General features: G+C 43.8%; 1 protein-coding gene and 1 pseudogene across 2 annotated transcripts; one reads left to right on the top strand and one right to left on the bottom strand.

The window, feature by feature from the left end:
• Positions 1-59042: 59042 nt before the first annotated feature.
• On the top strand, positions 59043-257158 carry LOC147430182 (diacylglycerol O-acyltransferase 1-like). Of its 2 annotated transcripts, XM_086494683.1 has the most exons (18): positions 59043-59282; positions 59370-59484; positions 59593-59828; positions 68171-68251; positions 68335-68408; positions 68560-68635; positions 116687-116754; positions 135711-135834; positions 190249-190344; positions 190420-190521; positions 190641-190777; positions 252627-252708; positions 252836-252856; positions 252943-253005; positions 253261-253308; positions 256137-256199; positions 256275-256328; positions 256694-257158. In XM_086494683.1, the coding sequence occupies exons 3-18, from the start codon at positions 59619-59621 to the stop codon at positions 256793-256795; spliced, it is 1401 nt and encodes a 466-aa protein (XP_086350809.1). In that variant the 5' UTR covers positions 59043-59282; positions 59370-59484; positions 59593-59618; the 3' UTR covers positions 256796-257158. The 2 variants fall into 2 exon arrangements, with proteins under 2 accessions (XP_086350809.1, XP_086350808.1); XM_086494682.1 differs by lacking the exons at positions 59043-59282; positions 59370-59484; positions 59593-59828 and adding an exon at positions 61763-63164.
• LOC147430183 (uncharacterized) lies at positions 184721-188560 on the bottom strand (annotated as a pseudogene).
• Positions 257159-288358: the final 31200 nt, after the last annotated feature.

The following is a 288358-nucleotide window of genomic DNA, read 5'->3' as shown; positions in this document are numbered from 1 at the left end:
GTCGTCCAGCGGTGCAAGGGGGGGTCAGCGCACAGCAGGGCTAGGGTGGGGAAGGGGTTGTCGATGGCGAGACTGCCATAAAGGAGAGAGGCGCAGCTCTCTCTCTCTCTCTCTCTCTCTCTCTCTCTCTCTCTCCCTTCTAAGTAAAGGACTAAAGACTTTTACTTAGAAAAGTGAAATGTTTTAAGCTATCGTTTCTTTGAGTATAACACATGGAGGAGAGAGAAAGAGATACCCCTCTAATTTGTGAAAATCTTTATTTCCATTTTTGAGCGCTTATGTCTAAAATTTATGAAGCAATTCATTTCCAAAGCTTGCATAGCTCAAATTCTAGTTTTATCATCTTCTATCGATAGACGAAAGATTGCGAATACTTAACATGAAATTTGTCACAAATTACCTCGCAAATTTATGATAAAATAGTGGATGGTATTTTGGGAATTTTTGAAAATTAATGAAGCAATTCATTTCCAAAGCCTGCATAGCCAATTCAGATTCTAGTTTTATCATCTTGTATCAATAGACAAAGATTGCGAGTACTTAACATGAAATTTGTCACAAATTACCTCGCAAATGTATGGCAAAATAGTGGGTGGTGTTTTGGGAATTTTTGAAATTTGAAGAGTATTTTGGTAATTTGGGAACATCCACAAATTGCAGGGGTATCTCTCTCTCTCTCTCTCTCTCTCTCTCTCTCTCTCTCTCTTACGAGTGAGCACGGGGATTGCCCGTGGAGGAAAGAGAGGGGAGGAGAGAGAGAAAGGGATGACGACCAGGGACAGTCTCTCTATGTCTCTCACGATGCAGGTCCAGGAAATGGTTGGCTTCCCGTGCAAAGAGTCAGCTAGGTGAGGGCATGGGGTGGACAACTCTCTCTCTCTCTCTCTCTCTCTCTCTCTCTCTCTCTCTCTCTCTCTCTCTACGTTGCAATCTTGGAGCCGTAAATCGAATGGAGATTGCCGCAACGCGAGACAAGGCGAGGCAGTAGATGCTCTGTCTCTCTCGCTCGTTTTCTCTCTACGTGCACCCTGCAGATATATACCCATAGGTGCTATTGCGAAATCAGTCAACCAATAGCACTAGCTGGTGCACGAGCAACGAGGGGGATAATGAGCAGTGCAATGGGAGACGATGATAAGGCAACGTGCCAACTTGAGTTTTCCTTTCGAAAAGAATGCATGCAAGAAGAGAATTTAATTAGATTCCATCTAATTAAACTGAGTTGATGCTAACAAGATCATCCATGTATCTATAAGTATGTGAAAAGAGAGAAAAAAATGTAAAAAGACACAGTGCTAGTCATGGTTTTTTAAAACCATTTACATTCAAAATAATCAAGATAAAGATTACACATTATAGGTGATGATAAAAATCCCATTAGAATGCCTTGACATTATCTAAAACAATGCCCACCAAATTGTACAAAAGACTTCTTGAGTACCCAAGAAATGATATTGTAGAGCTCTTACTCATCAAAGTGTGAAGGTGGTTTCAAATTAGATTTTTTAATCCATTTGGCTTTATGGGATAATGATATTTTAAAGAGCCCTTGCGACTTAGCACTATCAAATGCCAATTTAATTATCTTGCGTAAGATGTTTATAAGACCAACATCTCTGTCGAGAGGAATATTTTCATAACATTGAGTGATATCAAACGAAAGAGGGGAATTTGGTCTGGGATATTGAGAGTGACTTCTCTGAAGTTCTTGATAAGTGAGAACAAAGTGTAGTAGACGTTTATGAAGTCTTTGCAAACCTTTTGTTTATTTTTCACAGACTAGTTTAAATTCGGTGAGGATAACATCAAGACAAGAAATAATTTCCTTTGTAATGTTTGTGTAAATACCATTAGAGGCTTCAAAGATCCATCTAAACTTATGCTTGTAAATTATATAGGTTGGAAACAACAATGACAGTTTACTCAAATCCTTAAAATAGCCTATATTGTAGTAAGGGTCCAAGACTACATTGGAGATGGCACTAGTAAATAAAGTGAAGGGAGTGAATTCAACCCCAATAAGTTGAATGTGGACAGTAGTCCAAGCCAATTTTTACATAAAATTAGAGGACTATTAGAATTTTAATCAAGTCCCACAATAAACCATTTTTGTGAGAGCATTTGTAAATAGCTACCTATTTCTGTGGAAATCTAGGAATTGATCAGGTTAGATAACCATTTATTAGGTGGAAGTGAAGCAATATTTTACTAGATTAGCTAAGTCCATTTGGACTAACATCTCCAATCATAGAGTTTTAACTAAATCAGTCAAATAGCCAAGTAAGGCTGACAAAGCAAGATGTGGATGTTTTGGAAAAACCAGGATGTGATTTAACCCTTTGCCAATAGTTTTTTGAACTTTGAGGTTTTCTAAGCTCTTAAAATCATAGATACAAACATGTTCACCAAGAACATCAAATTTACTACATAACTTATCATATTTGTGAGCAAAAGCATTCACAAACAAGATTATTTCGTAAAAATCCAGTGTTGTAAATAAGATTTTTGATGGGATGGTGATAGGTCCATCCAATCTCATTACATTGTTTAGCATATTATGGTGACCAAGAAGAGAATCAAAAATTTCACAAAAAGATAGATGTAGGAAAAAACCATTCCTGAAGTCCATTGTGGTAGAGACCATGTACGTAGACCAAATCTTTCTCAAGTGCCTTCTTGCAAATTGTCTTCCTCCCACATAGGCCAAAAAGAATATGTAAACTAGTTTAAATTCCATGTCATAGAGGTGTTGATAGGGGCATTCCTCCCTCTCCCTCTAGTAAAACTTCTTGCTTTTCCTCGTTATGGCTAGTCGAGGAGCCAGGGGTTAGGAAAGAAGTAAAAGAGCTATTGGGTGTGACAAGAGAGTTTGGCCTTTTTAGAGAGGGTGTGATATCTTAGTCAATGCATAACTTGAGCAAACTAGGTGCAATTTTTTCCCTGAGGTGCCAGGTTCATCTAGCCTTGATGAGTTCTCTTTTATCCAAAAATTGTCCACCCTTCAAAATTTTAACATGGCAATCCTCAATAGTAGATGAGAGAAGGTTAGCGAGGTAAACCCAAGTTTTACTAAGTATGGGGGCATAAAAAACTTTATTAGATAAAATACAAAGTTGGTGGTCAGTCCCAAATGATTCGACTTCGATTTCTCTAGCAGAAAGAAAGGGGAACACTTTAGAAACCTTAGGACCATTTCCAAAAGAGTAGATTCATTGACAGTGCAAAATTTGTCTTGAAATTTTTTGACAGCTTCCAAAGTAGCTCTGTCTCGACAAAAGTCACCACCATGGGGGTGGCTAAAACACTGACAAAGGCCAGATTTAAGCCACATAGCTTTTTCAAACAATTGGCAAGCTCCACACCAGACGAGAAAAAATAGACCAATTCTTGATTATATTGTTGAGCTAAAATAGGGAGTTGGAAGATAAATTCAAATGAAGAGGGGTCCACTATATAGAGATCTTGTATAGCACATGCATTCAAGAGGTATTTATAAAACCCCCTATTCTACATTTTTTGAGGTATATAGAGACTCTTTATGTACCACTTTTTTCAATAAAAAGACCTCTTATGTAATAAAAATTTTCAACTTTTCAATTTAAAACACCCTTTTGTGTGTATATTTTTTGTAATTTCATAAGAGAAAGTAACCCCTTCTATTGAACTCACATGCTATTCTACATATTTTTGAGTGAACCCCCCAAGGATGCAAAGAATCATTGTACAACCTTCATCAGGTTCTTTGTCAAGAGCAGCAAAAGTATTTTTGACCCAATCATTGAATGAAAGCATGTGCAAAATGGAGAATTTATTTCCTACTAATAAGGAACAGTCATAAATAAGGTATGATGCTGCCAAGGACAAGAGAGCTAGCAACAGAAACGGGCTCAAAAACAAGCTCAAACTCTCGGAAGGGGGCCAAGGCCTGTATCAAAAGGTGAAAGATTAGTTGCAGAGAGGTAGCTAGTAATAATATATGATCTTTTTGCTTTTGGCTTTTCCATCAAGAACAGACCTGGTTCTTATGGGAGGGCTTTTATGTGAGGGGTAATTTTTTAAAAATTGTAGGATGTTTCCCATGATTTTTGCATGTTTCTCAAGGCCGTGGACAACCCTCATAGAAGCACTTCGTTTAAAGGGAGAATGTTCTTGAAAACATGAGAATAACTTTAGCATATTAATCAAACATGGGTAAGTAAAATTGGATTAAACAACAATCTAAAACTGGCTAAGCAAAGACTACAACATCCGTGAGCAAAAACCTGGTCTATAGCCAAAGAAAGACCACTTAACACCTATCAACCTAACAAGGAATTATAAAAAGTGGTCGATCAAAACCTATAGACCAAGAATAATCTAAATCCAACATCCCAATCCCCCCAATTACCTAGGAAGGCCTCGTGTTAAGGATGTGTGTTGTTATATTAAACTTAATACTTAAACACAAAGTTCAAAAGATGACAAGCTTTAGATAGCTGGACAATGGTTTGTATAAAAATGACTCAGTATTAGATTCAATTTTGTACAATATAGTTAGAATGAGGCATCACTCTAATAATCATATACACAACTAAAACCATCTTAAAGCAATTTTAATTTTTACTCATATTTCGATCCAAGCCAAACACTCTTGAACCCCAAGCAATGTATTAATCAGTGAAAGCACACAGTAAATCAGTCAAAATTTTAGTGAACCTAATAAAGGCCCAACCCTGTAAAATATTAAAATTAAGGATGCCGAACAAGGAGTTTAAAACTAGTCCAAAATATTCATATTTGCATTTATCCTTAGTTTAGGATTCGAGTTTCGGACAGAGCACCAATCTTTTAAATCGCAAGTTTTAGCCAAGTAGAGGAGTAGTCTTTTTTTTCATAAAACAGACAATCAACTAAGATTGAAGAGTATCTAGGTCCATAATACTAAAAACGAGGTTAAAAACTTCAATTTGTTGCAATTATGACAACAATTTTTAGCACGATATCACCCTATTCAAAAAGTTGATATCCTTTTTCAAAGTCAGCAAAGACTTTCATGGTAGATAGTGCATGATACACGATGAGCAAAACATTAGGCGAACAATATTAGAGCTACAATCTAGATTTCAAATTTTTTCAGCCTTAGGAAGACAAAATCTCAGCATAGTAGAAACTACTTTCAAGATCAATGGAGCAGATCCAAGTTAGCATATTAGAAAGGCTGGATCATACCACACAAGCCAGGTGGAACAAGTCAATAATATCGTAAACCAGAGAGTCCGAGCATCAACCACATTAGGTCATCATTTATAGCAAAAAAAATCAAAAAAACCAACTTTGAAGAGGCTGCCTTCCCTATTTAATCACTCATGCAAGTGATACAATCAATCAACAATTTGAAGCTTAAAAACCCATTATGACAATAAATAACAATAAGCGTTGAGCAAACACCACCAACATGCAAAGAGAGTCAGACATATTAGTAACACGAGAGGCACGACGGTGGCTACCATTAATTTTATAAAATTTTAGGCTATATGGTATATCAAAATCACTATCATTCACAAAAAAAACTGTTACAAAAAAGTTCCAAACCCCAATCATTATTAGCCAACAAACTTTAAAGAATAGAACTTGTGAGAAAAAAGAACCTATGAAGCTACGACAGTTTCAACCAGCTCCATGGTAAAGCCAATAGTGTTACACCACAACAAAGATATGCAACAACCCTCACACTTGAACACTCACAAAAAGTATTGCAAGGCTAAGTGAGGGAAACAGGGATCCCTCACCACTTATATAGATGAAGACAGCACATTGTGAGTGGACTCCAAGTGGGTACCTTCCTCCAAGCATCATTGCTATCAACACAAGATCCTGCCAAGTAGCTATGGAATCCACGAACAAGGGCATATACTCCCAGTATGCAACATCATAAGTACATAGACATTGGTAAGATTTGATGAATGTTAAGAAGTGAAAATAGAGGATTAAATATGGATCGCCATCATTTTGACGCAAAGGGGAGAAGTAGCGGCTATAGAAAAAACATTTTTAAGAGGGGCAACATTTACAGGTAGGTGGTACATGGTTATTAAACATAGTAGGTAGTCCAAGGGATGTTCCCACTAGGTAACCACTTTCAAAGTAGGGTTTAAGTTTATCAACTTGCCATGCAAGGGGACAAAGAGAGAAAGTGGGAATAGGAGAGAGCTAAAATAAAGTATAGAAAACATCGAGGGATAGTAATTAGGAAACATTATTAAGCTTCATAGGTCAAAGTTAGAGTGTGTTTGTGTGTGTGTGTGTGTGTGTGTGTGTGTGTGTGTGTGTGTGTGTGTGTGTGTGAGAGAGAGAGAGAGAGAGAGAGAGAGAGAGAATAGTTTGGTTTGTCCAAGGTAGGTGAAGACTAAGTAAATGCACTATATGGTAACCCAATAGCAATTCATGGAATGTAAGTAGTGTGTGTGTGAGTGACCCAATAGAAAGTCATGGAATGCCAGTAGTGAGTGTGTGTGTGTGTGTGTGAGAGAGAGAGAGACTAACTTGATGATAATAGTCATGGATGCTATGTCTATCATTATGATTGTGATAATAATTCATAAAGTAGTTTTTCGTGTGTGTGTGTGTGTGTGTGTGTGTGTGTGTGTGTGAGAGAGAGAGAGAGAGAGAGAGAGAGAGAGAGGAGGGGGGGTAAGGATTGTATCTTTGAGAGAATATTTAAGAAATAGAGAGAGATTCTAAAAGTCTTTTATCAATTTGTGGCAGAGAGAATGTATGTGAGTTGAGGATTGTAATATTTGAGAGAGAGACAGAGAGAGAGAGAGACTATGGAAGACAAGAATTTCAATCTTTATGATGTGCAATCTTTAAAAGAAAGGGAGATTGAAAGGGAATCTTTTAGGAATAAAAAAGCACTTGCTAGTTTTTTAATCTTTTACATATTTTTGAGTCTATGTTCTAATTTATTAATTAATTAAGTCATAAGATTCCTTTGACATCCCATTTGCAAAAGAAAAGTCCTTGATCTGCTCGTTCCCACAATGCATCCGTCCTCACCCCTCCCGCTACAGTGCATAGCTCCATCCCCCTCCTCTGTCGTGCACTCTCCAGCCTCCTTACCTGTTATCGTTTGGGTGGTCTCTTCTCCACACCACACTCTTGATTGTGCACTCTATAGGCCTTCCCTCCACGTCTGTCCCCCTACTCTATTCCTTGCACTTTCACCATCCGTGTGCTTGATGCCCATGCAGATCCCATCCCTAGAGAGAGAGAGAGAGAGAGAGAGAGAGAGAGAGAAGCACAACCCTGCAATGCTTCGATCTTGCACTGCCTGTTACATGCGAAAATCGTTTGGAGTGTGAGGCAGAAGACGATTCGCAGGTATCTATCGACTGCAGGCATATGGAGAGAGGGAAGTCCTTGACGGGTTTGGAGACGATGTGGTATGCGTCGTGTGCTCCTCTACATGGAGAGGCTCTCTGTCTCACATATTTACAGAGCCGACAGAATTTGGTGCATCTCTCTCTCTCTCTCTCTCTCTCTCCACCCACAATGGCCACAAAGTACCATCGCCAAGCCGCATTGTGATGATGACACATGTCCATAAAAATGTGTTTCTCTCGTGTTCTCTTGGCAAATAATCCCATTCCCCTTGGACTTTTTCTTTAGAACTCAAAGGGAATCTTCCAATATTCTTGCTAAAATAAATGAAAAAAAGATTCCAGGAAGATACATATTCGTCCAAAAAGAGTGCAAAAGCTTTTTGTTCTCTTTAAAGGCCTGGGGTACTTTAAAGGCTTTGGTACCCAAGAGTAAAGATCCTTCAAATTTTCTTTGTGAGACAAGTGTCCCTAACGGCTTTTAAAATCTTAGGCTTTCAAACGATATTCTTAAAGCCTACATTCACTTTTTCGGCATGCTTGAAAGAAAACTTTATAGAATAAAGGATAGGAGTAGGTGTCCCCAATTTTAGTTTGGGTGAATTAAAGAGAATGTGGGTAGATGCTCTTGAGGCTTTGAGAGAAAAGAGGGGTGGGGGGGGCACGTGGTAGAGAGAGAGAGAGAGAGAGAGAGAGAGAGAGAGGAAGAAGAAGAAGAAGATAATTTTAACATCTTGGAAAACATCCGACTAGGAGAGTTACTCAACACCTGTCGTGAGAGAGAGAGAGAGAGACAGGGAGGTTGGCACGTGTTAGAGAGAGAGAGAGAGAGAGCAAGTGATTTAGAGGGAGTCGGGAAAGATCCCGTAGGCGTTGGGATGCTTCAGGTGAGAGTGGCGATGGAGATGAGGAGCGCAAGGAGCGGAGCATGATGGGGAGGATTGAGAGCCAGTAGAGCAGAGCAATGTGCACGCGCATGTGTTTGAGTGTGCGTGTGTGTGTGTGTGGGCATTCCCAAAGGTGGTGCATCTGCATTGCCGGCAAGTCGTGGGTCGAGCACACAAACAGAGGGACGAGGCTATGGCTAGGGAGCTAAAGCGGCAAGCACAGGGCGGCACAGAATCAGATGTGGATATTAGGAGCATCTTGGCAGATTCGGGTTAATGTGGGCGTAGAGCGAGTAGAATAGGAGTAGGTGTGGGAAATTTTGTTTAAGGTGTTTACTTAAAGGGTATCTCAATAGATACCCTTTGGAAAGCTGAAGTGAAAGGCCAATGATGGAAACATAGAGGAGAGGGAGAGGGAGAGGGAGAGAGAGAGAGATCTTCAAGGTCATGTGCTGCGTGCCAGGACCAAAGAGAGAGAGAGAGAGAGAGAGAGAGAGAGCAAGAGAGAGAGAGAGAGAGAGAGAGAGAGAGCAAGCGAGAGAGAGAGAGAGAGATCCATCACGATGCCATGTGTCAATGCAAAGGCGAGCAAAGAGACAATTTTTTATTTGTTGAGGTCGATGTTGTCGGCATTGCAGGGGGGGAGTGGCAAAAAGGGGGAATATAAATGTGGTTATCGTAAGGCAAGCAGGGTTTGTTTGTGTTTGTCTACGGACCAGGGCTGGGCTGCCAAGGTGGGTGGCAACCATGCTGGTGTGAATCCTGCTTCTTAAAGAAAATGTCTTGCAACCTCGCCATAGACTCCACTTTGGCTCACGTGGAAGAGGACCTGATTTGAAAACAAAAGCCCTTTCCCTGCTTGCAAACCTTTGAAGTAGTTGTTGTCAAAAGCAAAGGGCAATGACGGGTTGAAAGCCGTGAGATGGTCACCGCCGCTGGCAAAGCATTTCTTCTGGAGCTACTGTGGACAAAGCATGCATCCATGGAGGGGTGCACTTTGGTGGAGCTTTTGAAGCTGTAGAGGCAAACTCTTGAATTAGTCACAATGCAAAAATCCAATGGTGTGGACATCTGCAGGGACAAAAGATCCAGTGCTTTGTATTGTAGAGGGTAGTGTAGGGTGGGTGTTATACCAGTGTAGGGCAGGGAGAGTGATGGTGGTGAGATGGATTGGAGAAAGGAACCCAAGAGACGGAGAGGGTTGGATACTACCGACACGAAGCGTATTTGCAGGCAAGTCTCATGAGCAGCACATGAGAGAGAGAGAGAGTGGTAAGGCATCATGAGCCTGCGTCATCCTACAGACCAACGAGGGAAGGGGGGGGGGGGGGGGGGCAAAGCAATGAGGCCATGGGGAAGGGAGGGAGGAGGGGACAGACCTTGAAAACTTTCCCTTTGGGTACTCAGATTCTCTAAGATTCCCTGGAATCTAACAAACTAATCAATGGGTTTAGTGAGTTTTGATTGAGTAGGAGAAGGAGATTGCCTTTTTTTACATGTTTGTGCTCGCATTGTGTGCAGCAAATAGCTTGTAGGTGGAGTGGCTCAGCCCGAAGATTTCTCTCTCGCTTGGTGAGATTGAGGTGGCTCACTGTGTCGAGCTTGAATTGCTAAGTTCAAGTGGATCTACGAAAATTCAATCTAATGAGAGTAGAAAGAGAGAATTTGAACCCATGATGTTAGAAATTGAGAAAGGGTCCTTTCATTTGAGGACTTCAAAAAAATTTCATCTCACTAAATTATTTATTATTTTCTATGTCTATTAAATCTATCTTTTCTTATAAAAGAATTATTGAAATATTCTCTTGTTTAAAATTTGTAAGTATCTTTTATTTTATTGATTTTATTATATATAAATTTTCACAAAATTGTGAGAATTATCAATTTTTCAAATTTTATTATATCATTGCCTATGAGCCCTATCTTTTTCTATGAAAACTTTAAAATTTTCTTTTGTTTTAATTTGACAAAGGGTCCCTTATTTTTATTACTTATAAATTTTTCACAAAATGTAAAATTTATCAATTTTTTTAATTTTATTATATCATATGCCATTGTTTTAATTTGAAAATGGGTCTCTCACTTTCTTTTCATTTTATTTTGTTTTAGAATGTCAATATGAGCCTTTCAATTTGTTTTAATTTTAACCATTTGTATAATAGATATTAAGATTTTATAGTAAAATACAAAAAATAACATGTAATTGTAAGCACTCATTTATACCTGTTCCCCATAAGTCTCGTCCTCTTTGATGATGGATCTTATCTTTAGTAAGCCTTAGTGACTCTCACCTTGTGTCATATCAATTTCATAACTCATAACTTGTTGTTCTAACAATGTCCTCATCCTCATAATTCTTAATTCCCATGCCCTCCTGGTTAGAATCCAATGCCCCTTTTGCTAGAATTTAATGCCCTCCTTGTTTTTTAATTCCGTTCTTGTTGTAGATATAGTTTAGCTCATTAACATCATAACGACCAATCTCAAAGGTAAGAGCATGATTTTTAATGCCAACACTTGTGGCTCTTACACTAATAAAATCCATCTCAAACCTTTAATTCCCTAATCATATGCACCTCTATAAATTGAGTCAAAAGAAAAAAGTCATGAAATCATGATTCCTATCCTTGATTCCTTGATGAGATACGGGTAAGCAAAGTAAGTGAAAAAAATCATCAAGGCCAACGTAGTTTACAAAAGGAAAGATCTTTCTTTAAGAAACAATATCTCAAAAAAGACTATTGAAAAGTCGTGTATACTAAAATTATCAAAAAGTAATTGTAATTGTACTTCTTTTGAGTTGTTAATATAATTCACTCACGATTGTGAGTTTTGTATGAGTTCTTTTTTACCTTATTACGTGAAATCTTTAGATATTCTATCCAACCCTGTCTTGGTCGGAAGCTCCAACCACCAAATCAAGCAACACAGAATCAAACAAGTGCAAGCATCAACCTCGCGACCTCATAATTGGAGAAGAGATCATTGACCTGATCCAACCTAATGCAACACGAGACATGTCCCATATGCAAAGCCACAGATATATAAAAAATCCTCCCTAGAGATCTACCTTCTCTTTTGCGATAACGTCAACTCTCCTCTCAGTCATGTCACATGTGTCATTTAAGCTTGTTGTCAATCGCGTACCTTGTCTTCACGCCCTCGCTGTCTGTCTGGCATGCACAACCCCCCTCCCTCTCCCTCTCCCTCCCTCCCTTCCTTCCTTATGCATGTCACTTCATTGGCCATGTGCATCCCTTTCCCTTCTTTTACTTTTGATTTGTTTTGCTTTGCAAACCTCAACACCCTCCAATATTCACATGAAAAAAACAAAGCCAACTCGTAACTACATCTATATCTATATCTATATCTATATCTATATCATATATAAAATGGAGCTTAAATTTTTTGAGGAAGGAGAGAGTCTCCACTTGTAGCACTTTTATTCATTGAAAGAAATCCTTAAGAAACATTACATTTGAAATGCAAAAGTGAAGCATCTATCTATATCTATACTATATATAATATATAATGGAGCTTTAAATTTTCAAGGAGAGAGCTTTCACTTGTCACACTTTGGTTCGTTTGAAAGAAATCCTTGAGAGCTTTCACTTGTCACACTTTGGTTCGTTTGAAAGAAATCCTTAAGAAACATTACATTTGAAATACAAAAGTGAAGCATCTTTACTTCTATACTATATATAATGGATATAATGGAGCTTAAAATCTCAAGGAACCAGAGAGCCTCCACTTGTCATACTTTGGTTCATTTGAAAGAAATCCTTAAGAAACATTACATTAAAAAGAATTCTTGTGTTCGAGTAGGCGCTTTTAGTAAAGCATAACACCTTTCTCCAATAGACCCTTTGTAGCAATATCCTTGAGGATTCTCTCACCTATGTCACCGCCCTTGCACAAGGCCATAGACATTCATATCTATTAAAAATAGTGCTATGTGAGTAGGCCTACCCTTCACAATAGCATTGGAGAGAGAGAGAGAGAGAGAGAGAGCAAGCTGCCTGCCTATGTTCACATGCTCTGTGGACACATGAGAGAATCAGTGACATAGTGTTGCACGAGAGAAATATAATTTACCTATTGGCACTTCATCCGCTTTCTAATATTCCACTTCCATGATAGCAAAGCCAGTACAGTAGAGAGACTACAGATAGAGAGTAGAGTCTGAACCGTGCCTAAATAGATTCTTCTTAAGTTTTTATTTTAATTTTAAAAAAGGTGTCTCCTATTTTCTCAACTTTTAAAAAAAATCATTTCTTCAAAGATTTTAACATTCCTTTCTCCGTTCCCCTCCTACTCTCCCCCTTTTCGAGTTGCCACCTCCTCTTCCTGACTTGGCCTCTTCCACCTTTGCCTCTCGCATTGTTATCTATTGCAAGCAAGTCAGAGGTTCACTCTGCTGAGGATGCAAGCAATCTCACCTTGAATTCCCCTACCCAAGGCAAAGTCTTGTGCCATGTGGAAACCTTTCATGAGGCACAAGCATCTGTTAAAATGCCTTGCCCTTCAAGGTGTCATGCACCGGCCTTCGAGGTGGAGGCATATGCTGAAAATTCGGTGGTTCGATACTTCGTGCATGCGCTCTAGATCCCCCCCCCCCCCGGCGGCCCCAACTTCTAACGTTGATCGCACTTCATTTATTTGATGGTTTTTTTAAGAGCGAGCGAGGAGTTCTCACTATATTCTCGTTCACTTTTTATTTTTGAAATGTGTAGAACATACTGGCACCCATCTACCCCTTGAAGGAGAGCATGCACAACGTCCCCATTACCCCACAATCATTGATATTTTCTAACGAGGGAGCCTTGCACCTTAGAGCTTCTATTGCATGAAGTTTGAAATGCACAACACCCACTTGCAGCCTCATACCTCTTCTTGTGATTGCATGTGCATACCACAAGCATCGGAGAAGATGTGAATGGAACTTGGAAGAGGAATCCATGTCAAGCTCACACACCTCTGCCGCCGCAGAGGGTCCACATTGAAGGAAAAGATCAATTGAAAATTCTCACACTAATGCCAACTCTGAAGCAAAGGATTCTCAAGCTTCAAAAATGGAGTATGCATCTCGGTCTTCTCCACCAGCACACAAAAAACTAAGAGAGAGTCCCTTGAGCTCAGATGCAATTTTTCACCAGGTAAGGCCTACTTTGTACGACTATTGTCTAGTCAATTAGGACTCCCAGATCTCAAAAAAATAAAAAGCATTTCAAAACATCTTTTTTTTGGCAAAACTCACAATATGTGAGTCTTGTGTATTCATAGCACCATGCTCAAACATGGCCACAAAGAATTCAGCTAAGAGGGAAGCCACCCCAACACCCACGGGTGAAGGTGAGTTTAGGAAATGAAAAGACTTATGAAAGCAGAAAGTCAAAAGACTTTTTGTGTCCATATAAAGAGGTGGTTGACTTCACATTGGCGCATTCATGTTTTTCTTCTCCTTTATTTTTCCTTCAACATTTTCTTCTCTTTAATGTGTGCGTCAGCCTTGCACTATGTAGATTATATGTGGGCGAAAATGATCCATGATTGTTCTTTTATGTAGCTACATATAAGACAGTGTTTAACTTGGAAATTCTCCTAACCATAGATTATAATTCTAATCACTTTTGACTTCCGTTCTCATTTTGTGACACACACACAAGACTCCTCCAGCTATATTATTTGTCTAGGTACATAAATCACCATTAGGGTTCTCCATCTTGCTGACATTCATGATTAGGACTATTTATTCATTTTCTTGGTTGCCTTAGTGTTATGGTTGGGCATGTTGTTTGTAATGGTCATTGGTAAGTTCCCAGGGAACCATAAACAATTTTGAAATCAACCCAATAAATTCCAATTTCCAATGGCCTAGGCCCCCTTGTGCAAAGGTTGAACCCATGGCAATGCTTATGTGTTCGCCACTCTGATGTGTGAAGGCTTCATGTTCATGATAGGAATGTGGGTTCACTTATAACTAAGATGGATGAATATTGTTCAAAAAAAGGACCTTAAACCAACGAGTTATGTGTTCGCCATTCCGATGTGTGAAGGCTTCATGTTCATGATAGGAATGTGGGTTCACTTATAACTAAGATGGATGAATGTTGTTTAAAAAAATGACCTTAAACCAACGAGTTGTGGTATACCTACCACATCACCACATGAGGCCTATTGATTTGTATCAGTAGCATATGGCCGCTCATAATTGTGTGTGGATCAACGTTTCTTGTTAATCCTCAGTCTACCACTAATTAGTTTTGTGATGGAGCCTAAGCATTCCTTTGTGCTCTATAAAAACAGCGGTAGAAAAGTGCATCTCCTTCGTATTAACCTGCACCTACTCTGCATTTTCCTCTTTTTGTGGATTCATCTATGTATAAACCAAATAAAATAGTAAGGATGTCCAATCTATGCACGATGAGGGTGATAATCTTTCACTTTGTATTTGGATAAAGATAAGGTCATAGTTGTGCTTAGTTTGGTAATGTACAATTCAGTCAAGGTGTTCACGTTTAGGTCACTACAATCTTTTGCCAATTCTATTTTAGGAGACAAATTTCATTCTGTTTTGAGCTTTTAATTTGTGTGTAACATTTATGAACCGTAGCAAAAGGCGGTCGATCACAAGGAGGCTCAAGCCATAAACGCTTACCGGGGTTTCTAGTTCACTTTACACCGCTTTGAAGGTCTTTCGATAGTTTTGCATCCTTGAGCACTGAGGCCACACTGGCTTATTGGAAAATACGTAGAGTCGTGGTGGTGCTTAGTGTCGTCCGTTGTTGATCATTGTGAGCCATGGACAATGGGCATCTATGGTGCTCATTGCTCTTGGCTTTTGTAACATTATCCCTCACTATTCTATTGAAATCAAAGACCCCACAAATTGATATGGTGATTATGAAAACATTGTTTGGTGGGGAAGCCGATAGCCTCACAAATGGACATGGCATAGAGAGAGAGAGAGAGAGAGAGAGAGAGAGAGAGAGAGAGAAAATAAGGTTGCACGACTGAAGCACAAAAGAAAAAGAGAGTTTCATTTAGGTTTTTTTAGGCCTTATAGGCATTACATGTCTTCACATTTTTCATCTTGGTTGCCCAAGTTGGGTAACTCTACCAATTGCCCCCTTCAAACTTGGCATAATCATCATCATAAGTGTACTACTAGGCTCTATTGATACATCTAGGTGTAGTACTTAATACATCATGGTGGTTCTCATAACGGATTCATCACCCATGGTTTAGAAGAGTACTCATCCTATGCTCACAAGGTAATCCCAAGGTAACACAAATCATATCCTTCATAAGGGAAGGTCTCACCTCTAGAAATTTTTTCTTCTTTTAGCTAGGGCAATGTCTAGTCCCTTACATGGAGCACAATGAGATAGTATGCCATCTCCATTGATGAGAGTAGTAGCATACATTCCTTGGGAAAATAAGTAGATGAGACTACACATATGGCCTTGATTGAATTAGGAGAGACAATTAGAGAGAACAGAGAGCATTAAGCTTGACTTTAGTTTACAACTCAATGATGAAAGAGCTCCACAATGATTTGCATGTTGCTTTTTCTCAATGTTTCTCAATTGAATTCTCTCTATGTATAAGAAGAGTGACAAGCTCTTTCTCAATGTTTCTCAATTGAATTCTCTCCATGTATAAGAAGAGTGACAAGCTCTGATTGTGGAATGTGGGAACTAAGGCCAAAGGATTTAACAAATAATTTGCAAATTATGCTTCAACATTGAACATGATAAACCACAAGGGTTGCACCATCTTGGACTCTTGATGATAGACAATGCCACACTGACTAACGAGAACAAATAGACATGCTAGAGAAGGGGACAAAGCTTGAGGCAAACTTGGGAACACCAAAGATATTTGTTGCTTCACCATATGCTATCTCCATGGGGTGAATGGGCACAACAGCCGCAATGGTGGCGGCTATGGAGATCACAACACATTAGAGATACGCATCATAGGGGCCTCCCGATTTGAAGCTTTCTATCACAAAGTGATGATGTGGCATGGCCTAAAGGACAAGGATGAAGCAAAAAAAGTTGTACAAGTTCCTACCGAGGGGCTCAAAGGAGTTAGGAATCAAAAACCTAACCTTCACAACTTATGGAACCCAGTTGAGGGACCTAAAACCTCTAGAAATAGAGCAAAGGACCCAAATTTGTGTAGAGATTATGTGGTGCTATTGTACGAACACTCTACTTTCTATGTTGACTATTGATGTGACACTATACAGATTTCTCGTTTTATACTCAAGTCGAGGAGTGTTGGATTTTGGGCACTATTCCTTTTGGAACTCAAAATGGATCTTCGTACTTTAGAGAATTTGAAGAAGCGTCTACTTGAGAAAACAATGTTGAACTATTGTATGAAAGCAAGAGCATCCTCCCCATTGGAGCTAGAGGAAGAGGACCTCTCAGAGCTATCTAAAGATAAAGATGATCTAGGCGTTTCATTCAATACATCAAGAAATTTTGGAGGTCATTTGGATGGCCTTCTCTGAAGATATAATTTTGGCCCTCTCTTTCTCTCTCTCTAGAAAATAGGTGTGGTAAAAGAAAAGGTGTCCTTAGTACAATCGTTTAAAAAGTGTACTTACAAGTAGATTCTTTCCACAGCGTCATAACGGCCATGATGAATGACAGACGGAATGTCTCTTTTTACTTATGTTGAATGCACCTCGTCATCTCGGAGGGAGGTTCAACGACTCATCTTTGTTTTCTTTACAATGTTTCTTGCATTGATCACTGATTGCTTTCTTGTCTTCCTTGCACTAATCTCATCACCCACAAACCTCCTCGCCAAACGTCCTAAACATCATCTACACATTGACATGGATCCTCAATATGAGCCATTATGTAAGCAAAGAAAAACCAATACACAAGTGAAACTAGCATAGAAAGAGAGGCTCAAAGAAGAGGAAGCAAAACATGTAGACACTTGGATACATGGTTCACTCTATCCTTTTAATCCTAAGACTAATGCCTCTCATGCATTTGCAAATCCTACTAGTTTATTGACCTTTATATTCAAATTACTTACAAAGGTCAAGGCATAGCTATAACTTATAATGAGTACAACAATATCTTCATGGACCTTACTTTGTTACAAACTAGAATGGTAGAGTTCTACAATGTCACATTTGAAGAGGTTGGCGGTGTGCTACATTCTGTCTTGAAGCTAGATGTGAGACTTTTAAAGAGAATAAGTTAGAGCGAGTGACAATCACATTAATGAATAGGACACTTTTGAAAAGGCCAATCGACGTTCCTTTATACTTTAGTGTTCAATCAAAAATAAACATATGATGACTTGGTGCATTTCAAGTAATTCATTTTCTTCCAACTTTTATACTAAAATAATACATTTCATTTCACATCAGAGATGGATGAATCTTGCAGGTAAAGAAAGAGGACCACGACATTTTGTTTTAGGTCTTCCAACAAACCCCTATTCTTGACATAATTGATCAATAAATGAATCGAGGAGAGGTGTTGGTTGTGGATTCTCGGAAGGCGAGAATTTCAGGTCCAATGGCATCTTGTAAGTGGTCTCAAAACACTAAAGTGTATGTATAATTGTGGAATGGGTGCGCGCCATGGCGAAATCTCTATGCTTGTTCTGCATGCAGTTTGCAAAGGTGATGGACCCAAAGTGGTGACGAAAGTCTCCTACTCATCACAATGAAGACCCTAATTTCCGCCCAGTTCTGGCTATTCCACTTGTTCATGTCCACATATGTACAACGCATGCTCTTCACAAAATTGTGGAGAAATTAGTATATCTCTACATTGGGTTTGCTTGGAAAATCAAGAAGTCAGCACGTGAGCGTCAGATGGCTCTAGAGGCCCTTGAACTAGTATTGTAAAATATGGGTCTCCATGGGGGCAATGTCAAAATATAGCATGAAAAAAGAAGATCAAGCAATGAGAAGGACATGCCTTCCAAACCATCCATTGGTGGGGTCAAGACACATAGGTTTTTATCAAAACCACTAGGCATAAAAGATGTGAAACGGACAAAGTGTGGGAGGATATATCACTCCACCTATGTCAAAAAAATTGAGTATCTGCAATGGAAAAAACTACATATAGTTGTGAAGGACCAGGGTCCAACTACTTGCAATGCCAAGGTCAATGTCTAGTGTTCCATAGATGCACTCTTCATGATGTGTGACAAAAATGATTGGTCACAAGAGAATCTTAGCAAGTTTAAGGAGAACCTTCAGCTACTGAAGAAATCATTCAAGACAGCATGGGATGACACTCAGAGTACTCATTACATGGTATTCTTCAATCATTCTTGTGATTCAAAAAATCAACATGCACTACAAGAGGCTATTCATATTAGCGACGCTCAAAAAAAAAAATTCTCGGCGTCGCTATGAGCGTCGCAAATTTACAAGTAAATTTGCGAAGCTCATAGCGACGTCGGCTGGGCTAAAAAAAATAACAAAGAGCGCCCAAAAACTCAGATCTCAGATCTGAGTTTTTCGGCGCCCTCAAGCAAGGAGCAGGTAACGCTCTCCCTCTCTCTCTCTCTCTCTCTCTCTCTCTCTCTCTCTCTCTCTCTCTTCTCCACACACACACACACACACACACAAGGAGAGGAAAGAGAGCCAGGTATGCTCCTTCCCTCTCCTCACTCTCATGTTCCCTTCCCCTCTTTCTCTCTCCCTCTCTCTCTCTCTCTCTCTCTCACACACACACACACACACACACACATAGTGTTTTTGAGAGAGAGAGAGAGAGAGAGAGAGAGAAAGAGTACAAACATAAACAAAAACGCACACACACATACATAAACAAAGAATGCACACACACATTGAGAGAGGAAAAGAGAGAGAGAGCATGCATAAACAAAAAACGCACACATTGAGAGAGAAAAAGAGAGAGAGAACATGCATAAACAAAAAACGCACACATTGAGAAAGGAAAAGAGAGAAAAAATGCATAAACAAAAAAACGCACACACATTGAGAGAGAAAGAGAGAGAAACTAATTTAACGTCATAGGAAACTAATTAAAATTAAAAGACCTAAAGATCTAGCCGACGAGGAGTTGAACTCAAGACCTATTATTCAAGAGGGAAATGGCATAACCAATCTATCATACTTGGCATGGGTGATAGAAAGGTTATACCATTTATCTCTTTTTATTGGCACACACATCCACACACGCGCACACACACAAGAAGAAGAGAGTTATAACATCGTAGGAAACTATCCTAAAAGACGTTAAAGATTAGGTTAGATGTAGACTTACGTTAAATTAGATTTAGGTTTATTTAAGTTAAATTAGATTAGATTTAGGTTTATTTTTAGTTAGATTTACGTTTATTTACGCTAGATTTAGATTTACGTTATATTAGATTAGATTTAGGTCTCCATAGACTGCGATGCCTGCATGAAGCGGGTGAAGAAAGCCCTCAATGGAATATAGGGTATTGCTGCCTTCACTCATAGTGGGCTCCGTCGATCCAAAAGTACTGGTGAAATGTCTTCAGAAGATAGGGAAGAAGGTGGATCTTCAGGGCGGCAAGAGTCACTACATCCCCGACAATGACCATCTAGACAACCTCTAGTCATTCAACAGCAACTTCAAAGTTAGTAACAAGAGCAAGAACGGTCCAAAGGGCCAATTGCTGTCGTCAAATGTGGATGGAGATGAGGCAGCGTCACCGCCGGAAGTTAACTCTCACATCTTTAGTGATGAGAATGCCAACTCTTGCCGAGTTATGTGAAAAATTATGTGTTAAATCAGTTTTAAGGTTCTTATAATCCCTGTTAGTTTAGTTCTTTGTTTTTAATATAACATAATTTACGTTAGATTTAGATTTAGGCTATATTAGATTAGACTTAGGTTTATTTAGGTTTACCCACACACACACACACACACAAGAAGAAGAGAGTTTTAACGTCGTAGGAAACTATCCCAAAAGACGTTAAAGATTAGGTTAGATGTAGACTTACGTTAAATTAGATTTAGGTTTATTTTTAGTTAGATTTACGTTTATTTAGATTTACGCTTATTTACGTTAGATCGAGTCCACGCAAGAATTACTTACGGTTTAGGGTTTAGAGTTAGACGAACAGTGAAAAGATCTACTGTGAAAAGATATTAAGATACTGTGAAGTGCTACAGCTAGAGAAGAGGCAAAGGGGTTTTGTCCACTACATGCAGTATCATGTAGACGTGGGTCTGTAGATTTCTTGTACCCACAAATATAGGTATTGACCAATAAAGACGAGATTATAACCCGGTGGTTCTGATCTCCGTGCACCTCTAGACCGAGGTGTGCGGGGATTGGACATGACTAGAGAGAGAGAGAGAGAGAGAGAGAGAGAGAGAGAGATAAGACGAAGAATGCCAATAGAATATTAAATTTGTTGTCCATGTTATAAGATTTTTATCCTCATTATGAGTAGTGACGAGGATGTGGGACCGTCCAACCCAAACACCTATCTCTCAACGAGGGTCTTATGTCCTTGTAATCAATGCAAGCATGTTGTGCGACAGACAAGACATGTTTCTTTGCAGCACGTTCGCGAATTTGGCGAGTTCGATCCATCTATTATAGATCGAGTTGTTGCCAATTATAACTCGTCGGACTCTGACGCTGGCCAACAAGCAGCAATCTTCCAACCCAATAGACGTGTTCGCAGGTGCTTTGGTCAAGCAGCATATGTGAGGCCACAAGATGTAGCCTCTGACAGCTCGGGGGATGATCATGCAGAGCACATTCCCAACGAGGCAATGTTTGAGCCCGAGATTGATGAAATGATCGAGACGATCATGGATTCAGAAAGGCTTATCTATGATGATATGAAAAGTGAAGCCGATACGCCATTGTATAATGGAGCACGTATGTCTAGATTGAAAGCACTCCTTGTTCTTCTCAACATGCAGGCAAAGTTTGGATGGAGTGACACTAGCGTCACAGCGCTTTTCAGGTGATCTATTACAATTAGTTTACTTTAATAAAACTCTAAATGTACAATGATCTGATAGATTTTACACGACTGTATCGTATTTTTATGTTGTGTAGATTGCTTAAAGAGCACATACTACCAGCTGACAATGTGATGCCAGATTCCCGAGTGTTGGGGTAAGCCCAACTTGTGGTGACAAAGTGGTGTCTATCTATGAGGCTTGCATAAATTGGTTAGACCGGAGGTCCCTATCACCTTAAGGTTTTGGGGTCTGGATGGCTAGACCAATTTGTGGAACGTCACAGTTAAGCGCATATGCGCGGGAACAGTACTGGGATGGGTGACCTCCCGAGAAGTTGTTGCCCTCATGACCTACAACTGGTATCAGAGCCATGGTTCAAAGTCCAACCTCTGAGTCCGTGGAACAGGACATGTTGATGTTGACTTCAACCTCTGAGCTAGCTCCCGGCCACGTTGAAGCTCTCAACCTCTGAGCCTAGAAAAAGACGGAACACGTTGGTACTCAAGGGGACGGGAAAGTCCCAAGTTTGACTTAAGGGGGCGATTGTTGGGGTAAGCCCAACTTGTGGTGACAAAGTGGTGTCTATCTATGAGGCTTGCATAAATTGGTTAGACCGGAGGTCCCTATCACCTTAAGGTTTTGGGGTCTGGATGGCTAGACCAATTTGTGGAACGTCACAGTTAAGCGTGTATGCGCGGGAACAGTACTGGGATGGGTGACCTCCCGGGAAGTTGTTGCCCTCATGACCTACACCGAGATGAAGCAAGAAAGATTTTGCGAAACTTGGGGATGGATTACAATTCTATCCACACTTGTCCTAATGACTGCATTCTTTTCAGAGGGGAATACATAGACATGGAGAAGTGTCCGAAATGTGATTCCGAAAGATATCGAGTAGATCTCCACGGGACAAAAATTCCACAAAAGGTTTTGCGATATTTTCCTCTGCTTCCTCGCATCAAGCATTTCTTCGAATGTAAGTCCATGGCCGCCCTAGCATCATGGCATAAGGAGAATAAATCTTCGGATGGTGTGCTACGAATTCCTGCAGATTCGTAGCCTGGAAACATATAGATGGAACATGGTCGGATTTTGCCAGGGAAGCTCGAAATTTGCGCTTAGGCCTGGCTATGGATGGCGTAAATCCATTTGGTCAAAGATCAACATCTTATAGTGTATGGCCCGTTGTCATCGTCAACTACAACATTCCCCCGTGGTTGACTACGAAGAAGGGGCACCTATGGCTAAGCTTGATTGTGCCAGGGCGATATAAAGTGGAGAATATGGATGTGTATCTTCGTCCACTATTGGAAGAGCTACAACAATTGTGGATCGGCATAGAGGTGGTGGATATGAGCCGACACACCGGACGACGGAATGCTTTGATCAGAGGCATTCTAATGTGGACCATGCATGACTATCCCGGGCTAACAGAATGCTCAGGTGATCTATTGACACCACTCACTCAGACACTGTAAATCTTGTTTTTTCCCATAGTTGATCTATTATCATGTGTATACATGCAGGGCTTCAAACAAGCGAATACAGAGCATGTGTCACATGTGGACCTAGACTGAATGCACGTAGGGCGCCCTCACTGAAGAAGCAAATCTACGAAGGTCATCAAGCGTATCTTCCAGAGAATCATGTGTTACGCGATGGCTTTTTGGGAAGAGATCCACCAAGGATGTCTGCACAAGCATGGTTAGAGCAGAAGGAGATGTGCGATGACGGATTGCCTCCAGGGATGAAGAGACTATCTCTATGGTACGAGTTACCATACTGGCCCCGACTCATGATCAATCACTTGCTCGATCCAATGCACATATTCAAGAATGTGGGTAATCTACTATGGGACCATCTGACCGGCAAGAAAGATACTTTGGGAGCCAGAGTTGACCTTAGAAATGTGGATCGTATGGAGCAATATTGGCCGCAAACAGCTAGCGGGGTTGCGCGACCAAGGTAAGTTTGCAATGTACGACTAGCTAGTGACTTTATTTCTAAACGTTTGAACGGCCACTCATAATCTTTGTTCGTTGTAGTATAAGTCATACACAGCAGCATGGTGTAAAGGTCGACATTTTAGGGTGGAACGGATCGACAAAAAGCGTTTTACTCAAGATTGTGGAATCATGGCAAAATTTGAACAGTCTAGTCGACGACGTTCCTCTGATGCAGATCCTGTGGTGGCGGAACTCACTTACTTCGGCACGCTACAAGAGATTTTGAGGATCGATTACAGAGGATTTTTTCTCGACTTGTTCGACGTGCAATGGTTCAAGATAATCATGGAGGGTCGCAACGCTACTGTGCGTAGAGGAGAGTGTGGTTTTCTTGAGGTGGATTCTACTAAGAAATGGACTGACCTAAGAGACACTTTCATACTACCCGAGCATTGTGAACAAGTAAGTATGTAAATAGTTAACATCCCCCTTTTACAAGTTATGTGCTTGAAAGCTCTCATGTAAGTTATGTGGCTCTGGCAGGTAATATTTCATCCTACAAAGTCTACGTCAAACTGGTGGTACGTCATAGAGGTAGCCCCTCGTAGTGCAAGGACGTATGAAGGCTACCATGTGCCAATCACAACGGCATCAATGGAGGAGATCAGAGAAGATGCTCAATCAGAAGCCGCTGCGGTGGTGCCAGACGAGCATCAAGATGCTACTACTCTATATGGGGTGCATGCAGAGGAGCTACAAAATAAAACAGAGGATATGTGTTTAAACGGAGAGCTCTATATAGATATAGGAAGTTATGCTGAGTTATGCGAGGATGAGAGAGAGATCTCTTAAAGCCACAAATATTGTATTTGAACAATTTTGCTCCGTGTTGTAAAAGCTCTGGCTCTCTAAGTACCTTCCATTGTGTATAACGCTCTTTTCTACTCGCGCTCACATCTTTTGATTGAAAATTCTGAGTTTTCGACTTGCCTCTTCTATCACTCAATTCATTGCATCATTGTATTTATATGCGTCATTACGTCATTGTATTTAATGGTCTTTGCGTCATTGTCTACTCTATTCATTCAATATTAAGTTTAAATATTCGTGTGTTTAATGCAGGTATGGATGATGAGGAGTTTCTTTCTTCTTTGTCACCGCAGCAGAGACAGTGGTACGTGGAGCGTCATCGCTCTGGCGCATCATCGCGCGTTCCTACTCCATCCGCATCTCCCTCTCTTTCGGAGCATTCGGCGCGCTCCGAAGCTTTGGTGTCAACGAGACGATCTTCACACTCGTCTAGACACCGGCACTCTAGTGGTGGCGGTGGCGGTTGTTGTGGGGATTTCACCGCCGATGCCTCCACACCGCCTCGTGTTCGACGAGGCTCTTTACCCTCCCCTTCTTTGCCCGCCCCCACACCAGCCACAGCATCGCCATCTACGCCAGGTTTCGCGCGGCTGACTGTTCCTAGCAGCTACACACCTCTACCTACTCCGCCAGGAGCCACCCCACTCGACACTCCTCGCTTCGGGGCCCAGACGCCAGTGGAGACACCTGACCTCCGTACCCCCATCGACACGCCGCTAGAGACCCCTGCCGGGACATTCAGGTTCACGCGTCACTCACCAGAGGGCTTGCCTTACTCCGTCGACTTCAGCGGCGGCATCATCATGGATGATGACGACAAGAAGGTGATCTCGGGCATGCGTGGTCTTTGCTCTCAGCTATTTAGACACTACATACTAAACAAATGGAGTGAAGTACCAAGTGATTTAAAAGCCAGAGTCATCAGCATACTTCATGATGAGTTTCCCGTTCCAACACGGGATCAGCGCTTCAATGAAGACTTGATGAAGATTCGAATGCGCGAATACTGCAAACACAAGTGTTCCGAAGTGCAAAAAGCAATCAAGCATGGGTGGAACAGGCCAGATTGGCTGGCCAAAGAAGATTGGAAGAACGCGAAGAAAGCAGCGCGCGAGAATCCCGACAAGTGGAAGCAACAAAAGGATGCAGCCAGAGCGCGATTAGAGGCAGGGAGCTCGCACCACTTGGGGAGCGGTGGATGGGCATCATTTGAGGCCGATTTTGTAAGTGTTTTCGCATTGCTCTTTATGTTCGATAGTTTAGGGTTTATGAGTTTTTTAATTCTAACATAATGAAATCTTTGTATGTTTTGACAGTGGTCGATGACAGGACGTGATCCCACACCGTACGAGCGCGAGTACGCAGGCAGGAAGGGCTTAAACGCCTTGATGGACATTCTCAGTTCTCGCGGCGGCATGGTTAGTATTAGGGTTTACTCTTTTCTATTTTTTGTATTGTTTTATAAATGTCGTTATATGTTTATACTTACTGAAAGCTGTCTTATTGTCTTTTTTTGCAGAATCCGACAGATACGCCGCTTGGACACGATGAGACGCCTGACTAGACGACGTCAGTTTAGCCGTAGCTAGATAGCATTAGTTTAGGGTTTCTCATAGCTTATGTATCATGAGACGGATTTTATACGTCTTTTTGAACCATGTATATTATTACATTTGTCACCGCAGTTCATTTTGCCAATCAATTCTTTATGCCTATGATGTTGTACAATTGTCATTATTACATTTGCCAATCAATTCATTTTGCCTATGATGTGTACAATTGTCAATTTTACGCTTGTCAATTTTGCAAAAAATGCGTCTTGTGGGTGACTATTTTGGGTCTATTATCTACCCTTGCACTTTTTTTTAAAAGTGAATCAAGTACAATATGGTTGATGGGTGGCAGGGCATTCAATGCCTTGTCACCAAAAAAAAATTCTCTCAGGCGTCGCTATAACCGTCGCTATTTATGGCTCTATAGCGTCGCTATAGACTTCTCTGTAAACGTCGCTATGACCGTCGCTATGAGCGTCGCTATATAGCGACGCTATTAGTGACGGTTTTAGCGACGCCGGGGGTTATAAAAACCCAGTGTATTTCTGTCGCTAACAGCGTCACAAGAGCACACAAGCTCTTGTAGTGATGGTGGCATAGGTTACATTGATTCCTCATGAAAGACACCTTTGCATTCACTACATCTTGGCATATGTCTGATGAGGATGTGCTTGATTCTCATGAAACTTTGCAGGGGGTGGTGAATTATTTGTTTCAATGGCAATCACGTATATTAAAGGTCTGGTGAAAGCATTGTCAAATCGTTTCAAGGTTGATTTTGATCTCTTTGAGGAGGGAAAGTACTTTAGCCTAAAGGATTATGATCTGGACTTACCAAATTTAGATTTTTTTACAATAAGGTGATTACATGTATTATGCAATTTTTTTTGAATAAGGCATTAAAAAAAAAACATTTACTACCTATTTGGTACCAAATTGGAGTAGCTTGGAATGTTGAAGTATGTCTAGAATGTTGACGATCATCCCAAATCAATTGAGCTCATGTGAGTAGTTGCATAGTTTCATGATAAATCTTGTCAATAGAAGATCCAATCAATGTAAGTACAAGCCATGATAATTGATTTTATAGCTTATAACACAATGTAGAAGAGTAAAAGAGCTATGTCTTCTAAAAGTGTTGGACAGTATTCTTGCTTGCTCGTGAAAATATTTGCAAAGAGAAACACTTAAAATAAATTAACTAAAATGATAATTAATTTATCAAAGTGAGTATATTAAACTAAGGGATTGTCATATAAGAAGGTGTTGTAAAAGGTTGTGCAAAATTTGGAGATCTTAAGATAAGGAAGGGAGTAGAATAAGCATTAGGGTGGTGTATCATATATGACATTTGGGCATAAAGATACATAGAGAGAGATTTTACTCATCAAAGATTATTCAAATGATCTTTCTAGATGTATGTTATTAAAATGCATGCTTGGAGGTTCTCTCAAGAAAGAGGTAGTAACCAAAGTGATAATAAGGCCATGTCGATTAAGTCTGTGTGCTTGTGTTTTTTGACTGCTTTATATAAACTGTTAGTCTCCAAAACAAGAAAATCTCCACATATTTGTAAGTGCCACAAACCATATTCCATACAAATGCATATAACATCTAATAACATCAGTTTAGAGATTCTAAGGCCTAAATGATAATACCTAGCTATCAATTGTTATTGACTGTAGGCCTTAAACAACTATGTGAAACCCACAAAAGGAAGAGTGATAAAAAAGAGAGCACAACAACTGATATACACATCCATACAAGTCTTGTAAGTAGGATAGCATGCTGGTTATCAAGCTCATTGTCTTATCCATGTAAGAGCTCAGATGCAATAGAATCGTGAGAGAGAGAGAGAGAGAGAAAGAGAGAGATTGAATTATCGTCCACGGAGGTCATATGACCCATGGGACAAAAAACAAAACATTACAACCACTTCCTCTAAGTGAGAGCAATCGATACATATCCGTTAGGGACTGAGGGTCCATCAAAAGAAAAAGCAAAGCCTAAGGGGGGGTCTTATGGGCCAGGGGCAAGTTTAGGAGTTTGAAACTCCTGGATGATGGCCTTCCCTCCACGGTATACTGCCCACTTGCCTTTGGCTTGTGCTTCACGCACTTGTTTCAGCTCTTCACGTTTGTGCTTGACTTGTATCAGGGTGAGTTCTTCGACGATCCAAAACCCGGTGTCTCTAAGGAGACACGATTGCTGGAGTAATCAGAGCTGTTCCTCCTTGTCTTTGAACTCAAGAATGGAATTTCCACTAGGTGTACGCTTGGGGTTGAACTTGTTGATGATACATTCTACCGCATCATAGTCGACATGGACCGGTTTAAGAGTCTCGTTGAGGAGGTCGATTCATTTTCAGAAGTCTTGTTTGCACTAGTCCCATGCTTGGGGCTGCCCTCCAATGCGAAGCTTGAGGGCATTCTCTTTTTGAAGCTGAAGGTCCCGTAGTTCTATCTTCACACAAGTTTCCACTTTGGCAAGTGCGATCGTGTGAGCTTGAGTGACTTTTTCTTCGACTTCCTTCACCTTGTCTGTTGTGAGGCCGACCATGGAGTCAAATCATGCCTTGAGCGTGCTAAGGCGCGCTTTGAGGTCACGGTTTTCTTCCATGACCATGTCGAGGCTAGCTTGCAATTGTCCGATGCGATCTGTCTTGCTCGGGGCTGCTTGGACAGCGGCAAAGCTAGTCCGTGCTCTCCCCGGTGTTTTTGGGCTATTGGTTGTCATCTTCTCACTTTCTGGAGGCTTTGGTGAGAACATGCTCTCGAAATGCCCAAAGACTCAAATGAAATCCTCACGCAAACTGTCGTAGGGAACTTGGAGTTGAACCGGCGGCGGTGAAAACAGTAGGGCCTAACTGGGTAGCAGCACTTGTAAACAAGGTTAGGCTTGGGGTGGGCAATTCATTGCAAGCAATGACAAAAACGATGACAGTAAACAAGGTTAGGCTTGGGGTGGGCAGCTCGTCACAAGCAGCGACAAAAATGCCAACTGTACAGAACATCGATTGTGTAGAACGATAGGGCTGAGGTGACGTGAGCTAGAGAGGGGAGGAGGGCGACGCTTGTCCTGACGCCCCCCCACAGGGCTGCCCCTCACCCAGGGGGGGCATTGTGGGGGACTGTGGGAGAGGGCGAGCTAGGGTACGAGCACAGAGAGAGAGAGAGAGAGAGAGAGAGAGAGAGAGAGAGAGAGATTTTACAAGCAATTGATACATGCTTAGACAAATCAAGATCGTCCTTCAATAAAGGAAATGTTTTATGAGACCCAATCTGAATTATGGCAATAGGGGTAAGGGTGGGGCATCCAAGCAAAATGGAAAAAGCTTCATAGCCAAGTACCAAAGCTTTTTTTTATCTATTTATTAGCCAATTACCATACAACAACAAAGGTCATGAGTGTAATAAGAGAGCATAGAGTCCTTGCAAAAAATAGAATTATGTGTAGTAATGACAGGATTGGTGTATATCATGTTATTTCGGAATATCAACGTCACTCTACAAAGCTAGGGAGCAAATTTTAGTTTCTTAAAGCAATTAATTAAACAAAATTCTTGTCGATACCATAAAACAAAATTTTTATAAAGGTAAAGTGAGACATGCTTGTAATCTGCATTGTTTTGATTATCCAATAAGTAGTGGCAAATAATTGGTAGCAATAAGCTTTAGAATAATGCTTATACAAACAGTTCGATAACTACTCAATGAACATGTTCTCAATTAAGTCAAGCAATTATAACTCTTATCTACTTACATAGAGTAAAACTAAGATTACTTTTTGAACACTTTATACTTAGCCATTCAACCCACAACATTGAACTATTCAGCCTAATTTCAATCGGCAAAGCGAGTTGTGGATAGGTCTTGAGAGACCCAAAAGCATTCTAGCCTAAAATTTGATGTTATTTGACTCCAACACAGCAACGTTTTTTTATTTCAAATTTTGTAGGTTTGGTTGAGTTAAATACACAAGTGTCAACACTTGCTACACGTAGCTAAGGATGTTTAGATGACTGGGGGAAAAAATAGCATTTATATAAGGGATGTTGTTAACCCTCACCGCTCACGGACACCCTATCACCTACGATAGACGTCGTATTATTTATTTAATAGAGTTAGGGACCGGGCTTGTCGGTCCAATAGAAAAAGGGTAGAGTGATCGCCAATGAGAGGTGCACTCTAGCAGGAACATTCAAGGGTTAGTTGGCTAAGTATGGCACCCAAGTGTGAATGGGGCGAGTTCATATAAAAGTCATCTAAACCTAAAAATCTCTCATTCTCTCATTTGTGCAATTGAAGAGTGCTCTTGCTCCATCTCCATCTTCTTCTTCATCATCTCCTTGTGGGTGTGTGTGTGTGTGTGTGTGTGTGTGTGTGTGTGTGTGTGTGTGTGTGAGAGAGAGAGAGAGAGAGAGAGAGAGTGTGTGTGTGTGTGTGTGTGTGTGTGCGCGATCGAGCATTGTGATGACGAAGCGGTTGAGCGCGACGCAGCGGCGGCTCCTTCTTCTTTGCGACGAGGAATCCTCCACGAAGGCGAGCGTAGGGCAGTGAGTGACACACCCTTGCTCTCTTGAGCTTGTTAGATTAGTCTAGTTGTGTGCTTGGAGCCATTTGTGGCTCGCACACAGTGTATCAGCAAGTCCCTTGCATTGACACATGCGACGCCGTTGCCGGGGAATGTCTTGCATTAAGCTTGAGTAGCACTCCATGCTACTTTGTGGTGCATTTTGAATTGTAGAAAAGGTAGAGAAGGAAGGTGTGTGTGTTGAGAAGGAGTTTGTTTGTTGCACTGTGTATTGTTTTGTTAATAAGGTATTGAAAGGTACTATGTTTTTTCTGTTCATAAGGTGTTTTCTCTGTGATGATAAGGTGTTAGGATTAAGGTAGTAGATCCATAATGTTAATTTTGTGTAAATTATAGTAAGTAGTTATGTTAACTAATGAGTTGTTGTAGTAGTATGTTAGTGTGTACCAGTAGCTATATTAGTTGTAAGTAGGTAGGTTAGGTGTGTGTGTGCTCGCACACACAGCGTGGCCACAGTGACCTTATCCAAAAAAAAAAATGGAATATCCCCCATACCCAAGCCCAAACCCAAGCCCAAACCCAAGCCCAAGCTCACGCTCAAGCTCAAGCCTCAATCCCCCTTTCTAGGCTCACGCGTAGGTAAAATTCGACCTTTTTGAGGACCAACGGAGCTTCGGGTAACCGAACACGATGTTGTAAAGCACACCACGACTCCCTGAGCGATACACTCGTTTCAAGCTATCACATGCTCTAATCCAAAAACCGATCATTTAAAAACATAAAAAAACGGACGCCTAAAAAAGTAAGCGGTTCACAGTCGAGGTTATTCGCCGACTCTTGTAGGGTGCCAAAGGCACATGCATGTGTGCTCTGGTCATGTGCTAGAGATCGAGCAATTAGAGAGCATTTTGACTTACGCGAGTTCTCAATATCCACCTACCTTAGGTTTCGGGCCCTCTGCAGGGATCCAAGGTAGTACAAACCAAGACCCAAACATAGCGGCTAGTGACTCTTCCTCTGACTATGAGGTCATGGAGGGTTTCCCAATGCCTAATCCCGATAGATCAAGCCAAGACATGCATGCCATGGGTCCACGGTCCGGGCCGAGCGTACTTAGCCGCTTGAAGGAAACCTTTAGTAGAGCCACTCACTCCGAACATGGAGCTAACGATGTAAATGAGCGGGGTGGGGAAGTAAATTTTCCATTTATGACCAACGTAGACCCTATGCTCTTAGAGAGTGTGCACGTGAATAGTGCATTCACTGCACCCCCTGACTCTTCAGATCTACTCTCCTCCGAGGTCATATTACATGATGGTAGAAGCCTTGCCGAAGTGCAAGAGGTTGAGAGATATATTATTGCAGCTAGGGAAAAGGAAAGCAAGAGCTTATGCAAGGTAGAGTAACGAAGAGAGTTATAAGCTAAAGATCCTATGTCAATATCCTTGCTAGAAGAGCAATCGAGTGCTCCTGACTTAGCAATCACTAAGGGTCAACCCATAGAGAGCCACATTGCATCTAGCTCAAAGGACACCCCTAGCACCTCAAGCCTAGATGGAGCGTTCCTAAATGAGAAATGGGAGTACGAACTACAAATGAAAACTCTAACCAACCTATACACAAGTCACACCCTATCACATGGGTTGGTTAGATGTCCTACAATCCAGAACGGGTGCTACTAGTGTTGAGGATCAACAACAAAGAGTTTGTGAGGTCATCCATAGGGTTATTGAGCTAGAGAGATAGAACAAGGGGATCCACATGTCTTCAATGGGTCTCATGAGATTCTTGGATACAGGGAAGGCTAAACAACCAACCTTATCGCAAATGGAGACTCCCTCGGTAAGTCCGATGGATCCTCCATATGTTGTTTCGCCAGGGGTCTCAATGCAATCTGAGCCCACAAGTGATAGCTTTACTTTTCCAAGTCTATCTCATCTTTCCTTGATGACACCACGGCTACCATGCCTACCCCAATGATGGGGATGCCAAGAAACACGCCATGGACCTCATTTGTTAGTAAAGCACCGCTACATGGTAGCTCAATGCCAACAACAGTACCTACAAGTGTGTACCAATCATATATACCTATAGGTCCTCGGACTCATGTAGTCCCTACCCCTCCCATTGTCTCAACTACCTATGCTCCACAACCACAACACCCAAGCTCTTATTTCCATGGGACCATACCGGCTAGCATTAGCATGTCACATCCGACGTCTGTTATGCCTAGGGGCGCACATATGAACTTTGGGCCGCCACATGGCACAACACCGTACCAAACGTGGATCCCAAGGGCTTCCTATGCGCCAAGCCCAATGCCAATACCTACTCCACATGTAGTCTCTGGAGAACCTCCACCCACGATTCCTGCTCACTTAGGTGACTTGGCAACATTTGCTCAAGCTATCGGTTGATCTATTGTTGAGAATATGCATAACACGCCTGATAGAGAACCTAGAAGTAAGGCAATACAAATAGCCAAGCTCACACAAAAATTTAGTGGAGATGGGGATGTGAGAAAGCATATCAAAGTGTTTGAACAAATATGTGATTCTCTAGGAGAACACAATGACCTGCATAAGATTAATGCTTTAAGCCTAACCTTAAGTGTGAAGGCTGGGGATTGGTATAGAACCCTAAGGGTGGGAGAAAAAACAAATTACCCTACTCTTAGGAGACTGTTCTTAAAATAATACATACGAGAGGGAGTGCTTTGAGGTGTAGCCTCTCAGCTCCAGAAACCCCAACAAGAGGAAGAAGAGTCGGTGAGAGACTTTACTAGGCGCTTGAAGCATCTGAATTCTCGTTGTAATCCAAATGTGCGCTTCAATAATTGCTTGATAGATTCATTAGGGGATTACAACATGAGGATATCTACAATGGCCTACAGTCACCACCAATGCGATCCAATTGGAGGATAATTTAATTATTCAAGGAGAAAGAGTGTTTGTTGAGTCTAAATCTATTAGCTCGCAAGCATCAGGGCATCAGCCAATGACCCTAAAGCCTATTGCTAAGGAGCCAAAGATATCTGAGATGACTTTAGCAGATCTCACCAAGGCCATTCAAGAGAGTCTTAGAGAAAATCGTGCTCCGCAAAAGAATCATATGTATCCAAGAACGGAGCAACAATGGTGCTAAGTATGCTGCTATGGACCACATGGTACTAGTGAATGCCCTACTTTTAGAGTAAAATTCAATGGGAAAACTGCAATGCCTGTGGAAGGTATGGTCATCAAGCTAAGGATTGCATAGTATTTAAGTGCGTGATGGCCAATAGACCAACCTTAGCATGGACAAACACACCTCGAGTGCCTGCATTGATGCCGGCCCCACCTCTTGAACAAGCGTCACAACACATGGTCCCTAGGGCCCAAAATGTTGTTCAAAATAACACCCTTACCACCTCTAGTGCTAGGACCACAACCACCACATCCAAGAATCACTTCTTTGAATCAAGTGGGTTGTGAATCATCCATTGCTTGTTTGGAAGGGTGTGAGGAAGATATAGACCCTAATATTGCCTATGGGATGGATGCACTTGAAGAAAGTCCACAATACTACATGGAGGACTATTGGGGACAAGTCAAACCTGTCTATCAAGTAGCTGCTCTTGTTGTAAGAGGCCAAAATATCAATTACACTGCTAAGAGACCACCTCTTCAATGTTATGAGTGTGGAGGTCCACATCGTGTGGCCGAGTGTCCTATTAGGCTACAAAAGAACGCCACACTAATGCAAACCAACCAAGAGAGCACGTCTACAATGCCGACTCATGTGTAATCGATGTGGCATAGATCATTTGATTGCCCAGTGTTCAAATAATCCAAATGCAACGAAGATCATGCCATTAAACTTGATTGAGGTTATCGAGGAGTCATCACAAAGTACGCCTATGGTACCGGTAAACGTACTCACACGATCGATGCTCCAAAAATAAAATTATATTCTTGAGGAAAGAGACATGGCATCAATTGCCCAATCTCAAAAAAAGAAGAAAACACGAAGGAAGAGATCACAAAAAGCAACGAATTCAAACCCCAGTTCACAAACCCCAGTTCAAAGACCAACATAGGGAGTGGTGACGACCCCGTATATATGAACGATGCTGAAGAGGATTCTGATTCAGGAGAAACCATGGAGACCAAAACGACCACTAAGATAGAAAACCAACAAGGAAGATCTTCATGAGCCACAATGGCCAGGATCTAAGAAGAAGATAGGAACTTATCCAAACCCTATAGAGGAGATCGAGCGAGTCAAGCAATTAAGGAGTTTGGTAGAAGATACCCAAAAAGATCTAAAATAAGCACCTAGACAGATCCATATTATAGACACCGTGTTCCCTATGCAACAACAACCTCACCAAGTCCATAGACCCTTATCCATACCTAGTGTCATCCAAGAAGAAAGTGACTTAAAGTCATGGGAAAGTGGGTGTACTCACTTCTTGATGGAAAGAATGTTTACAGAGGGACTACCTGATCCTATCGAAGAAATGGAGATCCCACCTTCCCCACGTCAAGGGACTGAAGCCCAAAAGGTGGCGTTAAACATTGCCAAATTGATGGATTGCATGTCTTCAAAAGTTAGAACCACCATCAAGTCCAAACTATATAAAGACCCTGAGCTATTCTCAGCTCTTCGAGCCTTCCTCAATGGAGAACTAAATTTTGGGCTACCACAATTTGCACAGATAGATGGAGCTAGGGAGATGCCAATAGAGGAAGAACACTTAGATCCACAACCCAACCTAGATGAGAACCTTGTTATAGAAATACCTGTCAACAAGTTGGAACAATACTTTGAGGGTGATGAATCCAATGCGACCATACCAATCACTACTAAGGGATTAAATTTGAAGGGAATCCTTGATGGTGGCGTTGGGGTTAGCATTGTGACTAAAAATTGCTAGGAAACTATGGGAAGACCTCACCTTGCGACCACAACCATAGTAGTGAATATGGCCAATGGGTCTATTGTTAAACCTATTGGGATGCTAGAAGATCTCAAGATCAAGGTCTTTGGACATAAGATAAGAGTTACCTTTATTGTTATGGATTTCTCCAAGCACACTATGGCATCTGAGATGATCTTAGGACGTCCTTTCATGAGGGAAGCAAAAATGGTGCATGACTGGTCTAAAAACCATGTCTACTTGCAGTTCCAAGATTCTATCATTCGAGTGGATCTTGTAACTGGTCAAGAACATCCTCTAGGAGACGTGTTTATAATTGATCATAGATCTGACACCACAATTTACTCGGCCCCATTGCAGTATTGTTACACGTGTAAAACGGACATTGATGTTGGGGAAGGTTCTCCTTATATGGATGTACTACTTGGGATGACTGAGTCGGACAATGTGGATTGGATCCACCTAGCAGCAACCATAGACACTTGGGCAAACAGGGGGATGACCTGGGTAACACCTGAGGGGGATGAAATGCTACCACTCGTACCCTTAAATATACTAGAAGCAATCCATATAGCTTCTGACAAGACTCATCCTAATATAACGAAGAAAACATACAAGTGTGTCCCTAAAGCTTCTTTAGCGACAATAGATGATGCTAAAAAATAGAAGCCTTGTAAGAAACGTCCCACTCGCTCCAAGAAATGTAAGGAAACGTGGCGTTGGATTCCTAAACGACTATTGGAAGCCCAAGGCTACTATCAAGGAAATGATCACATCTGGGTGCCAAAACGTAGATTGTGTTCTTACCTGTCACCTGACCCATGTGAGCCCAATCCTGTGGCTCCAAAATGAATCAACGATCGCGGAAAGAAAAAAATCACAGAATGCTGCACACCCGCTCTAGAGCTAGTTTGGGTATCGAAGAAAGAACAATTTGTTCCACCTAGCTCAGGAAGGGGGGAGTCCATGAAGCTTCTAGCTCCTCATGTAATGCATCCATAGAGGAAAAAGCTTCTCCACAACCTCCACCTACAATAGTGGACCTCCATAAAGCTACAAAAGAATCCACACCTCATAGTGTTCAAGAATCACCTGATGAACCACTTCAAGTTCGATCCTGGGAGAGTACCTTACCACCCTTGCAACTCGACGAGGCACCTAAAGTAATAGAAAACTAATGGCAAACATACTCACCTATTACCAACTGGAACAATTGGTTTCAAAGGGTGACGAGCACATTTCAAACAGTATAACCTACCCAAGGAAGGGGGGAAGTCTTCATTCACGTCAACCTATTGATTTATTTCCCTCTTATCCTTCTTTCCCCGACCCTTGAGATTTTCGATCTTAGGGAATGTATATATAAAGCCTTATACTCACAAAAAACAAAAAATAGTAAAGAGCAAGAGCAATTAGCAAACGAGTGTACACAATAAAAGTCAAAACATTGACCCAGACCTAAACATTCACATCCGGTACACTGAAGCAGAAACCTTGTCATCAAACACCTTTGATCCTCATCACTTGAGTGATGGAGGGTAGGTAGGATTAGTACAATAGGAGTGTTTTTGTTTTAGAGTTTAGTGATTAGCAAAGTTCTTTTTTCCCACTGATCTGCCTCCTAGAGGTATTGTTTGTGTTGTATAGTGTGTACAGGAACAATTGTTGTTGTTAGGATTTGGACCTTCATGGAATCTTTCTCTCATTCACTCTTCAAATCAAGCACGATTATCAACACAAACAGGTGTTTCTTGTCCATTAACATTGTCCCTTATCTTTTTTGCATACATGTTTTTCTACTTTAATTGTAATTGGTAGCATAATTTCAGCGCATTTGCTTAATATCAAACATTAAATTCAATGTAGTTTTTTGTCATAATCACTTGTATAGGTTTAAAAATCAAGCAGTCTGACTAAGCTAGTTTGACCAAGCTAGGCGTTAGAGATCTTCTCTTAATACCATGGGGAATGCCTTCCGAATAATCAATGGCTACTTAGGTTCTTAATCCGATTTAGGCAACATCGTGTGAAATGTACTAGGGTTAGTCCCTATTGACCTTTAGCTTAAGTATTATAAAGGGAGTTTACTAATGTGATGAGCCTGGGGAGGATAACAATGTTATATGACCCCCCAAAGTTACAAAGTTAAAATGCAGGAAACGAACGAACAAAAACAAAAAAAAAACAAAGTGCCACAATGTAAAATCTTAAGTTGGAAGTTAAATCTCAGCTTGATTTGGTACTTCACTCACATGTATCGCCTATGGTACTAGAGCCCTAGAGGTTCCCAGTGTGGGTGCTTTTCCTTTAAAAGCAAAAAAACCAAGGCATACAAAATAAGCTCACACATCAAAAGTAAATCAATGAGAAAAGACTTTTGGGGGGTCAAAGAAAAGTAAATAAGTCAGGCGATGATTTCATGAGAATTCTTTTTATCGTAGCTTAACTACCAGGTCTTCTAGGTATAGCCTCTAGTCATTTTTCGAACATGAAATACTTGGCTCTAGCGATTAAGCAACTTAATTGACCAGAGAAAATTGAGAAGCTTACCCATGGTATTAATAGTGGATCTTTAGTGCCTTTCGACCCTTAAATTAGCCACCCCGAACTTGTTTAGTTTTTTACCTTTACAATTGTTTATGCGTTTGATTATATTACAATTTAATGTTTATTGTTGACAAATGATTTAAAATTTGTTACCAATCAATTTGTCTGACTACAACTTCATATGCTTTTTAATTGTATATGAGAATGCAATTACTATGCCAATGTTGTTTGATTTTGCAGTGACTAAACAAGGCTAAGGACATTCATCTCAAATGCTCTTCCACCTCGACGAACGAGCTTCAATTCAATAGCTTCCAAGGACGGAATCTACATCAGGAAGGGGGGGCATGTTAACCCTCACGGCTCACGGACACCCTATCACCTACGACAGACACTGTATTATTTATTTAGTAGAGTCAGGGACTGGGCTTGTCGGTCCAGTAGAAAAAGGGTAGAGTGATCGCTGATGAGAGGCGCACTCTAATAGGAACATTCAAGGGTTAGTCGACTAAGTATGGGCACCCAAGTGTGAATGGGGCAAGTTCATATAAAGTCACCTAAACCTAAAAATCTCTCATTCTCTCATTTGTGCAATTGAAGAGTGCTCTTGCTCCATCTCCATCTTCTTCTTCATCATCTCCTTGTGTGTGTGCGTGTGTGTATGCGTGAGAGAGAGAGAGAGAGAGTGCAATCGAGCATTGCGACGACGGCACGGCAGTGGCGAGCGGTTGAGCACGACGCAGTGATGGCTCCTTCTTCTTTGCGGCGAGGAATCCTCTATGAAGGCGAGCATAGGGCGGTGAGTGACACACCCTTGCTCTCTTGAGCTTGCTAGATTAGTTTAGTTGTGTGCTTGGAGCCATTTGTGGCTCGCACACAGTGTATCGACAAGTCCCTTGCATTGACACATGTGACAGACGCGCACAGATGTCGATCAAAAGACATGGCAAAGTCTATTAACACGTGCTTGAGTCGATCATGAGTACTCAAATCTCATCATCATCTTCTGTGGGATTTTGACCATCGTGACGATCGTTGCGTGTACTTCGGCTAAATCATGAATACTATCACCATTGTGTGTGTGTTGTTCCTTTGCTTTCAACGTATCCGCATGTGTGTGTGTATATATATATATATATATATATATATATATATATAGAGAGAGAGAGAGAGAGAGAGAGAGAGAGATAAAAGTTGTTTTGCATTGAAGAAGGAGATAGAAAGGGAGAGAAATAGCTCGAGAGTGGAGCAATGTAATGTGTGGGGTGGAAGTAGGAGTGAAAAAATAGCAAGCCCTGGATGCACGATAGAAAAAATAGGGAGCCCTGGCTGCACAGTATTAAAAGAATCTGGACCAAATTGTAGGCGCTTCACAGAGGCCACATGTAAGGAGAAAATGTGTGGCCAAAGAGTGTCGAGTTAGTTAAATATATGGCAGTTGTTGGTGGCTTATTGCAAGTGGGTAGGGCTGCTAAAACGGGTGAGGGCTTACGAGAGGTGAGTGGCATCCACCATGCAAACATGCGTTGTTGTGCAGGTGTTGATCGATAAGTGAGGGGTACTACTACGTAGGAGTGAGGCTCATGCGTGTATTAACACTAGGTTGGTAATGGGACACTTTTATGTCTTGTTAGATGACCATTTTTCTTGAATTATTTGAAGAGTTTGAAAATGATTTCTAGGTGCTATATATCCACAAAGTTTCCTTATAAATTGAAAAAAAGGTCATTTTTTTGGAATATTTATCTCACCATTAACTTTACTCTTGCAAAACATTTTTGAACGTAAACTGTGTGAAAAAATGAATCCTGTTTTTTACCTTTTTTTCCAAAATTTTGCAACTATACCTCTCTAAAATTCATGTTTGTGAGGTTTAGATTGCTCTAAAATTAGCCTTAGTAGTTCTCAATGTGTTCTGATGCTTCTGGGGAGAATTAAGGATTAAAGTTGAAAGTTATGACCAAATTGCAAGAATTTTCCAATCCTTCTTTTTGCCAAGTTTAGCACTTTTATGATTTTTTTGATGGCTTTCTTGATAGGCAAATGCAGTTTTATTGTGTTAGTAGCATGTGTAACATAAAACTAATCTTCCTTGAGTTTTGGGGCACCTAATACCCTGTATAGCATAGTATGCGACAATGGTTGAGTTTTTCAATCGCAAAAGAATACGGGACATTCTAATGTAGCAAGTATAGCTTTCTCAACATTGCTAGTTTCTTAGGTCAATTGTGTGAATTTTGTCAGTAGTAACCATATCTAATCATAAACTTCAAATTTGGATAGATATTGAGTAGTTTCCATGTGGTTCTAGAGGTCATAATGTTAAACCCAATTTCTTCATGTTTGTTGTATTTAGCACTTCATCATTGTCCCCAAGGTTCCACTTGGTAAGAGATCTATTATTCTTTTGATATGCTCCATGGATACTTTTGAATCCAAAGTCCCAAAGGGAACAAAACATGTGTATATTATATGTATTGAGCGTGACTATAGCAATTTTGATGATAGGTCCATAGAATGGCCAAAATATAGTTTTTTTGTACCTTCTTTTTTTCCCAAAAGAAAATAGTGAGTAAAAAGCAACCATATGTTTTGATCACCATCCCATTGAAGTTAAGGGGGAATATTATCTCATGTCCTACAAAAATCCCCACTCTCATTTATATGCAATCAACCATAAAAAATGGATGTTTTATGCAAAATGAATTAATCCATCGATTTTGAAGGTTTGTTGTGACCAAGAGATCAAAACTTTTACAAGTTTTTCATTTTTGCCATGGGTAGTAGTCCTTGAACTACAAGCTCATGAAAGGATTTTCCAAAATGAGTGGATCTACTATGGTTTTGGAAGTTTTTTTCAAAACCCTAAAAGCACTTTTATGTCTTGTTAGGCTACCAACCTAGTGTTAAGAACGGCGCCACAATACGATGTTTGCATAATGACCCCAAAAAAAAATAAAAAATTTGTGGCCGGTTGTTGCAGCTCGAACCAATTCTACCCCAATCCCTGAGAAGCCAGTGTTGTTTGACGGTGGCTATTGCATGCAAAGGGCAATGAGTAGGTGCACTGCACTATAATCGAGCTATACACGAAGAGAGATAGCGAGAGAGTGCGTGTGCATATGCACCTCCTAGAGAGGAGTGCTACATCAACACCGAGAGAGAAGAGAGGGAGAGGGGAGAAGGATAACACAGACACTAGGTGCAATCTCCCCCCGTGCAAGAGTGAGCATTTTCCTCTTGCACGTATTTATTTATGATTTCTTGAATGCTCAAAGTGGATACATATTGCCCGGTCGGACATAATTATGATCATAGCTCATAAAGAGCACTTGAATAATAAAATGTATACAAATGTGATATCATTTTGCATAACCCATAGCTTAGTCATGATTTTTCCACCTGTGAACTGTGTAGTAAATAACTATATATCAATTTCCATTACAAGCTTCTTAAAAGATTCCAAAAGAAACAGGCCCCACCATGCCACCTCAAGAACACACATGGAGGAAAACTTGCAAGGGATGTGCATACTATATAAAGGTAGTGAGTAGGGATCTCAACAATTGCAGTGTTGATGAGGGACTCATAGGACCAATACTCTTTTAACACACCACACCCCACCTTATGAAGTTGGCTACACAAAAAACCTTGCGAAGTAAACTTGCAAGATTTTCTAGAGAATTGTCATAAGTTTGGCATCGATAATAAGTGGAGTGCATCCTTGACACGTGCCTTCCATACATAGACTCAATTTTTTATTGCTTTTCTATGTGATAGTGGCAAGTAATATCTATTTCCCTTGCTTTATGGATAATTATTAGAATAAAAGGATAATCTACTCTACTCAACCTCCGTTCGTTTAAAGTGTAAAGTACATGCATTTCAATTTTCTTATGGAATATAATGCAAAAAGGGCCTTGAGGTTTATCTGGTTGGTGTACAATATGGGAATGTTTGTTCCATTCTTTTCTTTTTGGCTATTTTATGTGAAATGTTTTACCCTATGAGTCACCTACTCTCTCTCTCTCTCTCTCTCTCTCTCTCTCTCTCTCTCTCTCTCCCCCCCCCCCCCCAACCCAACCCATGCTAATTGCGGACCACCTCCATCATTTATCTTTAAAAGCTTTTATTTCGAACATTTCTTTGAATTGTAGACTAGAAATGTTGGGACTTAGCTTTAATAGCTATGGGCTATGGTGTACCTCTTCACCTAGCCCATATGGTAGTACAAGGCCTACTACTTTGCAGCAAGGAACAAGCTTTTCACAACATCCTACTAGAATTGGATAAAGATGTCATCAATCAAGATAAGTAGACTATCCACCACCTACTCTCCTTAATGGATGTTTCTGCCTAGTTTCAAATCTACGTTATGGCTATCCATACTAAAATCAAGAGACTCCAAGAATTGGTTGCCATCCTCATAAGTATTGTGCAAGATGATGACAAGGATAGCAAGGATTGGTTGAAACACTCACCCCCAACCATGACAAGATTTATGGAAGGCCATGGAGGAAAGCTTAAGAATGACTCCTTGATTATGAAACACAAAGAACACATGTTCCAAGACCCTCCTAACCTCATCCTATCCCATCCAAACCCAACTATACCCCTGCTCATATCAAATGAGCTGGATGATGAAGAGGCTACCATTGCTAACCATCACTTCTCAGCAGCCACAACCCCTCTCTTGAGATAGCTAAGAAACCCCTTGAGACATACACAAACCCATACATCCCAGATAGGCCATTGGAGCATTACTTAGGGGAGGCTTCTCACAAACCATGGAGTCTAAATTTTTCCTTTTCTTGCCCCCCTCAATGAAAGGATCTTGCTCATCCTCTACCTAAACGCTTTCCACTTCATTATGGATTTCTTTGAAACTCAAAGATGCAATGCTAAGGTTGGTTTAAGGTCAAGGTGTGATCTCTACTTCTGATAGGGACCCTACCTACACCACACAACTATGGAACATGCATAGGCCTTTTATAAAATGTGGTTGTGAGCATATTGGAGAAGGGGATTTTTTCAAGGATGGGATTCTTATGTGGTTTGACATGCCTTATGGATGATCATCCATAACATGCCTCTGTTTTTTTCCAATAGCATCACTCAAGAACTCAATGCTGAGTTTCCTTAGATGGATATCCATTGAAGCTCAAGAAGCCATCAAGGCACTACTTATCCATGTATATTAGAGGGAGAGGCTCAAGGAAGTTGAGAAGCACATGGTGCTTTTTGGACAAGCCCCACCTACAACCAACAACCCATTTGAGCTAGACATGTTCATAGAAGCTCATTAACCTGCAAAAGAAAATTAGCATGAAGTAAGGACCCCAAAGAGAGAAAGAGGGTATTTCCTTAAACCCAAGAGAGAAAGATGCACGTATGGTACATGTCAAAGCCATGGTAGAGCTACCCCTGATCCTCAATTGGTCACCTATAGATTCCTTTACACAATGCCATACACCCAAAACCCCTATATTTCCAACCCACTTAACACAGCCAACGCAAAGCAAGATCCAACATAGCATGTTTGCCTAGTGTTAAGTCTCTTCTATAAAATCAACCTTACCCTTGGCTTACACACCTACATGGACCCATGTGGAAGATTATGCTTGTTGTTAAGAGATAGAGATGGAGAGATCTTGAGCTCTTGCAAGCGCTCACTCACTCAATCACACACACACACACACACACATGGAGGTAAAACCTTCTTGTTCTTCTTCATCACCGACTCAAATAAGAGGTGAACAATGCATAAAAGAGAGAATAAGAAATAAGGGAAATCTAGTACAATGGTCTAGTGTGAACCACTAGTAAGTGAGTTGGATGGATAAGTGTGCCATCACTTTGGTAGGTGTGCCATCACTTCCAAATGGCTACACTTCCAACTTTATCTCGCCCTCCTTTCACAAAAACAACACCTTAAAGACTCGTTATCCCTCATCAACGATCTCCACTCCAAACCCTTCCCTCCCCATTGTCTCCTACTCACCTTCGATGTGACCTCCCTCTACCTTAGCATCCCTATGATTGAGGGACTCATAGCCCTCAAGAACACCATCACGAACTTCTTTAACACCCCAAAAACAGAGTTTATCATCTCACTTGCCACCCTTATTCTATCACACCATTATCTTTGCTTCAAGGATAAAGTGTGGAAGCACATTAAAGGCACCGCGATGGAATCTAATTTCGTAGTTGTTTATGCTTGCCTATATCTCTGCCACCTAGAAAACCACTCTCTCCTTATCCATAGCCCGAACCTAGCTTGTTACAAAAGATTCATAGATGATGCTTTCGAGGTCTGGACGGGCACTCAAAACTCACTCACCAATGCTCTCCTTAAGGTATTTGGATTGATCACTTATAAGGAAAGAACCACTCTCTTAACCAAAACCCCGTCTTCCAAAAATCCTCCCCCTAACATTCTTAAACTCCCTTTTACACCAAAAACTCGGAGACTAAATCCTACCCTAATAATTGGCAAACCTCTCTATCTTGCTTGCAACCTCTTCCCCACCCTTTCTCATCTTGACAAACCCATCTTATATTGGACCAATGGCTGCAACTTAGGCACTCTTCTAACTAAATTCGAAAAAAAAATTGAACTTAGTTTTACAAGGCTACTCTTTATACCCTACCCTAACTCCTACCGTTTTTTTTGCGGGTTGAATCTCGAATCCCCTCCTCCTCCCCCCAAAGTTCATTGGTGGAGAAATCCATCCTATCCACAACCCCCCCCCCCCCCCCCCCCCCCCCCCCCCCCCCTCTTTCTTTTTGGATCGTGCATTCCAAATTTTGTCCCTTTAAATTGTACCCCGCCCCCGAATGAATGTACACCATGATCTCCTTATAGTATCTCTATCTAGTCTTGGATCAAAAACTCTTCTGGAATCAAACACCTCTCTTTTTGAATTAACACCACAGTTCATGTTATTCTTGACCCCCTCCCTACCCTCTCTCCCCTCCTTTTTTGCTATTCAAACTCCCCTAAATATGACTCCTCCAATACACTTTTTTGCTAATCAAATGTGCCTCATTATCACTCCTTCGATACATCATTGTTGGACATGACTCTCCCATTTTACCATACACTGTTTTAGGCCCCAACATTTTACCAAGCATTATTTAAGGCCCCAACATATTTTAGGCCCCAATTTTTTTAACAAATTTTTTTTATACATGAAGATTCCCTCTCTCACTTCAACACCCCTCGGTAAGAAATTGATGAAGACCTTTTGTTGGAATTAGGGTTGCAAAGAAACGCACACAGCTTGGAGAAGACGAAGGAAGCTCAAGGCACACAATAGAGAGTGTGTTACTTAGTATGCAATGGAAAGATAGATAGCCCTAGAGTGATGGGCATATATACAATGCTCGGGGGAAAAAACCTCCTAAAGAGGGAAAAAATGCCCCGATGGTCCTAGTGTGTTCACACACATCACTACCACATGTATATGGTAACAAATCCCCCCTGGAGCGATGCGGTGAACGAGAGCTAGCACATAAGTAAAGGAAGTGCCATGCCCTGAGGACATGATCAGTCCACAAAGGGGAGTAAGCCCAAAGCTTTGCGGAAAGCTTCAAGCTTCTCACGAGACAATGCCTTTGTGAAAAGATCTGCAAGGTTGTCCTGTCTTGGCACATAAGCCAAGCTGATCTCTCATGCTGAGAGCGTCTCCCTAACATAGTGGTAATGCACCTCAATGTGCTTTGTGCGAGCATGAAAAAATGGGTTCCTCACAACTGCCAATGCGCTCTATCTGTCAGGGTAGATAGTGTTGGCAGTGTCCTGTCCAACACCCAAATCAGCCATAAGGCGTCTAAGCCATACACACTCAACCGTAGCTGTGAAGACTGCCCTGTACTCAGCCTCACAACTCGAAGTGGCCACAGTAGGTTGCTTCTTGCTCAACCATGATATACATGAACTGCCAAGCATGAAACAAAAACCACTTGTGGACACTCGCGTGTCAAAACAACCGAGCCCAATCTGAGTCCGAAAAAGCATGTAAGTCTGGCGGCAATGATCCCCCCTTGGGATAAAACAAGCCAAGATGTAAAGTGCCACTAAGGTAGCAAAAAATCCTCTTGACAGCCTGCCGATGCTTAGACCCTGGGCTATGCATAAATCTGCTGACCTGTGAGACTGTAAATTGAATATCTGGCCTCGTGTTGCATACATAAATGAGGCAGCCAACAACACTTTGGTAAAGAGTGACATCAGCAGGATCGACAGCATCATGTAGACTCAACTTCAAACCTGTTTCCATGGGAGTGGCAATAGGTTTGCAATCCTCAAGTTCAAACTTACATAGCAATGTCTCTATGTAACTTTTCTGACACAAGGCAATACCACCATCACACTGCTTAAACTGTATACCCAAGTAATGATGCAACAGCCCCAAATCTTTCATCTTGAAAGTAGCATTCAAATCAGCCTTAAATTTAGCAATATGTCTCTCATTTGGTCCAGTGATCAACAAATCATCGACATGAAGAACCACAATGAGAAGTACATCACCCTCACGCTTTACATACAATGTGCTTTCTGTTGGACTATTACGAAAGCCTCGTTTCACCAAATGAGTGTCAGCTTTCTCATACCAAGCACGAGGAGATTGCTTCAATCCATACAAAGCCTTCTTACATCTGCACACTTTGTCATCTTGTCCTTTTAGGACAAAACCGGGAGGCTGCGTTATATAAACTTCCTCGAATATGTGATTATTCAAGAAAGCAGTAACAATGTCTGATTGATGTACATCCCAACCAAAATGAGCTGCCAATGCACATAGAAAAAGCACAGTAGTCATACGACAAGTGGGAGCAAAAGTCTCTTCATAATCTATGTCTTTTTGTTGTGCATAACCCTTTGCAACAAGTCGAGCCTTATGGCGATCGATCTCACCATCCGGCTTGTGTTTTAACTTGTAAACCCACTTCGTACCAATGGCCTTTTTGCCTGGAGGCAAATCACATAAAGTCCATGTGTCATTTTCTATAAGTGCATCATATTCTGATTTCATGGCAGCCATCCAATTTTCTGAATTTTGTGCTTCATCAAAAGACAGAGGCTCCTCAACATCATGTAAGCTAGACACAGCCAAAGCATAACAATTTGATGCATAAGATGCATGGCGAGAGCCTGAACGAGTACGACTAGACAAAGGTGCATCCTTCATTGTCACGCAAAGTGTGCACCAGCCATTTTGGCATACCTCTAGCCTGCTCATTTTTAGCCCTTTCCTCATCAAGTACATCATATACATCTGCATCAATAATAGGCTGATGTGTAACATTTTCAGCAACCCCCATAGGCTGTACATTTGCCTCGTTGGAAATTACATTCGTATTTCCACCACTGAAAAGAGGCAACAAAGTGTCATAAATGTCCTGTGAGCTTACATTACTGTCTCTAGTACATGACAGCAAGGGCTGAACGGAATCTTCCATAAACACTGCATCCCGTGAAACCAGAATATGCTTTGTTTGCGGATGATATAACCTGTAACCTTTGCTTTCAGTACTATAACAAAAAAAAAATACATTTGACAGCCTTATCATCCAATTTTCTGCGTTGTGTCTGTGGCACCAAAGCATATGCCAAACAGCTAAAAACACGCATGTGCTCAATAGAAGGCTTTCTATCATGCCATGCTTCATATGGAGTGATAGACTGCAAAGCTTTCGTACGACACCTGTTAAGTACATAAGTGGCACACATGATGGACTCATGCCAAAAAGAATGCGGCAAAGCTTGACTTTTGACCATACATCATGCCATTTCCATCAATGATTTGTTTTTCCTCTCAGCAACACCATTTTGATGAGGTGTATAAGGCACTATACATTGGTGTTTTATCCCATGACTAGCCAGAAATGCATTAAATTCATGAGACATATACTCCCCCCCTCGATCGGAACGGAGGGTGCCCATAGTACATTTCGAGAAATTTTCAGCCATAGCCAGAAATTGTTTGAAGCACATAAAAAACTTTGGACTTTGCTTTAAGCGGAAATCCATGCATGCCTGGAGTAATCATCAATGAAAGTCACGAAGTACAGGTAATTGCCCAAGGACGGAGTTTGCATGGGCCCACAAACATCACTATGCAGAAGCTGCAACCTGCATATGGCCCGAACTGAACCATCCTTTGGAAACTTAGAACGCTGCATCTTACCCAAAATACAGCCTTCACAAACATGTTTGACAGGTGCTTCAAGAGGTGGCAAAGAAGCAACCATATCAAATTTCTGCAAACGCAGCAAACTGGCAAAATTCAGATGACCAAAACGTGCATGCCAAACTTTTTCATCTGAAATAGCCCTTGAATCTGCAACAACATTTGTAAAATTCTGTCCACACTTGTCATACAAAGTGAGCTTATACATCCCAGGACACAAAAGGCCAGATGCAACAATTTCATCACCAAAACTGAGATCATGAACCGTATATCTGTCATCCACAAATTTGACTACAAGTCCAAGTCTAGCAAGTGTGGATACAGACAAGAGATTCTTCTTGATCCCAGGTACATAAAGTGCATCAACAAGTGTGAAGGAACTGCCATTTGCAGCATTAAGCACAATCTTTCCAACTCCCTCAACCGGATAAGAGGCATTGTTGGCACAAGAGACTGAATTCCCATGAGGGACAGACTCAAGAGAGGTAAACAATTCACGATGTGAGGTAATGTACTTTGTAGCACCACTGTCAAAATACCACACATGTGAATCTGCAACAACTGACAAGCATGCATCATGGACAACAAGATTGTAAGTGCACTCTGCGTTAAAAGCCCATTCTGCATCAACATCAACATCACAGTCTCCTTTCACAGAAGACTCAACAATGGCTGCATTTGTAGTGGAACCAGTATTTGCAGTGGAACCACCCTCTTTCTTCTTAACCTCTTTGGCCTTCAACTTAGGACACGACTTGATCAAGTGATCATTAGCTTTACAATAATGGCAACGCATCTTCTCTTTGCCCTTATCACCAGAATTTCCAGACGAATTGCTGCTAGCAGAATCATTAGGAACAGAATGTTTGCCACTCGCAGCAGAACCATAAGAAGTGGCTGCATTGTTGTTACCACCCTTTCTTTGAGAAGCAATAAAAGCCTGTTCAACTGCACGCTGCCTAGTCCTGTTTTTTTTGGAAAGTAACTCTTGCAACAGCAATGTGCATAATGCATCAAACTTGACAACTTCAGGATTTCCTTGGGTCATAAGTCTCCAAGTACTAGCAAAAGTCTGGTAAGGCATCAAGAATAGTCTGCACAAGGGAACTGTTTGAAATGACTTCACCTGCAGAATAAGTTGCTCATTGATATCCTTGACACCGGCAAGAAAAGTTTCCATATCATCTTCCTCATGCATAATATTTGACTCTAGCTCTTTATGCAGCAAAGCAATTTTAGCCTCATTGCAGCTTGCATAAAGACCTGCTAGAATATCCCAGGCCTGTTTTGCAAATTTTGTTGAACGAATGTGAGGAACAATGGTGCGCTTCACACACAACGCAATCAATGCATGAGTATGCGCATCCTTTACATCCCAACGAGCTTGTTCTGCCGTAGGCAAAACAACTCTAATAGCAAAAATCCTTGCAGCAAGACCTGCAACATCCTCAACATCGCCTATATCCTCAGAACCAAGACGTACATCAATGCCCTGCACAATGTTCCAAATGCCCTTTGACACAAGAACATGTTGCATCATATAAAGCCCACATAGGGTAGTTGTCCCCATCCAACCTGTCCTCAGCAGCAAACATCTTGAACACATCTGTGTTGTTGTCAGCCATGGTAAATGCTGCACCTGATGTGAAAACTGCTCGAAAATAGGAGAAATGGAGCGGGAAAAACACGTGCTATATAGCACAAACCATAGAAGACTATGAGGCACCTGTTATGCAGAAAACGGCACTGACAGAAATTCTGCACAAAATGACGAAATAGCCTGTGCAGTACTGCCTATAGTGGAAACGGAGGCCGAAATGAGCCCGAATAAAAAATCTGAGCAAGCTTAGCTCTATGAGCTGTCCCGAAATTTTTGTTGACCTGCGAACGCTTGCCAAAGATCACTGAAATCGGAGAAAGTGAGTAGGCGTGTGCTGGAGCAGCTGGCGACTAAGCCCGGGAGGATGCAACCTGCTCTGATACCAATTGTTGGAATTAGGGTTGCAGAGAAACGCACACAGCTTGGAGAAGACGAAGGAAGATCAAGGCACACAATAGAGAGTGTGTTACTTAGTATGCAATGGAAAGATATATAGCCCTAGAGTGATGGGCGTATATACAATGCTCGAGGGAAAGAACCTCCTAAAGAGGGAAAAAATGCCCCGGCGGTCCTAGTGTGTTCACACACATCACTACCACATGTATATGGTAACACCTTTTTACTCTCATCTTACCTATGTTGCTACCGCTTACTCTTTACCATTGGTAGACTCTACACCACCCTCTTCCTTTAGTTAGGAAGGCAACTGCCTAACTAAACCCCTTCAAGTACACCCCCTTTAATTAAAACCCTCTCCTCCACCACCCTCCTATATAAAGAACATCCTCTCCCCTCTAACCCATTCTTAATCTCCCTACTACTACCACTGATGAGCTCCTCAAGGAGCGAAACTTGTTTGGTACATCCCATAGCCCACCCCCACCTCCCTCCTTATGCTCTAGAACAAAGTGCTTCACACGCTTAAATATTGTTATGAACTATAGTATTATTGGCAAAGATATACGTATCCACCAAGGCATGCTAGTGATGATGACTGCTGATGATAGTCTTGGGGGGTTCATCCTTTAGTACCCCCTATATGACGTGCGTTTGCAGGATATTAAAAAAACCCCTCTTTGTAAATGTCTAAATGAATAAAATGAGCCCTTATTTTATGATTTTTTTTTCAAAATGGGATGTAAAAACGCCTTGTTTTAATATATCTTTGTTAAATTGCCTAATTTTTTTGCATTTCAAAACCCCTCCTTTCGAACTCACGTTATACATTAACATGATTACATAGTGTACCCCCCGAGATGATAGTCATCTAGGAGTAGTACATGATGAGCTTGACATATCAATACTCCCCCTCAAGCTCAATGCCATGTCTTGTATGCCAAACATTGATCAAAGCTACCGTAGCTTCTCCGTTCCAAGAGTCATTGTGACTATATCTGCAACCTACTCATCTATTGTCACGTACTGAAGGTCGATGTCACTTGCCAAAACCCTCTCTCTAATGAAGTGGTAATGCACCTCAATGTGCTTCTTCCTTGCATGAAACACTAGGTTTTGAGCCAATTGTATGCTGCTAAGGTTATCACAATAGATGACAACCGGCCTTTGTACCTGTACTCCAAAGTCATGAAGTAGCAATTGCAACCATGCATCCTCACATGCCACCACTGTAGCGCCATGTACTCTACCTCTATACTCATTATAGCAATTTTAGGTTTCTTCTTGTTGCTCCATGTGATAACAACACATGAATCTGTTGGTAGACTTGCAATCATATGTGCTACCATCCCAATCTACATCTTTGTAACCATAGAGCTACAACTCCACATCAACCCTATAGAAGAGTGCATGATCCAAAGTAGCACTCACATAGCACAATGTGCACCTCGCTACATCTAAGTGTGGCTTTTTGGAAGATTTTCATAAATTGACTCACTAATCCAGCTGTGTAACTCAAGTCTGAACGTGAGATAGTCACGTTACCCACAATCTTCCCATACATGGTAGCATTCTCAACCACTTGACCTACATCATTCTCCAACCATAGCCTTGAAATTCTAAAAGTGCATCAATACCTCACATTTTTGCTTCATGAAATAGACCCATACCTTCCTCATATGGTCATCAATGAAGCTCACATAGTACTTGCATGCACCCACATACGTAGTCTTTGGGAGACCCCATACATCTGTATGTACCAATTCCTTTACATGCTTGCTCACATGCCTCTCATGAGGAAATGATGCTTTTTCCTACTTTCCAAACTAACAATATTCACATTTTTTTTGCATTTCAACAACGTTTAATGCTTGAAAACTTGTAACCATGTCATTAGTTTCATTGCATTCACCCATGGTAGATTCACGTGAAGAAATCGCTTGTGTCAGATTTATATATCTACAACAACTCTTGCACCTTGTGCAAACATGATCGCATTCACTTTAGGCATATATACATCGGAGTAAACATTTTTCCCACTTTATTTCCCCTATGCAACCAAATTTCTGTTCTTCTTATATTCTTTGACATAGAGACCATCAAAGTTAAACATGATCTGCAAACCTTGCTCAACAATCTCCCAAATAGAAATCAAATTCTTTGTAATTTAGGTACATGTAGTACATCAGCTAGGTACTTTATTTTACCATCTATCATAGAAAATGGTACATTTTCTTTATGCATACTGGGATGTGCAGTATCATCCCCAATCTCTACATAACCAAGACACTGCAAAGTTTGCATTTCCTTGAGCCACTCACCATGATTGATCATGTGATTTGATGCACTTGAATCCACATACCAAATATTATTAACAAACTTTTCCACATTTGTAGACATAGTATTTAACATGTGCTACATTACAAAATAGACTCTCAGGCTCATCTACGTTCTTGCTCGTGGTTGCATAATTTCTTTTGTATTTCGTGTGTGGATAATCATGTTCAAAGTGACCACATCTCCCACTATTCTAGCATACAACATTCCCATGTTGACCTGTATTGTTATGTTGCACGTTTCCACGACCTCTTGGGCTCCCTTTGCCTTGAAAATTTTCTCAACTACCTGTGTTTTGTCTCTAAAAATTGTTCGATTTTTGTGCTTGGTGGTTACCTCTTCCTAGACTAGCTCTACGACCTGACCACGTCCTCTTCCTCTGAGGACCCGTTCAAGATTATTTTTGCCTTGTGTAAAGGACTGTTTCCCTTGTCTCTTCTCTTCCACAATGAGCATGGGCACTAAATCTATATACATGGGAATGTTCTCTCAAAGATGGATATCAATCTTAAATTGTTTGTATTCTAGACCTAAATCTCAAAGGCATACTTCCACTTTATCATCGTCATAAATTGTAACACCAATAAATGCAAGGGACTCATATACTATTCTTCATCTTTAATAAATAGTCATTAATAGACAGGTTTTTGCTCTGTATTGTATTCAATTTAGTCTTCAGCTACAACTTCCTTGCTTTTGTGTTGGTCACATCCAACAACAATAAGGTACACAAGCCTCCTTAAGGGTATCAACATCTTATATGTGTCCAATCATAATGTCCTACACACTCACAGAAAGTCAATACATGACCTTTTAAGCTCCTTGGTTCTAATCCTTAAAGTCTTTAATTTGCATAGCACCTGCACCTTCCTCTAGTAACACTAGTGGTTTCTCATGTCTCCTCAATGTACTCCCAGTAACCTTTACCTTTTTGAAAATTGGTTATTATAAACTTCCAATCATGGAAGATGCTCTTGTCCATCTTCTCACCGACAATCTGGTTAAGTCCATCATTGCTCAATGACATATTTACAGAACTTCACCACTGTGTACGATCTCTAAGTAGTCTACTAGACATAGTAAGTTATCACTTGTAACCACAATATGCACATATACACCTAAATAGTAACTATGAACATTGTAGCCAAAATAGTTTTTTTTGCATCACCAAAATGTAGACATGGAGAATCTTGAATCTTAGCATTTCATTATGTGAGCACACTCTAACTCCAAAATGTGTGTTGAGATACGTCCAAAATAGAAATATGGTTGCACAGCCATAGTCCAAAGGACTTTACACATACCCGAGATGCACAATCTCCACAAAAGAAGCACCTCTATTAGAATCATTTGGTGATGACTTCCGAGAATTCCAAGATCGCTTCTTCCACTACTCCAAGCTTCTTAGACACAACCAGGCTTTGATGCCATGTTAAGAGATAGAGGAGAGAGCTTGAGCTCTTGCAAGTGCGCGCGTGCACACACACACACACATAGATGGAGGCAAAATCTTCTTCTTCTTGTTCTTCACTAACTCAAGATAAGAAGTGTACAATGCATAAAAGAGAAAATACAACATAAGGGGGAACTAGTACAACAGTCTAGACCGCAGGTGAGTGAGTTAGATGGATAAGTGTGCCATTACTCCAGTGGCTAGACCAAGTCGGTGTAGTCCAACTGTGGTATCCGTGGAAAATATAACTGTGTCATCACTCTAGTAGGTAGACCAAGTCGGTGTAGTCTATCAACAGTATCCCTAACAAAGATATGTGTATCCACCAAGGCGTTTCAAACTTCCAGTGATGATGATTGTCAATAATAGTCATCCAGAAGATATACATATTAAGTTTGAGATCTAACCCCTATATGGGCATCCCCAATATCAAACAATTTTTTGGTATGTTGTGCTCGATATGAATATTAAGACCATCACTAAATGGGAACAATGTATGTTTACTTGGTCCTTTGATGCCTCTTTAAAGGTTGTGCTATGTTATCAAAAGGACACTTTTTCCTAAAATACAATGCATAATTGCCAATGCTCTATTCATGCCCATGGTTTTGAAACCGATTTTGGACATGTCATTAGTTTCTCTCCCTTGGGGAAAGAATTGAATTACTTGCTAAAATCCTTAATCACATCCATTCAAAGGAACCCATTCTCACTGATGCATTATTAAAAAAAAGGCTATGTACATGCATCTTGATATAAGAAGAAGCTATTGTCCTACCCCCACACACCACACTTGACATGACACTCATACTATTTAAGACTTATTGCACACAACACATACAGAAAAAACCACGATACAAGCTTAACATAAACATTGAAACAATCTCTAAATAGTTACAAAAGAAATACTTGGTGAGCTACCTTGATAAAGCACCAATTAATTGTGTTTTTATATGTAAAAAATTGATACTTGCAGGCTAACACAAGATTACAAGAAGCAGATTTTGCCCTATGCAAGGATATGGACGCAATATACTACATAGCCAAACAACTTACACAATATATTTTTTGCATCCACCTGCCTTTACCATATATTTGATATTTAGCTACAAAGCATACAAGAAATACTTTAGGTGGATCACTTGGTGGGGCCTCATTTTGTTTTTAAGAACTATCCCTAATCATGGCTCGCATATTGAAAACATGCATACCTCGAGTAAAAGAAAGAGATAGAAGGTTCAATAAAAAAGCTTTACTCTGCCATAACATACACATCCAAAGTTGGTGGACCATAAAGTCAATATATGACTGCATCATTAACCTACCTAACAAAGCATGTAGACTATACACAAATGACATCAATAGGCCACTTACCCTTCATATCTTTCATACATCTCCCTACCTCTTGCCACCTTGGAACATTGTCAACACACAAAGACAAGCCCAACTTATCCTTTGATGTGAAGGAAGTAATTGAACTGCTCACAAAACACATGTAAATCCAATGCTATGGAAAGGTATACATGTAGGTAAATGGAACTCCTATGAGGCTCTCTTGCTCTCCAATGTATGGTGCAACCTATACTTGTGAGTTTGAGTACCTCAAAAAGATAATTCAGATAGAACATAGATATAGTTACTTTGATGTCATCCTATGGTTGAATAACCAAAACCCTTATTTTCTTCACAAAACCCCCTACCCCCCCCCCCCCCCCCCCCCCCCCCCCCCCCCCCCCTCTCTTCATGGAACAAATTGAAGGAAATATATCACATTCCTACAATTGGAACTTTCCATTAAAAATGGCATATTCTTTTAAAAACTTGCCAACAAAGGACATATCATGCCTTGTTCTTCAATGAGATATAAAGAGGAGCGGAAATAGGCCAAAGACTAGGCACACAAGGTCATAATATCACAAATTAAACCCATCCTTTTTCGCGACACATGACCTGAATATGCCTTAAGAGACAAAAAGGAAATCATCAATTGTTTTTGCACAACTGGCTTTGAAAGAGAAAAACTTTCAAGACTTATCAAAAGTTACCTAAGAAAATGTAGACATATTCCACGCACCTGTGACCCTACAAAAATACTACAAGCATGCATAAGCGGTGGGCATTAGGGCCCTTATGAGAGGAGAGGGCCTAATGCCCTATCTTAGGACCAAAATCCCTAGTGCGGTCTAGATGGAGGGCCACACAATCTATTGCACATCTACTGGGAACAAGCCCTTCAGCTGGAAAACATAAATCTCCATGGGTACAAGGCCTTATTTTCCCTAAGAGGATAAGGCATATTTTTCAAATGATACACCTTTTGAAAAAAATTCTACACACGGATAAGGAAAATTGGGGGTACTGCCACCACAATAATTATTACTCCCCCCCAAAGTAACAAAGATGCATGTAAAAACTATATTACATGCGTTTGGCAAGTTTCTTAATAACAAATTCCAAAAGAAGAAGGCACCACATGCCGCTCAAGAACACACATGGAGGGAGGATGCACATACTATATTAAGGTAGTGAGTAGGGATCCCAACATTTGCAGAGGATGCACATACTACAATAAGGTAGTGAGTAGGGATCCCAACATTGCAGGGTTGACGGACTCATAGGGCTAATACCCTTTAACACACCTCACCCCTTCCTCGTGGAGTTGTCTACACAAGTAACCTTACCTTATGAAGTAAAATTACAAGTTTTTTTTTGTTTTGGAAAAAATCACAAATTGTGAGTGAGAATTAATAAACCAAAAATTTTATAGAATAACCATGCTCACACCGAGCCATGGTCACCTTGAATACCCTTACAAGCCGAATCCATAGACAACCATAAGAATACTACCATAAATTATTAGGGACAAAAAGAAAATGCCCGAACAAGGGAAGCAGGCCCCAACCAAATGAGAGAACCATAAGAAGACCAAAAGCATATCACGATAGGACAATAACTACCGCAACTACAATCACTTCAAGGGTAGGTGGCCCTATGGTAGCAGGAAAATTGCAAGCTTTTCTAGAGAATTGGCATAAGATTGACATCCATAACAAGTGGGCTACATCTCTGACACCTATCTTCCATACATAGATAGATTGACATCAATAACAAGTGGGCTACATCTCTGACACCTGTCTTCTATACATAGACTAACGTACTTATTGTTTTCTTGTATGATGGTGGCATGTATCAAATGTTTACCTTGCTTTATGGAAATCTCTTAGAAGTAAAGGAAAATTTGCTCTCCTCAAGTTCCATTTGCTTAAAGTGAAAAGTACATGTATGTCAACTTTCTTATGGCATATAATGGATACCCTATACGCATGCGTGCGCGCATGCACACACACACATTTGTGTGTGTGTATACGCATACGATATTTTGTTCATTAAAGGTTTACATCTGTGAGTTTCAAGCTTGCAATCATAGAATGTAACCAAATGCACCACAAACTAACTCACAATCAAGTCAACATGTTTTGCAATTTGGCTATTAATAACCTTGTTCAAGTAAACAAAGGAAGGGGGGGGGGGGGGGGGGGGGGGGTTTCTTCTCAGGCGGTTTTCATTCATAGAAAAGTTGTTAAGAGTGTTTGTATTAAGCTTAATCATTACTTTTTGCTAAAAAAATTTATAAAATCTTAAAAGATAACCTTCTCAAAATAGTTGTAAAGTCTTAGAAGATATCCTATGTTATCATGCCTCTTTTAGAGAAATTACTTAGCTCATCAACCCAATCCTTGTCATTATCTTGACTCGAGAGAACACTTCCTACCAAAAACTTGGCGGGAAATTTTTCTTCCCACCCCCCCCAAAAAAAGGAAAAAAAAAGAAACCCTCATCCACCCAAAAATAAATAAATTGGTGTACATCTCAACCGAAAATGCCCAAGTACGACTGCAGGTTTCTCCAACAACTTGTGCCAAGCAATCTCCTCGTGAAAGGATCAAGGCTTTTGTAAGGAGAAAGGCCTTCCGTAGGTTGGGTTTGTCAATGGATTTGCCATTGCTTACAAGACACTCATCAATCACAAAAATTTAGAGAGAGAGAGAGAGAGAGAGAGAGAGAGAGAGAGGATCTAAGAACATTCCTCTCCGATTTTTGTTTTCAAACTCGAGAGAGAGAATCTAGAAACATTCCTCACATTTTTTTTTCAAACTCATGAACAAAACCATTACTTTTTAGATTCCGGCCCTCCCTCAGGACTAAGTGGCACTGGCATGGGAGGGTGGGATCTACGGTGGGGGCATTGTGGGCCGTAGATCCCAAATGCGGGTACCCTAGATTAATCTAGGGTAAAAAGTAATCTAGGGTACTCGCATTTCGGAAGTAATCTAGGGTAGCCCCATTTTGGTTTGAACCCGGGAGCTCACGTATGAGAAGCGCCTACCCTAACCATTACGCCATGCGTGCGTTGTGAAACGTGGGGGCCCTAATTTACTTAAAACATGTAAATTAGGGGCGGGCGCGAAAGTAAATTAGGGTACCCTAGATTACTTTTTATTATAAAAAATAATATAGGGTACCCTAATTTACTTTCGACGCCGCCACTGGGATCTACGGCCCACAATGCCCCCGCTGTAGATCCCACCCTCCCATGCCTGTGCCACTTAGTCCTGAGACCACCTCTCCCCCAAAACCATCGACCTCTCTACGCTACGGCCTTCTCCTAGCATGATGCCTTTCTCCAACAACCCCTCCATAGCCATCACACACACACACACCCCCCCCCCCCCCCCCCCAAAAAAAAAAAAAAAAAAAAAAGAAAAGAAAAAGCACGACACCTTTCTCCAATAGCCCCTATGTAGCAATCTCCTCGTGGATTCTCTCACCTATGTCAACGCCTTGCGCAAAGCCACATGCATTCAAATCTACTGAAAACATCACTATGTGGATAGGCTTACCCTTCGCAACAACATTGGAGAGAGAGAGAGAGAGAGAGAGAGAGAGAGAGAGAGAGAGAGAGAGCCTTGCCTACGTTCGCACACTCTATGGACACATGAGAGTATCGATGACACAATATTGCATGAGAGAACTTGGGGAAAGGGGCTATTACCTATTGGCACTTTACCCGCTTTCTATTATTGCACTTCCATGATAGCAAATGCAATACACGAGAGAGACTAGAGATAGAGAGAAGAGCCAACGTCTAAGGTACGTTCAGAGTGCCGCAACGCATGCACATGTTCCTTGTCTTTTATAGTACAATGCGATTCACACAATACAGTCTCTCAACAAAACAGAAATGTGTAGTTGAGGAAGCAAGAAAGCACCAAGGCCTCTATGGCTAACCCCATTGGCTGCTCCACGGTGAGGACAAAGGAGCCCTTCCCGCATCGGCACTGTGGACATCCATTTCGTTCGAATGGGAAAGGCCAATTATTTAATGCCAACGCACAGCAGCTATGCTTATTCTGGGTACCACAAATTTTGCCAAAATTGGCAGAGTAGGCAGTCTGAACCGTGCTTGAACCGTGCTTAAACAGATTCTCCTATTTTTCAAAAGGTGTACCACCCATGCAGTAGTAGAGCTACCCCTTGACTGAGCGCATGCGCAACCGCCTCCTCACCGATCTTTTCTTTTCTAAAAAGGGAATAAGGTAGGCTATTGCACTGTAGAAACTGAGACCTTTCTCTGCCATCAGCGTTGAAGTGACCAAATCCAGTGCAGTTAGCCGTGCATGCTTCCTTGTAGACCCAAAGCCGCAGCGCAGGTATGATTGCTGAGTAAGTGGGTTTGGTCAAGGCTTGTACACGAGCATCAAAATTAGCTATACCAATCTCTTTGTCAACACGTACAGGAGGTAGGAAGTTGGAAAGCCACCTTAGCGAGCTGCACCTATTTATCCATCCCCAGACGCTTGCGCTGCTTCCACCGACTTGGCTTCCCAGAAAGCGCCTTTATCGGGAAGCTATGTACACACATCTTGCTGCACCTTAAAGCTGTTATTTACATGGAAATGCGCAAGACCCACCGGCAGCCTCATTCAATCGTACCGTCTCTTCTTGTGATTGCATGTGCAGACTACGAGCATTCGAGAGAGTTGTGAATGGAAGAGGAATCCGAGTCAAGCTCAAACGCCTCTGGCGAAGAGGCTCTATGTCGGAGGAAAAGCTCAATTGTGACTTCTCACACTAGTGCCAGCTCTGAAGCAAAGGAATCTCAAGCTTCAAAACCGAAGTACGCATCTCGATCTTCTGCACCAGCACATAGAAACCGAAGAGAGAGTCCCTTGAGCTCAGATGCAATTTTCCACCAGGTAAGGCAACTTCTGTTCTCATTATGTGACACACACACACACACACACACACACACACACACACACACGCTCCTTGTAGGATGCTTCCATGCTCTAAGTCAAAGAAATCATCTCAAAGACCCACAAATGATGTTGGAGCCATCAAATCATAGACTCCTATAGCTAGATTATTTGCCTTGGTATATAAATCACCATTAGGGTCTTTATATTGCTGGACTAGAACCTGGCACAAGATCTATGGTATGATCCTCAGGTCTCTCAGGAGGCAACTCTCTGGCAAAGAGTCCGAAACAATCACTGAAACCACTCAGAAAAGTTGACTTGTCTTTATCTAAGGTAGGCAAATTAGATTCAACTTCAGGTACTTCTTTTGCAAAGATCAAGTACGCAAAAAGATGATTCTTTACTACAGATGAAATAGCAGAAGCAGAAACAACACAGACTTACCTTTAAGCTTTACATCAAGGACATGAGTCTTTCCTCTATGTACAAGGGTATTCTCTTTTTTGTAAGTATCCACCATAGCATGCAACTTGTAATGTCACGTGACACATCCCAACCCTATGTGTCCGTGGACAAGCTACACCACAGCAGGGTTCAATCAGTCCAGTCAAGTCTAGATTAGCAGTGATCTGGCACTTTTGTGAGTCTATTCGTAGACCGTGCATGCCCAGTTACTGAGTGTAGATGCATATCCTCTGGTTGCACACAGCATGGTCATCAATATTCCCTTTAGAATCCATCAGATTCAGTCAGGGGAATTTTCCAGTGCATTTAGCCTATTTTCCTATTTTTGGTATTTTCACTTATTATTTTTAAGTGACTTTCCAACAAAAGTAGGTAGGGCAATTTTGCTAAGTTAATATATAAGCAAACCCAAGTTAGCACTTTCTGGCAGAAGAGGCAGCAGGAGCTTCCCGCTCTATAGGCAACTTCTCAACAGTATCCCCCCCTCAGCACTTAGCCTCGCCACCTCTCACCTTCCCTTGGCGTTTTCACAGCATCAGCCATCGCCATCAAAGTCCCCCCTTTCTGGCGTTTGTTCCCCCTACAGATCAGCCCCATCCTTGGCGATTTTGCTCACCAACCACCTGCCCTACTCAGCGTTTTTACTAACGCTAGGCATCTACTGCAGATCAGCCATTTTCGGCATCATCAACCAACGTTTTTCAGCCATGTAAAAACGCAACTTCAGCAGTATCAAAACGCAGGAATTCAGCCGTTAAAAACGCAGGTTTCAGCCTTTAGCAAGGTAGCAGATAGATCCCAGATTGGTTGCAGAAGTCCCCCCATCTTTAACCCAAGAAAACGCAGCCAAAACAGTCATTTTCAGCCCCTGAAACAGTCCCAAAAATCAGCGATTAGAAGATCCCATATTTCAGCCATCAAGTTGTCGTCGTCATGGTCATCACCGTCGTCGTCATCGGCATAGTCCAAGTTGCATCAGTCCATTGCATACGCATTGTACCACTTTGTGCAATCAAAAGTAGACCACTCTCATCGGCGAGAGTGGGGCCTTCGGAGGAGGGTTTTACAAACTCTCGGGTGTCGTATCTCTTTTCTCTCCTTCTCTCAGTCTCATTCACTTGCACACACAATATCCACTCACTTTGTTCGTGATCATAGCACTCTCCATAGATCGGAAGCTCTCTCCTTCCCTAAGAACTAAAAGGAACCTTGAGCAAATATAGATCACTAATCTTGAGAAAATACAACATTCATTCCGCTGCACCTAACATTGGTATCAGAGCTTTGAAAGTATTCTGTACTACTCAAGGGAAGAACCACAAGAACCACAAGATTTTTTTTGCTTGTTGCGGTCGCACGAACCCAAGTTCGCTTGGGTGTGTCGATTCCTAATCGTGTTTTGTTGAAGAGTGATAGGAATCCCAAGAAAGAAGGGCTTGTCCAGCCTTCCCTGGTGTCTCTTTTCACTCATTGAGAGAGGACCGTGCACTTAGCGGCCGGCAAATCGACGTGAGGTGGGAAAAAGCAACCTTGTTGTGAGCGCAACACCGCCGAGGGATGCGTCCGCAGAAAGGAGTAGAACTCGGGTGAAGAGAAGATCCTTCTCCAACGCGATTTGCAAGCGAAAGAACACCTCAAGAACCTCAATATCCCAAGACCCTCAAGAACCTCAAGACCCTCAAGAACCTAAGTTTCTCGCTAACTTAAGAACCCAAGATCCTAGTGTATGGTCGTCACCCGAAGCGGAATGGATACTTTGCATACAGGTGATGAGCATGAGGGAGGCGACGAAGACTCGTCCCCACCCGGAGATGATTTCTTCAACCCTCTCCCTTCGCCATCTACGCCACCAAGTGCACCAAACCCTATGGAGGCAATGGTCAAGCAGATGATGGCCATGATGGATAGACAAGAAGCAAATCGTCTTGCTTAGGAACGTGAGCGCCTTGCTCAGGAACGTGAGCGCGATGAAAGAAACGCACAACTTGCCGCAAAACAAGAAGACAATCGCCTTGCTTTAGAACGCGAGCGCAATGAACGCAAAGAACGGAAGCAACAAAGAAAGGCGGACGAGACGGCAAGAAATGTAGCCTTGGAGGCCGATCGTACCGCTCATAGATTGGCTTTGGAGACCGAGCGTGAAGCTCAACGAGAGCTACGCACTCAAGAATTGCTTCGAGAAGCACTAGCCTCAAAGACCGAACCACCCAAAGATCGTGGGAGTTCGTCAAGTGGTGCAAGCCACGACGCGGATTCCAACCATCCAGTCACAGAAAAGTTGACTTTCAGTAAGTATGACGGTAAGATGGATGCTACAGTTATTCATTCTTGGTTGCATCAATTTAATGCTTATTTTGCGACAACTAAGAAGACAGGAAATAGCAAAGTTTTGACGGCAACTATGTACCTTGCCGGTGATGCGATCAATTGGTACCACTCATGGCAAGAGGCACAGCTAGCCGCGCACCTAGAGGCAGCCCCGATGATTTCACGCCCCCCTCTTTTAGTTGGGCTGATTTCCAAGACAAGCTCAAGGCACGGTTTATGCCACCTCAGTACCTCGCACGATTGAAGGACGAATGGCGCTCTCTCAAGCAAAATGGTATGCCAGTCATGTCTTTTTCTAATCGTGTTTTGCAGCTAGGCACTCAATTACGGAAATCGGATGATGAGCGCAAAGAGGCTTTTCTCTTTGGATTGGACGAGTATATCAAGCACGATGTCAAGGTACTCGATCCAATCGATCTCAACAAGGCGGTAGCGATTGCTCTCGCACAGGAGATGAAGCACAACAAGGGAAAGCCTAAGGACAACAAGACTTCCACAAGTACCTCGCAGACTCCTAGAACCCTCCGAACGGTAAGAACGGTAAGAATGATAACTCTTCTAACCAATCTTCCAACAATCTCTCATCAAAGAATTCTTCCAATGAATCTAAGGGTAAGGCTAACACAATTGCTAAACCTAAGCTTACTCCATATGAAAAGGTAGCACAAGGAATTGTAGGAGGATACATCACATTGGAAGAACAAAGCGCTTATTCTAAGGAAGGTCGTTGTTTTCATTGTCACATTAAGGGTCACATAAAACGAACATGTCCTAAGCTTGAATCGAATGAATCTAAAGAACTTACAGCACCCACTACATCTGTCAATGCAATGAATGATAACACGATTGTGCCCACAGTTTCTCAGGACCCTCCCATTGATGATTCTCTCATTAAATGTTATGGTCGTATGTCGGGGCACCGTTTTGTCATATTGTTTGATCCAGGTAGTATGCATGATGCCTTTTCTATCCTTGTCCTCACCAAAAAGTAGATCTAGACTGCTTCTTGGACATGTCAGCTTCATCAGTGGAGGGTTTCTTTGTGGGAGATATAGAAGGTTTTGCTGTAGCATTGCCCTTGGCTGAAAATTGTTTACCTTGGGACCCTTTCCTGTGGCTATTAAATCCATCGGATTCTCCCTTCGACAGATTGCTGGCCACTCTCGCATTCTCAATCAACTGCGCCATATTTATGACAGTAGTCTTTGTGCAATAGCCCAGATTTTCTTGGGCAATCCGCAACAGTACTTCTCAATTGTTCTGACAATGACACAAACCTATAGGAGGTCACTGGCAACGATGCAACCAAGATCTATTTATTGTACTCTTCAAGATTCGAACACTGTTTAGCATTCAGCTCGTGCCATTCTGTCATCACATCCACTTCAAAAGTGTTTGTAAGCAATGCAAGTGGACACACGTTGCAGGAGCTTTACCTTGATTCAACAATGCGGTCCAATATTGAAGCGCATTTACTTTCAAGTAAGTGGTAGCCTTGCGTATCTTTAAAGACTGTGTGAAGTTTCCTCCAGCATAAGCTGCATCAAACTGTTGTCTGAAGGTCAAAGATTTTAACTGATTTTCAGTTCCCCTGAAAGTTTCGAACTTTAGTGTCCTCCCACCTTCCTTGTAATCCTTAGGTTGACCCAAAGGAGTTACATTGTCATAAACAGGTGCCCGCCAAAGTGGTGCTCCACGATTGTCCATTCAAGTAGTCACATCACCTGTTTCACCTGTCATATCTACATTTTGGGCATACGGCTGCGAAAAACCAGCCATACCAAACTGTGTTCTAGGCATTCGAAATTGACCATAGGCACCCTGAAAACCTGGTTGGACACCTATGTTCCCATATGTAGAGTTACCCATGCTTGTTGGCATTGTCCCAAACACGTTCCCTAGCATATAACCTGTGGAAGGTCCAGCCATAGCTTGAAACACTGAACCACCTCCAAAATAACCAGGGTATGAAGTAGGTGAGGGAAAGGTCTGACGCATAGCCTGTTCATTACTCCCTTAACCATTCACAAACGGTTCTTGTCTAGCTAAAGCAAATTGCTTGGGATTAATGGCCACTGCTGGTTGCTCAACCACGTGGGCTTTCCCTCGAGCATCAGGAGTGCTGTGCGCATTGGAAATCTCCTTTTCCTGCAACGGCTCAGTCATGCCCTGTGTTGGATCTTGAAAACCCTTTGTTGGAGCCTGTAAATCCTGTCTAGGAGCCTGCAAGAACTCATGCATCCTTGGGTTGTTAGCCAACTGCTGAAACATTTCCATACAACTACGTAGTTGAGCTATGAACAACCTGTCCTCTTCTTGAAGAGTTGAAGGAACTTTTTGTGTGCCGTGCGAGGAAGATCCCTCTTTAGGAACTTGGTCTCTTTTCTCTGCCATAACGACAAGCTGTGTGTTGCTTTCACCCACAACAATCCACGCTGCACTTTTTTGAAGAAAAAGTGACTATCCTGTCGATGTAACCGGCCTCTACACAGTAGAGGGTGGTACTAATTCAATCACTTATTAACTTTAAAGATGCGTCCAGCGACTAGAATTTCACTCGCACACGAGATGACACCATTTAGGCCCCAAAGACTGGCGCCCCTTTCAGTATTTCTTTATTCAGTTGAAAGGAGACGATCCAAGCACTTAGATCAAACTCTCACAAAGCTGTCCAAACCGAGCGAGGGCTGAAAACGCAGGTTTCTGACCTGATTTCAGCAGCATAACCGCGCTAGAACCCTTGTAGGTCAAAAGTATCTGGCTAGGAAGGATTCCCTCGCAGTTTGGAAGCTTTCTCGTGAGCTGTAACAGAAATTTAGTGTGCTGTAATTCCCTGTTTTGCCACTTCCAGGTTCCCAAAGCCCTGTTTAAGCATGCCAAGGCCTTCCCTAGGCTCCCCTGGTGTTCCCTTACAGTTTAGGTGCGAAACCCCAAACCTGTAGAAAAACACAGCAGGTTTAATTCTCTGTTTTGGATCGTTTTTAACGGAGGGAACATGTTTACGCGTGTCCCAAGGGCCTTGGCATGTACTGGGACAGTTCCCCTGTGAATTGTACGAGTTTTCACACGAGAAAACTCTCCAAAATTTGCTATCTTTTGTGATGGAACTGTGCGTATCTGTGGAAAATTAGCAATTAGCTAATCCGGTTTTTGTTCGGAAGGCTCTTGCCGTGGCAAACGTGCATAAAATCCTCAAAATTGTACATGATCATCTAAGTAGCCCAACTAGTGGGGCATTACCATATGTGCAAAGGGGGGAGAGAGAGATGCGTGGGAGAACATCATCGCGCTACATGACACAAAGGAGAAGGCAAGCTTTTCATTAAAGCTGTGAACCTGCACCCACTACTCACACACACTTTGTAAAATGCACTGAAGACTAAAATCAACCTTCACTCTCATTTGGGCGCCGCCTCTTGTTGAGGTGTCCTGCAGGTAGCTCTTCAACTGCCAAGTGTCCAGTTTGCCCCTTAGGCTTAATTCCCCTAGTTCCCACCAACTTATAAAGTTGTGACTTGCCGAGTGGCCCAAATTCCTTCTGGTGCACACAGGCTTCCATGCTCATCATAATTCAGAGTTAATTGGCCTAACTAGTCTCAGACTGACCGACCTAGACTCCTGATGTGAGAAACTTGTTTGGCCGCAGCTTGGCCGCAACCGTTTCACACTGGCCATGCAATGTCCACTTGCACCTTTTCAAGGGTTCCGGGAAAAACAAGTAAAAATAAAATAAACAAAAATATGTAGTACATATTTAAAGAAGGCAACAAGAAAAATACAGCTCCTACTGACACTAGCTGAATTGTCAAAAGAAGATGAGGACGAATTGGACAATCCTTCAAAGCGTACATGCTTCTTTTGTTTTCTTACTCTTACAAAAGAAGATTGACGGCCCAAATAATGGGGGTCAGTCCCCTTGTTGCGTTTCTTCGACGGTTTCTTTGCCCCCAAAAGTTGGTTGACTCGTCTTTTGACAACATCATCATCTTCTTCAGTAAACATCCTTAAGGTAGGAGGTTTCTTGAGGGCTGGTTTTATTGGTGTATCAGTGGCTTTCTGCCAATGTACCTTTGTAAACTAGAGCATCTGCTTTGCGCAATCATCGACCTGTTGCTGACGTTGCATCTCCATTAGTTGATACTCTGTAGGCCAAGGTGGCCCGTTTTCTTGATGTGCTGATACATTCAAATTTCCCGTATTGATCCATTCGAATTTCCCGTGCTACCTCTTGTTTCTGAAGTGGTGGCAGGAGTCGTGTGATTCTTGCCGGAATCCATGTGTCACCAAAAAAGGGATTGAATTTTTCAGTAGAAGAGAAATCGATTAAGCTCTGATACCACTGTAACAAACTTGGGCACCCCAAGTCGAGAATCTTGTGCGACACACGAGAGAGAATTACTTTAAAATACTTCGGCGTAGTTTCGTGCCCGGAGAGATTGGCCCCAAAGAGTGGCGCCCCTTTCGGTATTTCTTTTTGTATTAATGCTTGAGCAAAGTACAACACCCGAAGGGTCCTCTGCTCTCAGACTCCGCCTCGAGATGCTCTGAAGAGTGAGGCCCTTTGGGTCTATTTATTCTTACAAGGGATGCCCCAAAAGTAGAGCTCCAAAAGCAGTGAACTCAAAAGCAAACTGTCTCAAAAGCATCTGGTTCCAAAATCTGCTGGAAAAGCAATCAGCACAAATTACGGAATTCTGTACAGTTGGCCATGTCAGCTGTTGTCAGCGCAGATCGTGGAAATCCGTACTGTTTGCCACGTTAGCTTATTAGCATAGATTCCGGGTTTGTCCGTACAGCCTGCTGCCACGTCATCACCCCTCTGTCCGGGTAGTACTACCACGTCATCATTTTGTGAGAGCAGCTTCGAGATTGACATAAGGAGATGCAGCCTTACACAGTTGGCACATATGTGCTCATTGGTATAGTTTAAGGAGCCCCGCAATAAGTTATGATTGTTTGATACATTGGGGACGTCCACAATGTTCTATGGGGTATAGATTTGGGGACCCAGTCTAGACCATTGTAGCCGGTCTGGTCAGATGTATGATGAATGGGGGAGATATGAAGAGCGGAATTCAGAGCTACACTGAGTATGGTTGAGGCACTTACAAGATCAGTAGGTAGAATGGAATGCAAATAGATGTTTTGAATTTATCCTATAGGCAAACTTTGGCCTCCAAAAGACGTAATATAACTGTGTGTGTCTGTGTGTTTTTTTTTTTTGGGGGGGGGGGGGGGGGAACAGAGATGCTATGAGGCCGAGGTAGGGTTTTCATTGAGGAGTTTTCAAAAATGAAAAGCACCCCAAGTTTGCATTGAGCGAAGCAAACAGAAATGCTGAAAGTTCTTCTCGGAAACATTAGCAGTAAACTGCATAACTTCTTGTGTAAGTTGACAAAACTATCAAATGCTAAGATAAGATTGCGTATAGACTAGTCTTTCTATCAGCTAAACTCTTTGATCTGAACTGTCTTTATTTGGCTTGACAAGGCCCTGGTTTTCAGTATGCACATTCAGTTATGATTTTCTGATGGAATTTGATTCAGAGTCACGCGGGGCTTTTCAACTTATGCATTGTGATACTTGTGGCTGTGAATAGTAGGCTGATAATAGAGAATTTAATGAAGGTATGATCTCTTTGCTCTATGTATTTATGAGCTTGTGTTCAGCTTTCAAATCAATAATGTTGCTTGAAATAATATGTGCACAGTATGGGCTACTTATACGAACAGGATTCTGGTTCAGCTCCAAATCTCTCAGAGAATGGCCCCTTTTCATGTGTGGGTAAGATTTTAACACCGTGTCTTGATGTTTTTCCACATGATTGATCAAATTCACCTGTTTTCATGTGTGGGGAAAGCTTTAGGCGCCATATCTTAATGTTTTTACATTTAATTGGTGACGGCCCATGGAATTTACTAATTCAAGTGTGCAGGCTTTCCCTCCCGATTTTAGCTGCTTGTTCTTACATGGTAGAGAAAATGAAGACCTTATTTGGCATTCCGGAATGGGTAAGTTCTCTCTCTTTTATTTTTGCACAAGAAACGATTCTAAAGTGAACAAATACCATTATGGGCACTAGTTTTGGTGCCAACAGTCTTTGGAGGGGAACTTCATCTCTCCCGTGTCTACAATTGGTGTCATGTGAAGTGTCCTTTCAAGTTCTCAGCTTGGATGATCAATATGTTCAATTCATCTGTTATTTGAGTCTTGTACAGTTTCCCATCGCCTATTGAGTGTCGGTGGCTTGCACGACCGGCACAATTGAGAATATTTTGCTGGCCTTCTTGAAAAGGATACTCTAAAGAAATCTTATTATGGAATAAGAGAACAAGTGCAAAGATTGAATATAGGAGGATACTATAAGGGAGACATTGACTAGCTTTAACAAGGGGAGAGTTTTGTGTGCTCAGTAGAATCACCATGAATAACAGGCTTTACATCTGGAGCCTAGGACTAAGAGAAAGTAGATTGGAAAGAAGTAATTTGGGACAACTTAAAGGGTATTAGCAATTGGCGTTCGAGTCTATAAGAGGGTGGACAGGTCTAAGGTCAGCCAGTTGTCAGGTATCATTGTGCAATAGTTGACAGAGCAGAGAGGGATGATTGAGCAGAGCCTAGATCTGGCTTGAGACTTCCATGCATGCATACTACCCATATAGCGAAGACTAGTAGTATTCATGTGCATTGGGTTACCGATAAAGCATGGATTAGTTGAATGTGTGTTGAAGCTCACCGTGTTGCTCTCGGGTCGAAAATTCTGATCTTGCTATGAATGCAATCATCTTATACCTGTGAGGTGAGTTAATGCGTGCACCCTCATGTACCTAAAGAGGGACTGTGTGCGCGTGTGCTCATGCGCACGTGCAAAGAGCACTTATTTCTATGGAGATGCTATTTTGGTGTTTTCCATCTTGGCTGTTTCTTGCAACAGAGACAAATTTCTGATGCCATATGACTTGGTAAAGATGCTTCACCTTTTCAGGTGTTATTCATAATCCAAAGGTTTGAAATGGTAGCTATCCCATGCTTTGTGGCATCAATTTGTGAAGATGCCATTTTGGGAAACGCTTTTGGCTATTGCAATACTCCCTCATCGTCTGTTCAGTATCCTACCTTCTTTTGTTGGCTCCGATATCCATTTCTTCATATCGTATTGTAGTCAGACACTTCCTATAATTTTTTGATTCAAAGGCTATTTCAGATGCAAAACTTTGGCATGCTCATTTTGGTCATTTGAATTTTACGAGTTTGTTGCATTATTAGAAATTTGATATGGTTGCTTCGTTGCCCGCCATTGAAACATATATGTTAAGGTTATATTTTGAGCAAAATGCAGTGTTCCAAGTTTCTAAAGGATGGCTTTGTGCGGGCTACTTGCAAATTGCGGCTTATGCATAGTGATGTTTGTGGTCCAATGCACACCCCTTCTCTTGAGAATCATTTGTACTTTGTGACTGACATTGATGATTCCTTTAGGCATGGATGGGTGCATGTGCTTAAAGCAAAGTCTGAAGTATTTACTGAAAATGCATTTTGTTGTAGTGTGGGATTCCTCTGTTCTAATCGAGGGGATAAGTTATATGTTGAAAGAGTTCAATGCATTTTTGGCTAGTCGTGGGATAAAATACCAATGTATAGTGTCGTATATCCCTTAGCAAAATGGTATTGCAGAGAGGAAAAATTGGTTACTTATCGACATGGCATGATTTATGGTCAAAAGCCAAGCTTTGCCACATGCTTTTGGCTCGAGGCTGCTGCGTATGTTCTAAACTCGGGTCCCACTAAAGCATTGCCATCTATTAGGTTTTATGAGGCTTGCATGGCAAGAATCCCATTAGTCACTTGCGTGTATTTGGTTGCATATCTTATGGTTTGGTGCCTGTAAAACAACGAAAAAATTGGATGATAAGGCTGAAATGTATTTTTGTTCGTTATTGTTACGTCCCCAAACATCAGGATAGGATGGGCGTCCGCAGTATGTTCGGCTAGTGTGAACCTGGCCCTTTGGTTATGAATTCCTATAAATAGGACTTGGGTCTCATTTGAGAGACATCTTGTGTGATCACCACACTTGGGACTCTAGGCCCTTGGCAGCTCTACCCACACCTCGTATTGGTGTGGGCGTAGTGCCTAGCCCGTTTGATTGTAGGCTCTATGGCTGGGGGGTGAGCCTGATGTCCGCTCACTATTTGTGCTTTGTGTGGGTTTGGCTTGCATCATGTCATGTGTCTAGGATGTATCCGGCAAGAGACTAACATTGCTATCAGAGCCTCCTACTCTTTAGTACACAACATGGCCATGTGCACAAAACCACTAGAGCTCATGGGGCCGTGATGGCTCAACTTGGCAGGCTCTCCCAACTCTTGTATAGGGTGGTATGGGATGCTACTAGCGAGAGAGGAGGGCAAGGGGGGCACATGCCAACCGGTGGTGAGAATCTGGTAATATTTTTGTTATGTTTCACGGTTTCTCGTATGTGGAATGTTGTTTGCGAGTGGCAGTTACGTGGATGCTTCGTGTGTCTTTTTGGCCTCTCCGCGGTGTCCTCGGGAGCACCCACTCCGAGGACATGGTAGCACCCTCCGTAGGCACATTACGGTGAGAGCATCTTTGTCATTTTGAAGTACGTTTTGCAAGTAATGGAGAAGGAGAGAAAATTATGTGGTCTTGATTTTTGGCTACAGGTGGTCTAGGGACTTGCTCGCCATCACGGAGTGTGTAGGGAATTCATGTTCTCTAACGCAACACAACCATTGTGAGCTCGCTATTACTGTTTGCTCTAATGAATTGTTGCAGGCTAGGAGGGTAGTCAATCCCGGAAAGGGGAGGTCTGGGCAATGCCCTTCTGAGAATCAGTGTACGGGCTGCTCTTCGTATCAGCTGAGGGATGTGGCTTCGAGCCACTGCCCTAGGTGTCTGTCCTCTGCAGCAACTCGTGAACAACAAGCTGATGTTTGGCCTGAGCAAAGGTGCACGTGTGAGAGGGATGCAGCCAGCACCTGCGCACGTCAGTCAGAGGCTTCGTACAGCTGATGTGCTGAACCGATGTCAGCGTGACAGGCAAGCGCCTGAGGTGACAAGCATGTCCAGAGCGGCAGCCTTGTTGGGCGGCTTGTTTAGGTGGCTAATTCTCGCACACATGTTCAGGCAGCAAGTTGAGGAGGCTGCAGGTCGGTGTGCAAGTTGAGGTGGTTGCAGGTCAGCGTGTGCACTCCTTGTCGGTCAATCCCTTTTTTCTCACTCATGGGTCCATCGCTTTAGCTTTAGGGTTATTTTACCCTGTTCCCATCTCGCTGGCCATTCTCCTAGAGGATGCCCACGTTTTTAACAAGTTTAAGGTTCACTTTTGATAAGTCACCGGCCGGGCAATGGGTGTGAACTCTGCAAAAAACCCTAGGACGGCTAGCATACCCCTTCTTCCTATATAATCACGCTAGTGAGCGTGGGCGTGCCTTTCATGTCACCGAAAGCTCTCTCTCTCTCTCTCTCTATACTTAGTATGGCTTGCTTATTCTACCAAGTTCTTGGGCATATTCCCCAAGCTAATCCCTGCTACATACTCCCGTATATTACTATTACCTAAGCGCCATGGCATCACATGATGCTTCTCCGCACGAGAATGACGCCGCTAGCACGCATCAACCTATTGAGGAGACGCCTCTTTCTATCACAAATTGCTGATGTGTCAAGCCACTGAAGAATGGAGCCGACTTGCAGATTCCGGCCGAGGGGCCTAACCCTAGAAGCAGCAGCAGAAGTTGAAGTTCTCATCAACTTACAGATCCTCGCCGAGTGGGTCTATTTTTAAAGAAGACTTCCCACCAACTTATGGGACCCCGTCCGATGGGGCCTAGGAACCTAAAAAGATCAGAATAAAGTAGCACCCCGCTCCTGCTCACACACACAGATAGAGGTGCTTAAAAGATAAACACGCGGCAGTTGTATGGATGCTTGCGATTTGCGCTGACAGTGCCACATGGCAGCCTATACAAAATTCCCTGATTTTACACTGGCCTGCTGATGTGGCAACCTGTACGGATTTCCGTGATTTATGTTGAGCAGTTTTCAATGCTAGCTTTTGAGCCAGTTGCTTTTGGGTTTCAAGCTTTTCATGTAAATTGCTTTTCAAGGCCAAGTGCCTTTAAATAAGTGCAGAGGGCTCAGTCTCTGGCACTCTTCTGGGTGAAGGTGCAGAGCGCGAGTACCGGCATCGTACTGAGTTCAAGTAATATAAAGAAATACCAAAAGGGGTGCCAAGGTTTGGGGCCAATACTCTCTGGGGTGGAATTCCGCCACTCCGTGTCGCATGTGCTCTCTCTCTTTCAGTTTCAGTTGTTGAAGTGCTAAAAGTTTGTTCAGTCTGCTCTTTTCTATTGGCACGTGGTGCCCGTCTTGTGACAGTGGTATCAGAGCATCATGCGCGTGCTTTTTCTGAAAGCATACCGGTCCTACAAAAGAGTAGACAGAGGAAACCGGTGCTTGCAAAGTCTATTGGAATCTTATTTGAAGTATCTTTGAGTCCCAACCTCGGACTTATTAGCCACTCCCACCCTTACTTCATCGCGCATTGGGCGCGCTCCCGTCTTCATCGCTCTGTCTTATAGGGCATAAGCCATAAAGAACCCAAGACATGACGTTCATGGATTCAACAGAATATTTGCAATTTCTTCTCGACGAGCTTCGCGACATTCTTTCGCGGCATCCTCAACAGGATCTTTCGATGTTGCAAAGTTTTCAACAATTTTTGAATTACATGTTACCCCCTCTAATGCCCCAGGTGGTACCTCCTCCTCTGGCACCAGAAAGTACGAGAGCTTCCAATTGACAACCTTCCCAGTCATCTGTTCCTATTGGGGGAGTTTTCAAGAATATGGTGCAGCCATCTGACCTTGATCCAGTGCAACCACCGTTGCCACCGCCTCCCCCACCACCACCGCCACTAGGGTGCAATGGTTGGAGCCCATATGGACACCCTTATTATCCGTACTCGGGATACACGCCTAACCAACTTAAAGATTTCAAGGATGGCAGCACGACAGTCAATATTTTCACTTTTTTCGGATGAAAGATCGGAAGAAAGCAATGCAGTTCCTACAGCAATTCGACAACATCTATGCTTTGGGGAACTATACCGAAGAATCCAAGATTCCTCGAGCAGCGGGATTTCTTAAAGATAATGCTATGCAGTGGTGGAGTTCAATTGCGACACAATCGCATGTTCCAAGGACCTGGCAAGCTTTCAAGACAGTCTTTGTATGTAGTTATATGACTTCTCTCTTCGAAGTCCAGATTAGGTCAGAATGAAGAAATTTGAAAATGCTTGCCACAGAGACCATGGAGGACTATAACCAAAGGTTTCTTGACGTCTACCTTCCGGTGTCCTTCTTTAAGTTCATTCCATTGAAGGACCAATGCGAGCGCTACACCATTGAACTACCATCACCATTGCAAGAATATTGTTTGTCCAAGCAAAGTTTCAACCATGCAAGAACTTATGGACCATGCAGCGGTCGGCTATAAAATGATGAAAGGAAAGTTGGAGTTTACCACGGAAGCAACTCCGGTCACTAACCATAACTCTCAGCAACAACAAACAAATTCTCGAGAATCTCGTGAAAATCAGCCTCAACTGCCTCGTCTGACACACCGTGAACGAGACACCTTGTCACAAGAAGGCCGGTGCTTCGAATGTTCTTGAGCGAGCCTCAACGTCCTCAGAACAACCTTCTGCTCCCACGTCAGACAAATTCCTAGGGCCACCGTTGGCTAAGAGGACTAGACCTACTATTGGACTAGTACCCGATATTTATGGTATACACCTCGAGAGTTCAAATGCATTGTGCAGAGCTTATGGAAAAGTCAACGGCTTGAAATCCTTGATCTTCTTTGACCCAGGAGCTATGGAGAACAATTATCCAAAATTCTTGAAGCAGATGCACTTTGATTATGATGCAGAATGTGGAGAAATTGAAGCCGAACTAGCCACGTGGCAAACTCAGAAAGTGGTACCTCTCATTGTTGCTCTTCTAGTGACTATCCAAGATTATCATGGAAAAGCCGATTTCCACATTATGAAGTTGTGCAACTGGGACGTTCTCTTGGGCATGCCCTGACATGACAGGAATGATGCGACTCTACAGGTTCGGAACCGAACCATCACCGTGCTACAGAAGGGCAAGCCAGTCATCCTCAGAGTTCGGTTGTCCGAACAAAAATTTGAATGAACTGTCTAGTTGTTTTATAGTTAGATACTTTTGAACAGTGTTTGAGAAAGTATTGTTTGAAATTTGTTTGAAATGGATGCTATCTGTTTTAAACCTGTCTTGGTGCCGATTTGAACTGTTTGACTCTGGTTTTAATATTGGTTTCATTGATTGGTGACTTTACTCCCGGGTGGAGAAGTGAGAAATAATGTTTTGATATTGTTTGAACCTCGGAATGATGCAGGTGTTTGGAGAGCGTTTTGTTGTATGTTTAAAAACGTTGGAACGATGCAGGCCCCGATGTCTGGGGAGCGTTCCGTTGTATGCTAGAAAACCTCCGAACGACGTAGATTGATGTCTGGGGAACGTTTGGTTGTATGCTTGAATCTCCAAGCGACGTAGATCGATGTCTGGGGAACATTTGGTTGTACAATCCTCTGAGCTCATGGCCTAGACGTTTTTAGGTTGTTTGCGGGGGGAGTGACGAGGTTGTCGTGGAGTAGCTTCATACCGTAGACCGTTCGTCTCGGGGGAGTGCTCAACAGCGCTGTTCGTTGTGTCTTGTGACATGCATATGTGAGCATTTGTGTTGCATTGTGATGTGCCAACCATTGAATATTCCTAATTGGATGAGATTGCCTAGGTATGTAATTTTAGTGCATCAAGACACTCGTGGAAGATCAGTGCGGTCTGGGTGTGATGGCTAATTTTACTACTCCGGAATATCAAGAGTTCGGATTTGGACGAAAGAAGACACCAACTCCTTGATCAAAAGAGCCCAAAGGAGAAGCCAACTCTTTAACAAAAAAGAGCAAACTGATTGTCCCTCTGATTTTTTTTTTTCATAGCTAACTTGAGTTGTTTTGCAGATATACGATAATTGCGGACGATTACGTTCTTTCAAAAAGGGGGGATGTCACAAATTGCTGACGTGTCAAGTCACTGAAGAACTGAGCCGACTTGCAAATTTCAGCTGAGAGGCCTAAAATCTAGAAGCAGCAAAAGAAGTTGAAGTTCTCACCAACTTATAGATCCCGTCGAGTGGGTCTATTTTCAAAGAAGAGTTCCCACCAACTTATGGGACCTCGTTCGATGGGGCCTAGGAACCTAAAGAGATTAAAATAAAGTAGGACCCGCTTACACACACAGATAGAGGTGCGTAAAAGATGATGACGTGGTAGTTGTACGGACGTCCACGATTTGTGCTGACAGTGCCACGTGGCAGTCTGTACGAATTTCCCTGATTTTACGTTGGCCTGCTGACGTGGCAGCCTGTATGGATTTCCGTGATTTATGTTGGGATGTTTTCAGGCTAGCTTTTGAGCCAGTTGCTTTTGAGTTTCAAGCTTTTTATGTACATTGCTTTTCAAGGCTAAGGGCCTTTAAATAAGTGCAGAGAGCTCAGTCTCTAGCACTCTTCTGGGTGAAGGCGCAGAGCGCGAGCATTAATCTGAGTTCAAGTAATATAAAGAAATACCGAAAGGGGCGCCAAGGTTTGGGGCCAATACTCTCTGGGGTGGAATTCCGCCCCTCCGCGTTTGCTCTCTCTCTTTCAGTTTCAGTAGTTATTGAAGTGCTAAAAGTCTGTTAAGTCTGTTCTTTTCTATTGGCACGTGGTGCCCGTCTTGTGACACTTTCTCCTCCCGATTCCACACACGCACGGGCTAGGTCCGGAGAGTTCTTCTTTCCCATCCCCTGCTTGCGACTCATCTCTCGTCGCTATCTTGCAACAACAGTAAGCAGAGATGCTAAGGCAGCTTTTGGAACTGCGCTCTACTTAGGTCCGGTTCTCGCCCGTGGCCATACCTCTTCAACTCTATCCATATCCCTTCAAAGGGGAGATGAAAGAGCGTGAACAGACTTCCATAGGATCATGGTTGGCGAAATGGACAGCCTTCTTCGATATGAACCATATTATTGATGACCAACGCCTTGGGCCGCTTTAGTTTATGCTAAAGGGGAAGGCTTACTCTTGGGGGGTGGGATTACGATTGAAACCCACCACTTTGGGCAGAGTTTCAACAGATCTTTCGTGTCCGCTTTGTGCAGGTCGACAGGTTGGAGTGCTTTAAGAAACTTTTTCGATGTGGGATGGGGAAGAGAACTGTGGATGTCTCCTCCACTAAATGAAGGCCCTGGAAGACCCAAATGTCATTTACGGATTGCCGCTAGCAGGCTAGCATTTCAAAATGAGTGTTAGGCAATCCAATTACATATATTGAGGACATGTATAAGTTTGCCAAGAATTTTGATAGTACCTTGGCAGCTTTCGGAGGTGGCCCGACGGATGGAGAGATTCCTCACATTGGTTCCTCCACGTTGAAGTTCAAGTGCTCGACCACTTCAGCAGCCACATGTTAGTTGTCGGAGCCTCCATGGAAGAAATCCAGAAACGACGACAAATCAAAGGTAGCATTTATGGAGGATAAAAAAAAAATCGATGCTTCGACTGCCATCATACTTCCGCGGTGATAAGGGGTGTCCAAAGCGAAAGAGGAAGCCATCTACCTCCGCATTGGCAAGCACTTCGGTAAATGCCATCGAAAATCTAGGTACTTTTGTCTTGTTTGATTCAGACATTTTTCATGTTAATGCACGTAGATGCCCGGGTTGTTTCGTTGATAAGGCCGTGTTTGCCCGCATGATCTTCTCCCCATTAAGGAAGAGATCAATGGCCAGGTTGTGAAGGTCCTACTTGACAATGGCTCGACTCATAATTTTATCTCTTCTCGTGTGGTATAAGCGCTCTAAGCTCGACACGTCATTCGTTGACCACCCGTATGTGGTCCGTTATGTGGAATGCGGAGAGAACGATCGATGGAGTGAGGTTGTGCCGGAACTTGACCTCTGAATCTAGCACTACCACGAAGTCTTAGACTTTTGCATTATTGTTACAAACTGGTGACGTGGCAGGCCCATGGACAAACACACACACAGACACACGCTGATTGCTGACGTGGTAGTACGAACAGCAGTACGGATCTCCGAATATCGCACTGACATGCTTTTGTACAGATTTTCGTAAATTGCGTTGATGCTTCTTTTGGGCAGATTTTTGGGATCAGTTGCTTTTGAAACAAATTGCTTTAAGGGATTATTTGCTTTTGAGTTTAATTGCTTTTGGGGGCTTTGCTTTTGGCATCCCTTGTAAGAATAAAAGAGCCCTAAGGGCCTCTCTCTTGAGAGCATCTGGACGGAGAGTCTGAGAGGAGAGGACCCTGCGGGAGTTGTACTTTGCTTAAAGATTAAGATAAAAGAAATACCGAAAGGGGCGCCAGTCTTTGGGGCCAATCTCTCTAGGCACGGAACTACGCCGGGCCGTGTTGATCGAATTGAGCTGTGATTTTAAAGTTGTGAAGTATTTTAAGTGATTCTTTCTCGTGTGGCGACAAAATCTAGACTTGGGGTGCCCAAGTTTGTTACAGTGGTATAAGAGCACGGCCTTTCTCCTCTACCGGGAAATCCGATCCTTTTTTCGCGACACTTACTGATTCTAACAGAAATCAATCGACTTCTTCTACATCTGGTAATGCGGGAGGAGATCGCGAAGAAGATTCCCATGAGGAGTCAGAAGAGTACGGCCCACCTCGACCTACTCATGATGAGATTGAAGAGATGGAACGTCGACAACTCGTTGACGAGGCAACGAAGCAGATGATTAAATTTGCTAAGGATCCCCAATTTGCAAAATTTATGACCGAGCATGCGATTACTGAAGTGCATACTTAGTGGTAGAAAACCACCCAGCCACCAATCAAACTAGCGATGAAGAAGCCTCCTACTCTAAGAATGTTTACTGAAGAAGAACTCCATAATGCGGTTCAGGCCCAAATCAATCAGCTTCTGGATACAAAGAAGCCGACAGAAAAGCAACTGAGGCAACATAACAAGGGAACTAATTTCCCCGGTTACTTGGGTCAAAAATCCACTTTTGAAAACGCCAGAAAGTAGAAGAATCGTGTACGCTTCGAAGGATTGCCCAGTTCGTCCTCATCTTCTTCTGACTCAGCTGATGAGGCACATATTTTATGCAAAAAGAAATCATTTTTTTAGAGCCAATCAATATGATTTCCTCGACGACAAGGGCAAAAAGCCCAAAGAATTTAAAGAGGGAGGACAGGCAGTAAAGTTTGAGCACTTTTCAGGGTTTTGAGATGCTCCCAAGGCTTTAGCCTTTGTCCAACAGTTTGACATAGCATTTTCTAGAGGCCGCTATACAGAGCACTCCAAGATCAGACGGGCGGCATTCTTTTTGAAAGGCAATGCACAGACATGGTGGTCCACTCTGCTATTAAGGAAACAAGCGCCGACAAAGTGTTTGAAATTTAAGAAACTCTTTATTTCTTCATGGCTCACATAAGAATACGAACGAGATGTGATTATTGAATGGACCATGTTCGGATGGTCAAGACAGAATCTTTGGATTCTTACTGTGAAAGATTTTGGGAAATTTTTCTACTTGTTTCATCCTTTAAGAAGATCAAATTTAAGGAGCAGATTGAACGGTTTTGTTGTGGGCTTCCCAAAGAAGTTCGAGACTATTGTCTCGAAAGGAAGTCCGAGTCTATACAACAGTTGATGGGACACGTGAAGCGGGGATTTGCTATACATTCGGGTAAATTGACTTACCCATCAGATGAACCTTCAACAAGTCATAGCAGAAACAATCGACAAAGAGATAAACGACCTTCACTGACATAAGACCAAAGAGATGAATATTTCAAAGCAGGGAAGTGTTTTGAATGTGGAGAACAAGAACATATCGCTACAAGGTGTCCCAAAAGGGCGCAAGAATCGAATGATTGGCAGGTTGAAGAACAGCAGGACGAGGCAATACTCGTTCCACAGCTTTTTGAATTAGCATTATTTTGCTTTATGAATTTATGAAACAAGACTTTTTGGAAGATGAGTTTAAATTTTGAAGAAAACTAATGTTTTATGAAAGAATCTGTTAATTCTGGAAAAAGAGCAGGATTAAGAATGAGATGGAGCAGTGACAGCTCTTGAATGAACCTGATAACGAATCATGAATCACGACTGATTCAATGGAATGAATGATTGGACCACTCTGTTCAAAATGAACTTAGTGATAATTTGGGATCCCGGGAAATGATTCTCGCACATGACAGTGCTTGAGGCGAATGACTACTTGCACAGACAGTGCTTGAGTTGGGGAAAAAAAAAAATCTCTATAGACATGATCACAATATGGGATTAGTTAACCCGACATCAATGAAGTCTGGAATGGATCTGATGTGGTTACTAAATACGTTGTTGGTAGTCATGGTCCGAGATTTGGAATGAATGTTTCTGTGATTGATTGTCATGTGATGTCTTGTGATGTCACGTGCAGTGATGTGAGTGTCGTCTTTGTATATGTGCTAGATGTGTCGTGTCTAGTGCGTCGGTACTAACAATCAGTGTTTACTAAGACAGTTTATGGCCTCTGTCTCTTTTGTAGGCGTAATCGAGGGCGATTACAATTCTTTCAAGAGGGGGGTATGTCACAAACTGGTGACATGGCAGGCCCCAGACAAACACACACACACACACACACGCTGATTGCTGACGTGGCAGTACGGATAACGGTACGGATCTCCGCATATCACACTGACATGCTGACGTGGTCGTTGTATGGATTTTCGCAAATCGTGCTGATCCTTTTTCTGGGCAGATTTTTGGGATCAGTTGCTTTTGGAACAAATTGCTTTAAGGGATTATTTGCTTTTGAGTTTAATTGCTTTTGGGGGCTTTGCTTTTGGCATCCCTTGTAAGAATAAAAGAGCCCTAAGAGCCTCACTCTTGAGAGCATCTGGACACAGAGTCTGAGAGTAGAGAACCCTATGGGAGTTGTACTTCGCTCAAAGATTAATATAAAAGAAATACCGAAAGGGGCCCCAGTCTTTGGGGCCAATCTCTCTAGGCATGGAACTACGCCGGGCCGTGTCGACCAAATCGAACTGTGATTTTAAAGTTGTGAAGTATTATAAGTGATTCTTTCTCGTGTCGCGACAGAATCTAGACTAAGTTTGTTACATTATGGACCTTGAGCATGTAGATGTTATTCTAGGCATGCCATGGTTTTATGATAAGATAGCTTCTGTGTTTATTGCTTACGCATCACATATAGTTTTCTTTGAGCTTGATGGTGTATACCATGTGGTCGAGGGGTCTCCTTCCTCTGTGACCATCAATTATGATGTAAATCAGCTTTCAGCTAATGAATTCAATGCGTTGTCTCATGATCCTGGTGTTGAGCTTGCAATTTGTTGGGTAAAAACTTCTATTGTGGATTTCCGTATCATTGTCACTCTTCTTGCAAAAAGTGATGTTACTGTATCAGAAACTTGTGAGTAATTTGAAGATCTGGGCCACAAACAGTCTCGCTAAGTGATCCGGCTTGACTGTTTTCTTCACTGGAATGAAATGAGCTTGTTTGCTAAATCTGTCAATAACAGTCCAGATACCATCGTGCCCACTCCCTGTTCTCGGGAGATCAAAAACGAAATCCATTGCAATACTTTCCCAGGGGCGGGTAGGTATGGGTAAAGGTTGTAACAATCCCTGTGCTTTATGCCTGGAAAACTTGACCTTCTGGCATACCATGCAACTGCGTACAAAATCGTCCACGTCCTTCTTGAGTCTCGGCCAAAAGAAGTATCTCTCCACACCTTTCAAGGTGGTAGCAATGCCGCGGTGACCCGTAAAAGGTGGACAATGGCATTCGGTTAAAACCTTTTCCCTCAATTGCTGTGTAACACACAACATCGTTTTCTTCATCAAGTAGCCATCCCGAATGGAATATCCCGCTACTACCTCCCCATTCTGTATTCAACCGAATACATTTGCAAAATTTGGATCTGTGACCATATCCTCGAAGATTCTATGGTGTATCGTGGAAATAGCCAGAACCAACGGCTTCCGGGACAAAGCATCCGCCACCAAGTTCTTTTGTCCCTGCACATGGACAATCTGGAAGTGAAATTGTGACAAGATGTTTGCCCACCGCATCTGCTTTGTTGATAGTTGCTTCTCTGATAAGAAGTAGCGCAAACTTTTGGTGATTTATGAAGACTGTAAAATCGGCTCCGAGTAGGTAATGTCGCCACTAAGTAAGAGCATGGATAACCGCCAAAAGCCCTTTCTCATATATCTGTGCTGTCAAATTCCGGCCTTGAAAACAATCGGCTCTCATACGCAATGACATGGCCTTCTTGCATTAAGACCGCACCTAGACTACGACCACAAGCATCACAATATACTTCAATTGACTTCTGCAAGTCCGGCAAAGTCAAAACTGGTCTTGTGGTCAATTTCTCTTTCAATGTTTGAAAGCAGTCACCTCTGTGGGTCCCCACGAGAAAGGGACTCCTTTCTGTGTCAAAATATGCAAAGTGGAAGTAACCTCTGCAAACTTTTTAATGAACCGCCGGTAGTAAGAACATAAGCCCAAGAAGCTTCTAACTTCATGGACATTCTTCAAATCGGGCCAATCACGGATAGTCTCTATCTTGGCCGGGTCCATGTGCACTCCTGCTGTTGAGACGATGTGTCCCAAAAAGTGTATCTCTGGTAGAAAAAAATCACTCTTCTTTGCATTCATCACCAACTTGTGATCTCGTAATGCCTGAAAGACTCGTAGGAGATGTTCTCTATGTTTTGCCTCATCCTTGGAGAAGACAATAATGTCATCAAAGAAAGTGCCAACAAAAGATCTGTACTCTCTGAAAATCTTGTCCATCATTCGGTTAAAGGTCGCTGGAGCAGCGGTAAGCCCAAAAGGCATTACCAAAACCTCGAATAAACGGTAGGTCGTCCGAAAAGCTGTCTTGTAGACATCTCCCGGCAAGATTCGGATCTGATGAAATCCGCTCTTCAAATCGATCCTGCTGAAACAAGAGGATCCTTGTAGTCGGTCTAGAATATCATCGATTCTAGGAATCGGAAATCTGTTCTTGATGGTGATTTTGTTGAGAGCTCTATAGTCAATGCACATTCTTTAAGATCCGTCTTTCTTCAAAACCAACAACACCGGAGAGCAGTAAGGTGAAATACTTGGCTGGATAAGACCCTTTTCCAAGAGGTCTTTCACTCGGTTCATAATCTCTTCATTGAGGGCTCGTCTCACTCGGTAAGGTGGCCGGTTCAATGGTGTGCTTCCAGGTATCAGATCAATGGTATGATCCTCAGGATGAGCTGGTGGCAACTCGCCTGGCAGGCCCTCAGAAAACCAATCGGCATGAGTGTGGAGAAAATCTTGGCGTTCTTTTTTGGGATCAGACATATTTGTCCTATGATCATCATTCAACTCTTTCAAAAAGATCGAGTAAAGAAACAGATTGGATTTCATTAATTTTGAAACGGCCGAAGCCGATACAATAGGGACAGACTCGTCCTTAAGTTTCACAGCAAGTACAATGGTTCGGCCCTTTTCAGTAGTCAATGTCTCTTTTTTTGCCCGATAATCGACCACGGCGTTATTCTTATGTTAGCAAGGGACTCCCGGGAGAACATCACAACCTTCCAAGGGCATTATGTAGAAGTCCTCGTGCCCCAAATACCCCTGACAATGCAATCGAAGTTTCCCGATGACAGGTGTAATAGCCAAGTCCGTGCTGGGTGCCGCTAGAACTACCTCTGCTTGTGGTCCCATCCGATCGGGTGTAATCTCGAGCCGCGCCGCCAATTTAGGTGAAAGGAAGTTGGCCTTGGCTCCTCCATCAAAGAAAATCAGGGTTTCTTGATCTTTCACTTTGCCCCAAGCTCGACAAAGTTCTGTATTTTCATCAATTGTGCTTGGGTCAATACCCATGCAATCTGGAACCAATCCTGCTTTCATCTTGCCTTTTCGTCCACGTTCCTCAGCTGCTTTCAAACTCTCTGGCCTTTCTTCATCATTTTCTTTCTGTGCCTTTTTAGGGCACTTCGCGGAGATGTGCCCAGGTTCCCCGCATCCAAAACACTTCCCCTCTTTGATGTAGTTGGCTCTCTCCCGAAGAGTGAGCCGGGGTCGTGCATCCTTATCTTTCTGATCTTGAAGGCTCTTCTTCTTTCTACTTTCATTTTTAGAAGTCTGTTCAATTTTCTGCGTCATGATCTCATCTGTGGGGTAAGTCAAACTGCTTGAATGTATGGCAAAGTCTTGTTTCGCATGACTCATCAGTTTTTGAATAGAAGCTGACTTTTGTTCTCAGCAGTGATCTCGGATCTTCGTAGGAAGTCCGCAGCTAAACCGCTCAATCTGTTCTTTAAACGAGATCTTCTTAAATGAAGAAGCGGGTAGAGAAGAGCTCCAAAATCTCGCGCAATATGCGTCCAAAGTATCTTTCTTGGTCATCCGCAGATGATTCCAAGTAGTTCATATGTTGCGTTCGTACTCCCGAGTCAACCAAGAAGAAATAAAAAGCCTTCCAAAATCGCTATTTAACTCGTACTTTCTTGTTCAATAGAAGAGTGGACCACCATGTTCGAGCATTTCCCTTGAAGTAAGAGGTAGCCCTCCGAATCTTGGAGTGCTCTAAGTAATGCCCTCCAGAGAAAGCTATTTCAAACTGCAGTATGAAGGCCAAAGCCCTCGAAGCATCTCGGAATCCAGAAAAAGTTTCAAATTTAATTGATTGTCCACCTTTAAATTCTCGAACTTTCTTGCTTTTATCCTCCGTAAAGTCATACTGGTTGGCTTTATAGAAATTCTTCTTCTTTGCATAAAATCTTCGATCATTGGAGTCCGAACTATCTGAAGACGAGTCCTCTGTAGAATTGTCAGAAACTGGGTGAAACTTAGGGTTCTTTGCCTTTTTCTTGCCCTTTCTGAAGCTTTGCTTTTTGCTGCGCTTTTTCCCTTTCCTTTCTAATTCGCTCGAGTCAGAAGAGCTAGAAGAACTGTCAGAAGAAGAAGAAGAAGAAGAGCTGGATACTCCTTTAAATCGCACATGCTTCGGCAAAAGTAGATTGACGACCCAAATAACCCAGGAAGTCAGTTCCTTTCTTTTGCTTTTTGTCGTGCTTTTTGGCTTTGTTGTTCGCGTCAAAAAGGTGGGTGATCCGTGTATCAACCACCTCTTCCAATTCTTGCTCTGTAAACATCCTCGGAGTAGGAGGTCTCTTGAGTGCCGGTTTGAGGGGTGGTTCTGTGGCCTTCTGCCGCTGGGAGTGCACTTTGTCGAAGGATGTCTGAGTAAATTTTTTTGCAAATTTTGGATCCTTCGCAAGGTTGATCATCATCTTTGTCGCATTGTCAACCAATTGTCAACGTCCCATCTCTTCAATCTCCGCATGAGTAGGCCGAGGCGGGCTATACTCTTCAAGAGAATCTTCTTCATGATCTCTTCATGCATCCCCAGATGCAGAGGAAGTCGACTGTTCGTTGTTGGAATCCATAAGTGCCACGAGAAAAGGATCGGATTTCCCGGTAGAAGAGAAATCGGCCGCGCTCTGATACCACTGTAACAAACTTGGACACTCCAAGTTAAGATTCTACCGTGATACAACGGAGATTCACTTCAAAATAGTTCACAATTGATTCGACACGGAGCGACGGAGTTCCGTGCCAAGAGGTATTGGCCCCAAATATTGGCGTCCCTTTTGGTATATCTTTTTGTATTAATTCGTAACTCAAAGTACAAGGGAGTGGGAGGGTTCTCACTCTCAGACTGTGCGTCCAGATGCTCTGAGTTGTGAGAGCCCAACCAACTTATTTAAAGGTTACAAGGGATGCCCAAAAGCAGAGCCCCAAAAGCTTCCAATTTTGAAGCAGCTTAATATAAAGCAAAGCTCCCAAAAGCTTCTCCAAGAAATTGCGTAGGCAAAAGCTGGAATTTCCGTACAGCTGTAGTGTGAAAAGGGGGGTCCGTACGGCCAGCCACATCAGCACTTTCAATGGAATTTTCGCCGCGATTCTTGGAATCTGCCACGTCAGCCTATACCCTCATTTCACTGGCCTGTTAGCCGGGGTGTGTGGGTATCTGCTGCACCACATGGCCATGCCACGTCACCGGTTTGTGACAGACGTATTTCTATCAAATTTATCAGATGGGCTTCTATCGTCTCGTGGACCCGATGTCTATCACAAGATAGAGCTTTTACCTGGTAGCTATCCCGTCTCTCGGCAACCTTACATGTTTAGCCCAAAAGAGGAGGACGATAGCTAGGCAGCTACTAGCCGAGGCTCAAAAAGGATGTGGACGAGTTTGTTCGCAGTTGCTTAGTGTGCCAAAAGGTCAAGTTTGACAGGCATAAGGCACAAGGACTTCTTCAGCCTTTACCCATATCCTCCCGTCCCTAGGAAAGCATTGCCATGGATTCCCAAGACTCAGAGTGGGCATGATGGCATTTGGACAGTCATCGACAGATTCAGTAAGCAGTCTGACTTCATTCCGTTAAAGAAGATAGTTAAGCCTGAGTTTGTTCGCAGTTGCTTAGTGGGCCAAAAGGTCAAGTTTGACAGGCATAAGGCACAGAGACTGCTACAGCCTTTACCCATATCCTATTGTCCCTAGGAAAGCATTGCCATGAATTCCCAAGACTCAGAGTGGGCATGATGGCATTTGGACAGTCATCGACAGATTCAGTAAGCAAGCATACTTCATTCCGGTAAAGAAGATAGTTAAGCTTGATCATTTGGCGAGACTGTTTGTTTCACAGATTTTTCGATTACATAGCATGCCCGAGTCCATAGTCTCGGACAGAGATCCCCGATTCACTAGTTTGTTGTGGAGGGCAATCTGGGAGAATATTGGCACGTGGTTGCAGTTCTTGTCCTCGTTCTACCCATAGACTGATGAGCAATCTGAGATAGCCAATTCAGTGGTTTTGGATCTATTGAAGTCTTATATTTTGGATCAGAAAACTCAATGGGAAAAGTATTTGCCCTTGGTGGAGTTTGCCTACAACAACACAATTCATTCATCGACGAGGAAGGCGCCATTTGATGTCATTGAGGGTGGTAAGAAGGTACCACCATTTCTAAGCACTAAAGATAAGATTTTTGAATCTGATCAGTACACGCGAGATCTGGACACCGCTTTTGCCGAGGTTTGCGAGGCTCTTCAGAAGTCTCAAGTGCGGCATAAGAAGGCAGTCGACAAACATCGACGCGACTTGTAGCTGAAGGAAGACGATTGGTTGCTCTCACTGTTTGAGAAGGCACGCCTGAGGAAACGGAAGGAAAAGGAGTGGCTTTTTCCAAAGCTAAGTATGCGATACTATGGTCCTTTCCAGATTCAAGAAAAGATCAATGATGTATCCTTCAGACTCAAGTTGCCAGATACTTGGAAGATTCACAATGCGTTTCATGTGTCTCAAAATCTTTCAAGGGTGAGGTGCTAGTCGGTAGGGAGTGTGAGGAGCAATGTGAAGTGGAAGAGAGCGACGAGGTTCTCGTTCCAGAACAGGTACTGGCGCACAAGGAAAGGAAAGTGAAAGATAAAATGATTCAACGGTTCTTATTAAATTAAAGCACTATCCGGCATTGGATGTGAAGTGGATGGAGGAGGACCTGGCAGATACTTCTCGGATACTGGAACTCTACCTTGAGGCTTTCGGTCTAGTTTCAACTACTCCAAGAGATCTCGGAGATCAACAAGGTTGAATTTGGTGCAAACGGGACTGCACAAGAGGGGAGTCACTCCACTCCTTTGCCACAGGTTATCTAGATGGAATAAAGTCACTGATTTTACTGATGGGCTGATAGTATTCTGTTGTATGACTTGATGAAAGAAGTACTTCAAATTGGGAATTTCGAAATGAATCTACTATGCTTCTGCTCTCTCATGTGAGTAGTGTTTGAGTGCATGTTTGAAAGACGAAACGACTGCAACATTTTGGTCTTGTGATTCCAGAGAGATCAGTTGGACATGATAGCACATCTGTGGAGATCTAGATGTGATTGCTAAAAACGTTGCTGATAGATCTTGATCCAATATCTCGATGGACGCAGTGATGTGAATGTGATTTGAATGTCCAGTGAGTGTCATCTTTGTGCAAGTGCTGGATATGTGTTGTCTAGTGCGTCAGTGCTTAGAGTCAGTGTCTACTGAACTGTTTTCTGACTTCTGCTTGATTTTGCAGGCGTAATCGAGGGTGATTACAATGAGGGGGGTATGTCACAAAATGATGACTTGGCATGTCTACCCGGAAATTGACAAGATTTAAAGTTATAAGTTGGAAATGTTGCAACTTATAGGGTCCCGTCAGATGCGGTCCTGGGGGACACAAGGAAATAAATAAAAAGAAATTTTGTGGTCTGGCTGATGTGGCAGGCTGTACAGCATTCCGCATTTCACGCTGACTGTTGACGTGGCAGGCTGTTAACCGCTTGCGAGGGTCTTTCCCTCTCTTAGATTGTGTCACAAGCTGATGACGTGGCAGGACCTCTTAATAAGTTACTTCCAACTTATGGACATTTGCCAAGGGGCCTAAGGACACCTAGGCATTAAAATTAAGCGAAGAACCTGCTGAAGTGGCTGCTGTACGGACGGCCGCGATTTGCTCTCACTGTTGTACGGATGGCTGCAAAATGCGTTGACTGCTGACATGGCAGATCCATACGGAATTTTCGCTTTTTGTGTTGCTGTTTTTAATGGCTGTTTTTGTGATAAAGTTAAGCCATTGAAGAAGCCATCGAAGAAGCAATTGAAGAAGCGCAAGAAGGGGATTAACTACCCCGGTTACCTGGGCCGTCAATCCTTTTTTGCATCTGTACGAAAACAGAAGAAGCGTGTGCGTTTTGAAGGACTACCCAGTTCTTCTTTTTCTTCTTCTGACAATTCTTCTAGCTCTTCCTCTTCTGACTGGAGTGAGGAGGACAGAAAGGGTAAGAAGCGAAGCAAGAAGCAAAGCTTTGGAAAGAACAAGAAAAAGGCAAAGAAGATCAGATTCCGACCAGTTTCTGATAGTTATACAGAGGAGTCATTCTCCGACAGTTCGGACTCCAACGATTACATGTTTTATGCGAAGAAGAAGCACTTTTACAGAGTCAACCAATATGATTTCCTCGAAGATAACAACAAGAAGAGAGAAATTTAAAGAGGGTGGACAATCAATAAAATTTGAATCCTTTTCTCGATTCCGAGATCTCCGAGGGCTTTGGCTTCATTCAGCAGTTTGACATAGCCTTCTTCGGAGGACATTACTCAGAGCACTCCAAGATCAAGAGGGCCGCATCGTTTTTAAAGGGAAATGCTCGAACATGGTGGTCCACTCTTCTTTTGAGGAAAGAAGCCCCGGTCAAGTGGCTGAAGTTCAAATGGCTCTTTATTTCTACTTGGTTGACCTAGGAGTACGAACGAGATGTGAGAACTGCTTGGAACCATCTTCGGATGACCAAGGGTGATACTTTGGATCAATATTGCGAGAGGTTTTGGGATTCTTTTCTGCCAACCTCTTCGTTTAAGAAGAGGTAACTTTTAAAGAACAAATTGAGCGGTTTGCTGCGGACTCCCTACAGAGATCCGAGATTACTGCCTTGAACAAAAGTCTGAGTCTATTCAACAACTAATGGGACATGAGAAACGGGGATTCTCGATATACTCGGGGAATTTGACCTACCTCACTGATGAAATTTTGACTTAGAGGACCAGACATACCTCGACCAATGAAAATAGAAAGAATCCCTAGAAAAAGAAAGATCCACGACCCCGGTTGACTACTAAAGAGAGAGATAACAATCTCAAAGAGGGGAAGTCTTTTGGTTGCGGGGAACAAGGGCACATCTCCGCAAGGTGCCCCAAAAAGGCACAATGAGGACAGACTGAAGATAGCCCAGAGAGTTCTAGAGCAACGGAGGAACATGGCAGAAAAGGCAAGATGAAATCAGGACTGGTATCGGATTCCATGGAAATCGACCCAAGCCAGATGGATGAAAGTACAGAACTTTGCTGTGCATGGGGCAAAGTGAAAGATTAGGAAGCCCTTATCTTTTTTGATGGAGGAGCCAAAGCCAACTTCATTTCACTTGAATTGGCGGCGCGGCTCGAGATTGCGCCCGACAAGATGGGGCCACCAACGGAGGCAGTTCTAGCGGCACCCGGACAGGATGTAGCCATTACACGTGTCATTGGCAAACTTCGTTTGCATTGTCAGGGGTATTTAGGGCACGAGGACTTTTACATCATGCCTTTGGAAGGGTGTGACGTCCTCCCAGGAATCCCTTGGTACCATAAGAACATCGCCGTGGTCAACTATTGGGCTAAGAAAGCGACCTTGACAAATGAGAAGGGCAAGAAAATTGTACTTGTGTAAAATTGAAGGGCGAGTCCGTCCGTATAGGCTTCAGCCATTTCAAAATTAATGAAATCTAGTCTCTTTGTTTACGCGATCTATTTGAAAGAATTAAATGATGAACAACAAATGAAGAACGTGTCGGAATTAGACAAGAACGACAAGAATTTCTGCACACACATGCTGATTGTTTCTCAGAAGGCCTACCAAGCGAGCTACCCCTATCTCGTCCTGAGGACTATTGTCACGAGGACGTGGCAGTTATTAACCATGTCACAAGGATGTGGCTACTGCTAACCTTGGTTGTTGGTTTCTTTCCAATGGGGTTTATTTTATTTGTTTTGAGACCCTCTTTTTGAAGTAGCAAATGGTCGGACATTGTATGGCCAATGTGAACGGTAGTTTCACCCGTAGACGGGAAGTGGTCGGCACTGGAATTCGTATGGTAAGACGATAATTAGGCTTAGAGCAAGATCATATAGGTCCCCCCGTCGCACTTAGCAAGTTGGTGGATACTAGGAAGTGAACTCAATTAAGGCGTAAAGTCAAGGTGGGACTACCGACAAAAAGTATCCGACAGTTGGGCCACATTGCACTTTTGGATGCGATCCCAATGAGGATAGATGGTTAGAAGACCAGTTGGAGCCCAATGGAAGCATCTCCTAAAATTTAGGGAACTGCTATTTTGGGCCGTGAAATGTGTTCGCGTCATTACCTCCGGTATGACTAGGGGAACACTTTATAACTTTGCCGCGAAGTCAACTGACGCGTCGGTTGGGATATTTTTAAGCGGCGAACCCGAAACGGGAAAATGGTTGTAAATGCGCCAAGTGTCACATTTTCGTGAACTTACCTCTTCTAGAAAAAGGGGCGCTGAATTTTTAAGCTGGGAAGGCCTCATTATGCAATCTGTCAGGTTAAGAGCTATGGAGTGCTTCCTTTCCCTCTCATGTACAGTGTGGTGCTAGGAGTGATGCCTTGCACACTACACACTGCTCTCTCTCTCCCCTACGTGCAGTTATGTGATGCCTCACAAGAGGGCTACTCATTTGACTGATGTACAGTTGTGTGGGTTCATGCTTTTGTGCTGAGGCAAGAGCCTCCTTGAGCAGGAACAGGGGTAGCTAGCTGCTGCTCCAAAGCAGGCACTGGTGAGGGTCATAACCTCACCGTACAGGTGCAAAATCAGCGCTGTGTATGCGCTGTAATTTTACTGTTTTTCAGCCATACGGACGCTAGGACCACTGGGAATCGTGCCCCACTGGTAGAGGACAGGTAGGGGACTGTTTGGGGCTGAAAACAGGGCAAAAACCAGTAAATACAGCGTGCTAAATTTACTGTTTTTGGACAGGAATCAGAGGGTATACGCCAGTAGAAGCGAGTTCCAGCAGGGGAATTGGTTTCGCGCAAGTTTTGGGGCTGTTATGCTGCCGAAATTTGGCCAAAACAGGCGGTTTCTAGTGGTATACAGTCAAAGGATTCCCAGGACTCTTCTTTGTACTTTACCCTCCTAAAGAATAAAGAAATACCGAAAGGGGCGCCAATTTTGGGGCCTACAGGTTGTCGGCGTCTGCTCGGAGCATTCTAGCTTCCGAGCCGTGTGTGTGATTAAGTGTTAATTCCCGTTACAGGTCTCCTTTGCAAAGTGCTCTGTGTGTGTGCTTAAAGTAAAGAATTTCGGGTGAAAGCCAACGCCTACCGCCCTACGGGCCGGTTTCATGGTTCCGTCGCCGGGATATCAATCACTTTTTCCTTAAAGAGTGAGCCTCGATTGTTTTGGGATAAAGACACAGAGTGCAGGAACGCGGGGATTACACTATGGCCGACAAGGGGAAGGGAATTATGGAAGAGGGTTCCTCTTCAAAGGACAGGTAGGAGATTCCTATGGTTTTTGAGATTGGCGAGAGCTCACGGCCACGTCAGTCTATACCTCCTATCAACGTGAATGTTTCTCCAGTAGTACAGGGCTTTATGACAGGGCAACTTGAGGATGATGCGTTCAAGACTCAGTTTGTTGCCGCGGTGAATGTCTTATCGCAACTGGTGCAGAATCCGAGGTTTATGGAATTCTTGCAAGCGCCACCAGTGCAACAGCAAAATAGGCAACCTACGCTGCGTACGGAGCTTGTCGATGCTCAAGCCCAGGTACTTCATGTGACGCAGGAAGAAAGGGAACACTCGCATGTTGCGGAGTCGGGGGCTCCAAAGCAGGTTCCTCCCGTGCTTGAACAGGTGGCTAGAACGCCTATTCCATAGGTTATGCCAATTCAGCCCGCCACCTTTCAGAGCCAGCATGCTGTTTTGAATTGACAGGGAGCTGGATACGAGGCTATGCACTCAGTTTTTCCACCACCCACGGTACATCCTGGGTATTTAGGGGGTGGATCAGTGTTCCAAAGTATGGCTGGTTATGCGCCTTGAAGTCAGCCGTACATGCCAGGAACAGTGTTCGGGGGTATGCAAGGCATCATGCCAAACCCCATGTATGGTAGTATTGGCATGCAGCAGGCTTTTCAGAGCAACCACGGCCAGTTTGGGGTGCCACAGGGTCATTTTGGCATGGCTGGTTTTTCTGGACAGCAGCCAGATATCGCACCTCTGACGCAAAATGTGAATGGCCAAGGCGTGCCGATGATGCCTAGTACAGTGCCCATGTTGTAGAGCATTCCGTATGACAACTTGGGGGCACTAGAGAAGCCGAAGGCTTACAAAGAAGGTGGTGCAGCGGTAAAGTTCAGTACCTTCAGTGGTTTCGAGGATAAGACAAAGGCACTCACTTTCCTCCAGCAGTTTGATACAGCTTATGCGGGAGGGAATTTTATAGAGGCCTCGAAGGTCAGGAAAGTTGCCACTTTCTTAAAGGACAATGCGCTTACATGGTGGACGACATTGTTAATGCAAGGACAGGCACCCGCCACTTGGGTTTACTTCAAGCAAATGTTTGCATCTGCTTGGTTGTCAAATGAATTTGAAGCTGATGTCCTGACAGATTGGCACTAGCTTACTTCAGCTTCGTGCAAGAGCTTGCTGGAGTAGAATAGGAGGTTTTGTAAAGCATTACTCTCAGTGACCTCCTACAGATTTGTGCCATTGACAGAGCAGATAGAGAAGTACTGTTGTGGGCTGCCTAAAGGGCTTCGCGATTACTGTACAAAGAACAGAGTGGCTACCCTTACTCAGCTTATAGAAGTTGCGAACACTGGTCTTGCCTTATTGAAAGGAGAGGACAGTGGATTTCCGAGCAGTGACAAAGGAGGGCAGCAAAAGAAAAATTCAGCGAAGAAGCCCTGTGTGAAGACGGCTCTTGATGCGTCGCAGGGGTCAGAATAGGCCACCAAAGACAAGGATTCAGCCGGGACTTGTGGAGCGCAGGCAAAGAAACAGAAAAGGAAGCCTTTTGTGCGCAAGTCGCTAGAGGAAAAGAAGGTCCTAATGGCTGAGAACAAATGCTTTATATGCGAGCAGCCTGGTCACTTTTCTATCAATTGTCCACAAAGGAAAAGGCCAGTTGACTCAGAGGATAAAGAAGGCCAGAAAGGCAATAAGCCAAAACCCACGGCAGGTTGAGTGCCAGACATGGTGGGTGACAGGCCCAGCACAGGTGCCAGTGAGTTATGCAGGGCATGGGGTAAAGTTAGGGATCAAACGGCACTCATCTTCTTTGATCCAGGTGCCAAAGCCAACTTTATCTCACCAGAGTTAGCTATGAAGCTTGGCATCAGAGCTGAAGAGATGGGGTACACAGCAGAGGCAGGGTTGGCATATCTTGGCCACTCAGAGTGTGTTACTCCCATCATTGGAAAGCTGCGTCTGCATATTCAGTCGTATGTGGACACAGAAGTGTTTTACATCATGCCGTTGGCAGGTTGTGACGCCTTGTTGGGGATCCCGTGGATGTTCCGAGTGCATGGAGTCTTGGATGCCTACAACAAAAAGATCACTGTACAACATAGGGGCAAAACTCACATCTTGGATGTAAAGCTTAAAGGAGAGTCAGTCCCTATTGTATCTGCTTCTGCTATCACTTCTTTAATAAAGAATCATCTTTCTGTGTACTTGATTTTTGCACGTGATGTCTCAGATAGTGATCAATCAAATTTATCTGTGTTAGATAAAGAAAGGTCAGCATTTTTGCAAAAGTTTAGTGACTGTTTTTCTGATTCATTACCGTCGCAATTGCCGCCAGAGAGACTTGAGGACCATCGGATAGATTTGGTGCCAGGGTGTAGCCCACCAAATAGACCTCCCTACAGGGTTATAGTGCGGCGCAGCAGAAAGAGATTATGGGCCAGGTTGAGGAGTTATTAGAGATTTCAGCTTTTAGTCTCTTAAAGGAAAAGTTGACTTCAGATCCAATTATTGTTTTGCCAGATCTTAGGAAGTCATTTGTGGTCCAGTGTGACGCGTGTGGCAGTAGCATTGGAGCAGTGCTAATGCAAGATGGACGGGTAGTAGCTTATGAAAGCCGAATTTTGCAAGGGCCAGAGAGGACTATGCAAGTCTATGAGAAAGAGCTCTTGGCTGTGATTCATGCGCTTTCTAGTTGGAAGCACTACCTCTTAGGTGCTGATTTTGTTGTCCAAACAGATCACCAGACCTTGCGATACTTCTTGACGCAGTCAAAGTTATCCGAAAAGCATATGCGATGGGCAAACATTCTTTCCATGTTCCACTTCCAGATTATGCATGTGGAAGGCAAGAAGAATGTTGTGGCTGATGCGTTATCAAGAAAGCCACAAATTTCAGCTGTGCCAATTCCTTATCATCATGAGTTAGATGACATGAAGGAACAGTATACTGCTGATGAAGATTTTACAAAGATCTTTGAACAGTTACAAGAGGGGCAACATCACGAGCACTACCTCCTCAGAGATGGTTTTATGATGATGCATGGCAGACTTTGTGTCACTAGGCCACTGCGACATAAGGTCATGGAAGAGAGTCATGTCCCACCATATGCAGGGCATCGTGGCATTGATGCAACAGTTAAAGCGGTAGAGACGTTCTTCTATTGGCCTACCTTGAGGAGAGATGTGGATGCCTTTGTGCGATCATGCATAGTTTGCCAAAAGGTCAAGTTTGACAGGCAAAAGGCACCAGGGTTGTTACAACCACTGCCGATTCCGGATAAGCCATGGGAAAGCATTGCTATGGACTTTATCTTTGATCTTCCAAGGACGCCAACAGGGAGTGATGGTATATGGACCATTATCTGCAGGTTCAGCAAGCAGGCCCATTTTATCCCTGTCAGGAAGAAGATAAAATCTGATCAGATGGCACGCTTGTTCATGTACAATGTGTTTAAGTACCATGGTATGCCACAATCGATTATCAGTGATCGTGATCCTCGCATGACCAGCTTGTTCTGGAGAGGATTGTTTGAAAACATGGGCACTATGCTCAAGTTTTCGTCTTCGTTTCATCCACAAACTGATGGACAGTCAGAAGAGGCTAATTCTACTGTCTTAGATCTGCTGAAATGCTACGTGTCAGATAATAAGGGCAAGTGGGAACAATATTTGCCTATGCTTTAGTATGCGTACAATAATACGGTGCATTCTTCTACTGGCAAAGCTCCTTTTGAGATTGTTGAAGGCGTCAAAAAGGTTCCTCCCATTTTGCATACAAAGGACAAGATCTTTGAGGCAGATCGATATGTTGAGAACATGGATGAGATGTATAAGAAAATTAAAATTGCCTTGGAGAAGACTCAGGCAAAGCAGAAAAAGGCTGCTGATCGTCACCGTCGTGAATTGCTGTTATCACCTGGTGATTGGGTTCTGTTAAGGTTCGAAAAGGCAAGGTTAAAGAAGATGAAGGGCAAGGAGCGGCTGTTTCCTAAGCTCAACATGCGTTACTATGGGCCTTTTCAAGTGCTTGACAAGATCAGCGATGTGGCTTACAGGCTGAAATTGCCTGATGCATGGAAGATTCATAATGCGTTTCACGTGAGTCTTCTAAGACCCTTCGTGGGTGATGTGCCAGAAGATATGCCAGTTGAGGATCAGCCAGAAGTTGAGGAACTTGATGAGATCCTGGTACCTGAGAAAGTTTTGGCACATAAGGACAGAAAAGTTAAAGGACAAGTTGCAAGACGCTATTTGGTGAAGTTCAAGAACTATCCGCCTATGGATGCAAAGTGGATGGAGGAGCATGAGCTGTCAGAGTCACCTAATGTATTGCAGCTTTACCTTGAAGCCTTTGGGTTACAACCTACTTATGCCCCAACCCAACGTGTGCAAAGGAGGGGTAATGATAGAGCTAGTACATCAAATGTACATATGAATTCAGTGCCATAGATGGAAATGGCAAAAGTATGCAGGCCTCATTAAGTCATTTGTATCTATGTATGTTACGACCTTTCTTGCGGATACATGCGATGATAAAAGAGCGTTAATAGCACAATATCATCAGTGGCGTGTATTTATGGTATGCAATCGAGGACGTTTGCACACACATACTGATTGTTTCTCAGAAGGCCTACCAAGCGAGCTACCCCTATCTCGTCCTGAGGACTATTGTCACGAGGACGTGGCAGTTATTAACCATGTCACAAGGATGTGGCTACTGCTAACCTTGGTTGTTGGTTTCTTTCCAATGGGGTTTATTTTATTTGTTTTGAGACCCTCTTTTTGAAGTAGCAAACGGTCAGACATTGTATGGCCAATTTGAACGGTAGTTTCACCCGCAAACGGGAAGTGGTCGGCACTGGAATTCGTATGGTAAGAGGATGTCTAGGCTCAGAGCAAGATCATATAGGTCCCCCCGTCGCACTTAGCAAGTTGGTGGATACTAGAAAGTGAACTCAATTAAGGCGTAAAGTCAAGGTGGGACTACCAACAAAGAGTATCCGACAGTTGGGCCACATTGCACTTTTGGATGCGGTCCCAATGAGGATAGATGGTCAGAAGACCAGTGGGAGCCCAATGGAAGCATCTCCTAAAATTTAGGGAACTGCTATTTTGGGCCGTGAAATGTGTTCGCGTCATTACCTCCGGTATGACTAGGGGAACACTTTATAACTTTGCCGCGAAGTCAACTGACGCGTCGGTTGGGATATTTTTAAGCGGCGAACCCGAAACGGGAAAATGCTTGTAAATGCGTCAAGTGTCACATTTTCGTGAACTTGCCTCTTCTAGAAAAATGGGCGCTGAATTTTTAAGCTAGGAAGGCCTCATTATGCAATTTGTCACATGTTAAGAGCTATGGAGTGCTTCCTTTCCCTCTCATGTACAGTGTGGTGCTAGGAGTGATGCCCTGCACACTACACACTGCTCTCTCTCTCCCCTACGTTCAGTTATGTGATGCCCCACAAGAGGGCTACTCATTTGACTGATGTACAGTTGTGTGGGTTCATGCTTTTGTGCTGAGGTAAGAGCCTCCTTGAGCAGGAACAGGGGTAGCTAGCTGCTGCTCCAAAGTAGGCACTGGTGAGGGTCATAACCTCACCGTACAGGTGCAAAATCAGCGCTATGTATGCGCTGTAATTTTACTGTTTTTCAGCCATACGGACGCCAGGACCATTGGGAATCGTGCCCCACTGGCAGAGGACAGTTAGGGGACTGTTTGGGGCTGAAAACAGGGCAAAAACCAGTAAATACAGCGTGCTGAATTTACTGTTTTTGGATAGGAATCAGAGGGTATACGCCAGTAGAAGCGAGTTCCAGCAGGGGAATTGGTTTTGCGCAAGTTTTGGGGCTGTTATGTTGCCGAAATTTGGCCAAAACAGGCGGTATCTAGTGGGATACAGTCAAAGGATTCCCAGGACTCTTCTTTGTACTTTACCCTCCTAAAGAATAAAGAAATACCGAAAGGGGCGCCAATTTTGGGGCCTACAGGTTGTCGGCGTCTGCTCGGAGCATTCTAGCTTCGGAGCCGTGTGTGATTAATTGTTAATTCCCGTTACAGGTCTCCTTTGCAAAGTGCTTTGTGTGTGTGCTTAAAGTAAAGAATTTCGGGTGAAAGCCAACGCCTACCGCCCAATGGGCCGGTTTCAACTATACTATTGATCTGATTCCTTGAACCACACCACCGAACCGGCCACCTTACTGTGTTAGCCGGAGCCCAGAATGAAGAAATCATAAACCAAGTGAAAGAGCTTGAAAAGGGTCTCATCCAGTCTAGTACTTCACCCTACTGTTCTCCGGTTTTATTGGTACTAAAGAAAGACGGATCTGAGAGGATGTGCATTGACTATAAAGCTCTAAATAAAATCACTATCAAGAACAGATTCCCGATTCCTAGGATCGATGATATTCTTGATTGACTTGAGGGATCCTCTTGTTTCAGCAGGATTGATTTGAAAAGCGGATATCATCAAATCAAAATCGCTTCAGGATGTCTACAAGACAGCCTTTTGGACAAAATTTGGTTTATACAAATTTTTGGTGATGCCTTTTGGACTTACCAATGCTCCAACGATTTTCAACCAAATGATGGATAGCATTTTCTGAGAGCATCGATCTTTTGTGGGCACTTTCTTTGATGATATTATAGTTTTCTCCAAGGATGAAGCAGAGCAACAACACCATCTGCTACAAGTCTTTTAGGCATTGCGTGATCACAGATTGGTTATCAATGCCAAAAAGAGCGAGTTTTTCTTGCCGGAGATACACTTTCTGGGACACATCGTCTCAGCAACAGGAGTACAGATGGACCTGGCCAAAATTGAGACTATCCGCGATTGGTCAGACTTGGAGAATGTTCATGAAGTTAGAAGCTTTTTGGGCTTGTGTTTATACTATTGGCGGCTCATTCGGAAGTTTGCAAAGGTAGCTTCGCCTTTGCATTTATTGACTTAAAAAGGAGTCCTGTTCTCGTGGGGACCGACAGAGGTGACTGCCTTTCAGACACTTAAAGGAAAAATTGACTATGGGACCAGTGTTGGCTTCGCCAGACTTGCAAAAGCCATTCGAAGTTTATTGTGATGCTTGTGGTCGTAGTCTGAGCGTTCTTGATGCAAGAAGGCCATGTGATTGCTTATGAAATCAAAATGTTTTCAAGGCCAGAATTGGTAGCACAGATTTATGAGAGCTATTGGCAGTGATCCATGTTCTTACTCAGTGGTTACATTATCTACTCGGAGCCGATTTCACGGTCTTTATCGATCATTAGAGTTTACGCTACTTCTCGTCATAGAGGCAATAGATGCGGTGGGCTAACATCTTGTCACAGTTTCACTTCAAGATTGTCCATATTCAGGGACACAAAAACTTAGTGGTAGATGCATTGTCTTGGAAGCCCCTTGTTTTGGATATTTCCGCGATCCATCATAGAAGCTTCGAGGATATGGTTGACCAGTATGCCACTGTCACAAAGTGATGACGTGGCGGACAACAGAAACCCTAATTTCTGCCAGAAACCCTAATTTCCGGAAATCGCGGAGGCTTAAAAAAAAATAAAATAATAATAAAAAATATATATATTTTAAATTTTTGGAAAAATGATGATCGACGCGAATTTTGCTTTTTCTCTACAATATGAGAAAGAGAGAGAGAATGCTTTTGCTTTCAAGTTTTGACTCTCTGTGAGAGAGAGAGAGCAATTGCTTTTGATTTGAAGCTTTTGGGGCTCTGCTTTTGGGCATCCCTTGTAACCTTTAAATTAGAGGTGAGGGCCTCACTTCTCTGAGCATCTGGACGCAGAGTCTGAAAGTGAAACCCTAGCCACTCTCTTGTACTTTGATTTGATTAATATAAAAAGAAATACCGAAAGGGGCTCCAGTCTTTGGGGCCAATATCTCTAGGCACGGAACTCCGCCGGGCCATGTACATCTATTGTGATCTGTGACTTGTTTTGAAGTGTTTATTTGGTGCTGTCGCGGTTGATTCTTGACTTGGAGTGTCCAAGTCTGTTACAGTGGTATCAGAGCACGGCCGATTTCTCTTCTACGGGAAATCCGATTTCCGAATTTTTTTTTCCGCAGCATCTATGGCTTCAGGCAATGATCAGTCGACTCCCTCTGCATCCGGAGATGCGGGCAGGGATCACAATGAAGATTCCGGCAGAGAGTATGGCCCGCCTTGGCCTACTTAGGCGGAGCGGTGAGAGATGGAGCGTCGCTAGTTGATCGGCGATGCAACAAAGATGATGCTCAATTTTGCCAAGGACCCGAAGATGGCAAAATATATGAACCAGACCTCTTTGGAAGAGGTACAGATGGAGTGGCAGAGAACCACAACACCACTCCCGAAACCTGCTCTCAAGAAACCTTCTGCCTCCAAGAAAATATACGGAGAAGGAACTGGAGAACATGGTTGATGCACGGATTGCTAAGCTTTTTGACGCGCAAAAGAAAGCCAAAAAGCATGGCAAAAAGCAGAAGAAAAGCACTGACTTTCCTGGTTATTTGGGTCGTCAGTCAACTTTGGAGAAGGCAAAGAAACAGAAGAAGCGTGTCAAGTTTGAAGGCTTACTCAGTTCTTCATCTTCTTCTGACAGTTCTTCTAGCTCTTCAGACTCGAGCGAAGAAGACAGAAAAAAAAAAAAAGTGAAGCAAGACACAAAGCTTCGGAAAGGGCAAGAAAAAGGCAAAGAAGGCTACATCTCGCCCAGAGACTGACAGTTCTACTGAGGACTCGTCTACAGACAGCTCAGATTCCGATGACGGAAAGTTTTATGCGAACAAGAAGAATTTTTACAAAGCTAACCAGTATGACTTTCTCGAAGATAAAAGCAAGAAAGTCCGAGAGTTTAAGGAAGGTGGCCACTCGATCAAGTTTGATACTTTTTGAGGATACTCAGATGCTTCGAAGGCTTTGTCTTTTATACAGCAGTTTGACATCGCTTTCGCGGGAGGACGCTATTCAGAGCACTCCAAGATTCGGAGAGCTGCCTCTTACTTTAAGAGGAATGCTCGTACTTGGTGGTCCACGCTTCTATTAAGCAAGACTGTGCCAGTTACATGGCTGAAATTCAAGAGGATTTTTATTTCTTCTTGGTTGACTCAAGAGTTTGAGCGAGATATACGAGCTGCTTGGAACGATCTCTGGATGACCAAGAGCGATACAGTGAACTTTTATTGTGAAAGATTCTGGAGATCTTTTCTACCCGCCTCTTTATTCAAGAAGATCTCGTTCAGAGAACAGATTGAGCGGTTTACCTTGGGTCTACTTACAGAGATCCGAGATCACTACTTGGAACAGAAGTCAGCTTCTATTCAGGAGTTGATGAGTCATGCGAAGCGGGGCTTTGCCATTCACTCTGGCAATCTGACCTACCCCACAGATGAGGCCATGACACAACGAGCCGAACAAACTTCTGGGAATGAAAGTAGAAAGAAAAAGAGCAACCCAGAGAAAAAGGATGCACGACCCAAGCTTACTCCTGAGGAGAGAGCTCGCTTCATCAGAGAGGGGAAGTGCTTTGGATGCGGGGAACATGGATATATCTCCGCGAAGTGTCCTAAAAAGGCACAGAAAGAATAGAATGATAAAGACGACGACAGGTCTGAGAGTTAGAGAGCAGCTGAGTAATGTGGTAGAAAAGGCAAATAGAAAAGCAGAACTGGTACCACATGGCGTGGGACTTGCACCGAATCAAATGAATGAAAGTACAAACTTTGCCGCTTTTTGGGGCAAAGTGAAGGATCAGGAAGCTCTTTTGAAGGAGCCAAGGCCAACTTCTTTTCACTTGGAATTGGCAGCTCGATTTGCAATTACGCCCGACAGGCTGACGCCACAAGCGGAGGTAGTTCGACTGGCACCCGGATGGGATGTTGCCATTACACCGAGCATTGGCAAACTTCGTTTGCAATGACAGGGGTGTTCAGGGCACGCGAGTGACGTTCTACTCAGGATCCCTTGGTACCACAAGAACTACGCCGTGGTTGACTACCGGGCCGAGAAAGCGACTTTGATAAATGAAGGGCTTAGAGATTGTACTTGATGAACTTCAGTTTCTTACTCATTCTTTTGGGAGAGAACTGAACGCTGGATAAAGGTTGAATATGTTTTGACCTGATCAAAAGAACGCCAAGATTTTTCTCCACACTCATGCTGATTGCTTTTCAGAGGGCCTGAAGATCAAACCATTGATTTGATACCTGGAAGCACGCCACCGAATCGGCCACCTTATCGTGTGAGCCGAGTACAGAATGAAAAGATTATGAACCCAGTGAAAGACCTCTTGGAAAAGGGTCTTGTCCAGCCTAGTACTTCACCGTATTGCTCTCCAGTGTTGTTGGTTTTGAAGAAAGACAGATCTTGGAGAATGTGCATCAATTATAGAGCTCTCAACAAATCACCATCAAGAGCAGATTTCCGATTCCTAGGATCGATGATATACTCGACAGGTTACAGGGATCCTCGTGCTTTAGCAGGATTGACTTGAAGAGTGGATATCATCAGATCAGGATAGCACGAGGAGATGTCTACAAGACAGCTTTGGGACGACTTTTGGGTTATTTGAGTTTTTGGTGATGCCTTTTGGCTTAACCAATGCTCCTGCGACATTTAACCGGATGATGGACAGGATTTTTCGAGAGTACAGGCTATTTGTTGGCACTTTCTTTGACGACATCATTGTTTTCTCCAAGAATGAGGCAGAACACAGAGATCATCTGCTTCAAGTCTTTCAGGCATTACGAGATCACACGTTAGTGATTAATGCAAAGAAAAGTTAATTTTTCCTACCAGAGATACACTTTTTGGGATACATTGTGTCAGCGCAGCAGGAGTGCAAATGGACCCGGCCAAGATAGAGACTATCCGTGATTGGCCCGATTTGAGGAATGTCCATGAAGTTAGAAGCTTCTTGGGATTGTGTTCGTACTACAGGCGGTTCGTACGAAAGTTTGCAGAGGTTGCTTCCCCTTTGCATACCTTGACATAGAAAGGAATACCTTTCTCGTGGGACCCACAAAGGTGACTGCCTTTCAGACATTGAAAGAGAAATTGACTACGGGACCTATTTTGACTTTGCCGGACTTGCAGAAGTCATTTGAAGTATATTGTGATGCTTGTGGTCGTAGTCTGGGTGCGGTCTTGATGCAAGAAGGCCATGTCATAGCTTACGAGAGCCGTTTGTTCTCTAGGCCGGAGATGACAGCACAGATCTATGAGAAAGAGCTTTTGGCGGTTATCCATGCTCTTACTCAGTGGCGGCATTACCTACTCAGAGCGGATTTTACTGTCTTTACAGACCATCAGAGTTTGCGCTACTTCTTGTCACAGAAGCAGCTTTCGGAAAAGCAGATGCGGTGGGCGAACATCTTGTCACAGTTCCACTTCCAGATTGTCCATGTGCAGGGACAAAAGAATGTGGTGGAAGATGCTTTGTCTCGGAAACCGTTGGTTCTGGCTATTTCCGCGATACATCATAGGAGCTTCGAGGATATGGTCGATCGGTATGCCACAGATACAGATGTTGCAGATATTTTTCACACGGATACGGGATGGGGAGACAGTAGCTGGATACTCCCTTCGGGAAGGCTACTTGATGAAAAAGACTATGTTGTGCGTTACACAGCCGTTGAGGGAAAAGGTTATGACTGAATGCCATTGTCCACCTTTTACGGGTCACCGCGGCATTGCTACCACCATGAAAGGGGTAGAGAGATACTTCTTTTGGCCGTGACTCAAAAAGGATGTGGAAGAGTTGTGCGCAGTATCCCAGAAGGTCAATTTTGACAGGCATAAGCCACAGGGATTGTTAAAGCCTTTACCCATACCACCCGCCCCTGGAAAAGTATTGAAATGGATTTCATTTTTGATCTCCCGAGAACACAGAATGATCACGATGATTTTCCGATACATGGCACGTCCGAGATGATTGTCTCCGACAGAGACCCCAGATTTATGAGTTTGTTTTGGAAGGCAATTTGGGAGAACATTGGCACGCAGTTGCAGTTCTGGTCATCGTTCCACTTGCAGACTGACGGGCAATTTGAGATTGCCAATTTAGTGATTTTAGATTTATTGAAGTCTTGTATCTCGGATCAGAAGACTCAATGGGAAAAGAACTTACCTTTGGTGGAATTTGCCTACAATAACACGATACACTCTTCGACGGGGAAGACGCCATATGCGATTGTTGAAAGTGCTGCGAAGGTTCCATCCTTCCTGAGCACGAAAGATTAGATATTTGAAGCGGATGAATATTCGCGAGATTTGGATACGGCTTTTGCCAAGGTTCGTGAGACTTTGCAGGAGTCTCAAGAACGACAGAAAAAGGCAACGGATCGCCATCGCGCGACTTGAAACTGAAGGAGGATGATTGGGTGCTCTTACTTTTGAGAAGGCACGCCTACGAAAGAAAAAGGGAAAGGAGAGGCTTTTTCCAAAGCTTAGTATGCGATACTACGGACCTTTCCACATCACTGACAAGATAAATGATGTCTCCTTCCGATTGAAACTGCCAGATACTTGGAGGATTCATAATGCATTGCATGTGAGTCTCTTGAACCCTGTTAAGGGTGATGTGCCTGATGATGGGGAGCCTGATGAGCAACCTGAAGTGGAAGAAAACGAGGAGATCCTTGTTCCTGAACAGATTTTGGCACATAACGATACGAAGAAAGGTACAGTTCGAAGGCGGTTCTTGGTTTAGTTCAAGAACTTTCCTGCATTTGATGCGAAGTGGATGGAGGAGGAGGACCTAGCAGATACTCCTCGGATTGTGAAACTTTACCTCGATGTTTTGGTTTAGCATAGTCTACTCCAAACGGAACCCAGAATTCAGCTTGGCCGAAGATCTGGTGCAGTGGGATGCACAAGAGGGGAGTCACTCCACTCCTTTGTCAACAGATGCCTCGATTTTGATACTAAAGTCACTGATGTCTCTTTGAGCTTCAGGGATACTGAGAGCTGACAGTATTCTGCTGGATGACTTTATGAAATGGAATTCCTGATAATGATACTGATTTGTTCTTGACTTCTTTTGAGTGCAGGAACTGATAGCCGAAATGACTGCAGCATTTTGGTCTGATTGATCTTGAATAGACATGGTTGCAATAGGGGTTAGTCAATCGAACATCGATGAGGTCCCGATTGGACCTAGATGTGATTGCTAGCTACATTGCCGATAAATCATGGTCTAAGATCCGAATGAATGTTGAATGCCATGTGATGTCGTGTGATGTGACTGTCGATTTTGTACATGTGCTAGATGTGTGTTCCTAGTACGTAGGTACTAACAGTCAGTGTCTGCTAAGACGGTTTATGGCTTTTGTCGGTTTTGCAGGTGTAATTACGGTCGATTACAATGCTTTCAAGAGGGGGGTATGTCACAAAGTGATGATGTGGCGGATAGCAGAAACCCTAATATCTGCCAGAAACCCTAAAATTCCTGCAAACCCTAATATTTGTCAAAAACCCTAATTTCCGGAAATCGCGGAGGCTTGATTTTTTTTTTTTTTTTTTGGGAAAATGATGATCGACGCGAATTTTGCTTTTTCTCTACAATATGGGAAAGAGAGAGAGAATGCTTTTGCTTTCAAGTTTTAACTCTCTGTGAGAGAGAGAGAGAGCAATTGCTTTTGATTTGAAGCTTTTGGGCATCCCTTGTAACCTTTAAATTAGTGGTGAGGGCCTCACTTCTTAGAGCATCTGGACGCAGAGTTTGAAAGTGACACCCTAGCCACTCTCTTGTACTTTGATTTGATTAATATAAAAAGAAATACCGAAAGGGGCGCCAGTCTTTGGGGCCAATATCTCTAGGCACGGAACTCCGCCGGGCCAGTGTACATCTATTGTGATCTGTGACTTGTTTTGAAGTGGTTATTTGGTGCTGTCGCGGTTGATTCTTGACTTGGAGTGTCCAAGTTTGTTACAGCCACCGATCCGGATGTTTCCGATGTTTTTACTTGGATACTGAATAGGGAGATAGTGCCAGGATATTCCATACGGGATGGCTACTTGAATAAAGAAAACAATGTTGTGTGCTACACAGCCGTTGAGGGAAAAGGTTTTGACTGAGTGGCATTGTCCACCTTTTATGGGTCACCGCGGCATTGACACCACCTTGAAAGGTGTGGAGCGTTGTTTCTTTTGGCTGAGACTTAAGAAAGATGTGGACGACTTTGTTCGCAATTATTTAGTATGCCAGAAGGGCAAGTTTGATAGGCATAAGGCACAAGGATAACCACAGCCTTTACCCATTTCCACCCGCCCCTGGGAGAGTATTGCAATGGATTTCATCTTTGATCTCCCGACGACAGAGAGTGGGCACGATGACATTTAGACTGTTATTGACAGATTTAGCAAGCAAGGTCACTTCATTTTAGTGAAGAAAACAATCAAGCGAGACCATTTAGCGAGACTGTTCATTGCACAGATATTTCGATTTTCCCCGATTCACGAGTTTGTTTTGGAGGGCTATTTGGGAGAACATTGGCACGTGGTTGCATTTCTTGTCATCATTTCACTTGCAGACATATGGGCAATCTGAGATCGCAAATTCAATTGTGCAGGATTTATTGAAGTCTTACATCTTTGATCAAAAGACTTAATGGGAATTTTTTTGCCTTTGGTGGAATTTGCCTACAAAAACACGGTTCACTCTTTGATGGGGAAGACGCGATTTGAGATAATTGAGGTGCTCAGAAGGTTCCACCCTTTCTCAGCACTTAAAACAAGATTTTTGAAGCCGATTAGTACACAATGGACTTGGCCACTGCTTTTACCAAGGTTCGCGAGGTTTTTGAGAAGTCTTAGGAATGACATAAGAAGGCAGCAGATCGACATCGACGAGATTTGAAACTAAAGAAAGATGATTGGGAGCTCTTATGTCTTGAGAAAGCATGCCTAAGGAAATGAAAGGGAAAGGAGTTTTCCAAAGCTTAGCATGAGGTATTATGGCCCTTTCCAGATTAAAGAAAAGATAAATGAAGTGGAAGAAAGCAAGGAGATACTTGTTTCTGAACAGATTTTGCCACACAAGGAAAGAAAGATGAAGGTAAAGTGATTCGGCGGTTCTTGGTTAACTTCCAGAACTATCCGGCATTAGGTGCGAAGTGGATGGAGGAGGAGGACCTAGCATATACTCCTCAGATTTTGGAACTTTATCTTGAAGCATTCGGTTTAGCTTTGTCTACTCCTAGAGATCCCACAGATCAGCAAGGTTGAATCTGGTACAGAGGGATTGCACAAGAGGGGAGTCACTCCGTGTACGATTTGAAGGACTATCTACTTCTTCTTCTTCTTCTTCTTCTTCTGACAGTTCTTCTAGCTCTTTTTACTTGAGCGAAGAAGACAGCAAAGGCAAAAAGCGAAGCAAAAAGCAAAGCTTCGGAAAGGGCAAGAAAAAGACAAGGAAGCCCAGATTTCGCCGAGTTTCTGACAGTTCTACATAGGATTCATCCTCAGATAGTTCGGACTCCGAAGATCATATCTTTTATGCAAAGAGGTAGCATTTTTACAGAGCCAACCAATATGACTTTCTCGAAGATAAAAGCAAGAAAGTAAAAGAATTCAAAGAAGGTGGACAATCGATTAAGTTTGACTCCTTTTGTGGGTTTAGAGATGCTCCGAGGGCTTTGGCCTTCATTCATCATTTTGACATAGCTTTCTCTGGAGGGCATTACTCAGAGCACTCCAAGATTAGGAGGGCTACATCTTTCTTCAAGGGAAAAGCTCAAACATGGTGGTCCACTCTTCTTCTGAGGAAGGAAGCTCCAATTAAATGGTTGAAATTCAAAAGGCTCTTTATTTCTTCTTGGCCGACTCGGGAGTACGAACGAGATATATGAACTACTTGGAATCATCTTCGGATGACCAAGGGAGATTCTTTGGACGCTTATTGCAAGAAATTATGGAACTCTTTTCTACCAACCTCTTCATTTAAGAAGGTCTCGTTTAAGGAACAGATTACGTTGTTTTGTTGCAGACTCCCTACAGAGATCCGAGATTATTGCCTAAAACAAAAGTCTATTTCTATTCAAGAATTGATGGGTCATGTGAAACGGGGTTTTGCGATGCATTCGGGAAATTTGACCTACCCCACATATGAGATCTTGACTCAGAGAACCCAACAGACCTCTCACAATGAAAGTAAAAAGAGAAAGAGTTTCCAAGAAAAGAAAGACAAGGATACACGACCCCGGCTCACTCTTCAGAAGAAGGCCAGTTACATCAAAGAAGAGAAGTGTTTTGGATGCGGGGAACATGGGCACGTCTCCGTGAAGTGCCTCAAAAAGGCACAGGAAGAACAACATGAAGACAGGCCAAAGAGCTCGAGAGCAGCTGAGGAACGTGGCAGAAAAGGCAAGATGAAAGCAGGACTGGTTCCAGATTGCATGGGTACTAACCCAAGCTCGCGATTGATGAAAGTATAAAACTTTGCCGAGCTTGGGGCAAAGTCAAAGATCAAGAAGCCCTGATTTGCTTTGATGGAGGAACCAAGGCCAACTTCATTTCACCTAAATTGGAGGCGCGCTCGAGATTACACCCGATTGGATGGGACCACCAGTAGAGGCAGTTCTAGCGGCACCTAGACGGGACATAGCCATTACACCTATCATTGGAAAACTTCGGTTGCATTGTTAGGGGTATTTGGGGCACGAGGACTTTTACATAATGCTCTTCAAAGGTTGTGACGTCCTCCTTGGAGTCCCTTGGTACCATAAGAACAACTCCGTGGTTGATTATCGGGCGAAGAAAGCGGCTTTGACAAATCAAAAGGGCCGAAAAATTGTACTTGATGTGAAACTAAAGGGCGAGTCTGTCCCTATTGTATCGGCTTTGGCCGTTTCCAAATTAATGAAATTTAGTCTTTTTGTTTACTTGATCTACTTGAAAGAGTTTAATGATGAACATAGGACGAATATGTTTGAACTTGATAAAGAATGCAAAGATTTTCTCCACACTCATGCCGATTGCTTTTTCGAGGGCTTGCGAGGCCAGTTGCCACCATCTTGTCTTGAGGATCATACTATTGATCTGATACCTGGAAACACACCACCACACCGGCCACCTTACAGTGTGAGCCAAGCCCAGAATGAAGAGATTATGAACCAAGTGAAAGACCTCGGTCTTATCCAGCCGAGTACTTCACTCTACTACTCTCCGGTGTTGTTGGTTTTAAAGAAAGACGGATCTTGGAGAATGTGCATTGATTATAGAGCTCTCAATAAAATCACCATCAAGAACAGATTTCCAATTCCGAGGATCGATGATATTCTTAACCGACTACAGGGATCCTATTGTTTCAGCAGGATCAATTTGAAAAGCGGATATCATCATATTAGAATCGCGCCAGGAGATGTCTACAAGATAGCCTTTCAGACGAGCTTTGGTTTATACGAATTTTTGGTGATGCCTTTTGGCCTTACCAATGCTCCAGCGACTCTCAACCTAATGATGGATATGATTTTCAGAGAGTACAGATCTTTTGTTGGCACTTTCTTTGATGACATTATAGTCTTCTCCAAGGATGAGCGCAACCATAGACACCATCTACTTCAGGTCTTTCAGGCATTGCGAGATCACAAGTTAGTTATCAATGCCAAGAAGAGTGAATTTTTCTTGCCAAAGATACACTTTTTGGGACACATCGTCTCAGTAGCTGGAGTACAAATGGACCCAGCCAAGATTGACACTATATGTGATTGGCCTGATTTGAGGAGTGTTCATGAAGTTAGAAGCTTCTTGGGCTTATGTTCTTACAACTGGCGGTTCATTCGAAAGTTTGTAGAGGTCGCTTCCCCTTTGCATATTTTGACACAGAAAGGAGTCTCTTTCTCTTGGTGACCCATAGAGGTGTACAGTTTGACTTCCAGGTTGTCTATGTTCAGGGACAAGAGAACTTAGTGGCAGATGCTTTGTCCCGGAAGCCGTTAGTCTTGGCTATTTCCACGATTCACCATAGAAGCTTCGAGGATATGGTCGATCAGTACGCCATAGATCCAGATTTTTCTTATGTATTCACTTGAATACAGAATGGGGAGGTAGTAGCGGGATATTCCATACGGGATGGCTACTTGACGAAGAAAACGATGTTGTGGATTACACAGCCATTGAGGGAAAAGATTCTGATTGAATGCCATTGTCTACCTTTTACGGGTCACCGGGGCATTGACACCACCTTGAAAGGTTTTGAGTGTTACTTCTTTTGGCCGAGACTTAAGAAGGATGTGGACGACTTTGTACGTAGTTGCTTGTATGCCAGAAGGTCAAGTTTGACAGGCATAATGAAACCGGCTTGTTTAATCCAAAAAGGGCGGTAGACCTTAGACTTAAACCTTATTTGCTTTCACCCATTTAATTTGTCGCCCACTTTACCTGTACTTTCAAGACACAACAAAGGGGAAAGGGATACAGGCTGCTAGAATGCACCTGTATGAGAAGACCGACACCAGATTGGCCCCTAACTTAGGCGCCCCTTTCGGTATTTCTTTATTGTTTAAAAGAGGGAATAAACGCTGTGGTTCCCTACAAGCTGCCCCGCACAAGCTTGGCTGAATTTCAACTGTTCCGGCCCGATTTCGACAGCATAATTCTACTAGGACCCTCCATAGTCAGTATTCCCAGGCATTGAATGACTTTCCCGACGCATACGGGTACTTTGCAAAACTTGGCGAGAATTCGCAGCACACTGAATTCTCTGTTTTCAGCCCCGAAAATGCGCCAGATCACCTGTATAGAGGCCCCCTCGCGTCCCCGAACCTCCTGGGGGTATTAGGGTCCGTTTAGGGCCAAAACCCTAAACCTGCAAAAATACACAGCAGGCTGTAATTCACTGTTTCGGGCTCCGTTTTGTGTGCCGGTCGCATCCGTAGCAAGCCCTCGAGCTCCCACACCTGTAGGGCTACTTGCCCTTTGAATCGGACGAGATTTTTGACGTGAAACCTCTCCGAATTCACTTGTACCTGCGGGGGATTAGCCGCTAGCTAATCCAATACCTGTGTAAGAGGCTCTTGCCTCGGCAATCGCGCATGAACCCACATAACTGTACATTGGTCAAATGAAAAGCCCACTAGTGGGGCATAACATACTGCCATAGGGGAGAGAGAGAGCAGTGGGTAGCGTGCAGGGCATCACTCCTGGCACTGCACTGTACATAAGAGGGAAAAGAAGCACTCCATTGAAGCTCTCAACCTGTGACAACATGAAAATCAGCCTTCTCCTCTCTAAAATCAGCGCCCCCTCCTCTTGCATGAGGAAACTGCACAGAAATGTGCCACTTGGCACATGTACAAGCCATTTCCCGTTTCGGGGTTGCCGCCTAAAAATCTCCTGACCGGTTGCCCAGTTGACTTCGTGGCAGAGTTGTAAAATGTTCCCCTAGTCATACCGGAGGTAATGACGCGAACACATTTTCAGGTCCCAAAATAGCAGTTCCCTAAATTTTAGGAGATGCTGCCATTGTATCTTTCTAGGTCATCTGACCCCCTTTGTACACTGCAGCCACACCCAGAACTGAAATGTAGCCTCTGTAGCAAAGGATTCCATTTTGGCTAGTCAATGATCCCACTTTCGCTAACCATAGTCCTTGTCCAACCTTAGTGCTCTCTTGCCCTCAGGCCTGGACTCCCTCTGAACAGTTCCACACTAGCTATGCAATGCAAGGCAGTTAGATTTCCCGAGGGGTGTTTCCAAAATGTGAAAGTAAAAAAATAATAAGAAAGAAATCAACAAAAAGGATAGATAGTAGTCACACGTTGGTGACATACCCCCCTCTTGAAATCTCAAACGTCCTCGTTTGCATCTATGTTGTACATGCTCACAGTCAACACTGATGTATTCAACACCTGTCGACACATGTACGACACATACATGCTCATTGTCAACCCTGGTGTATTCAACACCTTGTTGACACATGTATTGACTGCGTGTGAATCCTGTCCCAATGACATAGTGGTAGCTTCGCACTGTGCCATTGCTTTGAGTCATTAACTTTCCAATGACAAAATGGTAGCTTCACGTTTTGCCACTGTCTTTTAGTACACGTTGGATCCAGTAACACTTTCGAGCATACCCAAACCGACAGTTTAAGAATGCAGTTACACATGTACCCTTCAATAGAAGCAATTACTGTATCCTTGACAAACTGACAAGAAATACTCACCTCTATAGCACTAACCAAAGTTTTGGACTTTACATAAGAGCAATTGCCAAATTGACAATCTGTACAGCTCTAACATTCATGTAACATGTATTTGATTTGAGCTCACTTTAAATACCATGTACATCATTTGTTTCAGAAGCCATTGTCACACTAACAATCCATGTAGCTTTGAAACTCAAGGGGTCAAGGTAGGTTGCAAATCGAAGGCTTCAAGGTAAAGTGATAACATAGTTGATGACTTTGCAAGTTCACCTTCTTCCATCCACTTAGCATCCATTGGTGGATAGTTTCTGAACTTCACCAAGTAACGCCTAGCAACCTTGCCTTTCACTTTTCTTTCTTTATATGCCAAAATCTGTTCCGGGACCAAGATCTCGTCATGTTCCTCGACTTCTGGCCGATCTTCAGCTGGCATATCCTCTGGCACATCACCCACATAGGATCTGAGAAGACTCACATGAAACGCATTGTGAATCTTCCAGCTCTTAGGCAATTTCAGCCTATATGCAACATCATTGATTATGTTGCATACTTGAAAAGGCCCATAGTAACGCATGCTGAGCTTTGGAAACAGTCTTTCCTTTGCCCTTCATCTTCTTTAACCTTGCCTTTTGAAAGCGTAGAAGCACCCAATCACCAAGTGAAAATACCACTTCACGACGGTGACGATCAACTGCTTTCTTTTGCTTTGCCTGAGTCTTTTCCAAGGCCACTTTGACCTTCTTGTACATTTCATCCATGTCCTGAACATACTTATTTGCTTCAAATATCTTGTCCTTTGTATGGAGTATGGGAGGAACTTTCTTGCCACCTTCAACTATCTCAAAAGGTGTCTTGCCAGTTGATGAATGCACTGTATTATTGTATGCATACTCCACCAATGTCAAATACTGCTCCCACTTTCCTTTATGCTCTGACACGTAGCACTTTAGCAGATCTAGGACAGTAGAATTTGCCTCTTCTGACTGCCCATCTGTTTGAGGATGAAATGACGCAGAGAATTTGAGCGTGGTGCCCACATTCTCAAACAAGCCTCTCCAGAATAAACTTGTCATGCGTGGATCACAGTCGCTAACAATCGACTGTGGCATGCCATGATACTTGAAAATATTGCTCATAAACAATCGTGCCATCTGATCTGGCTTTATCTTCTTCCTGACAGGAATAAAATGAGCTTGCTTGCTGAATCTGCAAATGATGGTCCAAATACCATCGTTTCCTGTCTGCGTTCTCGGAAGATCAAAGATAAAATCCATAGCAATACTTTCCCATGGTTTGTCTGGAATAGGTAGTGGTTGCAATAACCCTGGTGCCTTTTGCCTGTCAAACTTGACCTTCTGGCAAATTAGGCATTCTCGCACAAAGGCATCCACATCTCTTCTCAATATAGGCCAGTAGAAGAATGTCTCAACCGCTTTAACTGTGGCATCGATACCATGATGCCCTGCATATGGTGGGACATGACTCTCTTCCATAACTTTGCATCGCAATGGCTTTGTGACACACAATCTGCCATGCATCATCATGAACCCATCTTTGAGAAGATAGTGTTCATGACGTTGTCCATCCATTAGCTGCTCGAAGACCCTTGCAAAATCTTCATCATTTGCATACTGTTCCCTCATATCATCAAGTTCATGATGATAAGGAATTGACACAGCTGAAATTTGTGGCTTCCTTGACGAGGCATCAACCACAACGTTCTTCTTGCCTTCCACATGCACAATCTGAAAATGGAACATGGACAAGATATTTGCCCATCGCATATGCTTCTCAGATAACTTTGCCTGTGTCAAGAAGTATCGCAAGTTCTGATGATCGGTTTGGACAACGAAATCTGCACCTAGCAGGTAGTGTTTCCAACTTAAGAGCGCATGAATCACGGCCTGTAGTTCTTTTTCATAGACTTGCATAGTCTTTTCTGGCCCTTGCAAGATTCTACTCTCATAGGCTACTACCCTTCCATCTTGCATTAGCACTGCACCAATGCTATTGCCGCAGGCGTCGCACTGGACCACAAATGACTTCGTAAGATCTGGCAACACAATGACTGGATCTGAAGTCATCTTTTCGTTTAAGAGATTAAAAGCTGAAATCTCTTTCTGTGTCCATCTAAAGGTGATACGCCTTCTTTTGAAGAGCATGTAAAGGTGAAGCAATCTCAGCGAGATTTCGGATAAACCTCTGTAATAGGAGCATAGTCCCAAGAAACTTCGGACATCGTGCACCATCTTCAAATCTGGCCATGACTTGATCGCTTCAACTTTTGCAGGATCCATTCTGACACCATCCTTTGAGACAATGTGTCCCAGAAAGTGAATCTCTTCCAGAAAAAACTCACTTTTCTTTGCATTGATGAGCAACCTATGATTGCGTAGCTCTTTGAACACAATGGCCAAGTGATGCCTATGCTCCTCTCCATTCTTTGAGTAGACTATCATGTCATCAAAGAATGTACCAACAAACTGCTGGTGTGGACGGAAAATTTTGTCCATTATCCTATTGAACGTAGCAGGAGCATTTGTGAGACCAAAGGGCATCACTAAAAATTCGTAAAGGTCAAACGTCGTTCTAAAAGCAGTCTTGTGCACATCCTCTGATCTAATGCGGATCTGATGGTACCCACTCTTTCGATCTATCCTGCTAAACATAGCTGCTCCTTCTAATTTGTCCAGAATATCATCAATTCTAGGTATAGGGAACCTATTCTGTACATTGGTCAAATGAAAAGCCCACTAGTGGGGCATAACATACTGCCATAGGGGAGAGAGAGAGCACTGCGTAGTGTGCAGGGCATCACTCCTGGCACCTTACTATACATAAGAGGGAAAGGAAGCACTCCATTGAAGCTCTCAAACTGTGACAGCATGAAAATGAGCCTTCTCCTCTTTAAAATCAGCGCCCCCTTCTCTTGCATGAGGAAACTGCATAGAAATGTGCCACTTGGCACATTTACAAGCCATTTCCCGTTTCGGGGTTGCCGCCTAAAAATCTCCTGACCGGTTGCCCAGTAGACTTCGCGGTAGAGTTGTAAAATGTTCCCCTAGTCATACCGGACGTAATGACGCGAACACATTTTCAGGTCCCAAAATAGCAGTTCCCTAAATTTTAGGAGATGCTGCCATTGTATCTTTCTAGGTCATGTGACCCCCTTTGTACACTGCAACCACACCTAGAACTGAAATGTAGCCTCTGTAGCAAAGGATTCCACTTTGGCTAGTCAATGACCCCACTTTCGCTAACCATAGTCCTTGTCCAACCTTAGTGCTCTCTTGCCCTCAGGCCTGGACTCCCTCTGAACAGTTCCACACTAGCTATGCAATGTAGGGCAGTTAGATTTCCCGAGGGGTGTTTCCAAAAAATGAAAGTAAAAAAATATTAAGAAAGAAATCAACAAAAAGGATAGATAGTAGTCACGCGCTGGTGACACATAAAGCATAGGGATTGTTACAGCCTTTACCCATTCCCACCCGCCCTTGGGAAAGTATTTCTATGGATTTCATTTTGATCTCCCGAAGACACAGAGTGGGCATGATGGCATATGGACTGTCATTGATAGATTTAGCAAGCAAACTCACTTCGTTCCAGTGAAGAAGACATTCAAGCCGTATCATTTAGCGAGACTGTTCATTTCACAGATTTTCAGATTACATGGCATGCCTGAGACAATGGTCTCTGACAAAGATCCCCGATTCACGAGTTTGTTTTGGAAGGCTATTTGGGAGAACATTGCACACAGTTGCAGTTCTCATCATCTTTCCACCCGCAGACAGATGGGCAATTTGAGATTGCGAATTCAATCGTACTGGATTTTTTGAAGCCTTACATTTCTGATTAGAAGACTCAATGGGAATTTTTTTTGCCCTTGGTGGAATTTCCCTACAATAACATGATCCACTTGGGGTTGGGGGGGGGTTGGGTTGGGCTTGTCATCAGAACTAGGCTGGGTGGAGACGACAAAGCATGGGAGAGATTGTGACGTAGGCAATCACTCAAGAAGCTCCTTGTCTCCTTCATCAACAGGTGGCTGGTCTGGTTTTGACTCATTGACAAAGAGCTATAGCGGACTTTTTCGATCTTAATGGGTCACATAGATGATCTAGCCGTCGAGATCTGTTTAGTGTCACTTTCCCAATTATGAAGAGCCTTGGTGTATCTCAGCCAAGGTCGGCCGATGAGCAAGGGCAAGCCACTCTCCACCCAAGGTAGACACACCATCACAAAATCAAGATGAACAGTGAAGTATGAACGCGGAGAGGGACCTGCTCAACAATGCCCATGGGATACACTATCCTTTGGTTTGCCAATGTAACCATAAAGGGTGCCCCGGTGCTGGCCTTGTAGGCTGTAGATCTGGCATAGGGAACTTGGGAATGATATCAATCCCTGAGCCTCCATCCACAATAGCTCTTGTAAATATTTCTTTGGCAATTTGATAAATACTTTGATGGGGTAATTTGTTCTATGAACACTCAAGCCTTGTGACATTCTTTTGGAATCTTTTGAATCAAATCAACGTTTATTATCCTAATTCAAGGACTTTTGTACTTTTTAAAGCTTATTTTAATTTTGTACTGTTGTTGAGCTTATTAATTAGTGTTCCTGAATGCTATGGTCTTCAATTTTTGATTACAGGTGATGTTTGCACTGCATTTTGCCATCAGCACTTCATCGATTCTCTATCCAGTATACATCATAATGAGGTCTTTTTTCCCCCCCCCAATTTTTTGGTTCTTTTTTTGAGAATTCTTATTTGGAAGGTAACTTTTTGGAGATGGGTGTACATGCAGACACGTGCACACACAGACACTCACAAATTCAGGAAGGCATATAGGAGAATTGAAAATGTAGGAAGGCATATTGATTTTTTGCAGAAGGTTTAATTAGTAGATACAAGATCTCGTGCAAATGTCATAAACTATTCTACTTTGTCAAAATGCACACGGAGATGTTGGAAACTGTTCACATCAAGTTCCACACTGCCAATAATTCCCTCTTGGAAACGTTAGGCCGAACTATCACTGACATTATAGAGGATGGCATAGTTTGTCGACATTAATTCTATGTAGTCCTAGATTCTATGTAGTCCTATGGATACGAACATACAATGCAATACCAAACTGGGAAAACAGCTCCATGACAATTAAAAGCTCTGAAGACCCAAGGTACTACCCTTTTGTCAAAATGATTTTCTGGCAAATCAGCAGCTAGGAGATACGAACATACAATGCAATACCAAACTGGGAAAACAGCTCCATGACAATTAAAAGCTCTGAAGACCCAAGGTACTACCCTTTTGTCAAAATGATTTTCTGGCAAATCAGCAGCTAGGAGAACGACAACCCACACCCCAGAAAAGATGGCATAGTTTGTCGACATTAATTCTATGTAGTCCTAGATTCTATGTAGTCCTAGATTCTATGTAGTCCCATGGATACGAACGTAAAATGCAATACCAGATTTTGGGAAAACAACTCCATGACAATCAAAAGCTCTGAAGGACCCAAGGACTACCCTTTTGTCAAAATGATTTCCCGGCAAAATCAGCAGCTAGAAGAACGACAACCCACACCCCAAAAAAGATGACAACATACCAAGGGAGGTTTCCAGGACTCTTAGGAGAGAGTACATGGCAACCTATGCTTTGAACCCTAGAGGTGTAGCACTAACTTTTGCACAAATTTCTCCCATATCTGATTTCCCTGTCGGCCAACTTTGGTCTTTAAGAGCGTTAATAAAGCTTTTTTTTAAATAAAAATTCTAGGAAAATTTATCTCCAAAGCGGATTTTCTTTTGGTATCCGGCTTTCTATTCAGTCTTGCTGATTATTTTCCCTCTCTGCCTCTTGTTTTCTATGAGATTGCTGATGTTGTTGTCTTCTCAGCGTGCTGTTATGTCTATTGCTATTTTGGTGGTCATTTCATCTGGCAGCTCTAAGACAATGAAAGTAGGGCTAAATGACGTCTTTGCATCAATCAACAGTGTGGAGATCATGCAAGGGCTCCTTGCTGAGGCTGGTCTGAAGAATGTATATATTATATCTTGTTGCTGTGCAGTTCACAAAATACCTACAAAGGCATTGACTGTGGCGGTGCCCCTGTCTCTCTCCTGTGTGCGGGCAATCTAGCTTGCTTGCACCGGATTCTCTCTTATCTCTCTCTTCCTGTTTCACACGGTTGTGAACATCTTCTACATTTGCAATTTTATTACGCTGCAATTGCTCAAAACTTTTTCAGAGGTGAATAAGGAGAAACGATAGAAGGCACTTTTGTGGCTCAAGTCAAAGGTGGTGAGGGTTGTGTTAGGTGTGATAACGATATGGAAATGACAAAGTGTAATCACATTCGATAAATACCGATTGTATTTGAGAATAGCAGACTTTATAGTCACTATACAAATGGTTATGCAGTGCTTTGTCTCTTGTGTTTCACTACAACAAATTTTTTACATGCTTCCACTACCATCTACATATCTTATTCGAGACCCAAATATTTCTCCATGCATCACTTTACATCCAATCCCTACCACATGTACCATCTTATTTTGCATAATGTCTGGAGATGATAAAGCATGGGACCCCTTTTTTTCCTAGTTGAATTGTTTCTTTGATGCAAATCCTCTCTTCAACAGAGAAGCTTAATGGTTCAAACATCATCATCTACCTCCATCATCTGAAGGATGAAGGTGAAGTTCATGCTGATGGCCATGAACTGGACTCCGACAATGTCTTATTGTTCGACCTTGCCCTCTACTACTACTACCTTGACCGTGTCATGATCATGTGGCTCCTTAGTGCACATCAGACTTATAGACCATTTTTGTTTTATGGCACTATGGGTCCTTTTGATGGTATGTGAATTGTGGCTGGTTTTAGGGCTCTGGTTTTTTGCGTGAAGGCCAAAGATAGAGATGATCCTCGTGTCCCTCTGGCTAGTCAATACACTCTTTCTCTCTCTAGAAATGTGGTCCATGGAAAACCCTCAGTCAAGGCCAGAATCCTCCCATGCCGCATATTGACTCTGTCTCTCTGGATTGTCTGTTCTTTCTCTAGACAGTGCTGATTTCCGCTTTCTTGGCAGATTTTCTCTCTCTAGAACCTATTAAATTTGTCTCTAAATTTTTTCTGATCTTCTCTTTTCGAAAGCATTCTTCTCCCCACGTTTCGTGCATTCGTTATGACTGTAGTGGTATGTCCAGTTCCATATTCATGATACACTGCATAAGATGCACGCTACAAAGGACCAGTAAATTTCTTTTGCTAAGGAGTCTTTGGTTTCACAAGTGTTGAGAATTTGTTGATCAATGGTGAGCTGGCGTGGACAAGTATGGTGGACTGGTGTGGATGCATATGGGGAAGCGCATGTAGATTCTACCATGAATCAATGTCATAGCCAAATTCGCTGGTTTTTGCATTGAAAAGCTTGAAAGGAATGCTTTTTGGTTGTTTTTTGACTTGGAGTGTCCAAGTCTGCTACAGTGGTATCAGAGCACGGTCGATTTCTCTTCTACGAGAAATCCGATCCCCAATTTTTTTTCCGAGGCACCTATGGCTTCACGCAAGGATCAATCGACTCCCTCTGCATTCGGAGATGCGGGCAGGGATCACAACGAAGATTCTGGCAGAGAGTATGGCCCTTCTCGGCCTACTCAAGCGAAGCAACGAGAGATGAAGCGTCGTCAATTGATCGTCGATGCAACAAAGATGATGCTCAGTTTTGCGAAGGACCCGAAATTGGCAAAATATATGAGCGAGACTTCTTGTCGGGAAGTGCATGCGCAGTGGCAGAAAACCACACCACCACCCCCGAAACCCGCTCTCAATACTGCTCAGGGGACAAGTCGAGGCCAACGTGACAACCCAAATAACGAATTGGAGTCCTTGGGGGTGTCTACCTGGAACCCTCACTTGGTGACCAATCAAGCGTAGGAGCACTGCCAACCTAGAAAGCTATTGTCTTCCTCCAGTGAATCAATGCTCCTGATGCACAACAATTTTTGCGATGCTCACAAGGCCCTCGCTTTCATTCAACAGTTTGACGTAGCTTTTTTTGGAGGCTACTATTCATAGCACTCCTACTCGAAAGAAAATGCATAGACATGGTGGTCCACTCTTGTGTTACGAAAAGAAGCACCGACAAAGTGGCTAAAGTTCAAGAGACTTTTTATATCCTCGTGGCTCACTCAAGAGTACGAACGTGACGTGATTACCGCTTGGAATCATCCTCGGATGGCCAAGGCAGATACTTTGATACTTACTGCGAGAGATTTTGGGATATTTTTCTACACGCCTTATCCTTTAAAAAGATCAATTTTAAGCTGCAATTCGAGGGTTTTTATTACGGACTTCTCAAAGAGATACGAGATTATTGTTTATTACAGAAATCTAAGTCCAAACAGCAACAACTGATGGGACATACTAAGCAAGGGTTTGCTATGTATTCAGAAAAATTGACGTATCCAACAGATCAACCCTTGACAAATGATGACAGAAGCAGAAGAAAGAAAGATATACGCCCACGATTGACAGAGGATTAGAAAGATGAATACCTCAAAACAGGAAAGTGCTTTGACTGTGGGGAACAAGGACATATATCTACGCGGTGCCCCAAAAAGGCACAAGAATGAGAATGACCGACAAACTGAAGTAGAACTGGTCGAGGAGATACTCGCTCCAAAACAGATATTGGAAAGGAAACTAAAAAGGATATTGATGTGCTCACAGTATTCTGCTTTATGATTTTATAAATGAACAACTTTGAAATGGGAAATTTTCAAAAATGACTTTGATTTATGTGTGAAATTAATGTTTTTGGAAGATCTCTTGTTATTTGTGTACAAATAACAGGTGAAATCGAGAATGAGATGATGAAGAATTTGCGTATGAATGCAATTGGGAGAAATGATAACTTTAGAATGAACCCGATCATGATTCAAGATAAGAATCATGAATTTTGAAATTTGAATGATGATGATAACTGATGATTCCCATATGAATGAGATGACTGGATATTGTAAAAGTTCCTTAGGGATGAGATGGCTACACAGGGATAAGATGACTAGACTGAATGATTGAAACAGTCTGTTCAGTATGAACCAAGTATGTGATTTTTGAATTGGAATTCCCAAAAATGAATCTGGTTGAGTTGAGTGCAGGATTGACAGAGGAAATGACTGCAGCATTTTGGTCTTGAGAATCTATGGACATGATTGCAATAAGAATTAGTTAATCCGACATAAGTGAGGTCCGGTGTGGATTTAGATGCGATTGCTAAATATGTTTCTAGGAATCATGGTCTTAGATTTGGATGGATTTTATGTGATATGACTTGAATATGATGTGAGTGTTCAGTGACTATCATCTTTGTGCAAGCGCTAGATTTGTGTTGTCTAGTGCGTCGGTACTTAAGAGTCAGTGTCTATTGACCTTGTTTATGGCTTATGTCTGATTTTGCAAGCGTAATCGAGGGCAATTACAACTCTTTCAAGAGGGGGGTATGTCACAAACTGATGTGGCAGAATCTTACAAAAGCCCCGTAAACTGCGCTAACAAGCTGACGTGGCAACAATACGAACATTCCGCGTTTTGCACTGATTGTGCCACATGGCAGTCTGTACTGATTTTCACGATTCACGCTGGCAGCTTTTTTGGGCTAGTAGCTTTTTAGTTTGCAGCTTTTCATGTAATTGCTTTTGAGTTTGAAGGCCAAGGGGCTATAAATATGAGATTTTGATGGACTTTATGTGATTTGATTTGAATGTGATGTGGATGTTCAGTGAGTGTTGTCTCTTGTGCAAGTGCTGGATTTGTGTTGTCTAGTGCGTCGATACTTGGAGTCAGTGTCTACTGAACTAGTTTGTGGCTTGTGTCTGATTTTGCAGGCGTAATTGAGGGCGATTGCAATTCTTTCAAGAGGGGGTACGTCACAAAATAATGACGTGGCATGACCGCCCGGACAATTCGTGGCAGATAATAATGATTTTAGAAGTTGTTCCAATTTATGGTTTCTTTCCGACGGGGCCCAAGGGACACAAGCCAATAAAAATTTGTGTGGAAAGTGCTAATGTGACAGATTGTACAGACGTTGGAGAGGGGGAATGGGGGAACACGCTCGGCACAACAACAAAGGCCTCTCTATAGCTCAGGGTATCCACAACACCTCTATCCTCGTAGAAAACACCTTCAAAACCACTCTTTACACTAGCAGACCACCACCTGCTCACTTCCCAATGCTTACACACTCCACAAGTCCACCACACAACGCACACCTACTGCCACGGTCGGTCTCCACCCTTGCACACACACACGTCTGCTCAATCTCACTCTCTCACACAAAACACCACTCTCTCACACAAAACACCGTCGGTCCGGGGGGGCACACACATTCACTCTGCCGGCACCGAGGGGGAACACAAGAGCAGGAGAAAGAGAAGGGGGGAAGGGGAAACAACAGCAAAACGGGGCAACAGTAGCTTGATTATGCTTCAAAAGGCATGTACAAAGGTTTACAATGCCATCACAATGGCCATTTTCAAGAGAAATTACAAAGGGATTTGACAGCTACACTCTTCTGCCAAAGAGCTCTCCTTTGTAGGCTTCAAACGGCACAAAAAGTGACTTTTATAGTGGGGGGTCTTCAACTTTAGAATCTGCACTTTAATTGGCCCATCTGGCATCCCAAATTGGAAACTTTGGAAAGGGGGAGCCACTTTGCTTCTATCTGCTCTCTTTTGCTTGTGCTCTTGGAAGGGGGGGTGCACTAGCGACGTCGCTAGTGCCCCTTGGCATTTTTCATTATTTTTTACTTTTTTCCTTCTTAACCTTACCCTTTTTACCTTTGAATTTGGCCCTTGGGCTTTTGACCCATCTGCACTCCATCTGCCTCTTTGGTCGGCTTGGCTTTGCCCTCATTTGCCCTTTGACCCATTTGACCCACTTGATTCATGCTCGGACTGACCGCCCTTTGCTTGCTTTGTTCGACAATACTCTCTCTCTCTCTCTCTCTCTCTCTCTCTCTCTCTCTCTCTCTCTCTCTCTCTCTCTCTCTCTATATATATATATATATATATATATATATATATATATATATATATATATATATATATATATATATATATATATATATAGAACTCACCTCCCTTCTATGCCCACTGGGACTGCCCCTTGCTCTCGACCGGGTTTAGGCCGGCCGGCCACAGTCTCCCTCTCCTCATCTCTACGGGAACTGTCCCTTACGAGTACCTGGGTCGCTAGTGCACCCTCCCTTATTGCACACCTTATCTCAAAAAGGTTGGAGCCCAACGGGGCCGCGCGGAATCCCACCCTACCGGGCGTACTGCCACGTAAGCACTGCGCGTCCGCGCTCCTCCAACCACCTGCAGTTCGCCACGCGCAGCCTCCACTTTCCTTAACTGCCGCAGTGCGCCAACGGCACCGCGCACACAGCGCCCAACCAATTCCGCCATTGCCAAAGGGGGCTTCAAGCTCCCCTCTCTCCAACTTACATTCTCTATAGGGGTCACGCCCCAGCAGCTATACCCCACGCGTCCGAATTCCTTCAGCACATGTGGGAGGACTCTACGCCACGTGGCACGCGTACAGGATCCACCCTGTGGACCCCTTTGAATCCCCCCTACAAGCCTCAAAAAACCTCCCTTTTTTTGTCACTTTCAAGCAAGTGTAACTTGCTGCTCGGTCTAATACCCGAGCCGTAAGACCTGGTCGAAATCTCGTATTGCCGGCTTGGTTTAACGTAATCCCCGTCGTCTCTCGACTTTTCCAAGCCCGCCCAACATGGCCGCCAAAACACAAGAAAATCTTCTGCAAGCACCCCTCAAAGAACTATCCCAAACTTTGACTTGTGGTACCTCGCTGACCGGGTGCCCAATTGACGAACCGTCACTTCCTGCTAACTCCACACGACATGCTCTATCTGCTTGAACTCTGTCGAGGCCTAAAAAATGCTAGATGGCACGATTTCCAATGCGGTCAGGTGGGTCCAAACCCAGCCCTTAGCAAAACTTCAACTGACCATAACCTGCTATCCCGAGCTCTGATCCGTAATCCAAGAAGACAGGCATGCTCCATAATTCGAGCACTACACATCTATCTGCTGTCACCTGCCTGGGCCATCTGTCCCCAGCTGCCTTGTCCGTCGGGGATCTGCTAAACATTCTAACTTCAAACTGTAATATCTTTTGTAACAAACTTGGACACTCCAAGTCAAGAATCAACCGCGACAGCACCAAATAACCACTTCAAAACAATTCACAGATCACAATAGATTTGCACTGGCCCGGCGGAGTTCCGTGCCTAGAGATATTGGCCCCAAAGACTGGCGCCCCTTTTGGTATTTCTTTTTATATTAATCAGATCAAAGTACAAGAGTGTGGCTAGGGTTTCACTCTCAGACTCTGCGTCCAGATGCTTTGAGAAGTGAAGCCCTCTCCACATATTTAAAGGTACAAGGGATGCCCAAAAGCAGAGCCCCAAAAGCTTTTAAAATCAAAAGCAATAGTCCTCTCTCTCTCTCTTTAGAGAGTCTTTTCTTTTTTTATATAAAAAAGAGCAAGCTCTCTCTCTCTCTCTTTCATGGCGTGTGGACCAAAAAGCAACGCCCAAAAGCTGTCAGCGCGTTTTGCGGCGCAATTTCCGGAAAGCTCCTGCTGCCATGTGGCACCCCGGCAGAAATTAGGGTTTGCTGTCAGAAATTAGGGTTTCTGGCAGTTTTTAGGGTTTGCAGGGATTTTAGGGTTTCAGCCTCAAATTAGGGTTTCAGCTACCCGTAGCCACGTCATCACTTTGTGACATACCCCCCTCTTGAAAGCATTGTAATTGACCGCGGTTACGCCTGCAGAACCGACAAAGGCCATAAACCGTCTTAGCAGACACTGACTGTTAGTACCTACTTACTAGGAACACACATCTAGCACTTGTACAAAATCGATAGTCACATCACACGACATCACCAGACATCACAGGACATCACATGACATTCAACATTCACTCGGATCTTAGACCATGATTTATCGGCAATGTAGCTAGCAATCACATCTAGGTCCAATCGGGACCTCATCGATGTCCGATTGACTAACCCCTATTGCAACCATGTCTATTCGAGATCAATCAGACCAAAATGCTGCAGACATTTCGGCTATCAGTTCTTGCACTCACAAGAAGTCAAGAACAAATCAGTATCATTATCAGGAATTCCATTTCATAAAGTCATACAGCAGAATACTGTCAGCTCTCAGTATCCCTGAAGCTCAAAGAGACATCAGTGACTCTAGTATCTAAATCAAGGCATCTGTTGACAAAGGAGAGGAGTGACTCCCCTCTTGTGCATCCCACTACACCAGATCTCCGGCCAAGCTGAATTCTGGGTTCCATTTGGAGTAGACTATGCGAAACCAAAAGCATCGAGGTAAAGTTTCACAATCTGAGGAGTATCTGCTAGGTCCTCCTCCTCCATCCACTTCGCATCAAGTGCAGGATAATTCTTGAACTTAACCAAGAACCGCCTTCGGACTTTACCCTTATTCGTCGTATCCTTATGTGCCAAAATCTGTTCAGGAACAAGGATCTCCTCGTTTTCTTCCACTTCGGGTTGCTCATCAGGCTCCCCATCATCAGACACATCACCTTTAAAAGGTTTCAAGAGACTCACATGAAATGCATTGTGAATCCTCTAAGTATCTGGCAGTTTCAGTCGGAAGGAGACTTCATTTATCTTTTCAATAATCTGGAAAGAGCCGTAGTATCGCATACTAAGCTTTGGAAAAAGCCTCTCCTTTCCCTTTTTCTTTCGTAGGCGTGCCTTCTCAAAAAAGTAAGAGCACCCAATCATCCTCCTTCAATTTCATGTCGCGACAATGGCGATCCGTTGCCTTTTTCTGTCGTTCTTGAGACTTCTGTAGAGTCTCGCGAACCTTGGCAAAAGCCGTATCCAGATCTCGCGTATATTCATCCGCTTCAAAGATCTTATCTTTCGTGCTCAGGAAGGGTGGAACCTTCGCAGCACCTTCGACAATCTCAAATGGCGCCTTCCCCGTCGACGAGTGTATCGTATTATTGTAGGCAAATTCCACCAATGGTAAATATCTTTCCCATTGAGTCTTCTAATCTGGGATATAAGACTTCAATAAATCTAGAACCACTGAATTGGCAATCTCGGATTGCCCGTTAGTCTGCGGGTGGAACGATGATGGAACTGCAACCGCGTGCCAATGTTCTCCCAAATTTCCTTCCAAAACAAACTCGTAAATCTGGGGTCTCTGTCGGAACAGTCGCGGGAGGACAGATATTTTCCCGCGAGGAGTCTGTGTCTGCATTGCATCTGTGTCGTGTCCTGCACTCGGGGACGCCTGGAATGTGTCCGTGTAGCATTGAAGGCAATCACCTCTGCGGATCCCCACGACAAAGGACTACTTTCTGTGTGAAGATATGCAAAGGGGAAGCAACCTCTGCAAACTTTCGTATGAACCGCCTGTAGTACAAACATAGTCCCAAGAAGCTTCTAACTTCATGGACATTCTTCAAGTCGGGCCAATCGCGGATAGTCTCTATCTTGTCCGAATCCATTTGCACTGTTGCTGCTGACACAATGTGTCCCAAAAAGTGTATCTGTGGTAGGAAAAATTCACTTTTCTTTGCATTAATCACTAACTTGTGATCTCGTAATGCCTGAAAGACCTGAAGCAGATGATCTCTGTGTTCTGCCTCATTCTTGGAGAAAACAATGATGTCGTCAAAGAAAGTGCCAACAAAGAGCCTATACTCTCGAAAAATCCTATCCATCATCCGGCTAAATGTCGTAGGAGCATTGGTTAAGCCAAAAGGCATCACCAAAAACTCAAATAACCCAAAAGTTGTCCGAAAAGCTGTCTTGTAGACGTGTCCCGGCGCTATCCTGATCTGATGATATCCACTCTTCAAGTCAATCCTGCTAAAGCACGAGGATCCCTGTAACCTATCGAGTATATTATCGATCCTAGGAATCGGAAATCTGTTCTTGATGGTGATTTTGTTGAGAGCTCTATAATCGATGCACATTCTCCAACATCCGTCTTTCTTCAAAACCAACAACACTGGAGAGCAATACGGTGAAGTACTAGGCTGGACAAGACCCTTTTCCAAGAGGTCTTTCACTTGGTTCATAATCTCTTCATTCTGTGCTCGGCTCACACGGTAGGGTGGCCGGTTCGGTGGTGTACTACCAGGTATCAGATCAATGGTATGATCTTCAGGACGAGCAGGTGGTAACTCTCTAGGCAGACCTTCTGAGAAGCAATCGGCGTGAGTGTAGAAAATCTTGGCGTTCTTTATCAAGTTTAGACATATTTGTCCCATCATCATCACTCAACTCTTTCATAAAGATCGAGTAGACAAACAGATTGGATTTCATTAATTTTGAAATGGCCGAAGCCAATACAATAGGGACAGACTCGCCCTTCAGTTTAATATCAAGTACAATTGTTCTGCCCTTTTTTGTAGTCAAAGTCGCTTTTCTCGCCCGATAATCGACTACGGCGTTGTTCTTGTGGTACCAGGGAATCCCTAAGAGAACATCACAACCCTCCAAAGGCATTATGAAGAAGTCCTCATGCCCCAAATACCCCTGACAATGCAACTGAAGTTTGCCAATGACAGGTGTAATGGCTACGTCCCTGCCGGGTGCCGCTAGAACTGCCTCTGCAAGTGGTCCCATCCGATCGGGAGTAATCTCGAGCCGCGGCGCCAATTCCGGTGAAATGAAGTTGGCCTTGGCTCCTCCATCAAAGAAAATCAGGGCCTCTTGATCTTTCACTTTGCCCCAAGCTCGGCAAAGTTCTGTACTCTCATCCATGGTGTCGGGATCAGTACCCACACAATCTGGAACTAGTCTTGTTTTCATCTTGCCTTTTCGTACACGGTCCTCAGCTGCTCTCGAACTCTCAGGCCTCTCGTTGTCCTTGTCATTCTGTTCTTTCTGTGCCTTTTTAGGGCACTTCGCGGAGATATGTCGAGTTTCCCCGCATCCAAAGCACTTCCCCTCCGTGATGTAGCGAGTCCGCTCCTGAGGAGTAAGTCTGGGTCGTGCATCCTTTTTCTCTGGGTTGCTCTTTCTTTTTCTATTTTCATTCCCAGAAGTCTGTCCGGTTCGTTGTGTCGTGACCTCATCTGTGGGGTAGGTCAGACTGCCAGAGTGAATTGCAAAGCCCCGCTTCGCATGACTCATCAACTCCTGAATAGAAGCTGACTTCTGTTCCAAGCAGTGGTCTCGGATCTCTGTAGGTAGACCCAATGTAAACCGCTCAATCTGTTCTCTGAACGAGATCTTCTTGAATGAAGAGGCAGGTAGAAAAGAGTTCCAGAATCTTTCACAGTAAGAATTCACTGTATCGCTCTTGGTCATCCGGAGATGGTTCCAAGCAGCTCGTATATCTTGCTCAAACTCTTGAGTTAACCAAGAAGAAATAAAAAGCCTCTTGAATTTCAGCCATGTAACTGGCACAGTCTTGCTTAATAGAAGCGTGGACCACCAAGTGTGAGCATTCCCCTTAAAATAAGAGGCAGCTCTCCGAATCTTGGAGTGCTCTGAATAGCGTCCTCCCGCGAAAGCGATGTCAAACTGCTGTATAAAAGACAAAGCCTTCGAAGCATCGGAGTATCCCAAAAAAGTATCAAACTTAAGTGCTTGGCCACCTTCCTTAAACTCTCGAACTTTTTTGCTTTTATCTTCGAGAAAGTCATACTGGTTGGCTTTGTAAAGATTCTTCTTGTTCGCATAAAAGTTCCCATTGTCAGAGTCTGAACTGTCCATAGACGAGTCCTCTGTAGAAGTGTCACTCACTGAGCGAGACTTAGACTTCCTTGCCTTTTTCTTGCCCTTTCCGAAGCGTTGTGTCTTGCTTCGCTTTTTGCTTTTCCTGTCTTCCTCGCTCGAGTCTGAAGAGCTAGAAGAACTGTCAGAAGAAGAAGAAGAAGAAGAACTGGGTAGGCCTTCAAACTTGACGCGCTTCTTCAGTTTCTTTGCCTTCTCGAATGTCGACCGACGACCCAAATATCCCGGGAAGTCAGTGCCTTTCTTTTGCTTTTTGCTGTGCTTTTTGTCCTTCTTTTGCACGTCGAAAAGCTGAGCAATTCGTGCATCAACCACGTTCTCCAGTTCCTTCTCCGTATATTTCTTGGAGACAGAAGATTTCTTGAGAGCGGGTTTCGGGAGTGGTGTTGTGGTTCTCTGCCACTCTGTCTGTACCTCTTCCAAAGAGGTCTGGTTCATATATTTTGCCATCTTCGGGTCCTTGGCAAAATTGAGCATCATCTTTGTTGCATCATCAATCAATTTTCAACGCTCCAACTCTTGCTGCTCCGATGGAGTAGGCCTAGGCGGGCCATACTCCGTGCCGGAATCTTCGTTGTGATCCCTGCGTGCATCTCCAGATGCAGAGGGAGTCGATTGATCATTGCCTGAAGCCATAGGTGCCGCGGAAAAAAAATTCGGGGATCGGATTTCCCGTAGAAGAGAAATCGGCCGTGCTCTGATACCACTGTAACAGACTTGGACACTCCAAGTCAAGAATCAACCGCGACAGCACCAAATAACCACTTCAAAACAATTCACAGATCACAATAGATTTGCACTGGCCCGGCGGAGTTCCGTGCCTAGAGATATTGGCCCCAAAGACTGGCGCCCCTTTCAGTATTTCTTTTTATATTAATCAGATCAAAGTACAAGAGTGTGGCTAGGGTTTCACTCTCAGACTCTGCGTCCAGATGCTCTGAGAAGTGAAGCCCTCTCCACATATTTAAAGGTACAAGGGATGCCCAAAAGCAGAGCCCCAAAAGCTTTTAAAATCAAAAGCAGTAGTCCTCTCGCTCTCTCTAGAGAGTCTTTTCTTTTTTTATATAAAAAAAAGCAAGCTCTCTCTCTCTCTCTTTCATGGTGTGTGGACCAAAAAGCAACGCCCAACAGCTGTCAGCGCGTTTTGCGGCGCAATTTCCGGAAAGCTCTTGCTGCCACGTGGCACCCCGGCAGAAATTAGGGTTTGCTGTCAGAAATTAGGGTTTCACAGAAATTCGGGTTTCTGGCAGTTTTTAGGGTTTGCAGGGATTTTAGGGTTTCAGCCTCAAATTAGGGTTTCAGCTACTCGTAGCCACGTCATCACTTTGTGACATCTTCTACACCGGGGCTTTGTTTGACGAGCCGTCTGGATCGGCTTCTAGAGCACATCGAACACTTCATTCCAAACCATTGACTTGGCATTTCGGACACCTTTACGTGTTGTCCCATTTGGACCATCCTTTAGCCCTTTTGGCCTAAAAAACCGCATTAAGCATACATTTCCGCTACCCCTTGGCTGCCCAGGACCTTGGTACCTGCCCTAGCCTTCTGCACTACACTTGCTTGCAACCTTTGCCTGGCATAAATCACTTTCTAGCTTGGACCAACTTTGGCTGCACCAACATCCGCAAAACGCATTGGCTACTAACGTGGCATTGTGTACGGATTTCCGCGATTTGGGAGCGCTAGCTTTTGGACTAGATGCTTTTAGAACTGGAAGCTTTATCCTGTACTTCTTTTAGAAGGCCTAGAGCTTATAAATTTGTAACAAGGGCCTCTCTTGAGCGAGATTTTACTGGGAGCATTGAGCAGAGAGGACCCGCGAAACTTGTACTTTGCTCAATTGTTAATATAAACATAAATACTGAAAGAGGCGCCAGACGTTGGGGCCAATATCTCTAGGCACGGAACTACGCCCGGCCTCAGTAAGTTGTGATTAAGTTTATTAAGTGATTCTCTCGGGTGTCGCGCCAGATTTCCGATTTGGTGTGTCCAAGTGTGTTACAAAAAGCTTTAAGTCATAGAGGAGGGTTGGTTCCTTTTCAAGTTAAGGAGAAAACCAAGAGAGAGCTGTAGCTAAGAGGAGTGTGCCAATAAGGCCCACTTGAGAAGCACCATCTCGATAATGCTCTCGTTCGTTGCATTTGGATGAAGAGTTGCACTTGTTCAAAAGCCTCTAAACTTTGATCGAGTTTCGTCAAATTTTTCAAGCAAACTAACCTTCGGCTCGTTCTTGTGTTGTTGTTGAGAATTGTTAGATCTTGGAGCTTGTGCTCGTTGTATGCTTGTCTCTCGTAGCTCTTGGATTCGGCGTTGCAGATCTTGCACAACTAGACCAAAGACTTGGGGTTCTTCTGCTTGAAGTTGAGCATTACTCTCACGCAACTCTTGAAGTTGTTGTTGGATGCTTTGCAAGGTGGTGATGACATATTCCATCACTAACTCCATGAAGGCTCGACAAGATTAAGAGATGGGAGTCTTGCCGAACTTGTTATGAGCGCGTCTCAAGCTAGGAGAGAGCTAGAGGAGGTGCTCACAATCTACAAGAGCTTGGAATTTTATATCTTGAGAGCGAGAGGAGGTGCTCACATATACAAGAGCTTGGAATCTTATATCTTGATTACAAGACTTAATAGTTAATTAAGAGAACTTGATTACAAGACTGAGATTACAAGACTGAGATTACAAGACGGGAGTTGTCACAAGCTGCTGACGTGTCAAGCCACCGAAGACCTAAGCCAACTTGCAAATCCTGACTGAGGGGCCTTAACCCTAAGTGAAGAAGCAAAAGCAGTAGATTGTACTGACGCCCGCAATTTGCGTTGACATGCTGACGTGGCAGTTGTACGGAATTCCGGATTTTTCGCTGACTGCTGACTTGGCAGAATTGTACGGATTTCCGTGTTTTTCGCCGACTGCTGACGTGTCAGAACTGTATGGATTTCCGTGATTTGCGTTGGCTGATTTTTAGCGCCAGCTTTTGGGCATTGCTTTTGGACCAAATGCTTTTGAGTTTGAAGGCTTTTCATGTAAACTGCTTTTGGGCTTAGGGCCTTTAAATATGAGGCCATGGGCTCATTCTCTGGCATGCTTCCTGGAGAAGTGTGGAGTATCGGCTTGTACTGCGTGGATACGATATCATGAAATACCAAAAGGGGCGCCAAGGTTTCGGGCCAATACTCTCTGGGGTGGAATTCTGCCACTCCGTGTCGCGTGTCGTCTCTCTTTCAGTTCAGTTGTCATTGAAGTTCTAAAAGTTTGTTCAGTCTGTTCTTTTCTATTGGCACTTGGTGGCCGTCTTGTGACAATGACATTAGAGCATCAGGCGTGTGCTTTTCTGAAAGCATACCGGACCCACAAAGGAGCAGACAGAGCAAACCAGAGACTAATGGAATTTTATTACTTGAAGTATCTTCGGGTCCTGACCCCGGAGTTATTAGCCATTCCCACCCTTACCTCATCGCGCATTGTGTGCGCTCCTGTCTTCATTGTTCATGTCTTACAGGGCATTAAGCCATAAAGATCACTTGCAAAGAAGGATCCAAGATTTGTTTTGAGCTGCTATTTTTCTCAGATGTAGTGTCATGCTGTGGTGGAAGTCTCTATAGCTACCAAGCCACTCACTCCAAGGGCTTGGCAAGCTTTCAAGAAAATTTTTGCCCGAAGTTATATGGTTTTTGAGAACTTCCTTCGGAGTGCAAATTTTGGCAGTGGGGTATCCTAAAATGCTTGCCATGGAAACCCTTGCAGATTATATCTTGAAATTTCTTGACATCTCTCAGTAGACGTCTCTTCTTGAGATGATAACCTTGGAGGTCCGGTGTGATTGCTATGTCTTGGGACTACCATTGTCGCCAGAAGAACATTGTCTATCCAAGAGCTAATGGACCATGCTGTGGTCGGCTACGACACCTAACCCTAATTTCTGGTGCAGGTTTCAGGATGGAAAGTCAGTCGACTTTTGAGCTCGACCGATGTCGAGATTGCTTTTTAAGTCTTGAACCTGTCTTGATGCCGATTTGAATTGTTTGACTTTGGTTTTAATACTGGTTTCATTGATTGGTGATTTTACTCCGGGGTGGAGAAGTGAGAAATACTGTTTTGGTAATGTTTGAACCTCGGAACGATGCAGGCCGATGTCTGGGGAGCGTTTCGTTGTATGTTTGAAAACCTCGGACCGACGCAGGCCGATGTCTGGGGAGCTTTTGGTTGTATGCTAGAAAACCTTCGAATGACGTAGGCCGATGCCTCAAGAATGTTCAATTGTATGCTTGAACCTCCAAGCGACGTAGACTACATTCTGGGGAGCGTTTGGTTGTATAGTCCTCTGAGCTCATGGCCCGGACCTTTTTAGGTTATTTGCGGGGGGAGTGACGAGGTAGTCGTTGAGTAGCTTCATACCGCAGATCGTTTGTCTCGGGGGAGTGCTCAGCGGCGCTGTTTGTTGTGTCTTGTAACATGCGTATGTGAGCATGTGTACCATTGTGATGTGCCAACCACTGAATATTTCTAATTGGATGAGATTGGCTGGGCATGTAATTTTAGTGCATCAAGACACCCATGGAAGATTAGTGTGGTCTGGGTATGATGGCTAATTTACTACGCCGGAATATCAAGAGTTCCCATTTAGACGAAAGGGGAAGCAAACTCTTTGATCAAAAGAGTCGAAAGGAGAAGCCAACTCCTTAACAAGAATAAGAGCAAACTGATTGTCCCTCGGAATGACCCTTGGAAATATTTTTTTGAGCTAACTTGAGTTGTTTTGCAGATATGCTGTAATTGTGGACGATTAGTCTCTTTCAAGAAGGGGGGAAATGACAAAGTGTTGACGACGTGTCAAGCTACTGAAGACCTAAGCCAACTTCAGATCGTGGCTGAGGGGCCTAAACCCTAAGTGAAGAAGCAAATGCAGCAGATTGTACGGACACCCGCAATTCACGCTGACATGCTGACATGGCAACTGTACAGGATTCCGGATTTTTCGGTGACTGTTGACGTGGCAGACTTGTACGGATTTCCACGTTTTTTGCTGACTACTGACGTGGCAGACTTGTACAGATTTTTATGATTTACGCTGGCTGATTTTCAGAGCCAGCTTTTGGGCATTGCTTTCGGACCAGATGCTTTTGAGTTTGAAGGCTTTTCATGTAACTGCTTATTGGGCCTAGGGCCTTTAAATATTAGGCTATGGGCTCATTCTCTGGCATGCTTCCTAGAGAAGGTGCAGAGCGTGGAGTACCGGCTTGTACTATGTTGATACAATATAAAGAAATACCGAAAGGGGTGCCAAGGTTTGGGGCCAATACTCTTTGGGGTGGAATTTCGCCACTGTGTTGTGTGTCGTCTCTCTCTTTCAGTGTAGAGTTTGTTATTGAAGTGCTAAAAGTCTGTTCAGTATGTTCTTTTCTGTTGGCACGTGGTGGCCGTCTTGTGACAGGAGTACAAGGCAAGTCTTGATTACAAGAACAAGACTAGAATAGAAGACAAGAATTAGAAGAGGACTTAGCTTGCAGGAGCCTCACAACTAGCAATAGCAAGTCTGAAGGGCTTGTATCCCAAGACCTCTATTTACACTAAAGGCTAAGGATGTTAGGAGCCTTGTGGGTCCTTCCTTCTAAGGAGGTTAAGAACCTTCAGGGTTCTTCCTTTTAAGGAGGTTTAGAACCTTTTAGGTTCTTTTCTAGAACCTTTTGGATGATGCATGCGATGACATAAGCGATGATGTAATCCATCTTCTATAACCTTCGAGAACTTTCTTCAATCTTCTAGAATCTTCTACAACTTTTTCTAGAATCTTCTAGTGCTTTCTTGTAGGAAACTCAAGAAGACAGACTCTGAAGCATCCTTGACATGAGCAAGATGAAGCTTTGATACCAGTGTCCTCGCCGGAGCCATCTTGCACACATGACATGACACAAGCCCTCCTCATACATAAACGAGCATAGAGAGTGGATATTAGGCTCACCTCCTAGCCATAGAGCCGATATAGGCTCACCCCTTGGCTTAAGAACCTACAACCAACGTGCTAGCCTCTACCACAAGGGTTGGTGTCCTATACCACCAAACCCACACCGATACGGGTGTGCAGGTGGAGTTTCCAAGGGCCTAGAGTCCAAGTGTGGTGATCACACAAGATAGCTCACAAATGAGCATAGGGTCCTATTTATAGGACTCCTTAATCGCCCTAACCATAGGGCCATGTTCACACTTGGCCGGACATAGGTTAGGCGCCCAACCTGATGTTTGGGAACGTAACATTGGTGGTCCCATGAGTAATAAAGGTTGTTTCTTATTGAGAAAAGGAAATGATGGATGTACTCTGGTATTCCATGTGACACTCACACATCTTATTTAGGTGTATAATGCGCCAACAGATTATTTTTGTGCATTTCCTCTTTGACAAATGGTAAAGGTGATGCTTCAAAAGAGTTGTACAGTGAGACCATCTATCAAGATATTTAATTGCATCATTTTAGACCTTTGTTGGTATCCTTATGCTTGAATGCCAGGGTTCAAACTAGTGGGATTGTGCTTTAAACATGACCATATGATGATAGTGGATGCTTAGCAGTCTTCTTATCGAGGATGCAAGCGCAAGAATCGTGTTTGAAAAGTTTGGTTGATAATGTTCTATGTCTTTAAGCTTCTTATCATAGTTTTCCATTGGTTCAACTTAATTATCAATTTTTTTTTCTAAAATAATACAACTAGTAATGATCATAACTATGAAACTTCAAGAACAGCTTGTCACCATAATGGATTAAGAGATTGTCATTGATTTTGGTGCATCCATGTTTCAACTTTTGCAATGTCATTGTTGATTTCTTCTTTGCCTTCAGGGTTGGGCCTGCACTGTTATCTGGCATCATTCTTATGCTATTCTCAATCACGTATTGGATGAAATTGGTCTCATATGCGCATGTCAATCATGATCTGAGGGCTTTGGCATTCGAAATCGATAAGGCAAGTGTCATTTCTAGTTTTGTTAAGCCAACAATTCTGCAATCAAGAAAATGAAATATGGAATAGTTGTTTTGTGGTCTTCTTCTTTTATACGCATTATATGTTTCTGGAGATAATCTTTGAAATTACTATTACAACACGTTAGTTCGTCTTTGTGCACGTGCGTGCGTGTGTGCATGCACGCTAAGCGCAGGCACGTGTGTGTGTGTGTGTGTGTGAGAGAGAGAGAGAGAGAGAGAGAGAGAGAGAGAGAGAGACTGACTTACAAAAACAAAAAGTGTGTGTGTAGGCTACGATATTATGACTAATACAAAAAAACATGACATTTTATCATGCAAGAAAATAGTAAGACCAAAGGTTTGAAAGATGGAGAATCTCTTGCATTAAATCACCATTAAAATGTTACAATAGGAGATAGGGAGAGTGTTTTTGTAAGCCAAGCTCCTATTTTACCTGCAACCATCACATAGCTCTTGACTGATGAAGATGAAAGGTCCAAGGAGATCCACTCCAATCACGTTGTGGAAGTAACTCCTCCGGGTGTCCAGTGTCTGCTCTAAAGAAAACTGTGATCAATCTCTGAGACTGGCTGACCTTTCCTCTCATCAGGCTCTCGCCGTGTCTGCGCAGCTCGAGCAAAAACAAACCTAGGCATCTCTGGTCCTCACTCCATGACTCTGGAGAGTGGTCCAGAGCCCTCTTTGAACAAGCAGTGGAAGCGACCTCGTATCTCATATTGTAGAGAGAAAGAAAGAAAGAAAGAAATCTTTATTAACGTCTGCTAGAGGCCGAACTCGGCCTATGAGACAAATCGGTGTACAATTGTCAGTGTCCTCTGGATATCAAAAGGGGACAGAATGATAATAACAACATGAAAAGAGGTAAGACTAAGTCCAAGGAGAAGGAGAGAGAGAGAGAGAGAGAGAGAGAGAGAGAGAGAGAGAGAGAGAGAGAGAATGAAATGATATATTAACGTCTTCAAAAGGCCAAAATGACCTAAGAGACCAAGTTTTTACAACATAGTGAATCTGATACCATGTCCGGAATAAAAAAAGAACTGAAACAAAAAATACAACTACTTCAAGCTGGGACGGTATGGATGTGCCAGCTAATACAAAGGGTCCCAATACAATGAGAGAGAGAGAGAGAGGGCGGGGGGGGGGGGAGATATGTTAGAGATCCATCCTCATCTGCACTCTGGATGTCAAGAAAGTATGGCTCGAATCCTTTGTTGTAGTCTCCGTCAATATTGTCTATGAGAATGCAAGTAGTGGTAGTATAAGTGCGGGCAGAGCTCTGCAATGGCGGTTGCTCCTCTGGGTGTCCAATATCTAGTGTAAAGAAATTTGTAATCTATCTCTAGGACTGTCTCTCTCCAGCTCTCCTCAGTAAAGTGTCTCTATGCCTGTGTAACTCACGTAGCTACAATCCAGGACATCTCTGATCCTCATAACTCATTACCCTAGATAGAGGCCCAAAACCCTCTCTGAATAGCCTCGTACCTCATAGTACATTGTGCAATGACATATATAATGTAACTCTGTCTCTGGCTCTAGATGACATAAGCGGCATATCGTGCTATCTGCTGGTATCCCTTTAAATCTGCCAGCCTCAATCTCGAGCTGATGTGAGGATGTGCGTATCTGGCCAATGGCACAACGCAAACCATGAGAAAGATGTGTGTCCATATAGCTAGGTCGAATCACAAACCCATCCCCTATGAGGTGGAGAAGATGCTCTCTATAGAAAGCCATCTTCATGCCCAACTCCTGTACCGGCTCTATCCATGTCCTCCTCGTGTCCAGCTGGATCAGATCCTGACGAATGAGTCTAGTAATCTCCACCCGGGTCAGAGACATCAAGGGTGCCTATAGAGATTACTGTAAAGATGGTGAAGCCATGTGTTTGAAACCATGATGTCATTTGTGCATACCAGCATGATGTATCCCCTTTTAGAGCTAACTGTCTGGAGGACTCTAGGGCCAACCTGGCATATCTGTCTCTCGTAGTATCCCATAGGCTGTGTACAAAGGAGAGTGATTGGTAAGTGCCTCAATCTCCATGGGGGGGGGCAGCTAACGCGCTCGAATGATATCATGAGGTACGAAGGCCTTGGCTCTAATCAGTGGAGAGATCATAGATACCAAGGGCCTCTCCATACGTCTCCAACCATCCTGGCCTAGAGAAGGTCCCCAAACCTGCACCCCATATAGCATAGTAGAGGCAACCAAAGTATCAAAGAGCCATAACTTTGTCCTAGGTTCTTGGAAATGAACCTGTGAACTCATCCTCTCCAATCCTCCCAAAGACGCATAAGCTCTAGTCAGTCTAGTCTCTGCTGCTCTTCTCAAAGAAAATCTTGGCCCAGTAAAGACTACCCCGAGGTAAATGTATGCATGTCTATACTCCACAATCTCCTGACCATATGTGAAAGTAGGTGCTGATCTCCTGATCCATTGGGTGTGGTGTTAAATAATAAACACCATAACCTTGGTTTTACCAATGTTTACACACAATCCACTATCCTCTGCAAAACTGTGTAGTGCATCCAAATGTGGCTGCATACCCTCTGGTGAGTCAGATATAAACACAATTTCATCAGCATATAACAACAATGGGATCCACGTCCTTGCCAGCTCGGCACTCTGTCATCCTCTTTGTCAATGTAATCAGACACCTCATCAACATACATACCAAATAGAGTAGGAGACAATGGGCAGCCCTGCTTCACCCCAATCGTAGAGTGAACTAAATCAGATTCCCCTTCCGGAGTGCATACATGTCCCATCACTGATCTGTACAAAGCCATAGTCCCCCAAATCACCTCTATGGGCACCCCCATCTCCTGTAGTTTGCGCATTAGTCTAGCTCTTGGTACCATGTCAAATGCTTTACGAAAATCCACAAAGCTACAATATATCCATCTCCCATGTGCTCTGCCCTCCTCAATGATGGCCCTGAGTGTCAAAATATGATCAAGAGTGGAGAAACCCCTTTTGAAACCGGCCTTGGCCCTTTGCTCGTACACCCTCGCCCTCTGCCCAATTACTCAAGTGCTGCTCAAGAATGGATGCATACAACCGTGCCAATGTGTGTCCAACCATAATAGTGCGGTAGTCCCCAGGCTCTTTAGGATCATGTGCCTTGAAGACAGACACAATAGTGACAACCTCCAAGTCTCAAGTAATCCCTCACACATGGCACGATTGAACAACACTGCAAGAACCTCCATCAACATATCCCTAGCATGTATAAAGTGCTCCGCTACTAGACCGTCGTGATCATTATGTTCTCCCGGTCCTTATTTTGTCAATGGCCCTCTGTACCATCCCAGTGGTAAAGAAGGTGCTCGTAGCTGGGCATGGCTCTGTAGGGTCTGGAAGGGGTTCCTGACCAGGAACCGTATATAATGATGTCGCATATTGGCCCCACACATCAGGTGAAGTAATCACTAGGGGAGGGGAGTGCTCATGAAAGAGTCGCCATGCCTCTCCTGAGTCCCTACTCAGGAACATATGATATAAGTGTCGCCATCTGAGCCAAGTAAGCTCGCTTCTTCCGTCGCACGAGGCGCCGAGAAGCAATCCGAGACTGTCTGTAAAAGATGACTCCTAAAAGAAGATCCCTCTGAAGCTGGGCTCTCATCTCTCTGCACTCCTCATCATACCAACTATTCTGGGGTATGCTCCCAGAATGTTGTCTCCTGCCCGGCTGAGTGTGTGGGTATGCCATTGATGCAACACCATGCAGTGTCTCAGTCATTAGAGTGGTGCACTCCTCCACTGAGAGGCCTGTACCAGCTGTGCCTTCCCATAGACGGTCCCAGATCTCCTCTATATAAACGGAATCAGTCTCTCGTGTAAATGTATAACGGGTGTGTGACCTGCCTCCTGATGTCTATACTTAAATAGCTAGCAGTGCATCTGCTGGAGGTCGCCTTATGCTTGCTGAATCTGCTGCTCGTGACCTGCTGGAGAGCAGCCTGCTACGCTATCAGCAGCAGTTTGCGCAGTTCGTCATCAGCTCACAACAGCAGTTAGCAATCACCCACACACACACACGCACGCGCGCGCGCGCACACACACACACACACACACGCACACACACACACACACACAGAGAGAGAGAGAGAGAGAGAGAGAGAGAGAGAGAGAGAGAGAGAGAGAGAGAGAGAGAGAGAGAGAGAGAAATGAAATGAAATGTTATATTAACGTCTTCAAAAGGCCAAAGTGACCTATGAGACCAGAAAGTTACAATGCGGTGTATCTGATACAAAGTCAGATTAAGAAAATAAATTAAACTATGATGACAAAATATAAATATTGCGGAGTCCTAAGCTAAGCTGATAGGTGTGAAAAGTGAAAGGCGTGAAATGTGTGAACTAAGCAGTACAATGGGTAGACAATATGGGAGGGAAATAGAGATCCATCTTCATCTGCACTCTGGACGACGAAAAGTATGTCTCGAATCCTTTGCTGTAGCCTGCTTCGAAACTGTGTAGCTCCTCTTCTCCATCGGGGTCGTCTAGATCTCCCTACCTCCAATGCTCGGTCTATGAGAATGCTAGTAGTGCGGGCAGACCTCTCCACTGTTGGCTGCTCCTCTGTCTGTTCTTGTGGGTGTACATTATCTAGTGTAAAGAAATCTGTGATCACAATGTGTGTCCAACCATAATAGTGCGGTAGTTCCCAGGCTCTATAGGGTCACCAGCCTTGAAGATGGGCACAATATTAGACAACCTCCAAGTCGTAGGTAATCCCTCACACATTGCACGATTGAACAACACTGGGAGAACGTCCATCAGCATATCCCTGGCATGTATAAAGTGCTCCGCTACTAGACAGTCATGATTATATGCCTTCCCGGTCCTCATCCTGTCGATGGCCCTTTGTACCATCTCAGGTGTAAAGAAAGTGCTCGTAGCTGGGCAAGGCTTGGTAGGGTCCGGAAGGGGTTCCTGTCCAGGAACTGTATATAATGATGTCGCATATTGGCCCCATACATCAGGTGAAGTAATCATTGGGGGAGGGGAGTGCTCATGGAAGAGTCACCATGCCTCTCCTGAGTCCCTACTCAAGAACATCTGATATAAGTCTCGCTCCATCTGAGGTAGGTAAGCTCGCTTCTTCTGTCGCACAAGGCGTCGGAAAGCAATCCGAGACTGTCTGTAAGTGATGACTCCTAAGAGAAGATCCCTCTGAAGCTGGGCTCTCATCTCTCTGCACTCCTCATCATACCAACTATTCTGGGGCATGCTCCCAGAATGTCGTCTCTTGCCCGGATGAGTGTGTGGGTATGCCACTGATGCAGCCCCATGCAGTGTCTCAGTAAGTAGAGTGGTGCACTCCTCCACTGAGTGGCCTGTACCATTTGTGCCAGGTGTGCCTTCCAATAGACGATCCCAGATCTCCTCTGTATAAACGAAATCAGTCTCTTGTGTAAATGTATAGCGGGTGTGTGACCTAGCTCCTGATGTCTCAGTTGTAGTATACTTAAATTTAACGGACAGTGGCAAGAGAGCATGATCTACTGCTATGCCCACTGGCGTGGCTCCCACTGTGAAATCCTGAATGTAGGGGACAAAGCTCGGTTGTGTCATAACATAATCCACTGTAGTGGCCCCATGTCTGTGCGGAAAGCATGTGAAACCTGTTGCTCCAGGAAATCGTTGTAAGCCATTAAGTATGGCTAATCCATGTGTAGTCGTCATTTCCCTGAGGTATCTCCCATACTCCGTCTGCTCTCTGTCATCTGAGCATTTGTCAAGTCCCAACTCACCAACATCCAGCTCTCTAAGCATCTCATCTGAAGTGTCGTAGAAGACTGTCTGCGAGTTGCCCGTTCGAGCATTGATGTCCCCTAGGAGAATGATATCACCATCCCTAGAAAACTCCCAAATTGTCATCATCTAGAACAGAGAAAGGTGACTGCCCTCTGGATGCAGCATACACTGATGTACTGGGAGGAAAGTAACATATGGCAATATATAGGAATCGACCTATGTCAGCTCTGAATCTCACCCACATATACCTAGCATGATCATCTCTTCGTACAATATGCAGTAATGGTTTTAGCTCCTCTCTGAATAGCACTGCTACTCCTCCTGAACCTCTACTCCCATGCTCCGATCTCGCATTTGTCCAGTGAGTTGTCTCCCATGTGTATCCCACCACATGTGGCATCACCTGTCCAGGGGCTTGATGAGTCTCTGAGAAGAATACAATATCCTTGTCTTTGAAACTGTCCTCAAATGCACCCACGTCTAACCTCATAGACCCGTTACAATTCCAGGTAGCCATCTTCAGCGTGGTCGCATAGGTCTCGCACCGTCATGCATTGCACCGCTCTATAATCACCACCCGTCCATCTCTGTAGAAGGCTATCTTTCCCTTCTTCCTTGCTGCTGTAATCTCTGGCATTACCTCTCTCATATGTGCGAGCTGTGAGAGAGTTAGGTCATCACCGAGGAAGATACCTGTCTTGTTGAGAGTAGGCCTCTTCCTCAAGAATTCCTTCTTCTCTTCCAACGTGGAGAAGCGTAGTATGAGAGCTCTCCCCTTTGAAGACTCTCCCGTACCATTTCTTTTCTTACCTACCCTCCATGCCTTCGTGTGCAAAGGCTTCTCCATCCCCACCATGGATGTAAGGCTTGTGACCTCTTTCTCCACATTGTTTATGTCCTTGAGACCTGTCACTCTCACATGCAGTGCTCGCATCCGCCTTCTTTGTTCCTCTTCGAGTGTCATATTGATAAGCGTCGGTGTACAAGGAGTTTCTTGACCTTTCCTTCTCTTGGAGACCTCAATCCATTTTTCCGCCTCGTCCGCCTTTTTCTGTGTCCTTGTTATCATCTCTGCCCATGAACATGTCTTTGCCACACTCAATTTCTCTTCCTCTGTAATCATCCTTACTTGTTCCTTGATTTCCTTGATTTCATCTATTACCGAGGGCTGAAATTCGCCTTCCTCTAGTCCACTACTTACTCTATCAGCAAGCTCCTGTTTAAGGGCTGAGACTTCATTTTTGAGTGTCCGTATCTCGGCGTTTGGGTTCTCCTGTTTGAGGGCTGAGACTTCTTCTTTGAGTGTCTGTATTTCTGCATTAAGGCTTTCTTTGTCCATCTTCCATTGTGCGCCTTCATTGAAGACCATCTAAAGGAGGTTGGCCTTCTCCTTCCACCATCCTTCATCTCTGTTTTCCACTCCTTCATTTCCCTCTCCATCTGCGCCATCCGCTTGTTTGTGAGCATGAAGGTTGCCTTTGCTCGCGACTTGCAAACAGGTGAGACATTGACGGCTTCCGTGTCCTGTGCAGGGGAAATTGCTTGTTTTGTCGTTCAAGAGATGTATCGGGCTCACTGACCATTTCGCGCACAGAAGTTCCCACTGAATCCTACTCGTATGAGAGAGAGAGAGAGAGAGAGAGAGAGAGAGAGAGAGAGAGAGAGAGAGAGAGAGAGAGAGAGAGGATTTTTCACCGGAGATTCAATAATCCACAACCCGAAGCGGGAAGAAGCACAACCCCAGCCCACCGCAGGCATCAACCATAAAGCAAGATGAAATGGAAGGCCTTGCGTCCGCTGCCTTGAATGTGAACCTGCCCAAAACTGATACAAGAAGCTAATGAATGAGGTATTGGGCTGAACACAATGTTTGTACTAAATGCTGCGGGTAGTGAAGATGCTGACAGTGCTGGGTACTTGAGATATTGCGGGTGCTAGGTACATGAGATATTGCGGGTGCTTGGGTACTTGAGATACTGCGGGTACTGGCCTTCAACTAGCGATCACAAGGATGAAGCGGAGCAGAGAAGAGGCTGAAAACGCTGATACGTGATCGCTGATCTTGTAGAGATGGCTGAAAACGCAGCCCCAAGGATATATAGGCTGATCGCTGGCCCTCTAAGCATAGGCGATAACTGTTCTTGTACTTGTTGATTACGCTGGGTTCTTCTCCAAGCCAACACTAGAGAGAGAGAGAGAGAGAGAGAGAGAGAGAGAGAGAGAGAGAGAGAGAGAGAGAGAGAGAGAGAGAGAGAGAGAATGAATGTTATATATTTCTTTAAAAGGCGAAAGTGACCTATGAGACCAGAACGTTACAATGTGGTGGATGTGATACAAAGTCAAGAGTAACAAAATGACAAAATGACAAATAAAAATACTATGGAATCCTAACTGGTAGGTGTGAACTAAGCAGCTAGCTGGGATAGCTAAATCACAAGAGATCCAGCATCGGTCGCTGGCGGATCTCATCAATCTCCTCCATGGTAAGTAGTATGACCGGGCGTCGTGCATGCCGGGCCAAATTGATCCAAATCCTTTGATGTAGCCTCCGTCGATGCTATGGTCCTCTGAAGTCATGGGCGTCTGGATCTCCCCAACTCAGTCGCTTGGTCGATCAGTGTGCCTCTGGTGCGAGGCAACAAGCTCTGCTGTGGTAGTAGCTCCTTCGGGTGTTTAGTGTCTGCTCTAAAGAAGTCTGTGATGTGTCTCTGAGAGTGGCTAGCCTCTCCTCTCATCGGGCTCTCTCTGTGTCGGCGCAGCTCGAGCAGAAACAAACCCAAGCATCTCTGATCCTCGTACCTCATGACTTTGGAGAGTGGTCCAAAGCCCTCTCTCAACAAGCAGTGGAAGCGGCCTCGTATCTCGTAGTAGACGGGGCAGCGGCATGTGTAATGCAACTCTGTTTGAGGCTCCATGCCACACAAGGGGCATGTATTGGCCTTTGCTGGTACTCCGCTGTATGTCACAGTCTCAATCTGCAGTTGGTGTGAAGATGTGTGTATCTGGCCAATAGCACATCGTATCCCATGAGACAAGTGGGTGTCCATGTATTTGGGCCTCGTCACAAAACCGTTCTCCGTAAGCTGGAGAAGATGCTCTCTGTAGAAAGCCATCTTCGTGTCCAGCTCCTCTGCTGGCTGTATCCAGGTCCTTCTGGTGTCTAGCTGAGTCTTTAGATTCTTGAGGATGAGCCTGGTGATCTCGGACTGTGTAAGAGTTAGAGAGGGTTCATCCAGTGAGTACTGGAAGGGGGGCAATCTGTTTATCTTCAACCCATGCGCCTGAAACCATGATGTCATCTCCCCATACCAACATGAGAGAGAGAGAGAGAGAGAGAGAGAGAGAGAGAGAGAGAGAGAGAGAGAGAGAGAGAGAGAGATGATGAAATGAAATGTTATATTGACGTCTTCAGCAGGCCAAAATGACCTACAAGACCAGAAAGTTACAATGTGGTAACAAAAATGTGATACAAAGTCAGAGTAACAAAAATGACAAAATAAAATGATAGGATAAAATGCTATGGAATCCGAAACAGCTAGGTGTGATCTAAGTAGCTAGGTGGGATAGCTAAATCACAGATTGCAAAAGATCGAACATCGGTCGCGCTGGCGGATCTCATCAATCGCCTCCATGGTCAGTAGCCTGATCAGAAATCGTGCATGTCGGGCCAAAGTGATCCGAATCCTCTGATGTAGCCTCCGTCGATGCTGTGTAGTCCTCCGCTGTCGTGGGCGCCTGGATCTCCCTAGCTCGGTCTCTCGGCCGATCATTGTGCCTCTGGTCTGAGGCGGCTAGCTCGCTTGAGGTAGTAGCTCCTCCGGGTGTCCAGTGTTTGCTTTGAAGAAGTCTGTGATCTCTCTCTGAGACTGGCTGGCCTCTCCCCTCATCAGGCTCTCTCCGTGTATGCGCAGCTCGAGCAAAAACAGACCCAAGCATCTCTGATCCTCGTACCCATGACTCTGGAGAGTGGTCCGAAGCCCTCTTTGAACATGCAGTGGAAGCGGCCGCGTATCTCGTAGTAGACGGGGCAGTGGCATGTGTAGTGTAACTCTATCTCAGGCTCCAGGTCACACAGGAGGCATGTCCTAGCCTCTGTTGGTACTCTGCTGTATCTTCCAGTCTCGATCCGCAGCTGGTGTGAAGATGTGCGTATGTGGCCAATAGCACATCGTGTCCCATGAGACAAGTGGGTGTCCATGTGGGTCTCATCACAAAACTGTCCTCCGTAAGCTGGAGAAGATGCTCTCTGTAGAAAGCCATCTTCATTCCCAGCTCCTGTGCATGCTGTATCCATGTCCTCATGGTGTCTTGCTGAGTCAGGTCCTGGCGGATAAGCCTAGTGAGTACTGGAAGGGGGGCAGTCTGTCTATCTTGAACCCATGCGCCTGAAACCATGATGTCATCTCCCCATACCAGCATGTTGTATCTCCTTGCATGGCTAACTGTCGAAGACTCAAGTGCAAGGCGGTCATATCTGTTTCTAGGAAGGAGACAGATCTGGTGAGCGCCTCAAACCACTAGTGGGGGGGCAGCTAGCTCTACTCGGATAATGGCACGTGGTACTGAAGCCTTGGCTCTAATGAGCTGTGAGATCATAGAGACTAGTGGCTTCTCCATGTCCCCCCATCGATCAGTGCGACCTGTCTTCCCATGATGGTCCAATGAAGATCCCCAAATCTCAGCTCCATAGAGCAATGCAGAAGCCACAAGGGTGTCAAAGAGCAAGAGCTTCGTCCGAGGTTCCTGAAACTGAATATGTGAACACATCATCTCCAATCTACCCAATGCTCCATGGGCTCTGGTCAATCTAGTCTCTGCTGCTCTTCTCAATGAAAGTGCTGGTCCACTTAAAACCACTCCAAGGTAGGTGTAAGCATCTGAATACTCCATTGTCTCCTGGCCGTATGTGAATGCGGGCGCTGACCTCCTGATCCATTGTGGGGTGGTATTAAATACCATGACCTTGGTTTTACCAAGGTTGACAGACAAACCACTTTCATGGGCAAAGCTATGCAAAGCATCCAAGTGACGTTGCATCCCCTCTGGAGAGTCGGAGATCAGCACAATATCATGAGCATATAACAATAATGGAATCCATGTTCCTTCCAGTTGTGCACCTCTATCACCATCTCTCTCAATGTAGTCAGATACGTCATCCACATACATGCCAAACAGAGTAGGAGAGAGCGGGCAACCCTCCTTCACCCCAATAGTGGAATGAACCGCTGTAGATAGGCCCTGTACATGCCCCACTACTGACCTGTACAGTGCCATGACCCCCCAAATGAGCTCTGTGGGTACTCCCATCTCTGGTAATCTGCACATCAATCTAGCTGTGGGTACTGTGTCAAATGCTTTGCGGAAGTCCACAAAGCTGCAATAGATGTGTCTCTTATGTGATCTATCTTCCTCAATGATGGCTCTGAGTGTCCAGATATGGTCAAGAGTAGAAAAACCTCTCCTGAATCTTGCCTGCCCGGCTGCGTGTATCCCCTCCCTCTCTGCCCATCTGCTCAGCTGCTGCTCAAGAATGGATGCGTACAACCGTGCCAATGTGTGTCCGATCATGATAGTGCGATAATTCCGAGGGTCTATAGGGTCTGTTGACTTGAAGATAGGTACAATAGTAGATAGGCTCCAAGTATCAGGCAAGCCCTCACACATGGCATGGTTAAACATAACTGCTAGGAGCTCTGCTAGTAGATTTCTGGCATGCATGAAGTGCTCAGCCACTAAGCCATCATGATCATATGCTCTCCCAGTCCTCATCCTGTCAATGGCCTTCCTCACCATCTCAGTGGTGAAAAACCCACATGTGTGGGGGCATGGATCGGGGGGGGGGGGGGTCGGGAAGGGGCGGCTGTCCAGGAACTGTGTACAAAGATGATGCATACTGGCCCCAAGCCTCTATAGAGGTAATCGCAGGGGGGGGGAGTGCTCATGAAAAAGCTGCCATGCCTCATGTGAGTCCTCACTCAAGAATAGCTGGTATAGATCCTGCTCTAGGCGAGCCAAAAATGCCCTCTTCTTCCGCCGCTTTAGGCGTCGGAAGTCAATCTGTGATTGTCTGTGAGTGATGTCTCCCAAAAGCACCTCCCTCTGAAGTCTAGCTCTGGTCTCACGGCATTCCTCATCATACCAGCTGTTCTGGGGGCATGCTCCCAGAACAATGTCTGTGCTCAGGTTGTGTGTGTGGGTATGCCTCTACTGCTGCATCATGTAACGTCTGTGTCAGTATAGTAGTAAGCTCCTCCAAAGGGTCGCCCTGGCTCTTCTGTACACAAGCGGGTGTAGATCCCATCTATGCATACAGAGTCCGTCTCCCGCGTGAAGGTGGAGCGAGTAGGAGCTGCTGCCTGTGGCTTGTGTGCTACACTAAACTCGAAAGAGAGGTCGGCGACACAAAAAGATTGGTCCATTGTCACACCTACAGGTCTGGGTCCAACCGTGAGGTCCTGGATACTAGAGATGAGACTCAGTTGTGCCATGACATAATCCACTGTGCTAGCTCCACGCCTATGTGGAAAGCATGTAAAACCTCTCGCAGCGGGAAATCTCTGTAGGCCATTCAAGATGACCAATCCATGTGCAGTCCCCATGTCTATCAAGTGTCGTCCATACTCAGTATGCTCCCCATCCTGTGATAGTCTAGATAGGCCCGTCTTTGCAACATCCAGCTCTCTCAGCATCTCTTTTGAAGTATCATAAAAAACTGTTTGATGATGAGAAGTCCTAGCATTGAAATCCCCTAGAATGATGGTCACCATCTCTAGAGAACTCCCAGATGTCATCATCCAAAATAGAAAAGGGGGACTGTCCTCTGGGTGGTGCATACACTGACATACTCGGGGGAAAGTAGCAAATAGCAATGTAAAGATATTTGCTTGTCTCTGCTCTCAATCTCACCCACATGTACCTAGCTTGCTCATCCTTGCGAGCTATATGTATCAATGGCTGCAACTTCTCCCTGAATAATACTGCCACTCCACCTAAGCCTCGCCCTCTGTGCTCTGATCGTGTCTCGTCTACATGCAGTCTCCCATATGTATTCACTAATGTGAGGCATAGACTGCCCAGGGGCCTGATGTGTCTCAGAGCAGAAGATGATATCTCTCCCACTAAGACTTTCCTCAAAAGCACCCACATCTAGACGTATAGATCCATTGCAATTCCAGGTAGCAACTTTGAGTGTGGTCCCATAGGTCTCACACTGTCATGTGGAGCGTGGCTCCAATATCACCACTGTTTCATCTTGGTAAAAAGCAATCTTACCTTTTTCCCTTGCCACTCTAATCTCTGGCATTACCTCTTGCATATGAGCTATTTGTGACAGGGTAAGGTCATCCCCGAGGAAGATGCCCGTTTTCTTAAGAGTCGGTCTCTTCTTCAAAAAGTCCTTCGCTTCCATGGTGGGAAAACGAAGGATGAGTGCCCTTTCTTTTGAGGTTTCTCCCTTGCTCCGATTTTTCTTGTTGCCCACTCTCCAAGCTCTTGAGTGCATCGGCTCATGAACCCCCATCGAAGCCCTGAGTTCTTTTACCTCTTCATGCACATTATCTTTGTCTTTAAGACCACAAATCCTCACATGTAGAGAGCGCATACGCCTTCTTTGCTCCTCTTCAAGTGTCAGGTTAATGATGGTGGGTGTGGACGTAGTTGTTTCCTTGCTTTTTCCTTTCTTGGCAACCTCAATCCACTTCTCGGCCTCGTCTGCCTTCTGTTCAGTCTTTGTAATAACGTCCACCCAAGAGGTCGTCATTTCTTTGTGCTGCTCTTCCCCCTCTTTGATGGCTCACACTTGCTCTTTGATCGTGTTTAGTTCTTCTATTACTGAAGGTTGCAATTCTCCCTCTTCAAGTGTATGTCGTGATTGTGCCTCTGCGAGCTCCTTCTTGAGTGACGCAATCTCTTCTTTGGCCGTGACACGATCTCCCAGTGTAGCTATCTTGCTTTCTTGGGCCAACACTCGTTCGTCGAGCATTTTTATTATGCCTAATAAGTTGCGGTTGATCTTGTTAATTGTTTCGCTCATTTCTTCTTTGCACTTTTGAACTGCATCCTCTAAAGGGTCAAGCTTATCATTCTGTTTCCGCATGCTTGGTTGCCACAAAAAACTAGAGGGGAATTTGCGATGGTAGTAGGAGACCACCCTACATGCACCACACTATGCATACATATTCTCCCCACTCTAAGAATACATGGCATACATTTTGCCTTTCTTGCAATTTTTGCAAATCTAACAAATTCCGGCTTTCTGCAACTGCCAATTCTGCAATTTCTGTAAGTTGTGCAAATTCTGAAAATTCTAAAATTCTGAAAATTTCTGATTTTTGCTTGCAATTACTGATTTCCTGCAAGGATGAGAAAGTCGCTTGAAAATCGTTTGGAAATAAACTCGTGTGGGAACCTGCACCTGCCTGGGGGGGGGGGGGGGGGGGGGGGGGGGGGGGGGGGGGGGGGATGCTGAGCGGTGTGGGGACGCACGCGAAAACGGGCGGCGGAAATGCTGGGCAATGAGGGAACGCACGCAAAAACGGGGGGGAGGGGGGGGGGGGGTGTGCGCTGCAGGTTATGCGGGGGGTGGGCTGCAAGTTACGAGAGAGAGAGCTCTGTGCGTGAAGCTCCTGCTTCTTGCCCCTTGGAAGTCTACAACATGAGAGAGAGAGAGGCCCTGCACGAGGAGCTCTGCACACACAGAGAGAGAGAGAGAGAGAGAGAGAGAGAGAGAGAGAGAGAGAGAGAGAGAGAGAGAGAGAGAGAGAGAGAGAGATATGAAATGAACTGAAATGTTATATTAACGTCTTCAAAAGGCCAAAATGACCTATGAGACCAGAGCGTTACATTGTGGTGAATCTGATACAGAGTCAGAGTAACAAAATGACAAAATGATAAACTGATAAAATAAAAGTACTATGGGATCCTAAATTGGTAGGCGCTAACTAAGCAGCTAGCTGGGGGTAGCTAAATCACAAGTCACAAGAGATCCAACATCGGTCGCTGGCGGATCTCATCAATCTCCTCCATGGACAGCAGTTTGACCGTGCGTCGTGCATGTCGGGCTAAAGTGGTTTGAATCCTCTGATGTAGCCTCCGTCGATGCTGTGTAGTCCTTCGTAGTCGTGGGCGTCTCGATCTCCCTAGCTCTGTTGCTCGATCGATCAGTGTACCTTTGGTGTGAGGCGACCAGATCTGCTGTGGTAGTAGCTCCTGCGGGTGTCCAGTGTCTGCTCTAAAGAAGTCTGTGATGTGTCTCTGAGATTGGCTAGCCTCTCCTCTCATCAGGCTCTCTCAATGTTTGGGCAGCTCGAGCAGAAACAAACCCAAGCATCTCTAATCCTCGTACCTCATGACTCTGGACAGTGGTCCAAAGCCCTCTCTGAATAAGTAGTGGAAGCGGCCTCGTATCTCGTAGTAGATGAGGCAGTGGCATGTGTAGTGTAACTCTGTCTCAGGCTCCTCCATGTCACACAGGGTGCATGTCTTGGCCTTTGCTGGCACTGCTGTATGTCCCATCCTCGATCCGTAGTTGGTGTGAAGATGTGCGTATCTGGCCCGCACCGTATCCCATGAGACAAGTGGGTGTCCATGTATCTGGGCCTCGTCAAAAACCGTCCGTCGTAAGCTGGAAAAGATTCTCTCTATAGAAAGCCATCTTCGTGCCCAGCTCCTATGCTGGCTATACCCATGTCCTCCTGGTGTCTAGCTGAATCAGGTCCATGCGGATGAGCCTGGTGCTCTCGGACTGTGTAAGAGTCAGAGAGGGTGCATCCAGTGAGTACAGGAAGGGGGGCAATCTGTCTATACTAAATCCATGTGCCTGGAACCATGACGTCATCTCCCCATACCAACTTGCTGTGTCTCCCTGCTTGGCTAATTGTCGAGAGGACTCAAGTGCAAGGTGGGCGTATTTGTCTCGGGGAAGTTCCTACAAGCGGTGTAGGAAGGAAACAGATCTGGTGAGCGCCTCAACTACTAGTGGGGGGGCAGCTAGCTCTGCTCGGATAATGGCACGTGGTACTGAAGCCTCGGCTCTAATGAGCCGCAAGATCATGGAGACCAGAGGCTTCTCCATGTCCCCCATCCATCAGTACGACCTGTTCTCTCGTGATGATCCAATGAAGGCCCCCATATCTCAGCTTCATAAAGCAACACAGAAGCCACCATAGTGTCAAAGAGCCAGAGCTTCGTCGGAGGCTCCTGAAACTGAACTTGTGAACACATCCTCTCCAGTCTCCCCAATGCGGAATGGGCTCTGGTCAATCTAGTCTCTGCTGCTCTCCTCAAAGAAAATGCTGGTCCACTAAAAACCACTCCAAGGTAAGTGTAAGCATTTGTATATTCCACTGTCTCCTGGCCATATGTGAATGCGGGCGCTGACCTCGTGATCCACTGTGGGGTGGTATTAAATACCATGACCATGGTTTTACCAAGGTTGACAGACAAGCCACTCTCATGGGCAAACCTATGCAAAGCATCCAAGTGACGTTGCATCCCCTCCGGAGAGTCGGAGATCAACACAATATCGTCAGCATAAAACAATACCGGAATCCATGTCCCTACCAGCGGTGCACCTCTATCACCATCTCTCTCAATGTAGTCAGAAACCTCATCCACATACATACCAAATAGAGTAGGAGAGAGCGGGCATCCCTGCTTCACCCCAATAGTGGAGTGAACCGGTGTAGATAGACCCTCTGAGGTGCGTACATGCCCTACTATTGATCTGTAGAGTGCCATGATCCCCCAAATGAGCTCTGTGGGTACTCCCATCTCTTGTAATCTGCGCATCAATCTAGCTCTGGGTGTCACCAGTGTGTGACTACTATCTATCCTTTTTGTTGATTTCTTTCTTATTATCTATTTACTTTCACTTTTTGGAAACACCCCTCGGGAAATCTAACTGCCCTGCATTGCATAGCTAGTGTGGAACTGTCCAGAGGGAGTCCGGGCCTGAGGGCAAGAGAGCACTAAGGTTGGACAAGGACTATGGTTAGCCAAGTGGGGTCATTGACTAGCCAAAGTGGAATCCTTTGCTACAGAGGCTACATTTCAGTTCTGGATGTGGCCGCAGTGTACAAAGAGGGTCGGATGACCTAGAAAGATACAATGGCAGCATCTCCTAAAATTTAGGGAACTGCTATTTTGGGACCTGAAAATGTCTTCGCGTCATTACGTGCAGTTTGACATGGGGATCATTTTGTTACTCTGTGGCCAAGTCAACAGAGGCTGCAGGTGAGATATTTTTAGACCCGAGGGTCTAAAGCGGGAAAAATGCACAAATGAGTGACACTTGGCACTTTGAGGCCAGTTTACTACTTATAGAGAAGGCAAAAACGTGATTTATAGTTGGGAGGCTCATTTTGCAAGTCTCTGTCACAGGTTAAGAGCTATGGAGTGCTTGCTTTCCCTCTTATGCACAGTGCGGTGCCAAGAGTGATGCCCTGCACGCTACGCACTGCCCTCTCTCTCCCCTTTGGCAGTATGTTATGCCCCTCTAGTGGGCTCTTCATTTGACCAATGTACAGTTGTGTGGGTTCATGCGCGATTGCCGAGGCAAGAGCCTCTTGCACAGGTACTGGATTAGCTAGCGGCTAATCCCCCCGCAGGTACAGGTGAATTCGGAGAGGTTTCACGCCAGAAATCTCGTCCGATTCAAAGGGCAAGTAGCCCTACAGGTGCGGGAGCTCGAGGACTTGCTAGGGATGCGACGGCACGCGAAACGGAGCCCGAAACAGTGAATTACAGCCTGCTGTGTATTTTTGCAGGTTTAGGGTTTTGGCCCTAAACGGACCCTAATACCCCCAGGAGGTTCGGGGACGCAAGGGGACCGCTGTACAGGCGATCTGGCGCATTTTCGGGCTGAAAACAGAGAATTCAGCGTGCTGCAGATTCTCGCCAGGTTTTGCAAAGTGCCCGTATGCGTCGGGAAAGTCAGTCAATGCGTGGGAATACTGACCGTGAAGGGTTCTAGTACAGTTATGCTGCCGAAATCGGGCTGGAACAGAGGAAATTCAGCCGAGTTTGTGCGGGGCAGCTTGTAGGAACCACAGCGTTTATTCCCTCTTTTGAACAATAAAGAAATACCGAAAGGGGCGCCTAAGTTAGGGGCCAATCTGGTGTCTGTCTACTCATACAGGTGCAATCTAGCAGCCTGTATCCCTCTCCCCTTTGTTGTGTCTTGAAAGTACAGGTAAAATAGACGACTAATAATGGGTGAAAGCTAAATCAAGGTTTAAAGTAAAGTCTACCGCCCTTTTTGGATTGAACAGGCCGGTTACATGGTTCCATCGACGGGATTAAATCACTTTTTCCCATAGAAGTGAGCCTTGGTCAGTTTTGGACTTGAAGACACAGGGGATCATAGACCAGACACAGGGAATTGTAATTATGGCTGACAGACCAGATGATGTGACTGAAGAGGTTTCCTCTTCACAGGGTCAACATACACATGAAGTGGGTGAGTCCTCAAGACCACCACAGACTGATGATGATATATTCAGGACCCAGTTGGCTACTGCTGTGGCTATGTTCACACAAGTAATGCAGAATCCGAGGTTTTTAGCCTTTCTGCAACCTCCTGTTCCGTCTCAGCAAGTTGGGTCACTGGATCATATTCAAAAGCCTGTTAAGGCTCGAACACAGGTGATTTATACCGCACAGTCAATGGAAACACCTTTACACTTGACGGAGAACATGCAGTCTCCACAACGTATACCTAAGGTGCAAGAACAGGTGGCTGAGATGCCAGTTTTTCAAGCTGTACCAATTCAGCCCGCCACCTTTCAGCAGCCTATAGCTGGTTCTAATGGGCAGGGAAGCAACTTACAGGCTATGCAACAAGTCTTCCCACCACCTTCAGTACACCCTGGCTATTTTGGAGGTGGATCGGTATTCCAGAGCATGGCTGGTCATGCACCTGGAAATCAGTTTTACACTCCAGGAACAGTGTTTGGCGGTGCTCCAACGATGATGCCTAACCCCATGTATGGTGTCACGGGCATGCTACCAGGTTTTCAAAGCACACAGGGACAATTTGGGATGCCACAAGCAAATTTTGGTATGGCTGGAATTACAAATCAGCAGCCAAATATGGCATTTCCAGGTCAAGTTAATAGCGGCCAAGGAACACAGATGAACCCTAATAGTGTTCCCATGTTTCAGTCACTTCCATATGACAATTTAACGCCGCTGGAGAGGCCAACTCCGTACAAAGAAGGTGGCAAAGGAGTGTCATTCACGACCTTTACAGGGTTTGATGACAGGAAGAAGGCTCTTTCATTCCTCCAGCAGTTTGACAAGGCCTATGCAGGGGGAAACTTTACAGAGGCTTCAAAGGTCCGCAAGGCAGCCACTTTCTTGACAGCGAATGCGGGACAATGGTGGACAACTTTATTGCTTCAAGGGCAAGCTCCGTCCACATGGATTTACTTTAAGCAGATTTTTGCAGCAGCATGGTTATCTGATGACTTTGAAGCAGATGTCATGACAGAATGGCACCAGCTTAATGCTGCCACTTGCAGAAATCTGGATGATTACAATCGGAAGTTTTGGAAAGCTCTACTTCCAGTAACTTCCTATAGGTTTGTGCCATTGACAGAACAGATAGAAAAATACTGTTGTGGCCTACCCAAAGGATTGAGAAAATACTGCACAAAGACCAAAGTCACTACTTTGACGCAGCTCATCGAGGTAGCAAACACTGGCAATGGTTTGCTCAAGGGAGAAGATTGTGAATTTAACACTGGCGTCAAGGCAGGATCAGGCAAGAAAAATTCAGCCAAGAAGCACGTTCCCAATGAGGCTCCTAAAGGGACTCAGGAGTCGGCCAACACAGGGAAAGACAAAGCTACGGCTGAATCAGAAAAAGGACCAGCAAAGAAATGGAAAAGACGTTTTCCTCGCAAGTCAGAAGAGCAAAAGAAGGTCCTAAGGACAGAGAACAAATGCTTTATATGTGAGCAGCCTGGCCACATTGCTTATAACTGTCCTACAAAGAAAAGGCCAGTTGATTCTGAAGACAAGGAGGACAAGAAAGGAAAGAAGCCCATGGCTGGTCTAGTGCCAGATATGGTGGGCGACAAGCCAAATTCAGATGCAAGTGAGCTTTGCAGAGCATGGGGAAAGGTTAGGGATCAAACAGTGCTTATCTTCTTTGATCCAGGTGCCAAAGCCAACTTCATTTCCCCAGAATTGGCTTCAAAGTTGGGAATCAGACCTGAAGAGATGGGGTATACAGCAGAGGCAGGTTTGGCATGTCCTGGCCATACAGAGGCTGTGACACCCATCATTGGAAAGTTGCGTCTACATATCCAGTCCTATGTAGATGCTGAAGAATTTTACATCATGCCACTGGACGGATGTGATGTGTTGTTAGGTATTCCTTGGTTGTTTCGTGTACAGGGAATCATGGATGCCTACAACAAAAAGATCACTGTACAGAGCAGGGGAAAGACTCACATTCTGGATGTAAAGCTTAAAGGGGAGTCTATTCCTACTGTATCAGCTTCTGCTATTACTTCTGTAATGAAAAAGCATCTTTCTGCGTACTTGGTTTTTGCACGTGAAGTGTCAGATTGTGATGAATCAAATTTATCTGTGCTAGATAAAGAAAGGTCAATGTTTTTACAACAGTATAGTGACTGTTTTTCCGATTCATTACCGTCTCAATTACCGCCAGAGAGACCCGAGGACCATGCGATAGATTTGGTGCCAGGCTGTAGCCCACCAAATAAGCCTCCGTACAGGGTTAGTGCGGCTCAGCAGAAAGAGATAATGGGCCAAGTACAGGAGTTGTTAGAAAAGGGCTGATTCAGCCCAGTTCATCTCCATTCTGTTCTCCAGTGTTGTTGGTGCAGAAAAAGGATGGCTCATGGCGTATGTGCATCGACTACCGTGCACTGAACAAGAATACCATCAAGAATAGGTTTCCTATACCTAGAATTGATGATATTATGGACAAATTAGAAGGAGCAGCTATGTTTAGCAGGATAGATCTAAAGAGTGGGTATCATCAGATCCGCATTAGATCAGAGGATGTGCACAAGACTGCTTTTAGAACGACGTTTGGCCTTTACGAATTTTTAGTGATGCCCTTTGGTCTCACAAATGCTCCTGCTACGTTCAATAGGATGATGGACAGAATTTTCCGTCCACACCAGCAGTTTGTTGGTACATTCTTTGATGACATGATAGTCTATTCAAAGAATGAAGAGGAGCATAGGCATCACTTGGCCATTGTGTTCAAAGAGCTACGCAGTCATAGGTTGCTCATCAATGCAAAGAAAAGTGAGTTTTTTCTGGAAGAGATTCACTTTCTGGGACACATTGTCTCAAAGGATGGTGTCAGAATGGATCCTGCAAAAGTTGAAGCGATCAAGTCATGGCCAAATTTGAAGACGGTGCATGATGTCCGAAGCTTTTTGGGACTATGCTCCTATTACAGAAGGTTTATCCGAAATTTCGCTGAGATTGCTTCACCTTTACATGCTCTTCAAAAGAAGGCAGTCACCTTTAGATGGACACAAAAAGAGATTTCAGCTTTTAATCTCTTAAAGGAAAAGATGACTTCAGATCCAGTCATTGTGTTGCCAGATCTTAGGAAGTCATTTGTGGTCCAGTGCGACGCCTGCGGTAGTAGCATTGGTGCTGTGCTAATGCAAGATGGTAGGGTAGTAGCCTATGAGAGCAGAATTTTGCAAGGGCCAGAGATGACCATGCAGGTCTATGAGAAAGAGTTACTGGCTGTGATTCATGCGCTCTTAAGTTGGAAACACTACCTGCTAGGTGCAGACTTTGTTGTCCAAACGGACCATCAGACCTTGCGATACTTCTTGACACAGACAAAGTTATCTGAGAAGCATATGCGATGGGCAAATATCTTGTCCATGTTTCATTTTCAGATTGTGCATGTGGAAGGCAAGAAGAACGTTGTGGCTGATGCCTTGTCAAGGAAGCCACAAATTTCAGCTGTGTCGATTCCTTATCATCATGAACTTGATGATATGAGAGAACAGTATGCAAATGATGAAGATTTTGCAAGGGTCTTCGAGCAGCTAATGGATGGACAACGTCATGAACACTATCTTCTTAAAGACGGGTTCATGATGATGCATGGCAGATTGTGTGTCACAAAGCCATTGCGACGCAAAGTTATGGAAGAGAGTCATGTCCCACCGTATGCAGGGCATCGTGGTATCGATGCTACAGTTAAAGCGGTTGAGACATTCTTCTATTGGCCTACATTGAGAAGGGATGTGGATGCCTTTGTGCGAGAATGCCTAATATGCCAAAAGGTCAAGTTTGACAGGCAAAAGGCACCAGGGTTATTGCAACCACTACCTATTCCAGATAAACCATGGGAAAGTATTGCTATGGATTTTATCTTTGATCTTCCGAGAACGCAGACAGGAAATGATGGTATTTGGACCATTATTTGCAGATTCAGCAAACAGGCTCATTTTATTCCTGTCAGGAAGAAGATAAAGCCAGATCAGATGGCACGCTTGTTTATGAGCAATATTTTCAAGTATCATGGCATGCCACAGTCGATTATTAGCGACCGTGATCCACGCATGACAAGTTTGTTCTGGAGAGGCTTGTTTGAGAATATGGGCACCACGCTCAAATTCTCTTCGTCATTTCATCCTCAAACAGATGGGCAGTCAGAAGAGGCAAATTCTACTGTCCTAGATCTGCTGAAGTGCTATGTGTCAGAGCATAAAGGAAAGTGGAGCAGTATTTGCCATTGGTGGAGTATGCATACAATAATACAGTGCATTCATCAACTGGCAAGGCACCTTTTGAGATAGTTGAAGGTGGCAAGAAAGTTCCTCCCATACTGCATACAAAGGACAAGATATTTGAAGCAGATAAGTATGTTCAGGACATGGATGAAATGTACAAGAAGGTCAAAGTGGCCTTAGAAAGGACTCAGGCAAAGCAAAAGAAAGCAGCTGATCGTCACCGTCGTGAAGTAGTATATTCACTTGGTGATTGGGTGCTTTTACGCTTTGAAAAGGCAAGGTTAAAGAAGATGAAGGGCAAGGAAAGACTGTTTCCAAAGCTCAGCATGCGTTACTATGGGCCTTTTCAAGTATGCGACATAATCAGTGATGTTGCATATAGGCTGAAATTGCCTGACAGTTGGAAGATTCACAATGCGTTTCATGTGAGTCTTCTCAGACCCTATGTGGGTGATGTGCCAGAAGATATGCCAGCTGAAGATCAGCCGGAAGTCGAGGAACTTGACGAGATCTTGGTCCCTGAACAGATTTTGGCACACAAAGAAAGGAAAGTGAAAGGCAAGGTTACTAGGCGTTACTTGGTAAAGTTCAGAAACTATCCACCAATGGATGCTAAGTGGATGGAAGAAGGTGAACTTGCAGAGTCACCAACTGTGTTATCACTTTACCTGGAAGCCTTCGATTTGCAACCTACCTTGACCCCTTGAGTTTCAAAGCTAAATGGATTGTCAGTGTGACAATGGCTTCTGAAACAAATGATGTACATGGTATTTAAAGTGAGCTCAAATCAAATACCTGTTACATGAATGTTAGAGCTGTACAGATTGTCAGTTTGGCAATTGCTCTTATGGAATGTCCAAAAGTTTGATTAGTGCTATAGAAGTGAGTATTTCTTGTCAGTTTGTCAAGGATACAGTGATTGCTTCTATTGAAGAGTACATGTGTAACTGCATTCTTAAACTGTCGGTTTGGGTATGCTCGAAAGTGTTACGGGATCCAACGTGTACTATAAGACAGTGGCAAAATGTGCAGCTACCATTTTGTCATTGGAAAGTTAGTGACTCAAAGCAATGGCAGAGTGCGAAGCTACCACTATGTCATTGGGACAGGGTTCACACGCAGGCAATACATGAGTCGACGAGGTGTTGAATACACCAGGGTTGACAATGAGCATGTATGTGTCGTATATGTGTTGACAGGTGTTGAATACATCAATGTTGACAGTAAGCATGTACGATATAGATGCAAACGAGGACGTTTGAGATTTCAAGAGGGGGGTATGTCACCAGTGTGTGACTACTATCTATCCTTTTTGTTGATTTCTTTCTTATTATCTATTTACTTTCACTTTTTGGAAACACCCCTCGGGAAATCTAACTGCCCTGCATTGCATAGCTAGTGTGGAACTGTCCAGAGGGAGTCCGGGCCTGAGGGCAAGAGAGCACTAAGGTTGGACAAGGACTATGGTTAGCCAAGTGGGGTCATTGACTAGCCAAAGTGGAATCCTTTGCTACAGAGGCTACATTTCAGTTTTGGATGTGGCCGCAGTGTACAAAGAGGGTCGGATGACCTAGAAAGATACAATGGCAGCATCTCCTAAAATTTAGGGAACTGCTATTTTGGGACCTGAAAATGTCTTCGCGTCATTACGTGCAGTTTGACATGGGGATCATTTTGTTACTCTGTGGCCAAGTCAACAGAGGCTGCAGGTGAGATATTTTTAGACCCGAGGGTCTAAAGCGGGAAAATGCACAAATGAGTGACACTTGGCACTTTGAGGCCAGTTTACTACTTATAGAGAAGGCAAAAACGTGATTTATAGTTGGGAGGCTCATTTTGCAAGTCTCTGTCACAGGTTAAGAGCTATGGAGTGCTTGCTTTCCCTCTTATGCACAGTGCGGTGCCAGGAGTGATGCCCTGCACGCTACGCACTGCCCTCTCTCTCCCCTTTGGCAGTATGTTATGCCCCTCTAGTGGGCTCTTCATTTGACCAATGTACAGTTGTGTGGGTTCATGCGCGATTGCCGAGGCAAGAGCCTCTTGCACAGGTACTGGATTAGCTAGCGGCTAATCCCCCCGCAGGTACAGGTGAATTCGGAGAGGTTTCACGCCAGAAATCTCGTCCGATTCAAAGGGCAAGTAGCCCTACAGGTGCGGGAGCTCGAGGACTTGCTAGGGATGCGACCGGCACGCGAAACGGAGCCCGAAACAGTGAATTACAGCCTGCTGTGTATTTTTGCAGGTTTAGGGTTTTGGCCCTAAACGGACCCTAATACCCCCAGGAGGTTCGGGGACGCAAGGGGACCACTGTACAGGCGATCTGGCGCATTTTCGGGGCTGAAAACAGAGAATTCAGCGTGCTGCAGATTCTCGCCAGGTTTTGCAAAGTGCCCGTATGTGTCGGGAAAGTCAGTCAATGCGTGGGAATACTGACCGTGAAGGGTTCTAGTACAGTTATGCTGCCGAAATCGGGCTGGAACAGAGGAAATTCAGCCGAGTTTGTGCGGGGCAGCTTGTAGGAACCACAGCGTTTATTCCCTCTTTTGAACAATAAAGAAATACCGAAAGGGGCGCCTAAGTTAGGGGCCAATCTGGTGTCTGTCTACTCATACAGGTGCAATCTAGCAGCCTGTATCCCTCTCCCCTTTGTTGTGTCTTGAAAGTACAGGTAAAATAGACGACTAATAATGGGTGAAAGCTAAATCAAGGTTTAAAGTAAAGTCTACCGCCCTTTTTGGATTGAACAGGCCGGTTACACTGGGTACTATGTCAAATGCTTTGCGGAAGTCCACAAAGCTACAATAGATCCGTCTCCCACGGGATCTGCCTTCCTCGATGATGGCCCTGAGTGTCAAAATATGGTCAAGAGTAGAAAAACCTCTCTTGAACCCTACCTGCCCAACAACACGCATTCCCTCCCTCTCTACCCATCTACTCAGCTGCTGCTCAAGAATGGATGCGTACAACCGTGCCAATGTGTGTCCAATCATGATAGTGCGATAATTTCCAAGCTCCATAGGGTCTCCTGACTTGAAGATAGGTACAATCGTAGACAGGCTCCAAGTATGAGGTAAGCCCTCACACATTGCACGGTTAAACATAACTGCTAGTAGATCTCTGGCATGCATGAAATGCTCAGCCACTAAGCCATCATGATCTTATGCTCTCCCAGTCCTCATCCTGTCAATGGCCTTCTTAACGGTGAAAAAAGCACGTGTCTGAGCATGGATCGGTGGGGTCGGGAAGGGGCTGCTATCCAGAAACTGTGTACAAAGATGATGCGTACTGACCCCAGGTCTTTGTAGAGGTAATGGCAGGGGGAGGGGAGATTGGCTCATGAAAGAGCCTCCATGCCTCGCGCGAGTCTTGACTCAAGAATAGCTGGTATAGATCCTGCTCTAGTCGAGCCAAAAATGGCCTCTTCTTCCGCCGCACTAGGCGTTGGAAGTCAATCTGTGATTGTCTGTGTGTGATGTCCCCTAAAAGCACTTCCCTCTGAAATCTAGCTCTAGTCTGACGGCATTCCTCATCATACCAGCTGTTCTGAGGCATGCTCCCAGAACGACGTCTCTGCTCAGGCTGTGTGTGTGGGTATGCCTCTGCTGCTGCATCATGTAATGTCTGTGTCAGTATGGTAGTAAGCTCGTCCAGAGGTTGTCTTGGATCCTCAATGGATAGGCGTCTATAAATCCCGTTTATGTATACATAATCGGTCTCCCGCGTGAAGGTGTAGCGAGTAGGGGCTACTACTCTTGGAATGTGTGCTACATTGAATTGGAAAGAGATGGTCAGCGACACAATAGCATGATCCACTGCCACCCTCACAAGTCTGGGTCCCAACTATGAGATCCTGGATAGTAGAGATGAGGCTCGGCTGTGCCATGACATAATCTACTGTGCTGGCTCCATGTCTATGTGGAAAGCATGTGAAGCCTCCCGCAGCGGGAAATCTCTGTAGGCCATTCAAGATGGCCAATCCATGTGCAGTCCCCATGTCTATCAAGTGCCGTCCATGTCTATCAAGCTCCCCATTCTGTAATATTCTGGATAGGCCCGTCTCAATAGTATCCAACTCTCTCAGCATCTCCTTTGAAGTATCATAAAATACCGTCTGATGATGGGCAGTCCTAGCGTTGAAGTCCCCTAGAATGATAATGTCACCATCTCTAGAGAATTCCCATATGTCATCATCCAAAATAGAGAAGGGGGATTGTCCTCTGGGTGGTGCATATATTGACGTACTCGGGGAAAGTAGCAAATGGCAATGTAAAGATATCTAGGAGTCTGCTCTCAATCTCACCCACATGTACCTTGCTTGTTCATCCCTACAATCTATATGTATCAATGGTTGCAACTCCTCCCTGAATAACACTGCCACTCCTCCTGAGCCCCCCCCTCTATGCTCTGATCGTGTCTCCTGTCTACAAATTGTCTCCCATCTGTATCCACTAATGTGAGGCATAGACTGCCTAGGGGCCTGATGTGTCTCAGAGTAGAAGAAGATGATCTCTCCCGGTAAAACTCTCCTCAAAAGCACCCACATCAAGACGCATAGATCCATTACAATTCCAGGTAGCAACTTTGAGTGCGGTCCCATAGGTCTCACACCGTCATGTGGAGCGTGGCTCCAATATCACCACTTTTCCATTTCGGTAAAAAGCGATCTTACCTTTTTCCCTTGCCGCTCTAATCTCTGGCATTTACCTCCTGCATATGAGCGATCTGTGAGAGGCTAATATCATCCCCGAGAAAGATGCCCGTTTTCTTAAGAGTTGGTCTCTTCTTCAAAAAGTCTTTCTTCGCTTCCATGGAGGAAAAACGAAGGATGAGTGCCCTTTCTTTCGAGGTTTTCCCCTCGCTCCCATTTTTCTTGTTGCCCACTCTCCATGCTCTTGAGTCCGTCGGCTCATGAACCCCCATAAAAGCCATGAGTTCTTTTACCTCTTTGTCCACAGTATCTTTGTCTTTAAGGCCCCAAATTCTCACTTGTAGAGAGCGCACACGCCTTCTTTGCTCCTCTTCTAGTGTCAGGTTAATTATGGTGGGTGTGGACGTTGTTGTTTCCTTGCTTTTTCCCTTCTTGGAAACCTCAATCCATTTCTCGGCCTCATCTGCCTTCTGTTGAGTCTTTGTGATAACGTCCACCCAAGAGGTCGTCATTTCTTTGTGTTGCTCTTCCCCCTCTTTGATGGCTCGCACTTGTTCTTTGATCGTGTTGAGCTCTTCTATTACTGAAGGTTGCAATTCTCCTCCTTCAAGCGTGTTTCGTGAGCGTGCGTTGGCGAGCTCCTTCTTGAGTGATGCAATCTCTCCGTCTTGGGCCGTCATTTGATCTCCCATTGCCGTGATCTTGCTTTCTTGGTCCGAAACGCGATCCTCGAGCATTCTTATTGTCCCTAATAGTTGGCGGTTGATATTGTTAATGGTTTCGACCATTTCTTCTTTGCACTTTGAAATTGCATCTTCATGGGTCTGCCTTATCATTTTGCTTCCTCATGTTTGATCAGTGTCAAAAAACGAGAGAAGAGAGAAAATTGACCTACACGCACAAGCGCTTCCACATTATGCATACATGTTCCACACTAAGCATACATGGCGTGCATTTCTTACAATTTCTGCACAATACGATCAAAATGACCAAAAAATTCCGTTTTATGCAATTTTCTGCCAATTCTGCAATTTTTAAAAATCAGCAATTTCTGCACTTTCTGAATTTTGCGAATTGTTGTAAAATCCTCTGTAAATTTTGTGAAAGTTCTGCCGAAAAGACTGATTTTTTCCCTGTGAAATTCTGATTTCTGATTTGTTGGCCATTGTACCTGCTATACCTTGGGGGCCCCGGGGGGGGGGGGGGGGGGGGGGGGGGGGCACGACGAAGGGTACGACTGCAGGGGGGTGGAAGAGCGAGGGGGGAGGGTGGGGGCGGGGGGTGGAGGTGGAGGTGGGATTGCAGCGCGAGAGGAAGGGGGGGGGAATGGTGGTGGGGGGCTGTGGCGAGGGGGGGGCTTACGGGAGGAGGTCTCTGTCCGACTAGTAAGTTTTACAGTCAGGCAGGCTTCTACCATTACGCTCATAAGCTGTTGTAATATTACCTTGAACTTACCTTCGCACACCTCCGTTACTCTTTGGGAGCGCTTGTCCTTGAGAACTTAATCCCTTGCCCGATCCATTGCTATTCCTATAGCAAGAAAGAGAATAGTTGAATAGAGAGTCTGATTATAGAGAGAGAGAGAGAGAGAGAGAGAGAGAGAGAGAGAGAGAGAGAGAGAGAGAGAGATGAAATGTTATATTAACGTCTTCAAAAGGCCAAAATGAGCTATGAGACCAAAAGTGTTACAGTATTGTGAATCTGATACCATGTCTGGGTACAAAAAGACTAGAACAAAAATACTACTACTACTAGAATCCATCCTCATTTGCACTCTGGATGTCGAGACAGTATGGCACAGAGAGAGAGAGAGAGAGAGAGAGAGAGAGAGAGAGAGAGAGAGAGAGAGAGAGAGAGAGAGAGAGAAATGAAATGTTATATTAACGTCTTCAAAAGGCCAAAATGACCTATGAGACCAAAGTGTTACAATGTGGGGAATCTGATACAAAGTCGGAGTAGCAAAATGAAATGACAAAATGATAAAATAAAAGTACTATGGGATCCTAAACTGGTAGGTGTGAACTAAGCAGCTAGCTAGGATAGCTAAATCATAAGTCACAAGAAATCCAGCATCGGTCGCTGGTGGATCTCATCAATCTCCTCCGTGGCCAGTATTCTAACCGGGCATCGTGCATGTCCGGCCAAAGTGATCCTAATCCTCTGATGTAGCCTTCGTCGATGTTGTGTATTCCTCCGCAGTCGTGGGCGTCTGGATCTCCCCAGCTCAGTCGCTCGATTGATCAATGTGCCTCTGGCGTGAGGCGACAAGATCTGTTGTGGTAGTAGCTCCTCTGGGTGTCCAGTGTCTGCTCTAAAGAAGTCTGTGATGTGTCTTTGAGAGTGGCTAGCCTCTCCTCTCATCAGGCTCTCTCTGTGTCTGCGCAACTCGAGCAGGAACAAATCTAGGCATCTCTGATCCCCGTACCTTATGACTCCGGAGAGTGGTCCAAAGCCCTCTCTGAACAAGCAGTGGAAGCGGCCTCGTATCTCGTAGTAGACGAGACAATGGCATGTGTAGTGTAACTCTGTCTTAGGCTCCATGTCACATCGGGTGCATGTCCTGGCCTCTGGTGGCAGTCCGCTGTATCTCCCAATCTCGATCCGCAGCTGGTGTGAGGATGTGCGTATCTCGCCAATGGCACACCGTATCCCATGAGACAGGTGGGCGTCCATGTATCTGAGCCTCGTCAGAAAACCATTCGCTATAAGCTGGAGAAGATGCTCTCTGTAGAAATCCATCTTCGTGCCAATACAATATCATCAGCCTATCATCAGGAAGTCGGAGATCAACACAATATCATCAACATATAACAATAGCCGAATCCATGTCTCTACCAGCGGTGCACCTCTATCACCATCTCTCTCAATGTAGTCTGAAACCTCATCCACATACATACCAAATAGAGTAGGAGAGAGCGAGCATCCCTGCTTCACCCCAATAGTGGAGTGAACCGGTATAGATAGACCCTCTGAGGTGCGTACATGCCCTACTACTGATCTGTACAGTGCCAAGATCCCTCAAATGAGCTCTGTGGGTACTCTCATCTCTTGTAATCTCCCATCAATCTAGCTCTGGGTACTGTGTCAAATGCTTTGCGGAAGTCCACAAAGATAGAAAAGATCCGTCTCCCACGGGATCTGCCTTCCTCGATGATGGCCCTTAGTGTCAAAATATGGTCAAGAGTAGAAAAACCTCTCCTGAACCCTACCTGCCCAATAGCACGAATTCCCTCCCTCTCTACCCATCTACTGAGCTGTTGCTCAAGAATGGATGCGTACAACTGTGCCAATGTGTGTTCAATCATGATAGTGCGATAATTTCCAGGCTCCATAGGGTCTCCTGATTTGAAGATAGGTACGATCGTAGACAGGCTCCAAGTATCAGGCAAGCCTTCACACATGGCACGGTTAAACATAACTGCTAGAAGCTCTGCTAGTAGATCTCTAGCATGCATGAAATGCTCAGCCACTAAGCCATCATGATCTTATGCTCTCCGAGTCCTCATCCTATCAATGGCCTTCTTCACCATCTCAGCAGTGAAAAAGGCACATGTGTGTGGGCATGGATCGGGGGGGTCGGAAAGGGGCTGATGTCGAGAAACTGTGTACAAAGATGATGCGTACTGACCCCAGGTCTCTGTAGAGGTAATGGCAAGGGGGGAGACTGCTCATGAAAGAGCCTCCATGCCCGTGACTCCCGACTCAAGAATAGCTGGTATAGATCTTGCTCTAGTCGAGCTAAAAATGCCCTCTTCTTCCGCCTCACCAGGCGTTGGAAGTCAATCTGTGACTTGTCTGTGTGTGATGTCCCCCAAAAGCACTTTCCTTTGAAGTCTACTGACAGCATTCCTCATCATACCAGCTGTTCTGAGGCATGCTCCCAGAACGACGTCTCTGCTCGGGTTGTGTGTGTGGGTATGCCTTTGCTGCTGCATCATGTAATGTCTGTGTCAGTATGGTAGTAAGCTCCTCCAGAGGTCGCCCCGGCTCCTCAATGGATAGGCGCCTGTAAATCCCGTCTATGTATATAGAATCCGTCTCCCGCGTGAAGGTGTAGCGAGTAGGGGCTACTACCGGTGGAATGTGTGCTACATTGAATTGGAAAGAGATGGTCAGCGACACAATAGCATGATCCATTGCTACCCCAACAATTCTAGGCCCAACTGTTAGATCCTGTATACTAGATATGAGGCTCGGCTGTGCCATGACATAATCTACCGTGCTGGCTCCATGTCTATGTGGAAAGCTTGTGAAGCCTCCCGCAACGGGAAATCTCTGTAGGCCATTTAAGATGGCCAATCCATGTGCAGTCCCCATGTCTATCAAGTGCCGTCCATGTCTATCAAGCTCCCCATCCTGTGATATTCTGGATATGCCCGTCTCAACAATATCCAGCTCTCTCAGCATCTCCTCTGAAGTATCATAAAATACCGTCTGATGATGGGCAGTCCTAGCATTGAAGTCCCCTAGAATGATAATGACGCCATCTCTAGAAAATTCCAATATGTCATCGTCCAAAATAGAGAAGGGGGATTGTCCTCTGGGTGGTGCATATACTGACGTACTCGGGGGAAGTAGCAAATGGCAATGTAAAGATATCTACCAATCTTTGCTCTCAATCTCACCCACATGTACCTAGCTTGCACATCTCTACGAGCTATATGTATCAATGGCTGCACTTCTTCCCTGAATAACACTACCACTCCTCCTGAGCCCCTCCCTTTGAGAAATGAACTGAAATGAAATGTTATATTAACGTCTTCAAAAGGCGAAGTGACCTATGAGACCAGAAAGTTACAATGTGGTGGATCTGATACAAAGTCAGAGGAACAAGATGACAAGATGACAAAATGACAGAATGACAAAATGACAAAATAAAATACTATGGAATCCTAAACTTCTAGGTGTGGACTAAGCAGCTAAACAGCTAGCTCGGATAGCTAGATCACAAGAGACCCAGCATTGGTCGCTGTCGGATCTCATCAATCTCCTCCATCGTTAGTAGTCTGACCAAGCGTCGTGCATGTCGAGCCAAAGTGATCCGAATCCTCTGATGCAGCCTCCGTCGATGCTGTGTAGTCCTCCGCAGTCGTGGGCATCTGGATCTCCCCAGCTCAATCGCTCGGTCGATCAGTATGCCTCTGGTGTAAAGCGAAGAGCTCTCCTGTGGTAGTAACTCCTCCGGGTGTCCAATGGCAGCTCTAAAGCAGTCTGTGATCTGTCTCTGAGACTGGCTAGCCTCTCCTCTCATCAGGCTCTGTGTATGTCTGCGCAGCTCGGGCAAAAACAAACCCAGGCATCTCTAATCCTCGTACCGCATGACTCTAGAGAATGGTCCAAAGCCCTCTCTGAACAAGCAATGGAAGCGGCCTCGTATCTCGTAGTAGACTGGGCAGTGGCATGTGTAGTGCAACTCTGTCTCAGGCTCGCTGTCACACAGGGGGCATGTCCTGGCCTCTGCTGGTACTCCACTGTATCTCCCAGTCTCGATCCGCAGCTGGTGTGAAGATGTGCGTATCTGGCCAATAGCACATCGTATCCCATGAGACAAGTGGGTGTCCATGTATTTGGGCCTCGTCACAAAACCATCCCCCGTAAGCTGGAGGAGATGCTCTGTGTAGAAAGCCATCTTCGTGCCCAGCTCCTGTGTTGGATGTATCCATGCCCTCTTGGTGTCTAGCTGAGTCAAGTCTTGGCGAATGAGCCTGGTGATCTCGGGCTGTGTAAGAGTCAGAGAGGCGCATCTAGTGAATATTGGAAGGGAGGAAATCTATCTATGTTGAACCCATGAGAGAGAGAAATGAAATGAAATGAAATGTTATATTAACGTCTTCAAAAGGCCATAGTGACCTATGAGACCAGAAAGTTACAAGGTGGTGGATCTGATACAAAGTCAGAGTAGCAAAATAACCTAATCAACAGTACAAAACAAAGATATATACTATGGGATCCTAGACTGGTCGATGTGAACTAAGCAAAAATGGGCTGAGTCACAAGAGATCTAGCATCGGTCGTCGGCGAATCTCATCAATTTCCTCCATGGTTAGTAGTCTGACCGTGCGTCGTGCATACCTGGCCAGTGTGCTCCGAATCTTCTGACGTAGCCTCCGTCGATGTTGTGTAGTCCTCCGCAGTCGTGGGCGCCTGGATTTCCCCAGTTCAATCGCTCGGTCGATTAGTGTGCCTCTGGCGTGAGACGAGGGGGAGCTCTGCTGTGGGAGTGGCTCTTGCGGCTGTCCCGTGTCTGCTCTGAAGAAGTCTGTGATCCGTCTTTGAGACTAGCTAGCCTCGCCATTCATCAGGCTATCTCTGTGTCTGTGCAGCTCGAGCAAGAACAAACCCAGGCATCTCTGATCTTCGTATCCCACGACTCTTGAGAGTGGTCCAAAACCCTCTGAACAAGCAATGGAAGCGGCCTCGTATCTCGTAGTAGACAGGGCAGCGGCATGTATAATGCAGCTCTGTTTCAGGTTCCATGTCACACAAGGGGCATGTCCTGGCCTCCGCTGGTTCTCCGCTGTATCTCCCAGTCTCAATCCGTAGCTTGTGAGAAGATGTGCGTAATTGGCCAATAGCACATCGTATCCCATGAGACAAGTGGAGAGAGAGAGAGAGAGAGAGAGAGATAGTTCTATTATCGTCTTGGGAGGTCAAATATGACCTATGGGACCAAATGAACATGTCACGTGGTGTGAGTGGAGTTCATAAGTGACTCTCGATGCTCAAAAATGGCTGAAATGAGCGTCGCAATAGAGAGTCCACATCGTGGTTGGGAGAGGAAGGTATGAAGGGAGAGATCATGGCTGAATATATGGGGAAAAGAGGACCTAATGTGGTCAAAAGCTAAGCACTCAAGTAGTATGTGGTACTCACTCTCTCGCACTTGACGAGGGCATAAGGTGCAAAGTCGATGACACTCCTCGCCAGTGCCCCAACGTCCTGTCTCGCAACGTAGAGAATTGGAGCTAAGACGAATGGAGGCAATGGTGCGGATCGCACTCAACGGGATGGGCTCAAGGATGTAGGAATGGGTTCGGTTACCTCGTTCCGAGAAGAAGAGAGATTTGTAGTTTGGGGCAACGTGTGTGGTGTAATGGCTGAAGCGAGAACCTCCGGATTTCTCCCAAGCCGTGATACATTGGCATTGTAAGAAGGCCTCATTAACTTGGGAGTCGATCGACGCATCCTTGACCAAGTGACATGCATCCCATCTTCCAAACCATTTCTTGATATCAAGCATCCACCCCGAACTTAGTATTTTGCTCTTGCATGTCTTTTGAACCATTTGACTTGCTTCATATGCGATTCTAGGAAGTCGATGCAAAGGGCTACGTTGTGTCTTACGCATGTACTCCACAACCCTTTGCATGCCCAAGACCTCAATGGGAAGCAATCCGAACTCAAGAAGTAAGAGCATGTAGGGTGTTTGTGTCTTGACTTGGAGAAAGTTGGTGAGAAAACGCTTTTGGACATTCTCAAACTTTTTCCAAGTAGACTTCCCGATGCTTCCACCCCACACCTCCACTCCATAAAGAAGCACCGGTGTCACCAATGTGTCAAAGAGGTACTTTTTGAGAGCCCAACACTTGATCTCTCCTGCATTGCACATGTTCTCAAATGCATAATAGGCCCTCTTTCCGGCTTCCAAGCGACGCATTGCACAATCCTTCCATTTATGATTGGATGGAACCTCAAGGCCAAGGTACTTGAAGTGATCTACCACTTCAAGTTTCTCATTGTTATATACAATGCATGGATTTTCATCATTGAGGGTCTTTACAAGCATAACCTTGGTTTTGGATCCATTCACGATCAGCCCGCTATGTAGGCAAAAGCGTTCCAAGACACTCATAAGCTTTTGTGCATCTTCTAAGGTATGTGCCAAGAGCACTACATCATCGGCATAAAGCAAAAGCATGATCACCGCATTTCCAATCTTAACCTCTTCTATGCCTTCTTGCTGCATAAAGTCAAGAACCATGCATTCCAATTCATCAATGAGTAGCCCAAAGAGGGTTTGGGAAAGTGGGCATCCTTGTTTGACACCAATAGTGCTTGCAAAAAATTCTGAAATTCCATCTCCCATACGTAATCGACATATCACTTTTTGGTAGATGCGAAAGACTGCATGCATAAATTCTCTCGGCAGTTGAAGGCTTTGCATACGTCTCCAAAGATTTCCTCGCGGTACCATGTCAAAAGCTTTCTTGAAATCCACAAAGCAACAATACAACTTTTTTCCTTTCAATCGAGACGCTTCCATAAGAACTCGAAGAGTGACAAGGTGATCAATAGTGCTATGATACTTTCGAAAACCTGCTTGGCCAAGTGCACGTTTGCCATTCTTTTCAGCCCATTCACTTATCTTCATCTCCATGATACATCCAAATAACTTTGCCATTAAAGAACCAACCATTATAGTGCGATAGTTGTTCACATTGTTTACATCTCCTCCTTTGTGCAAAGGTTTGATCCAATTTGCACTCCAATCATGAGGCATGCCATATTGAAGTGCAAGGTTAAACATATCGCATATCCAATATCGTGTTTTCTTGTTTGTCCATTTAATCATTTCAGCCTTGACACCTTGAAGGTCACCTGCCTTGCGAGTAGCAAGTTTCTCAAGCGCGCGGCATACATCTTCAATGGTAAAGAAGGGAAACATAAACGGAAGGGAGCTACAACACTCCATCTTATCAACATTGGGTTGCTCATAGAGATTCTTACAATGCATATACATATCCTCAAGAGTCAAGTCACCAAAGCTCTCAACGCGCTTGCCTTTTAGATTTTGCCAAAACTTGCCACATGCACGTGCTTTCTCTTGTGCTAAAAGAAGTTGTTTTTCGACTTCCCACCTTCTCCTCTTCTTTTGAACAAGTGCTTTGTATGTGTGTGAACATTCCAAGTAAACTTCCTTGTCTTTGATTGCATCCAATCTTAGCAAGTGTTTTCGGGCTTGACTGCATTCCACGTCAAACCATTTCTTCTTGGTGCTATCCTTCTTAGACCTTTTGCAAGACATGTGTTTCACCGAAAAGCATTCCTTCGCACAAGAGAAAATTACTTCTTTGAAAACTTTCCACTTGCATTTTAATGTTGGGCTCTCTTGATGCTCTATCATGCTTAACATTTGGTCCACCATATCAGCATATATAAGTGCTCGTTTGAAGTCTAGACGTAGGTACAAATGATTCACATCATGATTGGAGGCTACATGCTCGGGCCGTTTACCACACTTGAGGTCAATACATAACATCCTATGATCCGATTCCGGATTCCATTCACCAAGTGTAAAGCTTTGTATGCATTCTAGAGTGGCTTCCGAGAACAACATATAGTCAATTACGCTAGCACCGTTGTGCTTTCTACATGTAAAGTCATTGGTGCCTTGCCATAGAGATACACCATTTGTAATGAGCATTCCGGTACTATTGCACATATGTAGAAGTGACTTTCCATAGTGATCCACTTCTTTTGCATCATTAGAACTTCGATTATACATGTATGAGTCATCCATTCTTCTTGAGACATGCGGCATGTCTATTTGTTGTGTGTCGTGTTGTAGCATATTTGTGCGAGCATTCATGTCTCCAAAAACAATGACTTCACCTTGATCCTTGTAATGAGCAATGTCTTCCTCTAGTTCAACAAAGGGCTGATCTCTATCCATATTCAAGCAAGCATAAAAGTTGGAGTCATAGTGAGGAATGTAGCAACCGGCCACAAACATGACTTGACCATTTGGTGGACTGATTTTCAGCCATAAGTAGCGTTTATACTTATCTTCTTTGACAATGGAAACATCTTTCAAACCCTTTTTGGTCATACATGCTACGCCTCCTTGGCCTCTTCGTTGCTTTGCATTTTTGGCCCACATCAAAGAATGCACATCGTATTTGTCAAATCCAAGAATTCGTTGCGCATCATGCTCCCATGTTTCGACAAGAAGTATCACATCGGAGTCATTGGTAAGCTCATCAATGCCAATTCCCGCATTCCATGGATACCCGTTACAATTCCAAAAGCTTATTCGCAAGCGTGAGTTGGTCTCATAGATCACGTGTCCCTATTTGTTGGGTGGACTTGCATCCTCCTTAAGTGGCTTTTCTTCTTGAGGTGATACCTTAACCTTCTTGCTTCTTTCCTCATATGCTTTGCGACGTACATTTTGTTGCATAATAGTGCGATCCTCATATACATTGCAACCTGTTTCTTTGAGGTAGATCCAACCATTGTCAAGGATGATCTTTCTCTTTACCTCATCAGCCATGGTACATACAATAGGTCTTTCTCCCGAGCGAGGGACTCCTTGTTTTCCAACTCTATGTGCACCATAAGCCATGATTCCTGACATGCCAAAGTGTGTAGCAAAAAACTCTTCAATAGCAACTTCAAGAGATTGGGGTGTTTCCATGCTTTCCTCCTTGATTCCACGAATGACGATGTTCTTTGAGCGTTTTTGTCGTTCGTGCAATTCTTGAGTGTCCACATTCTCTACATTCTTTGCTTGGACAACGGCTTGCGTGATAGGAGATGTAGAAACCTCATTATCCTTACATATATCAGCCCATGATTTGGATGCATTTCTCATCTCACATACATCATGTCGTATTGTATCTATTGTTTCCTCTTTCAATACATGATTACTCTCAACTTTGCTCAAGCACTCTTTCAATACATTCATGTCAACAAGAGAGCGTTTACATTCTTGAACTTCATTCTCAAGATGCATCAAGCGTGTTGTTTGCATTTCAAGAACCTTCTTGAGGTGCTCATTCTCCACAACGAGAACTCTTAAAGTACCATTCTCCATTGCAAGTGCGCGCAACTCTTCACCTTGTTTGTTGACGGTTTCTTGTAACGAGATCAAGTAAGCCATGATCATTGCTTCCGTTGTTGTAGATGATGTGGTTGGATTAGCATCCAAATTCCTTGGAGATTTTGCATCATTCTCCATGGCGAGTGTGGATTTTCCACCCTTGCGAGTTTTGTCCGACATTGCCTTCAAGTCGGCAACAAAAGCGCAAAGTTTTGACAGCTTTTTCAGTTCTGAAATTCTGTTACAGCAAAGCCTTCCATTACACAGAAAAATTCTGTCTTTACATCAATGTTATATTAACGTCTTCAAAAGGCCATAGTGACCTATGAGACCAGAAAGTTACAAGGTGGTGGATCTGATACAAAGAGAGAGAGAAATGAAATGTTGAAATGTTATATTAACGTCTTCAAAAGGCCAAAGTGACCAATGAGACCAAGAAGTTACAATGCGGTGTATCTGATACCAAGTCAGATTAACAAAATAAATTAAACTAGGGATAACAAGATATAAATACTGTGGAATCCTAAACTAATCGGATAGGTGTGAAAGGCGAAAGGCGTGAGATGTGTGAACTGAGCTATACAATATGTAGACAATTTGGGAGGGAAGTAGAGATCTATCTTCGTAGAGATCCATCTTCATCTGCACTCTGGACGACGAAAAAGTATGGCTCGAATCCTTTGCTGTAGCCTCCTTCGAAACTGTGTAGCTCTTCTTCTCCATCTGGGTCGTCTAGATCTCCCTAGCTCCAATGCTCGGTCTATGAGAATGCCAGTAGTGCGGGTAGACCTCTCCACTGTTGGTCGCTCCTCTGTCTGTTCTTCTGGGTGTACAATATCTAGTGTAAAGAAATCTGTGATTTGTCTCTGGGGTTGTCTCTCTTCAGCTCTCCTCAGTAAAGTTTCTCTATGCCTGTGTAGCTCAAGTAGATATAGCCCAAGACATCTCTGATCCTCATAACTCATGACCCTAGATAGAGGCCCAAAACCTTCTCTGAATAGACAATTGTAGCAGGCTACAGTGTCACTTTCACAGGACACAGTTACCAGTACAGTTGGTCTGGTCTGTTCACACTGGACGGACACTCTGGGCAGTGACACGTGGCAGGGATACGGATGGTGGCCGAGTGGACATGTGGCCAGGTCGCACTTAGCTGGCTGACATTTATGAGCCGTTGGTGGCTCTTTATGATTGTATCTATGAGTAGTATCCGTTGGGTCATTATCATTATCTTATATAGATGGTCGGGTCATCGTCTAGGTAGCGAGTCTTACACAGAGCACTGCTTCACCATCCCTGCACATCTGAGCCTCGATACCCCATTTGTACCTGTGAGTCCTGGGCTGGAGCTGAGTGTGCTGCCACGCCGGAGTCTGTACATGGGTCTTTGAGCTAGTCGAGTCCACATGTTCTGGTCCACTGTTGTGTCTCTGTTGTTATCCATTGTTTCTGTGTTTCATTCTGTTTGAGAGAGTTTCCATTTGTTTGAGTGAGATTGTCATGCACATTGCACTGAGGGGCACCCACACTGTAGAGAGCACGACACATTATCCGCGCTACAGGTGTTTTCATTTTGGCGATCACGGTGGGACCTCAACTGAAGTCTCACTCTGTTGAGTAGTTGGTTTCTTCGCTTCGCCTGTGCAGCCTGTTGGTCTGGTCCAGTTTCACCCTTGACAGCTTAATCTAGCTGGTCTAGTCTCTCGCCTTGTTGGTCTGGTCCTCTCTCGCCCTGGTCGACCCAGTTCTCGTCCTGGTCTAGTCCTTCCTCGTCCTGGTCCAGGCTAGGTGGTCTAGTCCTTCCTCGTCTTGGTCCAGGCTAGGTGGTCTAGTCACTCTCCCTGGTCTAGTAAAGTCTAGACCAATGTTCAGCCAAGTGAAGGTTGTCTTGCCAAGTGAAGGTCTTCTTGCCCAAAGCTTGGTGGAGTTGGCGGTTACTGCATGACACATACAAGGAGGTCATTGGAGCGTCGAAGTGCACTACTGAGTCCTCTGAAGTGCTACCACAGAAGGCGTCAACCCTTGGTGCCCAGTAGAAGCATATTAACCCCATCACCCATACCTACTCATACGACTACCTCCATTCCTTCGACCGGTTCTACATCCTCCAGGTCACCTTCTCCGGTAAGGATCTCCCCCATTTTGTTACAGCAAGCTAGGGAGCAACAGACTCAGGAGCAAGAGGCCATGGAGGAGCTCACAAGTGTTCTGGCAAAGGTGAACATCAAGTTCCCTACCTTTAAAGGTCTCTCCGCAGAAGATGCAGACGACCATGCTCGGAGGTTTGTCTCTCTTTGTAGAGGTCATGGCCTCAACAGAGAAGACGCATACCTGGTGCTCTTCCCGTCCACCTTGGATGGTCTTGCAGATAAATGGTACAGTCAGTTTGCTGAAAACCACTTTACTACTTGGACCATGTTAAGACAGCAGTTCTGTGAAGCTTTCCGACCAGCGGATTATCAAGAGAAGATTCTAGATGAGTTGGCCAACCTATTGCTCCAGCCCAAGGAGACATTTGCAGAGCTCATGACCAGAACAAAGTCCTTGGTCCCAAGCTGCCTCAGCAACCAGGGGAATTCATGGTGAAGAAGTGGGTAGAGAAGGCTCTGCCTAAGACTTCTCAACAAAAGCTCAGAGAAAGTCTCCGTCCTGAAGCCAGTTTGGAGGACTTTGTTGCTACTGCTACTAGAATAGAGGGAGCAAGAAGGCAGTTCACTGGCTCTCCTCAGTTAGATACTGCCCCTGTACTCGTGGACAGTCCATCAGACCCCTTGAATCCTTTAAGAAGGGAACTGGAAGCCCTAAAGTTACAGCGGGCCCTTCACGAAGAGAGATCCTTCTCTCTCAGACAGGAGAAGCCTCCACATCAAGAGGCTTATGATCAACTTAATAGAGAGTTAGAAGAGCTCAGGTCTCAGCAGGAGACTAAGGCTATGGTATGGTGTAGTTCATGCCGCTCTCCAGGACACCCTCCACAGGACTGTCCCCTTCGCTCTTATTGCCACTTCTGCGAAAAATCGGGTCATGAAGATAAGGATTGCTACTATATAAAGGGATTGCACAAAATACAGCAAAGTCTTGGTCCTACTCTCCAACAGGGGTTAGCACCAGCATCCAACATGGTTTCCCACTACAGCCATCCCAACTACATGCCACCTTTGCTCAATACCCCTGTTGTCCAAGGTATGTCAAGTACTTTCCCGACTCAAAGTTTTTATAATGCTAATGCCACCTCAACCCCTCAGAGCTTCTACACTTCAGCCTCCAACTCCATGCAGCAACCACCTCGTCCCCCATTTCGTCCTTCCAATCGGCCCATACTCTGCTACAGATGCGGGGAATATGGGCATTATCAGAGCAAGTGTCCTTTACCTGAGGGGTCCCCTCCTTGTTGTCATTGCCCTGATTCGAAGGATCACTAGAGTAAGGATTGTCCCACGCATAGGGCATCCACGTCTTCAAGCTCGACTCAGAACCAGCAAGAATTCACCTTCCCGAAGATAAACTTGATTACTGTGAACACCGTGCCTCAACCATCACCTGCTACTCATGTGGTTAAGCCACTGCAAGTGGAGGAGCCTGTCGGTGTCCTTACTCGGGCACAAAGAGCAGCTCTTGGTCTCAGTCTGCCCACAGGTCCACCTCGCCAGTCCCCACTTCCTCAAGCTGGTCTATTCGACCCAAAGGACGAGTCCTTCAAAATTGCTCAGAGCAAACCAACTTCCCTGCTATTTGACATTGATGGAGCCTTCTTGGAAGCAGTGGCTGACTTGGAACAGATTAAGGTCCCAAAGGGAGCCCAGTTCGAAGGCGCCAAGCCCACAGCAGAAGCCATCTTGAAAAATACTTTTCAGCAGGTGTCACTATACAACATGCTAAGGCTCGACGCAACACTTAGAGGTGACACCCTGTCAGTCATTCAGTCTCTATACCCGGGGGCTGGGCCTAGTGGCGGGCACCTCCCTGTACAGCCCTCAGAGTCTTATTTGATTTCCTATCCATCTGATCCCCTCACCGATTATAAAAGTCCTCGTCTCACTGTATCTATTCTTGGGCACCAGCTATCCGGCGTCATCGTTGGTGGTGAATCTGGAATCAATTTGATGCCCGAATTCACTATGATGGCCTTAGGTCTAAAGCCTACCCGACCTGCTCCTTTCACTGTTACATTGGCCGATCAGAGAACAGTCTACCCAGTGGGCATAGTCGACAAGGTGCCTCTGAAGGTACAAGATTTCACTTTCAACTTGGATTTTGTGGTAGTTTATCTTCCCCAGGTAGAGGGAGGTTATCCCTTGCTGATTGGTAGGCCATGGTTGCAACATACGAAAGCACTTCACGACGACTGGGGAAACGACGCCATGTGGATACATACTCCTGGCTCTCCAATGCAACAAATTCGTCTTGAAGGAGGCATGGATCCGGTCGTTCAGCGTAGCTCTTTGTCAGTAGAGTCCAACCTTGACTTGGAGCAACCGGTCCCTCCTGATGGGTCCGATGAAGACTTACTGCAGTGGTTAGAAGCTACCTCTTCGATGCCATGCTATGTAGTCTCTCTTCAACCTTTGCCAATAGATTCACCCTCTCCCCCTGATCCTACACCTGAAGCTACAGCTAAAGACAGTAATCCCAGTCAGCCAAGTGAGCCAGAACCAAGTGGACTGGTCTCTGGTGCCCATCCTTCAGAGGGTCCCTTGATGGAAACCGTCGGCCTGGGTGAGCCTATAATCCACCATAGAAGGGGGAAAAAGTCTCCCTTGCATAAGTTGGCCAACACCCCAGCTCCTTCCGTAGCCTCTACTCCATCTGACTCTCCACACATGCCGGAGCACCTTGAGGTATCTGAGGATTTACCATTTGCAGAGCTTCTATCAGGATGGTTGCAGGAAGAGTATGCTGATTTCAACATTGATCAGACGCCAGCTCATAATGTCCAGAAGCTAACAGAGGCGGCACGGTCTTCTCTCCCTGACGCAGCCTCGCCCACTGCACCGCCTGACCCAGTCAGAGAGGTCAACCTAGGCAGCCCCGACAACCATCAGCCCATCTTGTTAGCCACTTGATTATGGGATCACCCCGCTCTACTCGACCTGGTAATCTCTTTCGTGCGCTCTTTCAAGGATGTGTTTGCCTGGTCTTACCACGATTTGGAAGGAATCCCAGCAGAGCTAGGAGTCCACACAATTCCTCTGGTTGAGGGGGCTAAGCCGGTCAGAGGATGGGCTTACAAACTGAATCCCAAGTATACAGAAGCAGTCAAAATCGAGTTGGAAAAAATGCAAGAAGCAGGTATTATTGTACCAGTAGAGCACTCAGAATGGTTGTCCCCTATGGTTATTGCCCCAAAGACGCAGTCCAACAAAATTCGAGTTTGCGTCGACTACCGGGCTCTGAATAAGGTCACAATCCCGGATGGATTTCCGACACCTTTCACTGAGAGAGTCCTCGAAGATGTCGTTGGCCACGTACTGTATAGTTTTATGGATGGGTTCAGCGGCTACAATCAGTTAGGAATACATCCTGACGACCAAATCAAAACAGCTTTTGTGACTCCCTGGGGTATTTTCATCTACACTAGAATGTCTTTTGGGCTTAAAAATGCACCGCCTTCTTTCAATCGCATGGTATATCTCATCTTTTGTCCTCTACTTACTGATCACCTTCGCATATTCATGGACGACTTTTCCACCTTCTCGGGTGCTCAATGTTCGACCCCAGTAGAAAATCTAAAGGAGCATCTTGCTCAGCTCTCTGCAGTCTTCCTCAGGTGCAGAGAGGCACGTTTGAAGCTCAATCCGAACAAGTGTCATTTTTTGGTCACAGAGGGCACACTGTTGGGCCATGTGGTGTCTGCTCAAGGTTTAGCACCTGACCCAGAGAAGATAGTGGCCATCTTGAAGTTACCTCCTCCCATAAATCCCAAATGTGTTCAGAGCTTTGTGGGCCACACCGGCTATCATCGCAGGTTTATACGTATGTATGCACAGGTGTCTCAACCATTGACCAGGCTCACCAGTGCTGCTGTTCCCTTCCAGTGGTCAACACCTGAGGCCGAAGCATTTGCATACCTCAAAAAACGCCTCACTGAAGCGCCTATTCTAGTTGCCCCGGATTGGGCCCTACCTTTTCATGTGCATACAGATGCCAGTCTGCTGGCTGTGGGTGCTGTGCTGACTCAGCCTAGCAAAGAGTTCAACTTGGATCGCCCTGTACATTATGCAAGTCGCCTGCTCACCAAAGCAGAGCGCAACTATAGCACCACAGAGAGGGAAGGTTTGGCTATAGTGTATGCTCTACAAAAATTTCGTCACTATTTGCTAGGGGTCCACTTCACAATTATTACTGATCACCATGCCTTGCGCTATCTGCTTAATAAGCCACAGGTTGCAGGTCGAGTATGGCGATGGCTCCTCCTATTCCAAGAGTTTGATTTTGAAGTAGTACTCCGTCTTGGTAAGCATCATGTAATGGCTGACCACCTCTCTCGCATTCACACAGGTGAAGAAGCTACCGGGATTGCGGATGACTTTCCAGATAGCAGTCTTTTTAAAATCGATACAACACCGGAATGGTACGGCGAGGTCCTACATTTTCTATCTACTGGGCTGTACCTGATTGGGGGCCAGCTCTACAAATCGGGACCAGATGGTGTTCTGAATCGTGTTGTCTCGCCTCATGAGGTGGAGCATATTCTGGAGGATGCCCACAATGGTCCCACTGGCGGCCATTACCCTGGTCACATCATTGCCCAGAAGATTCTACAGAGTGGTCTATGGTGGCCCTACGTTTTTAAGGATACAATAGCATATTCTAAGGTTTGTGATGTGTGCGAGCGCTGTGGGCCGAATCCAAGTAAGCAATCCAATCGTCCTTTGCAGGTCTCGATGGCGTGGCTACCTTTTGAGAGATGGGGCTTGGACTTTGTGGGTCCAATATATCCCCCGGCTCAACCAGGTAATCGCAAATATCTGCTAGTGGCTACAGACTATGCAACAAAGTGGGCGGAGGTACTAGCGACAGTAGATTGCATTGGCAATACAGTAGCCAAATTTTTTAATGAAAATATTTTATGCAGATTTGGATGTCCCTTAGAGATCACCAGTGATAGGGGCAGTCATTTTGTCAATGACATGATCTCAACTTTGCTGGCCAATTACAAGATTTTTCATCGCAAGTCGTGCTCTTATTACCCTAGAGCCAATGGGCAGGCCGAGAGCACCAACAAGGTTCTGATCGAACTCCTGCGGAAAGCATGTCATCTCCATCCAGCATCGTGGGCTCAGGCTGTGCATAGCACTTTTTGGGCATACCGCACATCTTTCAAAGCAACAACGAATCACACGCCTTTTCAACTCGCTTTCGGTTTGGAAGCCATAGCTCCATTTGAGTTCAACTCGGGATCCCCTAGGGTGGGCAGTCTGCGTGCAAGTTGGAACATGGAAGCTGCTTCTATATCTCGTCTTACCTTATTAGATGAAAGCCGCCTTTTAGCTTCTCATGCTCTGCAAGCAGAGCAACTTCGTTGCAAAGGGTGGCATGATCGCCACCTCAGAAAGCCAAAAATAACGCAAGGGACATTGGTGCTACTCTATCAGGCAAAATATTTGAAAAAAGCAAAGAAGCTGGTTCCAGCTTGGCAAGGGCCATTCGTGGTGGAAGAGATTTTACCACAGGGGGTAGTCTAGTTAGTCACTCTTGAAGGTGTCTCCCTACCACTGGTAAATGGATCCAGACTCAAGATTTACCATCACTAGAGCTGACTTGCCATCATCACTGGCCCTGGTGATAGTATACTTCATTGAATATGGTGGTATTATCCCTTCATCAGTAGCCTTATTATTGTTCCTCTTCATGATTTCCATTTTTCTACTATTTTCCCTATCACCGAGTCTTCTCCATCCCATCTAAGTTGTAAACAAAAATCAATCCTATCTCTGATCTTCTAATTTCCTTTATCTCATCTCGACTGTACTCCAGTAAGGATCTCAGATCTGCTCTCATTTCATTCAACAAGTCATTTGATTTTGCCTTAGATTCAGCGTGTCTTTTGATTTATTTTATCTCGAGAACATCTCCACTCTTTCAAATCCATGGTTATCCAACTGTCTCATCTCCACTCTCAGAATCTTGGCTTCTCTGTATCAGTCTCTCTCTTCCCTATGGAGTTCTTCAAAAGAGGCAATCCCATCTCCACTCTTTTCTTTGATAAGACTGTTATTTCGGAATATTATCGGCTCTGTTCTGAGTAGGAATATTCCCTTTCACTAAGTTCACTTTCTATTGGGACTGATTTTTAAGTAAAATCCTAACTTGTAAAACTCTCTATTGGGACTGATTTTTAAGTAAGACCTAACTTGTAAAACTCACCTCAGCCCATAACTCGCCCCTACCCTCTACCCTTCCACTTTCACCCCTACCCAGTTTAATCCCTATTCCCCTCTTCCCTCCCACTCTCGCTCCTACCCTCTACTCTCGCCCCTACCCTCTCAGCACCCCCTCTCGCCCCTACCCTCTAACTCTCGCCCCTACCCTCTCAGCACCCCCTCTCGCCCCTACCCTCTACCCTCTCGCCCCTACCCTCTCAGCACCCCCTTGCCCCTACCCTCTAACTCTCGCCCCTACCCTCTCAGCAACCCCTCTCGCCCCTACCCTCTACCCACCCACTCTCGCCCCTGCCCTATTTTCTCGCCCCTACCCTATGTTGATTTCGCCCCTACCCTAATACTCGCCTCAGCCCCAACTTCTTCGCCTATTACGTGTTGATTCGCCCCTATACCCAATCCTCAGTCGTATCCTCTCGCCCAGCCCCACAATAAATCGCACCAGGTTCCCTTCTGTCCAGAGGCTACCTAGCCAAATCCAAATCGGTTCTATACTCCGCCTTGGCTTGCATCTGATCGTGGTGCTTTTCATCACTTGGTCTACTCAACTCTCACTGCTTGTCATCCACCCGACCTCACCATGGCAGGAGGTAGCAAGCAACATGAGAAACAGCCAGAAGAAACTAGCAAGAAAAAGGTAGAGTTGAAGAAGAGGAATGCTCTGGTTGCAGAATCAGAGAGCAAAGCAGAGAAAGTATCTGCAAGCAGCAGCCATAGCATAGATGACTTTACCTCCAGTGACCCAAGTGATGAGAGCTACAAAGCAGTCTCAGCAGCATCCGATGATTCATATGTAAATTCCGAGTCAGGTGCTTCCAGTGATCAGGAGGAACATTCAAAAGTGGCTCAGAAAAAGGAAAAGCAGCCAATCATCACTCATGAAATCAAGAGGCCTGCTTCTTCGAAAAATCGCACAGCATTCTCATTAAATTTTCATATGCAGCAACCTCGACCATCTCTCAGTGAGGTGCTTTCGACTGCTCAGCTACGGACTCTGGGCCTCACAGCATTGGCTGATGCAGATTTACCTGATACGGTTCCAGCAGAGCTGATACATCAACTGTTGAAAGACTTTCCAAAGGTCCGAGGCCACAAGCTAACAGCTACAAGGCTTGGCCATGCCATGGGTATGACCAACTTTCCAGCTGTAAAGTCTACTACTCGCACTTTCTCTTTGATGTCCAAGGATGCGACAATTCAAGCATGTCAAGAGCTATTGAGTTTGGATCACCCGGATTATGAGCGAAACAGACGGCTTCTCGCAATCTTCAGGTATTACTTTCTGGCTCGAGATGCCAAAGAAGACAAGGAAAAAACTGATCTTCTCACTACATTCTCCCACTGCGACGGGCTATACTGTTTAATCCACACTATCCCTTGTGGATTCCATCAAATTCTCTTCAGCTCGTTGCAGTCTAGGGCTTAAAAGATTTCGGGCCCAAGTGCAGTCTGTGCAGTTAAGTTTTAAATGTTTTGCGGCACCTCTCTTGGCATGGGTCATAAACATACCTATTAACATAAATGAAGTGGATGAGGAGCAGGGAACCTCGAAAGGGAAAAGGAAAACCGTGAGCATGCAGGTTGACCCCACAGTCACCAAGAAAAAAAAGATCAAGGCGAAAGTGGTGAAGGATACAGTGAAGTCTCTACCCTCCTTGCCAGTTTCTGAGAGCCAGCAGACTAGGGTACATCTTCAGCGTCACACGTCTACTTCTACCCTTGGTTCTGCTGTGCCGGCACCACTGTCTACTGCCGCTCCTCAAGACAGGATGGTCACTTCACCCATACAGGATCCTCTTCCTTCTTCTCCCATCTTCACTCATACACCGGTCAACATATCTCTCGCTCCACCTACAACAACAATCTCCGAGGCACCTACTACACCAACTGTACCTACTTCTAGCTCGCCGGCTGTGCCACATGTGCACCCTCCAGCATCACATCCATCTGAGGGATCTTCAGGTAGGACCGACTCCACTTCTCTGTTTCAGCTTTCAGAGAAGTTACTTCAGGACCCCAGAGCTGCTATTGCCACCATCGAGCTAGGCGCGGAGCAGCTAGCTGCAACCCACTAGCATCACTCCGCCACATACGCAGCTATGGAGAGATCTCTGCGAGTTGCCGAGAGTGCCATCGCAGATCGAGATGCAACGATTTTTGCACTACAGCAAGCATTGAGGATAAAGTCAAGGATTATTGATGACCTAAAAGCACAGTTGCAGGGATTTCAAGAAATGCTTATGTATGGTAACAGGCCTACCCAGGCTCCTGTGGGATATGGATGGACTGGGCCAGGGATACAGGTCCAGAATCCCGCAGGCTTTGCAACGCCAGCAGGTCCCTCTTAGCCCTCTCAGTAGTTCATGGGACACTACCCACAGCCCCAGTTCTAGTACTTTACTCAGCAGGAATCTCAGGTCCAGATGCCATACATGCAGAGCCAGAGTGTTCCTTGTTGTGACGGTGTTGCTGGTGCACACCGCCATGGTTGTGTTACTAGGCGTCCGGAGTTCACTTCAGGGCAAGTGCTTCCATCCGCTGTGCAGCAGATGGCTGCTACAACCACAGGAAGCCAGGTTATGCAGAGCACAGTACAACAACCGCATAGTTACACAATCGATCTGATGGCTCCTCCCGATTCGGATACTAATGGAGCAGCAGTGGCGACGACACTTTCCCTTGGGTGACAGGATTGTGCTCTTGCTCCACCTTTCATTGTACATATAGTTACTTTTGCAGTTTCATTCAGTTTTGGCTCACCAAGAGTGACCAGTCTTGTGGCGGGCAACCTGTAGTAGCAGGCTACAGTGTCACTTTCACAGGACACAGTTACAGTTAGTACAGTTGGTCTGGTCTGTTCACACTGGACGGACACTCTGGGCAGTGACACGTGGCAGGGATACGGATGGTGGCCTAGTGGACATGTGGCCAGGTCACACTTAGCTGGCTGACATTTATGAGCCGTTGGTGGCTCTTTATGATTGTATCTATGAGTAGTAGCCGTTGGGTCATTATCATTATCTTATATAGTTGGTCGGCTCATTGTCTAGGTAGCGAGTCTTACACAGAGCACTGCTTCACCATCCCTGCACATCTGAGCCTCGACACCCCATTTGTACCTGTGAGTCCTGGGCTGGAATTGAGTGTGCTGCCACGCCGGAGTCTGTACATGGTTCTTTGAGCTAGTCGAGTCCACATGTTCTGGTCCACTGTTGTGTCTCTGTTGTTATCCATTGTTTCTGTGTTTCATTCTGTTTGAGAGAGTTTCCATTTGTTTGAGTGAGATTGTCACACACATTGCATTGAGGGGCACCCACACTGTAGAGAGCACGACACATTATCCGCGCTACAACAATGAAAACGGCCTCTTATCTCATAGTACACTGTGCAATGACATATGTAATGTACCTCTGTCTCTGGCTCTAGATGACATAAGCGGCATATCCTGCTATCTGCTGGTGTCCCTCTGAATCTGCCAGTCTCAATCTCGAGCTGATGTGTCAACGTTCGTATCTGGCCAATGGCACATCGCACACCATGAGAAAGATGCCTGTCCATATAGCTAGGTCGAATCACAAACCCATCCCCCGTGAGGTGGAGAAAATGCTCTCTATAGAAAGCCATCTTTGTGCCCAATTCCTGTATCGGCTCTATCCATGTCCTCCTCGTGTCCAGCTGGATCAGATCCTGACGAATGAGTCTATTAATCTCTACCCGTGTCAAAGACCTCAAGGGTGCTTGTAGAGAGTATTGAAAAGGAGGCAACCTGTCCATGGTGAAACCATGTGTCTGAAACCATGATGCCATCTGTGCATACCAGCATGATGTATCCCCATTAAGAGCTAATTGTCTGGAGGACTCTAGAGCCACCCTGGCATATCTGTCTCTGGTAGTATCCCATAGACTGTGTACAAAGGAGACTGATCTAGTCAGCGCCTCAATCTCCATAGGGGGGGCAGCTAATTCCGCTCGAATGATATCATGCGGTACGGAAGCCTCGGCTCTAATCAGCCGAGAGATCATAGATACCAGGGGCTTCTCCATACGCCTCCAACCCTCCTGGCCTACAGAAGGTCCCCAAACCTGCACCCCATATAACATAGTAGAGGCAACCAAAGTATCAAAGAGCCATAACTTTGTCCTAGGTTCCTGGAACTGAACCTGCGAACACATCCTCTCCATTCCTCCCAGAGCCGCACCAGCTCTAGTTAGTCTAGTCTCTGCTGCTCTTCTCAAGGAAAATCTCGGCCCAGTAAAGACTACCCCCAGGTAAGTGTATGCATCTGTATACTCCACAATCTCCTGACCGTATTTGAAAGTGGGTACTAATCTCATGACCCATTGTGATGTGGTTTTAAACACCATAACCTTGGTTTTACCTAGGTTTACACACAATCCACAATCCTTTGCAAAACTGCGTAGTGCATCCAACTGTCGTTGCATACCTTCTGGTGAGTGAGATATCAGCACAATATCATCAGCCTATAGCAACAATGGGATCCACGTCCTTGCCAACTGTGCACCTCTGTCACCCTCTCTATCGATGTAATCAGACATCTCATCAACATACATACCAAATAGAGTAGGAGACAATGGGCAGCCGTGTTTCACTCCAATAGTAGAGTGAACTAAATCAGATACCCCTTCCGGGGTGCGTACATGTCCCATCACTGATCTGTACAAAGCCATAGTCCCCCAAATCACCTCTATGGGCACCCCCATCTCCTGTAGTTTGCGCATTAGTCTAGCTCTTGGTACCATGTCAAATGCTTTACGAAAATCCACAAAGCTACAATATATCCATCTCCCATGTGCTCTGCCCTCCTCAATGATGGCCCTGAGTGTCAAAATATGATCAAGAGTGGAGAAACCCCTCCTGAAGCCGGCTTCACCCTTTGCTCGTACACCCTCGCCCTCTGCCCAATTACTCAAGTGTTGCTCCAGGATAGATGCATACAACCGTGCCAATGTGTGTCCAACCATAATAGTGCGGTAGTTCCGAGGCTCTATAGGGTCACCAGCCTTGAAGATGGGCACAATATTAGACAACCTCCAAGTCTCAGGTAATCCCTCACACATGGCACGATTGAACAACATTGCGAGAACCTCCATCAGCATATCCCTGGCATGTATAAAGTGCTCTGATACTAGACCGTCATGATCGTATGCCTTCCCGGTCTTCATCCTGTCGATGGCCCTTTGTACCATTTCAGGTGTAAAGAAAGTGCTCGTAGTTGGGCAAGGAAGGCTTGGTAGGGTCTGGCAGGGGTTCCTATCCAGGAACCGTATATAATGATGTCGCATATTGGCCCCACACCTCAGGCGAAGTAATCACTGGGGGAGGGGAGTGCTCATGAAAGAGTCGCCATGCCTCTCCTGAGTCCCTACTCAAAAACATATGATATAAGTCTCGCTCCATCTGAGCTAGGTAAGCTCGCTTCTTCCGTCGCACAAGGCGTCGGAAAGCGATCCGAGACTGTCTGTAAATGATGACTCCTAAAAGAAGATCCCTCTGAAGCTGGGCTCTCATCTCTCTGCACTCCTCATCATACCAACTATTCTGGGGCATGCTCCCAGAATGTCGTCTCTTGCCCGGCTAAGTGTGTGGGTATGCCACTGATGCAGCCCCATGCAATGTCTCAGTCAGTAGCGTGGTGCACTCCTCCACTGAGAGGCCTGTACCATTTGTGCCGGCTGTGCCTTCCAATAGACGGTCCCAGATCTCCTCTGAATAACCGAAATCAATCTCTGGTGTAAATGTATAGCGAGTGTGTGACCTGCCTCCTGATGTCTGGGTTGTACTATATTGAAATTTAATGGATAGTGTCAGAAGAGCATGATCTACTGTTATGCCCACTGGCCTAGCTCCCACTCTGAAATCTTGAATGCAGGGGATAAAGCTCGGTTGTGTCATTACATAATCCACTGTACTGACCCCATGTCTATGTGGAAAGCATGTGAAACCGGCTGCTCCAGGAAATCGCTGTAAGCCATTAAGTATGGCTAATCCATGTGTAGTCGTCATTTCCATGAGGTATCTCCCATACTCCGTTTGCTCTCTGTCATCTGAGCATCTGTCAAGTCCCAACTCACCCACATCCAACTCTCTAAGCATCTCATCTGAAGTGTCGTAGAAGACTGTCTATGAGTTGCCCGTTCGGGCATTGAAGTCCCCTTGGAGAATGATATCACCATCCCTAGAAAACTCCCAAATGTCATCATCAAGGATAGAGAAAGGCGCCTGCCCTCTGGATGCGGCATACATTGATGTACTGGGAGGAAAGTAACATATGGCAATATATATGAATCGACCTGTGTCAGGTCTCAGTCTCACCCACATATATCTAGCATGATCATCTCTTTGTACAATATGCCGTAATGGTTGTAGTTCCTCTCTGAATAGCACTGCTACTCCTCCTGAACCTCTACTCCCGTGCTCAGATCTCGCATTTGTCCTGTGAGCTGTTTCCCATCTGTATCCCACCACATGTGGCATTACCTGTCGAGGGGCCTGATGAGTCTCTGAGAAGAACACAGTATCCTTGTCTTTGAAACTCTCCTCAAATGCACCCACGTCCAACCTCATAGACCCATTACAATTCCAGGTAGCCATCTTCAGTGTGGTCCCATAGGTCTCGCACCGTCATGCAGTACGCCGCTCTAAAATCACCACCCGTCCATCTCTGTAGAAGGCTATCTTTCCCTACTCCCTTGCAGCTGTAATCTCTAGCATTACCTCTCTCATATGTGCGAGCTGTGAGAGAGTCAGGTCGTCACCGAGGAAAATACCTGTCTTTTTGAGAGTAGGCCTCTTCCTCAAGAATTCCTTCTTATCTTCCAACGAGGGGAAGCGTAGTATGAGAGCTCTCCCATTTAGAGACTCTTCTGTGCCATCACTTTTCTTACCTACCCTCCATGCCTTTGTGTGCAAAGGCTTCTCCATCCCCATCATGGATGTAACGCTTGTGACCTCTTTCTCCACATTGTTTATGTCCTTGAGACCAGTCACTCTCACATGCAATGCTCGCATCCGCCTTCTTTGTTCCTCTTCGAGAGTCATGTTGATAAGCGTCGGTGGACAAGGAGTTTCTTGACCTTTCCCTTTCTTGGCAACCTCAATCCATTTTTCAGCCTCGTCCGCCTTTTTCTGTGTCCTTGTTATCATCTCCGCCCATGAAGATGTCTTTGCCACACTCAGTTTCTCTTCCTCTGTGATCATCCTTACCTGTTCCTTAATTTCCTTGATTTCATCTATTACCGAGGGTTGAAATTCGCCATCCTCTAGTCCATTGCTTACTCTATCAGCAAGATCTTGTTTAAGGACTGAGACTTCTTTTTTGAGTACCTGTATCTCGGCATTTGGGTTCTCCTGTTTGAGGGCTGAGACTTCTTCTTTGAGTGTCTGTATTTCTGCGTTAAGGCTCTCTTTCTCCTTCTTCCACTGTGCGCCTTCATTGAAGAACATCTGAAGGAGGTTGGCCTTCTCCTTCCACCATCCTTCCATCTCTGTTTTCCACTCCATTTCCCTCTCCATCTGCGCCATTCGCTTATTCCTGAGCATGAAGGTTGCCTTTGCTCGCGGCTTGCAAACAGGTGAGACATTGGCGGCTTCTGGGTCCTGTGCAGAGTCTTCTTCAAGTGTGACAGTTTGTGCAACACCCATTGAGCATTCATGGCCTTGACGTTGATCCATTACGGTGAGGCCCAAAGAATTAGAAAGAGAGAGAGAGGTGGGGGGGGGGGTTTCTCGCGATAGACGGAGGAGGGGTGGGGGGGGGTGCGATAGACAAAAGGGGGGGGGGGGGGGGGGGGGGGGGGGGGGGGCATCGCGATAGAGAGAGGGAGCGGGGCGGTCTTCAAACGGCGGGGGCAGCAAGGGAGCGCAAGGGGCAGGGGCGGGTAGGGAGCGCGAGGGGCCAGAGCAGAGAGGGAGCGGGGGCAGCAGGGGAGCACAAGGGGCAGGAGAGAGAGAGAGAGAGAGAGAGAGAGAGAGAGAGAGAGAGGTGTTTGATTTTTTCTCAAACTTATTGTTATGGTAGGATGACAGGCCGACAGACATACAACTTGATTACCCCGAAAATATTACTTTAAAGAACCTTGCATATTTTATGGTGGCACCCACCTTATGTTATCAGGTAAAGAGTTCATTTTTTTTCAATGACTGAAAAGGTAATACCTTGCTTATACGCATATTGTTAATGTATTGACAGGTCATCTATCCCCACACAGATAAAATACGGAAGGGATGGGTATTCAGGCAAGTGGTGAAACTGCTAATCTTCTCAGGACTCATGGGATTCATAGCAGAGCAAGTATGTTTGTCCCATGACGGTGCATATGACTTGCATATTCTTTTTTTAACAGTTTGACAGGTTATTTTTGTCAGGATGTATACAACTTTCTTAACAGTTTGACAGTTTCTTTTTGCCAGTACATCAACCCTACTATACAGAATTCACAACATCCTCTTAAAGGAAACTATCTCTATGCAGTAGAGAGGGTTCTAAAGCTATCCATTCCAACCCTTTATGTCTGGCTGTGCATCTTCTACTGCATGTTTCACCTATGGTATGTGTTGTTTTAAGAGTTTTGTCTCTAAAGAAATACAAAATAGGAGATCTCAAGGCATCTAAAGATCGGAGGTATCCATCTTTTGAAACATAGGTGTTTGCTTTGTCTAAAAGGAATACAGTCAAAACAAGTGGGTTCTCTTTGCTGTGTGTAAAGTTTTATTTCTAGCATATGCTTGGAAGTGTGACCTGTTTGCTGCTGGATGTTCACCATTTGCTTACCAAGAATTTAACCAAGACCTGTTTGCTGCTGGATGTGCACGATCTGCTCACCAAGACTTTGGCCAAGAAAAACTTTTATTGCTCTGGCTGTCCAGCTCATGCCAATTTAGCCTCACAGAAATAGCACTACCACCAATATCTTCATCCACTTGCTTGCTGGCTTTACAGACACAAGTTTGTTTACCTTGAAGGGAAGTTCCTTCTTATCTTCTGTCACCTGTTCCATGCTACTCAACGGCCAGTCTGTCTCTTTACTGGTTTTAAACACCCGCCTTCAAATAGGAAATTATGCAAAAGCCCATACTAAGGATCTTCTGATGATTGATTCATGGATTTATGTATCTGCAAGTAGAGAGTCCTTGTGTTTGTATGCATTATGTTTCTATGTTTCGTAGTAATAATAAACGGGGAAAGAAAGAAAAAATGGAACAAGTAATGGAAATGGTGATGAGATGTCTTCTATGTTGTGCAAAAAAAAATTCCTTATACTAAGTTATAAATCTGCCCAATGGGCTACAAGCCCTACAACAAGGGAATGGTAAAAAGAGGAGAGTCTCTCCTAAAATGAGCGAAATAATATAGAAAATGGCTACATTACAGATTGGGAGGTGAAAAAACCAAACAACTGGCACCATGAAGAAAGGTCCTAGCCGCCACATACTGATGAGAGCCCTCCGTATGAACTAGAGACCAAGACTATTAATCAGATCCCATCAAAGATCTGTTTACTGTCCGTGACGCTATTTAGAAATCAGGAGTAGGGCACTGCTAAGGCAGCCCTGCCTGAAGCATAATACCTTGACTGCCCAACTCTGTCTCATAGCCAAGTGTTGGAGGACCAGAGATGACTGACCATGCTTCTACCCTCCCAAGTGAAATTCATGTCTGAGAGGATGAGACCATGCAAAGAATCTTGTGCCAGACCTCTTTGCTTGTGGGCACTCCCATAAGGAGTCACTAGGTCCCTGTTGGCTGCCTGCACTGTGACCTGCCAGTGAAACAATAACCCTGCAGGACCAGTAACCAACTCAAAGTCATTTCTAGAGATCCTAGAGAAAACCCTCAGTGAGTCCCTGCTCTTGCCAATGCTATGCTGTCGCTTGTATGGCCTTTTTGTCTATTATAAAGAGTAGCGCAGCGTATTGGAAGATAAGGTACTCTAGGATGGTCATGGTGTGCAGAAGGATCCCTGCCCCACTGGTCCACAATCTCCAGCCCCCTCTTTGACTACCTCAAAGGAGCTGGGTCGATAATCCACTGACACGGTGCCGCTGAAAGAACTCCGATCATCTAAAAAGTACAACTTGAGACCATGGAAGACTCACATCGAAGGCATGAGAGCCATCGCTCCTTTTGCATCTCAAACGAGGACTCTCCCTCATCTGTACATGCTCTGGCTGCAATCAGCACCTCTAGGTATGTGAAGACACCCATCGACACTGAGCTTGTAGCTGAATGGGAATGTGTCATTCCGCTTGGATCACCCCTTGAATATCCCGTCGCATAGTTAGCTTCCCCTCATAAAGCTCTTTGTGTACAGTTGTACATCCACTAGCAAGCTACAGAACAGAATCCACATGATGATGTGGCAGTGCATAACTGCTGGGAGTACACAAGCCGGAAGCACATAAGGTAGAAGAAAAGTGTATAAGGAGGCCGATAAGAGCCTGTGAAACTGCTCACCCAAATCCTTGCAAAACATTCAGTGACTTGCGCTGCAAATAACGGCACAAAATCTGGGACTGGAAGGACACGGACGTGGCAGCAATGTATGGATGATGACGTGGCTGCATTTACGTTGGGACAGATTTTTGAGCAACATATAAAAAGAGCAAGAGACTTTTCGGATGCTTTTTAGCATCAGTTAACTATATCATTTTTTCATGCTTTTAAGCACTTCTAAAATTGATTTTTAAGTTCCTTTATGGCCATATGCCATTAAATTAAAGGCCAAGGGGCCTCAGTTGTATCGGTCTACTTCTGTGTCATATGGTCTTCTGCTTTTATTAATTGTCACCCAAACAGCTGTCCCAACGTAAATTCAGCCACGTCATCATCTGTACACTGCTGCCACGTCAACATCTCCACACTACTGTTGCCACGTCACTGTCCTTACAATCCTGGATTTTGTGGCGTGATTTGCAGCGCAATTGCGGGTTGTTGTATAGGGATTTGGGAGGGCATTTTTGCAGGGTCTTCTCGGCCTCCTTATATGCATTGCTCGTGCCTTGTGTGCTTCAGGCATGGGTACTTATTACGACTGTTGTGCACTGCCACATCATCAGGTTGCAGAGAAATTCATTTTCGTTGTATGTGTTGTTTTGGTCTCACAGGCCACATTGGCCTCTTAAAGATATTAATATAGTCATTCTTCTTCTCTTGCTACCTGCGAGCTCCATAATCCATGGCTCTTTGTTTCAAAGTCTTTGAATCATAATTAGTATAGTTTGTTTTGTGTGCCAACTTTTGGCACACCCTGAATTGAATTGTACAAGCATGAAGATAGTGACGTGTCGTAAAGGTCAACTTCCACTTGCAAAGGACGTTGACATAACCTTTTTCTCTTTGTGCGAGCAAAAGATCTCGAGTGTGAAAACCTGAATTCAAGAATTACAAATTCAAGGATGAGTGTATAAACGTGAAGCCAAAAAATCACAAACCGTATATCATTGAGATCTCAATCCGTTTTTCTTTTTTGGAGAAACGTATAGCTAACATTCTATTACTTGACCCCCCGTGAGCGCGCAAAAATGGTGCCTACCCCAAGGGGAAGTACAAAGTAAACATAAAAAAAAAGAAAATGTGCTAGGGGAAAAAACCCCTCCTAGTGAGGGTAAAAAGTGCCTCGGTAACTATTGTAGGAGGCACGAGGAAGAGGAGAGGGTATCCACCAAAGCCTTTGAAAGATCGGCACCTCCAAACTATCATGAAGAGGAAAACCACCGGAGAAGGTATGGGGTGTAACTGAGAAGCCCTAGGTAGCATAGGAGGGTGAAGGATGGGAGACATGAGAGAATGACCAAAGTATCTGCTCTGGAAGGTGCCCATCCTAGATAAAGAAGGAAAAACCACTGGTGAAATGCCATGAAGGAAATCGAGGAGACCGCGGCGCTAATAAGCACCACCATAAGAGTGAGCCAGCAAGGTCGGCACCTACTTTTACATATGGCCAGGAGACGGTGGAGCATACAGATGCAAACACCTATCTTGGGTAGTCTTCAGTGGACCAGCGTTCATTGAGCAGAGCAGCAGAGACTAGATTGACGAGAGTTTATGCAGCCTTGGGAGGTTTGGAGAAGATGTGTTCGCAGGTTCAGTTTCAGGAACCTTGAACAAAGCTGTGGCTTTTTGACACTCTAGTGGCTTCAACTATGCTCTATGGGGTTCAGATTTGGGGGTCCTCAGTGGACCACTAGGGCAGATCTGGTAGCAGTGATGGATGGAGATGTATGGAGAGTCTTGTAGTCTCTATGATCTTTCAAATGATTCGGGCTAAGGCCTTAGTGCCACATGAGATTATTCGAGCTGAGGTAGCTGCCCCCCCTCTCGTAGTTGTGGCCCTGACTAGGTCAGCTTACTTCATGCATAATTTATGGGACCTCCCCAGAGACAGATATGCTTGGCTAGCCCTTGAGTCATCCGGACAGCTAGCACTACAAGGGGACACAGCATGTTGGTATGGGTAGATGGCATCATGGTTTCAGTCACATGGCTTCAGCATGGATAGACTGCCTCCATTCCAGTACTCTTTGGATGCACCCTCCCTTTCTTTCGCACGGACAGAGACCACTAGACTTTTACGTCAGGATTCTTCATTTAGATACCAAAAGCACATGGATACAGCCGGTACAAGAGTTGGGCACAAAGATGGCTTTCTATAGAGAGCATCTCCTCCAACTAACAGAGGATGGATATTTGATCAGACTGGCCTATATGGACACTCATTTATCCTATGGGATACGATGTGCTATTGTTCAAATGCGCACATCATCACATCAGCTAGAGATTGAGACTAGCAGATTTAGGAGGGTACGAGCAGAAGCCAGGATATGCCAGTTGTGTCATATAGAGCAAGAGACAAAGTTACATCACATTTGTCATTGTCTGGTATACTATGAGATACGAAGCCACTTTCACTATCTATTCAGAGAGGGCTTTGGACCGTTGGCTAGAGTCATGAGATAGCAAGATTAAATCTGCCTCGGGTTGTTTTTGCTAGAGCTGCGTTGACACATGGAGAATCTCTTGAGGAGACCATGTAGTGGGAGACATACATAGAGGAAGATCACTGACTTCTTTGGAGCAAGAACTCAGCGGCCGGTTGACCAAGCCCACTTCTATGAGAGGTATATTAGTGGATAGAGCCATTGTGCTCGGGAGAGCTAGACGCCCACGTCTAACGGGGCGACCACGACATCAACGGAAGCTTCAACACAAAGAATCAGGACTATTCTAGTACAACATGGGAGACGCCCAATATGACTATTTACAGAGACGGATATTAACGAAGCCGTTCAGCGATCGATGCAATACTTTCTCAGACAATGCCCGATGTCGGGCATCCTCGGGCATGGAGGATGATGATGATGATTTTCAATCTGACCGATGATGATTTTAGTTTTAGTCTTTCACTTTCCTTCATTTTATTTTTGTACCCAGACATTGGATTAGATCCACAAGGATTGTATAAGTTTGGTCTCATAGGTCATTTTGGCCTTTTGAAGACGTTTAATATAACATCTCATTTTCATTTTTCATCTCTCTCTCTCTCTCTCTCTCTCTCTCTCTCTCTCTCTCTCTCTCCCCCCCCCCCCCCCCTTATTTTGGCCCTTTGAAGATGTTCATATAACATTTCGTTTCGTTTCGTTTCTGTCACAAACTGCTGACGTGTCAAGCCACTGAAGACCTAAGCTAGCTTGCAGATCCCGGCCAAGGGGCCTAAATCCTAAGTGAAGAAGCAAAAGCAACAGATTGTACGGACGCCCGTAGTTCACGCTGACATGCCGACGTGGTAGCTGTACAAAATTCCAGATTTTCCGCTGACTGCTAACGTGGCAAAACTGTACAAATTTCCGCGTTTTTCGTTGACTGTTGATGTGGCAGAACTGTACGTTGGCTGATTTTCAGCGCCAGCTTTTGGACCAATTGCTTTTGAGTTTGAAGCTTTTCATTGTAATTTCTTTTCAGGCCAAGGGCCTTTAAATATGAGGCTAGGGCTCATTCTCTGACACGCTTCTGGGAGAAGGTACAGAGTGTGGAGTACAGGCTTGTATTGTGTTGATGCAATATAAAGAAATACCGAAAGGGGTGCCAAGGTTTGGGGCCAATACCCTCTGGGGTGGAATTCCGCCACTCCGTGTCCTCTCTCTCTCTCTCTCTCTCTCTCTCTCTCTCTCTCTCTCTCTCTCTCTCTCTCTCTCTCTCTCTCTCTCTCTCTCTCTCTCCGGTTCAGTTGTTACTGAAATGCTAAAAGTCTGTTCAGTGTATTCTTTTCCATTGGCACGTTGTGCCCGTCTTGTGACAATGGTGTCAGAGCATCAGGTGTGTGCTTTTTTGAAAGCATACCAGTCCTACCAAAGAGTAGATAGAGCAAGATTGCACTTCCAAAGCTCATTGGAAATTTTAGCTTCGTGCTCGGACCCCGGACTTATTAGCCACTCCTACCCTTACTTCATCGCGCATCAGGCGGCCTCCCATCTTCACCGCTCATGTCTTACAGGGCATAAGCCAAAAAGATCACTTGCAAGAGAAGGATCCAAGATTTGTCTCAAGTCACCGTTTTTCTCAAAAGCAGTGCCATGCAGATGGTGATGTCTATAGCTACCAAGCCGCACACTCCAAGGACTTGGCAAGCTTCCAAAAAAAAAAATCCTCGAAGTTATATGGTTTCTGACATCTTCCTTCGGAGTGCAACTTCTGGCAGAGTCGGGTATCTTGAAATGCTTGCCATGGAAACCCTAACAGATTATATCTTGAAATTTCTCGACATCTCTTAGTAGGTGTCTCTTCTCGAGCTGATAACCTTGGAGGTCCAGTGTGATTGGTATATCTTCCGGCTACCATCACCGCCATAGGAACATTGTCTGTCGAGGCTTGTTCTGACTACTCAAGCGCTTATGGACCATGCTGTGGTTCGCTATGACCTTATAGAAAGAACCTAACCCTAATTTTTGGTGCAGGTTTCAGGATGGAAAGTCAGTCGACTTTTGAGCTCGACTGATGTCGAGATTGCTTTTTAAGTTTGAAATATGTCTGAGAACTTGTTTGGTGATCCTGTTTGGAATTTGTTTGAAATGGATGGTATCTGTTTTAAACCTGTCTTGGTGCCGATTTGAATTGTTTGAACTCTGGTTTTAATAAAGGTTTCATTGATTGGTGATTTTACTCCGGGGTGGAGAAGTGAGAAATACTGTTTTGGTATTGTTTGAACCTCGAAACAACGCAAGCCGATGTTTGGGGAGCGTTTCGTTGTATGTTTGAAAACCTCGGAACGAGTAGGCCGATGTCTGGGGAGCATTCCGTTGTATGCTAGAAAACCTCCGAACGACGCAGGTCGATGCTTGGGGAGCGTTTGGTTGTACAGTCCTCTGAGCTCATGGCCCGGACCTTTTTAGGTTATTTGCGGGGGAGTGACGAGGTAGTCGTTGAGTAGCTTCATACCGCAGACCGTTTGTCTCGAGGGAATGCTCAGCGGCGCTGTTTGTTGTGTCTTGTAACATACATATGTGAGCATTTGTGTTGCATTGTGATGTGCCAACCACTGAATATTCCTATTGGATGAGATTGGCTGGGTATGTAATTTTAGTGCATCAAGACACCCGTGGAAGATCAGTGCGGTCTGGGTGTGATGGCTAATTTACTACGATGGAATATCAAGAGTTCCGATCTAGACGAAACGAGAAGCCAACTCCTTGATCAAAAGAGTCGAAAGGAGAAGCCAACTCCTTGATCAAAAGAGCCGAAAGGAGAAGGCAACTCCTTAACAAAAAAAAGAGCAAATTGATTGTCTCTCAAAATGACCCTTGGAAAAAAAAAAATTGAGCTTGCAGATATGTTGTAATCGCAGACGATTACTCTCTTGCAAGAAGGGGAGATATCACAAACTACTGGCGTGTCAAGCCACTGAAGACCTAAGCCAACTTGCAGATCGCGGCCGAAGGGCCTAAACCCCATTCAAAGAAGCAAAAGTAGCAGATTGTACGAATGCTCGCAATTCGCGTTGACATGTTGACGTGGTTGCTGTACAGAATTCCGGATTTTTCCGCTGAATGTTGACGTGGAAGAACTGTACGGATTTCCACGTTTTCCGCTAACTACTGACGTGGCAAAACTGTATGGATTTCCATAGCTTTTGGGCCAATTGCTTTTGAGTTTGAAGCTTTTCACTGTAACTGCTTTTCAGGCCAAGGGCCTTTAAATATGAGGCTAGGGCTCATTCTCTGACACACATCCGGGAGAAGGTGCAGAACGTGGAGTATCGGCTTGTACTGTGTTGATGCAATATAAAGAAATACCGAAAGGGGCGCCAAGGTTTGGGGCCAATACTCTCTGGGGTGGAATTTCGCCACTCCATGTCGCGTGTCGCCTCTCTCTGTTGGTTCAATTGTTATTGAAGTGCTAAAAGTCTGTTCAGTCTGTTCTTTTCCGTTGGCATGTGATGCCCGTCTTGTGACAGTTTCTCCTTGTGATTATCTCAAAGGAAGAAATAGTCATCAATGATGGAAAAATTACAACATTACAAGCACAACAGAGAACAACAACAAATGACAACAGAGGAACTCCAAGAAGCAAGTGCAACCCCACAAGATAACAAGACTCCTGCACAAATAACTAGTCAATTAGTTTTTGAAGTCATGTCCAGAATTAAAGAAGAAGATAAGAGTGCAGGAAAATTGAAATACTATTTAAATTGCGGTTTTATTCGATGCATGGACTCAAACCAAAATACAAGAAGATGGACACATGATAGAATTAGACATTTGAAAGGAGAAGCTTAAGAAGGGAGTACCCTTTGTAGATATTGGGGATTAGTATACATTGCAATCAAGGGTAACCATATACAAGTTCATTATGATACATTAGAAGAGAGGATAGCAATCATGAAGAACCAAGGTGTGGATAACCAATGAGCTCACTCCATTAAAGCTTAAAAATAGAGCTAATAAAGTTAGAACATCAAGAAAGGAAGGGAAGTGGTAGTATACAAAGAAGGGAAAGTAGTCATTCGAGATGATTCTCACTATTGTAGGATGAGATTTATGAGTGATAGAAGCCATTGGAGTTATTTACTTTTACTTTTACATGATACCTACTGAAGTGGATTGTAAATTTGGATATATATGACGGGTCCTAAAAAACAAGTTTGGCCTCTATCTCATCCGTGTTCTCAACCTATCGATCTGCCTCAAAGATCTTGTCCTTTGTATGCAAAATGGGAGGAACCTTTTTGCCGCCTTCAACAATCTCAAAAGGTGCTTTGCCAGTAGACGAATGCACCGTATTATTGTACGCATACTCAAGCATAGACAAATACTGTTCCCACTTGCTCTTATTATCTGACACATAGCAATTAAAGCAGATCTAAGACAGTACAATTAGCCTCTTCCGACTGTCCATCAGTTTGTGGATGAAACGAAGACGAGAACTTGAGCGTAGTGCCCATGTTTTCAAACAATCCTCTCCAAAACAAACTGATCATGCGAGGATCACGATCACTGATAATCGATTGTGGCATACCATGGTACTTAAACACATTGTACATGAACAAGCGTGCCATCTGATCAGATTTTATCTTCTTCTTGACAGGGATAAAGTGGGCCTGCTTGCTGAACCTGCAGATAATGGTCCATATACCATCATTCCGTGTTGGCGTTCTTGGAAGATCAAAGATAAAGTCCATAGCAATGCTTTCCCATGGCTTATCCGGAATCGGCAGTGGTTGTAATAACCCTGGTGCCTTTTGCCTGTCAAACTTGACCTTTTGGCAAACTATGCATGCTCGCACAAAGGCATCCACATCTCTCCTCAAGGTAGGCCAATAGAAGAATGTCTCTACCGCTTTAACTGTCGCTCAATGCCACGATGCCCTGCATACGGTGGGACATAACTCTCTTCCATGACCTTATGTCGCAGTGGCCTTGTGACAGAAAGTTTGCCATGCATCATCATAAAACCATCTCTGAGGAGATAGTGCTCGTGATGTTGCCCCTCTTGTAACTGTTCAAAGATCCTTGCAAAATCTTCATCAGCAGTATACTGTTCCTTCATGTCATCTAGCTCATGATGATAAGGAATTGACACAGCTGAAAGCCCGTTGCATATGCTTTTCGGGTAGCTTTGACTATATCAAGAAGTATCGCAAGGTCTAATGATCTGTTTGGACAATAAAATCAGCACCTAAGAGGTAGTGCTTCCAGCTAGAAAGCGCATGAATCACGGCCAAGAGCTCTTTCTCATAGACTTGCATAGTCCTCTCTGGCCCTTGCAAAATTTGGCTTTCATCAGCTACTACCGGTGCGTCTTGCATTAGCACTGCTCCCATGCTACTGCCACATGCGTCACACTGGACCACAAATGACTCCCTGAGGTCCGGCAAAACAATTACGGGATTTGAAGTCAACTTTTCCTTCAAGAGACCAAAAGCTGAAATCTCTTTTTGGGCAAATCTGGAAATTGACCTCTTTCTTTTGCAAAGCGTGAAGAGGCGATACTATCTCTGCAAAATTCCTGATAAACCTTCTATAGTAGGAGCACAATCCCAAGAAGCTTCTGACATCGTGCATAGTCTTCAAGTACTGGCCATGTTTTTATAGCTTCGACCTTTGCGGGATCCATTCTAACATCATCCTTTGAGACTATGTGGCCAAGAAAGTGGATCTCTTCCGAGAAGAATTCACTTTTCTTAGGATTGACAAGTAGCCTGTGACTACACAGCTCTTCGAACACAATGGTCAAGTGACGCCTATTCTCCTCTTCATTCTTTGAATACACTATCATGTCATCGAAGAACGTTCCAACAAAGTGTTGATGCGAGTGGAAAATGCTCCATCATTCTGTTGAGCGTGGCAGGAGCATTTGTTAGCCCAAACGGCATCACTAGAAACTCATAAAGACCAAATGTCTTTCTAAACGCAATCTTGTGCACATCCTCTGGCCTTATACGAATATGATGGTACCCACTCTTAAGGTCTATCCTGCTGAAAATTGCAGCATCCTCTAAACAATCGAGAATATCATCAATTCTAGGAATAGGAAACCTATTCTTGATGGTATTCTTATTCAACGCACGGTAATCAATACACATGCGCCATGAGCCATCCTTCTTCTGCACTAGAAGCACTGGGGAGCAAAGGGTGAAGAACTAGGTTGAATCAGCCCCTTCTCTAATAACTCCTCAACCTGGCCCATAATCTTTCTGCTGCGCCGCACCAACCCTGTAGGGAGGTCTATTTGGTGGGCTACACCCTGGCACCAAATCTATCCGATGGTCCTCAGGTCTCTCTGGCAGCAATTGCGACGGTAATGAATCAGAAAAACAGTCACTAAACTTTTGCAAAAATGCTGACCTTTCTTTATCTAACAGAGATAAACTTGACTGATCACTATCTGAGACATCACGTGCAAAAATCAAGTACACAAAAAGATGATTCTTTATTACAGAAGTGATAGCAGAAGCAGATACAATAGGGACTGACTCTCCTTTAAGCTTTACATCCAAGATGTGAGTTTTGCCCCTATGCCGTACAGTGATCTTTTTGTTGTAGGCACCCAAGACTCCATGCACTCAGAACATCCACGGGATCCCCAACAAGGCGTCACATCCTTCCAGCGGCATGATGTAGAACTCTTTTGTGTCCACATACGATTGAATATGCAGATGCAGCTTTCCAATGATGGGAGTAACACTCTGAGTGGCCAGGACATGCCAACCCTGCATGTGCTTTGTACCCCATCTCTTCAGCTCTGATGCCCAGCTTCATAGCTAACTCTAGTGAGATAAAGTTGGCTTTGGCACCTGGATCAAAGAAGATGAGTGCCGTCTGATCCCTAACTTTACCCCATGTCCTGCATAACTCACTGGCATCTGTACTGGGCCTGTCAGCCACCATGTCTGGCACCAAACCTGCTGTGGGTTTAGGCTTCCTGCCTTTCTGGTCTTCTTTATCATCTAAGTCAGCTAGTCTTTTCCTATGTGGACAATTGGTAGCAAAGTGACCAGGCTGCTCGCATATAAAGCATTTATTTTCAGCCATTAGGACCTTCTTTTCCTTGAGCGACTTGCGCACAAAAGGCTTCCTTTTCTGTTTCTTTGCCTGCGCTCCAGAAGTCCCGGTTGAATCCTTGTCCTTGGTGGCCTTTTCCGACCCCTATGACGCATTAGGAGCCGTTTTCACAAAGGGCTTCTTCGCTGAATTTTTCTTTTGCTGCCCTCCTTTCTCGTTGCTCGGAAACCCATTGTCCTCTCCTTTCACCAAGGCAAGACCAGTGTTCGCAACTTCCATAAGCTGAGTGAGGGTAGCCACTCTGTTCTTGGTATAGTAATCATGAAGCCCTTTAGGCAGCCCACAACAATACTTCTCTATCTACTCTGTCAATGGCACAAATCTGTAAGACGTCACTGAGAGTAACGCTTTACAAAACCTCCTATTGTACTCCAGCAAGCTCTTGCATGAAGCTGAAGTAAGCTGGTGCCAATCTGTCATGACGTCGGCTTCAAATTCATTCGACAGCCAAACAGATGCAAACATTTTCTTGAAGTAAACCCAAGTGGCGGGTGCTTGTCCTTGCATTAACAATGTCGTCCATCATGTAAGCGCATTGTCCTTTGCGAAAGTGGTAGCTTTCCTAACTTTCGAGGCCTCTGTAAAATTCCCTCCCACATATGCAGTATCAAACTGTTGGAGGAAGGTAAGAGCCTTTGCTTTATCTTCAAAGCCACTGAAAGTACTGAACTTTACAGCTGCACCACCTTCTTTGTAAGCTTTCGGCTTCTCTAGTGCCCCCAAATTGTCATAGGGTATAGTCTGCAACATGGGCATTGTAGTAGGCATGATCGGCACATCTTGGCCATTCACATTTTGCGTCAGAAGTGCGATATCTGGTTGCTGTCCAGAAAAACCAACCATGTCAAAATGACCCTGTGGCACCCCAAACTGGCTCTGGTTGCACTGAAAACCTTGTTGCATGCCGATACTACCATACATGGGGTTTGGCATGATGCCTTGCATACCCCCAAACATTGTTCCTAGCATGTACGGCTGACTTCCAGGCGCATAACCAGCCATACTTTGGAACACTGATCCACCCCCGAAATATCGAGGATGTACCGTGGGTGGTGGAAAAACTGGGTGCATAGCTTGGTATCCAGTTCCCTGTCCATTCAAGACAGCATGCAGGCATAACCTGTGGAATATGCGTTGTAGCCACCTGTTCAAGCACGGGAGGAACCTATTTTTGAGCCCTTGACTCCGCAACATGCGAGTATTCCCTTTCTTGCTGAGTCACATTAAGTACTTGGGCTTGAGCCTCAACAAGCTCCGTACGCGGTGTAGGGTGCCTATTTTGTTGTTGCACTGGTGGCGCTTGCAAGAACTCCATAAACCTTGGATTCTGCACGAGCTGCGAAAAGACATTCACCGCGACAACTAACCGAGTCCTGAACGCATCATCCTCAAGTTGCCCAGTCATAAAGCCCTGTACTACTGGAGGGACATTCACATTAACAGGAGGTACAGACTGACGTGGTCGTGAGCTCTCGCCAATCTCGAAAACCATAGGGATTTCCTGTCTATCCTTTGAAGAGGAACCCTCTTCCATAATGCCCTTCCCTTTGTCGGCCATAGTGTAATCCCGCATTCCTGTACTCTGTGTCCTTACCCAAAACAACCGAGGCTCACTCTTTGAGGAAAAAGTGATTGATATCCCGAATGGACCCTTGAAACCGGCCCGTGGGGCGGTAGGCTTTGGCTCTCACCCGAAATTCTTTACTTTAGACACACACACACACAGAGCACTTTGCAAAGAGAACCTGCAACGGGAATTAACACTTAAATACACACACGGCTCGGAAGCTAGAATGCCCCGAGCAGACGCCGGCAACCTGTAGACCCCAAAATTGGCGCCCTTTCGGTATTTCTTTATTCTTTGAGAGGGTAAATTACAAAGGAAGGTCCTGGGAATTCTTTACCAGTATCACACTAGATACTACTTGATTTGGCCAAATTTCGGCAGCATAATAGCCCCAAAACTTACACTAAACCAATTCCCCTGCTAGAACTCACTTCCATTGGCGTATACCCTCTGATTCCAGCCCAAAAACAGTAAATTCAGCTCGCTGTATTTACTGGTTTTTGCCCTGTTTTCAGTCCCAAACAGTCCCCTAGTTGTCCTCTACCAGAGGGGCATGATTCCCAAGGGTTCTGGCGTGGGTATGGCTGAAAAACAGTAAAATTACAACGCATACACAGCGCTGTAATTTGCACCTGTACGGTGAGGTTATGACCCTCACCGGTGCCTGCTTTGAAGTAGCAGCTAGCTACCCCTGTTCCTGCTCAAGGAGGATCTTGCCTCAGCACAAAAGCATGAACCCACACAGCTGTACATCAGTCAAATGAAGAGCCCTCTTGTGGGGCATCACATAACTGCATGTAGGGGGGAGAGAGAGCAGTGTGTAGCGTGCAGGGCATCACTCCTAGCACCACATTGTACATGGGAGGGAAAGAAAGCACTCCATAGCTCTTAACCTGTGACAAAATGCATAATGAAGCCTCCCCTCTCTTGAATTTCAGCACCACTTCTTCTACATGAGGCAAGTTTACGAAATTCTGCCACTTGGCGCATTTACAAGCATTTTCCCGTTTCGGGTTTGCCGCTTAAAAATCTCCCGACTGGTTGCCCAGCTGACTTCGTGGCAGAGTTGTAAAATGTTCCCCTAGTCATACCGAAGGTAATGACGCGAACACATTTCACGGCCCAAAATAGCAGTTCCCTAAATTTTAGGAAATGATTCCGTTGGGCTCCCAATGGTCATCTGACCATCTATCCACATTGGGACCGCATCCAAAAGTGCAATGTGGCCCAACTGTCGGATACTTTCTGTTGGTAGTCCCACCTTGACTTTATGCCTTTATTGAGTTCACTTCCTAGTATCCACCAACTTGCTAAGTGCGACGGAGGGACCTACATGATCTTTCATTGAGCCTAGACATCCTCTCACTATACGAATTCCAGTGCCGACCACTTCCCGTCTGCGGGTGAAACTACCGTTCACATTGGCCATACAATGTCCGACCGTTTGCTACTTCAAAAAGAGGGTCTCAAAAATAAAACAAAAATCATTGGAAAGAAACCAACAACTAAGGTTAGCAGTTGCCACGTCCCCATGACATAGTTAACAGCTGGCACGTCCCTGTGACATTCAGACTCTCTAGAGGGGATGCAGCGTCATTTGGATCCATTGCATGTGTTTGCCCAAGATAGTAGATTGTCAATGAACCTTGGTAAGACCAAGGTAATGGTGTTTTAACACCACGGCACAATGGGTTAGGAGATTAGCTCCCACCTTTACATATGGTCGAGAGAATGTGGAATATATAGATGCATATACCTATCTCGTGCTGGTCTTCGATGGCCTAGTTTTGCTTGAGGAGAGCAACAGAGACTAGATTGACTAGAGCTTATGCAGCATTAGGGAGACTAGAAAGGATGTGTTTGCAGGTTCAGCTCCAGGAACCTCGAACAAAGCTCTGGCTCTTTGACACTCTAGTCACTTTTGCCATGCTATACGGAGGGGAGATACGAGGACCCTCAATGGATCATCACAACAGAGTTGGTAGTGTTGATGGTTGGAGATGTATGGAGAGGCCTTTGGAATCTGTGATCTCTCAGATGACTAGGGCCAAGGCCTCAGTACCACATGAGTTTTTTAGGGCGGAGCTTGTTGCCCCTCCATTGGTAGTGGAGGCGCTCAATTGAGCAGTCTCCTTTATGCATAGCACCTGGACTCCCCCCATAGATAGATACAATCGATTAGCCCTGGAGTCTTCACAATAGCTGGCATCACAGGGAGATAGATCATGCTAGTATGCACAGATGGCATCTTGGTTCCAGTTGCATGGTTTTAGTATGGACAGACTACCCCCATTTTAGTACTCTTCAAATGCATCCTCCATCTCCCTCACTCAGGCAAAGATTACCAGGCTCATCAGGCAGGACTTGACTCAGTTGGATACCAGGAGGACATGGATACAACCTACACATGAGTTGGGTACAAAGATGGCTTTCTATACAGAGCATCTTCTTTAGCTTACAAAGGATGGGTTTGTGATCAGACCTGGATACATGGATACTCATCTATCTTACAAGATACGGTGTGCTATTGGTCGATTACGCACATCCTCACAATCTAGAGATCGAGACAGGTAGATTTAGAGGAGTGCCAGCCGAGTCGAGGACCTGTCAGTTGTGTCAGATAAAGCCCAAGACAGAGTTACACTACATTTGTCATTGCCTCGTATACTAAGAGATAGGGGGCCACTTCCACTGTGTATTCAAAGAGGGTTTTGGACCACTTTCTAGGGTGGTGAGATATCAGGATCAGAGATGCCTCGGACTATACTTATTGGGACTACGCATATATAGAGAGGACCTCTTGAGGAGGGGCCCAAAGAGGGAGATACAGCTACAACAGCAGATTATAGATTTCTTTCGATCACAGACAGAGTAGTGAGCCCCACAATATAGCAGCACCAGAGGCACATTGCTTGATCAGGCGATAGAGTTGGGGCTGTCCCGTCGCCCTCGGATAGTCTTGATATCGACGGAGACTATGACAGAGGATCCACAGCATACTAGCATGACATAGGAGTCGCCATATTGATGTTACTATCGGACACTAATGTTCGTTTTAGCTTTTTTTTTTCCTTCATTTTATTTTGTACCCGGACATTGTAATAGATCCACCAAGATTGTATCAATTTGGTCTCATAGGTCATTTTGGCCTTTTGAAGACGTTTAATATAACATTTCATTTCATTTCATCTCTCTCTCTCTCTCTCTCTCTCTCTCTCTCTCTCTCTCTCTCTCTCTATTGTGCTCGTCTTCAAAGCAAAAAACCCCATGATACTGGGGTAACATATATTACACTTGAAATCTTTGGGCACGAGCACTTGTATTCAACAAATGAGTGGTTACCTCCCTTTATCTTTGTTCTTGTACTTCTCTTGCTAATTGCCGTACTATCATGATTGGGCACCCACTAGCTAGGTTGTATGCATCCATTCTTGAGAAGCGGCTGAGTAGATGGTCAAAGAGTAGGCATTCGGACATCAGGCCAAAGAGGTTTCAGGTGGGGCTTTTGTACTCTTCATCATATATTGACACTCAACATTGTTATTCAGGAAAGTAGATCACATGGTAAGAGGATTTATTGTACCTTTTTGGATTTTCGCAAAGCATTTGATACGATTCTACAGCTAGACTGATGCAAAGGCTACAAGAGATGGGAGTACCGACAAAGCTGATTTGGGGAGTCACGGCTTTATACAAGACAATCGTGGGGTACGTTCGTACTCCTGAGGGGTTATCTAAGCATATTCATTCCATTGTTGGAGTGAAACAGGGGTGCCCACTCTCCCCTACATTGTTTGATTTGTATGTAGATGAGGTTTCAGATTACATTGAGAGGGGAGGTGATTGTCACAAATTGATGACGTGGAAGTGCCCTGATACTCGTACACACACTAACTGGCCTCTACGGAAGCCCTTGATTCACGTTGAGTGTTGATGTGGCGACGTACGGACTGCTGACGTGGCACTATACGGATGCCTGCTTTTCGCACTGTCAAGCTGATGTGGCAGCAGTACGGAATTCCGCCTTTTGCGCTGACATATTGACATGGCAAAACATTGCACTGGCTGATTTTTGCTGGCAGCTTTTAGGACAAGTTGCTTTTGATTTTGAAGGCTTTGGGGACTCTGCTTTTAGCATCCCTTGTAATCTTTATAAGTGACCCTAGGGGCTCACTCTGCAGGGCATCTGGACACAGAGTTTGAGAGCGAGCACCCGCGGGTTGAGTTGTACTTTGCTCAAAGATTAAATATAGAAAAAAGGGGTGCCAGTCTTTGGGGCCAATACCTCTGGGCACGGAACTCCGCCAGGCCTTGTCGACTCTCTCTCTCTCTCTCTCTCTCTCTCTCTCTCTCTCTCTCTCTCTCCCCATTAAAGTTCACTGATTATGAAGTTTCTATTCGTGTGTTGCTATTGATTTCTCGCTTGGAGTACAATGGTATCAGAGCACAAAAAGATTCTTCTTCTACAGAGGATCTGATCCTTTTTGCAGCGTACACAGTTTTTGTGAAAGAATCTTTGTGTCTTGACCCCGGACTTATTAGCCACTCCCACCCTTCATACATCGCGCATCAAGCGCGCTCTCGTCTTCATCGCTCTGTCTTATAGGGCATAAAGCCATAAAGAATCCAAAATTTACACATAGGTTCTCGTGGAGAACCTGACAGAGATGACACCTCTCAATGGGAAGGCAAAGAAAAGTTGAAAATTCGGCACAGGAAGTGAAGAAAAGAATGAAGATTTGGTCAGATTCTTGGTGGAAAATTTTGCCAGCACGGAGTACAAACGTCAACTACAGCTTGACACATTTGTGAAAAGATTGATCAAGTACTCCATAGACTCGAGACTTGTGAAACACCTAAAGAATTACCCGATTGATAAGATTTACTCAAGATGGTGTGTGGCCATTGCTTCTCCTCTCAGGTCAGGAGGAAAGCCGAACGGACAGACGAGTGTAGAAAAGCAGAAATTGTACTCACAGAACGAGATGGACTAGAACTCTTGAAATGACGATGAACCAAAGGACTACCAGAAGATAAACTTGAGAGTTACAGAGTAGCAGCTGAGTACGGAAGAAAAGGAAAGATGAAAGCAGAATTGGTACCACATTGCGTGGGGCCCGACCCAAATCAAATGAACGGAAGTACAAAACTTTGCCGCACTTGGGGCAAAGTGAAAGATTAGGAAGCCCTCATTTTCTTTGATGGAGGAGCCAAGGCCAACTTCTTTTCACTTGAATTGGCGGCTCGACTTGGAATAACGCCTGACAGGCGGAGGCAACTCTACCGGCATCCGGACAAGATGTTGCCATTACACCGATCATAGGCAAACGTTGTTTGCAATGTCAAGGGTGTTTAGGGCACGAAGACTGTTATATCATGCCTTTGCAAGGGTGTGATGTCCTCCAAGGAATCCCTTGGTACCACAGGAACAATGTCGTGGTTGACTATCGGGCTAAGAACGCGACTTTGACAAATGAAGGACAGAGAGATTGTACTTGATGAAATTCAGTTTCTTTACTTGATTTGCTCTTGAGAGAACTGAATGATGATTGAAGGTCGAATATGTTTGACCTCGAAAACGAACGACAAGATTTTCTCAAATAGAGGCTAACTGTTTCTCTGAAGGCGTACAAAGCGAATAACCTCCTTTACGTCGTGAAGATCACATGATTGATTCGTGGTAGTACATCACCGAACCGGCCACCTTACAGAGTTAGCCAAGGCCAAGATAGAGAAACAATGAACTGTAACAGATTTCCACATTACGAGGATCGATGATATACTCGACAAACTTCAGAATTACTTGCCGAATTGATATGAAGAGTGATTATCATCAGATCTGTATTGCTCCTATAGATGTCTACAAGACAGCTTTCAAGACGACTTTTTTGGATTTTCAGAGGATACCAATCATTTGTGAGTTTCCTAGACAGTGAGGAAGCATAAATTGCTTATAAATGTGAAAAAGAGCAAGTTTTTCTTGCGTGAGATACATTTCTTGGGACACATCGTCTCAACAGAAAGGGTACAGATGGATCCAGCCAAAAGTGACACCATCCGCGATTGGCTTGACTTGAAGAATGTTCATGAAGTTAGAAGCTTTTTGGGCTTGTGTTCTTACTACCAGAGGTTCATTCGGAAGTTTGCAGAGCTAGCTTCTCCTTCGCAGATATTGACTCAGAAAGGAGTCCCTTTCTCGTGGGGACCGATAGAGGTGACTGCCTTTCAGACACTCAAAGCAAAATTGACTATTGGACCAGTGTTGGCTTTGTCGAACTTGCAAAAGTCATTCGAAGTATATTGTGATGCTTGTGGTGGTAGTCTAGGAGCGGTCTCAATGCAAGAAGGCCATGTGATTTCCTATGAAAGCCGATTGTTTTCAAACCAGAATTGACAACACAGATTTATGAGAGAGCTATTGGCAATGATCCATGCTCTAACTCAGTGGCGACATTACCTACTCGAAGCCAATTTCACGGTCTTTAGTGATCATCAGATTTTATGATGCTACTTGTTACAAAAGCAGCTTTTGGAAAAGCAGATGCAATGGGCTAACATCTTGTCACAGTTTTACTTCCAGATTGTCCATGTGCAGGGACATAAAAACTTCGTGACAAATGCATTGCTCAGAAGCCCCTAGTCTTGGCTATTTTCGCGATTCATCATAGAAGCTTCGAGAATATGGTTGATCAGTACGCCACCGATCCGGATTTTTATGATGTATTCACTCGAATACAAAATGGGGAGGTAGTAGCAGGATATTCCATACGGGATGGCTATTTGATGAAGAGAACGATGTTCTGCGTCCCACAGCCCTTGAGGGAAAAGGTTCTTATTGAGTTCGATTGTCCACCTTTTACGGTCACCGCGGCATCGACACCACTTTGAAAGGTATGGAGCGTTATTTCTTTTGGCTGAGACTCAAGAAGGATGTGGACGACTTTGTTTGCAGTTGTTTAGTATGCCAGAAGGTCAAGTTTGACAGGCCTAAGGCACAAGGATTACTACAGCCTTTAGCCATTCCCACCCGCCCATGGGAAAGTATTGCAATGGATTTCATCTTTGATCCACAGACATAGAGTGGGCATGATGACCTTTGGACGGTCATTAACAGATTCAATAAGCAGGCTCATTGCTCTGCAGTAAAGAAGACAATAAAGCCCGATCCTTTGGCAAAAGTGTTCAAATATATGGCATATTTGAGTCCATTGTTTCAACAAAGATCCCCGGTCTACTAGTTGTTTTGGACGGCAATATGAGAGAACATTGGCACGTGGTTGCAGTTCTCGTCCTCGTTCTACCCGCAGACAGATGGGCAATTTGAAATAGCCAATTCAACGGTTTTGAATTTGTTGAAGTCTTCTTCTTCGGATTAGAAGAGTAAATGGGAAAAGTATTTGCCCTTGGTGGAGTTTGCCTACAACGACACACGGGGAAGATGCCATTTGAAGTGTTTGAGGGTGCTAAGAAGCTTTTTCAATCTCTAAGCATCTAAGACAAGATTTCGTTTGAAGCAGTTTTTTGAAAAAGTCTAGAAGGCATGGAAGGCCACCTAGCAGTTCAGAGGAGGAGAGCTCGTCCTCTTTTGACAATGACTAGATCAACACAAAAACCGAGTTCAAGGAAGGGAGTCAGGTGGTCAGTTTGACGTCGCCTTCTCTAAAGAGCGGTTCTCAGAACATTCCAGGGAGCGACAGACGGCATCTTACTTGAAAGGAACGGTACAGATGAATATGTCATCACGACTTGGCATCACTTGAAAATGACTGAGAAAGATACATTGGATAACTACTGCTAGAGATTTTGGGATACTTGTTTGCCAGTGTCTTCGTTTCGGAAGACTACTTCAAAAGACCAAATTGAGCGGTTTTGCTGTGGTTTGCTAAAGAGATTCAAGACTATGCTTTAAACCAGAAGTCTGACTCCATTCAGAGACTTATGGGACATGACTAAGCAACGATTTGAAATGCATTCTAGCTCATTGACTTATACGACGGGCACGATAGGATCCACCTCAAAAAGGCAAGAGTCTGCCAGTGAAGAGAATGAATCAAGGGAACCAGATGATAGCTCATTACAGGATTCTCGAAAATCGAGGGTTCCGACGAACTAAGAAAACCAGATTCATCAAAGGATTCCAGAGAAAGAGGAATCAGATGATAGTGCGTCTTAGGGTTCCGATGATTGACTCTAACGTGCCAATGGACAAGGGAATCGAAAGACGCTACCCGTAGGTCCCAAGGCACAAGGAAAGAAAGGAAAAAGGGAATCAGCTGGTAGATCAGAACATTCCCCAGACCTAGGATAAGATTCTTGAAGCCGACCAGTACACGAGGGACTTGGACACTGATTTTGCCAAGGTCCGGGAGGATTTAGAGAAATCACAAGAACGACATAAGAAGGCAGTAGATCAACATCGTCGCGATTTGAAATTAAAGAAAGACGATTGGGTGCTCTTACGTTTCGAGAAGGCACGCCTAAGAAAACGAAAGGGAAAAGAGCGGCTTTTTCCAAAGCTTAGCATCATGAGGTATTATGGCCTTTCCAGATTAAAGAAAAGATAAATGATGTCTCCTTTAGACTCAAGCTGCCCAATACTTTGAAGATTCACAATGGTTTCCATGTGAGTCTCTTAAAACCTTTTAAAGGTGATGTGCGAGTTGATGGGGAGCTTGATGAGCAACCCAAAGTGGAGGAAAGCGAGGAGATACTCGTTCCAAAACAAATTTTGGCACACGAGGAAAGAAAGATGAAAGATAAAGTGATTTGGCGGTTTTTGGTTAAATTCAAGAACTATCCCGCATTGGATACGAAGTGGATGGAGGAGGAGATACTCCTCAGATTCTAGAACTTTACCTTGAAGCATTCGGTTTAGCATGGTCTACTCCGATAGAACCCCGAGCAAGGGTGAATCTACTGCAGCAAGTTTGCACAAGAGGGGAGTCACTCCGCTCCTTTGTCAACGGATTACCCTGATTTTGAATAAAGTCACTGATGTCCCCTTTGGGTTTTAGGGATACTAATGGGCTGACCAATATTCTGCTGTATGACTTTATGACACGGAATTCTCGAAAAAGGATATGATTGATTTGTACTTAACTTGTTTGAGTGTAGAAACTGAAAGACGAAATGATTGCAGCATTTCGGTCTCATAAATCTCCATATACATGATTGCAGTAAGGATTAGTTAATCGCGGATCAGTGAGGTCCAGAATGGATCTAGATGCGATTACTAAACACGTTGCTGATGGTCATGGTCTGAGATTTGGAATGAATTTTTTTGTAATTTGTCATGTGATGTCGAGTGATGTCTTGTGATGTGACTGTCGATTTGTACAAGTGCTAGATGTGTTGTGTCTAGTGCGTCGGTACTAACAATCAGTGTCTACTAAGACAGTTTATGGTCTTTGTCTGTTTGTTTTGCAGGCGTAATCAAGGGCGATTACAATTCTTTCAAGAAGGGGTTATGTCACAAACTAATGACGTGGCAGTGCCCGGACACTTGTACACACATTGGCTTGCCTGTACGGAAGCCCGTGATTCGCGCTGACGGTTGATGTGGTGACGTACGGACTATTGACATGGCAACACGTACGGATTGCTGATGTGGCACTGTACGGACCCCCGCTTTTCGCGCTAACAAGCTGACGTGGTAGCAATACGGAATTCCACTTTTTGCGTTGACATGCTGACGTGGCAAAACTGTACGGAAATCCGTAAATTGCGCTGGCTGATCTTTTATGGAAGCTTTTAGAACAAGTTGCGTTTGATTTTGAAAGCTTTTGGGGCTCTGCTTTTAGCATCCCTTGTAATCTTTATAAGTGACCCTAGGGGCTCACTCTGCAAGGCATCGGACGCAGATTCTGAAAGCGAGCACCCGCGGGTTCAGCTGTACTTGGCTTAAAGTTTTAATATAAAAAGAAATACCGAAGGGGGCGTTAATCTTTGGGGCCAATACCTCTAGGCACGGAACTCCGTCGGGCCGTGTCAACTCTCTCTCTCTCCATTAAAGTTCAGTGATTATGAAGTTTCTGTTCGTTTGTTGCTATTGATTTCTCGCTTGGAGTGTCCAAGCCAGTTACAGCGACAAAGGAGCACAGCTAGCAGGGACCACGATCTCACTACTACTGTATGTAGATGATATTGTGTTTTATCTCAAACTCAATAAAGGGGATGCAGTGACACTTGGATGCATTGCACACTTTTGCTAGTGATATCGGCTTCTCTTAGCCCTGGAGTCTTCCCAACCCCCAGCAGGCATTATAGGGGGATAGATCATGTGTGTATGCACAGATGGCATCTTGGTTTTAGCTGCATGGCTTTAGTATGGGCAAACTACCTCCATTTCAGTACTCTTTGGATGCACCCTTGATCGCCCTTGCTCGATCAGAAATTACTATGCTCATTAGGCAGGACTTGACTCAATTGGATACCAGGAGGACATGGATACAGCCTACAGATGAGTTGGGTACGAAGATGGTATAGAGAGCATCTTCTTCAGCTTACGGAGGATGGATTTGTGATCAATTCCTGATACATGGATACTCTTCTATCCTATGGGATACGATGTGCTATTTGTCACATACGCACATCTTCACACCGGCTAGAGATCGAGACAGGCAGATTTAGAGGAGTACCAGCTGAGTCCAGAACTTGTCAGTTGTGTTAGACAGAGCCCGAGATAGAGTTACATTACATATTTCATTGCCTAGTATATTATGAGATACGAGGCCGCTTTTACCCTCTATTCAAAGAGGGTTTCGGATCACTCTCTAGGGTCATTAGGTACCAGGATCATAGATGCCTCGGACTATACTTATTGGAGATACGCAAACATAGAGAGGCGGAAGCTCCATCAGAGGATAAGGACTATTCTAGCACGACATGGAGACGCCCAATACGACTATTTACAGAGGTTGACATTGACGAAGCTCTTCAACGACCGATGTAGTACTTTTGCAGACAACGCCTGATGTCGGGCATCCTAGGGCACTGATGATGAAGATGATGATTTTAGTGTTTCACTTCACTTTACTTCACTGTATTTTTATTTTTGAACCCAGACATTGGATATATCCACCAAGATTATATCAATCTGGTCTCATAGGTCATTTTGGCCTTTTGAAGACGTTTAATATAACATTTCATTTCATCTCTCTCTCTCTCTCTCTCTCTCTCTCTCTCTCTCTCTCTCTCTCTCTCTCTCTCTATAGAGAGAGAGAGAGAGAGAGAGCATCTTCTCCACCTCATAGGAGATGGGTTTGTGATTCGACCCAGCTACATGGACACACATATGTCTCATGGTTTGCGGTGTGCCATTGGTCAGATATGCACATCCTCACATCTGCTGGAGATTGAGACTAGTAGATTGAGAGGGATACCAACAGACAACAAGATATGCCGCTTATGCCAGCTAGAGCTAGAGATAGAGCTACATTACATATGTCATTGCACAGTGTACTATGAGATTTGGGGCCGTTTCCATTGCTTATTCAAAGAGGGTTTCGGTCCTTTCTCTAGGGTCATGAGTTATGAGGATCAGAGATGTCTTGGGCTATATCTACTTGAGTTACACAAATAGAGACACTTTACTGGGGAGAGCTAGAGAGAGACAGTCCCAGAGACGGATTACAGATTTCTTTTCACTAGATATGGGACAGCCAGAGGAGCAACCATGAGCAACCATCACTGCAAAGCTCGGCCCACAACCACTACTGGCACTCTCATCGACCGATCATTGTAGCTACGAAGATCTAGATGGCCACGATTGAGGAGAGGGGCTACACAGCATTGACAGATACTACAGCAAAGGATTCAAGCCATACTCTCTCGACATCCAGAGTGCAGATGAGGATGGATTATAGTAGTAGTAGTATTTTTGTTCTAGTCTTTTTCTACCCAGACATGGTACCAGATTCACAATTTTGTAACAGTTTGGTCTCATAGGTCATTTTGGCCTTTTGAAGACGTTAATATAACATTTCATTTCTTGTACGGACAAGCAGGTCGCATGTCAACTCAAGTCACTCGCGTGCACTCACAGGAAAGCAAGTCACATAAGTGCATGCGTAGTTTTCATTAGCAAGTCTCTCCCATACGTTTCTGCTACACTTTGCCACAGAGTATTTCGTAAGCCTTTATGATTTTTGCAAGCAGAGGGTGTGCTTCTTGCCCAAGCACAGGGTGTGGTTGCAAGCAAGGGGGTTGTTTGTAAGCTAGGGGCTTGCTTGCAAGCTAGGAATCCACACGCATCAAGAGCACAGTCTCTTTATACATTGTCGAGACGCTTCCAAGTAGTCCATTGAGACCGTAACGGAAACCGGCCAGTAGCCTTACTAAAGGGCGGTAACTTTGGCTTTCACCCGATCTATACACTGTTTAACTTTACTTGGTACTCCACGACACAAAGCAATTGCACGAATAAACCTGTGACTAGAATTCAACACTGCAAGACACTTCACTACTTAGTAGCTAGAGTGCTCCCAAGTAGACAGCGACACCCTGTAGGCCCCAAAGACCCTTTCGATATTTCTTTGTTCTAAACGATCCAAACACTTTTACCTAACTCCCACCAAACTGTCCAAACATGTCAAGGGCTTTAATTGCAAGTTTTCGACCCAATTCGGCAGCATAACGGCGCCAAAACCCCTATAGGTCAAAAATACACATCTAGGACACTTTTCGTTGCATTTTGGAAGCTTTCCGGTGAGCTGCAGGTCGATTTTAGCATGCTGTAATTTCCTATTTTGGTCATTGTCAGGTCCAAAGCCTGTATACGCACCCCAAGGCTTTCCCGAGTCTCCCTTGCAGTTTAGGTGTGAAACCCTAAACTTGCAAATAAACTTAGCAGGCTGTAATTTTCTGTTTTGGATCATTTTGAGTGGAGCAAACACGTCTACGCGTGTCTCTGGAGCTCCCGCACGCAATGGGTAGATCCCCTTTGAATTGGACAAGTTTTCACGCGAGAAAACTCTCTGTTTTTGCAAATCTTCGCTATGGAAGTGTGCGTACTTATAGGGGATTAGCAGTTAGCTAATCGGATTCCTGTAGAAGGCTATTGCCTTGGCAAACACGCATAAAATCGCGAGAATTGTACATGGTCATCCCAACTAGTGGGGCATTACCATACGTGCAAAGGGGAGAGAGAGATGCACAAGAGCAAATCATCACGTTACATGAGACAAGGGAGAAGGCAAGCTTTCCTTCAAAGTTATGATCGCCTACACCCACTATTCACACACACTGTAGTTCACAATGAAGTCAAAATCAGCCCCCTCTTCAAATTTGGGCACCCCCTCGTGGGATGAGCTTCTGGAGTGTGTGTGTTTGCCTGCATGTTGCGTTCCTATTGCCATGTGTCCGGTTTGCTCCTTTTGGTTTAATTCCTAGTACCCACCAACTTATGAAGTCTCGTGTGGGCCTAAATGACTTTAATTGAGCCTAGCCACCCTTTTACTACTCGGATTTTCAGTGCTGGTTGGCCCAACCATCTTGTGGTGACCTGGCCTTTATTGTTGTGGGTGAAACTCTCAGCCATCGGCCATTTCACATTGGCCATACAATGTCCGGCCATTTGTGACTTCGAAAAATAGGGTCCCAAAAATTAAATAAAATCAAGGGAAGGAAACCAACAAATAAGGTTAGTGTTTGTCACAGTCTCGTGACATACCCCCCTCTTGAAATCGCAAACGTCCTCGATTGCATGCGAGATATACATGCCACAGATGAATTTTTTGTGGTTAGCACCCTTTTATCATTACATGTATCCACAAGAAAGGTCGTGTATATACAAATGACTTAATGAAGCTTCCATACTTTTGTCATTTTTGCCTATCATAGAAGTGAGCATTGTACCTTTAACACTTGTCAAACAATGTACACTTCTATTGCACTGAATCTGTATGTACATGTGAAGTACTAGCTCTAGCATCACCCCTCTTTTGAGCACATTTCAAGCCCTTTGACCTTTGCTCTAATGAAGTGAACTGAGTTTGAGAATACATGGGTTGTAAACCAAAAGCTTCAAGGTAAAGATTTAATACATTTGGTGACTCTAGTAGTTCACTTTCTTCCATCTATTTCCATCTATTTTGCATCCATAGGTGGATAGTTTTTATCAAATAACGTCTTGCAACTTGTCCCTTAACTTTTTTTCCCTTATGTGCCAAAATCTACTCAGGTAGCAAGATCTCATCAAGTTCCTCAATTTCAGGTTGATCTTCATCTAGCATATCTTACGGCACATCACCCACAAAAGGTCTTAGAAGACTCACATGAAACGCATTATGAATCTTCCAAGTGTCCAGCAATTTCAGCCTATATGCAGCATTATTGATCTTGTCGATTACTTGAAAAGGGCCATAGTAATGCATGCTAAGCTTGGGAAACAACCTTTCCTTGACCTTCATCTTCTATAATCTTCCCTTTTCAAATCGCAAAAGAATCCAATCACCAAGTGAAAACAAGAGTTCACGTTGGTAACGATCAGCAGCCCTTTTCTACTTTGCCCAAGTTTTCTCCAAGGCAAGTTTAATTCTCTTATACATTTCATTTATGCTCTCTACATATCGATCTGCTTCAAAAATCTTATCCTTTCCATGCAAAAGGGGAGTAAACTTTTTGCCACCTTCAACAATTCCAAAGGGTGCCTTGCGTGTTGACGAATGCACCATATTGTTGTATGCATACTCAAGCATGGGTAAAGGTTGTTCCCACTTGCCCTTATTTTCTGACACAACATTTCACCAGATCTAAGACAATAGAATTGACCGCTTCTAACTGTCCATCAGTTTGTGGATGAAATGAGGAGGAAAACTTGAGTGTGGTGCCCATGTTATCAAACAAGCCTCTCCAAAACAGGCTCATCATACGAGGACCACGATCAGTAACAATAGACTGTGGCATACCATGGTACTTAAACACTTTAACTGAACCACCCTTTTACTACTCGGATTTGAGTGCCGATCAGCCCAAAAATCTCGTGATGGCCTGGCTTTTATTGCTCCGGATGAAACTCTCAGTTGTCGGCCATTTCACATTGGCCATACAATGTCTGGCCATTTGTGACTTCAAAATCAAAAAGAGGGTTTCAAAAATTTAATCAAGGGAAGGAAACCAACAAATAAGGTTAGTGGTTGTCACAGTCCCGTGACAGTATCTCTTTGAAACTTCATGGGTGTGTGATGATTTGCAATGAAAATCCCTTAGGACACTCAGGCACCCCTCGACAATCTAGAGAAGAAGCTCATGAAGACGATCACCGAATCCAAGAAAACAGCGGATAACAACCTCAACACTACTAACTGGGAGCTCATCGCCCGCATCGAGAAGGTTGAGGCCAAGGCGGAGGCATGGAAGAAGGAAAAGGCCATCGTCAAAGACGAGAGTAATCTCCTCAAGAGAGAGGTTGCATCCCCATCGATCGACCAAACCTAGGGAGGAAGGGGAAATCATTGAAGTCAACACATCGCAAGCATTGAAGAGAAGATGGAAGCCAAGATGGAAGGGTGGATGGGTAGAGATAGTAAAAAAAATCTGCAAAGAATTAGGAGACGAGTCACAAAAAGGAGAGATGCGAATTGTTCGCACAACCTTGGTGGATAAAGAGAAGACGAGGCATGCTCGTTGCCTGGACATGTGTGTCAGTCGAATCCTTGAGTGGATCAATTCCACTCTAAGGAGGAAGGGGAGGCATTATGCAAGAATCTTGGATACGAGGAGGATAAATTTTATTTGATGGAGAATTTTGCAAATCTTATAGCACAGATGTGTCTAGAACGCCCAAAAACATTAACTTTGACTACTCACTAGCTACAATTAAAGTCCATATGAGGGCGAATGACCAAAAATTCGCTTTTCTGCTGTTTTTGAGAGTTGCCCAATTTTTGGGCTGATTGTAGGACTCTAAATTGTGCTGTGATACCACTTTGTGGACTTTGGAAACTATGGAGAAGGTGGAGGAGGAACCCACACACATACACACTTATAGCTCAAAACACACTACTAATTTCCTTGTGTGCAAGCTCTTACTTGCTTCTTCTTCTTCACTTCATTATCTCACAATGTTTTGTTTTTACATGTTACACATAATTGTCTTAACCATAAACCAAATAACATAAACTCTTAAATGAGTCATGAGAGCTTAAGAGGTTTTGAGTTATTTCTTTTTTTGTTTCTTTTATGTCTTTATGACATGATGGAATAACCAAAGATGTGTCCGATTGATACTAGAGGTCAAGTTTGGCCTCTACAGGACATTAATGTGACTCTCTCTCAAAAAACCAAGGTTGTTTGCAAACCTCATTTTAATAGCTAGCATACATGCCTCCCAAAGGATAAGAGTGAGCAATAGGATCATTAGCAATACTAATACGCATACATGGGGGACCTCCAGACCTGCTCGCCAAAGCCTGTATAAGAGAGAACCATTGTGTTCCTTGATCAATTTGGAAATTAAAGACATGAACCATGGGTTCCTCTCTAAATGCTTCAGCAATTGCACCATTTGCTTTCATAAATGCAACTCGGATGTATTGGCATATTTCCGAAAGTTTTTGCATAGCTAACTTTACTTCAACAATAGCGGGAAAGCACCTGCATTTTAATTCCTTGTATATAGTGGATCTAGAGGCATGAAGCCTAACCCTGGTATCGACGAATCGTTTGTTGGTCTGTTTTTACTAAAGATTTGGCTTGGCTTCCCTATATTTTTGACTAATGCAGAACATGTGTCGGAGAATCGCTTGTTTTGTCACTCAACTTGGTTTGTATCATGATCCTCTTGGTTTTTGTGATCTTGGTCTTGTGTGCTAACTACCTTTGGAAATTGGCAAAGCATAAGAGCAGTATTCTCCGCTACATTCTATTGACTCTTTCACATATGGAATCAACGGGTAGGCATAAATAATTGTCGATAAAGACAATAATTTATTGTCACGAGGACGTGGCAATTGCTAACCTTAGTTGTTGGTTTCTTTCCGATGATTTTTATTTAATTTTTGGGACCCTCTTTTTGAAGTCACAAATGGCCAGACATTATGTGGCCAGTGTGAAACAGTCGACGGTCAAGAGTTTCACCCATAGTCGGGAAGGGCAGGTCTCCACGAGATGGTCGGCCAGTCGGCATTGGAATCCAAGCAGTAAAAGGGTGTCTAGGCTCAATTTAAAGTCATTTAGGCCCCTCGCTACACTTATAAGTTGGTGGGTACCAGGAAATTAACTCAAAAGTGGCAAACTGGACACTTGGCGGCTTCGGGGGCGCTTGTCAAGTTCATTCCAGCTGGGGGCGCCCATTTTAAGAGGGGGACTGATTTTTGGTACACAATGTGCTACAGTGTGTGTGTGAGTAGTGGGTGCAATAATTACAGCTTTAATAGAAAGCTTGCCTCTCCCTTGCTCTATGTAGCACAATGATTTTCTCTCGCGCATCTCTCTCTCCCCTTTGCACATATGGTAATGCCCCACTAGTTGGGCTACTCAGATGATCATGTACGGTTCTAAGGGTTTTATGCGCGTTTACCAAGACAAGGCTTTGGGCACCTGACAGTGACAAAACAGGGAGTCAAAGCATGCTGAAATCGACATGTAGCTCATTGGAAAGCTTCCATACCGCAAGGGAAAGTGTCCGTGACGTATACTTTTGACCTATAGGGCTTTTTGCGCCGTTATGTTGGCGAAACTGGGTCAAAAACCTGCAATTACAGCCATGGACAGGTTTGGACAGCTTGGTGAGGGTTAGGTGGAAGCGATCGGATCGTTTATTTGCCAGGGGAGCCTCGCGAAAGCATTGGGTGCTTGTACAAGAAAATTTAGAGACATTTCTCGCGAGGAATTTCGTCAAATTCAAGGGGCAAGTGACCCTACAGGTGTGAGAGCTCGAGGGCTATCCACAGAAGTGATCGGCACACGAATCGGAGCGCAAAACTGTGAATTCAGCATGTTGTAATTTCTTGCCAGGTTTTGTAAAGTGCCTAAAGTGCGTGGAAGGTCACCGTGCGGCGTGTACTTGGGATTTTGTTCGTGGAGACTTCTATTGTGGTTATGTTGCCGAAATCGGGTTAGAGTAGAGGAATTTCAGCCCAATAAAAGTGGGACGGCTTGTAGAAGTTTACAGGTTTTTCTCAAGTTTAATAAGAATAAAGAAATACCAAAAGGGGCGCCAGTCTTTGGGGCCTACATGGTGTCGCTGTTTGCTCCGCTTAATGTCTTGAAGAGGTTTATTCGTGAAGTTCCTTTGTGTCCTAAAGTTCAAGTAAAGTAAAGTTTCGAGTGAAAGCCAAAGTCTACTGCCCTACGGGCCGGTTTCATTTACCCCTTAAAACATTGTTCTTATTTGGTTGTTAACTTGAATCATTGCCTTTTCACCACATCTTCAGGGATAGCTCTCCGTTCCATCTCGGTTGGGTAGCATCTCTTCCCTTCCGCAGAGCTCTCTGGTTTGAAGTAGCTGCATGAGTTGCACCTTGCTGGCAATGCCTTCTTTGATACTAAGTGTTAGGTCATCGCTAAAGCATGTAGCACCCCACTCTCTACCCTTGACCTCTCCTCCAATGACCTTTCCAGCAGCTTCCCCAGCTTTAGTTCCTTTCTTTACTGGAAGACCCTTTACCCACCTTAACCTTTATCGCAATTCCAAAGATGGACCACTCCCACTCGATGCCATTGGCTCCCTACCGTGCCTTTCGCACAACTTCTCTAGCGCTCTCTCTCTCTTCCAATGTCTTCCTCCATTCCAACGCCTTCTCATGGCTTGACGTCGTAAACAACAGCCTTTCAGGTAGCCTCCCGATGGGTATCGGCCAATGCGTGACACTTAAACATCTTAACATTTCCTTTAATCTTATTTCTCTTTGAAGCCTTCTCATTTCATTATCTACCTCGAACTTCACATCTGCTATAACTAGTAATTGCTCAGACCTAACACTGTTAGATCTCTCTAAAAAGGGCTTTTAAAACAGGCCTAATTCCAACATCCCTCAACTCCTCCCGAAGCTTGCGCCATGTCAACACCTCCTTGAACTCCATTGGAAATATTCCCACCATCTTCAACGAGCTAGCAAGTCGAGAGGTGCTTTCCGTCTCCAAAAACAATCTCACAGGCACAATACCACCCGATTTTGGGGATTCTCTCTGAGCTTAAGGAGGGAGTTGGAACTTTCGACAACCAGAAGAAATAAGATGATACCCAATTGCCAGCTCTGCATAAGCTTGTATTGAGCTTCAACAAATTCACGAGGCCTCTTCCTGCATCCCTTCCCAACTCTAGTAGGTTAAAGGTACTTTACCTTAGTGCAAATGCCTTCACAGGAAGAGGCTAAAGGGACTTTACCTTAGTGCAAATGCCTTCATAGGAAGTATTCCTGGCAAGATTCGTGGTCCTTCGCTCCTTAGATTGCTATTGGCATAGAGTATGGCTTGGTTCAATGCTCACCACCATGAGAGGAGTTCACCTGAAGCAAAATTCCAAATTTCCAGAGATGCAACCTTAGCGTTTCTATGCAAACATTGCACCATACTACATCCCTAACCCTCCAGGATCCAGTAAAGGAAGCTTAACATTCTTATTCTTTGATGGTGGCCAAAACAAGCTTAAAGGCACTATCTCTTTCAGCCAAGGCAACCTAGTCCAATGCTCCAGTCTCCACCTGGACCATAACCAACTTTAAGGCCCTATCCCCCCGGGCTATCAAAGCTGGAGATAATAAATCAGCTTGATCTTTCGAACAACCACCTATCCGGCTACATTCCCAACTCTAGCAAGCACCCTATCTTTCCAGTTTTTAGCTTAGCCAACAACCCCTATCTGTATAGCACACCTCTCCTACCATGTCAGGCAGTGTCTCTTCCATCAAACAGTTCCCATACCTTCATGGACAGCTTGTCCTTGAGCCACTATCGGTGATTCAGATATGAGATTATAATAGTTGTTTTTCTTGTGGTTGCAGCATCACCTCTCAATTCAGGTTTTAAGTGTTCATTTCGTATGATTGAAACACAGAAGCACATAAAGGAACTAATGCACGATAATTCCATGGACAAGCTACCGATCACTTTTACGTCCTCAAGCAGCATATCCCATAGAGGCCAGGATAGGCAGTAAAGGCTTTGACATAGTCCACAAGGCCACCTTGGACGATCAAACTATAGTAGTGGTTAAGAAGCTTATCTATAAGATTGATGAGAAGGGTAAGCCAAGGGATTTCCAGGCAGAGATAAAAACAATAGGGCAAATCAAGCACCCTAACCTCGTCGCTTTGTGGGGTTCTTCTTAGACAAACAATGAGAGGTTGCTTATCTACGAGTACATGGAAAATGGCAACTTATATGAGTAGTTTCATGGCAACAAGAAAAAACAAGATGATCTCAATGGCGAGCCTGCGGCTACAATGGGGCTTAGTTGGGAGAGCCGGAAATTGGCTTACAATAGCTTTAGAAAAGTTTCCTATCACCCCATTGTCACTCAAATTCAATACTTCAAGAGAGAAGCACTTTGCAAGAAAGGAAGGGATTCTTCCCACAAAAGAATTCTGATACCAGGATCAAGCATATGATTACACAAGTTGTAAGTAACTGGTGCAATCAGACCAACTTGGCCAACATTGCGTTGACCGATACTCACTACACTTTTTACACTAACATAAGGAACATGAACACAACAGCTACTAGAAACCAAATTAACTAACCTTTTAATATATATTTATATCGTGAACCCTAATACGTAGACTACTAAAAAGATCTATCCACCAAGATTGACCATTTTATATTCGCTCCCTGTCTCTAGATTCTTGTTTTGGTGCATTTAATAAATTGCTTATACCTTGTGTTACATGTAACCCACCGTTGCTAGATCCATTGTTCCCATCTTTGCCTTTTTTCCAGTGACTATGCTAAATACTCTACACATCTTGCTATAAAAAGAGAAAGGATTAAAAATGTTTCATCTAAGAGATACTAAGAATATGTTGCCACGTCCTTGCTAATTTTAATCAAATCAGATATTTGCTTTTTTGTTTGCTCAAATCTACAGTCACAGATCTCCACAAAGAGGTGGCAGAAACACGGTCAAAAAGCGGACTTGAAGAGGGGGAATTCGAGCTCTCTTTGAGGAAAAAATTGACAAGGTAAAGACGATCAAAACCGAGGAAGAAGATAACAAGTCAGCAACGTCTTCATGGGCGGAAGTAGTCACGAAAACACAAAAGAAGGTAGATGAGGCGGAGAAATGAATTGAGATAGCAAAGAAAGGGAAAGATATGGCATCGACACCCACATCCACTCTCATAAACATGATCTTGGAAGAGGAACAAAAAAGGAGGATGAGAGCCATGCATGTTAAGAGTATCCGGTCTTAAAGATCAAGACATCTGCTCAGCTCATGCTCATTGTTGGATACCTATAATATAGGTAGTGTGTGTCCAATCATGATGGTATGGTAATTCCTAGGCAAATTAGGGTCCCCATATTTGAAAATAGGTACAATCATGGACATGCTCAAAGAATGAGGGAAACCCTCACACATAGCTCTATTAAATATCAATGCATAGCTCAAAGATCAGCCAAAAGATCCTTCGCATGTATAAAATGCTCAGCTACCAAGCCATCATGGTCATATGCTCTCTAATTCTTTATCCTATCAATAGCCTTCTTTACCATCTTTGCAGTAAAGAAAGATCAAGGGTGTGGGCATGCTTCTCGTGGATTTGACAATGGTTGTTGGTCAGGGGCCATTTAGAGAGAGGTAGCATACTCACCCCATATGTTTGTAGATGTTATAGGTGGTACAGGGGAGTGCTCACGAAACAATTTCCAAGCCTCACCCGAGTCCTATCTTAAGAATAATTGATATAAATCTCTCTCCAGCTGAGTTAGGTAAGCCCTCTTCTTTCGTCGTAAGGCGCCGGAAGGTAATCCTGAATGTCTTTGAGTGATGACACCCATGAGCACCTCCCTAAGTAGTCTGACTCTCAAATGTGTCAAAGAGAGCCAGAGACAAAGCTTCACTATATACGCCACTGTATAGCATACTATGAGATACGTGGCCGCTTTCACTGCCTCTTTAGAGAGGGTGTTGGGCCTCTATCTAGAGTTATGAGATACGCCTCTATCTATTGGAGATTCAACGATATCAAGCAGGGTCACTAAAAGAGAGAGAGTCACACATTGGGGCACACACGAAGAGACGAGACCAGCCAAAAAGGAGGGATACAGGGAACATCACTAGCAGAGGTATATTGAGTGATCAAGCAACAAAGCTGGGGAGATCCAGGAGGCCAAGGATGAGGGGATGCTGCCATTAAAGGAGGAAGTTGCACAGCAGAGGATCAGATCTATATTGGCAATACATGGGAGACGCCCTATGCAAACTCTCGCCATGGAGGACATTGACACGATCATGCAGCAACCGATGTGAGCCATCTCCGGATTTTGATACACATATCCTCCATTTTGTATCTGCTCTCTGAGATACACACCCACTTGTTGTATATGTGCCTCTGAGGCTCTTGATACCCACCTTTTACAGCTCTAGTAGTGTTTTTGTTTAGTTAGTTTCTTTCTTTCTTTTTATCCAGACCTTGAATCCAATTCACCATGATGTATTTCTTGTGTCTCATAGGTCAATATGGACTTTAGAAGAAGTTAATATAACATTTCGTTTCATTTTATTTCTCTCTCTCTCAATAAGCAACGGTAGACTATGGTACATTGGAGGAGAAGACGAAGTCATTGATGGAAACCAAAGTATGGGTATCAGAGCTCACCCTCCAACCTTATAAAAATAAAGCCATTGAGTTGGCCAAAGTCAAAGAAGCTAGGAGAGAGGGAAAGTGGGCAAATATAAAAAGAAGGCAGAGCACTTATGAGGGAATTCAAGAATCCCTTACCCAAAGTGGAGAAATAAATCCTACCCTTCTTAGTTTGTATTGAGCCTTGTGGAGTATCGTCATCATTGTGGAATGTGCCTTTTATGTGTCATAAAAGCCATTAAAGTTGGCTTTTATTTTTCTTTGCCTTTATGGCATGTAAAAACGATGTACTTGATCGGTGGTATAGGTCAAGCTTGGCCTCTAAAGAACGTTAATATGATCTTCTTCTTCTTCTTCTTCTTCTCTCTCTCTCTCTCTCTCTCTCTCTCTCTCTCTCTCTCTCTCTCTCTCTCTCTCTCTCAGCGTGTCAGAGTTCTGTGCAACAGGTTGCTCCTCTGGCTGGACGACGCGCAGGGCAGCAGTAAGGAAATCATGTATGCGTAATGTGGATTAACACAATAATGCTTAATGCAGACAGAGATGTATGCATAATGTGGTTTCCCTGACGCTGCGCAGGAGTTCCTTTCGTCCAAAACTGTAGGGTGAGATCCGTCTCTCACCTGCATTCTTGTCCTTCTTTCTCCGCCCTCTCCGCTGCAACCTGAGTAGTGCAGTGTGCTAAGATGGACCCACCTTCGAATGAGGAGGGCGATGTCTATCGGATTCCACCTAAGGTGATGGCCAAGATGCGTGATAGTGTGCTGTCACCAAACTCTCTGAGAGCAGGCAAGCTCAGCAAGATCAAGGATGAAACCATGTATGAAAAGGTTCTGATGATGATTGGGTTGAACTCAATCTCGTGAGAGCAGACATGGGAAAAGGACTTGTCAAAGCCAAGGAGGCATGCAAAGTCCAATTGTATAACGGACTAACAACAGAAATGCAGAACAAGATGAGGGCAGAAATAGAGGTAGCACAGGTCCTTTGGAGAAAGGAATTGGATGCAACAATCACCACCTTTGCGGTTTGGAAATCAGAGATGGAGAAGCGTATGAATGAAAAGGATGCCCTGATTGAAGAACGCAAGAGAGAGTTTGCAGAGTGCAAAAGTAAATCAGAAAAAGATAAAGATGACCAGCCCACTGATCGAGGAATTGAACAATATCAAAGAGCATGTAAAAACTCTTAAGGAGAAGGAGCAACAAAAAACACGGGAAGCTTCCTCATGGGCAGGTAGGCTCTTCCAAACGCAAAAGAAGGCGGACGAAGCGGAGAAGTGGATTGAGACTGCAAAGAAAGGAAAAGTGGATTGTCTACTACCACACCTCCATCCACCATCATCAACTTGATCTTGGAGGAGGAGCAAAAGAGGAAGACGAGAGCTCTTCATTTATGTGTCACTGGTCCTAAGGACACTAACAATGTGGAAGAAGTTAAGGAACTTCTGAAACAAATTAACATCCCCGAGCCTACTCACACTGGGGCTTGCAGAGTGGGGAAAAAAGGGAAGGATGGGACAGGTAGCCCTAAAGAAAGAGCGCTCATTATACGCTTTCCTACTTGGGAGGCTACGAAGGAGTTTTTGAAGAAAAGACCAGCACTCAAGAAGACCGGGTTTTTCTTGGTGGATGATCTCACCCTAGCACAGATAGCGCACATGCAAGAGAAGATATCAGAGATCAAGGCAGCCAGAGAGAGAAAAGTTTGCTTTTTATAGAGGAGGGAGAGTAATGATTTTGGAAAAAAAGCACTGCATCACGGTGCGAGACTTATGGGACAAGCCTAAAACTAGGAGCATGGAATTGTAATGGGTCTTTGAAGCTAGATGTGGGCGCCTTTGAAGATAGCTTCAGAGGAAGAGAATTATTTTCTACTCAGAGACGCACGACTCCCAGTGACACATTCACCTAGAGTGTCGAGGTATTGTTGGGAGACTACTTGTAGGCAGGAGGTGAGATCAGAGTATAGAGGACGTGGGTCAAGAGGTGTGGCAGTCTTACTCAGAGAGGAATTGCAGTGAAACCGGCCTGTTCAATCCAAAAAGGGCGGTAGACTTTACTTTAAACCTTGATTTAGCTTTCACCCATTATTAGTCGTCTATTTTACCTGTACTTTCAAGACACAACAAAGGGGAGAGGGATACAGGCTGCTAGATTGCACCTGTATGAGTAGACGGACACCAGATTGGCCCCTAACTTAGGCGCCCCTTTCGGTATTTCTTTATTATTCAAAAGAGGGAATAAACGCTGTGGTTCCTACAAGCTGCCCCGCACAAACTCGGCTGAATTTCCACTGTTCCAGCCCGATTTCGGCAGCATAACTGTACTAGAACCCTTCACGGTCAGTATTCCCACGCATTGACCGACTTTCCCGAAGCATACGGGCACTTTGCAAAACCTGGCGAGAATCTGCAGCACGCTGAATTCTCTGTTTTCAGCCCTGAAAATGCGCCAGATCACCTGTACAGCGGTCCCCTTGCGTCCCCGAACCTCCTGGGGGTATTAGGGTCCGTTTAGGGCCAAAACCCTAAACCTGCAAAAATACACAGCAGGCTGTAATTCACTGTTTCGGGCTCCGTTCCGCGTGCCGGTCGCATCCCTAGCAAGTCCTCGAGCTCCCGCACCTGTAGGGCTACTTGCCCTTTGAATCGGACGAGATTTCTGGCGTGAAACCTCTCCGAATTCACCTGTACCTGCGGGGGGATTAGCCGCTAGCTAATCCAGTACCTGTGCAAGAGGCTCTTGCCTCGGCAATCGCGCATGAACCCACACAACTGTACATTGGTCAAATGAAGAGCCCACTAGAGGGGCATAACATACTGCCAAAGGGGAGAGAGAGGGCAGTGCGTAGCGTGCAGGGCATCACTCCTGGCACCGCACTGTGCATAAGAGGGAAAGCAAGCACTCCATAGCTCTTAACCTGTGACAGAGACTTGCAAAATGAGCCTCCCAACTATAAATCACGTTTTTGCCTTCTCTATAAGTAGTAAACTGGCCTCAAAGTGCCAAGTGTCACTCATTTGTGCATTTTCCCGCTTTAGACCCTCGGGTCTAAAAATATCTCACCTGCAGCCTCTGTTGACTTGGCCACAGAGTAACAAAATGATCCCCATGTCAAACTGCACGTAATGACGCGAAGACATTTTCAGGTCCCAAAATAGCAGTTCCCTAAATTTTAGGAGATGCTGCCATTGTATCTTTCTAGGTCATCCGACCCTCTTTGTACACTGCGGCCACATCCAAAACTGAAATGTAGCCTCTGTAGCAAAGGATTCCACTTTGGCTAGTCAATGACCCCACTTGGCTAACCATAGTCCTTGTCCAACCTTAGTGCTCTCTTGCCCTCAGGCCTGGACTCCCTCTGGACAGTTCCACACTAGCTATGCAATGCAGGGCAGTTAGATTTCCCGAGGGGTGTTTCCAAAAAGTGAAAGTAAATAGATAATAAGAAAGAAATCAACAAAAAGGATAGATAGTAGTCACACACTGGTGACATACCCCCCTCTTGAAATCTCAAACGTCCTCGTTTGCATCTATGTCGTACAAGCTCCTAGTCAACATTGATGTATTCAACACCTGTCGACACATGTACGACACATACATGCTCATTGTCAACCCTGGTGTATTCAACACCTCGTCGACTCATGTATTGCCTGCGTGTGAACCCTGTCCGAATGACATAGTGGTAGCTTCACACTCTGCCATTGCTTTGAGTCACTAACTTTCCAATGACAAAATGGTAGCTGCACATTTTGCCACTGTCTTATAGTACACGTTGGATCCCGTAACACTTTCGAGCATACCCAAACCGACAGTTTAAGAATGCAGTTACACATGTACTCTTCAATAGAAGCAATCACTTTATCCTTGACAAACTGACAAGAAATACTCACTTCTATAGCACTAATCAAACTTTTGGACATTCCATAAGAGCAATTGCCAAACTGACAATCTGTACAGCTCTAACATTCATGTAACAGGTATTTGATTTGAGCTCACTTTAAATACCTTGTACATCATTTGTTTCAGAAGCCATTGTCACACTGACAATCCATTTAGCTTTGAAACTCAAGGGGTCAAGGTAGGTTGCAAACCGAAGGCTTCCAGGTAAAGTGATAACACAGTTGGTGACTCTGCAAGTGCACCTTCTTCCATCCACTTCGCATCGATTGGTGGATAGTTTCTGAACTTTACCAAGTAACGCCTAGCAACCTTGCCTTTCACTTTCCTTTCTTTGTGTGCCAAAATTTGTTCCGGGACCAAGATCTCGTCAAGTTCCTCGACTTCCGGCTGATCTTCAGCTGGCATATCTTCTGGCACATCACCCACATAGGGTCTGAGAAGACTCACATGAAACGCATTGTGAATCTTCCAACTGTCAGGCAATTTCAGCCTATATGCAACATCACTGATTATGTCGCATACTTGAAAAGGCCCATAGTAACGCATGTTGAGCTTTGGAAACAGTCTTTCCTTGCCCTTCATCTTCTTTAACCTTGCCTTTTCAAAGCGTAAAAGCACCCAATCACCAAGTGAATATAGCACTTCACGACGGTGACGATCAGCTGCTTTCTTTTGCTTTGCCTGAGTCCTTTCTAAGGCCACTTTGACCTTCTTGTACATTTCATCCATGTCCTGAACATACTTATCTGCTTCAAATATCTTGTCCTTTGTATGCAGTATGGGAGGAACTTTCTTGCCACCTTCAACTATCTCAAAAGGTGCCTTGCCAGTTGATGAATGCACTGTATTATTGTATGCATACTCCACCAATGGCAAATACTGCTCCCACTTTCCTTTATGCTCTGACACATAGCACTTCAGCAGATCTAGGACAGTAGAATTTGCCTCTTCTGACTGCCCATCTGTTTGAGGATGAAATGACGAAGAGAATTTGAGCGTGGTGCCCATATTCTCAAACAAACCTCTCCAGAACAAACTAGTCATGCGTGGATCACGGTCGCTAATAATCGACTGTGGCATGCCATGATACTTGAAAATATTGCTCATAAACAAGCGTGCCATCTGATCTGGCTTTATCTTCTTCCTGACAGGTATAAAATGAGCCTGTTTGCTGAATCTGCAAATAATGGTCCAAATACCATCATTTCCTGTCTGCGTTCTCGGAAGATCAAAGATAAAATCCATAGCAATACTTTCCCATGGTTTATCTGGAATAGGTAGTGGTTGCAATAACCCTGGTGCCTTTTGCCTGTCAAACTTGACCTTTTGGCATATTAGGCATTCTCGCACAAAGGCATCCACATCTCTTCTCAATGTAGGCCAGTAGAAGAATGTCTCAACCGCTTTAACTGTAGCATCGATACCACGATGCCTTGCATACGGTGGGACATGACTCTCTTCCATAACTTTGCGTCGCAATGGCTTTGTGACACACAATCTGCCATGCATCATCATGAACCCATCTTTGAGAAGATAGTGTTCATGACGTTGTCCATCCATTAGCTGCTCGAAGACCCTTGCAAAATCTTCATCATTTGCATACTGTTCTCTCATATCATCAAGTTCATGATGATAAGGAATCGACACAGCTGAAATTTGTGGCTTCCTTGACAAGGCATCAGCCACAACGTTCTTCTTGCCTTCCACATGCACAATCTGAAAATGAAACATGGACAAGATATTTGCCCATCGCATATGCTTCTCAGATAACTTTGTCTGTGTCAAGAAGTATCGCAAGGTCTGATGGTCCGTTTGGACAACAAAGTCTGCACCTAGCAGGTAGTGTTTCCAACTTAAGAGCGCATGAATCACAGCCAGTAATTCTTTCTCATAGACCTGCATGGTCATCTCTGGCCCTTGCAAAATTCTGCTCTCATAGGCTACTACCCTGCCATCTTGCATTAGCACAGCACCAATGCTACTACCGCAGGCGTCACACTGGACCACAAATGACTTCCTAAGATCTGGCAACACAATGACTGGATCTGAAGTCATCTTTTCCTTTAAGAGATTAAAAGCTGAAATCTCTTTTTGTGTCCATCTAAAGGTGACTGCCTTCTTTTGAAGAGCATGTAAAGGTGAAGCAATCTCAGCAAAATTTCGGATAAACCTTCTGTAATAGGAGCATAGTCCCAAAAAGCTTCGGACATCATGCACCGTCTTCAAATTTGGCCATGACTTGATCGCTTCGACTTTTGCAGGATCCATTCTGACACCATCCTTTGAGACAATGTGTCCCAGAAAGTGAATCTCTTCCAGAAAAAACTCACTTTTCTTTGCATTGATGAGCAACCTATGACTGCGTAGCTCTTTGAACACAATGGCCAAGTGATGCCTATGCTCCTCTTCATTCTTTGAATAGACTATCATGTCATCAAAGAACGTACCAACAAACTGCTGGTGTGGACGGAAAATTCTGTCCATCATCCTATTGAACGTAGCAGGAGCATTTGTGAGACCAAAGGGCATCACTAAAAATTCGTAAAGGCCAAACGCTGTTCTAAAAGCAGTCTTGTGCACATCCTCTGATCTAATGCGGATCTGATGGTACCCACTCTTTAGATCTATCCTGCTAAACATAGCTGCTCCTTCTAATTTGTCCATAATATCATCAATTCTAGGTATAGGGAACCTATTCTTGATGGTATTCTTGTTCAGTGCACGGTAGTCGATGCACATACGCCATGAGCCATCCTTTTTCTGCACCAACAACACTGGAGAACAGAATGGAGATGAACTGGGCTGAATCAGCCCCTTTTCTAACAACTCCTGTACTTGGCCCATTATCTCTTTCTGCTGAGCCGCACTAACCCTGTACGGAGGCTTATTTGGTGGGCTACAGCCTGGCACCAAATCTATCGCATGGTCCTCGGGTCTCTCTGGCGGTAATTGAGACGGTAATGAATCGGAAAAACAGTCACTATACTGTTGTAAAAACATTGACCTTTCTTTATCTAGCACAGATAAATTTGATTCATCACAATCTGACACTTCACGTGCAAAAACCAAGTACGCAGAAAGATGCTTTTTTATTACAGAAGTAATAGCAGAAGCTGATACAGTAGGAATAGACTCCCCTTTAAGCTTTACATCCAGAATGTGAGTCTTTCCCCTGCTCTGTACAGTGATCTTTTTGTTGTAGGCATCCATGATTCCCTGTACACGAAACAACCAAGGAATACCTAACAACACATCACATCCGTCCAGTGGCATGATGTAAAATTCTTCAGCATCTACATAGGACTGGATATGTAGACGCAACTTTCCAATGATGGGTGTCACAGCCTCTGTATGGCCAGGACATGCCAAACCTGCCTCTGCTGTATACCCCATCTCTTCAGGTCTGATTCCCAACTTTGAAGCCAATTCTGGGGAAATAAAGTTGGCTTTGGCACCTGGATCAAAGAAGATAAGCACTGTTTGATCCCTAACCTTTCCCCATGCTCTGCAAAGCTCACTTGCATCTGAATTTGGCTTGTCGCCCACCATATCTGGCACTAGACCAGCCATGGGCTTCTTTCCTTTCTTGTCTTCCTTGTCTTCAGAATCAGCTGGCCTTTTCTTTGTAGGACAGTTGTAAGCAATGTGGCCAGGCTGCTCACATATAAAGCATTTGTTCTCTGTCCTCAGGACCTTCTTTTGCTCTTCTGACTTGCGAGGAAAACGTCTTTTCCATTTCTTTGCTGGTCCTTTTTCTGATTCAGCCGTAGCTTTGTCTTTCCCTGCGTTGGCTGACTCCTGAGTCCCTTTAGGAGCCTCATTGGGAACGTGCTTCTTGGCTGAATTTTTCTTGCCTGATCCTGCCTTGACGCCAGTGTTAAATTCACAATCTTCTCCCTTGAGCAAACCATTGCCAGTGTTTGCTACCTCGATGAGCTGCGTCAAAGTAGTGACTTTTGTCTTCGTGCAGTATTTTCTCAATCCTTTAGGTAGGCCACAACAGTATTTTTCAATCTGTTCTGTCAATGGCACAAACCTATAGGAAGTTACTGGAAGTAGAGCTTTCCAAAACTTCCGATTGTAATCATCCAGATTTCTGCAAGTGGCAGCATTAAGCTGGTGCCATTCTGTCATGACATCTGCTTCAAAATCATCAGATAACCATGCTGCTGCAAAAATCTGCTTGAAGTAAATCCATGTGGACGGAGCTTGCCCTTGAAGCAATAAAGTTGTCCACCATTGTCCCGCATTCCCTGTCAAGAAAGTGGCTGCCTTGCGGACCTTTGAAGCCTCTGTAAAGTTTCCCCCTGCATAGGCCTTATCAAACTGCTGGAGGAATGAAAGAGCCTTCTTCCTGTCATCAAACCCTGTAAAGGTCGTGAATGACACACCTTTGCCACCTTCTTTGTACGGAGTTGGCCTCTCCAGCGGCGTTAAATTGTCATATGGAAGTGACTGAAACATGGGAACACTATTAGGGTTCATCTGTGTTCCTTGGCCGCTATTAACTTGACCTGGAAATGCCATATTTGGCTGCTGATTTGTAATTCCAGCCATACCAAAATTTGCTTGTGGCATCCCAAATTGTCCCTGAGTGCTTTGAAACCCTGGTTGCATACCCATGACACTGTACATGGGGTTAGGCATCATCGTTTGAGCACCCCCAAACACTGTTCCTGGCGTATAAAACTGATTTCCAGGTGCATGACCAGCCATGCTCTGGAATACCGATCCACCTCCAAAATAGCCAGGGTGTACTGAAGGTGGTGGGAAGACTTGTTGCATAGCCTGTAAGTTGCTTCCCTGCCCATTAGAACCAGCTATAGGCGGTTGAAAGGTGGCGGGCTGAATTGGTACAGCTTGAAAGACTGGCATCTCAGCCACCTGTTCTTGCACCTTAGGCATACGTTGTGGAGACTGCATGTTCTCCGTCAAGTGTACAGGTGTTTCCATTGACTGTGCGGTATGAATCACCTGTGCTCGAGCCTTAACAGGCTTTTGAATATGATCCAGTGACCCAACTTGCTGAGACGGAACAGGAGGTTGCAGAAAAGCTAAAAACCTCGGATTCTGCATTACTTGTGTGAACATAGCCACAGCAGTAGCCAACTGGGTCCTGAATATATCGTCATCTGTCTGTGGTGGTCTTGACGACTCACCCACTTCATGTGTCTGTTGACCCTGTGAAGAGGAAACCTCTTCAGTCACATCATCTGGTCTGTCAGCCATAATTGCAATTCCCTGTGTCTGGTCTATAATCCCCTGTGTCTTCAAGCCCAAAACTGACCAAGGCTCACTTCTATGAAAAAAAGTGATTTAATCCCGTCGATGGAACCATGAAACCGGCCTGTTCAATCCAAAAAGGGCGGTAGACTTTACTTCAAACCTTGATTTAGCTTTCACCCATTATTAGTCGTCTATTTTACCTGTACTTTCAAGACACAACAAAGGGGAGAGGGATACAGGCTGCTAGATTGCACCTGTATGAGTAGACGGACACCAGATTGGCCCCTAACTTAGGCGCCCCTTTCGGTATTTCTTTATTATTCAAAAGAGGGAATAAACGCTGTGGTTCCTACAAGCTGCCCCGCACAAACTCGGCTGAATTTCCACTGTTCCAGCCCGATTTCGGCAGCATAACTGTACTAGAACCCTTCACGGTCAGTATTCCCACGCATTGACCGACTTTCCCGAAGCATACGGGCACTTTGCAAAACCTGGCGAGAATCTGCAGCACGCTGAATTCTCTGTTTTCAGCCCTGAAAATGCGCCAGATCACCTGTACAGCGGTCCCCTTGGGTCCCCGAACCTCCTGGGGGTATTAGGGTCCGTTTAGGGCCAAAACCCTAAACCTGCAAAAATACACAGCAGGCTGTAATTCACTGTTTCGGGCTCCGTTCCGCGTGCCGGTCGCATCCCTAGCAAGTCCTCGAGCTCCCGCACCTGTAGGGCTACTTGCCCTTTAAATCGGACGAGATTTCTGGCGTGAAACCTCTCCGAATTCACCTGTACCTGCGGGGGGATTAGCCGCTAGCTAATCCAGTACCTGTGCAAGAGGCTCTTGCCTCGGCAATCGCGCATGAACCCACACAACTGTACATTGGTCAAATGAAGAGCCCACTAGAGGGGCATAACATACTGCCAAAGGGGAGAGAGAGGGCAGTGCGTAGCGTGCAGGGCATCACTCCTGGCACCGCACTGTGCATAAGAGGGAAAGCAAGCACTCCATAGCTCTTAACCTGTGACAGAGACTTGCAAAATGAGCCTCCCAACTATAAATCACGTTTTTGCCTTCTCTATAAGTAGTAAACTGGCCTCAAAGTGCCAAGTGTCACTCATTTGTGCATTTTCCCGCTTTAGACCCTCGGGTCTAAAAATATCTCACCTGCAGCCTCTGTTGACTTGGCCACAGAGTAACAAAATGATCCCCATGTCAAACTGCACGTAATGACGCGAAGACATTTTCAGGTCCCAAAATAGCAGTTCCCTAAATTTTAGGAGATGCTGCCATTGTATCTTTCTAGGTCATCCGACCCTCTTTGTACACTGCGGCCACATCCAAAACTGAAATGTAGCCTCTGTAGCAAAGGATTCCACTTTGGCTAGTCAATGACCCCACTTGGCTAACCATAGTCCTTGTCCAACCTTAGTGCTCTCTTGCCCTCAGGCCTGGACTCCCTCTGGACAGTTCCACACTAGCTATGCAATGCAGGGCAGTTAGATTTCCCGAGGGGTGTTTCCAAAAAGTGAAAGTAAATAGATAATAAGAAAGAAATCAACAAAAAGGATAGATAGTAGTCACACACTGGTGACATGCAGTCTCTCATTCGTATTGTCGATAGAGATGAGCATGCCAGGTATATGTGGGTCAAGGTGAGAGCGGATACCAGGAGGCCACTCTACATTTATTATGCTATTTTCCACCAAGCACATCTCACTATGCATCCCCCAAGGGAGAGTCACCTTATATGATTTTGGATGAGGACATATGGGAGTTCTCTAGAGATGGGGATGTTATCCTTCTGGGGGACTTTAATGCTAGGACGGGCCACTCTCAGACAAGCTTCTACGATACCCTAGCGGAGATGTTGAGAGAATTGACAAGGTGTTCGCAAGATGACGAGCACACTGGTTATAGGGGATATTTTATAGGCATGGGGACTGCACATGGACTTGCCATTTTGAATGGCCTATAGAGATTTCCAACATCAAGTGGGTTCACTTGTTTTCCTCATAGACATGGGGCTAGCACAGTGGATTATGTTTTGGTTCGGCCCAGTTTTATACCCTCTATTCAGGATTTTACAGTCGGGCCCAAGCTTATCGGGGTAGCAGTAGATCATGCCCTTCTCACGTTTATCGTCTCTTTTCAGTTCAACACAGCTCGATTGGCACAAACATCTACACATACTGGATACAATTTCACATCAGAGACTGATTCTGTCTACGTAGATGGCATATACAGATGTTTAGCTATTGAGGAGCCGGGACTTTCATTAGAGGAGCTTTCCCAGATACTGAGAGAGATATTACTTGATGCAGCAACAGAGGCATATCGACACAGCTAGCCTGAGCACAGATGCTATTTTGGGAGCATGCCTCAGAACAGCGGGTATGATGAGGAGTGTAGAGAGACGAGAGCCACACTTCAGAGAGGTGTTTTTGGGATTCATTACTCATAGACAGTCACAGATTTCCTTTTCGCGGCTGGTGCGACAGAAGAAGAGGACTTATCTCGCTCAGCTAGAGAAGGAGTTGTATAAGCTATTTTTGAGCTAGGATTGAGGGGAGTCATGGAGATTCTTTCATGAGCACTCCCCTCCACCGGCTATCACATCCACTGAGACTTGGGGTGAGTATGCAACATCTCTTTACGCAGTTCTAGGATAGCCGCCTGTCACGAGGACGTGGCAACTGCTAACCTTAGTTGTTGGTTTCTTTCCAATGATTTTTGTTTGATTTATGAGACCCGTTTTTTGAAGTTGCAAATGGTCGGTCATTGTATGGCCAATGTGAACGGTAGTTTCACCCGCAGACGGGAAGTTGGTCGGCACTGGAACTCGTAAAGTAAAAGGATGTCTAGGCTCAGTTCAAGATCATGTAGGTTCCCCCGTCGCACTTAGCAAGTTGGTGGATGCTAGGAAGTGAACTCAATAAAGGCATAAAGTCAAGGTGGGATCACCAACAGAAAGTATCCGACAGTTGGGCCACATTGCATTTTTGGATGCAGTCCCAATGAGGATAGATGGTCAGATGACCAGTGGGAGCCCAACGGAAGCAACTCCTAAAAATTAGGGAACTGCTATTTTCGGTCGTGAAATGTGTTCGCGTCATTACCTTCAGTATGACCAGGGGAACAATTTATTACTCTGCTACAAAGTCAATTGATGCACCAGTTGAGAGATTTTTAAGCAGGAAGCCCAATGCTGGGAAATTGCATGCATGAGCACCGAGTGGCACTTTTTGGTCAATTTACTAAGTCTCGGAGAAGAGAACTCGTAACTGACTTTTTGGAGCAGTTTTGGAGGCTGATAACTGTGATTTTCAACCATTTCTCTCCATTTTTTAGCTTCCCATGACTTTATCTAGGACCAAGGAGCTCATTTTCAGCATTGGAAGGCATCAGATGCATGTTTACAGGGCTGTTTTGCTGCGTTTTCAGCGATATGCAGGTTTTGGCGGCCATGGAAATCTTCCCCTTTTGCATCTATTTGTTCACAGATGCATTACAGGTGAAGGGCAGAAGAGGGGGCGCTCAATTTATGCTAGGGGGATGCTTCATTGAGAACTTGTCACAAGTTAAGAGCTATGGAGTGCTTGCTTTCCTCTCTATGTACACTATGGTGCTAGGAGTGATGACCTGCACACTACACACTGCTCTCTCTCTCCCCTACGTGCAGTTATGTGATGCTCCACAAGAGGCTCTTCATTTGACTGATGTATAGTTTTGTGGGTTCATGCTTTTGTGCTGAGGCAAGAGCCTCCTTGAGTAGGAACAGGGGTAGCTAGTTGCTATCCCAAAGCAGGCACCAGTGAGGGTCATAACCTCACCGTACAGGTGCAAATTCAGTGTTGTGTATAAGCAGAAAATTGACTGTTTTTCAGCCATACGGACGCTAGAACTCTTGGGAATCGTGCCCCACTGGCAGAGGACAGCTAGGGGACTGTTTGGGGCTGAAAACAGGGCAAAAACCAATAAATACAGCGAGCTGAATTTACTGTTTTTGGGCAGGAATCAGAGGGTTTATGCCAGTGCAAGTGAGATCCAGCAGGGGAATTGATTTCGCGCAAGTTTTGGGATTGTTATGCTGTCGAAATTTGGCCAAATCAGGTAGTATCTAGCGGGATACAAGTAAAGGATTCCCAGGACTCTACGTTGTAATTTATCCTCTCAAAGTATAAAGAGATACCGAAAGGGGCGCCAATTTTGGGGCCTACAGGTTGTCGGCTTCTGCTTAGGACATTCTAGCTTCTGAGCTGTGTGTGTGTTCAAGTGTTAATTCCCGTTGCAGGTTCTTTTTGCTAAGTGCTCTGTGTGTGTGTGTGTGAACTAAAGAATTGCGGGTGAAAGCCAACACCTACCGCCCCACGGGCCGGTTTCACCGCCTCTACCAGACTCCCTGATACCATATCCAGAGACATGCATTTTCTTTACCGCTGAGATGGTGAAGAAAGCTATTGAAAGGATGAGGACTAGGAGAGAATATGATCATGATGTATTGGTGGCGGAGCACTTTATACATGTTCGAGATATGCTTGCAAAACTTCGTGCATTGATGTTCAATCGAGCCATGTGTGAGGGTTTTCTTGATACTTGGAGTATGTCGACTGTTGTCCCTATTTTCAAGGCAAGAGATCCAATGATCCCTGGGAACTATCGCACCATTATGATTGGGCACACACTAGCCAGGTTATATGCATCTATTCTTGAGCAGCAGTTGAGTAGATGGGTATAGAGAACACGCATACGAGCATCAGGACAGGCAGGTTTCAGGAGAGGTTTTTCTATTCTTGATTACATATTGACACTCAGAGCTATTATTGAGGAGGGCAGATCATATGGTAGGAGGATTTACTGTACTTTTGTGGATTTCCGCAAAGCATTTGACACAGCCCCTACAGCTCGACTAATGCGCAGGTTACATGAGATGGGTGGTACCTATAGAGATGATTTGGGGGATCATGGCTGTACAGGACAGTTGTGGGTCAAGTCCGCACTCCCGAGGAGTGTGAGATTTTTCGCTCCACTATAGGGGTGAAACAGGGTTGTCCACTCTCCCCTACTTTATTTGGTATGTATGTGGATGAGGTTTCAGATTACATTGAGAGGGGAGGCGATAGAGGAGCACAGCTAGCAGGGACTTGGATCTCATTGTTACTATATGCAAATGATATTGTGTTAATCTCAGATTCACCAGAGGGAATGCAGTGACATTTGGATATATTGCACACATTTGCTAGTGATAGCGGCTTATCGGTGAACCTTGGCAAGACCGAAGTTATAGTGTTCAACACCACACCACAGTGGGTCACGCGATCTGCACCTACCTTTGCATATCGTCAGGAGACGATGGAGTATACAGATGCATACACTTACCTTGGTGTGGTCTTTAGTGGCCCAGTGTTTTCTTTGAGGAGAGTAGCAAAGACTAGGCTAACGAGAGCATATGCGGCTTTAGGGAAGATGGAGAGGATGTGTTTGCAGGTTCAATTTCAAGAACCTCGAACTAAACTATGGCTTTTCGATACTTTGGTCACATCAGCTATGCTTTATGGGGTGCAGATATAGGGGCCATCAGTGGACCTCCATAGCCGGGCTGGCAGTACTGATGGATGGAAGTGCATAGAGAGGCCTCTGGTCTCTATGATTTCTCGAATGATTAGGGCCAAGGTCTCTGTACCACATGAGATTATCCATGCAGAGCTCGTTGTTCCTCCACTGGTGATCGCTCCCCCATTGGTCATCGAGGCACTTACCAAACCCCTTTCTTTCATACACAGTATTTGGGATCTCCCCAGAGACAGATATGCCCATCTAGCTTTCGAGTCTTGGTTCAAGCTGCATGGTTTTGACATGGATAGATTACCCCCTTTACAATATTTGTTGGACGCACCCTCCTTGTCTCTCACATGGATCGAGGTCACTCAGCTCATCAGACAGGACTTGATTCAGTTAGACACTAGGAGGATATGGATACAGCCTATGCGTGTGCTTGGCACGAAGATGGCTTTCTACAAAGAGCATCTCCTTGAGCTTACAATGGATGGTTTTGTGACCATACCCGCCTACATGGACACTCATCTATTCCATGGTTTACGATGTGTTATTGGACAGATGCGCACATCACATCAGTTAGAGATTGAGGTTGGCAGATTTAGAGGAAGATGAGGAGAAGAATTCATGGGCCGTAGTCATCTCCACAACACAAAAGAAAGTAGAGGAGGCCGAAAAATGGATTGAGGTCACCAAGAAAGGGAAAGGTAAAGAAGCTCCTTGTACACCAACTCTTATTAACATGACCCTTAAAGAGGAACAAAGAAGAAGGATGTGGGCTCTACATGTGAGGGTAACCGGTCTCAAGGACATAAACAATGTGGAAAAAGAGGTCACAATCCTTACGTCCATGAGGGGGTTGGACAAGCCTTCACACACGAAGGCATGGAGAGTGGTCAAGAAGAGTGATGGCCCGAGAGAATCTTCAAAAGAGAGAGCTCTCATACTACGCTTCCCCTCCTTGGAAGAGAAGAAGAAATTCCTGAAAAAGAGGCCTACTCTCAAGAAGACAGGTATTTTCCTTGGTGATGATCTCACTCTCTCACAGCTTGCGCATATGAGAGAGGTAATGCCATAGATTACGACGGCAAGGGAGAAGGGAAAGACGGCCTTTTACAGAGATGGTCGAGTGGTGCTTGTAGAGCGGCACTCTACATGACGGTGTGAGACCTATGGGACCACATTGAAGATGGCTAGTTGGAATTGTAATGGATCTATGAGATTGGATGTTGGTGCCTTTGAGGACAGTTTCAAAGACAAGGACATTGTTTTCTTCTCAGAGACTCATCAGGCCCCTGGACAGCTTATGCCACATGTGGTGGAATACAGATGGGAGACAGCCCACAGGAAAGTTGCGAGATCTGAGCATGGGAGTAGAGGTTTAAGAGGAGCAGCAGTGCTATTTAGGGAGGAGTTACAGCACTACTACATATTGTACGGAGAGATGACCATGCTAGATACATGTGGGTGAGGTTGAGAGCTGACACAGGCCGATTTTTATACATTGCCATATGTTACTTCCCCCCACCCCCCAGTTCGTCAGTATATGCTACACCCAGAGGACAATCGCCTTTCTCTATACTAGATGATGATATATGGGAGTTTTCTAGGGATGGTGATATCATCCTCCTAGGGGACTTCAATGCCCGAACAGGCAACTCTCAGACAGTCTTCTACGACACTTAGATGAGATGCTTAGAGAGCTAGATGTGGGTGACTTGGGGCTTGACAGATGCTCACATGATAGAGAGCAGACAGAGTATGGGAGATACCTCACAGAAATGACGACCACACATGGGTTAGCCATACTTAATGGCTTACAGCGATTTCCTGCAGCAGCCGGTTTCACATGCTTTCCACGCAGACGCGGGGCCAGTACAATGGACTATGTTATGGCACAATCAAGCTTCATTCCTTGTATTCAGGATTTCATAGTGGGAGCCAGACCAGTGGGTGTAGCAGTGCATCATGATCTTTTGACATTGTCTGTTTCATTTCAGTATAGTACAGCCAAAAATCAGGAGGCAGGTCACATACCCGTTATACATGTACACTAGAGACTGACTCGGTTTATACAGAGGAGATATATAGTCGTCTATGCACAGCTAGTCCTGGCCTCTTAGTGGAGGCGTGCACCACAAACTGAGACACTGCATGGTGCAGCATCAGAGGCATCCCCACACACTCAGCCGGTCGGAGGTGACATTTTGAGAGCATGCCCCAGAATAGTTGGTATGATGAGGAGTGCAGAGAGATGAGAGCCCAGCTCCAGAGAGATCTTCTTTTAGGAGTCATCACTTACAGACAGTCTTGGATTGCTTCCCGGCGTCTTGTGCGACAGAAGAAATGAGCTTACTTGGCCCGGATGGAGCGAGACTTGTATCAGTTGTTCTTGAGTAGAGACTCAAGAGAGGCATGGCGATTCTTTCATGAGCACTCCCCTCCCCCATTGTTATATACAGTTCTCGGACAGGACCCCCTTCCAGATCCTACAGAGCCATGCCCACCTACCAGTACCTTCTTTACCACTGAGATGGTAAAGAGAGCCATTGATAGGATGAGGACCAGCAGGGTATATGATCATGATGGTCTACTAGAGATATGCTAGGAGAGGTTCTTGTAGGGTTGTTCAGTCGTGCCATATGAGAGGGGTTACGTGAGACTTGGAGGTTGTCTACTATTGTGTCTATCTTCAAGGCAGGTGATCCTACAGAGCCCGGGAATTACCGCACTATTATGGTTGGGCACACATTGGCACGGTTGTATGCATCCATTCTAGAGCAGCAGTTGAGTAATTAGGCAAAGGGTGAGGGTATATGGGCAAAGGGCCAGGCCGGTTTTAGGAGGGGTTTCTCCACTCTTGATCATATTCTGACACATAGAGCCATCATTGAGGAGGGCAAGTCACATGGGAGACGGATTTATTGTAGCTTTGTGGATTTCTGCAAAGCATTTGACATGGTACGGAGAGCTTGATTGATGCGCAGTCTACAGGAGATGGGGGTGCCCATAGTGTTGATTTGGGGGATTATGGCTCTATACATATCAGTGATGGGACATGTACGCACCCGGGAGGGTATATCTGATTTAGTTCACTCCACCATTGGGGTGAAACAGGGTTGTCCATTGTCTCCTACTCTATTTGGTATGTATGTTGATGATGTGTCTAATTACATTGACAGAGAGGGTGATAAAGGTGCCCAGCAAGCAGGGACGTGGATCCCATTGTTGTTATATGTTGATGATATTGTGTTGATCTCTGACTCACCGAGGGTATGCAGCGATAGTTAGATGCATTACAGAGTTGTGCATAGGATATTGGATTGTTTGTAAACCTTGGTAAAACCAAGGTTATGGTGTTTAACACCACACCACAGTCGATCAGGAGATTAGCACCGACTTTCACATATGGTCAGGAGACTGTAGAGTATACAGATGCATATACTTACCTTGGGGTTGTCTTCACTGGGCCGAGGTTTTTTTTGGGACAGCAGCAAAGACTAGACTGACTAGAGCTTATGCGGCCTTGGGAAGCTTGGAGAGGATGTGTTTGCAGGTTCAGTTCCAAGAACCTCGGACAAATTTATGGCTCTTTGATACTTTAGTAGCTTCAGCTATGTTGTATGTGGTGCAGATGTGGGGACCTTCTGTAGGCCAGGATAGTTGGAGACGTATGGAGAGGCCCTTGGTATCTATGATCTCTCGACTGATCAGAGCCAAAGCCTCCGTACCCCACGCTATCATTCAAGCAGCTAGCGCTACCCCTCCTATGGAGATTGAGGCGCTTATCAGATCAATCTCCTTTGTGCACAGCTTGTGGGATACTAGAGACAGGTATGCTAGACTTGCCCTTGAGTCTTCCAGACAGTTAGCTCTTCAAGGGGACACTTCATGCTGGTATGCACAGATGACATCATGGTTTCAGATGCATGGCTTCACCATGGACAGGCTGCTCCCTTTCCAGTACTCTCTTCAGACACCCTCGATGTCTCTTACACGGGTGGAGATTACTAGACTCATTCATCAAGACCCGATCAAGTTGGATACCAGGAGAACATGGATAGAGCCGCCATAGGAGTTGGGCACGAAGATGGCTTTCTATTGAGAGCATCTTCTCCACCTCACGGGAGATGGCTTTGTGATTCGACCCAGCTACATGGATACACATATGTCTCATGGTTTGCGGTGTGCCATTAATCAGATACGCACATCCTCACATCAGCTGGAGATTGAGACTGATAGATTCAGAGGGATACCAGCAGACAGCGGGATATGCCGCTTATGCCAGCTAGAGCCAGAGACAGAGCTACATTACGTATGTCATTGCACAATGTACTATGAGATTCGGGGCTGTTTCCACTGCTTATTCAGAGAGGGTTTCGGTCCTTTCTCTAGGGTCATGAGTTATGAGGATCAAAGATGTCTTGGGCTTTATCTACTTGAGTTACACAGATATAGAGACACTTTACTAGGGAGAGCTAGATATGGGACAGCCAAAGGAGCAACCATCACTGCAGAGCTCGGCCCACACTCATTCGACCACTACCGGCACTCTCATTGACCGAGCGCTGGAGCTACAGAGATCCAGACGGCCACGATTCAGGATCGACGAAGACTACAGCAGAGTATTCGAGCCATACTCTCTCGACATCCAAAGTGCAGATGAGGATGGATTCTAGTAGTAGTAGTCTTTTTGTACCCAGGCATGGTATCAAATTCACTATTTTGTAACAGATTGGTCTCATAGGTCATTTTGGCCTTTTGAAGACATTAATATAACATTTCATCTCTCTCTCTCTCTCTCTCTCTCTCTCTCTCTCTCTCTCTCTCTCTCTCTCTCTCTCTCTCTCTCTCTCTCTCTCTCTCTCTCTAGTCATGAGCTATCACGACCAGAGATGTGTTGGCCTGTATCTACTTGCTCTCTCTCTCTCTCTCTCTCTCTCTCTCTCTCTCTCTCTCTCTCTCTCTCTCGTCATGAGCTATCACGACCAGAGATGTGTTGGCCTGTATCTACTTGAGTTACACAGACACAAAGATAGTTTACTGAGGATATCTGGAGGGAGACAATCCCATAGACAGATTACTATTTCTTCAGGATCGACGAAGACTACAGCAGAGTATGCGAGCCATACTCTCTCGACATCCAAAGTGCAGATGAGGATGGATTCTAGTAGTAGTAGTATTTTTGTTCTAGTCTTTTTGTACCGAGGCATGATATCAAATTCACTATTTTGTAACAGATTGGTCTCATAGGTCATTTTGGCCTTTTGAAGACGTTAATATAACATTTCATCTCTCTCTCTCTCTCTCTCTCTCTCTCTCTCTCTCTCTCTCTCTCTCTCTCTCTCTCTCTCTCTCTCTCTCTCTCTCTCTCTAGTCATGAGCTATCACGACCAGAGATGTGTTGGCCTGTATCTACTTGCTCTCTCTCTCTCTCTTGTCATGAGCTATCACGACCAGAGATGTGTTGGCCTGTATCTACTTGAGTTACACAGACACAAAGATAGTTTACTGAGGAGATCTGGAGGGAGACAATCCCATAGACAGATTACTATTTCTTCACAGCAGACACTGGGCAAATAGAGGAGCAGCCACCACTGCAAAGCTCAGATCATACTCACACCCGCGGTACTCTCATTGACCGAGCATTGGAGCTCGGGAGATCGAGACGCGCACGACTAGGAGAGGAGCTTCACAACATCGATGGAGACTACAATAGAGGATTCGAGCCATACTATCTCGACATCCACAGATGAGGTTGGATTCATCACCCATTGTATCTCTCTCTTGTATTGGGAACCAATTGTATCAGTGATCACACACACCGGACACAGTTCCAGCTAGTAGCACTGCTAGATTCATTTTACTCTCTCTTGCTTTGTGCTTAGGCATGGTACCAGATTCACAAGTTTGTAACGGATTGGTCTCATAGGTCATTTTGGCGTTTTGAATACGTTAATATATCATTTCATCTCTCTCTCTCTCTCTCTCTCTCTCTCTCTCTCTCTCTCTCTCTCTCTCTCTCTCTCTCTCTCTCTCTCTCTCTCTCTCTCTCTCTCTCTCTCTCTCTCTCTCTCTCTCTCTCTCTCTCTCGTCCGTACTCTATCACTGCCCCTCCCTTGCCATACCTCTTCGCGTTCCCCCACCCGCCCAGCTACCAAGCCACGTGAGCTTAGTGGCTCTTTGTCGGCGGACGGCGATCAAGCATGAGGAAGCAGAATGATAGAGCCGCCCCCCTAGAGGATGCCATTCAAAAGTGCAAAGAGGAAATGACGGAGACCATTACCAAGATGAACCGCAATCTCTTGGGCACAAAAAACATGCTCGAAGGACGCGTGCTGATCCAAGAGAGCAAGATAAATACGTTGGAAGACCGAGTGATGACTCAGGATGAAGAGATTGCGTCACTCAAGAAAGACCTCGCCGAAGCACGATCAAGAAACACACTGGAAGAGGGCGACTGCAACCCTGAGTGTTCGAAGAAATCAACACGATAAAGGAGCAAGTACGGGCCATCAAAGAGGGAGAAGAGCAACACAAAGAGATGACGACTTCTTGGGTGGATGTTCTTACCAAAACTCAACAGAAGGTGGATGAAGCCGAGAAATGGATTTAGGTGGCTAAGAAAGGAAAAGGCAAGGAGATAACGCCCATGTCCACACCCACTATCATTAATCAGACACTAGAGGAGGAGCAAAGAAGACGGGTGTGCGCGTTACATGTGAGAATTTGCGGTCTTAAAGACAAAAGCAATGTGGACGAAGAGGGAAAAGAACTCATGGCCTTAATGGGGGTTCAGAAGCCGGCGCACACAAGAGCATGGAGAGTGGGCAACATAAAGAAAAATGGAAGCAGCGGGGAAACCTCAAAAGAAAGAGCACTCATCCTCCGTTTTCCCTCCATGGAAGCGAAGAAGTCCTTCTTGAAGAAAATACCAACTCTCAAAGAGACGGGCATCTTTCTCGGGGATGATCTCACCCTCTCGCAGATTGCTCATATGCAGGAAGTGATGCCGGAGATTAGAGCGGCAAGGGGAAAAGGCAAGATTGCCTATTACCAAGATGGAAGAGTAGTAATACTAGAACGATGCTCCACATGACGGTGCGAAACTTATGGGACCACACTCAAAGTGGCTGCTTGGAACTGTAATGGATCTATGCATCTTTATGTGGGTGCTTTTGAGGATAGCTTTACTGGAAGAGACATCATCTTTTACTCTGAGACACACCAGGCCCCCGGGCAATCCATGCCTCACATCAGTGGATACAGGTGGGAGACAGCCTACAGACAGGAGACGCGCTCAGAGCACAGAGGACGGGGCTCGGGGGGAGTGGCAGTGTTATTTAGAGAAGATCTGCAGCCATTGATACATATAGCCCGTAGGGATGAGCAGGCTAGGTACATGTGGGTGAGACTGAAAGCAGAGATAGGCAGATATCTTTACATTGCTATTTGCTACTTTCCCCCGAGTACATCAGTCTATGCATCACCCAGAGGACAGTCCCCTTTTTCTATTTTGGATGATGACATACGGGAGTTCTCTAGAGATGGTGACATTATCATTCTAGGGGACTTCAATGCTAGGACTGCCCATCACCCTGCCCATCACCAGAGAGTGTTTTATGATACTTCAGAGGAGATGCTGAGAGAGCTAGATGTTGCAGAGACGGGCCTGTCTAGACTATCACACGATGTGGAATATACTGAGTATGGGCGACACCTGATAGACATGGGCACCGCACATGGATTGGCCATCTTGAATGGCCTACAGAGATTTCCTGTTGCGGGAGGTTTTACATGCTTCCCACACAGACATGGAGCCAGCACAATGGACTATCTCATGGCACAGCCGAATCTCATCTCTATGATCCAGGATCTCACAGTTGGGCCCAGACCGGTCGGAGTGGCAATGGATCATGCTCTAATGTCGATGAGCATCTCCTTCCAGTTCAGTGTAGCACACAGGCCACGGGTAGCAGCCCTTACTCGCTACACCTTCACACGGGAGACGGATTCTGTATACATGGACGGGATCTACAGACGCCTATGCACTAAGGACTCGAGGCGACCTCTGGAGGAGCTAACTACTATACTGACACAGACATTACACGACGCAGCGGCAGAGGCATACCCACACCCAGCCTGAGCAGAGATGCCGATCAGGGAGCATGCCTCAGAACAGCTGGTACAATGAGGAGTGCCGCCAGACTAGAGCTAGACTTCAGAGGGAGGTGCTTTTGGGGGACGTCACTCCCAGACAGTCACAGATCGACTTCCGACACTTGGTGCGATGGAAGAAGAGGGCTTTTTTGGCTCGACTCGAGCAGGATCTATACCAGCTATTCTTGAGTCAGGACTCGCGTGAGGCGTGGCGGCTCTTTCATGAGCAGTCCCCCCCCCCCCCCCCCTGCTATTTCCTCCACAGAGACCTGGGGTCAGTACACATCATCTTTGTACCCAGTACCTGGACAATCGCCCCTTCCCAACCCCCCCGATCCATGCCCACACACGTGCTTTTTTCACTGCTGAGATGGTGAAGAAAGCCATTGACAAGATGAGGACTGGAAGGGCATATGATCATGATGGCTTAGTCGCTGAGCATTTCATGCATGCCAAAACCTGCTAGCAGAGCTTCTAGCAGTTATGTTTAACCGTGCCATCTGTGAGGGTCTATCGGACACTTGGAGCCTATCTGCGATTGTACCTATCTTCAATTCAAGAGACCCCATGGAGCCTGGGAATTATCGCACTATCATGATTGGACACACACTGGCACGGTTATATGCATCCATTCTTGAGCAAGAGCAGAGTAGATGGGCAAAGAGGGAAGGAATGCGTGCAGTTGGGCAGGCAGGGTTCAGGAGAGGCTTCTCTACTCTTGACCATATCCTGACACTCAGGGCCATCATCGAGGAGGGCAGATCTCATGGGAGACGGATCTATTGTAGCTTTGTGGTTTTCCGCAAAGCTTTTGACACAGTACCCAGAGCTAGATTGATGCGCAGATTACAGGAAATGGGAGTACCCACAGAGCTCATTTGGGGGATCATGGCATTGTACAGATCAGTAGTAGGGCACGTACGCACCCCTGAGGGACTTTCTACACCAGTTCACTCCACTATTGGGGTGAAGCAGGGCTGCCCGCTCTCTCCTACTCTTTTCGGTATGTACGTGGATGAGGTTTCTGACTACATTGAGAGCAATGGTGATAGAGGTGCCAAGTTGGCAGGGACATGGATTCCACTTTTGTTATATGTTGATGATATAGTGTTGATCTCCGAATCCCCAGAGGGAATGCAATGTCAATTGGATGCTTTGCATAGGTTTGCTCACAAAAGTGGTTTGTCTGTCAACCTTGGTAAAACCAAGGTTATGGTGTTTAATACCACCCCACAATGGATCAGGAGGTCAGCACCTACATTCACATACGGCCAGGAGACTGTGGAGTACACAGATGCTTACACTTATCTTGGAGTGGTTTTTAGCAGACCTGCATTCTCACTCAGAAGAGCAGCAAAGACCAGACTGACTAGAGCCCACGCAGCATTGAGTAGATTGGAGAAGATGTGTTCGCAGGTTCAGTTTCAGGAACCCCGGACGAAGCTTTGGCTCTTTGACACTTTGGTGGCTTCAGCATTGCTCTATGGAGCTGAGATATGGGGACCTTCGTTAGATCACCACGGGAGACCGGGTCGCACAGATGGATGGGGGAACATGGAGAAACCTCTCGTCTCTATGATCTCATGGCTCATTAGAGCCAAGGCATCAGTACCACGGGCCATTATCCGAGCAGAGCTAGCGGCCCCCCCACTAGTAGTTGAGGCGCTCACCAGATCAGTCTCCTTCATAAACTGCACATGGGAACTTCCTAGAGACAGATATACTCGCATTGCACTTGAGTCCTCTCGACAGTTAGCCATGCAAGGAGATACAACATGCTGGTATGGGGAGATGGCATCATGGTTTCAGACGCATGGGTTCAGCATAGACAGGCTGCCACCATTCCAATACTCATTGGATGCACTATCTCTCACTCTTATACGGTCAGAGATCACCAAGCTCATCCGCCAAGACCTGACCCAGCTAGACACCAGGAGGACATGGATACAACCAGCACAGGAATTGGGCACGAAGATGGCTTTCTACAGAGACCACCTTCTCCAGCTTACGGAGGATGGTTTTGTGACGAGACCCAAATACATGGACACCCACTTGTCTCATGGGATACGATGTGCTATTGGCCAGTTACGCACATCTTCTCACCAGTTGCGGATTGAGACTGGGAGATACAGCGGAGTACCAGCAGAGGCCAGGACATGCCCCTTGTGTGACATGGAGCCTGAGACAGAGTTGCATTATACATGCCGCTGCCCCGTCTACTACGAGATACGAGGCCGCTTCCATTGCTTGTTCAGAGGGGGTTTTGGACCACTCTCAAGAGTCATGGGATATGAGGATCAGAGATGCCTGGGTTTGTTCTTCTCGAGCTGCACAGACACAGAGACAACCTAATGAGTGGCAAGGCTAGCCAGTCTCAAAGACGGACCACAGACTTCTTCAGAACAGACACGGGACAGCCGCAAGAGCCACTCCCACAGCAGAGCGCCCCCTCATCTCACACCAGAGGCACACTAATCAACCGAGCGATTGAACTTGGGAAATCCAGGCGCCCACGACTGCGGAGGACTACACAGCATCGACGGAGGCTACGTCAGAAGATTCGGAGCACTCTGGCCAGGCATGCACGACGCCCGGTCAGACTACTAACCATGGAGGAGATTGATGAGATCCGCCAACGACCCGATGCTAGATCTCCTGTGATTCAGCTATCCCAGCTAGCTGCTTAGTTCACACCTAGCAGTTTAGGATTCCATAGTATTTTATTTTGTCATTTTGTCATCTTGTTACTCTGACTTTGTATCAGATCCACCACATTGTAACTTTCTGGTCTCATAGGTCACTTTGGCCTTTTTGAAGACGTTAATATAACATTTCATTTTATTTCATCTCTCTCTCTCTCTCTCTCTCTCTCTCTCTCTCTCTCTCTCTCTCTCTCACACACACACACACACACTGCAATTTGTGCAATGCCTCATTTGTTCACGAGGTCCATGTGGTTTACATTTAAAGCAATTTATCACGGTATAAGTGCCATCTTTTGCTTTTTGACAAAGCAGACGATCAGTTGCAGGCAGAATTCTGTCATGTCTCTTTTTCACTCCTTTGACTCTACCTCCTTTCTACATTGTTACCAGCCTGATTTTCCCGCTGCTACTTTCATAAACTTGTGATTGTTCAAGCATTGCTGGCTTCCTGCGTTTAAATTCTATGGATTTCGGTTTTGAGATGTTTCTACAGGTTAAACATTATTGCAGAACTGACTTATTTCGGGGATCGTCAGTTCTACAAAGATTGGTGGAATGCCAAGACAGTTGAAGAGGTAAGGATGATGCTATGAGCCATTACTGGCCCTTGAATCTGTTTTATTGTCTTCTTGAAATTGTTTGTTTTTAACTACGCTTTCTGGTTGTGGTAACATGTTTATGACTCCACCTTTTACTCGTCAGTATTGGAAATTATGGAATATGGTATGGTCAGTTATGGGGCATGAGCTCCTCTTTTTTTGTGTCTGCTCTCTCTTTCTTACCTAAATAATAAGCCAATGTTTTTGCAGCCTGTGCACAAATGGATGGTCAGGCATGTGTATTTTCCATGCCTACGCAAAGGCATTTCAAAGGTGAATCTCCAAACATCCAAAGCCTTCCAAAGATAGTATCATCCATATGAAACAACTACAGTATGCAAGTTAGGGTTTCATAAGAGTATTCCAGTGGGGTTTGGGTACATGAGGTTAATACATACAACCTGGTCATTTTTATAGTATCAAACAAAAAAATAGCTGTCTTTTAGTAGAAATACAGTTTAGGCCATGCAGGGTAACATCAATAAGAAGTTTCCTTTACGATTTTCTGAGGCGTTTTTTGTAAAACAGGATGGAGCTGTTTTTATCTCTTTTATCATATCCGGTGTCTTCCATGAGGTATGGAAAACTCATTCAGAATATCTTTACCAAGCTTCATTAGCAGTATTCAAAAGTTTATATGTGGTTAATGCTGCTAGTGAAAGCCAAGGACATTGAAGAAATTTAAGTCGGTTAGAGCATATATGTAGACACAATTACTTTGCATATTATTGCACAAGGGGCTCAGGTGAATAAAATGCTACACGTTGGAATGTCCTCATTATAGTACCTGCTTTGTTATTAAGTATGCAAGAATCTAGAGAGTTGATAGAAATGAAATGTTATTTACATCTACAAAAGGCCTAAAAGACCTATAAGACCAGAAAATTACACCATCATCATGTGATTTAAATGTTAGTAGAGAATATACAAAAGACTACTGTAACAAAAGTTTAAATGTGAACAAATAAGTGAATGAATAGATCGACCTGATGGCCTATCTGCCAAAGCCTGATCTCCTCAGTGGGTTGCCCCTGAAAGTACCCTCACATGAACTCTCATGTGCGACGATGCTAAACATGTCAGTGACATGATCTACGAGAGGTACGAGAGCGTCAAGATCTACTAATCTTTGTAGCTCTATCGTCCAAGTTCATTCTGAAGCTCGTTCGATACCATGGTGGATCCCCCAGGGTGGTACTCTGGAGCTGACCATGATGGGACGAGGCATCTTTTGGTCTAGCTATCGAGCGCGCCCTCTGCTCTGAGTCTCTCTAAGACTTAACTGCTCTTGCTAGAGCTAGAGCTCTTGACTCCAAACTTTGATGATAGACACTAGCAAATTTCTAGATTTCTAGTCACCCTCTCATTCACCTCTCTCCCTATCACGACGCGAGGTTGCCTTCCCATTGGGGATTGTCATTTTATAGTCCTTTGCTATAGTGATTGGCACCCCTTAGTGCAAGTCTATGCTCCCAGTGATACTCAAAATTTTTAGACAATGTCCGCATCACATCTCCAGCTACAGGTAGGTTTCCTCCAATGCATGGTGGTGACTGGTCGATCAGATTAGTGCCTGCGTGGGCCATATGCTTCGCGCTTATCCTCCAAAGCTTTCATTCTTAAACTGTATTAAGTACTTCCCAGTTCTTCCAGACTTTGGTTGGCGCTCCTGATGGTGAATGATCTGTTTTGGAAAAAGTATTTCTTTAGTTTCATCTACTTCAAGGGATCTCCTCTAACTGGTTCTGCAAAGGGTCGTAGAAGGCTCGTGTGAAATTTCTTAGAACGCTCGAAACTAGGCCATGTTAGCATGTATTTGTAACATACGGCTAGCAATTGGTGGCTTACGACCGTTCTGGAAAAACACGAACCTAAAGACTAGGAGGAGCTTAAAAAGGAGTTATGCTCAGTTTCTTCCTCCTGAATTTGACATCGATGTGAAAGAGAATGGATTGGCTCTCCAATAAAGAGAATGAAGCTGTGTCTGACTACATCGACAAATTCTGGGTGGTCCTCCTCAAGGTCACTCCCTTTATGAAAATTTTTTATGAAGAGAAGATGCGCAAATTTGAAGCTGGACTCCAGCCGGTACTTCAGAAAAACATGAAGTTGTACCCTCGAAACACTCTACACATTATGATGCAGTCCACCCTGGTAGCAGGTAACTTGCCTTCGAAAGAAACTCCTCGCAGGACCCTCTGTGGGTCAAGATGGGTGGAGAGGTATGGAGAGGCCTCGGCTAATTAGAGCGAAGGCCTCTGTGCCACATAGATAGAGGCGCTTACCAGATCAGTCTCCTTTATGCACAGCTTATGGGATATTACTAGAGGCTGGTATGCCAGGTTGGCCCTTGAGTCCTCCAGAAAGTTACCTTTACAGGGGGACACATCATGCTGGTACATATGTCATCATGGTTCCATATACATGGCTTCAGCATGGACAGCTTGCCTCCCTTCGAGTAGTCCCTTGATGCACCATCGTTGTCTCTTACACGGGTGGAGATTACTAGACTCATTCGTAAGGATCTGAATCAGTTGGACACCAGGAGCACATGGATAGAATCGACACAGGAGTTGGGCACGAAGATGGCTTTCTATAGAGAGCATCTTCTCCAACCCATAGGGGATGGGTTTGTGATTCGACCCAGCTATATGGAGATTGGGCCGAGGTTGACCTCAAAGATTTGTGATCACTGTAATGCCTTGCGCATTGAGGTTGTGCAGGAGTTTGAGATGAAGGACCTTAGTGAATTACACTAAATTCTTGGCATTGAAGTCTCTAGGTTGAAGAAGGGAGACATCTTTATCTCTCAACATGAGTACCTCCACTCTATAGGCAGCTCATAGGATCTCTCATCTACTTGGCAATCACTAGGGCTAACATTTGTTTTGCAGTCAACTCACTTGCTCAATACATGCAAGCTCCAAAGTTCTCTCACGGAACTGCAGCCAAGAGGGTACTAAGGTACTTGAAAGGTACTCCCTCTTTGGGTATTCTATATGGAGGAGATATGATCAAATCTTCATGGCTATAGTGATTCAGCTGCCCAGCAGGGTACCCTTATCTGAAAGGCACCCAGTGCTAATCTATTACATAGTGTGGTATTGCTCAAAAGCACAGGACAGGAAAGAACCCAAGCTGAAAAATAAAAGAAGCCCACGTTCCGGATTAAAGCATCAGGTGATCTCTAACTCATATGCTGATAAAAGAAAATCCCAGGGTGATTGGCTTTGAGGTGTTGGGCTGCGAGAGTGATCCAGCGCATCAATCCTCAAGTTTGCCCCAGCTAGCATAGTCAAAAATTGTATTCATCCTTTTTTCTGCCTTGGGACCACTAAGCACTGATATGAACATTAGTAGGGTGTGTAAGATTTTTAATTAAGTGGAGATAATGTTCCTTGCAGCTATGCATTGGAATTCCATGCCATATGTTCAGATGTTGGGCTTTTCTAGGAATCATGTTTCAGGTATCAATTAAGCTATTTACTTTTTTATGTTCCTACTGGGCTTAAACTGATGAGACCTTGTTGAATTTGTTGCAGGTTCCCCTTATGGTCCTGACCAATTATTTACATAAAAGATTTCAGAGTGCAATGGTAATATCTCTTTAAAATCATAATACTCAGTTATACAGCTTTGTTCCAATTATTTGTTTTTCAAGCACGTCAGACAATGGAAAATATAGAACCTGTTTACATGTTGTGTCCCAATCTCAAACATACCCTAGTGAAAGAATGTATAATTCTTTCAGCTGCGGCTGCCTATTTGTCTCCTTTAGTTTCAGACACCTTCACAAACAAATATAGCAGCTTGTGAATCTTGGTTAGAGCAGTACAAAGGCCCAAAAAAGCTTTCACAAGAGCTCTTCAAATTTGTCTTATCAAATCATGTAATGTGCATTTTGTGAGGCTTTTGTAGAGAGCAACACTAATTGAGAATTCATTATGCTATTGTTTTGCAGGTTGGCAATATCATTTTCTGGTTCTTCTTCTGCATTGTGGGCCAACCCATTAGTGTACTGCTTTACTATCACGACTATGTTAATCAAAGCTCTACATTTTGAGCTTAGGTCTGCTTATTCTTTTCATGTAAGAAGAAAAGGGCACATAGTTCTTGCACAGGGTTCTAAGATGAGGTTTGGTAGATCGAATTACCTGTCTGACCTTCTCAACTCTGAGGTCAGCGTGAAAGCCGGTTTTGAGAAATCTCTTGAAATCTATGGTTTTGGAAAACCTTTGGTATAATCATGAATAGGAATTGTGTATTGTTGTGAAAATGATTTTTTTATTTCCAATGAGTTTGAGGTAATGTCAAGGTTATGCTACTTCATCTTTCATGAAGAATGGAACAACTTACGGCATTCTCTGGCAAGATATTATTGACACTGAAATTCAGATTGTTACCTTGTGTAACTTCTGAACTTACACATCATCTTGTTGTTTTGTCTAGTTCAACCTTGGTGGTATTCTTTGTATGATGTATGCCTTGTTGGCTTTCTAAAACAAACCTTAGTGGAGGAAGGAGTTAGGCGCATGCATTTGACTTTTGCATGTGAAGCATTCAATTATTAGATTTTTCTTTGGTTTTATAGTTGTCAAATAGGTCCTTTCATTTAAGAGTCTCATATGATGGGCCTTTTTCATTCTTTTTGTTTTCGAATGCCAACGTGACCCTTCACCTTGTTAAGCCTAGCAGAGGTTGGATCTTGTACCATTTCTTCTTAATGTAGGCCTTGAGGATTGCAAGTCTAAGCCTTGATAGGTCCATCTTTTGCTACTTGACTGGCACAATACATACCATGTTGTTTTGTCCCCAAGGGGGTCATTGCCATAAGTGTTACATGCCCTTTTGATTCAGTTTTGCCATGTCCAGAATTAGTGTTTGTGACCGCGACAACACTCCTGAGAATGTAGCTCATTTTTGTGGTGCCTCGACATGCTTGTTTTATGTCTTTTCAGTCTCTATTTCCAACTAGTGTAATAGCTGTACAGCTGACCACAGCCCATGGAAGAGGTATCTATCCTGAAGCTATGCAACATAGAATCAAGATGGCATCTATCTAAAGCAAAGTAAAGTGTTTCCTCATGGCTAGTTGTCAGGACGACTTGAGAGTATAGAAGTGGCAAGGAAGCTCCCACATGCTAATTATGATGTGCACCAAATATGATAATCGCTAGAACAAAATCCTATGTCATATGGGATGTGGGTAAAGATGCATGTTACTCGAAAGTCACTTTCAACATCCTCAACTCATTATGAGAGTGTTGGGGAGTTGCCTAATTCTTTCATCACAATCAATTCTCAACTACTAAAAGGTGAATTTTGTATGATCGTAGCAAAAAGATATGCAAGAAGAGTTGGTCTTGGGTAAATTTTTAGCACCCAAAGCCTTAGAGCCATAGTAGTCTCAATGTAGGCAATACAATTAGGAAGTTGAAACAATTACAAGTAAAGCTCAAAATAATTAACTTGCAACATATGAGAGTGTACAACCAAAGGGATTGAAGTGGATAGACAAGCATTTACTCAAAGATACCAATGCAATTATGGATGTTGCAATTCACATCGGCCACTAAAAAAGAAGATAAGGCTTGAATTGTAAAAATCTAGAGAAACCACTAATTACACTATAGTCCAATGATAATTGTTCTAATCAAGGTAGTTTTGTGGAACCACCTCCCAAGGAAGAAAAACAAGATTCTATTAGGCATCCAACACAAAGCAAGCAAACATAATCTACAATGCCACTAGTATGTGCCCCTACATTTTGGAAATTCCCCATTCATAGGAATCTTCACAAGATTTCTTCTTGTTGCTTGCCTTGCATGCTCTTTCACTAGACCTCGGCCAGTTGCAAGCGTGTCAAGAGGGTTCTTCCTCTCCTAAAGTTCTCATATGCATGTGCCCCTACATTTTGGAAATTCCCCATACATAGGAATCTTCACAAGATTGCTTCTTGTTGCTTGCCTTGCATGCTCTTTCACCCAACCTTGGCTAGTTGCAAGCACGTCAAGAGGGTTCTTCGTCTCCCAAAGTTCCTATATGCAAAGTGTTGGTGGTGCCCTCTGTCAATTTGGTTTCATAGTTGAGGGGCAACAGGAGGAGGGGGCAAGGCATGGTGGCCTTTTGTTCCTCTTAATATTTAAAAAAAAGAGGTACTGGCAACAACGTATGGACCTAGCTTGAAGGGATAACTTAGACAACATATAGCCAAGCTCTCATTTGCCCATGTTTGAACCTTGCTATCACATTTTTGAGTGAAAAGTATAGAAAGTGAGTAGCAAAGGGATTTAGTGAGATTCTTGCGGATTAAAATAAAAGATGATCAAATAGGGATTGTAGTTGTACTAAATTGTGCAAATGGAGCTAGCATCAAATGCTTAACTCTATGATAATAAAGTAGGGAATGTAATTGTACTAAATTGTGAAAATGGAGCTAGCATCAGATGCTTAACTCTATTGGATAATAAAGTAAAGGAAAATATGGTTTCACACCGAGTTTAGAGTAATTATGACAAGCCTTTGCTTCACGAAGGGGTTGACACAATGGCTACTACTCATCCAAAAGAAATCTGATAAGGTGGAATTTACAGTGATGATTCCAAAAGACATGCTTGAAGAGTAGCTCTTGATTAATAAAGGATGGCACATTGCTAGTGCTATAGAGGATCTACAATAGTCTTTCTATCTTCACTAGGCCAAATAGAGTTGAAAATACAGGTACCATTGGTGGAAGAGTTCACAAGAAGTCAAATGCAATGGCTTTAAAGTCGCAAGCTTTGGTAAGACCAGTCCTTAGTATTATAAAAGCAACATACCAAGAGAGATAAAGCTAAGTGGAGCCTTTCAAAGCCTCTAGCCTCAGCATACCGTACATATCTACATTAGAGAATCCTAGAGGCAACTCCAATCTAAATATAGAGATATGGCCCAACCCCAAGAGTTCGTGATAAGCCCAAGGAATGGGTAACCACATCAAGCATTGCACAAGAAATGTAAGGGCTATCCATTGGGATATCCTTAAAATCTCATAGGAGGTAAAAAGTAAAGAAATTAAGGACCCACTATGGCTTGAAGATTCAAACGTGGTGGGAATTAACAAGCAAAAGGGATGGATAGCTTCTCAATACAGTTGGAAGAGAGGATATTATGAAGGTCCAAGATTTTCAAGGATACCAAAGCCACTTGTCACAACCTATGCAAAGGCACCATGTACAACTAAGGCATCAAGGAATCTTCAACCAAGGAAGAGGGTGGAGTTAGGTAAAGCTAAAAGAAATCAAAGACAACAAGCAAAGGCATTTGCCTCCTAGGAACCTTCCAATAAGAAATGGAAGTGGATCCTTATTGAAGTTATTGGCCAAGGCAAACATCAAGGTGGACATTACAATTCTCTTTTAATTGTAAAATCTCTTTATATTTTTTGTAAAACGGGATTGTATAAGACTACTCACGCTCAATATGAGATCTTTGCAAAGTCACCTTCAACTCATTTTTAGGGGTCGATATTTAAATGAGCAACACTTTATATAGTGAGCTTCTATCAAGAAATCAGGTCAAGATTTCTCACATTAGTTGTGTATGTTTGCTAGTCTAAGTATAGAGTCGTAATCTCCTAGTTTTGCTCTTTATTTGAACTGTTCTCATCCAGTGATTTGAGGTGGTTGTTGACAGGCAATCGACAGCCTAAATTTTTATTTGAGTGGTTTAATTGAAGTTTACACTAATTTTTATGGGAGAAGGGTTAATGAGGTGTTCCTAAGTTGTAAGAGGCCCTCTATACAATTTAGAGCACTCTAGAAATGATGGAGCGCAATTTTTTGCACACTTGAATTGATGCATTATTATGTCTAGTATGTGTTTTAGGTTAGTGTAACACTCCTTTTTTGTTTCACTGCACATTCCAAACTTGTTTGCTCATCAAAATGCTTGATCTAATTAGTAGGTCTGTAGTCAAGACTGTTTTCATGTTGGTCTCGATCTATTGTTCTTGTTTGTTGGTTTATTAGTCATTGTGACATTGACATTTGATAAGTGTGCAAGTGGTTATGCTGCATCATTCATTGTATCAATCCGTTAACACACTATGAAGAATTAACTGAGAATATGTTAAGAGTCAGCTACATGTAGCTAGGAACTAATTGAGAATATGTTGAGTGAAATACATATCAATCTAGGATAGGAAGGCCAAAATAACTCCAAGAGATGGCACACCTCAAGGAGAAACTTTGTTACGAGACTAGAGAGTCATACAATAACTGATATGCTCCACTCATAACTAAAGTAGACTAAGTGTAAAAGAGGAGCCTCCAATTTTGGCACCAACAAGCAATATCAAATACCAAACTCCACAAGCAGTGTCATGGAGTTTGTGGCTACAATCTTTTGGCCATTGATTTGCTTCAATTCCAATTTTCTCTTACACACAGTTGTCAATCATCACCATATCTTCCAAGAAACCCAAGTACACACACACCTAGACTATGACACCTTACACACACACACACACACACACACACACACACAAGCTTGATAGTGTAAGAGGAGATGTAGACTTGATTAGCAATACACAGCATAGCATAACATAGCATACACAAGAAGATGACACAGAGAAACTCCATAGCCCAAGACATAGGTTAAGAGAGGGGAAAGAGAATACATGTAGACCCTAAGAAAATTGAAGCTATACAATCATGGCCTAGATCCAAAAATTTGCATAAGCTACATTCTTTCATTGGTTTATACAACTATTACAGGAAGTTTGTTTGTAATTTTGCCTACAAATCATTCTATTTGACCCTCCTGTTAAAGAAAAACACCCCATATGTATGGACTCATCTACAAGAAATCTCATTCACTGCACCTAAGAATGCTTTGACTAATGCACGAGTTACAATTACCTAATTTTGACCGACCAATCTTTGTGGTAGTCAATTAATGCTAGTGGAAAAGGTATTGGTGCATTGTTGTAGTCACTGATGCTAGTGGAAAAGGTATCGGTGTAGTTTTATGCAAAATAACCACACACTTGCATTTGAAACTCATAAATTTAAACCATCTGAATCTAAATTTAGTACATATGACAAAGAATTGATTGATGTAGTACATGCTTTGAAAATTTGAAAACACTATCTAATGGGTGCTGATTTAATCATTAAAACTGATCAACAAAGTATCAAGTACTTGTTATCTCAACCCCTAATAGACGATAGACAAAGTTTAAGTGGACTGCTTTTATTCAAAGTTTTTAACTTAACATTCAATACCAACCTGGTAAAGAAAACGTTGTAGCTGATGCTTTGAATCGAAGACCCTCTGATCTATCTATTGTTATGAAAACTTCGTTTAATACTATGCCTGATACTTATGTAGAAGATATGACTTTAAAACCACTTGGTTGTATATGCTTGCAATTTCAGTGTACACATTTCTTGAATACACTATAAAGAAAATTTTCTTTAGTTGAAATAGAAATTGTGTGTCACAAAACTATTTCGAGTTTTGCTCATTGAAGAGTTACATAAAACACCGTATGTTGAACACAAAGGTTTTGCTCTTACTTTTCAAAATTTATGTCGTGATTTTTATTGGTGTTTTATGAAAAGTGATGTTAAATAGTATGTTGCATCTTGTCTAATTTGCCAAAAGATTAAAGCAGTAATAGGTAAGAAATTAAGTTTGTTACACTCTCTCTCTATTACTGAAAGATCTTGGAAAGACATTTCTATGGACATTGTTACTGGTTTTGCACTCACTACTCACAAACATGACATGATTTGGACTATTATTGATCATTTTTCTAAGCAAGCATATTTCATTCCATGCAAGAAAACTCTCACTGCACATCAAGCTGCACTTCTCTTTTTAAAAGATGTTTTTCCTCACCATGGTTTGCCAAAAGTAATCATACATGATAGAGATTCAAAATTTTGTAGTGTTTTTTGGACTAAAGTTTTTTAAATCTTAGCACTACACTTGATTTCACTTTTGCATTCCACCCTGAATCTAATACTCAAACATAAGTCACTAATCGCACTATTATTGATTTTAAAAAAACTTATGTGTCTTCTCAATCCAAGAAATGAAATGATTACGTGCAGCATATTTTACAATTTTCTTATAACAACACCACTCACTCTGCTACAAGTAAGTCTCCACTTGAGATTGTGTATGGTCATTTTCTTCATACTCTTGCTTTAAGAGTTTCTAACATTATGCATGATGTTGATACTTTTGCTACAAATTTTCATGAAATTTATGAAAGTGTATACTCTGCTATTAAGCATTCACAAGAACTACACGCTAAGCATGCTAACAAGCATCGCAAAGCACATGAATTTTAAAGAAGATTATGTTATGCTTCCAATTGAAAAGAGAATAATTAAAAAGGTCGATATAAATATTTTTGTTAAGCTTGCTCCTCGTTTTTATGGTCCATTCAAAATTTATGTTGTGATCAATGATGTTTCATTTCGTTCGGAATTACCTTCACATTGGCACATTCACAATGCATTTCATATTAGTTTACTACGACTCTTTTGAGGACCCCTAACTACACATCATATATATCAAGAACCACCCACACTTGTAGATCAAGAAGAACAACTCGTTCCTAACCAAATAGTTGATCATGAAACCACCACTATATGCACTGTTATGATTTATAATTGTTATCTTTTGACTTTTAAAGGTCACCCTAGAGAAGATGCTATGGATGCCTGTAAATTTTTCCAAAATTTCTCAGATCACGTAATAAAATGTCAGAGGCAACAATTTCATCACCAAAACTGAGATAATGTATTGTAAATATGTCATCCATAAATTTGACTAGAAGAAGTTATTGCATGATAGTCATTTAAGCAAATCAAAATAATCACTCTCTTCATCAACCACCAAGTACCATTGTTTGGGCAAGTTCTAGGCAAGCTCTATGAGCCACAACCCTTTATTGCATGATTAAGGTTGATTAGAAGAGCATTAGGTGTGTGTTAGAGCATCTAGGCATCATCTTCTTCCTTCCAATGAGCAGTCTTTGGCTATGCCCTTAATCTAATGAAAATTAGCTCACTTGGTTGGATTTCCTTGGTCCCCATGAGCGAATTAAGGTGACAATCCCAATGATTTTCAATTAGTCTTAATTATACACTAGGATTGTGTGTGTTTTCCTAATTTCATAATTTTTGTGTCAATGCTCCTAGCTCGAACTTGTTTTAGTTGCATTACTCGTGTATTGATACTCCTATTTAAACAATCAATCTCTTGATCACCAAATTTGCATATGACTAGCCTATTCAATTAAGCCATTAATATTCATCTATTAATAGGTGTGTGTGCATGGGGGAACATTTTCTATATACTAAAAACTTCTATTTGGAACATCCTCGAAAAGACATAGCAAGCCTTGTCAATTGCCTTAAGAGCATGATCACACAAGGAGCATTATTGGTTACATCTAATAAAGCATGCTTTCAATGTGAGAATTATCCTCTTTCTATAACCTTCATGTGCTCAAGAGAGAAAAAGAAAGCCTACACTTTCTTGGATGGATTATTTTACTATAACCAAGTATCAATAGTGATAAAAGACAAACACCTAGTAGCATTTGCTACTAAGTCGGATATATTTTTACGTAAAGTCATATCGTTTGGTTTGACTAATACTCCAACCACTTTTTAATTGGTTGTGTCATGTGTTTAAGTAGTACTTGAGAGATATATTAGAAATTTTTATAAACAACTTATGTGTCAACTCTAGGCTATGACATGAGCGTGTGGATCACTTATTTTAGGTTCATCCAGTGCTATGTCTACAAAATTTTCTTAGACCCACATAGTGTCAAAAAACAGCATTGGCACTGACTTAGGAAAAATTCATATAGTTGGTCGTTGCGACAGGACGTCTATAGCATAGCTATCTAGCACTAACATACGCATGTCAATACTTAGGGAAGTGACTTGGATGGGGCACGCAAACTCTTTGAGGGTGTCAGTCCTCAAGAAGTGAACCTTACAAGCAAACACATCAACTCAAAAAGAAAATCACCAACTCTCATATCAAAATATCTGCCTACCTCCTATCTCACCACTCTTGGTTATCACGCCATTTCAATGACTAAATGGACTCGGATAGCCACAAAACTTTAAAGGAAGCTATATTAGTTCTAAGGAGACAAGTCCACAAAGTCTGGTGGTTACCAAAATCACGATCCATCATGTACTAGGTCATAAAAATTGCAACAGAACTACATAAACAGGTCGTCTCCTAATGTCTAATAACACTCTCATATAGTCCAAATGTCAAAAAACAATGATTTAAGCTCTCAAAAATGAAGATAATACTTGCATACATATAGTCACAAACCACAACAGGTCGCCCTAAGGTCTAATAACACACTCATATGGTATGATTTAAGCTCTCAAAATTGAAGATAAGGCTTGCATATGCATAGTCACAAACCACAAAAGAATTTGAAATGCTTACACTTAAATGAAATAGCAAGAGACAAGGAACACAATACAATTATTGGAATCAAATTTGGATCACCCAATCATGAGAAAAGCTCATTACAAATCTTAGTAGAGTAGCCACTTAATAGTACATACAACAAAGCTCTTCTTTTCCAAAGATAATATCTATCTTCAAACTAAGGCTTTTCACCTTTATACCTAGGGCTTTCAAAATGGCCAATGACCGGCTACTTTGGGCTTTGAGTACATAATCAAATATTACATCTCATAGGTTTAGAGCTTTCAAATCAAATTACATATGCTCATTTACAAGGTTCCTAGAAAAATGTGATACAATATATCAAAAAATATGGCTTTGGATAGTGTGTCTGACTAGGAGAGTTCCCGTAAACTGCATCAGCCAAACACTCTTTCCTTCTTAATCATTGCACTTTCTCATGCAAGTTGTAGAAGGTCTTCAATAGTCGAATTTTTGTTGTTCCAAAGACTTGAGGACTTTATTGAACTTTGCTACTATGGCCATGATGGCTACCTTGATTAATAAATCTCGGGGCATTTAGCAGTATGCTTTGATAGGCAATATGTCGTGCTTTTGTTATTGGATTGAAGATGGTAAAATTCATCTCGAATAGGCCTGTCATAAATGCCTCCTTGAATGTTTGCATGTAATGCAAGGGCAAAAACATGATTCTGGCATACATTCCCATGATCACATTCTTTGACGGTGCTTCTGACTGCAAGTGCCACCACCTAATGCCATCGGTGCCTTCGAGGAACACTTCTTATGGATGCTCTGCTCTGTAAATCAATATCATCAAAGGCTTTGATGCAAGTAAGAATCAATTTAGCTATCTTGCAGGTCATTTGACATGCCAAGTCTGGCACATCTCGTAGTAGTTTGATTGTGTCCATGAGGGTATGAAGTATATATGGGTTTATGGTTATGTGCAGCTTTGGCAAGAACGGGATAATTTAGCACCATTGGTCTCCTACTCTTCCACACTGCATATGTCTCCTATGATCTCTTTCTTGGGATAGGACAATAGGTTGGGTCGATCCGTAGGTGTTGGGGAGCATTTTTGTAAGTAGTCTCATCCTGAGGCCATTTCTTTTGCCATAAAGGCAAGCTCTCTATGATGAGTAGCACTTACTCTTTGGTGATTGTTATCCCTTCATAGACTCCCTATGCATTGAGCTCTAAGGTTGGTAGCAGCTTCTTTTTCCATAGGTTAGCATCTTGCTTCATAAGGGGCATTGCTAGCATTTCATGGCCAAAGTTCTTTATCTGCTCCTCCGACTTTATCATTAACTTTGAGCTCATTTAACATGAATTCCTTTGTTACTCCCTCTGCCATGTTTGTAAGCCACTTTTTGAGCTCGTCTTGAGCATCCGTTGGTTGCCTTTCTTGTTCTTGATCTTGCATGCCTCCCATGGTTGAAGTACCAGGTAGGGGCTGTTAAGGGTGGTTGATCAACACTTTTGAACTCATTTTACTATGTTTGGGTGACTGGTACATGTGCATGTGTTTGTAAAGTGTCACCCAAATCCACATCTTTAGCCTTTAGCTCTTTAGCATGCACTTCAGCTTGGGCAGTCAAATTTGCTTTGGCTTTGGCGAGCTATTCCTGCAACTCCTTGATCTACTGCTCTTTTTGGGCATTGGTTGTGAGCACACCTGCCATCAAGGGTTGTCTTTGTAGCTTTTCTTGCTCTAATTCAGTCTTGAGTGCCTTTATCTCATCTGATCTTGTTATTGAGGGATGAGAGGTAGAGGTAGGTGATGCAGCATCTTGATTGGCTAAGAGGGTGGAAAGGGTGTGCTTTACCACATCATAAGAATCACAAGATTTGAGTACCTTTGCTTTTTCCTTTCCAAACCCTCCACAGTGCTTGCTGATCCATTTGTAATTGTGTGTTTGTCTCAATATCCTTTTCTAGATCCTTGTAGATGTTTTTTACATCTCTTTTCTCTTTTTCTAGAGTTGTCAGTAGCTTTTCTTTATCTCTTGGTTTGCTCTTTCCATGGAAGATTTGGCTTTGTCCGCCTCTTTGATCCGAATGTCAGTCACCATCTTGTGACAATTAAATTGCAACTTGATCATGTCCAGTATTTCTTTGAGATCAAACATTTCTATAATTTGCATAGACAATGTCTCATTTTCTGGTTGAAGGAACATCTCTTCTTACTTGGTCCTCTTGTCTTTGGGATGTGTCATCATGCCCTTCACTCCTTGGAGGGGATTTTTGAGTGTTGCAAGCTTCTTCTTGTGTCTAGTGCTGCTCTTCTAGATGTAGTTCGAGTGTAGTTCTACATCAAGGCGGTCTTGAGCTTCTTGTTCACCTTGAGATTCCCAGCTTTGTCGTTCAAAGAGGACTTCATTCTGAGAGAGAGGCAATGTAGAACCTTGTCCTTCTTCAAGTATATTAGCAGGAGGTCGAGAAGGTGGCTTCAAAAAGTTTGTCTCCTAGTTACTTCCACTACATTGGTTGTAGTTATTGTTTCCAAAGCTATCTTTGCATGTTGTGTTTGTGGACTCTGAGGGGAGTCCAAAATTGTATCCAATTTTGTTTTTCATTGTCTCTTAGACTCTTCCTCCTCTCTTTGCTCCGCTTTGCGCTTTAGCCTGGTGGATTCTTTGTCTTGTAGAACCATCCAATTTGAGGTTAGCATTAGTTGCCTACCTTCTTTCTTCTTTTGAGTCACTCGAGTTTTGCATCTAACTCCACATCATCACACTCGAAGGAGGAAGACGATTACTGGGATTTCGCGGCTGTCTCTTGCTCATCTGCTTTCTTGGCTATTTGTTCCTCCCTCAACCTCTAAGCTTCTTGCATCAACCGTTGTACCTGTGTTTTGGGAATGTGCTCTTCTTGATGTAGTTTTTTTCTTATCAGAGGTATCCCTACATCCTCTTCTTCCTCTGTTGACTGGCGCTTAGATGATATTCCTCTTTTCTTTTGATCTCTCTGTGAAGCTCAATATGTGAATCTATTGCTTCACTTTTTGTGGCCAGTACTCTTGATCCTGATCCACGTGTCTTTCTCTGGTCGGTGTTTTTGAAGTACTTCCAATAGCTTTGACAGTATTCTTGGACTTGTGGAGGAGATCCAATTGAAACTCCACCTCTGGAAGGTCGTCAATCGTACCCAAATCTTGGTACGCAATGCGCGTGAGCATGGGTCCAACATTCTTATAGCACCTATTTTCCTCACTACTCTTTAGATTGGCTTCAACAAGGTTCTCTAGGATGTAGTTGTCGAGGTTACATTTGATTACTCGATGCTCAGACAAACCTATTGCCATTACCATTGCTAAGTCGATGTAGTGGGGTGGCTTATAAACCTTGAGGTGTTGTGACATCAAGCGGAGTGAGAGCTCTGTCTCTGAGTAGATCATGTCCTTGTATGTCAACTTGTGACCGTGTTGCTTAATGAAGGCCTTGTCATTGTCATTGTCATTGTCATTGTCATTGTCGATTTCTTTGGTCTTAAGTAACAGATTGTAACTGCCAAACAGAGTGCCTAATATATAATGTCACTGGTGATCTTGACTTGTACAATGGCTCCATCTTTGTTAGTGATTGTTGCTTCACCGTTGTATTGAATGGTTGTTTGAAGCTCATGGGCTCTTTGGAAATCAGTACCCCATGGTGGTACACCAAAGAAGCTATCCAACTATAAGCAACTGGCACAATCTAGCACCTTTGGCTTCTGATGGAGTGTCCAAATCTCTATTGGAAAGATGGTGGGCTTTACTTTAGTCATGCATGCTGCCTAGAACTTTCCAATGCAAATGTTTGCAGGGATTTGTTCTAACTCTTCATCTATGATGTGGGCTCTCTCATTGGGCGAGATGTAAACAATCTCCTGTATGGATCAGTTCCCCATTTCTTCTATGGACAACATTGATGAGGCATCCTACTAATAAAATTTAATCTTTTAGTGCCAAGAACTTGGTCAAAAAGCTGTCAAAAAATCTACTTTAGCAAAATCTTGACCACCCTTGACCATAAATTGAAAAATGAGCATAATATAAGCAAAAGAGATCCAAATTTGACCAAACTTCACCATCATGTCTAAGATAACTATAGGCACTAGGAAAATTTGGTTCAAGTCACTTCTGGGCTAGAGGCACATGGATCATGATCCATGTTGGAACATATTTTTAAGTGATCTTTGTACTATCTGATTCGGCATGATTAAGGGATGCTATGGGTGCAAACTTTTGTGATTTGAATCTTTGGTTTGATCATCAAGTTAAATTTTACAAATTTTTTTGTAGACTCAGGGAATTTAGGGATTTTAACATAGATTTAGGTCTTCAAATGACTTGTAACTTTGGAGTTAGACTTTAAATGGCATGTGGCCCCATGAGAGCTTGGTTCTGGTTCGAAAATCTAGAAAAGTTACATGGACCACAATCCATTTGGAACATATTTTTGAGTGATCTTTGTACCATCTGATTTAGCATCATTAAGGGATGCTATGGATACAAAATTTTGTGATTTGGATCTTTGGTTTGATCATCAAGTCAAATTTTACAATTTCTTTCGTAGACTTTGAGAATTTAGGGATTTTACCATGGATTTAGGTTTTCAAATGACTTGTAACTTTGGGGTTAGACTTTAAATGGCATGTGGATCATGAGGGCTTGGTTCTAGTCCGAAAATCTAGAAAAGTTACATGGACCACAATCCATGTTGGGTCACAGGTTGGGTCAAGACTTTGTGGGTATGTCCCTATAGCTAATACTAGCACACTAATGGAATCTTTTCAAATTCAGTTAACCCAATTTTTTAGTTTATGGCCCTGTTTTCTCAACTTTGACCCTACTTGTTTTTTGGAGCCCACTTTGTTGCATTTCTATGGTTAGTAGGTGCTAGGTTTCTATGATTCTTATTAACACCTCTATGTCACTTGTCCTTCAAGTTTCACTGCAATTTGACTTTGATTGATCCTTATGTCCTTGATGTCAAGATTCATGTCATTTCTAAGATTTTTTGGGTTGCAACTGACTCCTTAAGCACACAAACATTTGCCAATTTAAGGTCTTTTGTTCCAAAAACTCTAGTTGCTGACACTCGATGACTCTGAAGGTGCAAAATCTTGTAAAATTTTCTCATTCCCTTGATTCCTCTGAGCTTTGATACTTATGCTGATAAAAAACTAGAAATTTTTGCACCTAGGGGTCATAGATCACAATCCATGTTTGGAACCCAAATCACAAAAATTTCCAAGGAAGCATTTGGGCATATTCCTGTATTGATTGGTCACCAACTTTTGGGGTTTTGCATCACTTTTGATTGGTTTGGGTCAAAATGACCACTTGGAGACTAATTTTCCAAGAATTTGGGATTTTTTGGTTGAAATGTGTTCAAATTCTCACAAATTTTAGGGTTGACCTTCCCGAGTCATACACTAACTTTTGGGTACTTCTGGTCCAGAATGTGTTCAAATTCTCCCAAATTTCAGGGTTAACCTTCCCAAGCCATACTCTAACTCATGGGTACTGCTGGTCCAAATTTGAGTTGTTGGGGGGCATGGATCACGATCCATGCTGGAGCACATTTTCATAATGTTTTTGCAAAAGTGTGCAGGTTTGGGTAGTCTCTTGGTGATTTCTGTTTGCTGGGGAACATGGATCACGATCCATGATCCACCACCAAATTGAACTTTGATGACATGGCCTTGAAGCACTCGTCTTGCTGAGTGTTGTGCCCAAATCTTTTTGAATTTGGACTATTTTTGACCCCTCTACTAACCTTGGACACTTTGCAGGACCTTCTATATGATTTTGATTTGTGTGCTTTCTTTGGTACTTTTTGTGTTGTGCTACTCACACAAACATGTTAAGGGAGGTAAGTGGATCATACCTCTCAAATCTGGTGAAGAATAGGAGCCCTGATGACCCCTAGTCAGTAGAAAACTGTCTCACGCTCTAGGTCGCAAGAAAGCCTAGCTCTCTCTCTCTCTCTCTCTCTCGCAGCCTTCTTGCGCTTCCACAGTCCCCCCTGAGTGTGTGTGTGTGTGTGTGGGGGGGGGGGGGGGGGGGGGGGGGGGGGGGGGGGGGGGGGGGGGGGGGGGGGGGGGGGGGGGGTAGGGCTCAGCCTTGCCATCTGAGGCCTCGCAGAGCCTTGTTCAGATATTGACCTCAGCGGGCTTGTCCCGACTCTCTCTCTCTCTCTCTCTCTCTCTCTCTATATATATATATATATATATATATATATATATATATATATATATATATATATATATATATATATATATATATATATATATATATATATATATATATATATATATATATATATATATATATATATATATATATCTATCTATCTATCGCAGCCTTCGTGCGCTTCCACAGTCTCCCCATGGACAAGGGCAGTCCTGTGGTGGGGGGTTAGGGCTCAGCCTTGTTCTCTCTAGCTCACGACCCTCTCCCCCAAGTCGGCAAGCTCTGCAGCCCAAGTTGTGCACGTTCTCAATCTCCAGCCCAAGTTGATATCAGCAATAGCCTTGAGCCAAATTCGGCATCAAGATTGTTGTTGCTCATTAGCCCAAGTCGGCTCCAGTACACACCTGTCGTTGCTGCTCAGCCCTGCAGTAGCCTCGAGTCATCGCCGCATTCACAAAACCCTAAGGTTGTAACAGGCGCAACAGAGAATATCTGGGTATTTCTTAACAGAAGAGGAGTTTTCCATAAGAAGCATGACAAGAAAAGAAAATACCTTGAAGACATTTTTGCGAGAACACGATCAACTTTTTTTGTCATCTTAGCAGCCCCAAGAAAATCCGATCAAATTGAGCACCTCCAAGCAGCCCTCGATTGGGTCATGGAAGAGAATCGCGAACTCAAAGCCCGCCTTAGCAAGCTTGAGGCATGATTTGATTCCATGGTCGATCTTGCCACCAACAAAGTGAAGGAAGTCAAATCCAAGGTCATCAAAACCCACTCGGCAACACTTGCAAAGGTGAAGACATGTGTGAAGACATGTGTGAGAGTAGAGCTTCGAGAACGACGACTCCAAGAAGGACATGCCCTCAAGGTCCGCATTGGTGGGCTACCCCAAGCATGAGACACGACCGAGAACAACTTCTCAGAGCACATCAATTTCCTCAACAAAACTCTTCAATCAATCAAGCTTGACTGCAACGCAGTAGATTGTATCACCTCAAGAGGCCCTGACAAGCCCATACCAAGTGGGCATGCCATTCTTGAATTCGTAAGTAGGGAAGGTCGGCTCAGGCTTCTCCAACAATCACGTCTTCTCAAAGACACCAAGTTTTGGATCGCAGAAGAACTCACTCCACTACAACTCAAACACAAGAGTGAAGAGCTCAAGAAGGTACATGAAGCCCACAAACAAGGAAATGAGCAGTCTACCGAGGTGGTAAAGCTATCATCCAGGAGTTTCAAAATCCCAAATTAGCTCTCCCCACAATTGACCCCCTTTAGTTTTTTGTCTTCCCCCTTTTCTTTTCACCTCCCAATGGACCCTCAGTCCTTAACTGATATGTATCGTCATCCTCTGCTTAAGACACAACCGTTGTAATGTGTCCCATGGCTTTAGTTTTTTGTCTTCCCCCTTTTCTTTTCACCTCCCAATGGACCCTCGGTCCTTAACTGATATGTATCGTCATCTTCTGCTTAAGACACAACCGTTGTAATGTGTCCCATGGGTCATACATGACCTTCATGGACGATAATGCAATCTCTCTCTCTCTCTCTCTCTCTCTCTCTCTCTCTCTCTCTCTCTCTCTCAAATTCAAAATGAAAATGAGACCTAGTTTTCCTACTTTGGATATATGTATCAACTTACCCGGAGTCCCAAGTGCACTCTTACCTTCTTTGCCTGATTGCTCATGGCATATCATTGTGGCTCAAACATCTCGTTATTTGGACATATTGTCGATGTTTATCCTCGATTGTGTGAATTCGATTCGTCGTAAGTTGGTCAATAATTTGATTTGTACCAAATCTTCTGAAACTTGACATGCTTGAAGCTCTTGCTTTGTTGATGTGGATTTGCTTTCAGAACTCAATTTCGGCTCCCCTAGGTAATTTTATTGATTTTTTATCCTTACTAGCTAAAAATTAAAGAAATTAGTGAAATTTATTATGTGGCCAAAATTTAGCCAAAATTATTCCTCACACTCATATATTCATACTCTCACTGATCTAAGCATCATGACTCTCAGAATTTTGTTAATATGGCTCATTAATATGCCTGATAAGAGATAAAATCAAGTTAAAAAAACAAATAGAAAACAAAAATTAAGTGAAAAAACATACTTTATACACTATACACATGAATTCTCATTGGCTTGCAGCTCGTCATCTTGCAATAGGCTGTTACTCTCCCCTTCCCATTCTGAGTCGTCCGTACGAAAAGTTGTGCGATGTGTATGGGCAATAATGCGGTGTCTATGCAACACCATGTAATGTGGCTCTATTATGCCAATGGAAGAAATGCACGGGATAACATTATGTTGTGCAATATGTGGATACTGAACTGATTGTGCGGTGGCATTTGCTGGAAAAACTCCATCTATACTACGTGGTCCTAACAAAAGTGATTGAAGATGTCGTCTTTCTTTGATTGAGGTTTGTGGAAGTACCTTGTGCGTGATTTATGTTGTCTTTGGCTTCTTGGATATCCACTTGTACTTGGTTATTGTGGTTGGTGAAGACTACTGAATTGGTTGTCGAGTCAATTGTTTTGGTCTCCATTGCCAAGTTGTTTGCATGGGTTGGTATTGGTTGGGTTGTGTTGGCTTTGGAAACCATTCATACTTGGGTGGGCTTGCTTTATGATTCTTCTATTGTTTTGGTTGTCACTACCAAGTATAACCACATCAAGGTTGTTCAGATTTTGTTGGAGGATTTGACCGTTTTTCTTCAGTTGCCACTTGTGGAGTTATTGGCTTTGGGTATCCATATTTACTTAGGTTTGTTTTCATCGTAGATTTCCCCACCCATACCTATATAGTTGATTGTTCTTTGGTGTGGCATATAGGTGTAGGTGTCCTTACTTGTTGCGGATCCATAACAATGAGTTGTACCTCCCACATGTGATCACTTTGTACCAATGGAGTGACATAAGAGGTGTCATTGAGTGTAAAATTTAAAACATTCTCTTGCCAATCTAGAATTGCAATTCGCATCCAGGAAACACCTAGGATGATTGCTTGATTGAGATCTGTATCTTCCATGACATGAAATTGATGTAAATGGTGATTGTTGTCAATATTGATTGACAGATTTTCTTGGCCTAAGCTGACTATCTTTCCACAATTTGCAGCCTTGAGCTCATCTGATTTGTTGTCAACAATGATACATTTGTCGCATAGCATATTTGATGACATTTGCTCTAGCTCCTGTGTCCACAAGTGCTTGCTCTATCGATCCATCTGGAAGTTGTATCCTGATGCATACATCCAGACCTCCAAGTCAATTATCCTCTGTCTAAATTTCTTCAATTTGAGGAGGTTCCATCTCTATTGTGTCAGAATTTGCATATTATTTTGTCGTTCTTCACGCTTTAAAATATGCACCTTTGCTTTCTCCTGAGCCTATGATTGATTATCATGGGCTTGCTTTTTCCTTTCAATTGCTTTGGATCTTTTCTACTATTTTGGTGGTTAGTGGCAAATGGTATTTCTTCAATGTGCATCCACTAATCCAATTGGACATGCTTTATGGCCCGACTTGATGATATGTCATGAATCACAATTGGAGCATTATCTCGCTCTTTAATTTCTTGGAGTGTTGTTTTAAGGTGTAAACTAACACATAGTCTCTCTTCTTGAACTCCTTATTGATTATATGATGATCAGGAAATTCCTTCATGTGTCTTTTTTGAGCATAGATGCCTGCCCCACAGCCCGTAAGCTAGCCTTACAAGAATATCTAGCAGCTACTCTATAGTTTGTGACATGTCCACTCTAAGTATTTGGCTACTCGAAGAGTGGGAATCAAGAATTCTATGGAAAATATGGCATTAATACCAAACACCATATTAAAAGGCGTCCCAATCAATGTTATGTATGCTACTCAATATACCCATAAAGCTGAATGTAGATTTTGGTCCCATTTGGTTCTTGATTCACTCAACCTATCTTTATTTATTTGTGCTCTCAACATGTCCATTATCTTGAGGATGATAGTGCTTATTTGCGATGAATTACCATGAACTCATCTAGCAAGAATTATATTACTTCATTCATAAAGTGAGTCCATCTGTCCCTAACTTTCTTAACGGTAGCCCATATCTTGTGAAGATATTCTCATACAAGAAGTGTGTGATGTCATCTTTGTATCGTTCTTTTATGTCGCTTTGGCTTCGACCCATCTGGTCAAGTAGTCTATGGCCACTATAATGTATTGAGCATGTGTACAGTATGCTAGCGGTGCTATAGGTCCCACAAAATATATGCCCCATTTGGTAAATGCTCTTATCTCTAACATTGGTTATAGAGGCATTTCGTCTCTCCACATAGGTACTTTTGTTCGTTGGCATTCATTGCATCTCTTCACATAGGCTTCAGCATCCATGAACAAGGTACGCCACCAAATTCCTGCAACAAGAATTGCTTTTGCAATTTTGTTGGAAAAAAAATATCGAGCATGAGCTTGCTCAAGAATTGGAATGTATTCACCTTCCGTGGCACACCTCCACAATAGATCATCCTTTCTCCTTTTGTAGAGATGTTTCTCAATCAACACGTAATTATGCGCTTTGGTTTGAATGGATTTGATCCTTACTTTGCTCAATCTCTATGGCAAGGTTCATGTCGTTATGTGAAACAGTATATGAGCTCCACTTAGGTGCTTCCATGATTCTGAATAGTGTTGCATGTTCTACATGTGCATTGACTGCACAAATGTTACATGAACTAATGTAGTCATGTAAACTTTTCTACATTTTAGGCCTATATACACCTAGTTGTGTGAATCTTTGATATGTCTATGCTTTCCCATCATGAATTCCTCTATTCTGTACATGAGATTGGATCAAGTACATGCATCTCTCATTTGGCTCTATACATAGCCTCAATGCATTGTCATTTCCTTGCTTATATAGCCTTCCAGCTATTAGCATAAGTGTTTGGGTTTCCCCGATGATGAATGGTTGCCTTTCAATCTATAATGATCCAATGGTGAGCAAAGATATGAAATGTTCACTCCACCTTGGTACCATCTAAATGTTGAAAGGGTAAGAATATGGCAAGTCGTCATCATCAACCCCGGTGGGTGCTTCTCCATGAGTCAATCTCAACAAATGGTCAGCTCTCACTCTCTGATGTGTGGTTTCATTTTTCACCACCATTATGAAATCAAACTCAAGCAATATAATGAACCATCTAACAATATGTCTTATATTGTAAGGTTTGTTCACCAAGTATGATAATGCTTGATGATCCACAAAAAATATAAACTTGTTTGCAAAAAGGTTGTATTTGAACTTCTTCCCATCATAAATCATTCCTGGCCCTTCTCTTTTCGTGGTCGTGTAAAAAAAATTTACACTATTCAACTGTCTGCTAGAGTAACATATACAAAAATCCATGTTTTTCTTTCCTGTCTGTGCTAAAATGCATCCTATAGCATAAGCTAATGCATCGATGTGGACATGAAAGATCTTTGTCTACCAAGGAGCTTTCAATATTGGAGCAGAAATCAATCTCTGCTTTAATGTCTAGAATGTCTCCTCACATTTGTCAGTCCACTCAAATTTTGTGATAAAAGAGTAGAGAGGTTTGACAATAATTGCATACATGTAGATGAATCATCTATAGTATCTACAATGGCCCATAAAGGCTTGTACCTCTTTAACTTTTGTAGGTCTTGGTAGGGCAACAATCATTTGAATTTTCTCCAGATTTGTAGAAATGTCGTACTTGCACACAATGTGTGTTAGAGTTTTTCCTTGTCTTACCATAAAGAAACATTTCTCTGGATTTAAGCTCATTTCTCAAGAGAGAATGTACGAATAAGTTTTCCATGTAAATTTCTAAGAATTATCCTAGATACTCTTTAAAAGCATGACTCATTAGCTTTTGGAATGCGGCACGTGCATTGATTAATCTAAATGGCATTACTCTATGAGCAAATATGTCTCATTATGTAGCAAAAGATGTCTTATGCTGATTCTCTGGCTTTATAACAAGCTGGTTTTAACCTAAAAAGCCATCAAGAAAGTTGTGAGCTTCTTTTTTTTCAACTCGATCTATCGCATGAGCCGCAATCTGCAAGGGTTAGTTTTCTCTGATAGTAGTTGCGTTTACCTTTATGAGATTCACACATAGCGTAATTTTTTGTTTTTCTTGGACACTACCACAATTGGTAAGATCCAAGCCATGTGCTCGATCTCGTAGATAAATACTACTTCTTTAAGCTTATCTATCTTCTCCTTGATCTTCTTCACGAAAGTTTCATTATAAGAATAGGAACATTGTTTGTGAGTCTTTGTGTCACTCTTAAGGGGTATGGTGTGCTAACAAATGCTTGGATCTACATGCTTAAGGTCTTGTAGAACTATGCAAAAACTACTCTTTGAGCGTATCTACCAAAAGTTGTTATTCCTCCTTCATGAGGTCAGTGGCAATGTATGTCGGCTTCGATTCCTCTCCCTAGTTCAGCTAAGTCTATGTGCTTGGCTTTTTTGGGAATTGGAATGGAGCGAGCTTTTTGAGTGGGCTTTGGAGTGAGCTGTTTTCAGCTATTGCTCAACTAGTCAAATCTTTTAAAAAAACTTGCTCTGAAAATCTCACTCCAAATAGATCACCTCCAAAAAGAGTTTTCAGAGCGAACTTTTTATTTTCCTCCCTCTCTCTCTCTCTCTCTCTCTCTCTCTCTCTCTCTCTCTCTCTCTCTCTCTCTCTCTCTCTCTCTCTCTCTCTCCTCCTCCCTTTTATATACCTCCTCTCTCCCTCCCTCTCTCTCTCTCTCTCTCTCTCTCTCTCTCTCTATGGTCTCCTTGCATGAGTGCAGCTTAAAATTTCTCATTCCAATGGAATCAATGACAAAGCAATGTATGTGTAATGATTTAAGTAAATATAAATTATAATCTCTATTAAGGAGTTGGAAGGCTAAGAATCATCTATCTTTTTTTTTTGTCAAATCGCACAACTCTTGTGCGAGGTGACAAAGTACGTCCGTGAGCGTCAACAGGTCACTTAAGTGAATATAGTTTAGATTTAAGTAAATATAATTTAAAATTTCTATAAAGGAAATGGAAGGCTAAGAATCATCTATTTTAATGTAGACATACTTTATAGAACCTTTTCTTGACTCACATAGAAATTGTAAATATCTCTAGAGGTGCTACCCATCTGACACCTCGTTTTCTTTTCTAAAGAAATGTACAGATTTTAGATGGTCGACATGTAGAAGTCAACACTACTCTTGAGTCCAAGACCTTCTCTCCAAAAAGGAGCCTCCAATTTAGTGCTTTTGCCATTTCTGAACTACGACTTCTCCCATGTGCCCCAAGTGCTTCGATGTAATATGTTCATGCATTGACGATTTTGACCGTGACCGTGATGAGCCTATCCCCAACGATTGGATTGACTTGGATTCAAAGGATAGTGGTGGTTGTGCTTACTAATTCTCACGGATATGCCACGATGAGGAATTAGAGAATGATGAGGAAGAAGAAGAGTATGAGAAAAAGGATGGGGAGGACCAAGTCCACAGACCCACAAAACCCGCTCACATACCCCCCCCCCCCCCCCCGCAACTACGCCCCCACCACCCCAAAAAGAATGCCTCGTGTGGTAGCATTCTTGATATCAAAGAAACAAAAAATATGACACAAGCCATCAAGATGACAATGCTTTTAGTGAGAACAAGTATGGGCCCAAAATATGGCAAGTTGGGATTGACTTTACTTTTGTATATAAGGTTCTCGATCTTGATCACAAACCTTGATCCCAAGCTTAGTCTGGCGATTCTGAGGCTAAGTCACCAACTATCGTGGAAGAGTCAGAGAAACCCCTAGAGGAAGAAATGGCACAGTCCCATGAAGGTTATGAGCCTCTAGTAGATTATGAATCCACATGACCCTCCATATACAATTTTCTTTTCTACTCTCTCTCTCTCTCTCTCTCTCTCTCTCTCTCTCTCTCTCTCTCACACACACACACACACACACACACAAGTAGCACCTAATGTGGCGCAGCTGCCTCATGGACGCCCATTGGAAAGCTCTTATGCCATTACCCTTCACGGCTGGAGATCCCTTGTGATTGTTCGGGCACACTTCAGTATGCGCATCGAGAGTGTAAACACAGATGGTGCGATAAAAAGGGTGATACTATATGTGAGATGTGGCAATTCGTGGCATTATTGGTAGTTTATCATACAACTGTGATGGATGCCGCTACTGACGTTGAGGATGCTTTTTGGCCTGCTAAAGGCCTTAGTATCTATATGGATGAAAGTCGTTCAATTTTGCTTGTTTGACATGTGTCCCTCGAAAAAGCTTGAAAGTCTTTCTCTTATGTCCTTTCAACTGCTATTTCCCAAAGTTGCATTCATTTGTTTGAAACATGCTGAAAATGAAAAAAGCTTATAGAACAAAAGATTAAGAAGTGTATTCATAAGAGTTTGATCCATGAGGTGAAGTAATGATTCATTAAATTTTTTAACATTTTGGTTTGTAAAGAGTCTTTTCCTTTAAGGACTTAACAAAGAATCATTTCATTACAGTTTGATCCATGATGGGAAGTAATGATTCATTAAATTTTTTAACATTTTGGTTTGTAAAGAGTCTTTTCATTTAAGGACTTAACAAAGAATCATTTCATCAAATTGTTTTATCATTTTCTATGTTTATTAAATTTTATATACTTTTATAAAAGCATTAAAATTAAATCTTTTTTTTTGCAAAAGTGACAATCGTGAGTAGATTATATTAACGTAACCAAAAATTTATAAATTTTTGTCATGCTTGTGACGAGCCTTAACAACTATAGAAGGTTTATACAACGGTTCTCAGGGGAGCCACCCCTAAAACAGGGAAGAGCCCACGTCTTTATCTAAGCACCATTTTGGCACCCAAGGCCCTGTTCCACTCAAGAGAGTTCACATGTTGCCCAACAACGACGCCTGGCTTTCTTTTGTTCTAGTTTTACAATGTATCTTTCTATTTTATTGTTTTTCATTTTTATTTTGTTTTGTTTTCAAATAGTAATGTGCAATATGCACCTTTCACCTTATTATTTAAGTAAGTTTTTTCTAATGTATACACCGTTTGTGATTATGTATGTGTAACAAATATTATTTTTTTCCTTTTATTTTTATTTTCAAATGATAATGTGCAATGTGTAACTTTTAGCTTATTTATTAAGTGGAGTTTTTCCTAATATATAAATCATTTGTGATTATGTATAAGAGATAATATAATTTTACATTAAAACAAATTAAAATTCCATGTGATTGTAAGCACTCACTTAAACTTACTTTCATAAATCTTATCATCCGCTTAGCTTAGCAGGCCTTCGTGCATCCTCACCTTGTTTGTTCTTATTGGTAAGGCTAATGTGGGCACACACACACACACACACACACACACACAAGAGAAGAAGAAGAGAATTTTAACATTGTAGGAATCTATCTCAAGAGACCTCAAAGATCTATCCGACGAGAGTTGAACTCAAGAGAGAAACCTCGTGCATAGACGGGGGCAGGCATTTCTGTGGTGTTGACCGATCCAACATGCGATAGCCTTAGATCGTTGCCTCGTGTCATTTAATCCATTGATCCTCTGGTGCCTAGCTTCAAAAATTCCCCTATATTTTTTAGTCCTCATGTGACCAAAAAACGCACTTAGTTAGAGAGAGAGAGAGAGAGAGAGAGAGAGAGAGAGAGAGAGAGAGAGAGGGCATATGATAGCTCCCGAATTTAAACTTTTCGCATCACTTGGGGCACGTAGATCCAACAGAGTGTGTTGTGTGAGTAGTTGTTTGATAGTAGTTGGTAAACAACCTGCACAGGCCATGGGCACGGAGAGTACGAGTAGAAGCAGTGGCTCAAGGAATTCATTTGCGCGATAGAAACATGAGAAGGCACTTGTGGTGTTTTGGCTACACTTATATTTCTTTGGCATCCTAAGAAACTCATGAGTCACCACCTTAGTTTTAAGGTTTGGTTTTCTTTGCAGATCTTGTCAAAACCTCAAATCTTAGTATTTAATTAAAAGTTGTTTCTCATTTTTAGTGGGGTGACCTAATGCCACAGGTTTCTTATTTTTATCGCAAGAGGGGAAGGCTCAGAAATCAGGAGGAACATTGGAAGAAAGATTGTAGTAGGCTAACCTGTTATCTGATAGGAAAAGGGGTTGATGGAAGAAAACTATTTGGGATAAAGGCTTGCTAATCAAGTAATTTTGGCTCAATAAAAAGTAGGCACCAACGAAGAGAGGCTCTTAGTATTTTACATGTTTTTATGTCAAATGGCCATTGGGATGCAATAGTAATGGTGTTACAACAAGAGAGAGAGAGAGAGAGAGAGAGAGAGAGAGAGAGAAGGAGTGGTAGATAAAGAGATAGAGAAAAATAAAAATAGCAGGATATATAAGGGGAGTGAGAGAGAGGAGATAGAGAGAGAGGAGATAGAGAGAGAGAGAGAGAGAGAGAGAGAGAGAGAGAGGACGGGATATAGAAGGGAAGGTGAGAGAGAGAGAGAGGACAAGAAAAAAAGCTCGCTCCAAAAATAATTTTTTTCCTTTTTGCTTGAAAGTATAGATTTGGGACACAATATTATGCTTGATTCCCCTTTTTGAGGACTCCTCCGCGAATTCACACAGTAGTTGTTCTATGTTTGGAAAATCTTTCAAAAGTATCTACTGTTCAAACGTTGGAACCATGTCAAGGTTGTTCCTTCCAATGTCAACCCAAAACCTTTGTACTAAGTGTGAAAATTTGCCACCTGTTCAGCTCTCAAAACCTGTTTGAAGAGTGAGATATGTGCATATGGATCTCCTGATCCATTGTATTTGTTGGAAACACTTTTAGCTACGTGAGATGGTTGCATATGTTGTGTTTCTGCAACCATTCTCACAACTCTCATCTCTCTTGCTAGGACATCTCTAGCCTTGTAACCTCCACTAGGAACTCTAGTTGTAGTTCGTTCTATGGCTCTCCTCTCATGACGTACATCTCTTGCTTTCGTCAAGGTAATAGGATCTCTCCTCATATGCATCGTGTCAGGAGCTTCATTGTCCCTATAAATAGTCATTGGAACCCTCGTTCCTAAGTATCTCATTAATCTAAGCACTAAAAACTAATGTTGGCTCATCGAATCAGCAATTCTTGTTCTCTCTCAACTTAATCTTTCCATCTCTGGTCTGGTCTCCGATATAGTAGGTCTGAACGTGCTTGGAGTGACATAATACTTGTGGAGTGGACCTCCAAATTATGTATATCTCTCTAGTTACCTCCGGTCTACTATAGAATACCTTTGCCTATACTTGTCAATTATGAATATGTGGGTATCTCTCCCCTCAGTGTATGTTAAGACATGCAATCTCTTGTGCTGATCCGACAACTCTCCTAGGTAAGACTCATCACATGTGTAATAATGCATTTGCTCACCATTATTGTACTTGTATAGCACCACATGAGTGTTGTCTGTTTTGACTCATGTTTCTTCATTTGCTCGCCTTAGTTTTTCATTTGGAATGTCCAACTTAGGCGGCTTATCTTCCGTCTTTATGTCAACTTTGTCTTTTATGCCCATCATTTCCCATTTGTCCACAAATAGAGATTTTTCCTAACTAGATATATTATTCCCTAATCATCGAAGTATCGATCACCACTATAGTCCACAGGCACTAGGTCCTTGAACTCACTAGGTCTCTCCTCTAATTTTACGCAATAGCGATCCATACCGTCTTTGTAAATCTTTGCACTCTGCTTGTTTTCGAATTGATACTGCAAGTGCAACAGTTTCATTTTGGGTGTTGATTGGGATGGCCTCGCTCCCATTTTTGATCCCTCCTTGAAACTCACTCTATTGAATCCCTGAGCCATATAGGTGTAAAATATCTTTGATGATGTGTCAGACATACTTTCCTCAATGATCATATCTAAGGAAGGCAATGGTCCCTGATTCACACTCTCTTTCGTGGAAATATTACTCACTTGGTTTCCTATGGCAAGGTTTTGAATCGAGTAAAATCTACATGATCTCAAATACATCAAGAAAAAATCACTCTTGCAAAACCCTAACCTGTTACCATTTAGTTGCTTCCAAATCTTCATCTCAGAATCACTCCAACTGCTCTAGCCCTTGCAATCTGCATAACAAATAGTCAATGGCTATGAGCTTACAGTTGCTCTGTTAGTCCTTGAATTGACCAAACAACCATGCTTTCTACACAAACCTCTCTTAGCTTGCAGAATCCTTTAACGATGTCCAAATTCTGTCCTTGTGACCAACTTTTAATGATTTTTCACAATTTTGCTCTGTTAAGTATGATTTTTAGACACTCGGTGTCATCTGTGTTGATACTTTTAGTACACATGTTTGATGGGGTGGCTTTGGTTGTTGGCTAAGCTCATAGATTTGAGTTGATCAAAATATTTTGTAACTCTTTCACAATGACCATGACCAAATCAACTTTGGGTCACATAGTCTTGAATTTGGTGCACTACCACAAATCGGCATGTCAATTTGAGATGGAGATACCAATGATCTCAAGGCATCTGTTGTTGCCTTCATTTGGTGCATGATTTTTAATTTTTGCTGCTCTATTTTTTAGTCCTTGTATGGCTAAAAACACTTCTTGGACTTTATCAAAGCATGTGAACATCTCTTCCTCTTGTATTTTATCACCTTTATAAATGTCATTGGAGTCTCCACACATCATCTCATGGGAATTATCCACTATGGGGAAAATGGTATTTAAGTGGGGAAAGTATCGCGTGACTATTAGACAAAGGTTGTATAAGTGTTTACATTTGATCTATACCCCAATCTGAACAATCACAATAGTTAGCTTGCAAGTTCACATCATAAAATAGATTTGGAGTATTCATGCTCCATATGTGAAATTTCAACAACATTCTTTTGCTTGAAGAATCTCAGAAACGTTCCACAATGGCATGTAATAACTCTACAATTGATCGATTGATACGTGCCTCCAAAAGGATATGCTTGATGTATTGCCACAATCGCTCTACCAAATTTGTAGTTTCCACATTGCCATGGTTGAAAAGCCTACCAATTTTTGGCCATCATTTTCTCCACATGCAATGATCACCACACCATCTATCGAACTATATTATGATAGGATGCATATCTTTACACCAATAGTTGGTATCTTCTTCTTTTGCTGTACAATGCATGAGATTTGACATCTTTACGTACATATCTCCATGCATCTCCATGGGAACCTTCCATCACAAGATATGTTCTATACCAAAAAATCCCCACACACAAAAAACATGCTACAAAAAATTGAAATATTTGTGGGAGGATATTCTCAACCCATGCCTTCTTAGTGTGGAACCAACATAAAAATGCATGGCATCAATTTCCACCTTCTCGTGCATCCAACAATGTGGATCGTCCTCCACTACATTGAGTAAAGCTTCTAGTTCTTCTTGTGATTTATCAATAACAAGAGCACTAGGACAAATATGCCCTATTCTCGAGGGCACTTTGCAAAGTCTTAGCTCTAGAGCTATAATCTCATGGCCGCAACCAACATCTAAGGTTCAAAACAAAAAACATATTGGAATGCCCACATCAAGTTGATTGGGAAGCACGATAGCAAACAAGGGTAGACCAAATACATATGTCTTGAAGGTATTATCAATTTCCCACTATTTATTTTGAGAAAAGCGAATAGCTATCTCTAACATCCATTCATCTTGTAAGACTAAGATGAATTTTCTATCTTTTGGATCCATGGCACTTGGATTATAAGGTTGGACATACAACACCTATATACAAGAATTTATATAGACCTATAATCATAGCTAAGGACCTATCATTGATTTGCATCTCACCTTATGTTTTTTTTGCAAGGATAACATCAATTTCTCTCTTTTATTCCCACTAATCCTAACAAATTAAACACCTAAATTAACATGCGAGTTAGAAAGTTAACATTTTCTCAAGATCCTAATAAGTGAGATCCCCTAGCTTAGGCAACGTGTATCCCTAGAAAATGGCACCAAAATGGTTTTGTAATCATAGCATAGTGAGCCACACAAGATTGACATCAACCTTACATTGTCAATCCAACGATAAAATAGTGAGAGTGTATCATCCATTCAGATTACAAATGCTTTGGGATCAAAGAAGAAAGTAGAAGAGAAGCCATGGGATGGGCTTCCTTATAAACTCAACCTGCCACTCTCAACACACACACACACACACACACACACACACTTGGTCACTTTACTTGGTTGTGATTGCTTCATCCGGCTGTAGTCTGTTGGCTACCATTGCCCATTTTCTTCAGAGAAACACTCTTCAGTCATTGCACTTTTTCAAAGTAGCTGCTTTAGCTTGCTAACCTTCAGCTATTTTAGTTGCCTTATATAATGCTTGATGGAGCTGATGGTTATATTGTCTTGTGGGTGATTATCATGAGTACCTTGCACTTTCCTCAATGGGAGAATCTAGCTTTACTATGCATGATGGAGCTGATGGGTGTATTATTTGTGGTGATTACCATGACCTAAAGGGGGTATGCCTTGCCTTTTCTACTACCCTTGCATTTCTAACCATGTGGAACACTATCTCTCAAATCCTAATCTCTCCTTGTTGACACTTGGAGTAGTACATATAATGCTATGCTCGACTATGATTCTCGCTCTGTCTCTGTACCTTGCCTTGCTTAGCTTGGTGGGTTTTCCCTCTTAATACATCTTAGACTAATCTGATGGGATTCTCTCCTTTGAGTGCTTAGGGACTAATGTCGCACTTAATGCTTGTTTTGACTCGTTATATCTCTTTAACCTTTTCTCTTCATTACAAGGATTGCTCAAGTATCTTCTCTTCCGCCCCTTTCTCTGTTGCTCTCCAGCAAGGTAAATTGTGTGCATCTTTTCTCTTCTTCTCTCCTAGTCAGCACATGGGTTGGCTTGTCCTTTGGATCCGCACCCACATAGGTGAAAGATTACTTTGATCTCATAGGTCTCTTGGATGGGAATACCTAGGATATCCATACGATGAGATTGGACTGCTAAAGGTTGATGTGCATCTATTATCTGCATTTAAAGGTTGCTTTTCTTTTCTCACAAGATTCCATGCCCTTGTTTCAAGATATGGTATGCAAGACCCATGAATGTCGCATCCATATTTTAGTTGACTTGATAAAGATTCACTGCATCTTTCCTCTTGATTATATGGAGTTTTTATTTTTTTATTAACGTGGTGCACTAATTAGCTCTGTCATCAATGCCCATTGAGGTAAATGGCTCAAATCTTTGCTTTGACGAGATGTTGTAGACAGCTACTACTAGCTCCCAGACACTATAAAGGTGAGGGATCTCTTAGCAGGTAATAGGAGCTAGAGATTATACTTTCTCTGGTTAGATTTTGTATCTAAAACTGAAGTCTTTTTTTTATAAAGACTATGAAAGACATCTACACTATTTTTTATTGGCTAACAAAGCCCTACAACTCATACTGGAGTACAATTTTCTCTAAAGACATTATCGAATATTGTTTTGATGAGACTTGCTTTACTTTCTTCATGGATTTTTGAAGTGTTACAGCTCTTTTGGATTCAGACTTGACTTTTTTACTCTCATCGAGTCGATGAGGTAGTATGCCCATACTCAATGGGCCTACTACCTTAACATTGAAAATGGTGCTTGGGTAAGGATAAGCGCGCATGCGCGTGCGCGCGCGCACACACACACACTTTTGGTCACTTTACTTGGCTGTGGTTGCTTCATCCGTAGACAATCTGCTAGCAACCATTGCCCTTTTTTTTAGAGGAACACTCTTCGATCATTGCACTTTTGCTAAGTAGCTACTTTAGCTTGCTAACCTTCAACTATTTTAGTTGGCTTATACTATGCTTGATGGAACTGATGGCTATATTGTCTTGTGGGTGATTACCATGAGTATTTACCTTGCACTTTTCTCAATGGGAGAATCTCGCTTTATTATGCATGATAAAGCTGATGGGTATATTGTTTTGTGGTATTACCATGACTTAAAGGAGGTATGCCTTGCCTTTGCTATTGCCCTTGCATTTCTAACAATGTGGAACACTATCTCTCAAATCCTAATCTCTCCTTGGCACTTGGAGTAGTACATATAATGTTGTTATGCTCAATTATGATTCTCGCTCTATCTCTGTACGTTGCCTTGCTTATCTCGGTGGGTTTGCCCTCTTAATACATCTCACACTAATGTGACAGGATACTCCCCTTTGGGTACTTCGGGACTAACATAGCATTTAGTGCTTGTTTTGGCTCGTTATATCTCTTTAACCTTTTCTACTCATCATGAGGCTTGCTGAAGTATCTTCTCTTCCGCCCTTTTCTTTGTTGCTCTGTAGCATGGGATCTTGCGTACATCTTTTCTCTTCTCTCCTGGCCAGCACATGGGTTGGCTTGTCCTTTGGATCTACACCCACATAAGTAAAAGATTACTTTGATCTTGTAGGTCTCTTAGATGGGAATAACTAGGATATTCGTACAATGTGATTGGACTACTAAAGGTTGATGTGCATCTACTCTCTGCATCTGAATGTTGTTGTGCTTTTCTCACAAGATTATGTGCCCTTGTTTCAAGGTATAGTCTGCAATACCCATGAATGTTGCATCCATATTTTAGTGAAGAAATGACTTGATAAAGATTCGTTGCATCCTTCCTCTTGATCATATGGCTTTTTTAATTTTTTGATTAACCTGATGCACTAATTCAGCTCTATCATCAATGCTCATTGAGGTGAATGGCTCAAAGCTTTGCATTGAGGGGATGTTGTGGACAGCTACTACCAACTCCCTCACTTAGCCTTGGTGTATGTTTTCTTTGTCTTCTTCAGCGAAGTGGTAGTATTCTATGAAGGTTCCACCTTTTGAGCTTTGCTATGTCAAAGATGGTTTAAGTGGCTCTGTCTCAGGTTTCCCTCTACTACTAATGCCCTAAGCACTTCATTCAGTTGATATAAACCTTGCA

The sequence above is a fragment of the Adiantum capillus-veneris genome, chromosome 22 (assembly GCF_014529385.1).
Source record: "Adiantum capillus-veneris isolate H3 chromosome 22, ASM1452938v2, whole genome shotgun sequence".
NCBI lineage: Eukaryota > Viridiplantae > Streptophyta > Polypodiopsida > Polypodiales > Pteridaceae > Adiantum > Adiantum capillus-veneris.
This window is presented reverse-complemented; position numbering and strand designations above follow the sequence as displayed.

Coding starts and splice junctions, on each gene's coding strand:
- LOC147430182 (XM_086494682.1), top strand. CDS start 62,736: ATGGCAAGAGGCACAGCTAGCCGCGCACCTAGAGGCAGCCCCGATGAT. Junction 68,252..68,334: donor TAATAGAGAATTTAATGAAG/GTATGATCTCTT, acceptor ATATGTGCACAG/TATGGGCTACTTATACGAAC. Junction 253,006..253,260: donor TACGCAAAGGCATTTCAAAG/GTGAATCTCCAA, acceptor TTTGTAAAACAG/GATGGAGCTGTTTTTATCTC.